This window comes from Cavia porcellus, unplaced genomic scaffold (genome assembly GCF_034190915.1).
Source record: "Cavia porcellus strain 051 isolate PalLab524CR breed Dunkin Hartley unplaced genomic scaffold, mCavPor4.1 scaffold_17, whole genome shotgun sequence".
NCBI classification, from domain to species: Eukaryota; Metazoa; Chordata; class Mammalia; order Rodentia; family Caviidae; genus Cavia; species Cavia porcellus.
The window spans coordinates 64,166,270-64,410,062 of record NW_026947500.1 but is presented as its reverse complement, the minus strand read 5'-3'; the positions used below and the strand labels follow the sequence as shown (position 1 = coordinate 64,410,062).

At 46.6% G+C, this 243,793-nt stretch overlaps 11 protein-coding genes, 2 long non-coding RNA genes and 2 other non-coding genes across 28 annotated transcripts; 9 read left to right on the top strand and 6 right to left on the bottom strand.

Moving 5' to 3' along the window:
* Window positions 1-978: 978 nt before the first annotated feature.
* Window positions 979-7,093, bottom strand: Get3 (guided entry of tail-anchored proteins factor 3, ATPase). The gene is made up of 7 exons (XM_003468362.5): window positions 6,907-7,093; window positions 5,853-6,000; window positions 2,902-3,050; window positions 2,678-2,828; window positions 1,870-1,977; window positions 1,587-1,784; window positions 979-1,317 (listed from the first exon to the last, which is right to left on the bottom strand). The coding sequence occupies exons 1-7, from the start codon at window positions 7,065-7,067 to the stop codon at window positions 1,186-1,188; spliced, it is 1,047 nt and encodes a 348-aa protein (XP_003468410.1). The 5' UTR covers window positions 7,068-7,093; the 3' UTR covers window positions 979-1,185.
* A 1,555-nt stretch (window positions 7,094-8,648) lies between these two features.
* On the top strand, window positions 8,649-12,413 carry Trir (telomerase RNA component interacting RNase). Of its 2 annotated transcripts, XM_003468363.5 has the most exons (3): window positions 8,664-9,075; window positions 11,661-11,738; window positions 11,990-12,413. In XM_003468363.5, the coding sequence occupies exons 1-3, from the start codon at window positions 8,734-8,736 to the stop codon at window positions 12,095-12,097; spliced, it is 528 nt and encodes a 175-aa protein (XP_003468411.1). In that variant the 5' UTR covers window positions 8,664-8,733; the 3' UTR covers window positions 12,098-12,413. The 2 variants fall into 2 exon arrangements, with proteins under 2 accessions (XP_023420224.1, XP_003468411.1); XM_023564456.2 differs by lacking the exon at window positions 11,990-12,413 and having other exon boundaries at window positions 8,649-9,052; window positions 11,661-11,737.
* Window positions 12,414-16,698: 4,285 nt separating this feature from the next.
* Window positions 16,699-34,551, top strand: Tnpo2 (transportin 2). Of its 5 annotated transcripts, none has more exons than XM_063228414.1 (25): window positions 16,699-16,844; window positions 18,185-18,296; window positions 19,521-19,596; window positions 19,671-19,820; window positions 22,383-22,489; window positions 22,574-22,707; window positions 22,787-22,868; window positions 22,943-23,065; window positions 23,169-23,287; window positions 24,338-24,398; window positions 24,474-24,639; window positions 24,730-24,882; window positions 27,992-28,217; window positions 28,422-28,593; window positions 28,844-28,930; window positions 29,004-29,111; window positions 29,200-29,358; window positions 30,698-30,785; window positions 30,939-31,037; window positions 31,497-31,592; window positions 31,897-31,972; window positions 32,083-32,182; window positions 32,260-32,334; window positions 32,448-32,549; window positions 32,653-34,551. In XM_063228414.1, the coding sequence occupies exons 2-25, from the start codon at window positions 18,198-18,200 to the stop codon at window positions 32,731-32,733; spliced, it is 2,739 nt and encodes a 912-aa protein (XP_063084484.1). In that variant the 5' UTR covers window positions 16,699-16,844; window positions 18,185-18,197; the 3' UTR covers window positions 32,734-34,551. The 5 variants fall into 5 exon arrangements, with proteins under 5 accessions (XP_063084484.1, XP_003468413.1, XP_003468412.1 ...); XM_003468365.5 differs by having other exon boundaries at window positions 31,867-31,972; window positions 32,448-32,575; XM_003468364.5 differs by having other exon boundaries at window positions 16,700-16,844; window positions 32,448-32,575.
* On the top strand, window positions 28,270-28,342 carry LOC111756339 (small nucleolar RNA SNORD41). The gene has a single exon (XR_002790827.1). It is a non-coding gene; the product is annotated as a small nucleolar RNA SNORD41 (small nucleolar RNA).
* An 881-nt stretch (window positions 34,552-35,432) lies between the features above and the next one.
* On the top strand, window positions 35,433-41,068 carry Fbxw9 (F-box and WD repeat domain containing 9). 4 transcript variants are annotated; one of them, XM_003468366.5, is made up of 10 exons: window positions 35,434-35,946; window positions 37,082-37,221; window positions 37,296-37,424; window positions 38,729-38,841; window positions 38,923-39,014; window positions 40,079-40,139; window positions 40,223-40,336; window positions 40,437-40,526; window positions 40,621-40,686; window positions 40,786-41,068. In XM_003468366.5, the coding sequence occupies exons 1-9, from the start codon at window positions 35,538-35,540 to the stop codon at window positions 40,679-40,681; spliced, it is 1,209 nt and encodes a 402-aa protein (XP_003468414.2). In that variant the 5' UTR covers window positions 35,434-35,537; the 3' UTR covers window positions 40,682-40,686; window positions 40,786-41,068. The 4 variants fall into 4 exon arrangements, with proteins under 4 accessions (XP_063084487.1, XP_003468414.2, XP_005003120.1 ...); XM_005003062.4 differs by having other exon boundaries at window positions 35,437-35,946; window positions 39,991-40,139; XM_063228417.1 differs by having other exon boundaries at window positions 35,433-35,946; window positions 40,223-40,526.
* Window positions 41,069-41,335: 267 nt separating this feature from the next.
* Window positions 41,336-41,846, bottom strand: Gng14 (G protein subunit gamma 14). The gene is made up of 3 exons (XM_063228424.1): window positions 41,760-41,846; window positions 41,595-41,687; window positions 41,336-41,503 (listed from the first exon to the last, which is right to left on the bottom strand). Exons 2-3 carry the CDS (start codon window positions 41,685-41,687, stop codon window positions 41,378-41,380), a joined length of 219 nt encoding a protein of 72 aa, XP_063084494.1. The 5' UTR covers window positions 41,760-41,846; the 3' UTR covers window positions 41,336-41,377.
* A 1,014-nt stretch (window positions 41,847-42,860) lies between these two features.
* Window positions 42,861-46,857, top strand: Dhps (deoxyhypusine synthase). Its single transcript, XM_063228418.1, has 9 exons — window positions 42,861-43,714; window positions 44,107-44,271; window positions 44,421-44,542; window positions 44,618-44,714; window positions 44,793-44,879; window positions 45,324-45,429; window positions 45,505-45,608; window positions 46,471-46,596; window positions 46,666-46,857. Exons 1-9 carry the CDS (start codon window positions 43,508-43,510, stop codon window positions 46,759-46,761), a joined length of 1,110 nt encoding a protein of 369 aa, XP_063084488.1. The 5' UTR covers window positions 42,861-43,507; the 3' UTR covers window positions 46,762-46,857.
* Wdr83 (WD repeat domain 83) lies at window positions 46,772-50,923 on the bottom strand. Of its 2 annotated transcripts, XM_003468172.4 has the most exons (9): window positions 50,571-50,923; window positions 50,371-50,491; window positions 50,167-50,272; window positions 49,868-49,916; window positions 49,658-49,784; window positions 47,987-48,054; window positions 47,792-47,900; window positions 47,592-47,706; window positions 46,772-47,036 (listed from the first exon to the last, which is right to left on the bottom strand). In XM_003468172.4, exons 1-9 carry the CDS (start codon window positions 50,788-50,790, stop codon window positions 46,887-46,889), a joined length of 1,065 nt encoding a protein of 354 aa, XP_003468220.2. In that variant the 5' UTR covers window positions 50,791-50,923; the 3' UTR covers window positions 46,772-46,886. The 2 variants fall into 2 exon arrangements, with proteins under 2 accessions (XP_003468220.2, XP_005003121.2); XM_005003064.3 differs by having other exon boundaries at window positions 47,592-47,900.
* Window positions 50,924-50,926: 3 nt separating this feature from the next.
* Window positions 50,927-52,282, top strand: Wdr83os (WD repeat domain 83 opposite strand). Its single transcript, XM_003468368.5, has 4 exons — window positions 50,927-51,120; window positions 51,241-51,346; window positions 51,765-51,862; window positions 51,946-52,282. Exons 1-4 carry the CDS (start codon window positions 51,071-51,073, stop codon window positions 52,010-52,012), a joined length of 321 nt encoding a protein of 106 aa, XP_003468416.1. The 5' UTR covers window positions 50,927-51,070; the 3' UTR covers window positions 52,013-52,282.
* Window positions 52,283-53,613: 1,331 nt separating this feature from the next.
* Man2b1 (mannosidase alpha class 2B member 1) lies at window positions 53,614-72,202 on the top strand. The gene is given in 24 exon segments (NM_001257246.1): window positions 53,614-53,807; window positions 54,396-54,498; window positions 54,607-54,780; window positions 55,044-55,237; window positions 56,300-56,432; window positions 56,604-56,749; window positions 57,479-57,595; window positions 61,062-61,144; window positions 61,210-61,330; window positions 61,423-61,501; window positions 61,656-61,765; window positions 62,111-62,218; window positions 62,439-62,555; window positions 63,902-64,075; window positions 67,432-67,529; window positions 67,600-67,717; window positions 69,346-69,464; window positions 69,545-69,646; window positions 69,762-69,849; window positions 69,978-70,058; window positions 70,533-70,769; window positions 71,085-71,240; window positions 71,351-71,453; window positions 72,056-72,202. Coding segments are annotated over 24 exon segments (3,024 nt in total). The 5' UTR covers window positions 53,614-53,654; the 3' UTR covers window positions 72,166-72,202.
* Window positions 64,677-78,273, bottom strand: LOC134471006 (uncharacterized). Its single transcript, XR_010040323.1, has 2 exons — window positions 75,959-78,273; window positions 64,677-75,167 (listed from the first exon to the last, which is right to left on the bottom strand). It is a non-coding gene; the product is annotated as an uncharacterized LOC134471006 (long non-coding RNA).
* A 7,743-nt stretch (window positions 78,274-86,016) lies between these two features.
* Clec17a (C-type lectin domain containing 17A) lies at window positions 86,017-100,047 on the top strand. Of its 4 annotated transcripts, XM_063228419.1 has the most exons (11): window positions 86,017-86,205; window positions 86,322-86,408; window positions 87,706-87,738; window positions 87,819-87,869; window positions 87,954-88,145; window positions 89,401-89,529; window positions 89,605-89,667; window positions 91,481-91,576; window positions 92,575-92,726; window positions 94,861-94,970; window positions 96,016-100,047. In XM_063228419.1, the coding sequence occupies exons 1-11, from the start codon at window positions 86,148-86,150 to the stop codon at window positions 96,146-96,148; spliced, it is 1,104 nt and encodes a 367-aa protein (XP_063084489.1). In that variant the 5' UTR covers window positions 86,017-86,147; the 3' UTR covers window positions 96,149-100,047. The 4 variants fall into 4 exon arrangements, with proteins under 4 accessions (XP_063084489.1, XP_063084490.1, XP_063084492.1 ...); XM_063228420.1 differs by lacking the exon at window positions 89,605-89,667; XM_063228422.1 differs by lacking the exon at window positions 91,481-91,576.
* Window positions 100,048-101,908: 1,861 nt separating this feature from the next.
* Window positions 101,909-102,010, bottom strand: LOC111756341 (small nucleolar RNA U13). Its single transcript, XR_002790829.1, has one exon. It is a non-coding gene; the product is annotated as a small nucleolar RNA U13 (small nucleolar RNA).
* Window positions 102,011-102,271: 261 nt separating this feature from the next.
* LOC134471007 (uncharacterized) lies at window positions 102,272-133,930 on the top strand. 2 transcript variants are annotated; one of them, XR_010040325.1, is made up of 3 exons: window positions 102,272-102,838; window positions 103,204-110,417; window positions 130,015-133,930. It is a non-coding gene; the product is annotated as an uncharacterized LOC134471007 (long non-coding RNA). The 2 variants fall into 2 exon arrangements; XR_010040324.1 differs by having other exon boundaries at window positions 102,272-110,417.
* A 3,705-nt stretch (window positions 133,931-137,635) lies between these two features.
* LOC100732010 (zinc finger protein 709-like) lies at window positions 137,636-146,847 on the bottom strand. The gene is made up of 4 exons (XM_063228415.1): window positions 146,668-146,847; window positions 140,483-140,609; window positions 140,253-140,313; window positions 137,636-139,437 (listed from the first exon to the last, which is right to left on the bottom strand). The coding sequence occupies exons 1-4, from the start codon at window positions 146,668-146,670 to the stop codon at window positions 138,120-138,122; spliced, it is 1,509 nt and encodes a 502-aa protein (XP_063084485.1). The 5' UTR covers window positions 146,671-146,847; the 3' UTR covers window positions 137,636-138,119.
* Window positions 146,848-243,793: the final 96,946 nt, after the last annotated feature.

Genomic DNA, 243,793 nt, shown 5'->3' with positions numbered 1-243,793 from the left:
GCACAGGAAGCCAGGGCACTTCTGTTGCCTCCACTATCCAGGTAGGGAAACTGAGGCTTGAATGATGGGGCATCAGTGGCACAGTGTGATCCCCCTCCCCCCACGTGGGGTGGTCTGGAGCCCACTTTCGACACAGCTGCACCCTTGCCCGCACCAGCTCACACACGCCCCATGTCTCAGAGGGGGACACGTCCAGGCTCGAGGCAGATACGCACATCCTGGGCGTGCACCCCTAAATGCCAAGTGCTGCTGAGTCACGCGTGCGTGCCCCCGCCCCCGCTGTGTGTCCCAGTGCCCCTTCCCCACTCTGGCCTGGAGCTGGCAGCACTCAGAGGTCATGCCCTGTCCCATCTCAGCAGGGACAATGGTGACTGCCAGGCTTTGAAGGGGGTGGGATAGGGGGATGGGTGGGGCCCCCAGGCGGGTTGGGGAGGAGACTGCGGACTGGGTATATCCTTTCACTGGGCATACCCAGGCCCGTTTTCGGGCGAGGGGACCAAGGCTCCAAAGGCAGGTTGCACGCTGACAATGCCAGCCCCAGAGAGAGCCCTCTGCAAGCAGGGTTGGCTTTGGGGTCCCCTGCACCCCATAGCTGAAGCTCTGGGGGTGGGAGTGGGGATCGCTAATCCCCAGCCTGGCTGGCCTGGCCTCTGCCCAGGATGCCTCTAATTCCCAGACCAAACAGCAGGCAGCACTGTGCCTGCTGCCAGCTTAATCTGCTCCCCGCCAGCCTGGGGCTGGCCAAGGGGACTCCTGGTTCCCACAGTCCAAGCCTCTGCAGAATGAAGCAGGGCCACCTCCGCCCGTGCAGAATTAGAGCCACAGTCCCTTACCCAAAAGATTTCCTTCCAAAACTGCCACAGTAAACACACACTTCTGTTACTGAATCAGGTCTAATACTCTTAGGCTTTCATACAGTGCACACTTGGACAGCTGTGCACGAACATGCACACACCCCCTCCTGTGTCAACAAACACAGCAGTTTAAGATGATTTTATTGAGTGAGAGGCAGGGAGAGGAGGGAGGCAACTATAGCCTCCCTCACCCCACCAGGGGGAACAGACCCCCTCCCCGCCGCCCACCCCCCATGGCTCCCCTGTACTATGGAGGACTTGTGCATGGTCCCAGGAACGGGGAGAGTGGAGGGTGGGTGTGAACGGTAGCAGCTGGGGCTGGGCAGAGGTGCTACTGGGCACTGGGGGGCTTGTAGGGCTCCAGGAGGAGGGCGGAGAAGGTGTTGACCTTGTCCGCTCCCCGCACCTCGTGGGGTAGCAGTGGCAGCTTCACGATGTGGAAGTCTTCGTACAGGTCCTCCATCTGCAGCCAGGGCACAGGGCAGAAAGCAGGGGTTAGGAGGGCAAGAATGGACAGGCAGTGGTTTCTGGGAGGTGGAAGGACCCAAGTTCAAGCCCAGCCTGGGCAGCTTAGTGCCTTAAGGAGAGCCTGGCTCCAAAGGAAAGACAAGACGGCTGCGGTTGGTGGGGCTCAGCATGGAGGCCCTGGGTCCGGTCCCCAGCACCGGAAGAAAGTATGAGGAAGGTCCCAAGGCACCTTGGCGTGCACAGGCCCTGCCAGACTGGGCGCACCTGGTCTAGGTACTTGGCCTGGATCTTGTGGCGGGCTTCACACATCTTGCAGGGCCTCTCGGGGTCGGGGAAGACGAGCTGGTTGACGATGATGTTGTGGGTGTCGATCTTGCACTTGGCCAGCTCCTGGATCAGCCGCTCTGTCTCGTACAGGGACAGGAACTCGGCGATGCACACGCAGATGAAGGTCGTCTGCTCCTGCAGCAGAGCCAAGACAGATGGGGCTGGTGGGTCCCCATTCCTGTGCTCCCAGCCTCTCCCCCACTGCGGGGCCCTGACTCACAGGGTCCTTGAACTGCTCGCTGACAGACCGGATGACGGGCAGTGTCTCCTCCAGCTTGGATGCCAGCTGGTCGGCGTTCATGTCACCGAGGCCCAGCATGTTACACATCTGTGGGGAGCATGGGGCAGGTTTACCTTGCACCGGGGCCCCTGCAACCAACGCCTGGACAGCTATGACCCACTCCCCAATCTTCCACTGACTACAGGGGTGGCCCCTGGGCAGATCCCAAGACCTGGCCAGGCCCAGCTTTGCCATTTTGGTGGCTGCTGTGACCACAGGCTTGACCTCCTCGACTTCCCATGTGACCTCCCTGGTGCTCATAAGCTGGCCCCAGTAATGTGCGCAGAGCACTGCCAGGCATGGGGCAGGCACCACCTGCACCCCAGGGTGGAGCGGGGATGTGCCTCAGGTCCCAGCCGTGACAATCCACACGCCCACTCTTGTAGTCTTGTCTGAGGGCAGGCAGGCGCATGGGTGAACCCTGGAGTCCTGCGCTCAGGGGCAGAAGGGTCGCTGTGAGCTCAGCAGCAGCTGCACAGCGAGTCCAAGCCAGCCTAGGCTACACCGCAAAGCCCATCTCCAAAAACCAAAAGCACCTGCACCATAAGAACCAAAGCCCATCTGAGAGATAAGGAAGGTGAGGCCCAGAGAGGTGAGGCAGGCGCCTGCAGCCACACAAGCAGTGGAAATGCCCCCTTCCCACCTGGTGAGGACCCCTCCCACCCTGTCGCACACACAGAGTCCCAGGTGGGTTCTGGTGGGGGTGGGGAGTCTTGAGCCTGGGCGCTGTCCCTTCTGGCCCACGTGCCTGCGAGATGAAGGGGCTGATCTGGTTCTTGATCTGCATGAGGCGGCCCAAGCCCCGCTCCACGATGGTGGGGAAGTTGAGGAGCCTGAGCGTGTGGCCAGTGGGCGCTGTGTCGAACACCACCACCGAGAAGTTCATGCCCTTCACCAGCCTGGGGGAAAGGGGGGTCAGGCCGCGGCCGTCCCTCCACTGTGGCCCCCAGCCCGCCCTGCGCCAGGCCCGACCTCATGACCTCTGCGTAGCTCATGGCCTCGTCGATGCCTGGGAAGGCGCTCATGGCCTCCTGCATCATCTTCTTGCCCATGCTCAGCATGCTGTCCTCCTCGAAGAACTCATCGGGCAGCTCTGCCACACCCAGGCTGGGGTCGATCTCCTGGGGGCCGGGGACAGGAAGAGCCCAGGCCACTGAGCCCCTTGGGTGCCTCTGACCACAGGCCCCTGATGAGGCACTGGCCCTCCCCTGGGGATACACAACCCTTTGTAGACATGGGAAAAGTACAGGCTGGCACTGGGGCCCCTGACCATCTCAAATGGCTACAGCCATTTACATGGCTGCTCACTGTCTGGATCTTATGTAAGACATAGGACCCCTGACTGTTGCCAGATCCTTCCTTTTTTATTTGAGGCAGGGTCTCACTATGTAGTTGCGCTGGCCTTGAATTCACTGTGTGTCTCAGACTGGCCTAGAGCTTAGTGATCCTCCTGCCTCAGCCTCCCAAGTGTTGGGATGACAGGTGTACCGCAATACCTGGCCAGCCTTAGTTACTCTATGGGTCACCATGTCCCTTCCCCTCATCTACTGTCACTGTCCTTCTTGCCGGGTGCTGTTATCAAGCCTGATCTGTAAGTTGCTTCTGCTTTTTTTTTTTTTTTTTTTGGGCCATGTTAAAGACTGAACCCAGGACCTTTGCACTGACCTCTATCCTCAGCTTTTTTCAAATTTTGAGGCAGGGTCTTGTTAAGTCACCAAGCTGCCTAGGTGAATGTGAACTTGTGATCCTGGTACCTCACCCTCCAGAGTCCAAGGGTGATAGGTATGTGGCACTGCCCCTGAGCTCACAGGTTCCTTCTGCAGATGCTCCCTCTTGTCGGCTGGGGCTGCAGGATACCACTCTCTTATTCCCCACTCCCCTGCAGAGCTGCAGTTGGGGCTGGAACACAGCTGACCAGTCACTCCCACCTGCTCTCAGATCTGCAGGCCCTCGGAGCCCCTTCTGACCCCAGAAAGGTTTGTGCAGCAGGCTGTGGTGTAGTTCAGTGGGAGAGCACTTGCTGAGCATTGTGAGGCCTCAGGTTCCACTCCCAGCACCACTCAAAAAAGACAAAGGAACTTTTCACATGGCAGCTGTCATTCCTGAAACTTCTGTCCCAGTCAAGCTAAGGCCCTCACCTTTGCTGGGAAGAGGAACCACTGGCTGTCCCAGCTCTCCTCCTCCCTCTGCTCTCTCTGACCTCTGACGCTGGCTGAGGCTGGGTCCCAAGTCTGTGAGCTGGGTGGAGCCCATCCAGCCTGAGGCTCCCTGCCAGCTGGTACCCCTTGTTGGCCCATGGTGCACTCCCACTGGCAAACTAACAGGCTCTACAGCTGCCTTTCCCAAAATGGCTCTTCTTAGCCGGCACAGTGGTGGTTCCTGGAGCCCAAGCTGCTCTGGATGCTGGAGCAAGACCATATGACGCCACGTGTTCCAGGCCAGCCCAGGCACACAGATACCTTGTCCATCCCCCAGTCACCCTCAAAGCCTGCCTCATTCCCCAGTCCCTTCAGTGGTGACTCCGTTACACAGTTCCCATCATGACAGTCACTGTCCCTACCTCCTCCTCACGCCCACTCCAGGGAGGCTTTGCTCCCATTTCCACAGTGCTCTCCCTCCACAAACCGAGAGCCAATAACGGCTTCCTGCCTGAGACCCTGTGTCTTCCCAGGGCTCGGACCCTACCTTTCCTGGTTTTCCTCCAGCCTCATTGCTAGCTTCTTTTTGGTCCCCTCTCCAGGTTCCTCCTCCTTTGCTGCTGTACCTTAAATGCGAATATAATCCCAGGCTTGTGTCTAGGCCATTCTGATCTCTCACATTCTGTTCCACACACACAGCCCTAAATACTACCTTACTTGAGGCTGGAAGATCAACTGAGCCCAGGACTTTGAAGCCAGTCTGGGCAATGTAGAAAGACCCTGTCTCCAAAAAACAAAGTGAGAAACTACATTTGGGACAATGACTTTGAAATCTTTGCTTAAGAGCCAGGTGACAGCTGGGGTTGATGGGTGCACACTTGTAATCCCAGTATATGGGAAACTGAGGCAGAAGGATGGTCGAAAGTTCAAGGCCTGCCTGGGCTTCTACATAGTGAGCTCAGGACCACTTTAAACTACATAGTCTGGTCTCAAAAACAAATGAAAAATCCAAACCAATCAATGCTAACTTCGAGTTCCAGGCTCATACAGCTAAGATACTGTCATCACATTACCACACAGATGTCCAAGTGGGCCCATCAGAATTACTGAGGACAAAACAGAATTCTTGATTTGTTACTCCTACACCTGCTCCTCTCCTCATCTTCCCCATCCTGGTTGTTCTGGGTAAAAAAAATAGAGAATTTATTTCTTTTTTGTTTGTTTTTGAGAATTTATTTCTTATCCTATTTCAACAAAGCAATTTCATTGTTTTACTTTCAAAATCCAGCCCAAATCTAACAACTTGTCTTCCAACAGTCTGCCTCTAGAAGCCAGGATTCCAGCTCATCTCTCACTTGGTTATACACCCAGCCTCCTTGTTAGTATCTCTGCTGCCTCCCCTGATTTATAATCCAATCTCAATGAGGCAGCCAGTGAGAATTTTTCCAAATATGATGAATTCAGCCATAACAATGCCTGTTTAAAATAAACAGCTTCTTACTGAATTTCAAATGAAAGTCCAACTGCTATTGTGGCTTGTAATGTCCCATACCATGTACCTCTTGTTGGTCTTCCAATTTCCCCTTTCCTTCCCCGTGCTTGCTTAGCTGTGGCCACACTTGCTTCTTTTCTTCCCTTCAAACATTTCTCAACTTGGGGAAGGACAGAAACTGGAGAGATACTGAATACAGAAAGGGCAGGACATGGGGACGACTGGTGGGAACGCTTAAGAGAGGCTAAGCGCAGCCTCTTCCAGAAGTAAGGAGCTAGCTCTGCTTCACTTACCATAGCAAAGAGGTTGTCATAGCCTTTGACCTTGGTCGGCACTTTGGAGAACTTCTGGTCAAAAGCATCTGAGATGTTGTGGGCTGGGTCTGTGGAAATGATCAGAACACTCTCACGCCCCTTGGAGAGCTGGACTGCCAGGCTGCAGCTGCACAAAGGAAAGGTAGAAAGGTGGGGTATGAGGGGCCAGGCTCTTCAAGGGAAAACGTGGGATGTGGGATGCCAGGACTACAGACCCGTTTTTTTTTTTTTTTTTTTTTTTTAAACAGGGTCTTGCTATGTAATGCAGGCTGGCTTTGAACTCACTATATAGCCAGGCTGACCTTGAACTCGCTGAGATTTTTCTGCCTCAGCCTTTCAAATCCTGAGATTACAGGCATGTGCCACCACCCTCAGGCCTGGATCACCAATTTTAAGAGGCCAGTATGGTTCACTGTGGAATTAAGATTAACCCTCTCAGACCTCACTTACTGGCCTAGACTACTAAGTCAGGTTCAGCTGACAGATGCAGCTTGGCCTCGTGCTTGTTTCTTTGTTGCTGGGCGCTGAATGGCACGGTCTAGCTTCCCAGCCTTCACAGTTCTCCTGTGCCCCCCGCCTCAATTCTGAGCCAAGAACTCCCTTGCGCTCCTTGCTAACTGCAGGACGGTTCAGTTCTCCGGTTTAGTATGACAGCTCCAGGGACCCTTCCCAGCTGACTGCGACAGTCAGCTCGTTTCCCACACTTTCCAATCCTAGCCCTTCACCAGACTAGTGCCTTTCTTGCTCCTGCGAGCTCACTTGGCACGGTCCGGCGACTGGGACATCGAAATGCTCCTCCGCCTCCCCACGTGCCAGGTCACTGAGATTTTGCACTGAGCCCCCGCACAGATAGTCCGACTCAGTGAGTGCCAGGCCTGAATCCAGGAGGCATTGTCAGTAAGCTGCAGGTAATTTTCGAGGACTACAACCCAGAAGACCGCGGCTCGGCGTGGGAAAGCCGGTATCTGGTCTTCCCTTCGCTCAGTGGTACATCCTACCGCTTTCTCGCCGCCCTTCAAGGTAGCCTCCTCACCTGCAGGTGGTCTTTCCCACGCCACCCTTGCCCCCGACAAAAATCCACTTGAGACTGCGCTGCTCAATGATGTTGCTAAGCGTGGGCTCCAGTGGTTCCACGTCAGGTGCATCCTCGAACTCATCCGCCTCAACCCCCCACCCGGCCACCCCCGCCGCCATCTTGGAGCCGGCTCACGTGACCAACCGGAGCGCACCATGAAAACGCCTACAGGGGAATTTTGTCTACCGTATCCCCTTCGAGGCTAGAAGCATGAATTATTTCCTCATGGCTTAACTTCTGTGAGAACGCAGAGGCTTTGTATTTGAAGTTTTATGTTTCTAGTGCTTGTACTGTCTACCTTTTGTCTATCATTTTCCAAGTGCTACCCCTATCTAATGAACACATTAGTACGGCCCAGACTACTCCCCTTCACTGATTGGGTCCTAAGTCTAGGAGAGCTCTTTTCATTGGGTGGATCTTTTCTTACATTCACCAGTCACACTTTCGCTCTGCTAGCCAACCTCTCCTTAGCAACCAGCCAAACACTTTGTCTAAGTCCTTTCAGCGAAGTTCCAGCCGACGTCAGTCCTGGATCCATTCTATAGGCTCAATTTTGTGTCTATCATTTCCCCCATTCTCCAAGTGGGATCGCAACATCACCTCAGGTCTGCCCCCTCTTTACTCTGTTAGCGGTGAGTCATCCAGCTCCTGCAGCAAAGCAATCGGGAACGAATTGATAGGTAGCTAGAGGAAGATCCCCAGTGGAAAGTGGAGAGAGGGCGAAGGACTGCAGTCGTGGGCATGGTGGTCAGACCCTTGCCCTTTACGCCCTAAGCACACGTGCTAAGCAGGAACTGTTCATAGAACAGCTCTTGTCGAAGGGGTTCTACCTCCCGAGTATCTTGCACTTAGCTCCATATTCGAGGGGAGACCCCAACTTAAGGTTTTTTTTTTTTTTTTTTTTTTTTTTTTTTTTGGTCGTTTTGAGACAGAGTTTCGCTACGCAGTTCAGGCTGGCCTTGAGCTCACTTTGTAACCCAGATTTGTCTCAAATTTGCAATGATCCTTCTGCCTCAGCCTCCCTAGTGCTGGTATTACAAGCATGCGCCACCACGTCCAGCTTCAATCGAATGCATTTTTCAACCCCTTCTCTGGGGTAGAAATACAAGTTGGGTGTCAGGGCATTGGTGGAGCACCAGTTCAGAATACCTTTTTGCTGGGGACTCTAACCTAGAAACATCCTGGCTTCACTTGAGTACTCCAGTTCATATTTATTTTTAAATAACCTTGTTCTCAAATGTCGATCCCCGCCCTATGGAACCAGCTGTGTTCTATTCCTAGATCTGAGTTTCATTTTAGAGACAGATGCCAAACTGCGAGATAGCCCCTATTCCTAGTCGAGGGTCGCAGGTTAAATACGCCCTCTTGAACTAGTTGGGAACCCAAGTTCCCCATAGGTTAGTTGAGCACACAGCCCCAAAATGGGTCTTTAATTCAGAAAGATTAACCCTGGCGGCAGAAGAGGATTCTAGCCGTGAAAAGCTAATGCACCCCCCAGCTTCTGGGAAGAATCTCGCTTCAGACAGCTGGCTGCAGCCGTCATATAAAGCAGCCAGTTCTCTGCAGCCCGACAGCGGAACGCCAACCCGGGTCTGGGGAGTGGATAATATAATTTCCGCTGGGCGGAGCGACTCCTTAGCCCCGCCCCTTCCCCGCCCCCTGCGCGGTCCCCTCGGCCCTGAAGGCTCTTCCCAGCATGCATTGTTCTAGACCGCGCTAGGCGGGCGCCAAACGCGGGGCTGGAGCGGGCTTCCCGGAGTCCTTTGCGCGGCACCTGGCGACAAAATGGCTGCCCGAGGGAGACGGGCGGAGCCTCCGGGCCGGGAGGCGCCAGGCCCTGCGGGCGGCGGCGGCAGCCGATGGGCTGAGTCGGGGCCTGGGACGTCGCCCGAGAGCGGGGATGAGGATGTGTCGGGCGCAGGTTCGAGCCCGGTGTCGGGCGGCGTGAACTTGTTCGCCAACGACGGCAGCTTCCTGGAGCTGTTCAAGCGGAAGATGGAGGAGGAGCAGCGGCAGCGGCAGGAGGAGCCGCCCCCGGGCTCGCAGCGACCCGACCAGCCGGCCGCCGCCGCCACGGGCCCCGGGGACCCGAAGAGGAAGGGCGGCCCGGGCCCCACACTCAGCTTCGTAAGGAGCCGCGGGGGTGGGGGCGGGCGCCGGGGCCGGGCCGGGCCGGGCCGGGCCCGGCCTGGCGGGGAACCGAGGCCCGGGAAGGGGTCTGGGTCCGGGCTTCCCCCGCTTGGACGAGGGCCGTTCGAATTATACGCGCAGGATGTGGAGTTTGGATACCCTATGAGAAGGGTCATTGGGGCGGGGACTACTCGGATCATGCCAGCGGGAACCGAGAGCTGGGTGATTTACATTGAGCCGCACTCCAGCGCTACAGGAGTCTGGATTCCAGGATTCCCGTAAGAGCGGCACCCGGGCTTTGGATCCCGGGACTACCCCGCTGCTGTGGAGAAGGGGGAAGTTCAACCCCGAATCTGTTATGACCAGACTCAGACCCCTCTTTGGTTGACCTTAGTAAGATCGCTTGACTTATTTGCATCTCGTTTGACCACCTTCCGTTTATTGAGCACCTCACTTTGTGTTAGGTGCAGGGTGTGCGGGGCTGAACTTGACAGCTAAGATCTCTGGAGACTCCGGGAAGGCCTGTGTTCATTTTCTGTAGGTGTGGAAAAGGACAGCATCATATCTGTCTGATGCAGTTAGTGTTCTAGTGTTTAGCACGTAACTGGCTTACAGGAAGGGCTAAACTAGTGGTTCTCCACTTGGGGGACTCCCACCCCCACTCCACCGGTACATTTAGAAATCTTTGGAGACAATTTTGGTTGTTAAAACCGGGGGAGCTGTGCGTGATGGCACACACCTGGAGGCTGAGGCAGAAGGATCACTGCAAATTCGAGGCCAGCCTGAACCACATAGTGAGACCTTGTGTCAACAAAACTAAACGAAACAAAACAGACACACACAAAACCAAATCCCGAGGAAGAAGGTGATAGTAACATCTATGGATAGAGGCCAGTGAAACTCTCAACATCTTAAAATAGGTAGAACAGGGTCGCCCCCCACCCATCCAACTCAAATGTCATTCCTGTCAGGTTGAACAGCTCTGGGGTAAATAAATGGGGCACCAGCTGGGCACAATCTTGCATGCCTATAATCCCAGCACTGGGAGGCTGAGATAGGAGGATCACAAGATTGAGTCCTGCCTGGGCAATTTGATGAACCCTGTGTCAAAATAAAAAATTAAAGAGTGTGGGGATGTAGCTCAGTGTAAAGGCTGTGGGTTTAATCACTACAACATATAGGTGGGATGGGCTGGGGATTTAGCTCAGCGTCATAAGCACCTGCCTAGTAAACTCGAGTTGTGAGTTTGATCCCTGGTATACTCTCCCCGCCCAAGGAAAAAAAAAAAAGGGACATAGATTGTTAGCTGTGAACTTGTTCTGTGTCTGGTGTTGAGATTAAGGCTTTGAAGTTTGGAGGGAAAAGTGTTGATTTGAGAATAATAGACTGGGGATTACCTCTTGGATGCAGCTGCCAGGTTTTGGGCAAATAAGATAACCTTAAATCCTGAGTTTCTTTGCCTAAAGGAGGGTGGAAGGGCCAGGGGTATAACTCAGTGATAGGCTGCCTAGTTAGCAGTTAAGGCCCTGGGGTCCATCACTAGCATCACATTAACAAAGGAAAGAAGGAGACAGGTGTGGTGGCATGTACCTGGAATCCTAGCACTTGGGACGCTGAGGCAGAAGGATGGATTCACATTTAAGGCCAGCTTAGTGTGTTCAAAGGCAGTCTGAACTATATAGCGAGATCCTGTGTGGAAAAAAAAAAAAAAGAGAAGAGTGCGGAGAATAATCCCAACGTACCTGGTCAAGGGGTGTAGACCAGATGATGTCACTGGAGCCTGTCACAGTTCTAGCACACAGGAAGCCCGCATCCCCGAGGTGGTGTTGGGACCCCAGAGTGAAGTCCGGAGCCAGACCTCTCTGAGGAAGAGCAGGACTGTCAGGATGTGAGTTGGTATGATAGCTGAGAGTGGGGACTGAGGACCCTCCCAGATGGGAGCGGTGATGGTAGTCAGTATCTATGAAGGGGGCCACTGCCCATGCCCAGAAAGGTCAGGCTAGGTTTGCTGGAGGGATGTAGGCGTTGCTTGGTGGTTAGCTAATGGCTCAGATGCTCTGGACTCCACGTCCAGCTCTGCTGTTTGCCACCAGCACAGCCTGTCTCAGAGGCTCCTCATCGATGAAGCAGGGATGTTCCTGTGACTTTTGTCTTGTGGAAAGACTTTGTGACTTTGGTGTGGGTGGAAGGTGACAGAGTCTGGGCTTGGCATAAGTGCTCAGAAAAGAGCGGCTGCTATTGCTGCAGCAGCTGCTGCAGCCTCTGCCGCAGCCTCTGCCGAGACCAGGCGAGGCTGTGGCCTGGAGACTTGAAGGACGGATTTGTCCCTGACAAGGCCGGTGCTCCTCTGGCTCCTGGGAGGGTGGCCGGGGCCCAGGGCTGCCCGGGCATGGTGGGCCCAGGGCAGGCGCTGAGTCGCGTGTGCTCCTCTCTGATTGCTGCGCAGGTCCGCTGGCTGGTGGAGCTGGGCGCGGCGTCGGGACAGGCCACCAGGCCAGGCTAGGAAGGTGTGGTGGGCCTCAGCGCCGCCAAGGCCGGGCCCGGCTCCTGTAACCCTTGCAGTCTTCTGTCCCTTCACCCAGGTGGGCAAACGCAGAGGCGGGAACAAACTAGCCCTCAAGACGGGAATAGTAGCCAAGAAGCAGAAGACGGAGGATGAGGTGAGCGGGCGGGCAGGGTCTGCCTGTTGCCGTCCCCTTTCCCTTCCCCTTGCCCCGCCAGTGTCTTTTCTGCTTGGGATGGGTGCACCATGCTGGATGAGTGGACTCTCACAGTGTCCCCGGGGAACTGACTGTGTGCTTCTTTGGGTCTTCAGGGTGACACTGGGGATGGGTCAGCTGGCTCAGGACAGTCCTAACTCAGGTTCATCACCACCTTGGCATCCTCCCCCTCTCCACCCCATCCCCCACAGGTATTAACAAGTAAAGGTGACGCGTGGGCCAAGTACATGGCAGAGGTGAAAAAGTACAAAGCCCACCAGTGTGGTGACGATGATAAAACTCGGCCCCTGGTGAAATGAGCCCCCTCCCCGAGTGCCCAGGGCTGGGACTCTGCGATGTACATAACTATTTAATGCGGTGGTGGCAGCGGCGGCAGCGGCCTTCCCGAGGACTGATACACAGAAGGAAACCGAGGTGCTCCCCGCGGCCGCGGACGATTCTCCAGGACTCTCTTTTGTACCTTGAGCACTTGCCTCCTGAGACTTACTAGAACAGTGGTTTACTGACCCCTTTCTTCCACCTCCTAGCTCTCTCTGGCTCTATCTTCTTTCTCTTGCCTTTCTCTCCCCGCCTTTAGCCATCACTTCTGGGAAGTAAAAAACTTGATTTAGTGTGTGAGTGGTGTGCTTTGTCTGTGCTTTCAAACCCTCGTCCTCCCTCTGCTGGGCGCCACTGCCTGCTTGTAGCCTGGGTTCAGCCCAGCGTGGAGGGGTGTGGGTGGGAGGGGGCCAGGGAGCCTCCACTTGGACTCCCCTCGAGAGCTATCCCTTCCCCTTGCTATACCCAATGTGCAGCACCCTGAGTCCTGTGTCTCTACAGTCCCATGGTGACACACACACACATACCCCTTGCATTTTGGCCAGGCCAAACCTTTTGATTTGCTTGTTCAGCACCTGCTATGTGCTAGGGCTTTTCCAGACCCCAGGGGCCATAGCAGTGAGCACAAAAGTCACTTTCCCTCCTTGAGCATCAAGATAGGAGCACAGAGGGGAAGCCCTTTTGGGCAATGACTGGTAACAAGGGTTGGTTGGGGCAGGTGGGGCGTTAGTCACTTCGAGGGCCCTGGGAGTCCCAGGGGAGCTGAAGGCAGCTGTGGTAGAGGGCTCAGTGTAGAGTCCAAGCGGAGAGTGCCTGGGCCTGTAGGGGTACTGGGGAAGGAGGGGCACTGGGGCTGGGAGAGGCCAGTGTGCTTGGCCTCTCTGGTTCTACAGATGTCTGCAGAAGGCATTCACTCCCCATACATGCACTCAGCACCTGCTTACATGAAGGCCAAACTGCTGCCAAGATGCAGAAATCCCTGGCCTTCTAGTTTGGTGGCAAGAAACACACCCAAGACACCTCCCTGGGCCAGGGAAGGTCCCAAGTGCATGTGGGAGCTGGGGTGAGGTTAGGTTCGCCATGGTGACCTTGCTGTGGAGGTGACCTGGGTCTCAAGTTCAGAAGGAGGTGAGAGGTGGCCAGGATGGTCCCCAAAAATCCTAGGCGGAAGCAGCATAGTGCAGAGAACCTGAATAGTAGCCAGACCTGGCCTGTGGGAGAGACACCAAGCACGCATTGCAACAGGACACCTGTGCCCCGCTTCCTGCTAACAGCACTTCTTAGCTGTGTGTGTACCCTGCAGGCTCCAAGTCTCTCTGGGAACACTGAGCTGGCCTAGGTGTGACTTTGACCTGAAGGATGGCTGGATGGGGGAGGGGAACACTAATAGGCATTCCTGCTTCTTCCTCCCCCAAGCCAGAAGCTGCTGCTGGATCTTTAAAAAGCAAGGAGCAGGAGAAGTAGGTCAGTCCGCGCAGCGTGGCCTGTATTCCAGAGCAGGAGAGGCAGGAGGTGCTGAAAGCCCTGCACCTCCCTCAGGTTCTCCCCTGCTCCGACCTGGGGAGAGTGGAGGGGGAAGGGAGCCGGACGCCCTTGAGTCACAGCCCTAGCTTCCATCTGTTTCAGTGTCTCTGGCTATGTGATCTGGAGTAAATCACTTAGCCTTTCTGTGGTTGGGTCCTTCATCTATTTTTACAGATAGTGGAAGCTTCTCTTAAGTCTCTTAAGTTGCTAAAGTAGGAAGCTGGTTGGGGTATGGCTTGGTGAGGAGCCCTTGCCTAGTGTGCCCCGTCCGGTCTCCAGCACCACAAAAACTAAGTACAAAATGAAGCCAACATCAAGGATGGATTTTAACGACATCATTTGAAACCTCTCTTTGTGCGATTGTTTGGGGGCTGTTTTTTGCTTTTGTTTGGCTGTGGTTTGAGGGTGGGATGAGGAGCCTCATGCTAGGCTGAGGCTGAGCCTGAGCTGTATTTTGGAGGCAGTAATTTTTTTTTTTTTTGAAATAGGGTCTCACTGTGTAGTCCAGGCTGGCCTTGAACTCACAGCAGTGCTCCTGCCTCAGCCTCCCCAGTGTTGCTGGCATCATAGGCGTGTGCCACCACAACCAGTTTATGCTGCTTTTTATTAAACTCAGGTGCAGTGCTATGGTCAGGGAGGGAGGGGAAAGACTGTCTCTGTCTTCTCATTTCACGTATACATCAGAGATCAGCTCCTTAAGTGTCTTTTTGCACTGGGCACTTAAAGTGCATTTTGTCATGCACACGGTTGGCTGTGAGGATTGCAAGAGATGATATTTGGGAAACATTTGATAGGTGATAATAGGCCCTTCAAGGGTGGAGGGGCAGTTGTAAAACCTACTTGCAGTCCAAGCTACCAGGGAAGCTGACTCAGGAGGATCATCAGAGTCCAGTAGTTTGGGGCCAGCATGGACAATATAGTGATAGAATGAGTCAAACTAGAAAGAAAAACCCAGGAGTGGTGGTACATGTCTGTAATTCCAGGCCTGGAGGCTGAGGCAGGAGGATTGGAACAGTTCAAAACTTCCCTGTCCACCACACCAGGGCCTATAAAGGGACTAGATACTAGCAGCAGTTGCTCAAGATTGCTCTGATTCCCCATAATCTGACTCCCCCAAGGCTTAAGCAAGGCCTCTGCAAACTTGTCACATTGAAAGGAGAGCTGAAAATAAACGGTTGCAGCCCAAATTGGCTCCACATCTGACCCCTATTCAGGGCAAACAACCAAGCTTCAACAGAAGCTCCTTGCCTCACACCTGTCCCGGGAACCCCCCGACCCAGTCCTAGCCCCCCAGTCTCACACTCCCTCTTTAACGTCCACTTCAGTGGGTCTCCACACCCCGCCTTGCACCGCCCCCGCCCCTGGCTTTTGAGTCTCCCGCAGAGGCCCAGGCGCAGTGGCTCGGGCGCGCGGCCTCATGGGAGTTGTAGTTCTAGCGCTGGGCAACTTTGCATTTGCGCAGACGGTGGTTTCCGCACGTGTCTCCAGACACTGGCTTCTGTTCCACGGAGCTGGCTGCGGTGGGAATGTCCTGGCCGCCTTTAGAGTTATTCTTGAGCTGAGCGGACTTAGGCACCAGCTGACCCTTCCTTAGCCCGAGAGGCCCTACAGTGTTTGATTTTCATGAACGAACGGAGTCGGGACTGATTTTGCCAATGGAGAAATTGGCTGGGAAACTGGTCCTTCTTCAGGTTGAGAGGAGCATTGCATTGCGCATCTCTCGAGGATCAGAAAGTTTTTTTTCGCAGGGAAGGGCTGGGCTGTCCTTTGGGATTAGAGTTTCTGTTGGTTTAGTAAATATTGATATAGGGTGGGGTCCAACGTAGTGAAAGAGACTTGCAGATAAAACCCACGTTTCCAAGAACAGTTTAAAGGTAGTGGGTGCCTAACTTGGATTGTTTCGAATGGAGCAAACTATCCTTTTATTCTTTGGTACTGGGGATTGAACCCTGTGCCTTCGCAATGAGCTATATGCCTAGTACCCCCTCCCCTATCTTAAATTTTGAGATAGTTCCTTCTGGGCTTGGACTTTCAATCCTGCCTCTTGGTCCCACAGTGCTAGGATTGGAAGCGTGCACTACCTACACAACCTGCACCAAACTACCCTTAAACTTATTTGACAGATCAGGAAGCTGGCACCCTGAGTGGTAGGAGGTCGCCCACCTTATTATCAGGAGGATCAGGAGAGAAAAGTAACCGGGATAGCCCTGGTCTTAAGCTCTCTCCTAGAATGCCTTGCTCTCAGAGAAAAAAAAAAACAAAAACAAAAAAACAAAACTACCTGGGGTGTTCAGATAGTGCAAGAACCATGCAAATTTCTTTCTTCACGGCCTTGGCCTTCTCTGGATTTCTGGACAACAGATTTCACCTCATTCATCTGCAGATAGGGGAAAGGATTAGGCCTACTGCTCTAGTTTCTTAGTTCATTTTTATTTAAAATCTTACATCTTTGCAGCTTTTTTAATCTCATAAAATTGCCAACAGTAGAAAACAGCAAAATAAATAGCAAAATGGGGGTAGTGGCTTCTGTAGAAACTCAAGACTGTCTCGGGCACTCCTGTCCAGTTTTCTCTTTGCCTATGGACAGGCTAGCTCAGTCCGCCTGCCTCTTTTCTTTTCTGTCTTTTTCCTTTTAATAGGTACCGGGGACTGAACTCACGACTGCCTGCTTGCAAGGTAGGCGCTTATGCCGCTGAGCTAAATCCCCATCCCTGACCTCTGCCTCTTTTTTACACGTGTATGTGACTTCCAGTTATCTTCTGGATGGGAGGAGCATGGATTTAGCCCTTGGAGGGAGTGGGGCAATAAAGGTGCATTGGTTCTGATGGGAGTGTGCGGGTCCATGATACACTAAAGGTCCCCCAACTTTATTGGCTTCAGCAAAGAACTGCGGTCAGGCCTGTACCAGATGCTGAGAAAACGATAGGATGGGAGGACCCACTGTCTAGAGAGGCCAAGAGGCCGCAACTTTTTCGTCACGTGACCGGGATATCGCTGGGCCTGAGACTCACTAGTGCCAGGTCACGTGAAGTGGCTGTGCCTTCCGATTGGCTCGACTTGGCCAGTTTAAACGGCCTACGGAAGCCGTAGTGGTCCATATGCAGGCGCTTTTTTTTTTTCACTCCCTCTTTTTGGTTCCCTCCTTCCGCGCGAGTCTCTAGAGAAGCCGGAGCGCTAGGCGCCGCCGCTGCTGCCTAGGGTCCGGTAAGTGGGCCTCACTCAAGAGTCCGACCTGTTCTGCTCCGGCTTGCTTCGACCTTCGCCTGACTCTGGGCCTGCGCCGTGCGCGGCCGCGGTGCGCGGGCCGCTCCCGATCCAGAAAGACCGAGAACCCGGTTGGGCCGGATCCTCGAGGCCGGGAAAACGGGCCGGGCGGGGGAGGGGGCCCGAGCCGAGGGGGTGGGGCCTCGGGGCCAGGCCAGGTCGGGGTGCTGCGAGGAGCGGGCCAGTGGGGCGCCTGGCTTGGGCTGGAGGGGCTCTGATTGGGGGACGCGTCCGGGGACTCCTCAGGGCCTGACTGGGGACGTCGCGAGGATCGGGTGTGTGCGGGCCTCTTTCGGCTGGGCTTGGTTGGGTCTGCCGGGGGAGGCCGTACGGAAAGTTGGAGGGGAGCTGTCGGCCCTGGAGGAGGGAGCGTCCGACCGGCCTGGAGGGGCTTCGCGGCGACCCAGGGATCCGTTGGAAAGGACGGGGGGCGGGCCCGCTCGGCCGGGCCTAGTCGAAGAAGCCACAGGGGCGGGCAAAGCGGGGTCCGGGGGCTTGGCGGAACTTGATTGGGGGAGGCCGTAAAGCCCAGTCTCCTGAAGTTAACTGCTGACGGGGCGCAGGCTGGGAGGAGGAGAGGCTTGGCCCGGCCTGGTTGGGGGGGACCCGTCCGTGGGTTTGGGGCTGGCTTCTCGGGGTTGGCGGGCTTGGCTGGTTCTCGTTGCAAGGACCGAGCGAAACCCGACTGGGGATTACTTTGGGACTGGGTCGGGTTAGGCATAAAAAGAAGGAGGGCGTCTAGTGTTTGCCGAGATTGAAGGGCCAGAGTGGAATAGGTTACAGGGACCCGCACGGGACACTGCACGTAGGGGAGCTCAGGGACGAGAAGAAGGAAGGAGGCCGCTGGGATCTTTCAGGAGCAAGGGGTTCTTCAGGGACTGCGCCTGCACCTAGGAGACCGCGAGGGTCGGGGCGCTGTCTGGGGCGGAGCCTCGCCCGGTTGCTGCGAGGGAGCTGGAAGCTTTGGGACCCGCAGCTGGGGGCTACGACAGCGTGGATCATAGTGGGAAGAGGGTATCGCGTGGGGTCCGATGCGGTATTGCCCAGCCACACATCAGGTCCCCTGCCTGCACTCCGGAGCCTGCCACTGTGTGGCGACGATGGCACAGCGTCGTGGACCCCGTATCTGGGCGGGTGTGAATTAGGGACCACCGAAGCTGGTCCTCCCGAGTGCACTGCCTTCCTCACATAGCTGCCTCTGGCTCTGAGGCTCAACCTGGGTCTCACGTGGAACCCTAGAGCCTTGGCGCTGACTCTGCCCCTACCCCCCCCCCCCCCAGCTTGCCTTGTGCCATGGACTGGCAGCCTGACCAGCAGGGCCTGCAGCAGGTCCTGCAGCTGCTCAAAGACTCGCAGTCTCCCAACACAGCCACGCAGCGCATAGTGCAGGATGTATCCTTCCTTCCTACTGGGGTTGGGGGTAGGGTGAGATGTGGGGAGGATGGACAGTGGAGAGGGCCTTGCTCCCTAATCCCCAGACTGCTTGCTGTAGGGAAGAGAGCATGGCACTGGGAGAGAATAAAGGGTTTACATTTCTGGGCCCCATTTCCAGTGCTGTGGGGTCTGGTAGGAGAAATGATAAAAACAGTTGATATCCATGGAGACTTACTCCTTGGACCACAAGAGTAAATACAGTTACTCTCCCCGTTTTACAGGTGGGGACATCAAGGCTTGGGAAAACGACTTGCCCAGGGTGGTCACAGCTAAGTAGTGGAGCTGTAATGAGAAGTCCAGCAGTCAGGATGAGGGAGGGGCAGTGGCCGGTGAGGAGGGAGATGACTAAAGTTTGGGGTTTGTTTAGGCTTTGTAGTCAAAAGCATGCACAAGGCCCTGGATTTGTTCCGCTGCAAAAAAAATTTTTCCCCCAGTCATCAAAGTATATATGGTGCTGGTTGTGAAGACTAATGCCTATAGTTCCTTCATTTGGGAGGCTGAGGCAGGAGGATTGTTGCAAGTTAGAGATCAACCTGGCAAGATGGTTGAAGGCCAGCCTGAACTAGATAGCAAGAGAGTGAGATTTTTGTCTTAAAAAGCAAAAAAAAAAAAAAAAAGAGGATTGAAAAAATACATTATTTAAACACTAGAAAATTTGGGTGCTTCATCTGGTAAAAGTGGAACTGGAACCTGAGGGCCTGGTGCCTGTTGACCTTGAGCTCCCTTTGTAGCATGGGCTGGTCTCAAACTCGACTCCTGCCTCAGCCTCCGGAGTGATGGGATTACCCCTTGATGCTCTCCTCTCTTTTTTCTTGGTATTTTGAGACCAGGTCTCCTAGTGATACAGTTCAGGCTGTCCTTGAACTCCTAGTGATCCTCTGGGCTCAGCCTCCTGGTGCTGGGATTATAGGCATGTACCATGAAGTCTGGCTTGGGATTAGAGGCAGACGTCAGCTGCTCCCATCAGTGCTAGGGCTTCTCTGGTCCTCGAAGGCACTACAGGGGTGTCAAAAGCTGGCAGCAGCTCAGGGCAGACTTGATGTGTCTGAAGTGCTCTGTGGTGGTCTGGGCAACGGGTTGAGTGGCAGCTGGGTCCTATTGGGCCCAGGTGCCCTCAGCTGCAAAGCTGCTTCCCTGTGTGGGGAAGGCTTTTGTTTCCCAAGCCCCTTAACAGTCTGACAGAAACTCAAGCAACTCAACCAGTTTCCTGACTTCAACAACTACCTGATCTTCGTGCTGACCAGACTCAAAACGGAAGGTATGCCTTTGTGCCCCTCCCTGGTACAGTCCACTACCCTAACTGGCTCCTGAACCTCAGCCCTGTTCCCTCAGATGAGCCCACCCGCTCCCTCAGTGGCCTCATCCTGAAGAACAATGTGAAGGCTCATTACCAGAGCTTCCCGCCTCCCGTGGCTGACTTCATCAAGCAGGAGTGTCTCAACAACCTTGGTGACGCCTCCTCACTCATCCGGGCCACTATAGGTGAGAAAGGGAAGGCGTCCCTGGGCCCAGCCTGGTCTCGGCGGTGGGCCAGGGAGCCCTGCAGCTGTCTCAGGGCGTTGTTCTCTGTGTGCTGTTGTAGCACCCTGTGCGATGGTTCTGTTGCTGTTGCTCTTTGACAGCTCAGGAGACTGAGGCCCTGGCTGCTGTGGGTAACGGAGGTGGGAAACCTGGCAAGAGTGCAGATCTGCATTCCGGAATGCTTTCCCTCTGGAAACAGCCATTCTCACTAGGAGGACAGTGACTGAGTGCCCACAATTTTGTGATAAGCCAGGCGTGGGATCACATGCCTGAAATCCCAGCAGTTGGGAGGCTGAGGCTGAGGAAGGAGGATCTCAGAGTTCAAGGTCAACCTTAAGTACATAGTCAGACCTTGTCTCAAAAAATAAAAACAGGTCCAGGGATATAGTTTAGTGACACAGGCCCCTGCCGGGCAAGTTTGAGGTCTTGAGTTTGATTCCTGACCAGCTGTGGCTCTAGGCTAAGCACTGAGGCTCTTATAGTTAAACAGCAGGGCTTACTGCTTAGCTAACTCACAGTGGTGCCCAGGGCTCCTGTGATGGGACTTTTCCAACTGTTGAAAGGCTGGCTGGGGAAGGTACAGGAGGGTGATTGGGAGTTAACCGGAGGAGTCACCCTGGAAAGTGTTTTACTCCTTAGTAAATGTTACCATCTTACACAGTTCCCATTAAATCTGTGAAGCCAATGTGAAGTGTTGAATTAGGTACCGGGGAGGTTGAGGCAGGAGAATCAAGGTCAAGGCCAGCTTGGGTAACATAGAAAACATAGTCCTGTTTCAGTCCATAGGTCGACAGGCAGACCTCAAAACTTTAATTACTCATTTATTAATTTTTGAGCTAGCTTCCTTCTATGTAGTCCAGGGTGGCCTCAAACTAATTCTCTACCTGAGCCTCCTGAGTAGTAGATTATAGGAATGTGCCTGATTTAGACCTCCACATTAAAAGTTTCTTCTAGGGGCTGGGGATTTAGCTCAGCGGCATAAGCACCTGCCTTGCAAGAAGGCAGTCGTGAGTTCGATCCCTGGTACGGATAAAAACGAAAAAAGACCAAAAAAAAAAAAAAAAAAGTTTCTTCTGAAAAGAAATTCATGGGATTTGGTGACTCATTGCTATAGTCCCAGCACTTGGGGGCTTGAGGTAGGAGATTGCTGTGAGTTTGAGGCTGACCTGGGCCTCATAGTGAGTTCATGCCAGCCTGGATTACATAGTAGGACTCTGTCTCAAACCCCCAAAAAATGAAATAAAAAGGAAAAGAAGACTGTGAGCCAGGGGTGGTGAGACATGCCCATAATCCCAAGATTGGGAGGCTGAAGCAGGAGGATCACACAGAGCTCATCTGGTTGACATAGTGGGACCGGCTTAGATTTTGAAAAACAAAAATGCAAAGACGGTCATGGTCTGCGGGTATTAACTCAGTGTGCAGATCCTGTGTTCAATCCCCAGTGCTATAAAGGAAAAAAAGGTAAATAAAGGCTAGATCTAAGGGCAGGGTCTCATGGTGGACTAGTTTAGTGTCCTCCCTGTCTGCCCACTTGCCCTAGGAGGTACCTTCACAGTGCTGGGTGGGGAGCAGGGCCCCTTGAGACTTGGGAGTAGCATCTTCTACCCCCTGGGAAACACTGCCATCTTGTGGAGTTTGGTGAGAGCGCCTGGCTTCAGCTGGGCTGCCAGGTGGTTCTGCTGCCTTTAGGCCTCCCAAATCTGCTGTATTGCCTGTGGGTGTCCGCACTCAGTGGAGTCCCAGCAGCTGTCCTCTGTGCTCCCCACTTCCCACCTCCCTCCTCCCACGCTCCTGTTCATACATCTCTCTGTGAGCATACTGGGCCTTGCCTCCCCTGGGCCTTTGCCCTGGCCACACTCTCCCCAGATCCCTGGATTTCTCCTTCCTAACTTGCTTTGTCTCTCTCAGGTCTCTGCTCACATGTCAAGGTGTCACCCTGATGACACCTGCTCTGACCCCCAGCTTAAAATTGCTCTCTTCTCTCTCACCCCTTGCCAGCCATCTTTTCTCTTTTATTGCCCCCTTTGGCATGGGGCCTCCTGGTTCTCTCACTTTTTTTCCTTTTCCTCCTCTTTTTTTTTTTAATTTATTGGTTTATATTTTAGTACTAGGAATTGAACTCACGACCTCGTGCTTGCCAGGCATGTACTGTGCCACTGAACTGTATCCCCAGCCCTACTTTTTTATTTTGAGGCGGGGTCTTGCTAAGTCTCTTTCAGTTACTCGGACTGGGCTGAACCTTTCATCCTCCTGTCTCAGCTTACTACAGAGCTGTGGTGACAGCTGTGTGCCCCGTCTTCACGTAGGCTGGGGCTGGCTCACAGAGAGATCAGAGGGTGTTGGCAGAGTCAGCTGATGCTGGGGCTGTGACTTGGCCGAACACTTGCCTGGAATGCACGAAGCCCAAGTTTGATCTGTAGCACCCTCAGCAGAGGGGGCCATGTAGGCTGCAGTGGGGTGATGAGTATGGCGGGCAGGGCACAGGGCCACCCTGAGGCTGCCTCCTCTGCCTAACTGCCCCAGGTATTCTCATCACCACCATCGCCTCCAAGGGGGAGCTGCAGATGTGGCCCGAGCTGCTGCCTCAGCTGTGCAACCTGCTCAACTCAGAGGATTACAATACTTGTGAGGTGGGTGGTGGGCTGCAGCCTCTGTCCAGGTAGGGACCAGGGCCTGGGCTGGGACCAGGCCCACCTCCCCATCTTTCCATGCAGGGGGCCTTTGGAGCGCTGCAGAAGATCTGCGAAGACTCCTCGGAGCTCCTGGATAGTGATGCACTCAACAGGCCCCTCAACATCATGATCCCCAAGTTCTTGCAGTTCTTCAAGCATTGCAGCCCCAAGATCCGGTGGGTGCATGCGCCCTGCAGGGTGGCTAGGCATGAGGGGATGGGGTGGGGCAGGGCTGATGCATCTGCGCCGTACCAGGTCCCACGCCATTGCCTGTGTGAACCAGTTCATCATGGACCGGGCCCAGGCACTGATGGATAACATCGACACTTTCATCGAGGTGGGTGGCTGGCTGGCCTGGGGCGGGCGGGGCTGCCCAGGGCCCTGAGGCGGCTGACCCAGCCTGGCTTGCAGCATTTGTTTGCCCTGGCTGTGGATGATGACCCTGAGGTGCGGAAGAATGTGTGCCGCGCCTTGGTGATGCTTCTGGAAGTGCGGATCGACCGGCTCATCCCCCACATGCACAGCATCATCCAGGTGTGCATGCCCAGGGCCTGCCCAGATGGGTGGCAGGCAGCAGTGGGGTTGGGGAGACACCTGTGGTGGGTGTGACCTCAGCCTCTCTCCTGCCCACCCTCAGTACATGCTGCAGAGGACCCAGGACCACGACGAGAACGTGGCCCTCGAGGCCTGTGAGTTCTGGCTGACGCTGGCTGAGCAGCCCATCTGTAAGGAGGTCCTGGCCTCCCACCTGGTCCAGTGAGTGTCGCTTTGCCCCTTCCTGCCTGTTTCCACCCCTGCTGTGCCTGTGTCTTCCCTCCCGCTTGCCTGATGGGACTGCCTCAGTCCACATCCTCCATGTGTGTTTTGACTTGAAAAAAATGAGGGAATTGATGAGACTCCAGGCAAGGCTGGATCCCGGTGCTCCGACTGTGAAAGGCATCTGTCTAGCCTCAAACCTGTTTCCTGTGCTCTGGGCTTTGTGTTATATCAGGCATCGTTTTCTTGGACAGGACTGTGGTCCTTCTTGTCCTCCTACTTTAGGGAGCTCAGATAAAGAAGTTTCTCTTCCTAAGAGTCTTTAACAAAAGGCCTAGATTCAGCCCTTTGTGACCAATTTGAGCTACTTATCCCTGAATGTTTTTTTTTTTTTCCCCTCCCCAATACTAGGGATGGAACTCAGGGCTTATACCCCCAGTTCTTTTTTTATTTTTTATTAAAAATTTTTTTTTTGGTATCAGGGATTGAACTCATCCCTTCCCTTTTTTATTTTTTATTTTGAGACACAGTTTCACTTAAGTTACCCAGACTGGGCTCAAACTTGTAATCCTCCTGCCTCAGCCTTTCAAATTCTGGCATCACAGTCACAGTCTCATGCCCAGCTTATTAGGATAATGGGTGGGGGGCTGGGGCAAAGGCTGAGACCAGAGTAGACAGTGGGGTTGTTTCATGCAGACAGGGAGTTCTGTCAGGACTCTGCAACTGTGAGGTCCACGGGCTCTGCTGAGGGTCCAGGCGCACACCTGCTTGTGTCCCAGCCTGGCTGGCTCATCCCGTCGCAGCCATGTTGCCTTGTGCTGTGCTGGGGACCAGGTGCTGCTGCAAGGTTTCCAGTGTATTCTGAGCTTTGGGAGGTACTGGGTGGCCAGGTCTGGGTCAGGAGCTCTTTTGTGGTGCCAGGAATGATGTCATCTCATTACGATGGCTAGACGTAGGCTGGTCCACGTGGGAGTGCACAGCCTGAGCCCTGCCAGGGCCGCTGCCCGAGCTCCTCCCCGCCCGATTCCTTGAGCAGCCTCTCTCCTGCAGGTTGATCCCCATCCTCGTGAACGGCATGAAGTACTCCGAGATTGACATCATCCTGCTCAAGGTCAGGCACAGGTGGTGAGGCCGGGGCTGTGCTGGGCTGAGGTCTCCAGTGTGCTGAGCCCTTTGCTTGCCCCAGGGGGATGTGGAGGAGGATGAGGCGGTGCCTGACAGTGAGCAAGACATCAAGCCACGCTTCCATAAATCACGCACGGTGACGCTGCCCCACGAGGCTGAGCGACCCGATGGCTCTGAGGACACAGAGGATGATGATGATGACGACGCACTGTCTGACTGGAACCTGAGTGCGTGGCTCACTCTGGGGACGCAGGGTGGCTTGCCTCCTTGGCAGGGGGGACGTCCTGGCTGAGTCTGCCTGCCTCTGTGCCCTGCAGGGAAATGCTCTGCAGCTGCACTAGATGTCCTCGCCAATGTGTTCCGGGAGGAACTGCTGCCCCACCTCCTGCCCCTCCTCAAGGGCCTTCTGTTCCACCCTGAGTGGGTGGTCAAGGAGTCTGGCATCCTGGTGCTGGGGGCCATCGCCGAGGGTGAGTCCTGCCTGCCTGCCTGCCTGCACCCCGAGCTGCCTGCCGCTGCCCTGCATTTTAATGCGAGTCTTGGAACTGGCCTGGCAGTGCTGGGTGGAGGCCTTATTGTCCCTTTCTGAGAACTCCTGGTTCTTTTTTTGTTTGCTTGTTTTGTTTGTTTGAAACAGAGTCTCACTATGCAGTTCAGGCTGGCCTTGAACTTGTGAGGATCTTCTTGCTTCAGCCTCCTGAGTGCTGGGGTTAAAGGTGTGTGCCACCCTGCCTGGAGAACTCTAGATTCTTGGTCCTCCCCTTGGCCTGTATTCCTGAAAGGAACCCCAAACCCCAGCATGGAGGCCTTTGGCTTGGTTCTCCCAGGCAGGTCCAGCTCGGCAGGCCGGAGGGCTCTGCAGCTGTCATACACCTGGTGCTTGCCACTACCTGCACATTACTCCAGACCCCCAGGGTCTCAGACAGCAGGTCCCAGAGTCAGCGTCTCTTTGCTGCAGTCCCCAGGGCACTGCTGGGCCTCGAGCATTCCTGCTGAAGGAGAAGTGGCCAGCAAAGGCGTTTGCGCAGATTGATGCAGCCCACTGTGTTGCTGGTGGGGTTTTTCAGCTCCTTTTCCCAGGGGCACATAAAGCATGGCTTAGGGCAGGGCTGTGGCCTTTGCTGCACATGCGGTCATGTGTGACTGCGTCAGAACCCAGAACAGCAGCAGAATCCCAGAGCTGGATGGCTTAGTTGTTTTGTTTTTTCAAATCTATTTTAATAACAAAGAGAAAACAAAACAAAATTTCAAAACACATCCATCAGGGTAGCAGTGGCGCATATGTTGCACATTGTCACCCCCAAATCATTTCCCCAGAGTGCAAGACATCTGCATTCAGTTATCTGAACTATACTGGCACAAATCTTTCTCTTTGGTGAACTCCAAGAAATCAGTAATCTTTTTTATATACATGTATGTGTGTGTGTCTGTGTGTGTATACATAGTTCTTTCAGCTTGTCACACTAGTAAGACAACACAGTGTTTGCACGTGTATCTTCACGAATGAGTATGTTCTCAAGTTGCATCTATTCACCTATAAGTCTCTAGCTTATCTATGACTAAGGAGTACTCCATTGTATAAAAATGTCTTTTTTTTTTGTACCAGGGATTGACTCAAGACCTAGCACTTGCCAGGCAGGCACTTATGCCACTGAGACAAATCCCTGGCCCTACCACATCTTTTTTATCCATTCCTTAGATAATGGGCATTTAGGTTGTTTCCAAGTCTAGCTATTACAAATTGTGCTGCTATAAACATGGGTGCACATATATCACTGTGGTATGATGTTTTTCATTCTTTTGGGAAGATATATAGAAGGAATAGCTGGGTCGAATGGGACTCTATCTAGTTGTAGTTTTTGAGGAATCTCCACACTGATTTCCACAGTGGTTGCACCAGTCTGCATTCCCACCAACAATGGAGAAGGGTTCCTGTTTCCCCACAGCCCTTCCAGCATTTATTATTGGTTGATTTCTTGATAATGGCCATTCTTCCTGGGATGAAGTGAAATCTGCGCTTTTTAAATTTGCATCTTGAATGACCTGCAATGTTTAGTATTTTTTTCACTTTATTTGCTGTTTGTATTTCTTCTAGATGGCTTAGTTTTTAGGAGGGCTGGAGATGTGGCTCAGTGGAGTGTTTGCATGGCATATGCAAGTACCTAGGTTCTATTCCCGCACTGCAAAGAAAAAGAAAAAAAAAATGTGTATGCTTCGTGTAATCCCAGCACTCTTGGGAGGCTGTGGCAAGAGAATTGCAAGTTTGAACCCGGTTAACTCGTGACTTAGTGAGACCTGGCGTCAGAGCAAAAAGGACTAGGGATGTAGCTCAGTGCAGAGGCCCTGGATTCAATCCCTAACATGTTAAACAAACAAACAAAAAACCTCAAGGGAAAGGTTTCTGGGTGTAATGTGTGTCCTGTGTGAGGAGCGTGTCTTATCTTGGGCAACATGTGTGCATCTATTAAGGGTAGTCTGTGTGCAGTTTGTAGTGACAGGGAAAGGTCTAGAGAAACTGACTGCAGCCTGGTAGAAGTAGACTACAGTCTGAGTATTGCAGAGATGGGAGCAAGGCTAGCTTGAACACATAGTGCCTGGAACTAGCGCCCTACCTCAGCTGCATCCTGGACACCCTTGTCTTTGCCTTCAGTAGGTACAATACAAAAGCCTGCTCATCCTCTTCCACCTTGTCTTTAAGACAAGTCTCGATATGCAGTTCAGGTGGGCCTTGAGCCCACTTTGTAACCCAGTCTGGTCTCGAACTCGCTGCAATCCTCCTGCCCCAGCCTGCTGAGTGCTGGGATTACAGGTGTGCGCCACCATGCCTGGTTTCCACCTTGTCTTAACAGCCCAACCACCACCACCAAAAAAAGAGAGAGATGCTTGATTCTAACAAAAAGAAACTAGGCTCAGTTACGTATACCTGTAACCCCAGCACTCTGGCAGGAGGTTCACAAGTTGGAGTCCATCCTGGTGAATTTAGAGGAACCCTGTCTAAAAAAGTAACGGAAGGGACTGGCTTGTAGCTCAGTGGCAGTGTATCCCAATGGCTGATCCCAGGACCACATCGGAAGAGTAGGACATGGTGTGAGTTGGTGGTGGGACATTGGCTTAGTGTGCTCAAGATGCTGGGTTGCATCCCCCTGCACTAGAGACAAAAAGCCTCAGCTACTCAGGAGATGGTAGTTCAAGGCCAGCCTGGATAAGTTAGCAAGCACCTGTCTTGAAACTAGAAAAATAAAAAAAGAGGGCTAGAAATGTATGTTAATAGTGGAGTGTTGCCTCTGGGTTCCATCCCAGGACTTCAAAAACAGTTAAAGAAACACGCGTCTAAGGGTGTCAAATGAGAAGTGCTTTGGTGCTTCCAACCCAGCTGGGCTGCTGTGCTACTCCTGCATCTGAGAACCAGTAAGTAGCCAGAAAAGAGCAGCACCAGATGAGATGCAGCTCGTGTTTTCCTCCTGCCTGTCTTTGCCTCTCATCAATTACTCGAAGTGACTGTGCCTGTTTCCCCACACCTTTCTGTGAGGACACCATGCCTTGGTCTTATCCCAGGGCCCTTTTTTCTCTGGTTTTTAGGCTGCATGCAGGGCATGGTGCCCTACCTGCCCGAGCTGATCCCACATCTTATCCAGTGCCTGTCGGACAAGAAGGCTCTGGTCCGCTCTATCGCCTGCTGGACTCTGAGCCGCTATGCCCACTGGGTGGTCAGCCAGCCGCCCGACATGCACCTTAAGCCCCTGATGACGGAGCTGCTCAAGCGCATCCTGGATGGCAACAAGAGGGTGCAGGAAGCAGCCTGCAGGTGACCCTTGACCTCCTGAACCCACACTTACTCTGAATGCCCCACTGGCCCCTGGGAAGTGATGACATACTTATGTGACTGCTGACATGCCCTGATTTCTCTTGTATTCGTACTGGCTGATCCCATGGGCACCTTCCTTCCCACCTGCCTGTGGCTGGTGCTGCTGCTGGGTCCACTGAGCCCTCTGCCTCATCCTCCCCCCAGTGCCTTTGCCACCCTGGAGGAGGAGGCCTGCACGGAGCTGGTGCCCTACCTCAGCTATATCCTGGACACCCTCGTCTTTGCCTTTGGCAAGTACCAGCATAAGAACCTGCTCATCCTCTATGATGCCATTGGCACCCTGGCAGACTCTGTGGGCCACCACCTCAACCAGCCGGTGAGACCTCAGAGTGGTCCCTCTTCCCCAGTGACAGTCCCAAGTCACATATGTGCCTGGCCATCGGTGTGGCTGAGATCTGGACAGATGGCCCCTTTGGACCCGCCCTACCCTGCTCCCAGTCTAGAAGGGAGGTAGTTCTGAGACACTGGGGTATGCCCTGTGCCAAGGAGTTGGGAGGCACCGATGTGGACAGGCAGAGGAGCATTGTCCTCCACCCATGGAGCCCTACTTCCTGCCTCTCTCCCAGGAGTACATCCAGAAGCTGATGCCCCCACTTATCCAGAAGTGGAATGAGCTCAAGGATGAAGATAAGGATCTCTTTCCCCTGCTGGAGGTGAGTACCTTCAGGTCCCTTCCCATCACCCCCAGGCCCTGCCTGGTATCACCTTGGTGCTCCCTCTCCTCAGTGCCTGTCGTCAGTGGCCACCGCCCTGCAGAGTGGCTTCCTGCCCTACTGTGAGCCTGTCTACCAGCGCTGTGTCACCCTGGTGCAGAAGACACTGGCTCAAGCCATGGTGAGCACCTGATAGCACCTACCCACTCTGCTGCTGCTCAGCTCTGGCTTGCGCACTCCTCACTCTGCTCCCGCCCTCCTGTACCCAGATGTACACCCAGCACCCCGAGCAGTATGAGGCCCCCGACAAGGACTTCATGATTGTGGCATTGGACCTGCTCAGTGGCTTGGCTGAGGGCCTGGGTGGCCATGTGGAGCAGCTGGTGGCCCGAAGTAACATCATGACATTGCTTTTCCAGTGCATGCAGGTGGGTAGGTGCCCTGTGCAGATCAGGACCTTCTCTGGCCTTTTCCGAGGACTGGTAGTGAAACGGGCACAGTGACCACACCCAGCAGCTTATGGGAGGTGCTAGGTTTCTGCTTGTGCCTGACAGACATCAGGGGAAAGGAAGCCTGAAAAGAAAAGCTTCTGAGTGTTTAAAAAGTGATTCAGAGCCAGGTGTGGTGGTACACCCCCATCATCCTAGGACTCTGGGAGGCTGAGGCAAGATACTTGAGCCCCGCCTGGGCAACTTAGCAAGAATAAGGAACTCTTTTAAAGGGTCGGGAATGATCTTCAGTGGGAATGAAGGCCCTGAGTTTAATCCCCAGACCCCAGAAATGTGTTTCAAGTAAGGCAAATAAAATCTCATTAACGAAAGCAAACACAACTTGATAAGATGTTCACCTGTAACCTGAGCTCCTTGAGGCTGAGGCAGGATGATCTCAAGTTCATGGGCAGGATAGTAGATGTAGCTCAGTGGTAGTGTCCTTTGGCTGTAGGACCTCAGCCTTGCCCCCAAACGATGAAGACACAACCCTGGGAGGCCCATGACCACATTGGGATAGGCTGCCACATTGTCTGATAGGCTGCCCAGCCCATTCCACAAGTTCATCTACTTTCGAAGAGTAACAAAGCAAACAGGGCTAGCGGTAGAGCTTGACAGTAGTCTTTAGCTTTGCACAAGTGAGGCCATGGATCCCATTCCTGGTTCCAGCATGAACAGCGTGAAGAAAAAGAAGCAAACAATGTTGAAAATCAAAAATAGAAAATGTGAGGCTGATTGTGTTGGTTCTCTCCTGTCATCCTAGCACTGGGAAGGCTGAGGCAGGAGGATTGCTGGTTGAGGCCAGCCTGTACTACACAGTTTAAGGCTAAGCTGAACTGTATAGCAAGACCCTGTTTCAAAAACAAAACAAAAATAGAAATGTGAAGGCATCTGCTGTCCTCCTCGTATAGCTGTCTCTGTCTCGGTGATTCATGGTAATGTAGCTGCTATGTAAATAGTCAGGTATGTGCTACTCTTCAGAGGGTGATGATCAGAGAGAGGCTGCATGTGAGCAGGACAGCCGCAGGGCTTCTTATGCAGTGCTGGACCACACTGCTGCTGGCCAACAGCCCTGGTCCTTTTGGTTTCTTTCTGAGCATTTTCCATCCCTGGTTGGTTGGATGAACCTGCAGACGCACAGGTAGCTGTGGATGCAGTTGGCGGCAGTGATGTGTCTCTGCAGCTGTGTCCCTAGAGCTGGGTCCCAGTAGGGGACAGGTGGCTGGAGCCTCCACCCTCAGGGCCAGGAGGTATACACTGACCCGTCTCCACCCCCTAGGATTCGATGCCTGAGGTCCGGCAGAGCTCTTTCGCCCTCCTGGGGGACCTCACCAAAGCCTGCTTCATCCACGTCAAGCCCTGCATTGGTGAGCCCCTGTCCCATCCCCAGCCTTGTGTGGTAAGATGTGCCCACCCAGAGAGGACCATGACCAACTGGGATGTGTCCGTACTGCCTGCTGGCCAGTTGCAGGAGCTCATCCACGCTGGCCTTCCTGCTTACCCCTCTCCTTCCCCACCAGCTGAGTTCATGCCCATCCTGGGTACCAACCTGAACCCCGAGTTCATCTCTGTCTGCAACAATGCCACATGGGCCATCGGGGAGATCTGCATGCAGATGGGTGAGTCTTGTCCTAGCACGGGTGTGGAGGCCCAGCTCTAACTGACAGACTCACAGTTGACTAAGGCCAAGGGAACGCAGTGGAGGGTTTTCCTGGGGGCAGAGTCAAGGGCTGAGAGACCATCTGTGATTGGTTTTTCCAGAGGTATGACTAGAGGGCAGCTTGGATTGGACAATGGACGATGGTTGGCCAACTTGGGCTACTTTTCCCAAGGGAGGGGACTTCTGGGCAGTGTGGTCTCCTCAGTCTGTCCTGGGACTCTTGAGAAGACTGGTGTTGGGAAGGCCGGGGGTCTGTCTGTCTGGCCCATGGCTTCAGCTGGGAAGCAGCCAGAGGTGCTGCACTCCCTTAGTGGCTGTGGCCTTTGGGTGGCCATGGGTCAGGAAGTGGGTTCGGTACCCTTGCATGCCCACTGTGAGTGCAGCAGGCAATGCAGCAATCTGCTTGGCGGGTTCCCAGGGGCCGAGATGCAGCCCTATGTGCAGATGGTCCTCAACAACCTGGTGGAGATCATTAACCGGCCCAACACACCCAAGACACTGCTGGAAAATACAGGTGGGTGTCAGCTCACCCGCCTCTTGTCAGTGGGGCTCTGGGCTGGCCAGGGAGGGTGTCCTGAAGCCCTTGATGGGGCCTCTGGGTGGAGCTTTGAAGAAAACTGACCTCAGAGAGATGAGGAAGAAAGCCAGGCTGGGGGGCAGGTCCTGGCCCGGCCAGACTTGGCTGGGCTGGTCCCAGAGACTGGTCCCTTGGGGCCCATGGGACGGGGCTCGATGCCTTGTGCCAGAGGCCACGCCACGTACCGTCCCGGGGCCGCTCGGGGTTGCAGGTCGCCTGACGAGTCCCTCTGCCATTCCAGCCATCACCATTGGCCGCCTGGGCTACGTGTGCCCACAGGAGGTGGCACCCATGCTGCAGCAGTTCATCCGACCGTGGTGGGTGCTGGCCTGGGCCTGCTCGGGGTGGGCTAGGGGCCCCTTGCCCCTTTCCCCCACCAGGTGATGCATATCCTTGCCCCCTGACCTGCCACCCACCTCCGCTGTAGGTGCACGTCCCTCAGGAACATCAGGGACAATGAGGAGAAGGACTCGGCCTTCCGGGGCATCTGCATGATGATCGGTGTCAACCCTGGGGGTGTCGTGCAGGTCGGGCAGCTTGGGCTCTGAGGGGAGGGTGGGGACTGGTCCGGGCGGCCCCTCACATGGGATCCGTCACATTTTAGGACTTTATTTTCTTCTGCGATGCTGTAGCCTCCTGGGTGAGCCCGAAGGATGATCTTCGGGACATGTTTTATAAGGTGAGGCTCCTCTGGGCCCTGCTTGGTTCTCCAGAGGGTACAGATCACAGCCGTGGGCAGCATGATCACCTTGTCCATGCTGCCTCAGCTACCCCCTACTGGTCTCCCTGCAGATCCTCCATGGCTTCAAAGACCAAGTGGGGGAAGAGAACTGGCAGCAGTTCTCAGAGCAATTCCCGCCCCTGCTCAAGGAGAGGCTGGCGGCCTTCTATGGGGTCTAGGCGGATGAGGAGACTGCCAGGTGAGTGTGCCATGGCTGCCCGGCCAGTGTGTGGGCTGAGGACCTGGTGCAGGCCCTGACACATCCTCTCCCCGCAGGTTTCTGTCTGCATCGTTGGAGGGATTGCTTGGGAGCGCGCCGCGTCCAGAAGTCGCTGTGCCCTGGTCGAGGGGGGTTAGGGAGGAGTGAGTGGGACCCAAATCCAGACGCCTTCCCTGTCGGTCCGTCCGTCTGTCCGCCTGCCCCGCTGGGCTGGTTCGGTGGATGCTCGGGCAGATGGGCGGGGCCCCCGTGCTCATCCTACACACTGGGAGGGGGTGGGACTTCATGGGGGGCAGGAGCCCTGATGGGCATCTCAGGCGCCCATGTGGCTCAGCCACAAGGGAGGGAGGAATCCACTCGGCCGAGCAAGTCGGCCTCGGGTGAGGCGGGGATGGCAGGCGGGAGGGGGGTCCTTGTAGAGATGCGTACACTCTCACGTTCACACACGTGGCCACACGCATGTGCGGGCACTGCCCCGCCGTTCCCCCGACTGCATGGAGACAGTAGAATTAGTGAGCCCCTGAGTTACGCCATGCGGCCTTCCGTGTAACCTGCATCTAGAGTCTAAGGAGCTTCTGCTGTGTTGCTGGAGTTGGCGATGATGGGAGAGGGCTGGGGGTTGGGGGTCTCCACTGGGACCAGAACCTGGGCGGGGGGTGGGGGGAGGATGGTCACCTTGGGGCGCCTTGTCAGCACATGCACGCTTTGGACCTGCTCTGCAAACTTCTGTCAGCTCCATGGAGGCCCCAGCCAACTGATGTGTCCCTGTTCTTGTCCCATCCCCACCAGCAGAGTGGGGACCACCGGAGCAGCAGGCCTGGCCAGAGGTCACCCTGTCTCTCTCCCCCATGCTCCAGGGTGAGGCCACGAGCTGCTGGTGCCTGCTCCTCCTCTCTGGTAGCAGTGTTGGGTGAACAAGCTCTCCAAGGCCCCAGGGACCTTCCTCAAGGTCGGGGGCATTGAACACGTGGTGATAGAGGACCCAGGCTTACACTTTGCCAGCAGGAAAGTAAGATGAGGGCTTGGAGAAGAGGGCACTGGTGGAGCGACCTCTGTCCCCTTCCGGTTCCTCTGGGACACCCTGCTCATCAGTGCCCAATGGCCTAGAGACCAAGACTGGGCCAGGATTCCAGAGACACTTCTGGGATGCAGTGGGGATGTGGTTCAGGTGTGGGGGACTCCCCTAGAGGAGGGGGCATAGCTTTTTCCAAGGTGGCCAGATGACGTGGCCTGTAGCCCCCTTAACGTTTTTTTTTTTTTTTTTTTTCCTCTCTTTTCCCCTTTCCTACTCTTTATTCTTTGGGGGACCCCTTGTGTTCTGGGGTTGACTGGAGTCTTCTGTCCCTTACCCTGCTCCATTCACCACTCCAAGGACCTGGATATCTCAACCAGGCCAGACCTGCCTCTTGCAAGGGGCACCAGTGCACATTCCACAATCAGCTGTGTCCCTGCTCCCACCCCAAACTTGAGCAGGTCTCTGTAAGCCATTTATTTTTAAAACACTTTTTAAAAATATGATTTAGCTTTCTGGTAATTACAGTTCTCTAAAGCATCTTCCTCTGGGTCTAGGAGTGCATGGATTGGCTATCTGATGGTATTGGTAACCCTCTCCCCAAGTTGAGGGTTCCATCCACCTCTGGGAAGGGGAGTCTGGTTCTTCTAGTTTTCTTTCCTTTTTTTTTTTTAAGAAAGGTATTTAATTTTTTAATTTATTTTTGGTTGGTTTTTGCACAACGAAGTTTTAGCTTCTCAACCTTCTTCCCTGCCCAGGGCTGTGGACCAGCCTGGCCTTGATCTGCAGTCCTCCCCATTTTCCAAGCCCGGCTTACCCTCTTCCCCTGTGGGCTCCCGGCTCTGTCCATTCGTTATCGTGCTGTGCTGGGGATTGGCGCCGAGGTGGCGTGAGATTCCACTTGTGTAGAACTTTGTTGAGTAAAGATCAGTTTCTTGTGAAACTCTTGGTCTCTGGTTTACTGTGTCCTTGATTTGGTTGTGCTTAGGGGGCCAAGTTAGGGACACACCACACCTGGAAACTTCAGAAATGGGATGCACAGAACTCCAGCCAGGAAGTAAGTGAAGGACAGAGGAAATGAGCCTTGAGACCTCGAGTGTTTCCTACCTTGTAAAATGGGGAGGTGAACGTGAGAGGGGACCCTGTACCGCTCAACTGTTCTGGAGGGATAAATCCCAGCAGAGCATTTTTTTTTTTAAGCACAGAAAAGGCAGATGTTTATTACTCTTAATAGTTACTATGACTAGTATAAATCAGATGTATCTAGTTCGTCAGGTTTGAAAATAAAGTGGCCTTTAAAGACAAAGGTTTTGTTCTTTTTTTATGGGACTCAAACTCAGCTCGCACTTGCCCGGCTGGCACTGCACCACTGAGCTGAATTCCCGGCCCAAAAGATCTTGCAGGCCTCGAACTCGGAGATCTGGCTGGAATTACAGGCCTGTGCCACCAGATCCCGGAGGATGTGCGTGTGAAAACGGTCCCGATGCGTTACGTGCACTATGAATCTACCAAAAGTAATTCGCAGATGTGTACAACTAATTTAAAAACGTGGAGCAACCCTGATCCCCTCGGGCGCAGCGGCGCGCGCACGCGGAGGCTGAGCCGGCCCTGGCCACAGAAGGAAGACTACCGGCCAGTGAGAAACGGCCCCAGCTCCTGCAAGCGCACCCTCCCAAGCAAAACACCTGCGTCAGGATCACAGGCGCGCGTGCTGCAAAGCGCAGGAATCAGAAGTTCGCCCTGTCCAGCCCAGGGTCAGCGCGGCCAAACAGCGGGACGCCGTCGAGCCCGGGGCCAGCTTGTGGCCTTGCTTCCGGTGGGCTCCTGACGTCATCAGACCGCGCCGGAAAGGACCCTCGTGCTGCCTAGGAGACGGGACGCGAGCCGGGCAGCTGACCGAGACTGACGGGCCGCGCCCACCCGGTCGCCATGGAGCTTCCACCAGGGCAGTGCGAGGATACCCGCGCCTCGGACGATGACTCGGGCCCAGAGCCGGAGCCTGACCCTGATGCACAGGCCGAATCCTACGTGGCCCGCGTGCTTGGCCCGCCGAAGCCCGGGCTGAGTACCCCACGCGCCTCATTACAGTCCGCGCCTGCAGCGGACCCTGGCTCTCTGGAACCCTGGGCTCCATCCAGGGTCCCGATGGTGGGTGCGCCGGGCCTGCTGAACCTGCCCCCGGAGCTGCTCCTCGAGATTTGCGCCTACCTGGACGCGCGCCTCGTGCTCCATGTCCTTCCGCGCGTGTGCCACGCACTGCGCGACCTTGTGCGCGACCACGCCACCTGGAGGCTCCGCGCGCAGCGCCGCGTTCGCGCGCCCTACCCAGTGGTGGAAGGTGGGGGCCGGTGGGGGCCGGCGGGGGCCCGCCCAGCCCAGGGCAAGCTTGTGGTGGGAAATGGCACCTGGCTGCCACGTGCACAGTCCAGCACAGGCCTCTGGCTGTTCTGGCTCTGGCTGGGGAGGTTGAGATTGTTTCTGGTGGTACCAAAGTCTTTGGCCTTGGACCAGGAGAGGTAGGACAGAGGCTTGGCTCTGGAGTCCGTAACCCCTGCTTAAGTTTTAGGGGCTGAAATTCTTGATACCAGCTATTACAGATCTTCAAGCTCTGGGTCTAAACTGTCATCTTTAGGGGCGCGTACTCATTGCTTCCCGAGTTCACTGGTTCGTTGGGGAGGACAGTTTAGGGGTCTTGCATTGGTATGATGGTGATATTATTGGACCTACAGGCCTTTGAGTCAGTGGGAGGTACAATTTGGATAGTTGATTATCAGTCTGCAGGGGAGTGGGGTTCCTGCATCAGTGATTCACAAGGTGTTGACATCTGCACCCTGCAGATGAACAAAAATTTCCCAGAAGCTAGAAAAATATAGATACGTGTGCTAGGCAAGATGTTGTACGCTTCGTTTACACACTTGGGAGGCTGAGGTAGGAGGATCTCCACAAATTTGAGGCCAGCCTGGACTATGACTTTGTCTCAAAAAAGAAAAATGAGCCTGGCATGGTTACTTATACTTGTGATCCCAGCACTTGGGAGCTGAGGCGGGAGGATCACTGCGAGTTGAGGCCATCCTGGGCTACAAAGTGAGTTCAAGGCCAGTCTGAATTACTTAGATGTGCATCACCATGTCTGGCTAAATTTGTATTTTTATTAATATGAGTTTGGAGTGTGTAATGATTACATTCATCATGTAGAGTTGTTACATGAACATAGCACATCTTAATTTTTTAATTTTTGCTTCCCTCTGGAAGACTGTTGTTGAGGCCCGAAATTTTGGAAATAAGAGGTGTTTTTAACCTGCTGGGAGGTGGTTAGTCAGGTGGCAGTGATCCTCCTGCCTCAGCTGCCTGAGTGCTGGGATTATAGGCATGCGCCACTGTGCCATGCCCAGCTGAGGATCTGCCCATGTTGGGTGTAGCTGTGCTCCCTGGAACCTGGCACTCACTGGGGCCCTGCTTGTGGTACCCCACAGAGGAGGACTTCAACTGGCCAATGGCGTGCATGGAGCTGGAGCAGCACCTGGCATGCTGGGCTGAGGATGGGCGCCGGGCCGAGTACTTCTGCCTGGCTGATGGGCACTTTGCATCCATTGACTCGGTGCTGCTGCTTCAGGTGAGGCAGGCTCAGTGTGGGGTGCTGGGCATAGGAATGAGGGACTCCACTCACATTTCCTGCTGTCCCCACAGGGTGGGACGCTTTGTCTGTCCGGCTCTCGAGATCGCAACATCAACCTGTGGGACCTGCGGCATCTCGGGGCAGAGCCCAGCCAGGTTCTGGTCAAGGCCTTGGGTGCCCAGAAGGGTAGCACCCACAAGGTGAGGGCCATGACAGGAGGAGGCAAGAGGAGTGGGTAGAGTCTGGGATTTTGCTGTTGTTTTGAGACAAGGCTGTGCTTGTAGTCCAGGCAGTGTCCACAGTGGTCCTCCTGCCTCAGCCTTCCCAGTGATGGAATTACAGGTGTGTGCAGTCATTCCTGGCAAGAGCTTGGGTTTTGGTGCCAGACTGTGTAGATTTGAATCTGGCCTTCTACTGTTGTGTGGTTTGGAGTGTGATGTGACTTTCTGTGCCTCAGTTTCCACTTCTGACAAGTGGACAGTGAAGATGAGAATGAGTGAATATGAACTGTATTGGAATGAGGGCTTTGGCACAAGGTAGCTCAGTAGAGGGGCCCAGTAGGGGGCAGTAAGGAGGCTGTCTTTGGGGACCAGCAACCTCAGGTCTTTCATGAGAAGTGGCAGAGAGCCTGGCATGATGGTACACACCTGTAATCCTAGCACTCAGGAGCCTGAGGCAGGAGGATCTACACAAGTTTGAGGCCAGCCTGGGCTCCATAGCAAGACCCTATCTCAAAACAAGCGAGAAAATGGCAGTGGAGGGGCACTTCCACCAGTCTTCAAGGCGGTCCTGGCCCATGGCCAACAGATCAGGTCCTAGGTTCAAATCCCCACTCTGCTGTGTTCTGACTATGTGGCCTTGGTGAGAGACTTCTCTGTGGCTCAGTCTCATAATTTCATATGGATATGTACATTATAGTACCTTGCCCAGAGGGTTTGATGAGGAGTAAGTGAGCTGCCCATACTCTGGGGCATATTATTTTTATTTATTTATTTGTTTTGAGACAGGCTCTCACTAGGCTGGCCTTGAACCTGTGGTGATCCTCCTGCCTCAGCCTCTTGAATGCTGAGATTACAGGTGTGTGCCACCACACCCAGCTGAGGCTGTGCTTTTATCATATTCCCACATAGCCTCAGACTACTGCTGGTGCTGAGTCCCTGCAGAACCCAGGGTTACTGGGGAAGTTTGTGCGTGCACTGGGCTTTGAAGTTAAGACACCTCCCTTTTCACCCAGGTTTGGACTGACTCTGGGTTCTTGCGCCCCTTATCTTCCTCCTTTGGCCCTGTGGGACGGGGATGTGGAGCTAGAGTTGTGTATTGTGTGACAGTTTCACAGTGTTTCACTGTTTCATAGTGGACATTAAGGGAAATCTATGTGGCTTCAGGTGAATCCAGTGACCTCTCTGAGCCTCTAATGCAAAAACAGGAAGACCCAGCCTTGCGCCCAGGGCAGTGGGGGAAGACAGGGCCCTGTATGACTGCTGTATCCCTCTGGTCCCTGCAGGGCTGGGTGTGGTCACTGGCGGCTCAAGACCACCGTGTATGTTCTGGATCCTGGGACAGTACCATCAAGCTGTGGGACATGGCAGCTGATGGACAACAGTTCGGTGAGATAAAGTACGAGGGGCTCTAGCTGGGGTGTGAGGCTGGTTGGGCCCTGCCTGGCCACTGCCCCAACCTTGTGGTCTGTGTCCCCAGGGGCAAGGCAGCGGTGCTGTGCCTCTCCTACCAGCCTGACATCTTGGTAGCTGGCACCTATGACAAGAAGGTGACCATCTACGATCCCAGAGGTGGGCTGCCCCCTGGGGCTCAGGTGGGGAGCACAGGCTGCTTGGGGTTTTGGAGTCAAGTTGAGATGGTGACAAAGTCACCTAGCCAGTGCTCAACCTGAGGGGGTCAGGCCACACATGTGGGTGGGGTAGGGGGGCACAAAGGAGCCCTGGCAGGTCGGAGTCGGGCATAGGATTCTGGCTCCCCATCTCCCAGCTCTGTGACTTTGGCAAGCTGGATCCTGTGGGGAGAATTTGGGAGCCATTTGCAATCCCAAATCCAAGCCCTTGTGATGCACCAGCCCGGGGGTTGATGGCAGGGATGATACTGAACCTGCTGGTGCAGCTGGGTACCCCTTGGTGAGGGAGCTCTGGTCAAGCTCATGGGAGGCCTCAGTTCCATCCCCAGCACCAGGTAAAAGAGATCACACAAGTCATCAGAGCAAGCCCAGTGTGGTGGGCCTTAAACCCTACACTGGGCAAGCTGTGGTGGGAGGGTCGCTGTGAGTTCAATGCCAGCCTGGAGTGCCCTCTCAAAAAAGCAAAAAACAAAACAAAATCAAAAGAAACCCAAGGGGCTGGGGATTTAGCTCAGTGGCATAAGCACCTGCCTTGCAAGCAGGTGGTCATGAGTTCGATCCCTGGTACTGATAAAAATGAAAAAGACAAAAAAAAAAAAAAACCCAAAAGAAACCCAAAATGTCTAGAACAAAGACTGCCTCGCACACGGGTCTTTTCTGTGTTTTATTCATTCATTCTCATGGAACCCGGTCGCTGCAGGCTGTCCATGCAGAGCTATGACTGGGCCTAGGATGCTTGAAGTGGCTCCTTGGCAGAGGGACAGGTTGGAGCCAAGGCCTGGGAGTCCTAGATGCCGCCCTGCAGGAGCCAGGGAGAGTCAGCTGCTGGGAGGGGCTGAGCAGCCCAAGGGGTCTGTAGGGTGTGCAGGAGTCTGTGAGGGCCCTGATTCCCCTTCCCGCCCCCATCTCCTGCCAAGCTGGCCCCACCCTGCTGAAGAGCCATCGGCTGCACTCCAGTGCGGTGCTGGCGCTGCTGGCAGACGATAGGCACATCATCTCCTGCAGCGAGGACCACACCTTGGTGGTATTCGACCGCCGCACCAACAGTGTGCATCAGCGGCTGCAGGTGGGCGCTTCCCCGTCCTCCCCACCTCTGGGCCAGGCCACTGCTCTGGCCCACCTGAGCCACCCTGTCCGCCCCTCCCACAGCTGGACTCCTACCTGCTCTGCATGTCCTACCGGGAGCCCCAGCTATGGGCTGGCGACAACCAGGGCCTGCTGCATGTCTTCGCCCAGGATCACGGCTGCTTCCGGCTTGTCAGGGTCTGCAGGGCCCCTCACCCCACTCCACCCGCTCGGCCTTCTCCCTCCCCCACCCCGCTCCTCCTTCTGCCCTGATGGCCTCCCATGTCCCCTTCCACAGTCCTTTGACGTGGGCCACAAGTCTCAGATCACCGGCATCAAGCACTCGTTGGGGGCCTTGTACACCACATCCATGGACAAGACCATCCGGGTGAGGACGCCACCCCCTGCTCAGCACACACCTCAGGCCCAAGGGTTCTGGGGTCCTGGGCTGGGGCTGCATCCAACACCACACCTTCTTGCAGGTGCACGTGCCCACGGACCCGCCCTGGACTTTGTGCACACGCAGCCATCACAGCGCACTGAATGGGGTGAGGCCCCCAGTCTGCTCTGACCCCTAACCCCAACCCCCAGCCCCTACAGCTGCCCTGAACCCTTTGTCCCTGACTCTGACTCCACCCCCACCACAGATCTGTGCTGAGGGCAATGTGGTGGCCGCGTCCGGGGGCCTGTCACTGGAAGTCTGGAGGCTGCAGGCCTGAGCGCATGGACATGGACACAGTGTTGCTCTATACTGCTGGCTGGAGGCTGAGGCCCTCAGCCTTTGGGGGCCTGGATCCCCACTGGTGCTGCCTCTGACCCTCGGGCCCAGGACCCTGGCCACCCGGTGCCTGGGGAGGTGACTCCTCCCCTGTTCCTGTGGAAAGCAGGAGAATAAACAGGATGCGCTGCGCAGGCGCTTGGCGCTAGAAAGCCTCGCATGGCTGCTGTGGGGCATGTGGCAGGAGCCGAGTGGGCGGTGGTGGCGCTGGGTGGGCAGGTGGTACGACAGCCCCACTGTGGACACAGGCCAGGTGCCTGTATCAGTGTCTGCGCCGCTTTGCATGTGACTGTGCTTGATCTGTGACTGCAAGGGGTGACAGTGGCCCTCTGCCCAGGCCACTGTGAGGGGTGGGGAGGGAGACTGGGCCCCCCAAGCACCCCCAAGCACCCTCATCCCAGCTAGCCAGTCTGTGCCTCTAGGAGCAGTTGCTGTTTATTGAGGCTCGGGGCTGTGGGGTATCACAGGATGGCACAGGGCTTCTTCTCCTTGAAGGGGTTGGTGGCAGCCGGGATGCCCACAAGGAAGGGGTCACTCTTGGCCTGCTCAGTGCAGAACTGCAGCAGGTCGGTGGCTGCCTTGGACACCTGCAGAGCAAGCCCACAGGCTGCAGCCCGGGTCCCTGCCCTTCCCTGGGGTGCTTGCCCCGCGCACTGCTGCCCCTGTATCTGCCCTCACCTTCATGCGCTCGATGCCGGCTTCCATCCGCAGCTGCTCTATGGCCCGGCGGGCGTGGCCGATGTCACTGCCAGTGGCCACCTTGCTGGACATCTGAGGAGGGTAGAATATGAGCAATCCCTGGGGCCCCCAAGGGTCCCTGCGCTCCTCCCTTGTTGCCCGAACCTCAACTCCGGTTCCTCTCTGCAGACTCCTGCAAATGCCAGTGCTGGTCCTCCCGCAGCAGTCAGCCCTCTGGCCCTTGCCCACGGTGCCCAGCCTCTCCGCCCTCTCCTCCCCACCCACAGAGACTTTGAAGCCAGGCCTCAGTGAAATGTCACCAGCAGTAGCAGCTGCTGTGGCAGGGGTGTCCCCCGCTTCAGGAGACCCGGAGGCTGCTCTGCTGTCACATGGGTACCTCCTAGGTCCCCTGCCAGCTGCTGGGTCCCCTGCTGACTGTTCCTGACAGCCACTGCTACTGCTGACAGCATACAGATGGCTCCAGCTCTGGTTCCCTGTGGCCCACTACCTGGTATCCTCCCTGGGGACTTGCTGTACTCTCTGGTGCCTACAGTGCCTTAGTACTACTGCTCCCCTCTGAGCCCCAGAGCTCCTGGGTCCTCAGTGCTCCTCCAGTCATCTCCCCCTCTCCCAGCCAGGTGCCACCCTGACTGTGCCCTGATCCCAGCTGTGCAGGCTTGGCCACGATGCATCCCCTTTTCAGGTGCTTGCATGTCTGATGCTGGCTTACATGCCATCACCACAGCCTGAAAGTCAAGCTCTGTCTGGGCACACTCAGGCCTGTGCCTATCGCCCTCCTCCTTTCCTGTGTCACCTAGCCAGTGCGGCCAGTTCGCTATAGTCATCAGTGCTCACTGTCCTGCACCTTCCCAACATGCTCTTTCAGCAGTCAGGGCACAGGGTAAACGCAGTCAATCCGTCCCACCCCACCTCTTTTCTGTGGTACTGAGGATTGAAGATACCCAATGCTTTTTTTCTTTTTGTTTTTGAACAGGGTCTTGCTTTGTAACTCATTCAGGCTGGCACACAATTACATGTAGCCCAGGCTGGCCTCTGAACTCTCAGTGATCTTCCTGCCTCAGCCTACGGATAACAGGCATGTGCCACCACACCTGGACATGCCTCCAGCCCTTTTCATCTCTTTTTTTTTGGTCAGACAGGGTCTCACTATGTAGTCAGGTTGCCTTTGAAGTCAGTATGTATCCCAGGCTGGCCTAGGAATCCTCTAGCTTCAGCTTCCCAAATGTAGGATTGCAGGTGTGTACCTTTTTTTTTTTTTTTTTTTAATCGGTACCGGGGATCGAATTCACGACCGCATGCTTGCAAGGCAGGTGCTTATGTCGCTGAGCTAAATCCCCAGCCCCTGGTGTGTATCTTTTAATCTTATTTTTGGAGACAGGGTTTTGCTAAATCACTAGGTTGAGTCCAGGCTCAGGGAAGGAATTTGAAATTGTTCAGCTTTTAAAGCAACTGAGATTACAGGCATGCACCATGCTGCTTGGTAAGCCAGGGTTTTTTTTTTTTTTTTTTTTTTTTCTTCTTTCTTTCCTGGCACTGGGTATCGAACTCACAACCTCGTGCTTGCCTGGCAGGCACTGAGTGATTTCCAGCCTAGGGCCTGCAGTTTATCATGGTTGTGAGTCGACTGTTCAGCAGTACAGCAGGCGCATTTTGGAAAACAGAGAGCAGCACCTAAAAAGTACTGGCTCCCAAGGCTTTCCGTAGTACGGAATGCGTGCACAAAGATGGCCACACCCGGGAAAGCAGGCGCTACGGGCAGTCACGTGACGACTTCCGTTTGCGGAGCGCTACTTCCTGTACTCTTGCAGAGAGGCGGTGTTAGGGCTTAGCGCGCTTGGATGCCCAGGTGGCCTCGGTTTAAGGGGCTTTCCTGAGAGGTCACCTGTAAGCCCATGGAGGGCTCTTCAATGGGGGAAGCGCCCGCGGCGGCGCTGTCTGCCGTGCTGAAACACAGCTCGGCTTTGCCGCCCGAGAGCGCGCAGGTCCGGGGCTACGACTTCAGCCGCGGCGTGGACTACCACGCGCTCCTGCAGGCCTTCGGCACTACCGGCTTCCAGGCCACCAACTTCGGGCGCGCAGTGCAGCAAGTCAACGCTATGGTGAGGCGGGGGCGCTTGTGCAGGCGCTGGAGCGAAGAATACCCGTGGGGGCGGGGCGAGGCGGGGCGGGGTTTCTACGGGCGCGGGTCAGTATCCTTGCTTAAGTAGGGGCCAGGTTCCGGGAAATTTAAAGCTTCACCAATGGGCAGATTAGGGCTAAGACCATGTGGTTAGGGGAGGGAATTGGAGGAGAAGCGTAAGTCAGTGGAGGGCTTTAATTTGTTTTTCCCTGTTAGAAACTGAACCCGAAAAGGAGATGCTGTGGGTCGCCGAAGGGACTTGGTCTGCACGGAGACATCCCTGGGTGGAGTCTTGGTTCCGGGACCCATCAGGTACCCTGGGACAGGTACCCTCAAGGCCAGAACCTAATTTGACCTGAATCTTAACTGCAGATCGAGAAGAAACTGGAGCCGCTGGCCCAGGATGAAGACCACCATGCAGACCTGACCCAGAGCCACCGCCCGCTCACTGGCTGCACTATTTTCCTGGGCTACACATCCAACCTCATCAGTTCAGGCATCCGCGAGACCATTCGCTACCTTGTGCAGCACAACATGGTAGGGACCTGGTTGGGCAGGCTGCTGGCCTTCTAGGTCAATGAGCATTGAAGTGCTGAGCACGTAAGTGTAACAGTATGGGTCCGTTTTAAGAGCTCTCCTCTGAGAGAGGAGTGCTAATGTTAGGTGTCCTTGGTTTATTATTGCAGGTGGACGTCTTGGTGACCACAGCTGGAGGCGTAGAGGAGGACCTCATCAAATGCCTGGCGCCCACATACCTGGGCGAGTTCAGCCTCAGGGGGAAGGAGCTGCGGGAGAACGGTATCAACAGGTGGGACCCTGTGTGGGGTGACAGGGGTGTGGTGCCAGGAGCCTGGAGACTGATGATGTGTGCCTCTGTACCAAGGATCGGGAATCTGCTGGTGCCTAATGATAACTACTGCAAATTTGAGGACTGGTTGATGCCCATTCTGGACCAGATGGTGCTGGAACAGAACACAGAGGTTGGGCTAGCACTTGTGGTGTGGTGGTGGTGGGGTCTAGGTAATTGTGGGTTAATGCTGATGTCTCCACCCTCCTAGGGTGTGAAATGGACACCTTCCCGGATGATCGCCCGGCTTGGCAAAGAGATAAACAATCCTGAGTCTGTGTATTACTGGGCCCAGAAGGTAAGGAGCCAACTGTTCTCATCTTTGCAGGCGTTCAGCAACCTGCTTTTAGGTGAGGAGCTCCCAGTGCTAAGCAATCAGACTATTTGTTTGAAGTTACACAGCTATACATGGGGTGGACGTGTCCGGATGTCCTGCCTACCTGGCTAGACTAAGTACATTTGGGGGTACCATTTAGCAGCTCCCGAGCCTGATCCTTGCTCCCCAGAGGCTGTGAAGCCCCCACATTTCAGAAATAAGGAGAGCCGCTACTTTGGGGCTGCCTGGCATCCTCTTGGGATTGTATGTGGGTTTTTTAGGTCCACAGCCCCATCTATGTGAGGGGACTCGTGGTTACAGTATGTTTGAGCAGCATCAGCCGTTGCCAGCTGTGAGGAAGGAATGCAACTGGAGTGGGGCAACGGGTGCTGTGTCACAGCTGCTGGCTGGCCCTGTCCTCCTCAGAACCGCATCCCTGTGCTGAGCCCTGCACTCACGGACGGCTCACTGGGTGACATGATGTTCTTCCACTCCTTCAAGAACCCGGGCCTTGTATTGGACATCGTTGAGGGTGAGGTATGGGAGCCCAGGAGGAGAGGGAAGGAGGCCCCTGAGGCCTGGCACTGACCGCATTCCTCCTCTCCAGACCTGCGACTCATTAACATGCAGGCCATCTATGCCAAGCACTCGGGCATGATCATCCTGGGTGGTGGCGTAGTCAAGCATCACATTGCCAATGCCAACCTCATGGTGAGTGGCACAGCCCGGCGGTTGGTACCAGAAAGGCCAGGAGCCTGGTCCTGTGTGGACTGAGGTTCTCAGGGGGCAACAGCACATAGGTGATCTCACAGGTGTCATTAAATGGTTAAGGAGGAAAGTAAGGTCAGGTGGCACAGTGGTGTGCACCTGTCGCCCCAGCCCTCTGGAGGTGGAGGCAGGTGGTCTTGAGCCCAGGAGTTGGAGGCCAGCCTGGTGAACACAGTAAAACTTCATCTCAAAAGAAAGATGCTGGGACATAAGGAAGAACAGGGATGGTGGCATGTACTGTTTGTTCTTTGAGGCAGGCTGGCCCCTGCCTCCCAAGTGCCGGGGTTACAGGTGTGTGCTGCCACACATCCCTTGGCCCCAAAACAGAGGGGTCAGTGTGGGGTTTCAGGGAAGTGTGACTGCACACTGGGATTCTGGGATGTTACTACTGGGAATTCTTCCTGGTGGAGGGAACAGCCGGTGCGGAGTCCAAGGGCCTCAAGTAGCCCAAGAGCAACCAGGAGGATAGGGGTGGGGAGCAGGTCAGGCTGGGCCTGGAGGTGTGAGTGGGTCCCCAGCTGGGGTGGTGGTTGGGTGTGGAGAGCTATAGCCTAGAGCTGGTGGCATGTCCTTCTCTGGTGCCTTGCCATGGTCTGCCTGGGACCTGTCCCATGAAGTGCAGTGTAGTATGATCTGTCGTAGCCTCCTGAAACCTTTGGGTTTTTTGGTTCAGGGATCTCAGCAGGAGCCCCGCAGCTGTGTGGGACCCCAGGCCCGTGGACCTGGAGTTTCCTTCCTCTGGGACTCATTCCCTTGGGCTGCAATGCCCAACCCACTGAGCAACCTGCCTTTCCCTTCCCCACAGCGCAATGGGGCTGACTATGCCGTCTACATCAACACTGCACAGGAGTTTGATGGCTCTGATTCGGGTGCCCGGCCAGATGAGGCTGTGTCCTGGGGCAAGATCCGGATGGACGCAGAGCCTGTCAAGGTGAGAGGCTGGCTCAAGGTGGTATGGGCTCCTAGCAGTGGCGAGCAGCTCACCCAGATCCCTGCGTAGGTCTATGCGGATGCCTCCCTGGTCTTCCCACTGCTGGTGGCTGAAACCTTCGCCCAGAAAGCTGATGCCTTCACACATGAGAAGAACGAGGACTGAGCAGCCACAGTCCAGAGCCCCCTCTATTTATTAAGGCCCTACCCCATCCCTTCCACTGTCAGTGTCTGGAATAAACGTCCCCTGCAGTTGCTCTTAGTCCTTGGGCCTGGTGGGTACCTGTGGCATCAGCCCGTGGGCCCCTCAGCCTCGTAGGCCTCTTCGCGCCAGCACTGCACGCTGCCCCCCATGGCAGTGAGCAGGCAGGGCTCGTGGGGGTGGAAGGCCAGTGACTGCACCACACCGAGGCCTACAGGCAGGACCAGTGCCAGAGAACCCTGTGGAGCAGACACGGGACAGTGCTCAGTGGCCTGGCCGGCCCGTCCTTGGGACCCAGCCAAGGCCCTGTTGCACCCGTAGCACTGCCCTCAGGCTGGGGCTCCTCTCACCTCCCACCTCCCACCCTGGCCTTCCTCAGCAGAGGCTCTCTCCTTGGGGTCCTGCTGCCTATTCCCTGCCAACCAGCCCTGATGACTGTCCCTCCCCTGTGACCTATCCGGTAGTTCTTTCTTGCATCCTGTCACTGTCCTTCATGTGCCCTTCTCTCATTGGCATCTTCGCTGGGCTCCCAGAATAGAAGCCGATGCTCCCTAGACTCTTCTTTTAGGGGGCTTCATTCCAGGGGCCAAACCCCAGCACTGTGTACAGCTTGACTTCCCTACCGGGCTGGGATGTTACAGACAGGCTCTGGGCTTGAAAGAACGCAGGGATGCACAGAGGAAGCTTGGGCTTCCCAAATGGCCTTAGCCTGGCACTTGAGGGTGTGTGGTGCCCCTATACCTAGATGCATTTCCTGTCGTGTTTCTCCTTTTCTGACCCAAGGTGTGGCTCACCTCCACCAGGTCCCAGAAGAACACCTTCCCGTCCTCCGAGCAGCTGACCACATGTGTGTCCTGTGCACTGAGGCTGCAGTCCAGCTTGTACTGCTGGTTCTTGTGGCCCGTGTACCTGGGTGAAGGAGCTGTATTGGGGCCTGCTCCTGCTCAGGGGTGGCAGGGAAGGGAGGGGACCCGGGCTGACTGTGGAGACGCACTCGCCTAGCAGCTCGCCAGTGTCCTTGTCGAGAAGCCGCAGTGTGGAGTCCAGACTGGATATTAGGGTACACTGGCCATCACGGCTGAAGCAGGTGCAGGTGATGGGGCCTGCGGTGGGAGGGTGGGCCTGTGGTGAGGCCGGGGTGCTTCTGGACACTCCATTCTCAACCTGGCCTGCACCCAGCCACACTCACTGCCCACATAGTCTGAGAAGAGTTGGCCCATCCTTAGATCATAGCGCCTCACACGGCCATCCACCGAGCTGCAAGGAAGGCAGGTCTAGCTCAAGCACCTGTGGCTAGTGTGTCTATGTCCTTACTGGAGGGGCCTTGCTCTTCCTATGCAGGGGTGGCACTGGCAAAGTCAGGAGTGCTGACTTTGAAACAGGCCCAAGGGGCCATCTCATGTCTCTCCATCTGTTTCTAAGGCTCACAGCCCATGTCCCAGACCCTGCTAATAAAATATACTTTTTAAAAGGGCTGGGAATCTGGTGTGATGGCGCATGCCTGTAATCCTAGCATTCAGCTGAGGTGGGAGGACCTCATGGGGCCAACCTGGACCACATAGTTCAAAGCCAGCATGAATTACATAGTGGACCTCTTGTCAACAAGACAAAACAAGACTGGGGATATAGCTCAGTGTCAAGGCCATGGGTTCAGTCTCAGTACTGGGGGGACAAAAAAGGTCTTTAGCTGGGGCTGGGGATTTAGCTCAGCAGCATAAGCACCTGCCTTGCAAACAGGCAGTTGTGAGTTCGATCCCCAGTACCGAGGAAAAGGAAAAAGACCAAAAAAAAAAGGTCCTTAGCTAAGTGACCATGCCAGTAATCCTAGCTATTGGGCATGCTGGGATGGGAGGATCTGAAGTGTGAGTACAGCGTGGGCAATTCAGAACCTGACCCAAAAGGAAAACAGGTGTGGATGTGGCTCAGTGGAGTGTACCCACCCTAGCATGAATGAAACCTTGGGTTCAATCCCCAATATAGTAAAAAAAAAAATTTTTTTAAAAACTAGGGTCTCACTATGTAATTCAAGCTGGCCCTGAACTCATGGTGATACTGCTGCCTCAGTCTCCCCAGCACTGGGATTACAGGTGTGTGCCATCTCACCTGGCCAAATTTTTTTTGAAGTGTATCTGTACACATGCACGTGCATATGTGTGTATGTATGTTCTGAAAGAAGAAACGGCCATGTTGGGCAGTCTAAATTCTTCAAGTAAGACTGGTATCCTCTTGAGCTGAACATGCGGGCTATTCTGAATGTGAACCAGAACAGCCCTATACAGCCAGAGACTTCTGCCTATTCCTTTCATTCTCTGGCATAGGCCCATCATCTAAAAGTTCTTGGTACAATGGGCTCAAAAACACTTTGACAAAGTAGAGAGGCAGTCCTGGCAGAGGAAGATTACAAGCAAAAGACCTGAAGTACATGCATGCTTGGTATATTTAATAGATGTGACATCCAAGAATGAATAATGGCTGCAAGTCAGCAGGCACTAGGCGGCATGGCCTGGTGCATGCTGATAAGAAGCGTAGTTTTTTAGGGTTAGGGGGTTGTAACACAGAGGTGAAACCAGGGCCTTTGCACTGAGCTGTTTCCACCCCTTTGTGACAACATTATGCTGTCCAGGTTGGGCTCAGAGTTGGAGTTCTCCCTCCTCAGCCTCCCAGAGCCCTGGGATTATAGGCACGATCCACTATACCTGGCATTTTTTCAGTAGTGCTGGGGACAGAACACAGGCTGTGTGCATGCCAGGCAAGTGCTGTATCACTGGGCTAGATATGCAGCCTAGAGAGCATATTTTTAACCTAAAGATGGGTAGCTGTGATATACAGTCGCTAGGGACAAGGTCTGGGGTTCACTCACCCAGAAAGCACCTCGTGGTCAGACACCTTCACGCTGGACACACCATCTCTGGCTTCATCCAGTGTCTGCACTGGTTCAGGTCTCCGAGAGCGGCAGTCCCAGCAGCGGATGCTGGAATCAATAGAGCCTGTGTGGCCAGCAGGAAGGTGAAGTCAGGTTTGGAACACTAGGGTAGCACCCTGGGACCTCCTGCCCAGGCCCCAGACTCACCAGACAGGATGACTGTGGCCTCTTCATTAAACTGCACTGTATTCACTTTCTGGGAGACAGGAATTGTTACTCAGAGGCAGCTCGATTTTCAGGGATGGGGATCCATGCAGGATTCTCAGTGCAGATTAAAGCGAGGACAATTGGTTGGGGTAGGGGTGTGCAAAGGTTCTAGGGGGTAACTTCCAGGAAAGGGTTTGGCTGTGCCTGTCCACTGTAGAGGGCAGTGGACGTCTCTGGCGCCATCAGCACCTGTTACAGATCCTGCCACACACATAGTGAGGGCCCCGGGCTAGACTTACCCCAGCGTGGCCTCGGAATTTGCGCACGACCTGCCCGGAAGCCACATCCCATAGTACCACGGCCTTATCCCCACCGCCAGAGCAGAGACTGCTGTTGTCAAAGGATCTGGAGACCGCGGCGGAGACTGAAGGTCAACCTCGGCCTGCGATCCCGGCCTCGACGCCCCCAGCTGCGTCCAGAACTTCGTAGAGCCCCCAGCTCACCCGGCTGCGTCCAGAACTTCGTAGCCGTGGCCGCTGTAAGTGCGAAGCAGCGTCCCCCGCAACGGGTTCCACAGCTTCAGTGTCTTGTCGCTGCCGCATGTCAGGCAGTAGTTGCCGTCCACTGGGGGACACCAGGCAGGGGTTACCGGGAGGCCGGCCTCGGGGCGCGTTGGACCGGGTCGGAAGACGCGGGCACTCACCATTAAACCGCACGGCCCGCACCGCCCCCTGACTGCAGTCCAGCGTCTTCAGCAGTTTCTGTGGCAGCTCGGGCGCCAGCGGCTTTGGCTCGGGGAAAGCCATGGCTCGGGGTCCTACTCCTCGGTTGTTTTCCCCGCCTTTTTCCGTGAGTTCGACTGCGCGGAGGATCCGGAACCTCGCCAAACCACGCTGGGGCGTTACATTATTATTGTCCTCCATGATCTATTTCCGGCTTCTCGTATGGGGCCCAAAATTTCAGCACTTTGATGGCAGCGTAGAGAAATTGAAAAGCCGCTTTCTCTGTCCCCCCCCCCCCACTCATTTCTTATTTTCGAGGGTTTTTTCCCTCTTATTCTCCTCTGGCTGGGGTTAGTTGTGGTCTCTGCCGGGGAAAGAAGCATGAGGACACCCAGTGTTACTCCAAAATCCGCCCCTCACGCCTACACCGGAAGCTGCAGCTCCAGCAGCGGAAGAGGCGCGACCTGGTTTTTGAGTCGCTATGTCCACGAACAACATGTCGGACCCACGCAGGCCCAACAAAGTGCTGAGGTGAGGATCCCAGCGCCAAAGCAACAGGATTCGGGTTGTGGATGTGGGTCAGGGCATGGGAAGCACTTGTCTGTCACGGGAGCAGGACTGGATCGCCCCTGACCCTTGAGCCTGTCACAGGTACAAGCCCCCGCCAAGCGAGTGTAACCCGGCCTTGGACGACCCCACGCCAGACTACATGAACCTGCTGGGGATGATCTTCAGCATGTGCGGGCTCATGCTCAAGGTGGGCGGGGCTGTGTCCTCGGGTGTAGCTCCGCCTGGGAAGGGGCGGGGGGGGGCACTGCCGGGCGGGGTTCGGGATTTGAAGGGGAGCGGGACAGGGCGAAGCGGGCGGAGAAAACTCAGGCTGGGGAAGCCGCGGTCTGGGGCAGTAGTTCCCTAATGGCTTGGCCTGAGCTGGAATCCAGGCTGTGAAGCAGTTTGGAGGGGCCATAATGGGGTCAGAGAGATGGAAGTTAGTTACTAGGCCAAGAAATTGGGTACCAGCAGCAGGTGGGGAGGGGTGGGCCTAAGGGGCACCTTCAGCAGGTCTGAGCTTTGTAAAGATAATTAGCAGGCAGGATTCAGTGCTTGAGGAACGTTGGAGTGCTTGCAGCTTTGTCATGCCTCACTGACCTGATCCGCCCATCCCTTTTCCCCAGCTGAAGTGGTGTGCTTGGGTCGCTGTCTACTGTTCCTTCATCAGCTTTGCCAACTCCCGGAGCTCAGAGGACACCAAGCAGATGATGAGTAGCTTCATGTGAGGCTTGGCCTACAGCCGGGGAGTTGGAGGGGGAGGGAGCCGTACTTTTGTCTGGCACTGACTTGTCTCTTCTGTCTCAGGCTGTCCATCTCCGCAGTGGTGATGTCCTATCTGCAGAATCCCCAGCCCATGACGCCCCCCTGGTGATATCAGCCTGGAGGATTGGCACCCTGGGCCCACCTCCCTGTCCACCTCCTCCTTGGCCTGGCCTTGGGCCACAGCTGCAGGGCCAGACTTGCGTGATGCCAGGAGCATGGCTCTTTCCCTGGGGTCCCACTTCTGTTGGGGTACAGCCTGGAAAACCTTAGGCACCCTGTCCTGCCTGCTGCCGGGGGACCAGCTGGTCGTGGTTCCAGGGATACTCACTTGTTTTCCCGTGGAAACCAATTAGTAATAAATAAAGTTTTTCCCTCTGGGTTTCCTTGTGGACTGCTGTCTTCTGTTCATGGGGTCTGCCCGGTGGGGCAGGGCTTCAGATCATGGGGCACCATCTGAAATGTTCTGTGGATTCACTTCCTTATTTCCCAAGCCTCGTCTCAGTTCAGGTGTCAGAGACAGGACAGTGATTTCTGCTCTCTGGTAAGGTAGCAGGTGACCCTGTGGATCTAGGAAGTCTGGGCTTTGGTTTTCTTTCTTTCTTTTTTTTTTTTTTTTGGTCTGGGCTTTTTTCTTTCTTTTTCGTTTCTTTCTTATGTGTGTACTGGTGATTGAACTCAAGAATCTTTGCACAGAGCTATATTCCCACGCTTTTTTAATATTTCTTATTTTGAGACAGGAACTTGATAACTTGCTAAATTGCCTAGATGAGCTAAAACTTTTGATTCTCCTGGCTCTGGGATTTCAGGTGTGCCACCACACCAGACTTGGGATTGTTTCTTTTCTTTGTCTTTCTGAGCCAAAGTCTCTCTATGCAGTTCAGGCTGGCCCTGAGCTCACTTTGTAGCCCAGGCTGGTCTCGAACTCGAAAGGATCCTCCTGCCTCAGCCTCCTGAGTGCTGGGATTACAGGCATGAGCCACCACGCCCAGCTTTGCTTTTTGTTTTTTGGGTTTTTTTTTTTTTTTTTTTTTTTTTTTACCTATCGAACTCAGGACCTTGTGCTTACCAGGCAGGCACTTAAGCTGCTGAACTAAATCCCTGGCCCTGTTTGTTTTTTGAGGCAGGGTCTCATTAAGAGTTCAAGCTGGCCTTTTTTTTTCAGGCAAGCACTTATGCCACAGAGCTAAATTCCTGGCCCAGACTCGTCCTGAATTTGCTATGTCGCTCAAAGTGGCCTTGATCTTGCTGCAATCTTTCTGCCTTGGCCTTCCAAGTACTGTGATTACAGATGTGCACCACCTCGCCTGGCCCCCAAGCGCAGTTTGTGTAACCAATGTCTTGAGTCCTCACAGGGCAGAATAGGATCCTTGCTTCTCGTCCCAACAGGTGCCTCTGAAGCTCCCTAGTCTTGAAATTCCATGGGACACCGTAGGGCCCCAAGCACAAGGTCCACGTATTACCTCCTAGGAAGATACAGAGTGTATAAAAAAAGTTGGGTCCTTTGTTCCTACTGCCAAATGTACTCCAAAGTCCCACGGCGATAAGCAAAAGATACCTCCCTCCCGCCAGGACGGAACAGCCCTCTGTTCCAAACTCCAGCGGCCAGAGTCTCTGAGATACGGTTCAAACCCGGTCACGTGCCAGGCCCCGCCCCCTGGCGCCGATTGGCCAGGGCAGGTTCCAGGGGCGGGGCGTCTGCTCGCCTTATCCGGGCCCGGGAACACCCTGGAGGCAGCAGCGGCGGCTGGGCTATGGGTGCCAGTGTGCTACCTCTGGGGCTAGGCGCCGGCGACTGCCAGAGCTCCTCGGGGCGCCGGATGAGTGCCTGCCTCCCGCGGACGGCGCTCTCGTTTCTCTTGTCGTTGTTGCTGGCCACACCTGGCGCTCGGGCGGCTGGATACGAGGTGAGCGGGCCCCGCGGCAGGAGCGCGCTGGGGTCAGAGGGGGCCCGAGGCAGGGCAGGGGTGTGGCTGGCGACAGAGTGGCCCAGCGCGCGCTCCGGGGCACCGAGGGGTCTGGTCGCGCCCCTGAGGATGGGGCTGCAGCTGATTCCCCACCCCCGCCGCGTGTCCCCGGGTCGCGAGCTGGGATGCGTTCCTTTGACTGTGGGACGGGGAGCGTGGGGCTCTGCCAGCGGCTCGCCTGAGGCTCAGACTCCTCTAGCTCCTACCGGTCTCCTTGCTCAAGTTACCTCCTTTTCTCGACTTAAGTGCCCTGGGATAACTAGAAATAAAGCACCCGATGGCACCTGCAGACGCTCCCTGGATAGCAGCGTCGAGTCTGTTTTCCCGGGGTGCGGATGAAAGGCGCAGCCAGACCCTGTGCAGTGGGAGCACAGCTCTGCATGTCCCCTGACTGGGAGGCTAAGGCATCTCCCGGTCAAGGGCCTTCTTGTGCTTCTCCCACTTCCTGCCCCCTTCTGGTCCCGTCTGTTAGCCGCTGGGCCCTGGAGTTAGGTCACCAACAGTGTATGTTTTTGGGACCCTGTGCAGACATGTCCCATCGTGCAGCCGGGGATGCTGAATGTGCACTTGGTGGCCCACACACATGACGACGTGGGCTGGCTCAAGACCGTGGACCAGTACTATTGGGGCAGTGAGTACGGCTGGGGACTGACACCCCAGCTCTCCAGTTTCCCTCTGTCCTTCTGGGCCCTGGGTCTTAGGGTGGGGCTCCTGACCATCAGTGTCCTTGTGTCCACAGTCCATAACGACCTCCAGCAGGCAGGAGTGCAGTACATCCTGGACTCCGTCATCTCTGCCCTGTTGGCGGAGCCCACCCGCCGATTCGTCTACGTGGAGATGGCCTTCTTCTCCCGCTGGTGGCATCAGCAGACAAACGAAACACAGGAAGTCGTGAGGAGGCTGGTGCGCCAGGGTGAGCCTGCTCTGAGGAAGTGAGAAGAGGAAGCTGCAGGAGATTTTATCTTGTCATGTGGAGAAGATATGTATGCTTATGGCCCCAGTAGCTTGGGATTTGGAGAATTGTGCACCCCGCCAGACTGCACCACAACAGCTCCTGTGTGTCAGGCCCTGTTTGCCAAACCTGTGTCCCGCTTCTCTTTTCAAGCTTGCATGCCAGGCCTTTCACTGTACCTCGCACCTGGCCCTAATCACCCTGCTTTGCCTGTCCTTGTCCAGGGCGCCTGGAGTTTGCCAACGGTGGCTGGGTGATGAATGATGAGGCAGCTACCCACTATGGTGCCATTGTGGACCAGATGACACTGGGGCTTCGCTTCCTGGAGGACACATTTGGCAGTGACGGGCGCCCACGCGTGGCCTGGCATATTGACCCCTTTGGCCACTCCAGGGAACAGGCCTCGCTGTTTGCTCAGGTGCTGCCCTGCTGTCCTGCAGACCCGCCCTTTCGCTCACACTGACCACACTGACTCCTTCCTTGGTGCTCAAGGCCGGCCCTTTCCTTGCAGCCTTACTTGGGCTGCACCAGAGCCTGCTGGTCCTTGCCTTGGGAGGAAGTTGAATTCTGAGTCCTTCCCTTTGCTCTGGCCTAAGCCTCTTTTTGCTGCCCTAGCCTCCCTATCCTACCCTTTGTCAGAATCCTGGCTCTTCCTCCAGCTGTGCTCCAGGTGGACCCCTACCTTGTTTCCTGTGTTTTTGTTTTGTTTTGAGATAGGGTCTCAGTGTGCAGTTCAGGCTGGCCTTGAACTCACTTTGCTCCTCCTGCCTCAGCCCCCCACGTGGTGGGATTAAAGGTGTCTACCACCATGCCTGGTGTGGCTGGCCCATTCTTCCTCTTTGGTGCTGGGGATGGAACCCAGTCTGTGCATATTAGGAAAGTAGTTTTTCACTCAGCTGCACCCCAGTCCTTTATCTGGGTTTACTTATTTAGCAACAGGGTCCTGCTATCATGCTGGCTTTATTTATTTATTTTTGTTCTTTTGAGACCATGTTCAGTCTGGCCTCAGATTTGGAGCTACCCTCCTGCCTCAGCCTCCTGAGTGCTGGGATTATAGGCGTGTATCATCATGCCTGGCCTTTGCTTTTTTTCTTTTTCCTGATTTTATTTATTTATTTTTCCACTTTTATTAGTGCACATTTATAGTATGTAATGATTACCTTCACTGTAGGGAACTGGTGCATGTACATAACACATTTCAATTCTGTTCCCTCCCCTTTAAAATCAGCTTTATTATCTGTGTTCTAACATAGCCTTGGGTTGCTTCTTTGCCACTTTGACCTAGGTAGGAGGCAAGTACTGAGTGTCCACTTGCCCCTCTCTTGTTGAGTGCCTTCTGAAGTATACTAGAGGGCTCCCTTTGATCAGCACCACTTTCTACCTGTGCTCTGACCACTAATGGTACCGTCGTGTACCATGACACTCAGACTTCTCCAGCTGGGGAGTGTGGTGGTGAGAGGCCCCTTTGCCCCACCTCCAGATGGGCTTTGATGGTGTCTTCTTTGGGCGCATTGATTATCAAGATAAACTGGTGCGGAAGAAGAGACGGGAGATGGAGCTGGTGTGGAGGGCCAGTGCCAGCCTGAAGGCCCCTGCTGCCGACCTCTTCACTGGTGAGGGGTGATTTGATGATCTACTATGGCCTAAACTTCTTAATCACTTGTGAGCAGGACTCTGCATTTGCCTCAAAAATTCTGAAGCCCATTCTGGCAAAGGCAGGGCAGGCTTAGACACCAGCGTGGTGTGGGGCCATGGACCTCCTCTGAGCTTGGTGTGGCCCCCAGGTGTGCTGCCCAACAACTATGGCCCACCAGAAGGGCTGTGCTGGGATGTGCTGTGTGCTGACCCGCCTGTGGTGGATGACCCCCGAAGTCCCGAATACAATGCCAAGAAGCTTGTCAGCTACTTTCTGCAGCTGGCCACTGCCCAGGTAACCTGTGTCCAGAACTTCAGGCCTGCGGGGTTTCTCTGAGGGGTGTGAGAAAGTATGCTTAGTGGTACCGTCCCAGCCCTGCCACAGTGTCCCTTCTCCAGCTCCAGTTCCCTTAGAAATGTGTGTTCCTGGACATGGCGGTGCATCCCTGTTCTAGCACTCTGGGTGGCTGAGGCAGGAGGATTAAAAGTGAGCAAGACCCTATCTCAAAATGAGAAATAAGACATAACTGAGGATGTAGTTCAGTGGAAAGGCCCTGAGTTCAATCCCTAGTACTTCAAAAACTAAACAGAAGAAAAAGCCATGGATTTGACACATGGCATGCTGTCTTGATCTCCTCGTCTTCGTGTGGACCCAAGAAAACTACTGACAATTCTTCTTTGTGTCCCTGTGCTCTGATATGACACACACGATCCCACTTTTTTTTTTTTTTTTTTTTTTTTGTGGTGCTAGGGATTGAATCAAGCCTTAAGCATACAGGGCAACAACTCTACCCCTGAGCCACATACCCAGCCCTTTTTTTTTTTTCTTTTTGAGACAGTCTTTCACTGTATAATTTAGGCTGGCCTTGAACTCAGGGCTATCCTCCTGCCTCAGCCTCCTGATTGCGTGGATTACAGTTATGCACCAAACCTGGCAATGTCCACGTGAATTCTTGACCCCATAGATAGACACAGCTGACTGTGGGTGGCCAGGACATCCTGGTCTGAGAACTCCATCCCACAGGGTCGGTACTACCGCACCAACCACACTGTGATGACCATGGGTTCGGACTTCCAATATGAGAATGCCAACACGTGGTTCAAGAACCTGGACAAGCTCATCCAGCTGGTCAACATGCAGGTCAGAGCGCCCGCCCTGTGGGCCCCGTGGAGTCTGCAGCTCCGCTTTCTGTCACTAGGACAAATGCCTGAGATGTGAGACCTCTGTTGAGGCAGTGTGTGGTGGTGCGAGAAAAGGCGGGTGGGTGGAGGAAAACCGCTGCCTCTGTGGCCCAGGGATGAGGGACCAGAGGAGGAAGGGCCCAGGGCTGCTCTATCCCACGGGCCTCCAACGATAAAGACCTCCCAGTGTGCTCCACTGTGGAAGCTCCCCTGCCCGGCAGCATCAGGTCTGAACATGCGGGCCTTTCAGGGCCTTTCAGACTCAAACTACAGCTGCTTGTGTACTGTGTCCCTGTGGCTTGGGCCACCTGCACGGCGATGAGTGTTGTCTTCGTGTTCTGTTGTTACTCTGTGTGACAAATGACCACCACCTCAACGTTTAAAAAATCAGAACTACTAGGCAGGGTGGGGCATGCCTATAATCCCAGCACTCAGGAGGCTGGAGCAGGAGGATTACAGTGTTCAGGGCAAGCTGGACTACATAACGAGACCCTGTCTCAAAAGTAAAACAAAAAAGGAACAAAAACTTGGTTTCTACCAGGTGACAGATCCTGAAAATGAGATGCAGCAGATGAACAGAAAACAAGACAGAGACAAAGTAAAAGGATGGGGTGGGTGGGGCTACATCTCTAGGACGGAAGCCCAGATTACTGTTTTCTCTGGCTTTTTATTAGTCTTTTCTTTTCTTTTCTTTTCTTTTTTTTTGTCTTTTTCCTTTTTATCGGTACCGGGGACCGAACTCATGACTGCCTGCTTGCAAGGCAGGCGCTTATGCCACTGAGCTAAATCCCCAGCCCCATTATTAATCTTTTCTTTACAAAGAGCAGAAGAGGGACGTGGGAAGAGTAAAGTTGGTAAGCATACCTGAATGAGAACTTCACCCCCCAGGACCCTATCTGGCTGTACTTGGCCTTCATGTTTAACAGTCCCTGGGACATTTCTTAGCAAACCCTCTTGTGTTGTCTCAGCAGCATTTCACTGAGATTAAAGTTCTGCATTTCTTACTTTAAAAACAATGCTTTTTTTTTTTTTTTTTTTTTTGCCTTTTTGAGACAGAGTTGCACTGTGTGGTTTCTTGGCCTTGAATTTACTTTGTAGTCCCAGCTAGCCTCCAGTTCACAGTTGTCCCTCTGCCTCCACCTCGGAGTGCAGGGATTACAGGCGGGCACCACCACGCCCAGTTTAACACTATGTATTTGTAAGACTTCCTCCAGAACAAATAGTCATATAGCCTAATGCAGCACAAAGTCCCTGAGGTGACCAAGGTTAAACTAGATTTACTTAATCGGTGACCCACAGAAAACAAAATAGAAACAACAATAGGAATACAGGGCTTTACAGTTCTGAAGGTCAGAGATCTGGCGTGGGTGTCATTGGGCAAGAACAGACATATTGGCAGGGTTGGGGAGAACGTGTTTCCTTGTTTTTCCAGCTCCTAGAGATGACCACATTCTCTGGCCAGTCTCCAAAGCAAGCCACACAGCATCTCTCTGACTCGGCCTCCATGACATCTCTTTTAGTTTGATCTCTTCTGCTTCCCTCTTTCAGGTTTATCCTCCAGTTCCTTTTTTTTTTTTCCAGTATTGGGGATGGAACCCAGGGCTTCATACATCTGACCACCCCACCTCCTCTTCTGGTTTTAGAGCTACTTGGGATTATGCTTGGCCTCCGGGATTATGCTTGGCCTCTGGGATAATTTAGGATAACCTGTATCTTCAAGTCAGCTGATTAGCAATGTTGATTGCATCTGCAGCCTTAATATCTCTTTGCCATGCTGCCTCTGCTGGTCCCAGGTTCTGGGATCAATTAGGACATCATTGCTCGGGCCATCATTATCCTACCTGCTCCACATGTGCCTGTGTCTCTGCAGGTGGCCTGAGGGGGGGGGCTGTGTGTGTGCGAGCTGTCACTCTTTCCTATCAGCATGGGGACTTGTCTCCCCTCCTCCACCTCAGACACCTTGTCCTGTCTGTCCTGTGCCTCAGTCCCTGTACCAGTCCTTCCCAGCCACTCCCTGGCGCTGTTCCCCAAAAGTGCTCAGGAGGCTTCACCAAGTGCTCCCAGCCTCCAGCACCTTGTCCCCTGCAAATACTAAGTCCTGGGGCTGCTGCTGCGAGGTCCCCATCTGGCTCTTCTGCCACTCCCTGCTGTTCTGATGAGTTTCACAAACGCTGGAAAGCACCCTGGCCCTGTCACTGCTGTGTGATGCTGAGAACTGTCCCTAGGCTCTCAGTGCCTTCCTCTGCTCGCCTGTAAGATGGCACGAATGCTGGTCTTCCCCTCACACAGCCATTCCTGTGAATTTAATGAGTTGTTTGTATGATCAGTGCCTGGCAAGTGGTGCATGTTTGCATTGTTTTGTTTTTGTTTGTGTTGCTGGGAATGGAACCCAGGGCCTTGTGTCTGCTAGGCAAGTGATCTCCCTGAATGGTATCACCGACCCTGTTTGTTTATTATTGTTACTCTTTCTGGCTAAAAACCTTTTATACATCCTTTTTTTTAAAATTTAAAAACAGGTTTTTCAAGATAGTCTTGCTATATAGTTCAGGCTGACCTTGAATTCGCTATATCGCCTAGAACTCATGTGGGTCGTGCTGATTCAGCCTCCCATGTTGGGGTTACAGGTGCATGCCATCATACCTTGGCTGCTTTTCCTTTAAGACACTAGCTATGGACTGAGGATGTAGTTCGGTGGTAGAGCCATTACCTAGAATGCAGAACACCCCCAGAAACTAAAGGCAGAGGCTGGCCTTTGGGGCGAGCTTGTGGTAAGGGAGGAGCTGACTGCCCTAGTGCTGTATGTGTCTGCATGACCGACTGGGTACCTTTTGCTCTCTGAATCCCCACATTTTATGTCCACAGACAACCAACCACTGATTAAAAATATTCAGAGAATAACTGCACCAGTACTAAATGTGTACAGATATTTTTCTTGTCATTTCCCCCTAAATAACACTATTTATTTACATAACATTTACCTATTGCTAACTATTATAGTACTTTATATGGGAGGGTTTAGTTAGGTTTTATGCAAACGTTATGTATATTGTATAAGGGATTTGAGCATTTGAAGATTTGGTGTCTTGGATCTCAGAATCACTCTTCAGGACACAGGGCAGAGTATGTGTGTGTGTGTGTGTGTGTAATCTTAAAGGAGTGTAGTTGTGCTGTGTGTGTTGGTGCATACCTGTAATCCAGCACTTGGGAAGCCGAGACAGGAGGATAATGAGTTGGAGTTCAGCCTGGGTAACTTGGCTACTTAGTGAGACCCTGTCTCAAATTAAAAAATAAAATAGGAAGAGGGATTGTAGCTCACTGCAAAGGCCCTGAATTCTTTCCTCAGTACAAAAACCAAAAAAACGTCTTCAGAGCAGGTGAGCCACTGAGTGGGCACCTGTGGGCTCACACGCCCCTCCTTCCAGCAGCAGGCCAATGGGAGCCGCGTCCACGTGCTGTACTCCACCCCTGCCTGTTACTTGTGGGAACTGAACAAAGCCAACCTCACCTGGTATTTAGGGGTCCTGGGGGGTGGGAAGGGGCAGGCTGGCCCGGTCCTCACCACCTCCCCCGTAGGCCTGTGAAGGAGGATGACTTCTTCCCCTACGCCGACGGCCCCCACATGTTCTGGACCGGCTACTTCTCCAGCAGGCCAGCGCTCAAACGCTATGAACGCCTCAGCTACAACTTCCTGCAGGTGGGTGTGCATGACCAGAGGACAGCCAGGTGCTAGCGCAGGGGACACTTGCAGGTGGCCCAGGCCCAGCGCTTTGACCTCATATCCTCCAGGTGTGCAACCAGCTGGAGGCGCAGGTGGGCCCAGCGGCCAATGTAGGACCCTACGGCCACGGAGATAGCTCGCCCCTCAGTAAGTGTCGGTCTGGGGGACCCAGGTGGGGAAGAAGCCAGAAAGTATCGCTCCTGGGGGGAAACTGGGAGCCTCTGAGACCTGCATGTGTGCACGGGGCCTTTCTGGTCTCCTGCGCAGACCCCACTGACCACACCCTTCCACCTGGTTGCAGACCAGGCGATGGCTGTATTGCAACATCACGATGCAGTCAGCGGTACCTCGAAGCAGCACGTGGCAGACGACTACGCGCGCCAACTAGCTGCAGGCTGGGGGCCCTGCGAGGTGGGCGGGGCTGGAGAAGGGCGTGGTCTAGGGCGCTGGGGCGGAGCCTAGGAAGCCTTGTGGGGCAGGGTTTGCAGGAGGTGGGGCAGAAAGCACGGGAAAGCAAGGGGTGGGGTCTTGGCTGAGGGGCGGAGACTGGGGGGAGCGGGGTCCACACCTGGGGGGAGAAGGGTGGAGACAAGGGCAATGTGGGGTGAGGTCTAGGCATTTGGGCGGAGACTAGGCTGGCTCAGGGTTCCGCGCCAGACGAAGAGGAGAGGGGCGGGGTCGGGGCCGCAGGGTTGAGAGGAGACCCAGGTGTGGACACCGACAGCAGCGGATGTGGTCCCTGGCGCTCCTCCCCAGGTTCTTCTGAGCAACGCGCTCGCCAAGCTCAGCGGATCCAAGGAGACCTTTTTGTTCTGCCGGGACCTCAACATCAGCATCTGCCCCTTCAGCCAGACATCTGAGCGTGTAAGCCTAGGATGGGGAGAGGTGGGGGTGGAGAGCCTGAGGGAAGCCAAGGGCCAGTGGGGTGGTGATCGGATGATCGTTGTCTGGAAGCTGCAGCCGCTGGTTTCCTCATGAGGACCGAGGAGTGCACAGGGCTGGGTGCCGCTTAGGCCAACACCCATGCACCGCGAGAAAGGTGGCCCTGACTGGGAAAGGCCTGTCGTGACCCTTCCCACTCCAGTTCCAGGTCCTCGTTTATAACCCCCTGGGGAGGAAGGTGGATCGGATGGTGCGGCTGCCTGTCAGAAAAGGCCTTTTCCTCATAAAGGATCCGGGAAACAATACAGTGCCGAGCACGGTGAGCCCACTAGATGAGTACCACCTGCCTTAGGCGTGTTCCTCTGTTCTTTGAGCCCAGGGCCTTTGCACTGAGGTACATCTCAGCCCTTTTTACCTTTTTGTTTTTTGAGACAGGGTCTCGCTATGCAGTTCAGGCTGGCCTTGAGATCATTTGAATTGTGATCCTCCTGCCTCATTCTAGGGCCAGGATTAGAGCAGTATATCTCCAGATTTGACTTTTCCCTGTTCTCTTGAACACCCCCCTGAGAAGACTATGTCTTCCTGCTCTGCATAGCTGCTCCCCTTGCGAATATCTGCCTCCCATGATTGGTCTGATTTTTAAATATCCACCCCTGAAATATCTTCCTGTTACGCACAGCCCTTTCATCCCCGAAGCCTTCCTGTGGGCCTTTTTCTCCCCCAAGAATCTTCCCTTCACTCCTGTGCTTAAGGCTGTCTTCCAGGGGGTGGCACCTGTCTGTCATCCCAACACTGAGGGAGGCTGAGGCAGGAAGATCGAAAGCTCAAATCCTGGCTGAACAACTTCGTGAGACATGGTCTCAAAATAAAAATAAATAAGGGATATAGCTCAGTGGCACAAGCACCTGCCTGGCAAGCACAAGGTACTGAGTTTGATTCCTGGTACTGCGCCCCCCCCCCAAAAAAAAAGAAAAAGTACTTGGGATATAGCTCAGTGGTAGACCATCTCTGAGTTTGGTTTCCAGATCTAGAAAGAAAAAAAGAGAAAGCTATTCTATTTTTTCTCTCGTTTTTCCCTGCCTCCCAGGATCTATGTCACCCATAGATTTTTTTCCCCCTATCTTAAGAAACCATCTCTGCAATTATTATTATTAGCTTTTTTGAAGACAAGGTCTTACTGTGTAGCCCAGGTGGCCGCCTGGATACTGGACTTATAGGCGTGTACTGTGATGGCCAGCTTATCATCATTATTGGGGTGCTGGTGTTGGAACCCAGGGCCTAGGATGTGCTAGGCAGGTGCTCACCACTGAGCTGCACCCCAGCTGCCTTCTCTGTAATCTTTCTCGGGATCTCACACCTCCTTCTCAGGACTCTTACCCCTCCCTGAGTTTGATGTGTTCACTCTTTTTTATGCATCTATTTATCCATCCATCCATCTACTCATCTATTTATTTGAGACAAGGTCTTCATATGTAGTCCAGGCTGACCTTGAACTCACTATGCAGTCTAGGCTAATCTCAAACTCATGGTGGTCCTTCTGCCTCAGCCTCCTGCGTGCTGGGGTTTCAGTCATGCACCACCTTACCTGGCTGATGTCTCTGCGTATGAGTGGCATGATATGTCCTGATAGTCTCTTGACTCAGTTTCCCTTCTCCTTGACCCAAGGTGGTGGAACTTACCAGCTCTGGTAACCCAGAACTGCTGTTCCCAGCGTTGGTGCCTGCTCTGGGCTTCAGTGTCTACTCTGTAACCCGCGTGTCTGACCAGAACCCCCAGACCAGATCTCAGCATTCCAGGCCCCAGAAATATTCGTCCCCTGTCTTGTCCATCAAAAATGAGGTAAGGTCCTGACGGATCCCTTCTTTGTCTCTGACACCTTGGAAATGTCATGGTGGGCTCCATGGGCTCCTGGTCTCTGGTTTGCTGTTTCTGCTTCCCTGACTGAGTGAGTGTTGTTAGCTGATGAGTGACTTTCACGTGAGCCTCAGTGTCCTTTCTGGGGCTACTGTGAGGTTGCACTGTGGCTGTGGGTGATATGTGGCATTTATATCAACACTGTTGGTGGGAGGGGGGCTTGCAGTTTCAGAGAAGGAGTTTGCAGGGAGGCCATTACATAAGACAACATTTGTCTTGAGACCTAGGACTCAGTGGTAGCTATGTGGTACAGTGATTGCTTAATACATATGAGGCCCTGGCTTCTGCCCCCAGCATTGCAGTAAATAAATAAGCACCTAACCGAGCGATCCAGACAGGCAGAATACAGCAGACACAGCAACCCTCAGGTTTTTTTTTCCATTTTCCTTTTTATCGGTACCGGGGATCAAACTCATGACTGCCTGCTTGCAAGGCAGGCCCTTATGCCGCTGAGCTAAATCCCCAGCCCCAACTCTCAGGTTTTTAAAGAAGCTTTTTATTAGTACATATTCAGAGTTCATGTAGATGTACCTAACATACCTTAATTCTTTTTTTTTTTTTTTAAGGAGAAAAGAAAAAAAAAACAGTGAAAGGGTACAAGTTATACAGATTTACAGAAGAAAAAAATGAACAGTAGGAAATCATTAGTTAATGGATTACATATTGCCATCTTAGAAATAATTGTTCAAGTCACAAAATTAAAGCTTGTAGAGTGGACATTCCAACAATGATACTGCAAACAGTTCTGTTCAATGATCCAATAAAACTCTGTGATATCATTTTCTATCTTATACACTTAAATATACATGCAGTTATATAGTTTAGAGCACTTTCTTTTCCTCTCTTTTGTACAATGACTATTACACATTTTGGGTTTCATTGCTCCCACGGTTCTTATTGCTTTTTTGGAAGAGAGTAAAACCAAATGAGACATAACAGAACAGAATCGGTCAAGTCAAAAGGGTGGACATAATAGATAATATAAAAACATAATACAAGGTGATCAACAATGGTTACCATAATGCCTCCCGCTATCTCTAATAGAATTGCCTATATCATCAGTTATAATAAAATTGAACAAAACAGTAAAGATCAAAACCGACAAAACCAAAACATTGGAGACATTGTAGGTCTTCAAAAGTAGATAAAAGTCAACGAGAATGGGCGTCATAATGAATCTCATTATCTTCACAGCTGATGCCTAAACTTTCGAACCTGATACTCATACCTTAATTCTTTTCTTCCCCTTCCTCTCCTCTCCCTTTTACAAAAGATCCATGTTACTTTTTTCTGTTAGCTACCTTTTATTTTGCTCTTTATTTATACTTTGGATGTCTCATGTAAGAGAAACCACATGATGTTTAAGTGTATGTGTCTGACTTATTTCACTTAATGTTATGCTTTCAAGGTGCATCCATCTTCTTGAATGACTCACATCTGTCCTTCTTTATGGCAGAGTCGTGCTGTATTGTGTGTAAATGTCACATTTTCTGCATCCTCTCATCTGCTGATGGACATATGAGCTACTTCCAAGATTTAGCTATTTTGAGGTGGCTAGAAATTTTCAGATTGTGAAAGCTTTGAGGACCAAGAAGAAGACTTCACATCTTACTCCGAAGAGCCACAGATGGGACAGGATTGCATTAAAATGTTTACAGAAGCTGGGCATGGTAGCACACACCTGTCGTCCGAGCACTTGGAAGACTTAAGCAAGAGGATCACTGTGAATTTAAGGCCTAGGCTGCATAGTGAGACCCTGCCTCAAACTACCCCCCTAATCTTTTTTTATTGTGGAAGCTGGGTACGGTGGTGCACACAGCTGTAATGCTAGCACCCTGAGAGGCTGAGAAAGGAGGATGGGTGAGTTTGAGCCCAGCGTGGGAAATTTAGCAACACCCTGTCTCAAAACATGGCCTACTAAGCCAGGCGTGGTGGCTCATGCCTATAATCCCAGCACTTGGGAGGCTGAGGTGGGAGGATCATTGTGAGTTCGAGACCAACCTAGCCTGAACTGCATAGCGAGACCCCGTCTCAAAAAAAGACAAAAAAAAAAAAAAAAAACCCCAAAAAATCAAAATATGGCCTAGGGGTACAGCTCAGTGGCACAAAGCTTATCTACCAAGCGTGCCTGAGGTCCTGGGTTTATGGCCCTACACCAAATCCCTGCCCCACCAAAATAAAGGCTGTTGATCACTACTTTTGCGTGGTGGCTCCCCACTATTCCCCTGCGCCTCGCCTTTTTTAGACAAGGGCTTGCTATGTAGTTCAGGTTGGCCCAGAACTCATTATGTGGCCCTAGGCTGATCTTAGTCTCAGCCTCCCTGACTGAAACACTGGGATTACAGGTATGCACCACCGTGCCAGGATGCTTTCTTCCATTAAAAATAAAATGATGTTCATTAGATAGAGTGGTCCATGCCTATAATCCTAGCGTTTGGCAGGCTGTGGCAAGAGGATTGCCATGAGTTTGAGATCAGTTTTGGGTATATAATGAGGTTAAGGTCAACCTGAACCACTTAGGAAGCCCTTGTCTCAAAAAAAAAAGTTGTGATAAATACAATCCAGGCAAATCTTATTTTAATATAGTCATTATTGTTCCGGTCAACTTTTTTTGATGTCGTCTTTTTGAGACAGGTTCTCACCATGCAGTTTAGGCTGGCCTTGAGCTCACTTTGTTATCTTATTTTATTATTTATTTATTTATTGAGCTCACTTTGTAGCCCAGGCTGCTCTTGAATTTGCAACAATCCTCCTGCCTCAGCCTCCCAAGTCCCTGTATCATAGGCATGTACCATCATGCCTGGGTAGTCAGTCAGTTTGTAAAAATATGATTCTAAAAGAAATGAAAACATTTCCTTGGACTCCTAAAAATCTCTTGGATCCTGGCACAGTAGCTTTTGTGTTCAGTGCCCACTTGGCCCTGAGTAGATGGGGCTGTGACACCTTTTTTTGGTTTTTAGAGACAAGGTCTCACTGTGTAGCCTAGGCCTGGAATTCACAAAGACCCTCCTGCCTTGCCTCTCCAAGTGCTGGGATTAGGGGTACACACCTCCACACAGGCTGGTGGAGGCTTTGACCACAGGTGAAGCAGCTGCATTCCGGCTGGGGTGAGGCGAGCAGGTCATAGGAGATGAGCACAGAAGGGAGTGACCGGGTGGCTCTGCAGGGACCACGGGGATGAGAAGCTGCTGCGTCGTCATAGGTTCAGTACAAGGGGACCCAGTGTGAGGTGACTGTTGGCACAGCCCCGGGGAGTGACAGCTGGCTCTCTTCCTGCACAGTACCTGCGGGCTTCCTTCCACCCTGACACGGGCTTGTTGAGCATGATCGAGGTCCTGGACCGGAAGCTCACGCTGCCCGTGAACCAGGCCTTCTTCTGGTAAGCGGAGACTGCCCGGTGGGGTGGGGCCATCGCCAGGCCTCCCCTGACTCATCTGTGTCGGCCACAGGTACAACGCCAGTGTGGGAGACAAGCGGAGCAGTCAGGCCTCCGGTGCCTACATCTTTAGACCCAGCCAACAATGGCCGTTTCCCGTGAGCCACTTGGCCAGGACACGCCTGGTCAAGGTCTGGAGCCACAGAGGGCGGGTGGGCAGCGGGCGCGGGAGGTGGCGGTGGAACCCGAGGGGCTGATTTCCATGCTTGTACCAGGGGTTCTCCTACCCCTTCACATCTGCCTCGTAAGTCAGACTATGCAATGCTTAGCTTCGGAAATTGAGGGAAGTGGCAGAGCCAAGTCTGGCTGCTTCCTCAGGCCACGTGTGGTAGTCATTCCAGCACTCTAGGAGGCTGAGGCAGGAGGATTGCAAGTTTGAGTACCACACACGTAGGGATATGGGCTCACCACATACACACACATAGTTCTCCAAGCTCCGTGGTTCACATTTATATCAGGGGGATACGGAAGAACTGCTTCTTGGAGACTTGGGTGCAGATCTGAGACTGCATCAGACAGGGAATGGTGGTTTCCTAGGGCTTTTATTGACATTTTCCCTGAGCTCAGAATAACTCCCATTTGTGCAGGTTTAAGAGCCTTGTTTTGTTTGATGGGGTCCCTTTGAGATGAACAGCTGCATCCCTGGATCACTGAATTGGGGTTCTTTGGCCTGTTGCAACAGTTACCCAAATTAACTGCCTAACAGAAAGTCTGGTTGGGCCGTCCAGGAAGGACGAGCAGGTCCGCAGGCAGCCAGCTCCCTTTTGTCTTGTTGCTCTAACTTCTTCATTATTTGGCTTTCACCTGATGTTCCAAGAGGCTGCTTGAGCTCCAGCTATCACATCCCCATTTGAACCAGTGGGAGAGGGAAAGGGCCAAGAAGCATCATTTAGACCATCCTGAGTATTTTCTGTCGGGCAGACTGTCACATAGCTACTAAAGAGTGGCAGTGTAGTCTTTGTACCAGGTGGTCATGTACCAAGCTCAGTCTCATTCTAACGCAGGGGTGGGGTGATAGTAGACTACAAGCATGTATTGTCTTTATCAGTACACATTTGTAGTATGTGGTGTACTGTGTCAAGCTGTTATTTGTACTTAACACCTTTATTCTTTTTGCATGCCCTCCGTCTGTCTCTTGGTCCCTTTCCCATTTGCAAAAGATCTGTCTCCCTGGTCATTTTATTTATCTTTAATTTTGTTCTTTCTTTATCTAACTGGTTTTCTCACAGAGAAACCACATTATTTTAAGCTTGTGTATTTATTATTTTTCTTAATAATATTGTTTCAAGGTGCATTCATTTTCCTCCAAATGACTCGAGCTCCTGTTGCTGCTGCTGCTGCTGCTTTTTGACTTTTTGAGACAGGGTCTCTCTGCATTTCAAGCTGGCCTTGAGTTCACTTTCTAGCCGAGGGTGGTTTCGAACTCCCAGTGATCCTCCTGCATCAGCCTCCTGAGTGCTGGCATTACAGGCACATGCCTGCATGGCCAGCCTCAAGCTTATTCTTTATGGCAAATTGGTACTCCATAATAGTAAATGCCACATCTTCTTTGTCCACTCCTCTGTTGGGTTTATAGGCTCCTTCCAATAGGAATCACGCTGCTACAAACATGGCCAGATCTAAGAAAATGTGGGCGGGTTTCCATGTTGTCAGCAGGATTGTCCCTGACTTAGGCCTTCTGGAGCTTCAGGCAGGAGAATGTTTTCAGGGGTGTCCTCTGCCCCCTAGTGGTAACATTCCTCTGGCTGTGTTTCTGCAGACAGCCCTGGTACAGGAGGTCCACCAGAACTTTACAGCCTGGTGCTCCCAGGTGGTTCGCCTGTACTCTGGTCAGCGTCATCTGGAGCTTGAGTGGACAGTGGGGCCAATACCTGTGGGGTAAGTGGCTCAGGCTGAGATGGGGCAGGGGCCAGAGCCATAGGGTTAGGTGAGGCTCACACCTGTCCCTTTGGGCCCAGGGACAAGTGGGGAAAAGAGATCATCAGCCGCTTCGACACACCCCTGGAAACTGGCGGAGTCTTCTTCACTGACAGCAATGGCCGGGAGGTCCTGGAGAGGAGGTGGGGACGCTGAGGCCCTGGGCAGAGGGGCAGGGGCATCTGCTGGTTGGAGGAGCGGGTGCGAGGACTGGGTGGGCACTGGACCCTGACTTGACCCAACCACACCCCACCCCAGGCGGGATTATCGACCTTCCTGGAAGCTGAACCAGACCGAACCGGTGGCCGGAAACTACTACCCAGTCAACAGCCGCATTTATATCACGGTATGGCTCCCCCCATTCCGCGGGGGGGGGGGGGACAGCCTTTATTCCCAGCATCCCAGTGTTTCCCGGACACCTGGGGCAGGGTTAGCAGGGCCCCTTCCCTCATTCCCTGCACCTCTGCCTCCCAGGACGGGAAGATGCAGCTGACAGTGCTGACAGACCGCTCCCAGGGGGGCAGCAGCATGAGCGACGGCTCTCTGGAGCTCATGGTGAGTGGGTCCCAGCCCTGCAAGCCAGTTTCTGCTCTAGCCCCTTGCTGGACACTAATCTGAGAACACTGTGTTTGACCTTTTTTTTGGTGGTTGGATTGAACCCAGCAACTACCTTCCCAGCCCTGTGAATGTATTTACTTAATTTTGAGACAGGACCTTGCTAATTGCCCAGGTGGGACTTGAATTTAGGAGCCTCTTGCTTCAGTCTCCTGAGTGCTGGGATTATAGATGTGGCCCCAATGTCCAGCAGTGGGTCTCCTTTTAACTGATCCCTGAGGCCTTCTCTGGGCCCTGATTCACCCTATCCAGGCCCCTGTTAAGGGCTTGCCTTCCGCTGGCTAGTTCCATCTGTCAGCTGGATCCTACCCTCCCTGAGGTCCACCTACCAGACCCTCAGTTTCCCGCCCTTTGATTTCTCCCGAAATTCTCCCAAGCACTCGCCCTCATCCATTTGGCCCCGCGGCCCCCCAGGTTCACCGACGGCTGCTGAAAGACGATGGCCGCGGAGTGGGGGAGGCGCTGCAAGAGCCTGGGTCCGGTGGGTGGGTGCGTGGGCGTCACCTCTTGCTCCTGGACACGGCCCGCGAGGCGGCTGCAGAACACCGGCTGCTGGCTGAGAAGGAGCTGCTGGCCCCGCAGCTGGTGCTGGCTCCAGGACAGGGCCCCTCCTACCACCATGACCACCATGAGGCAGTGCCGCGCAAACAGGTGAGGGCCAAAGGGGTGGCAGAGGGACGGAGGCCAAGCCCAGTCTCGCATCCTGGACCTGGTAGCATTGGGTCCAGGGACAGCTTTCACTTGCCTGACACCCACGTTCCTAGATAAGTCCAGCCCCTACTACACGGATGGCAGGACCAGAGAGCTGAATCCAGCCCCCACAGCCTAGTTGTCATTACGGGCAGCTGAGCCCCGCCCCTAAAATCTAGTCCCGCCCCTTTGTCCAGGCCCCGCCCTCCCCACATGAGCCCCGCCCCTCACTGCCCAGGTTCCACCCTCCCAGTCTGAGCCCCGCCCCCTCCGCAGTTCTCAGGCCTGCGCAGGCAGCTGCCGCCCTCTGTGCGTCTGCTCACTCTGGCCCGATGGGGCCCGGACACACTGTTGCTGCGTCTGGAGCACCAGTTTGCCCTAGGCGAAGATTCCAGCCGCAACCTGAGTCTCCCTGTAACCTTGGACCTGCAGGTGAGGAGGGCAGAAGGGGGAAGGGAGCAGAGGGAAAGCGCGGAGAGAGAGGGCCAGAGGTGCAGTTCAGCTTTGCCCTGCACTCAGTCGGGCCCACCCGCTCCCTGCAGGACCTGTTCTCCACCTTCACCATCACCCGCCTGCAGGAGACCACTCTGGCGGCCAACCAGCTCCGGGCCAGCGCCTCTAGGCTCAAGTGGACAACAGAGATTGGTGGGGACCTCGTAGGCCTTTGCCTGACTCAGCAGCTGGGGTTCTGTGTGAGGCATGGGAATGCGGGCTGTGAGCTGGTACAGAGCTTGAAGGCCTGGCAGTGTCCTGACCCGTGTTAGGGGATTCGATGAACCATTGCAGTGAACCTGCAATGCACTTCAAGGTTTGGTGACTCCCAGGAACAAGATGGGAGACGGCTAGTTCTGGGATGAGGTTTGTCACACCCGGTATCAGCTTGAGATGAAGGCAGTGCCTTGAAATTGGAGACTCTAGATATGGTGGTGCACAACTGTAATCCCAGCTCTTGGGAGGCTGAGGCAGGAGAATCACTGTGAGTTAGAGGCCAGCCTGGGCTATAAAATGAATTCAAGCCCAATCTGAACTGCATAGTGAAACCCTGTCTCAAGTAAAACAAAAAGAAATCGGAGAGAATTTAGGGCTCTCAGGGTGGTATTCAGATTGGGGAAGTGGTTTAAGGGCTGTGTCTGCTGTACTGGGGACAGATTTGGGCGTGTATGGCTAGGTCTGGACCCAGAGCAGGGACCATAATGGGGTGAGGCTGAGGGAATCCACACCCCTCATTCTCTACCCCTCTCTGCCAGATCCCATCTCCCGCCCTGCTGTGCCCAGGCTGGACCCCTCCTCCATCACACTGCAGCCCATGGAAATCCGCACCTTTGTGGCCTCAGTCCAGTGGGAAGAGAACAGCTAGGCCTACAGGAGGCCCTTTGCTCCAGATGTGGGGCCAGCTCCACATCCCCCTCGCTGCTGTTGCCACCATCCACAAAAGCCATTAAAATTTACTCATGGAAGTAGTGCATGGTTTTTGGTTTTGGGGAGGGGTGTAGAATGAGGGGTTCAGAAAAGTCAGTAGGCCCGAGCTTAGCTCCAACCTGGGTCCTTGCAGGGAAGTTGCTTCCACGGCTAAGTCTCCACACGAAAGGCCACGGTTCTCATCTCGCCTCCCCCTGCCCTCCTCTACTTTGTGCTGGGATCCCTTGTCCTAGCAGGATCTGCACAGCTGTCTTCAGCAGCCAGGGAAGGCGAGCCTGGGCTGGATGTGCGCCTGAGGCCTGAGATATCCTGGGTCCTCCCCAGCCTTATTGGGGTGCTATCTTTAGAGCAAGGAACTTGGGAGGATCCAGGGGCAGGTCCCTCTTTGCAGCTATGGATGCATGACTGGAGCTGTAGGTATCCCAGGAGGTGGAGAACCTGTTGCACCCTGGGCTTTGAGTGGGTTCTGGGGTCTGGTATGCAGGAAGGCTGGGTTAAACTCTATTCATTCATTGGGTCTCTTGAGACAGGGTCTCGATTTATAGTCCATGCAAGCCTTGAACTTAACTGTGTCGAGGCAATCTTCCTGCCTCAGCCTCCTGAGTGCTGGGATGACAGATGTACTCCACCACACTCAAGTTGTATATCTAAATTTAATCGGGGGGAACTGACACGCCCTCCAGCTGCCCCAGCTTTGTGCACATCCCTGAATAGCAAGGGATGACATCCCACGCCTCCCTGTGACCTGCCTGGGACAGATAGGGATGAGGAGGGAGGGCTGTGTTCCTGTGTGGCCCTGTCATTGCTGTGCCTTCAGGAACAGATCCCTAACCTCCCTCCAGAAGGACTGCTGAGCCACCACCCTGCACTGCGGTGCAGACTGTGGATGTCCCTTAGTCACCCCCTGATGACAAGGCCTGGCCCAGGATAGAAGGGACCCTGGGGAGAGGGGACTGTGGTGGCACTTTAATGTGTCTCCAGTAGACCTGTTTGGTGTGGGCTGGCTGGGAATGCCAGAGTGGGGAGATGTCTTGGTCACTCTCCTGTCTCAGGGACACAGTGTCTGCCACCTGCAGTTTCATGGAGGAGAGCTTGGTTTGGGCTTAGGGACTCAGCCTCTGGTCAGTTGTTTCCAGAGCAGAAAGGAGGAGGCAGAAGGCCCTGATGGAGGACAGCAGCCAGGAGCTGAGAGAAGGAGCCGTGGGGGCAAGGGCACAGCCCCTGGCCCCACCCTGGAACCCCTCCCGCTGGGCCCAGCTCCTCATGGAGCCCCAGGTCCTGAGCTCAGCCTCAGACGGGTCCACTGTGAGTGCAGTGCCCTGCGCGCATCCCTGGGAAGGCTCACTTCTGGACACAGGAGGCTTTCAGGGGACACTTTAGACCTCACTGAAACTCAGTGTGAGACCCTGTTTCAAAACAAGTAAAGAGAAGGATGAGGGGGCTGGGATTTAGCTCAGCAGCATAAGCGCCTGCCTTGCAAGCAGGCAGTCGTGAGTTTGATCCCCGGTACCGATAAAAAAGAAAAAGACAGGGGGAAAAAAAAAAAAAAGAAGGATGAGGCCGTGGCTCTGTGCTTACCTGACACATAAGAGGCCTTGGTTTGCCCCACATCATTGAAGAAAACCAAAACCCAGACCAAAAACAAGCACAGCCTGGCATGGTGGCAGTGCTGTCATCCCAGCACTGAGGAGGCTGAGGCAGGTGGATCGCCGTGAGTTCAAAGCCAGCCTGGGCTACATAGTGAGACTTTGTCTCAAAAAAAAAAAAAAAAGGGAAAAATACCAACCCTTTCCCTTCATGGCCCCCTTGGAGGCACTGACCCCCTAATTTACTTTTTTATTTTTACTTTTTATCTTTTTGAGACAGGGTCTCACTATGCATTTCAGTTCACTATTCAGTTTTGTAGTCCAAGCTGGCCTCGAACTTGCAGCAGTCCTCCTGCCTCAGCCTCCCAAATGCTGGGATGCCAGGCATGTACCACCACACCTGGATCAGCGTTCACTTTACTGAACCCCTTTTTTTTCCTTCCTTTTTTTGGGTCCCAGGAGTCACACTCAGGACTTTGTGCTTGCCAGGCAGGTGTTGTGCTGCTGAGCTACATCCCTGGCCCCAACTTTGTTTACTCTCTTACCTTCTTTTAAGGAGTGCCGGTCAGAGCTGGACCCAAGGCCAGGTCCTTCCTCCACCTCAGTCCTCCTGAGGCTCCCTGTGTCGCAAAAGCCGACACAGATCCAGATAACGATGTCTCAGTCGGGACCTCAGGCATGGGCCTCAGACCGCACTTCGGGCAAGTGCTCAGGAGATGGGGATAGTGCTAGCCCAGGGACTGCCCGGGCCACTGCACTTTGTCAAGTGGGAAAAGAATTACATAGAATAGACCTAGCAGAGGGAACTCACTTCCTGGGACTGCCTGTGTGACCCAGGCCACTGAAGATCTGTGACTCCTGCACCCTCTTTGACTATAGACTTCAGGCAGGGGCAGTATCTACATCACAGTGTGAATGACGCTCTTGGGGATGTGCAGTGCAGAACCTGAACAGCTGCGCCCGGCAGCCCTGCCTGGGCTGGGGTTTCCTCCTCCCCTCCCTTTCTCTGTGTACCAGCGGCTCACTGGGGCGAGAGTGGGGTGCAAAGCCACAGAGGCAAACTGAGGTCAGTTCCAGCTCACTGTGCCCATGCCACCTCTAGGAGTGACTTCCCATCTCAGGGGTCCGTGTTAAGTGGTTTATGCCCCGCCCACGATTCCCCTGGCATTTACTTCCTCCTTTGCATGTGGCACCAGGTGGACTGGGGGCCGTTTGTCTTATTTACCTTGATAACTTGTCTGGGTCTCCTCTCACATGTTCTGAGGAGCAGGGAATTTTATCTGTCTTGCTTTTCATACGGAGCCTGCACACAGTGGGTGTGCTGTGGCTCCATTAGGTCCCCAGATTTCATGTGCTGGAATGAAAGCCCCAAAGTCGTGTGCAATAGTGATATTTCAGAGGTGAATCTTTTTTTTTCCTTTTTGAACAATACTGGGGCTTTACACTGAGCTCCATCCTCAACCCCAACCCTTTTTATACTAAGGCAGGGTCTAAACTCTAAATTTCTCAGGCTGGGCTTGAACTTGGGATCCTCCTGCCTCAGCCTCCCAGAGTGCTGGGATGACAGGCATGCACCACCACACCTGCTTGCTGAGAAGTAAGCCTTGAGAGGCGATTGTACCAAGAGAAAGAGCCCTTTTGAGTGGCTCTGTCCCTACATCAGTGGGCAGTCACAGCGGGCATGGCTTTCTAAGAGAAATGAGCTCTGCACTTCCTGGTCTCCAGAGCCATGAGCCTAATCAGCCCCTATTTAGATGTTATCTGGCCTCAGGTGTTTGTCACAGAAACAGAAGATGGACAGAGTCACCAGGTGTGGTGGTGCAGCCTGGAATCGCAGCTCTCTGGTCACTCTGTGTTGCAGTTTCTGCCTGGACATCCTCCCGGGCTTCCTGGCCCAGAGACAGGCACATGGAAGGGTGCCATTGCTGGGGTGGTGTTTGGAGGCAGAGCCTGGCTGGAAGAGTATGGGGGGTTCCCCCTTTCACCACTATCCTTTGTTCCCCACTTCCCGGCCAACTGAGGCGAGCGGCTTTCCTCCGCCCAGGCCCTCCTCCCACACCGCTGACCATACAGGGATGGAAACTTCTAAACTGGGAACCAAAATCAACCTCTCCTTTCACCGTGGGGTTGGGTATTTTGTCTCACCTTGGCGTTCAGCAGAGCTTCCCCTGGCCAGGACTGTCCCTCTAGGTCCAAGCGTTCAAGCCACACCAGGAAACCAGGAGTGAGCTGTGACCTGATAGCTGGCCACCTGAGCGAGTCCTCCCAAGCGGCCTCCTGCGGTTGTGCCTGGACCCGCCTGAACCCCTGGATCAGCAGGTGCGCCCCTGCTTTTCCTGAAGCTTTGTGTTTCAGTTTTAATTCAGTGATCGCTGAAGCAGGGACCTAGGGTGGTCAGTTTCACAGGAGCTGGAAGGAGTCCGGGGCTGGACAACACGAGGCTTAGGGCCCAGGACTGGGATGGTTCGGCCTGGCCGGTCCCGCCTGATGGTTGGGGATTGGGAGGGACGGCGTTTTGGTGAGCATGACACCAGGCAGGAGAGTAGGCTGGGAAGGGGGCTGGGCCTCAGTCACCCGTGATCCCTGCTCTTCCTGTTATTTCTCTGCCAGTCACCCGGAAAGGGGACCTTCCTGGGTCCCGCCCGCCGCCCGCACCTGGGTTTCTGGACCGCATCTCCCTGTTCCTCTTGCTCCTTCTCTTGCTCTCCTGTCCTGCCTGGGCCCACTGGGCAGTACTGTGTGGGCACAGCGGGCCCAGGGGTCCCCTGTGGCACTGGGGCTGGGGTGGAAATTCTGAGCCTTGCCACGCTCTGCTGGACAGGAAGTCAGAGGCTCTGGGTAATTCAGTTCCAGGCCGGGCCCTGGGGAAGAACCTGCTGTGGGTTGGAAACTGATGATGCCTGGGCTGGTGCTGCCTCCTCCAGGGTAGCTTGCCGGTGTTGGGAAGACAAGTGAGCCTGCGGGGCCCTGGCCTTGGGCGTGATCTGTCGAGGCTTGGTGGGCAGAATGGTCCTCGATTCATTCAACAAACATTCACTGAGCAGCACATTAGCATGTGCCAGGCAGTAGGCAGCAGTGACCAAGATAGACACAAATCCCTTCTCTCACGGAGCTAAGCTGCAAATGAGGGAAACAGGCAGTGACGAGACTAAGATGTGGCCTCTCTTGAAAGACAAACTGAGTATAAAGCTTAAAGGAAAAAGGACGCTTGGGGTGTGTGAGGAGGGCCGTCTTAAAGCTAGGTAGGGCTGTTTTAGAAGCTCTCTCTGGGAAGGTGGCCCTGGAACGGACAGGGCTTCCTGTTGTCCTTTGCCTTGGCATGGCCTCCTTTGCCCCTCCTCTGTAGATCCACAAGCTTTCTCTCTCTCTGTCGCCTGCAGTCCATTTTGAATGTCCCTTTCTAGAAGGATTTCTTCTAACTGTTTAAAAAGTGAGCTCTTAGCCAGGTGTGGTAGCACACACCTGTAATCTTAGCACTGAGAGGCTGAGGCAGGAGGACTGCTGTGTGTTCCAGGCCAGCATGGGCTACAAGGTGAGACTCTGTCTCAGAACAAAACAAGAAAATGTATTTAAAGGCTGAAGCAGGAGGATCACTTGAGTCCAGGATTCTTTTGTCTTTCTGAAACAGGGTTTCACTACGTAATTCAGGTTGGCCTGGAATTCACTATGTAGCCCAGGCTAGCCTTGTGCTAACAGTGATCCTCCTGTCTCATCCTCCCAAATACTGGCATCACAGGTGTGCGCCACCATACTGGGCTTTGAGCCTTGGATTTGAGGCTAGTCTGGGCAGCATAGTGAAAGTGCTTCTCAAAAAAAAAAAAAAAAGCAACAATTTAATGGTTGTCTTATTTCATTATTATTAAAGAATGACTACTTTTCATGTAAAACAGTCTAACTGGTTTCTCCAAAGCTTCCTTTTCATTTCTTTTTTTCTCTTTTTCTTTTTTTTTTTGGTACCAGGGATCGAACTCACGACTGCCCCCTTGCAAGGCTGCTGAGCTAAATCCTCAGCCCCTATGTTCATTTCTATTTCAAACGGGTCTTAGTAGCTTTGTAGTATAATTCAAGTCAGGGGTTGTGATGCCCCTGCCTTGTCTCTTATCGCTACTCCATTGCCTTTGCTACTCTAGGTCTCTCTGGTTCCAGAGAATTTTAGGATTGTTCTCTCTAATGCTGTGAGGTATTGCTGTTGGAATTTTGATTGGATTGCACTGAATCCGTATAACTGTTTTGAAGTATGGCCATTTCTACTCCATTGGTTCTTCTCACCCAAGAGCCCGTGATATCTCTCCATTTTCTAGTATCCTTCCAATCTCCTTTTTCAGTGTACTGTAGTTTTCAGTGTAGAGGTTTTTTACATCCATTGTGAGATTGATTCCTAGATATTTCAGGTTTTTTGGATGCTGTTGTAAAAGGTATTATTTCCCTAGTTTCTCTCTCATTGAGGGTTTTTTTTTTTTTTTTTTTTTTTTTGTACTGGGGATCGAACTCATGACTTTGCTTGCCAGCCAGACACTTGTGCCGCTGAGCTAAATCCCCAGCCCAGGCTGTTGATTTTTTTTTTTTTTTTTTTTTTTTTTTTTTTTTTTTTTAATTTTTATTTAAGGAGAAAAGAAAAGAAAAAAAAAACAGTGAAGGGTACAAGTTATACAGATTTACAGAAGAAAAAAATGCGCAGTAGGAAATCACTAGTTAATAGATTACATATTGCCATCTTAGAAATAATTGTTCAAGTCACAGAATTAAAGTTTGTAGAGTGGACATTCCAGCAATGATACTGCAAACAGTTCTGTTCAATGATCCATTAGAACTCTGTGATATCATTTTCTGTCTTATACATTTAAATATACATGCAGTTATATAGTTTAGAGCATTTTCTTTTCCTCTCTTTTGTACAGTGACTATTACACATTTTGGGTTTCATTGCTCCCACTGTTCTTATTGCTTTTTTGGAAGAGAGTAAAACCAAATGTGACATAACAGAACAGAATCGGTCAAGTCAAAAGGGTGGATATAATAGATAATATAAAAACGTAATACAAGGTGATCAACAATGGTTACCCTAATGCCTCCCGCTATTTCTAATAGAATTGCCTATATCATTAGTTGTAATACTATTGAACAAAACCATAAAGGATAAAACCGACAAAACCAAAACATTGGAGATATTGTAGTTCTTCAAAAGTAGATAGAAGTCAACGAGAATGGGCGTTATAATGAATCTCATTATCTTCTCAGCTGATGCCTAAACTTTCGAACCTGATACTATTCAGCAAAACAGAATAGAGGAACCTCAGTCAAAAACAAGATGGTGAGAGTAATACAGGGCTTCAAATCGAGAAAATAGAAAGTCAAAGTGGGTTACTATATTATATCCTGCTATATTTTTCCCTTTAATTAAATGGATAACAATAAAAAAGTATATAATGGAGTGGAGATTGAGAAAAAGAAAAAGAGGGCATAACAGCGAAACAGGGCAGATCAAGACATAACCTTTTAAGCAGAATAGTGTTTCACCACCAGATATTTCCGACTTAAAAATAGTTACCATATTGACTCCCTCCCTGAAGTCCTTGAGTACAACTTCATATACTGTAGCATTAAGTATATCAAAACAATGTAAAACCATTTAAGAGAATGACAGCATTATAGAGTATTTGGAATTGACTAACAGAAAATGAACAATGGTCTCTGTATAATCTCCTTGTCTTTAAAAGGTTTTTGCTTATACTAACATACATAACAAAATCCAATAAGATACAACCTGGTTAGACCATTGGAGACAGAAGAACAAAAGCTAGATGAGACTTCAAAACAAGATGGTACTGAATCAGCATTACCTATTAAGATGTCATTTTCTCAAAAATAGCTGTTCCTATCATCCAATCTTCTCTGTCTCATTTCTGTTGAGCTCTTTTTCTGTCAGTAGCTGTCAGTTTGTCTTCTTCATTTTGTTCTCTGCTCCATTCGTTGTGGCCTCCCTGCCACTATTTCTGGGTTCTTTGTATTTTTCTTTTTTTTAGAATATCCTGCAATACTTTCTGTAGAGTTGAATTGGTGGTTGCAAATTCCCCCAGTTCCTCTTTATCCTGGAAGCACCTCGTTTTTCCATCAATTTCCAGGGACAGTTGTGCAGGATATCTCAATCTTGGCTGGAGATTATTATCTTTCAAAGCTTGAATTATTTCCCCCCATGCTCTTCGTGATTTGATGGTTTGTGAAGAGAAATCTGCTGTAATTCTGATGGGTGTTCCTTTGTAAGTGATCTGTTTCTTGTCTCTTACAGCTTTTAATATTCTGTTCTTGTATTGAATTTCTGGGATTTTTATTATTATATGCCTGGGTGTTTCTCTGTTAGGGTTGTAGGTAGCTGGGGTCCTGTATGCCTCATACAGCTGAGTATCTTTACCTTTTGCTAAATTAGGAAAATTCTCCTGGATTATTTCTGTGAGTAGCTTTTGTAATTCACTTGTTTGTGTCCCTACTTCTTCTTCTATGTTCTTAATCCTTAAGTGGTGGCTCCTCTTATCATCTTCTTGTCTTTGTATTATTGCTGTTTGTTTCTTTGTTATTTTTAAGAAGTTTTTCATTTCATTCTCCCATATTTCAAGTCTGCCCTCCAGTTCAGATAGTCTGTCCTTAGTTTCTTTCAAGCTGTTATGCCAGTCTTGTATAGACTTATTAATTTCTTGATAGTCCCTTTGAACCTGCTTCACATACTCAATGCTTTCTCTGTTTTCTCCATCAAGCAATTCTCCCCTCTTTTTCTGTTCTTCCATTCCACCATCTGTTTTTTCCTGGGTGGTGTTTAGCATTTCTCTAACTATTCTGCATACTTCTAGCTTCAGATCATTGATAACTTCATTCCTGAATTGGTCTATGAGGCTCTCAATATGGTGCTTAATGTATACTGGTGCGGCATCCATTATTGCCTGTTTCTCAGGATTGGGGGCCGAGGAGCTTTTTTTGTTGCTTCCCTTCCCCATATTTTTTGTTCCTTATAAAATGCAATCTTACAAAGGAGGCCCGGCTTCCCTGCCTGTCAGCCACAGCCTGATCAAATTGCGCTGGCTAGTTGTTCCCGCCCACCGCTGCGCACCAGGGAGTCGGAGGAGGCAGCCTACGCGGAAGTCAGTCGCTCCTCCGGGCCATCGTCCGGCTCTGGGATCTGGGTTAGGCTAGTCTAGCCTAGAGAGTCCGCCAGCAGCGTCACTCAGGCCAGGCACTTTTCTCCAATCCCGTCCGAGAGGGGAATGGCGCCCAGAGAGATCTCCGCTAGAGTCAAACTGTGGTGGGGGGTCAGATTCTCACTCACCTCGCCACCAGTCAGTTTTCGTGTACACCTCTGTCCGTCCTTTTTTTTTCGACTCCGTTCTCCCGTTCCCAGAGCTCGGCGCTCCCAGAGCTCGGCGCGTCTCTCCTTGCTGAGCCGCTGTGGAGATAGCCGGCCGCCGCACGGCGGGAAATCCAAACCGGTTTCCGATGGCGCGGAGTCGAGCCTCCACACCGAGATTTTTCTGTTCCTATTTTAGCGCCAGGACTGTATTCCAAGTTGGATTCTCTCAGCCCAGTTCGTTCCTGAGTCAGCAGAGCATATCTCTACTGATTCGTGTCTCCCTAGTCCGCATTATTTCTGGCCTCTGAGCCGAACCTTTCAGAGAGCCTCTGGTAGTTGCTGTTGTCTGTCCGCCATGTTCTCTGGTCCCTCTCCAGGCTGTTGATTTTTGAGTGTCGACTTTCTATACAGCTGCATTACTGGATATGTTTATTAATCTTACTAAATCTTTTGGTGGAGTTTTTGGAGTCTTGTAAGTAGAGTATCTTGCCATCTGCATATAATGATAGTTTGACTTCTTCCTTTCCTATCTTTATTCCTTTTATTTCTTTCTCTTATCTAATAGCTCCAGCTAAAGTGTCCAGAACTATGTTGAATAAGAGTGGAGACAGTGGCCATCCTTGTCTTGTTCCTGATTTTAGAGTGAAGGCTTTCAACTTTTGTCCATGTAGTATGACCGTGGCTGTTGGTTTGTCATGGATGGCTTTTATCAGATTGAGATAAAGACCATCTATTCCAGTTTTTTGTAGGGTTTTTTTTTTTAATATTGTGAATGGGTGCTGGACTTGATTAAAAGCTTTTCCTGCATCTATTGAGATGATCACATGATTTTTGTCCTTGGCTCTTTAATATGGTGGATTACATTTATGGATTTACATATGTTGAACCATCCCTGGGATGAATATACTTGATCATGGTGTACAATCTTTTTGATAATGTGCTGCAGTCTGTTTGCCAGTATCTTATTGAGGGTTTTTGCATTAGTATTCATTAGGGAGATTGGCCTGTAATTCTTTTTTTTTTTGTCTTTTTCGTTTTTATCAGTACCGGGGATCGAACTCACGACTACCTGCTTGTAAGGCAGGCGTTTATGCCACTGAGCTAAATCCCCAGCTGTGGCCTGTAATTCTTGTTCTTAGTTGGATCCTTCTCTGTTCTGGCATCAGAATAATGCTTGCTTCCAGGAATGAACTTGGGAGTATTGCTTCTCTTTCAATTTCATTACAATTTGGGGAGTGGTGGTGTTAAATCTTCTCTAAATTTCTTGTGGAATTCAGCAGTGAATCCATCAATACCTGGGCTTTTCTTTATTGATAGGTTTTTAATTACATCTTTGATTTTATTTATTAATGTTGGGTTATTTAGGATTTTTATATCTTGATTTAGCTTTGGTAATTCACATGTATCTAGGAATCCATTTCTTCTGTATTTTCCATCTTATTAGAATACAAGTTTTCAAGGTAGGTATAGATGATTTCCTGGATTTCTGAAGGGTCTGTTGTGATTTAGCCTTTTGATTCCTAATTGTGTGGATTTGAGTCTTTTCTTTTTTGGATAAGTTTAGCTTGTCAATTTTATTTAATTTTTCAAAAAACAACTCTTTGATGCATTGATTCTTTGTATTTTTTTTTAGTGTGTTAATTTCTGCTCTGATCTTTATAATTTCCTCCATTGTACAAACTTTTGGCTTAGTTTGCTCTTTTTTTTATAGAAATTTGAAGTCCACCATTAAGCTGTTTATATGCACAAGTTCTGTTTTCCTGATGTGCTGTAAAACTCCCTCTTAAGACTGCTTTCATTAAGGGCTGGGGATTTAGCTCAGCGGCATAAGCACCTGCCTTGTGGGTGTGTGGTTATGAGTTCGATCCCCGGTACAACCACAATGGAAAAAAAAACCCCTCAAAAAACAGACTGTTTTCACTGTGTCCCACAGGTTCCGCTATGCTGTACTGTCATTATCACTGAGCTGTACCAACTGCCCACTTTCTTCTTTAATTTCATCTGTGACCCATTGGTTGTTCTGTAGGGTGCCATTTAATTTCCATGTGTTTATGAAGTTCTTGTGGTTCCTGTGGCATGGATTTCCAATTTCATTGCCCTGTGGTCCGAGAATATGCAGGGGGTAATTTCAATTCCCTTTTACTTACTTAAGCATGTGCTATGAACCAGTATGTGGTCTATTTTGGAGAACGTCCCATGTGCAGCCGACAAGAATGTGTGTTCTGATCTTGTGGGGTAGAACAGTCTGCAGACAGCTACTAAGTCCATTTGCTCAAAAGTTAATAGGTTTAGTTCTAAAATGTCATTGTTGATTTTGTTGTCTAGTTTATCTGCCTTTTGGTGACAGTGGGGTGTAGGGATCTCCCAATACAATCGTATCAGGGCTTATTTGATATTTTCATTGTGTCCTTAGGAAACTTAGTACGGAGCTCTGGCCCACACTCACGCCCTTGATAAGTTTTCCCCATCTCATCTCTTAAAACACCTCTCACCTTTATTAACTGATGGCTCAACATTTGTATCTTGTCCCTAACTTTTCGCTCTGACTTGATCAGGGTTGCTCACTGCATAGCAGAGAAAGAGAGACAGAGACAGAGAGAGACAGAGTGGCACTTCCCAGAAGGAAGAGGTGGGCACAAGATTGGTCTTCAAGCCATACCCCCAGGGACCTGCTTCCTGCCGCTAGGCTCCACCTCCTGAGTTTCCATTGTCTCCGGATAATACCATACATTATGACTCCATGGCTGCTTTAATGCACATTACATGAGAGCACTCCTGATGAAATCAGCTTGGAGAGGTCCACGTAGCAAGGAACACATGCTTCCTGTCAACAGCCATTGAGTGCGCCATCTTGGATCCTCGACTGTCAGTCAGGCCTTCAGATGAGTGATGTGTTAGGACTCCCTTCCTTGCTTCCTCTCTTCCTTCCTCCTTTTCTCCCTCTCTTCCTCCTTCCCCCACTCTTTTTCCTTTGGAATTCAAAGTTTCACTTGTTGGGGCTGGGGAAGTAGCTCAGTGGTAGAGAACTTGCCTGGCATGCGTGAGGCTCTGGGTTCAATCCTCAGCATCCCTCCACCTCCCAAATGAAAAGAAATGAAAAGATATTTATTGAATATGGTATTATATGTATTACAGATTCATCTAATATGTATAAGAAAGTGTGACAAATGTTACCTCTTGACTTGGACTTTTGGGCAGGATCCAACTTGGTGTCCTTGTTTTAGGAATTTATTTATTTTTGGGTTAGAATTACAATTGTAGTGAACACACCTTAATTGCATCTGCTTATGTGGCTCGCTGTCTTATTTCCTGCATCTCCCGACTCTCGGGGGCACCTCAGCCAATTTGGCATCTTTGTCACTGTGGATAGAGCCACAGTAAAGGGACAAGTGTATGAGAGCCCCTGAGGCGGAACCCCTGGGAAGCTCTGTCAGCTTCCTGAGCTGCAGCTCTTGTGACATAACAGACTCCTGCTCTGCCTTGCCGTTTGCTACTGGGTATTAACCATGGGTCCTTGCATGTGAGGGCCAAGTGCTGTACCACTGAGCTACCCCACCAGCCCTATTCATATTTCTAAATTACATTAAAAGTTTTTTGGTTTTTTGAGACAAGGTCTTGTTATGTAGTTCAGGCTGATCCTGAACTCACCATGCAGCCAAGGCTGACCTGGAACTCCCAGCAGTCCTCCTGCTGCCTCCTGAGTGTTGTGATTACAGGGGTGTGCCACCACCATGCCTGGCCTCAATTTAATTTTTTTCATTCTTTTTTTTTTTTTTTTTTTTTTTTCTTTTTTCCTTTTTATCGGTACCGGGGATCGAACTCACGACTGCCTGCTTGCAAGGCGGGCTCTTATGCCGCTGAGCTAAACCTCCAGCCCCAATTTTTTTCATTCTTGTTACTGAACCCAGGACCTTTGCATTGAGTTTCATCCCCACTCTTTTCTATGCTTTAAATTTTTTTCCGATGGGTTCTCATTTAGTCTCTAGATTGCTCAGGCTGGGGACTCTGACTTGCAATCTCCTGTCTCAGCCTCTAAACAGCTGAGACTACAGGTGTGTGCGATCATACGTGGGTTACTGTCGCCTTTAAGACACTGAGTTTTGGAGTGTTTTGTCATATGTTCCAAGAACCAGCGTCCTAGTACTGCACTGAGGACAGTAGGAGATCCCAGCATCTGCCCTTTTCCATCTTGTTACAAACATCACCATCTCTAAGAGGTGTTTCCTGCCTGCATCGACCCTGTCCTATCCCACCACCAAAAGGGAACTGTTAGATCCCCCCAGGCTGAGAGACAGCACGATCATCACGGCAAGGGTTCTGAGCTCAGCCCTGATAACGCATACCTCCTTCTTCCCAGAAGCCCCTATGGCTTCTCACTCCCAAAAGTCCGTGCCAAAGCTCAGGCATGTAAAGGTTTACCCAGTCCCCTGCACTCTCAGGAAATAAATCAGCCCACATCAGTCCCCAGAGCCCTACCCCATCAGAGCCTGCATCAGGCAGAACCTGCCCTTTGCCTGCAGGGAGCACCACAGCCTCCTCTGTGGTGAAGCCCTCCGTCCCGCATTAAACTCTTTCCTTACCTGGTTGCCTCCTCTTTAATATTCTGTGCTGTTCTAGATGGAGTTCAAAGTTTCCACTCAATGAGTAATAACACTCAGTCGCTTTGGAAATAAAATGGAACAAAGCAGACGAGAGTGCTTATTTCTGTCCCTCAGGGGTTCACTGTCTCCCTGTCTGGATGGAAAGTCCCAATGAGGGAGGCGTTTGCCCATCTTAGTCACCTGCGCCCCATCTCTGTCAGGGCCAGTGACAGGCTGTGGCCTGCGTCGCCTGGGTGTCGTCTTGGGGGAAAGACTATGTGAGAGATCGGGAGGGTTCCTACTCAAGATGCATTTGCATGTACTTGACTTTTAAAGAAAAAAGGAACTGAGAGAGTCCCTAGACTCGTGAGAAGGGACCACAGTGGGCACTGTGGGTCCTGGCTGTGTCCTACTCCTCATGCCCCCTGCAGCCATGCACGGCCTATACCGCAACACCCAGCGCCCAGGCCTATCAGGTGGGAGCTGGCTCTGGTCAGCGTCCGGGTCCCACCCTGGGCCTCTAGGGTAGAGAGCAGGGCCTGAGTGCTGGGGGAAGGGATGGGCCAGGACCTGACTGGTTTTTCTCTGAAAGGGAGCACCAAGGAGGAAGAGGAAGAGGAAGATGGAGATGACTACGAGAACACAGCGCCACCCTACAAGGACCTTCCTCCCAAGCCAGGTTAGAGGGCTTTCTGGGCGTCACACACGGAGGGAGTAGGAAGGCGAGGGCCCCGGCCAGGACTTGGAGATATACAGTCTCTGGTGTGGCCGGTCCGGCCCAGGCACCCTGGTGTCAGAGCTCTGGAGCTACCATGAGCCTGGGGGGCGAGGCAGACCTGGACCATGTTGATGGAGAGAGGAGGGCTGAAGGCGGGGGACTTGGAGGCCACTGGAGGGTTCTCCCCACGAGGCTGAGGACTGGCAGAGGACACGGGTGGATCTTGCAGGGCCAGCAGGGATTTGTCGGGAAGAAAACCCAGCCAGAGACACGCGTGGGTGAAGTTGCTGAGGCGTGAGAGCTGGTGTCTGAGAAACTGACTGTTGGTCCCTGGCACCCTTTCAAACTCAAGGCTACGTCTTCTTCTTGTTTCTGCAGACAGAGTCTCACTGTCTTGCTCAAATGGGCCTTGAGCTCCTGGTCGCAAGTGATCCTCCTGGCTCAGCTTCCTGAGTAGTAGGGACTGGAGGTGCATCATCCCTGCCTGACTCAAAGCATGGATTTTATTGAGACTTGGGTGCCCCAAGATTGACACAGGTTCCTCGGGTGTGTTGAATGAATATAAAGGATTCCTGAGTAACTGTCATCAGTGGCTGGACCAGGGCCATCTCACTGAGATAGGCTCTCCCTTCCTTCTCCCCTCCCCTCTCCCCTTTTCTCTCTTTTTTCTGTTTTTCCTGGTACTGGGAAGTTGAACCCAGGGCGCTCAGCCTTTTTAGACTTTAAAATTTTGCAGTGAGGTCTTGCTAAGGAGCGAAGTTGCCCAGGTTGGGTGTGAACTTTTGATCTTCCTGCCTCAGCCGGCCAGAGTGCTTGGATGACAGGCGTGTGCCACAACACACAGCTCCCTTTCTTGTCCAGTGACGTGTGGGGCTGCACAGGAGGTGGGGTGAGCTGGACTGTGCAGTCTGCTTCACCTTTGACTCCAAAACTGTCTCAATGTGTTCTTCAAAAAAGATTCCAAGATCAAACTCACCCCCAATTTAGGGCAACCCTTCCCATGCAGTTCTCTCTCTCTCTGTCTCCAAATGCAATCCTCTTCCATCTCCAAGTCCCTTTTCCTTTCCTCTTTTCTGTTTTCTGAGGTAGGATCTCACTGTGTAGCCAGGCAGGCATTGAATATATAGCGATCCTCCTGCCTCAGCCTCCCAAGGGCTGGGATCACAGGCCTGCACCACCTGGCACAGCTGGTCACTGTGCCTCAGCTTGGGCCTCCCTCATCCTGATTCTGTGCTCTGAGTTTCCCTTTCTCTTCCAGGCTCAGTGGCTCCACCAAGGCCCCCTAAGGCAGGTGAGCTGGGGCTGGGTATCCGGAAGACCCGGTGCAGCTCTGCCCTGCTCCGGGTTGGGCTGAGGTTTTTGCTTTGGCAGGGAGGACCGCGGAGCAACCCCCGCTTCCTCGCAAGCCTGAGAAGACCGCAGGTGAGAGTCGGCGCGGGGGGTGGGGGCCGCCCTGCTGGCAGCTGAACCCCGCTCTGGTAACCGCCGTCCTTCTGCCCCTTGCAGCCCTAGGTCTGCCCAGCGTCCCCGCTCCGGCTCGCCCCTTGGGTGAGCGGTGGAAAACCCCGCAACTGCAGGAGCGGGGCGCCAGTCTGGGGAGGCGGGGCCCCTCGGCAGCCCCTGGACGGAGCTCTACCCTCCTCCCACAAGGTGTCGCGCATCCGGAGCCCCCTACGCCCTCCCCGCCAACCCCCGCTGGTAAGTCCTCAGCCTCGCGTCGGCTCCCTGGCGCCTCTGCTGGCGGGTGGGATGTCTGATCTGAAACTAGGCTCTGGGGGGACGGGACAGAGCCATCCTTCAAACATTGCACTGGCCCTTCCTTCCCGGGGCCCAGACCAGGCCCCAGGGAATCCAGGTGCTTCCTGAGGATTTATTTATTTATTTATTTTTGGCTCCGGGGATCAAACTCACGACCTTGTGCTTGCCAATGCTTGCCAAGCAGGCACTTGTGTGGCTGAGCCAAACACCGCCCCCCCCTCCCGCTCCATTTGGGTCTTTTTGAGACAGGGTCTCTCTGTGCAGTTCAGGCTGGCCTTGCACTCACTTTAACCCAGGCTGGTCTCGAGCCTCAGTGATCCTCCTGCCTCAGCCTCCTGAGTGCCAGGAGTGCACCACCAAGCCCGGAGCCTTCCTGAGGACTCTTCAGGCACCTTTCCTGCTTATAGAAGATGTGGGAGCTTAGCTGGTGGTGCAGGCCTGTCATCCTAGCTTTCTGGGAGATGGAGGCTGGAGGATCACAAGTTCAAACCCAAGTTGGGTAAGGTAGCAACTTAGACCCTATCTCATATAAAATCAGAAACCATAAGACAGGGCTGGGGGTGTTGCTCAATGCAAAGGCACTGAATCTACAGCTGATATTGTAAAGAAGAAGAAGGAGAAAGGAGAAGGAGAGCAAACAGGAAATGTTCTGTGCCCTAGAAGTAAGAAGATTCCTTGAGTGGGGTGCTGCATGGGCAGGTGATGTTGGGGGGTAGGAAATAGTGCATCATTGCTAGTAAGAGCAAAAGTGGGTTCAGTCATGTGTGACCTCCCCAAGCCTCGATTTATTTCCTTGCAAAATGGGGTAATACTTAGCTCTACGTTGTGGTAGGGTGAGGCTCCAATAAGGTAGGAGAGACAGAACGCGATGCCTAGCACATAATTAAAGCTCCAAACCAGGTGGGGTGGCTCATGTGTGCCTAGAATCCCAGCACTCAGGAGGCTGAGGAAGGAAGATCTTTAGGAGTTACAGACCAACCTGGGCGACCCAGTGAGCTCAAGGCCAGCCTGAACTGCAGAGCGAGACAACAAAAACTCCTGCTGCATACACGTGCCCCGGCTTCCTCAGGACTGTCTTGCTGTCCCTTGTGGTGACACAGACAAGACTGCAGGCCTCTGTCCCACCTGCTTTTGGAGAAAGGCAGGCTGCCTGTTCGGTTCTGCGAAGCACCACTGAGGGTCTCTCTGTCTCCAGCGCCCTGGACCGGTCGACAGCTGGGGGGCTGCGAGTGTCCCCGGAAGCAGAGGCTGCTGTGCCTGTTGCTGGCGGGGACCGCGCTGCTGCTGTGCTGCGTCAGCCTGAACGTGGTGGCGCTGCTCAAGTGTGAGTAGGGGCGGGCTGGGCGCGGGCGCAGAGGCGCAGGGAGCCGGGGCTCAGCTGACTCTCGCCCGCTCGCAGGCCAGGAGGTGGTGGAGGCCCTGCGGACCACGACGGAGAAGCAGCGGGCGTGGCAGGAGTGGGGTGAGCGCGCGGCCGGTCTGCGGGCGGGGGCGGGACCAGACCTCCTCTCTCCAGTGCGTGGCAGAAGCCACGCACGGCAGTGGAGAGCGTGAAACCCAACCAGCTCGAAATGCGAGGGTGCGCTGTACCGGCAAAGTGCACGCTGATTTCATTTCTTACATCTTTTGTATCTGTAGCATAAGGGGCTTTTTTGTTTGTTTGTTTTTAGTCCTTTTGAGACAGGGTCTCACTATGCAGTTCAGACTGGCTTTGAGCTCACTCTCTAGCCCAGGCTGACTTTGAGCTCACTCTGTGGCCCAGGCTGGCCTCCTCTCTCAGCCTCCCAAGGCTGGGATTACAGGCATGTGCCGCCATGCCTGGCTTCTACCATCTGCCTTTTAACTCGCTCTTTATTTATATTTTTAATTTCTTGTGTTAGAGAAATCATGCAATAGTGCATATTATGTGTTTGATTTGTTTCACTTAGCGTTAGGGGTTTACGGTCCATCCATCTTTCTATAAATGATTCAAATTTACGCTTCTTCTGTGCTACATTTGCTCCGTCCGGTGGGTTGCTGTAAACATGGATTTGCTTGTGTGGCCTTGAGCGATGAATTAACTCTTTTGGAGAGACACCTAGAAGAGAGACTGTTGGGTCCAAGGGACTTCCTATTTTTTAGTGTCCTTGTCGAGTCTCCATCCTGATCTCCACAGTGGCTCTGTTAGGGGCACTGCTAGAGTACACTGGCAAGACCAGCGCAGGGGCTTCTTTCCCTGCACATTCTGACCAGCACTAGCTGGTTCCTGAGTCCTTGCTGAGGCTATTATTGCTAGAGTGAGATGGACAAGAAGAAGAGTAAGATGTTTTGATTTGGCCAAAGATGCTACACTTGCTCCAGAAAGAATGTAACATATCTTACCAATAATTTTAAAATGTGGAGAACATACTGAAAGGATAATAATGAGGATATATAGGCACAAATTAAAATACAGCTCTTAATTAGTTATTTTTGGTGAGGCTGATGATGGAACACAGGGCCTCGTGCATGCTAGGCCAATGCTCTATCACTGAACCACATCCTCAGCCGTCAGTTTAATTTTACTGATTTCTCTTGCCTTGGATAGGGCTATATTCAGGCATGGGAGCCCGTGCCTATTCTCGGGTATTTAGGAGGCCGAGACAGGGAAAATCACAAGATCAAGGCCATACTAGGCAATTCAATGAAACCCTATCTCAAAATAAAAGCAGTGACTAACAAATTTAAAATTGCATATCCAAGGGTGTTAGTGCAAACCTGTAATTCCACTGCTCAGGGGGCTGAGGCAGCAGGGTTGCTGTGAGTTCAAGACCAGCCTGGGTTACATAGAGTTGAAGGCCAGCCTGAAGTGCATAGTAAGACCCTGTCTCAAGAGAAAAACAACACAACAAAAACCAACCAATCCCCCCATAAAATTGCATAATTCATTCACATTGTGTTTCTTTCGCATAGCAGAGGCAGTCATGAGTTGAATTATCACCCACATGTGTATAAAATTCCAAGTTCTGACATATAGTCCCAGGGATGAAGGGTGCCCCTGCCTGGGGGCTGTGACCCCTTAACCATCCTTTCCTTCAAAGCTCACCTTCAGGAAGTCCCCTGTCTCCACTCCTCCCAACCCCAGGCCTGGTTCCCTTTTCTGAGCTGCTCTGGGACCCCTGCCACTGGGGTCTGGATTTTGGCCCCACTACCTAGATCGTGGGTACAGTTTCCTCTGGCTTCTCTCTTGGAATGCAGCAGCGGTGGGGGACAGAGGTGGTTCTGAGTCTCCCACCCTCCGATCCACCCCTTGACAGTGACTGGCATGGAGGGGCTGGCAGGCCTGAAGAAGGAAATTGACCATGTGAGAGCTGACACGAACCAGTCCCTGATGGAGCTTCAGGGCTTATTAGGTGAGCGAGACTTGGGGAGCTGCAGACAGGGGCGACATGGCCAAGCAGGCTCTGCACCATCAGCTAGCCAGAAAAACCATTCTCCATTACCCCTGAATCTGACTGGGTTTTATCCTGAATTGAAAATCTGCAAGCCTCGGTGTCATGTGCCTCTAATACTCTTTCCTTGAAAACATTTATCTGGTTTTAGGTAAATATTGCATGCATGTGCTGAAAGCATTTTCTAACCTTTTTTCATGGATTACATGCGTGTCAGGTCATTCCTGAGTATAATTTTTTTTTGGTTGTTTTGAGACAGAGTCTCACTGTGTAGAGCAGACTAGCCTTGAACTTGCGTATGTAGCCCAGGCTGGCCTTGAATTTGTGGTGATTATCCTGCCTCAGCCGCTGGAGTGCTGGGATTACTGGTGTGTGCCACCATGCCTGGCATACATCAAATTTTTATATTTTTATTAGTGTGTATTTGTAATATATACTTGTGGGAAATCGGCATATATATTTTTATCATGATATCATATCTTGACCAAGATATTAAAAGTTTCAAGAAATCGTTTGTAATCCTAGTGGGAGATGAATTTACAGAGGGAAGTTTTGTTGAGACAGGGTTTTACTATGCAGTTCAGGCTGGCCTCAAACTCACTTTGTGTCCCAGGCCAGCCTCGAATCATAGTGATCCTCCTGCCTCAGCCTTCTAAGTGCTAGGATTACACGTGTTTGCCACCACAACCTGCCAGAGGGAAGTTTTTGATCGATAATTTAGTTACTTGCCAACTTCTTTGAAGAGTACATGCCTGTATTTTTTGTACCACATTTGAGATTTTATATATTTGTAAGAATGTACCAAGCACCTAAAATTTCATAAGTTACAATTTTGTTACACTTTTATGCCTCTTACTGTGTCACTGCTTTGCTGGTCTGTGTGACTTCACAGCCACACACGGCACCCTCAGTATCTCACCATTCCAGAGCCTCCTGACAGCGTCCTCTCTTGTCCCCAGAGTGCTCCAAGGTCACCTGCCCCGATGACTGGCTGCCCTTTGAGGGCAGGTGCTACTACTTCTCCCCGAACACCAGGTCGTGGGATGATGCCCGCCGCTTCTGCCAGGAGAACTACTCACATTTGGTTATCATCGACAGCCCTGCTGAGCACGTGAGTGGTCCCTGCTGAGCCCTGGGCACCGGCAGGGCTCACCCAGGCGGCTTGTGGGAGTTGCACACAGATGGAGAGAAATCAGGGTTACTTCTGAATTACTAAATGAGGGGCACAGGCCTGTGATCCTAGCGGGCTCCAGGCCAGCCTGGACTGCATAGTGAGGCTCTGTCTCAAAAAAAAAGTCACTTTTGTGTCATGAAGCCTCAGTGGCAGAGTCTTGCTGAGGTGGAGCCTGCAGAGGAGACGGGAATGTGCCTTGCGTTCAGGCCCTGCTTATGTTTCTTTAACCACCACAAGTTCATTTTGTCTCTATGGTGGAAATAGTGTGACCCTCACTGCCTGCATCCCAGACGCATTCTGGGCACTGACACCTTTCATGCCAGCACCGTCCTTTTCCCGGCCCCGTGAACAGTGGATCAGCAGGGCGGTCCATGATGCTGCAGGACAGGGAGCCCGTGCCAAGTCGCAGGCTGACTCTCGAAGCTTTCACTTGTGCTTACAAAGCAAAACATGCAAACACTCCTGTCTTTTAAGATAGTGGGAAAGTGAGGTCTGACCTGTGTGATCCCAAAGGAGAGCTGGAATATTTGTGTACGATGTTCTCGACTTAGTGTTACTGCAATTAGGAAATTCTGCATTTTATGCATCCCATGAATCATTTGCACTTCAGAGACGGGGACCCTGTGGTACACTGTGCATAAGCACCTTGCCTGTGGGCGCTCAAAACTAGTATCAGAGCTGAGATGTGGGCTTAGGTAGCTGGTGGCAAAGTCCAGAATGTTCTGGGCATGGTGGTACCTGCCTGGGATTCCAGCACTCTGGGAGGCTGGGGCAGGAGGATCACAGGTTTGAACCCAGCCTCTGCAACTTAATGACTTAGCAAGACCTTGTCTCAAAAAAAAAAAAAAAAAAAAAAAAAAGCTGGGTGTGGAACTCAGTGCAAGGCCCTGGGTTTAATCCCCAGTACCACAAAAACCAAACCCAACCCAACCCAAACTAAAACAGTTCACAATCTTAAATATGAAAACCATAGTCCTCTCCTGTCAGTTAATGTTTCCTTTCTATCCTTTACTTCTTTTACATAGTGCTGGGATTGAGCCCAAGGACTCCCACTCTACCACTGCACCTCACCCCCAGCCTTCTTTATTTTAAGACAAGGTCTTGTTAAGTTGTCCACACTAACCTGGAACTTGTGATCCTCCTGCCTCAGCCTTCTGACTAAGTGTACGCCACCATCCCGGCTGTCCTTTCACTTTAAACTTACTATGCATTATTTTTACTACGGGTTTCTTCTAGACAGTATATGGTTAGGTCTTGGGTTTTAAACATCTCATCTGATAATCTCTGGCTTTTAATTTTTTTTTGAAGATGCACCAGGTGCCAGGGCCACAGCTTCCCAATGGGTTTGTCCCCCCCAGTCTTCTGGGTGGCAGTGATGGCATGGACTGGGTTCATGAGTCCCTCCACCATGCCGAAGCTGTCACAGATGACCTCAGCCTAGGTGTGGGGAGAGTTCTAGGCAGTTGATAGTGCAGGAAGCCTGGCTGGTAACCTTGAAGGCATTGTATTTAATGTGATTCACACCCATTGCAAACATGGGCCACCTGCAGAAGGGGTGGATATGACCCTTTTGGTGCTGCCCTTCAAGTGAGCCCTGACCTTGTCCTCATGGTGGTGAAGATGCCAGTGGACTTCACCACTTACTGGATGCTGGCAGGACCTCGCTCCTGGATGACAGAGGTGGCCTTTGCGTTGGTGATGAGCTTCTGCCCTGGCAGTGCCATGGAAGTTGCCATGGGTGGAAGTGTACCTGACCATGTAGACCATACAAATGAGGTCAGGGAACAATTACATGGCAAGACAGGAAGCCAGAGAGTGGGAAGGGCAGCCAGGTCGCTGCCTAGAGCAGCAGGGGCCCCTGGGGATCTGAGCCCATCCCTCAGGGTCAGGCACCACCTGCCCAGCAGGGAGCTGCAGAATGCTGGGAAAGTCCAGGGACTTGAGCTGGGGGAAGAGATTAAGCCCGACCCAACCCGGGGCAGCATCCTCTAGCCCTGACTGTGGGAGTGTGGGGGGCGTCCATCCTGGGTGCGGTGGCAGAGCTGATAGCCAAAGGGGTTTGAACTTGCAGGATTTCGTGGCCAAGGCTCATGGCTCCCCACGGGTTTACTGGCTGGGGCTGAGTGACAAGGACCGAGAAGGGGACTGGAGGTGGCTGGACGGCTCTCCTGTCACATTAAGGCAAGTGTCCAGGGCTCCTGCGATCTCTGTGCTATGGACTTGGCCATGGTGGGGAAAAAGGCAGTGGGGTGTGTGGTTGGGGGACAGAACAAGTATTCCTCCCTCCTCTCTCCCCTCCTCTCCCCTCCCCTCCCTACTCCCTCCCCTCCCTCCTCCTTCCCCTCCCTTCCCCTCCTCCCTCCCCTCCCCTCCCCTTCCCTCCCCTCCTCGCCTCACTTGTCTTCCACTTCCCTCCTTCCTCCCTTCTTTTCCTTTCCTTTTTTGTGGTACTTGGGATTGAACCCAGAGCCTTCACACTGAGTCAATGCCTTAATTGTTTTTAAATTTTTTGGGACCAGATATTGCAAATCACTAAATGGCTCAGGCTGGTCTTGAGTTTGCAGTTTTCTCGCTTCAGCCTCCCGGAATGCTGGGATTACAGGCAGGTGCCATTGTGCTCGGCTTTTTTTTCCTTTGTGGTGTAGGGGCCTTGTGCGTGGCAGGCAAGTGCTCCACTACTGAGCTGCATTCCCAGCCCTTTTTAATTTTTATGTTGGACAAGGTCTTCCTGAGGAGCTCAGGCTGGGCTCAAACTTGGGACCTTCCTGCTTCAGTCTTTCGCGTAGCTGAAATTACAGGCATGGGCCCTCATGCCTATTCAGGTTTCCATCTTTTTTGTGAATGAATTATTATTAGTATTATTTTAAACAAAAAAGATAAACATAACAATGAAACAGCTTCAAAACAGGTTAGTAAACAGTTATTAGTATTGTTGTCTTTTTGAGGCAGGGTCTCGCTGTGCAGTCCAGGTTGGCCTTGAGCTCACTTTGTAGCCCAGACTCGTCTTGAACTCCCAAGGATCCTCCTGCCTCAGCCTCCCGAGTGCTGGATTGTAGGCATCACCACACTCAGTGTCGGGGCGGTTACTGTTAACTGCAGTCCCCAGTTCGCGCTTGGTGGTAGTGTGTGTATTGATGAATGCATCCTGGCATATATCTGCTGGCCCTGTATTAAATGGAATCCCTCGCACTCCCTTTATCTTTCTTTCCGCTATTCCTTCATCCAGTTTCTGGGACCCACAAGAACCCAACAACCTCCAGGAGGAGGACTGCGGCAGTATGACCAAAGGTGGCACCTGGAACGATCTCTCCTGTGGCAAAACCACATACTGGATCTGTGAGCGGAAATGTTCATGCTGAACCGGTGCTGGGTGAGGCTCCCTCCGAGGTCGGCACTGCCTCTGGGTGAGCTCACATTGCCAGTCCATCTGGCTTGGCCCATGGGGAGCTAGCGGCTATGGGGTCTGGGCACGCACCACATTCCCCAGATTCCTGACCCTGGCTCCCGAGAGGCTGTGGTGATCTGGGATCTGGATCTCTTTGCTGTATCTGGCCGACACATTCAAGCTTCCTTAAACCGTGACAAGATGGAACTGGAACCAGGCTCCTTCGCGGCCTCTTTGGCGAGGAGCAACTTTTGAGCGGTGGCTGGGGTACAGTAACCATGTTCTTCACGTCCTGTGGGACATTTGACAAGTGAGGTGACAGATCGTGCCTCTGCCAAGTTCTTTCCTTTTCTTTTTGAACTCAAGGTCTTTCTGTGTAGTTCAGGCTGGCCCTGAACTCACTGTGTACCTCTGGCTGGCCTTCAACACATGACTGTCCCCCTGCCTCAGCCTCCCAAGTGCCGGGTTTACAGGCATGTGCCACGATGGCGGTGGCTTGACCTGCAGAATTCCGAGAAAGGCAGATCAACTGAAAAGCGGGACTTTCACAGTGGACCGGCCGTGCCATACCTCGGTCAGGCCCGCAGACGAGGGCGGAGGCTCCTGCTGACCTGTGCCCTTGAGCTGTGGGCTGTAAACTGTGGGATGAGGTTGTTGTCGCTTCACACCTGTGTGGACCTTCTCGGCTGTTAGCTCTTGCAGCGTTAGTGCTCCTCAAAGGTCACACTTCCCTATGGGGTGCTGGCCACTGTATTGATATGATAGGGCTGCCACCACTAAGGCCTTTTTCCGTATGTGTGATACTGGGATTGGACCCAGTCCCTTAGCGCTGAATCACACATCCAGCCACACACCTCGATTTTGAAGCAGGGTCTCACTAGGTTTCTAAGTCACCCAGGTTGAGCTTGGATTTGCAGTCCTCCTGCCCCAACCTCCCAGAGTGCCAGGACTATAAATGTGTGTTGCAACACCTGCCCTTAACGATCTATTTAAAGACCCTGTCTCCACATGTACATTCTGAGGTACTGGGGGCCAAGACCCGAATATACTTTGACTCCAGAAAAGCCACTAAGCACCCTTGATCATTATAACAAACAATAATATCCAGAGGCCAGGTGCCATATCCAGCCAAGCACACACAGCCTGGCTTGGCAGTCCCATTGCACAGTGTCTGAATTTTGTCCAACGATGGACAGAATTTCCCCAGTTAGACCAATTTGTTAATCAGGGTGTCCTTACCTAATCGCAGACTCGTTCCTGCCTATGGGAAAGAGGCTCAGTGGTCACAGCGGGGGCTGTAGGGGGTGTTGCAGCTCACACCGCTTCCTGTTCCCTTGGTTTTGTCTCCTTTTGTGCCCACCCCATCACGACCCCAAAGTCCCCATACAGTCCGCAGCCTGTGGAGTGTGTGGTGTCCTGTTCTTGGCCCTTCACCCAGGGGACCGCTGTTCCTAGCAAGCATGTGTCTTGGGTCAGGGCAAGTTCCACATCTCAGAAGAGGAAACATCATTGTCTCAAAAATAAGTGCTGAGCAGGGGCTGGGGATTTGGCTCAGCGGCATAAGCGCCTGTCTGACAGCGCTAGGTCATGAGTTCAAACCCTGAACCAAAACAAGCAAAAAACCTAATGTATAAAAAATGTGCATTTAATAAAAAAGTGCCCGGGGATTTAACTCAGTGGTTCAAGGGCTTGCTTGATAAGCACAAAGTCATGAGTTCGAAAAACAAAACAACAAACAAACCAAGTGCTGAGAGTGTAGATGCAGGGTTGTGGTTGGGCTTCTGAGCCCTGTCTGAGGTCCTAGCAGAGCTGGTGCTGACCTGTCACCTGCTGCGTCTCTGCCCATTGTCTAATTGAAGATGGGGAGATCCGATGGGCATCCCTTTACACTTGGGGTCCAGAGGACTTCTCGGTGGATATGGAGAGTAATACCAATGTGCTAGGTAGATGGCGTGATTCTCATTTAATCTTTGCCACGACTGAGTAATTTTGAAAGAACTTACTAGCCCCATTTTATTACAGTCTTTTATTTATTTATTTTTTTTGCCGGTACCAGGGATCGAACTCATGACCACGTGCTTGCAAGGCAGGCACTTATGCCGCTGAGCTAAGTCTCCAGCCCCACTAGCCTCATTTTATACCTGGGGAAACAGGCCCAGAGGGTCCTTGTGGCCTGTCTGTTGTCATTCTGTGGATAAATGACACATTTAGGATTTGCACTGTCTGTGCCCTGAGTGTTCAGTTTCTTTCTGCAGCATCTGCTGCCCTTCAAGGGATTGGCTGCAAATTTGATTTTCTCTGATTTTTTTTTTTTTGTCTTTTTGACAAAGTGGTCTTGAACTCACTTTGTAGAACAGGCCGGTCCCCACTTCCAGTGATCCTCCTGACTCAGCCTCCTAAGTGCTGGGATTACAGATGTGCACTACCATGGCCAGCATGTTTTCTGATCTTGAAGCTCTGCCCCAACCAGCTATTTTAGAGAAGAAACAGGGTCATGTGTTAGAAACAGGTGTGAATTGAGATCTGGGTCTGTTGCTGAATCTCTTTGTGGCTTTTCTGGGGCACATCTGTAATCCCAGAATGGGGAGGCTGAGGCTGGAGGATCACTGCAAGTTCAAGGCCAATCTGGGTTACATAATGAATTTAAGGCCAGCCTGAACTACATATCGAGAGCCTGACTCAAACAAAAACAATGGCTGAGTTGTACTCCACTATGTATATATGCATTTTCTTTGTCCATTTGTTGGGGGGGTTCTGTAAGCAAAGGGAAAACAAAGGGTCGCACACACTAAAGGTCAGCAAAATGGCTGCCACCTGGCCAGCCTAAGCAAGCAGCTTTTATTGAGATATAGAACAAAGAAACTCAAATTGCGCATGCTCAGATTATATAGCTTGTTTGCTTCTTGACCTTACAGGACCTGTTTTTACCCTGAGGTGGGGGTTCTTGCACTTTTCCCATAACACTGTTGGCTGGATGTGTCCGGGACAAAATGGAGTCACTGTGGTCAATGTACGTCTGTTCATCTGTTGATGGGCATACAGGCCATTCCCAGGATTTAGCTGTTATACATTTTGCCTTCCCAAAATTTTTTAAAAGGAGAATTAAAATTATGTCACTCAAAGTAAAATTTGAACAGAAGGGTTAGATATAAAGTGGTGACAATTTTCAAGAAAGGGGACCCAAAGACAAAGAGCTTGAGGAATTTCAGAAAAAAAGGAGAATAAAGAAACACAGAGAGGGGGCTGGGGATTTAGCTCAACGGCATAAGTGCCTGCCTTGCAAGCAGGCAGTCGTGAGTTTGATCCCCGGTACCAATAAAAAGGAAAAAGACAAAAAAAAAAAAAAAAAGTTAAAAAAAGAAACACAGAGAGAGGGTAATTAACCCCCAAAATACCATAACTTCCTCAAGCTGAAAAACATGAGTTTCCACACCAAATAGAGATGTATTGAGTAGACTATTGTGAAATTTTGGAACCTGTATTAGAGAAGACACTGTCTTCCTGTTTTTCTATAATTCATAGTATTGAATGAGTAATACGGGTGATGTAAATATGACGTGATCAAAAAATGAGAGAAATGTTTAAATAAAAAGTAAAAAATTATTACAGTGAAAGGCATTTTGCCACTAATCCCCTCTCAATTTGAATACATTTATCCCATCATTTTTTGTGTTGGGAATTGAACTCAGGATCTTGCACTTGCCAGGAAGGCGCTGTGCTGCCCAGCTGCACCCCCGGCCTGTTCCTGCCACTTTCTGACACTGTTCTGGAAGTCATCTTTTGTGACATCTTTGCATGGCTGTCTTATGGTCCTGAGTCAATTCAGTGTTTCTATCAATTTCTGTCAAGTAAAAACATTTTAGTGTGTCTTCATCCACCTTACTCACTTACGGGTTTCCCCAAATCAGAATGACCACGAAAGGGAAATGTTTTGAATTTATTCAGGACACTGAGGCAATCACAACAACACAATTAACTAAAGAGACCTGGCTCAATCAACAAACAATGAATAAACATGACAAAACATAAATGTAAAATAAAGTGGCAAAAGTACATCACACATATCAGGCATCACATTAAAAATCAGTCCTTTAAGTTCCCCTCTTAGGAGAAAGCTACTTTCAAGCTTTGCTAAAAACCAAAATCCAGACGTACTGTTTATGAGAGATTATAAATAAGAGCTATATCAATCAAAGAACAAGATGCTGGCATGGCAAGATGTAGAAACATTAAATAAAAGTAAAGGCCGAGGCTGAAGATGTAGCTGGGTGATAAAGCACTTGCCTAGCATGAGGGGTCCTCGGTTTCATCACTGCAAATAAAAACGCTTCAAACCAACCCAATAGCAAGAAACAGAAACCCAAATTTCTTTCTTTTTTTTTTTTGGTCTTTTTTCTCCTTTTTATCAGTACCGGGGATCAAACTCACGACTGCCTGCTTGCAAGGCAGACGCTTATGCAGCTGAGCTAAATCCCCAGCCCCCAGAAACCCAAATTTCAAGACTAGTTTTAACCAGGGAAAAGGGGAATTTTTTTTTTTTAAAACAACTATTGACAAGGTTACTCCCTCAAAAAAATGATGATATTCTATGTTTTAGTAGCACTTACTACCTGTCAGACACAGTGAATGCTTTCAGGCAGGCGCTGTATTACTCAGTCCTTAGTGCAAGACCAGTTCGGTCCCGTTCTCCTGTTATTACTTCACTCAGTCTTCAGCTTAGGAAGCTGGGGCATGGAGAAGCTAGGTCGTTGTTTATTGGCCAGTAAGAACCAAAACTCAGGACTCTTAATCACTGTACTCCTTGGGTCATATCCTTTATTTATGTATTTTTGGTATCGGGGATCAGGCTCATGACCTTGCACCTGCCAGGTGAATGCTTATGCCACTCAGCTAAATCCCCAGCCCCATATCCTGCCTTTAAAATATACGAAACAAAATCTGTTGAAAATATCATTAGAGGGCTGGGGATTAGCTCAGTGACACAAATACTTGCCTGTCAAGCATGAGGTCATAAGTTTGATCCCCAGTACCACCACCACCAATAAATAAAAATATCGTTAGAAATATTTTCTTCTAAATAAAATGGATTTCGCAAAAAATTTTTTTTTTGGTAATCTTCTAAAGCTCTTTGTTAATGTTTGGATTTATAACCTATCAGGGATTGGGTTTTATGAACGATGTGAAGTGGGGGATCTAACAATCTTTCAGTCAATTAATCCAGCAGGTTCCTTGCCCTGCTGCAGTACCCTCTAACACACACTGGATGTCCACTTATGCCTGAGTCTGCTTTTGAGTTTTGTGCTTTCTTTGATTTGTCTATTGCTGGGACAATAACACGATATACCCTTTATCTTTACCTACAGTGTATTCTCAGTGTCCTCCATGTGCTTGACGTATAATGGATTATCAGCGACCTGGGGACAGCGATTATTTATTTCTAGGGGGAAACTTTAGGGATGGAATAAGAATTGCCCATTCCTATGCATTTACGTAACAAACACATTTTGTTACACATACATTTACATAATACACACTTTAAAAAGCGTGAGATCAGGGCCAGGCGTAGTGGTGCAAGCCTGCTATCCCACCATGAGGACGACTGCTGCCAGTTAAGGCCAGCCTGCGAGACTTGGCAGGAGCCTGTCCCAAAAAACAAAACAAAACAAAACAAAACGTGAGACTTCTCCATTATCTTGAATAGATTTGCACCACTTTTTTTTTTCTTTTTTTTTCATGTCAGACGGGTAATGTGCCAAGGTCGTAACAAGGTAGAAAGGAGGCACATGTCATGCATAGAGCATGAACACCCAATCATCACGCTTAAGAACCTGAGGATCATTTGCACCACTTTTTAACAAGAAAAGCTGTAGCATAAAATCTATACTCCTATTTTACTTATTTATTTAAAAAAGAGAAAAGTCAGAAAAGAAAAACAAGCATAAACAATAACAGCAGATTCAAAACAATAACAATACAGGTCTTCTATACTCCTATTTTAAATATAAATTAGAAAGATTAGAAAGCAACGGGCATGGGCATGGGCATGAACAAAGGGTAATTCCCTTTGTAGGGAACTACATTCAGCTAATGGAACAAAACTCAAAGGCAGGGGTCGGGAGAAGTTGAATACCCATCATCCCTCACTCGCCAGCGAGTCCCGCTCCCAGTGTAGCTCGGTCTCCACCCTGCAGGGCACCAACCCCGCCCACCACACCTAAATCCCGCCCCTAGGACGCAGCCCTGCTGCAGTTTCATCCTGCAGGCCGTTATGGGTCTCTCCCTAGTTTTGATCCCTGTAGAGGGAAACCAGGATTTCTTCTCCACAGCTGGATGACAAAGGGTGTCAGTTGTCCCTCGCCTGCAGAATGACCTCTCTAGACCCGCGAGCCCAGTTCCGGCCACTTCCGCTTTCGGCGACACGGAGACAGGAAGCGGAAGTGCGCGGGAGGCCGCGGCCGTGAAGGGCTGCTCCGCGCCGGGCTGTGGGAGTTGTTCTTTTCGAGGAGGCGGGGGAGCGCCTGTCTGAGGACGCCTCATATCTGGCCGGGCGCTGCTTCCTTCCACCGGCCTGGTCCCAGGTGCGGCCCGCGTTTGCTGCTGAGCCGCCGCGGAGCCCGGGTCCCCACCGCGCGCCTCGGGGCCCCGCCTCTGCCCCTCAGGCAAGGTGACTGCGTGCTGGAACGAGCTTTACGTTTCATACTGTGTTTAATAGTGCAGCTTGAGAGTTAGAGTAGGGTTTGCACGTGCAGATTGGTTTGAGTGGTTTTTAAATTTTATTTTAAAAATGGAAAGGACAAATTAGACGATCCGGTATATCTATGCCCATCCAGATAATTTTTTGCGTGTTTGTGACTGTTTGCGATCCTTAAATTTAAGACCTGTTTGCTTTGCTTCACTTTTGTTCGCTTTTCCCTTCCCTTTCTTTGTTTTTATTTAAGCGAACTTTTAAATGTGTAGCCTTTCCTTTGATTATGTGCATCAACTCCTTTGCTTCAGGCTTTTTTTTTTTTTTTTTTTTTTTTTTTACAGTACGAGATTATCAAGAAACCCAGTTGCCAGGTCACAAATGTTATTATCAAGGAAAAATGATACTGCGTAGTTCTACTCAAGGTGGCTCCATACCTTACTCCAGACTTGTGAAGCACAAATCATCAAAACATAAGGAGCTCCAGGAAAAGGGTAACATAGTGCCAGGAGTGGAAACTGAGTGGGTCGTAAATGGGATGACTTTTTTTTTTTTTTCAAATCAGTTTTATTTCAAGGAGAAAAAAAAAAAAAAAAAAAAAAAAAGGAAAAGAACCCTAAAAATTTCAAGATATGTCATCGGGTGGCAACAGTGGTACATATATTGCACATTGTCATCCCCAAATCATACACCCAGAGCACAAAACATTTGCATTCAGTTGTCCAAACAATATCAGCACAAGTCTTTCTCTTTAGTGAACTCAGAGAAATCAGTAGATTAATTAACTAGTTTTTTTTTTTTTTTTTTTTCTCTTTTTCCTTTTTGTGGTACCAGGGATCGAACTCACGACTGCCTACTTGCAAGGCAGGTGCTTATGCCGCTGAGCTAAATCCCCAGCCCCCTTTTTTTTCTTTTTTCTTTTTTTTTGTCTTTTTCCTTTTTATCGACATATTTCTTCATCTGAGAACTGTGTATTCATCTCAGATGCCCACTTTTGGATTGCATCTTTAAATCTGGGAGGACTGATTTTTTTCTGTTCATTCTGTATTCTTTTTAGATTTTTTTTTAATTTTAAAGAACAAAAGAAAACAGAATGAAACAAGGCAAATCAGAACAGGAAAATGCAAACAACACAGCCTTTCACAACAAAAAAACTGGACATCAACAGTAGCTAACAATGTCTCTTTTCTTTGAAATAGTTGAGCATACCTTCACACACAATAATATCAAACATAACAATACAGTAAAAAAAATTCAAAAGAATGAAAGCATTATAGGGCTTCAAAACCAAATAACAGGAAATGAACAATGGCTGCTATAATACTCATGTTCCTCAAAAAATTTGTCTATAACATCACACATAATAAAATCAAAACACAACAGGATAGCACCAGTCAAAACAGAAGAACAAAAGCATGGTAGGACTTCAAAACAAGATGATAGTAAATCAACAATAGCTACCATAATGTCTTGTTTTCTTTAAAACAGCATTCATACCATCTCACAAATAAAATCAAAACAAAATAAAATCAGACCAATGAATGAAACCGTTATAAGAATTCAAAACAATGTAACAGGAAACCATGATTACCTTAATATTTCCCATTATATTCAAAATAGCTGCCCTTACCATCTGAAAGCATAAATCTAACAAAAGACAGAACAATGCCAAACCTAATAAAATTATGTAAAGAATGCAAGAGTTCAAGATAGGACAATAAAAAATTGACAGTAGTTTCCACTTTTCCCTCTCTTTGCTCTTTTTTTTTTTTTTAACATTTTATTTAAAGAAAGACTAAACAAAACAGAAATGGGTAGAAATAATACATACTTTCAAAGAAAGAATAAACAGTAAGAAATCACTAGTTGATGTTTACATATTGTCCTCTTACAAATAGTTATTCAAAAATACAAAAGTGGAGCATATAAAGTGGGGTTTCAAACAGTGAGACTGCAACCAGTTCTGTTCAACAAAAAAATCACACTGAGCAAAGAAAAATAGTATTGCTGGGTTTCACATTATGATACTTCTGGATCAGCACTGGGTACTGTAGTGTCTCTTTTTCTTCAAAGTATTTGTGCATTTCATCATGTGTCATAAGATCAGTTCTCATAAACTGTTTATTGGTTCTACATATGTATGAGTCTTAACATGTATTTTTATCCTTTCTATATTATAGGGAGGAACAAAACAAAGCAAGACAAAATAAATCATTTTCCTATAAACACATGAAATGAAAAAGACATATAAGACCACTGTACAAGGATGAATTCCTAGAAAACCATGAAATGAAAAAGACATATGAGACCACAATATTAGGTGATCTACAGTAGTTACTATGCTTTTTCTTGTTACTTTCAATAGAATTGTCCACATCATCAGACATAATATAGTTGAACATACCATTACATAGCTATTTTAATAAAAACACAACTTTGGAGACATTGTAGGACTTCGAAAGCAGTTAATAATCAAACCAGAATGGGCATCTTATTACATCTTGTCATCTTCAGAGTAGTTGCCCCTACTCTTAGACTTGATACTATCAAGCATATCAAATTCGAATAAAAACAGTCAAGGTAAAACAGCGGTCTAACAAACCAGCTTCAAATAAAATCAGTCATAGTAAGACAATGTGAGTAAAACAGGATTTCAGTTTAATGGGAAATTAAGGATAGTTACTGTGGTATAACCTGCTATTTTTGGGATAGCTGTCTGTGCCCTCAAATCTGAGTGGACAGACTGGATCAAAATATAAGCAAACTAACAAGCGCAATAAGACTATTGTGACTTTTAAGTCCCATTAACAATGTCCTCTGCCTTCCTTCTTTAGGCATTTTCTCACTTTTCCTCTTCTAAGGATGCTTTCTATATTTTGGGTTCCACTAGCTCCTTTAGTTTTTAGATTAGGGAGTCAACCTATTATCTATCTGAGTGTTGCTGAACCTTTTTACCCCTGAGCTTGATCTTGAGCTGTACTCCTGTACTTACTAAAGCCACAAGATTTTCCTTCCTTCCAGCTGTGTAGTTCTACACTGCACAAAAGTGTCATAGCTTTCCAGTCCATCTGTGGCAGCAGGACGAGTTGTCCCTATTTCTCTATGGTTTCCTGTTACATATAGCATTGTTTTCTCATCTTTGACTTTCAGTCTATTAACCCTCTATTCAGAGCATCTTGATGGGTCCTGCCTCCTAGTCTACTCTGCCTGTATTTCTCTTTGTTACTGTATCAAGGCTATCTATATTAAAGGTTATAGCCCACCTTCTCTGCCTCATCTCTGCTATTCTATTTTTCTGCTATTATTTTTTCCACTTTACTCCTTCATTCCACTGTCTGCCCTGTTCATTGAGGCCTCTCTGCCACTGTTGTTTGAATCCTGGTATTTTTTTTTCTCTCTTTCTCTGGAATGTCCTTCAGTATTTTTTGTAGGGTTGAATTGGTGACCACGAACTCCCACAGTTCCTCCTTGTCGTGGAAATATCTTCTTTCTCCATTAATTTTGAGAGCAAATTTTTCTGGTTACATCAGTCTGGGTTGGAGGTTATTTTCTTTCAGGGCTTGGACTATTTCTCCCCAGGCTCTTCTCGATTTGAGAGTTTGTGTTGATAAGTCTGTCCTTATTTTGATGATTTTTACTTTGTAGATGATCTGTTTCTTTTCTCTGGCTGCTTTTAATATTCTGTTCTTGTGATGGATTTCTGGGATCTTGATTATTATATGTCTGGGTGTAGATCTGTTTTGGTTGTAGGTGGCTGGAGTTCTGTGTGCCTCATTTATCTGGATATCATTTCTTTTTCCTATGCTTGGGAAGTTTTCCTTAATTATTTCTGTGAATAGTCTTTGTAATTCATTTGTGGTTACTCCTGCTTCTTTGCTCACATTTTTTATTCTTAAGTTATTGATTCTTTTGTTGTTTTCTAGCCTTTGAATTGTTTCTTCCTGGTTCTTTGTTATTTTTAAGAGATCTTTCCTTTCACGATCACACATTATAAATCTCTCTTCAAATTTCAAAAGGCTAACTTTAGTTTCTGTCAAGGCATTTTGCCAGGTTTCAATGGAATTTTTAGTTTCCTGGTAATCTCTTTGGATCTGTTTCATGTATTCTAGGTTTTGTTTATATTCTTTTTTTTATTTAAAAAAATATATATATATAAAGGGGGGAGATTAAGATGAAAGAGGACAAAACTACAAAGGTAGGAACAGAACAATTTAAGCAACATAGTGTTTCACCACAGGATAACAGTAGTTACCATAGTGTCTGTTTCCTTGAAATATTTGAGTATGCCTTTGTATGCTATCAAACATAACAAGGCAGTGTAAAGCCATTCAAGAGGGTAAAAGTATTACAGGGTATTTAGAACCAACTAACAGAAAATGAACAATGGTTTCTATATTATCTCCTTGACTATAAAAATTTTTGTTTATGCTATCACATATAATAAAATCCAATAAGATACAATATGATAAAACCGATGGAGACAGAAGAACAAAATCTTGATGGGGATTCAAAACAAGCTGATATTAAATCAGCACTGGCTATTATAATGTCTTTTTTTCCAAAATAACTGTTCATATCATCACAGACAATAAAATCAAATAACCCAGAATAAAACCATTCCAATTAATGAATGAAAACATTATAAATCTTTAACACAATATAATGGGGAATCATGATTACCACATACTTTTATGTATTCTTACCATTTCTTACACTAGGGAAACTATTTGGTGTTTATATATGTGAGTTTGATTTATTTCACTTATGAATATGGTCTCAAGCTGTGTCCACTTATCTATAAATATCTCAATGTGATCATTCTTTATATCTGAGTAGTACTCCATTGTATAAAAATACCACAACATTTTTATCCATTCCTCACTTGAAGGACACTTAGGTTGTTTCCAAGGTCTGGCTATTACAAATTGTGCTGCTATAAACATCACTGTGATATGATGTTTTCAGTTCTTCTGGGAATATTCCTAGAAGTGGAATAACTGGAACAAATGGGACCTCCAATCTCAGCTTTCTGAGAAATCTCCAAACTGACTTCCACAATGGTTGCACCAGTCTACATTCCCACCAACAGTGCAGGAGAGTTCTTTTTCCCCACAGAGTCTCCAGCATTTGTCGTTGGTGGTTTTCTTGATCCTGGCCATTCTTTCAGGAGTGAGATGGAATCTCAGTGTGGTTTTAATTTGCATTTCTATAATGATTAATGATAATAAGCATTTTTTCATGCATTTATTTGCCATTTTCTTTCTTCATCTGAGAATTGTGTATTCATCTCAGATGCCCCTTTTTGGATTGGATCTTTGAATTTTGGGGGTGTGACTTTTAAAAAATTCTTTATATGTTTTAGACAGAAGTCCTTTGTCTGAGGGACAGTTCACTAAGATTTTTTCCCAATTTGTGGGTTTTCTTTTCACTATGTTAGAGATTTTTTTTTTGTCTTTTTCTTTTTTATCGGTACCAGGGATCGAACTCACGACCGCCTGCTTGCAAGGCAGGTGCTTATGCCACTGAGCTAAATCCCCAGCCCCCAGAGATTTCTTTTGACGTGCAAAACCTTTTAATAAGAGGTGAACCCAGTTGTTGATTCTGGGAAATATTTCCCATGCCATTTGATTCCTGTTCATGAATTCTCTACCTACCCCTATGTCTTCAAGGTTTTTACCTAACTTGTCTTTTAATAGATTTAGTGTTTCGGTTTTAATATTTAGAGCTTTGATCCATTTAGATTTTACTTTAGTACGTGGTGATAGGCATGAGTCTAATTTTAGTTTTTGGCATATGGAGAGCCAGTTTTTCCAGCACCATTTACAAAAAAGACTGTCCTCCTTCCAGTGAATATGTTTGACCCCTTTATCAAAGATAAAGTGGTTGAGTGTGTTTATAGTTGTGGTTGTATCTTCTAATCTATTCCATTGATCTTCAGCTCTGTTTTGGTTCCAGTACCATGTTGATTTTACCACAATTGCTTTGTAGTATAACTTCAAGTCAGGGATTGTGATGCCTCCTGCCTTGCCTTTGCTGCTCAGAACAGTCTTTGCTATTCTAGGTCTCTTCTGGCTCCAGATGACTTTTAGTAGTGGTTTCTCTAGATCTATGAGGTATGTTGATGGTATTTTTATTGGGATTGCATCAAATCTGTATAACAGTTTTGGGAGAATGGCCATTTTCACAATATTTATTCTTCCTATCCGTGAGCAAGGGATGTCTTTCCATTTTCTGAGATTTTCTTCCATTTCTTTCTTCAGTGTATTATAATATATATTATATATATGTATATTATATATATATACAGTATATAATATGTATATTTTATATATATACAGATCTTTCACTTCTTTTGTGAGAATAATTCCGAAATATTTCATTTTTTTAGTTCCTAGTATGAAAGGTGTGGCTTGTCTTATTTCTGTCCCTGGCTTAGTGTATAGGAATGCTATTGATTTTTGTGTATTGATTTTGTATCCAGCTACATTGCTGAATTTATTTATTATATCTAAGAGTCTTTCAATGGAGTTTTGGGAGTCTTTTATGTAGCGTATCATGTCATCTGCAAATAATGATAATTTAACTTCTTCTTTTCCTATCTTTACCCCTTTTATTTCTCTCTCTTGTCTAATTGCTCTGGCTAGTATTTCCAGTACTATATTAAATAGGAGTGGTGATAAGGGACATCCTTGTCTTGTGCCTGATTTTAAGGTAAAGGCCTTCAGTTTTTTGCCATTTAGTATGTTACTGGCTATTGGTTTGTCATAGATGGCCTTTATTATATTGAGGTAAAGACCATCTATTCCAATTTTCTGTAAGGTTCTTATCATAAATGAATGTTGGAACTTATCAAAAGCCTTTTCTGCATCTATAGAGATGATCATGTGATTCTTACTTTTGACTTTATTCATATGGCAGATTGCATTTATTGATTTATGTATGTTGAACCATCCCTGCATGCCTGGGATGAATCCCACTTGGTCATAGTGTATAATCTTCTTGCTGATTTGCTGTATTCTATTTGCCAATATTTTGTTGAGGATTTTTACATCTGTGTTCATTACAGAGACTGGCCTGTAGTTCTCTTTTTTAGTTGGGTCTTTCTCAGGTTTTGGTAGTAAGAGTAATATTTGCTTCCAGGAATGACTTAGGAAGGATTGCTTCCTTTTCAACTTTATTGAAGAGTTTGAGGAGTGTCGGCATTAAGTCTTCTTTGTACTTCTTGTAGAATTCTGCATTGAATCTATCTGGGCCTGGGCTCTTCTTTGTAGGTAAGAATTTAATTACATTTTCAATTTCATTAATAGAAATTGGGTTATACTCTTTGATTCATTGATTCTTTGGACTGTTTTCTTAGTCTCTATTGCACTAATTTCTGCTCTGATTTGCATAATTTCCTCTTTTCTTTTGGCTTTGGGCTTGACTTTCTCTTCTTTTTCTAGTTGTTTGAGGTGTAACATTATTTATTTATTTGTATTCATTCTGTTTTCCTGATGTGGGAACTCAGTGCAATAAATTTTCCTCTGAGGACAGCTTTCATTGCATCCCACAGATTCTGGTAAGTTGTATTTGTATTTTCATTTGCTTGTAGGTATTGCTTAATTTCTTCTTTAATTTCTCCTGTGACTCACTGATTACTCCAGAGTGTGTTGTTCAGTTTCCATGTGTTTGTGGATTTTTGCAGTATCTTTTATCATTAATTTCTAATTTGATGGTGCTATGATCTGATAACATGCATGGGATAATTTCAACTCTTTTGCACTTATTTAAGTATGTTCTGTGGGCTAGTATGTGGTCTGTTTTAGAGAATGTCCCATGTACTGTGGAGAAGAATGTGTATTCTGATGTTGTTGCATGGAATACTCTGTATATGTCTATCAAGTCCATTTGTTCACAGATGTGGTTCAGTTCTGTTATTTCTTTGCTGATTTTCTATCTGGTTGATCTGTTCCTTGGTGTCAATGGTGTGTTAAGATCTCCTGTTATAATTGTGTTGCTGCTAATTTGGTTTTTCATTTCTGTTAATACTTGCTTTATATAACTGCATACTCTGGGAGCATATATATTTAAGACTGTTATCTCTTCCTCTTGAAGTTTTCCCCTAACCAGTACGTAATGACCTTCTTTATCTCTTCTGATCATTATTGGCTTAAAGTTTACATTGTCTGCAATCAGAATAGCTACCGCTGCCTTTTTTTGGGTTCCTATTGCATGTAGTATTTTTTTCCATCCTTTAACTTTCAGTCTGTGAGTTTCCTTTTGGGTTAGAAGGGTTTCTTGTAGACAACACATGGTTGGATGTTGTTTCTTGATCCATTCTGCCAGTCTGTTTCTTCTAATTGGTGCATTGAGACCATTTACATTAATGGTTATAACTGTTATATGTTGGTTTATTGTTGACATGTTATCTTGCTGCTGTTACATCTTTATCTTTCCATTCTGTTTAATTTTCTGCTTTGCTTGGTAGTTTTTTCCTAAGTGTATCTAAACTGTCTTTTAGTATTCTTTTCAGGGTTGGCTTGGTGATCATGAAATTCTTCAGCTGTTCTTTGTCATGGAATATCTTATTTCTCTATCGATTTTGAAGGACAGATTTTCAGGGCACACCAGTCTAGGTTGGAAATCATTTTCCTTTAAGATCTGAAATACTTCACTCTATTCTCTTCTTAATTTTATTGTTTGTGCTGAGAAGTCTGCTGTGATTCTGATAGTTTTTCCTTTATAGGTGATCTGTCTTTTCTCTCTGACAGCTTTTAATATTCTATTCTTTTTTTTTTTTTTTTGTCTTTTTCGTTTTTTTATCGGTACCGGGGACCGAACTCACGACTGCCTGCTTGCAAGGCAGGTGCTTATGCTGCTGAGCTAAATCCCCAGCCCCTAATATTCTATTCTTATATTCAATTTCTGGGGTGGTGATTATTATATGTTTGGGTGTAGTTTTATTTTGGTTATGGCTATTTGGAGTTCTATATGCTTCACTGAATTGATGTCAGTTTCCATTCTCATGTTTGGGAAACTTTCAGCTATTACTTCTCTAAATATCCTCTTGACATCCTTTATGTTGTTCCCTTCTTTTTCATTTATCCCTATCAATTGTACATTGTTTTTTGTTGCATCATATTGCAGCTGTTGAACTGTTATTTCCTGATTCATTGTTATTTTAAAAAAATCTTTCTTTTCCAGTTCACTAGGTGCAGTTTTGTCTTTGAGGTCTGAAATTCTATCTTCTTTTTCGTTGAGGCGGTTTTTACAACGTTCAATGGAATTTTTGATTTACTCTATGTCTCTTTGATTCTGCTTTATGTATTCTGTTTGTTTCTTACATTGTTCATCTAGGGATTCTACCTTTTTGTTTAGTTCCTCCAATTTTTTAACTGTGTCTTCTTTAGATATGTTCAGCATTTCTTTCACTTTTTTTTTATCATTTATTCTTTTACTTGGGAGATTATTTCTAGTTTGAATTCCTTTAAAGCTTCCTGGAGTTGCTTCTTTATTTCAGTTGCTATTATATCAGGTTTTTCAGGTGTATGGCATACATTTTCTTCTGTGTACATAGCTCCTAGGGTTTCTTGGGATGGGCTGGAGGTTTGAGATTGTGTTTTGGTGTTTCATTTTGGTGTTTCATTTTGACAAAATGAAAGTTTTATAACAAAGCTTCCCCAGGGCCTGTTGGAAATCCTCTTCTATGCCCTCAGCTTCTGGAACTCTGGCCACTCAGTTCTCTGGATTGAGAGAGGGTCACTGGGGTGGGGCAGGCAGGTCCAAGCCCTATGGTGCAGGTTGAGTGTAGCAAGAAGCTGTGAAGTTCCTTGCCTGGTGGGAGCAATGATCCCAAACTCCCTGGTTCGGGGGATGGTGCAGGGACACTCACTGCAGGCTGCTCAGCCTCTGGAACTGAGGGTGCTGGCAGGCCAGGGACCCCAGAGTCCGTCAAGCATGGCAGGGAGCAGGCCAGTTATTGCAGACGGGTTCAACACCTGCTGAGTTGGTCCAGCACAGTAGGAAGCCGCAGTTTCTTGGCCAGGCCCCAGTGAGGATCCCAAACTCCCTTGGTTTGGGGGATGGTGTGGGGGATACTCCCCGCAGGCTGCTCTGCCTCTGGAACTCTTTTGTTTATATTCTTCATTAAAGGTTTCTCTTCCTTTTCTCGGTTCCTCCGTTCTTGCATCTGTGTTTTCATGGGAGGGGTTTAGCATTTCTTTAATTAATCTTTTTATATCTTGCCTCACTTGGATTAGAATTTCAGTTTTAAGTTCATCTATGAGGTCATGAAGGTATTTCTTTATGTCCGCTGATGTTGTGGCTAATATTGCATGATTGCTGCACTGGTTCTCTTCTGTATTTACCTCTCCTGGGCTTATTTTCTCAGGGTCAGCAGATGGTGTTTTTTTTTTTTTTTCTATCTCTTGTCATGTTTCTGGTTTCTTTCTTTCTTTCTTTCTTTCTTTCTTTCTTTCTTTCTTTCCTTTCCTTTTCTTTTCTTTTCTTTCTTTTTGTCTTTTTCCTTTTATCGGTACCGGGGATTGAACTCACAACTGCCTGCTTGCAAGGCAGGCGCTTATGCCGCTGAGCTAAATCCCCAGCCCCCTCTGGTTTCTTTCAGAGAGGTGTGTCATGGAGGTCCCTGGCCCTCTCCATATTGCTTATGGTTTTTCTGAAGTGTGCTGACTGGGGTTTTGCTCCCCTCTCCAATTTGATGTTATCTGAGTTGCACACAGGGATGATGCAGGCTAGCCCCTCACCTCTGAGCCAGTCAACCAGCAAGTGCCTTCAGCAACTTAGCCTGTGCTTTATGGGTGTCACAGGGCCTGGACAGTTTTGTCCTTGGCTGTTGGGTCTCAACCAGGGGCGTGGCTCAGCCCAAGCAGATCCCACCATTCCTCTCTGGGCCAGGGGCAGCTGACTGATGCCACCACCACCCAGGCTCTGCCCCACTCCAAGATGTCCTCCAGCCAGCGCTGCGGGACCCAATCTCCAGCACTCACCGGGAATCAATGTAGTTCTCCACCTTAGCTCCACTCCATGCTGCACCACCTCCTCCTGCCAAGGGCCCAGGACTCACCAATTCCCCTTATTGGCGACTGTGGCTTCAGCACGACCTTGAGTCGCCCGACTCCATGGCACTCCCAGCACAGTGCAGGACTGGTCTCAGTGAGTACGTCAGGCTGCAGCCCTTCTCCATTTTTTCTTCCTCTTCCTATTTTTCTTTTTCCTTCAATTTCCTGCTGGGGTTGTGAGAGTCCCTCTCTGCTCATCCAGTCCTCTCCATGTTGTCATATTCCAGCATCTGAGCTGTTTTTCCAGAGAGGCTCTCCAACCAGTGACCTAGCAAGCTGCCATCTTCTCTAATCTCTCTTTCTGTATTCTTGATAGTAATCCTTTATCTAAGGTACAGTTGGCAAACATTTTCTCCCACATTGTGGGTTGTCTCTTACTCTGTTGGTGGATTTTCTTGCTGTGCAAAAGCTTTTGAGTAGAGTGAGATTCCAGTTGTTGATTCTTTGTGATAATTCCTGTGCAATGGGGTTTTGTTCATAAAGTCTTTGCCTACAGCAGTGTCTTCAAGAGTTTTACCTACTGTATCTTCTAACAGATTTAATGTTTCTATTTTAATATTAATATCATTGATCTATTCCAATTTTAGCTTAATGCATGGTGAAAGATATGGGTATAAGTGGAATCTCTTTTTAGTAATGGGTTGCAGCTCACTTTTGCTGAGGTATGAACCAAAGTTGACTCGAGGAAAATTAAAGGTCAGATTTGAGATCTTAGGATGAGTGTTTTTTAAAGGGAGTTCATTCTTTCCTTGCGTTTTTAGAAAGAAGTAGCAGTATTTCCTGAAGACACATGAAATCTGTTGTGATTTATGCTGTATGATGAGCAGGCATTTTTAAGTCATTTTACAGTTGGCTTTTGTAATTGAATTTGTGTGTTAGTGTGTGTAGATCTGTGCTTTCGTACATTTAGCATACTGAAGTATTCTTGAGGACTGTTGGTTTTTGGGCACAATTTCATTGGGGTGCTGTCAGTGAACTGGGCCCTGAATAGAGGGAAACAGTGTAGCTGAAATACACACAGTGCTTGCCTCTGTGAAGGTTTATTCTGCAGGAAAGAGAGGTTCTAAATTAATAGTGACAAGGGTGATACGAGACTATTGAGCAGGATAACTTGAAGAGGTCAAGGAAAATATCTGAAATGAGACAAAATATTTGACCCTAAAAGATGGATTATAGGTAGCTAGCCAAGGGTTTTGACTGTACAGTAGGGTTTTGGAGGGGACTTGAGAACATTCCACATCAGGGTCCTTTAGGAAGTACAAATCCTGGTGTGTTCCAGCAGCTGAGAAAAGACAGGGAAAGCTAAACTAGAGAACACAAAGCACAGTGGGTGAGCCAGGCTGGGTAGGAGAGCAGGGCACCGCAGGTCACCATAAACTTTGCACTGTATTGTAAGGTCGTTGGGAAGTCCCTGTGTCTGAGTGCTAGGGACAGGGGTGATGTGATTACCTTTGGAATTTAAACAGAACGCTGCTTCTGGTTTGAACAGTGTTTAGGATGGATGGAACGGAATGCAGAGCCCATGTAGCACAGTCAGTAATTTTAGGACTTGCAAAATAGTAGGCAGAGGTTAATTACTGTGAAATCAGAAAAGTTAGAATGTTTGAGATGTGTGTATATGGTGGTAGAGTTGAGAGAATTTGATGACATGCATTTTGTGCAGCCAGTGAGGCAGAGGTCAGTGGCTGATGGCTTAGGAGCCACATTTGTTCCAAGTTTGGCTTACACAGTTTCATTGGAATCCATTGTTGATGTGTAGTTTGTGGCTGTTTCTGCACTACATATAGTTAAGTAGAGGGGGACAGAGATCATACAGCCCATAAACGGTAACCCATTTGCTGTTTGGTCTTTTGGAGAAAAAGTTTGTCAGTCCACAGTGTTTAAAGTACTTGGTATTCATCAGGCACTGTGCTGGTGGCTGGATAGGAAGTTCTGGAAAAAATGGGCACAGATCTGTACTTACCATATTTATATTATACAATTCAGATTTATATAGTAATTGGGAAAATAATTGGCAAAATATTTGGCCAAATATTGGAAAATAATTGGCAAAATAAAGTCACCAAAAAAGAGATCAATCATAACTTTATTAAAAGGGCAGTGGAGGAAAAGTAGAGGTTGTTAAAAGTCACTTGGGGAATACAGAAGGAAGAATGATCTCTACATGAGGTGAGAGGAGCTGATAGCAGTCTTCAAGGTCTGGGTCTGAAAGGCGGAGTAGAGCCCACTGTGCTGCTTATTGAAATACATTTTGTGCAAAAGTTGTTTTCTTGGGCTGGGGATTTAGCTCAGCGGCAGGCCTTGCTAGCAGGCAGTCATGAGTTCGATCCCTGGTACCCATAAAAAAAAACAAAACACACACACACACACACACACACACACACACACACAAAAAAAAAAATGCTGAAAAGTTGTTTTCTTAGTTGTCTTGCTGGAGGTTCACGAAAAAGGAATAGCCTGAGCTGGTGCTGCTTCACCCTCACCCCTTCTTGTACCCCACCCAGTCTCTGGTTTTGCAGGGAGGGCGTCTTCTGAGACCTGAATCCTGGCACTTGTGACGTGGAAGGAGGTGGGGAGGACCTGGATGCTGGGGTCTCAGATGGAAAACTATGCACTTGGGGCGCTGTTTTCTCTCACTTATTCCCCCAACTGAGGAAGAAAGGGGAGAGGAACATGGAGCATCTCATTGCTGCCCCTGGGGGCCTGGGGACGTCTGTCTGTGTGTGACTTCTAGAGGGCACTGTTCTGGAGGAGGGTCCCATTGCAGACCTTGAGACTGTGCCCGTATAGCAGGACTCCTCTGGGGCCATCCCTGCCATCACTGTGAGTCCTACTAAAATACCAGTGGCTGTATAAATTTAAATTAGCTAGGACTCCATAAAATTAAGGACTCAGAGTAAGAATCATCCTAGCCACGTTCCTCAGTCTCAACAGTCTCACCTGCCTGTGGCTCCTGTTTGGGAAAGTGCAGAATGAATGTTCTTGTTGATGGACAGCACAGCTCTAGAGAATCTGGAAAATTTTTTTTTCTTTTTCTTTCTTTCTTTCTTTCTTTTTTTTTTTTTGGTACAGGGGTTGAACTCACAACCTTGAGCTTGCCAGGAAGGTGCTTATGTCGCTGAGCTAAATCCCTGACCCTGGGAATTTGGAAATGGCCATAAAGTTTCTCAGATGCAGTGGGAGTCCTTTATTTTAGTAGGTATAAAAGTTTATTAGATGCTTACAGTGGACACATGGTGTCTGGTTTTTCTTTCTGTGGCTTTAGTCACCCATGGTCAACAGGAAGCAAAGGTGAGGGCGGTATACGAGATGGTCAGAGAGTGCGGCTGGGTACTGGCCATGGTATCAGCATCTACTTGGAGACTTAGAATGCAGATCAGGAGGAAGTAGTATTTTGGGAAGGAGCTTAAGGACTTCAGAAAAGTTGAAAGGTCAAGCCCAGATTGGCGATGCTATAAATAAGGAATTTAGGAAAATTGCCCTAAGCTGCACTATTAGTGGAGTTTCAAAAAAAGCCAAAACTTGTGCTTTAGGATGTGTGCAAATGTGAAAAAATGTATTTCTTGGTAAGCTGTGTGATCATTGTTGTATTCACGATAACACAGAAATAGCCATAGGTGACATGTTAACAAACAGACGTGGCTATGCCAAAAATAACTTCAAATTACTTTTTGGTAGTGAGGGTTAGACCTGAGAGGTTGAAACAAGCACATCACTGAGCTACATCTTCAGCCCTTTTTATTTTTATTTTGAGTCACAGCCTTGCCAAGTTGCCAAGTGGCCTTGTGATCCTCCCGCCTCCTAAGTAGCTGAGATTACAGTTGTGTTCTCCTCGACCTGGTTCAGAAAATAAGTCTTTAAAAAGCAGATAGTAGGCTGGATCTGCTGTCCTCTGGTGTAAAGAGCTCCCTCCCGCCATGGCTTTGCACAGGGTCTTGTGTCCCCAGTGATACCCAACTGTCCTTCACAGTGTTGGAATGGTCTTTGCTGAACTAGAACAGTGCTCCTTTTTTAGGGTTCTGTCACCTTAGAGGATAAGGCTGCAGGGCTCCTCCAGAAGTGGGCATTGCTGGGTGGTGTGCAGGGGAGCCTCTGCGAATCTGTGCTCCTGGACAAACCCAGAGCTGAGCTATGTGGGTAAGGCTGGCATTGCACGTTCCTTGCTGTATGCTTTTGCTAAATACAACTTTACTCGCTTTCTGTGCAGACAAACCATGTGATTTTGGCTGTATCCCCATCCATTGCATTGAGTTGTCTGTCTTTAGTGAGGACCTGTGTAGCCCTGGACCTCAGGGCTTGAAGAGCCTCAACCCCTTTGGCAGAGAGGGGGACATTTTTGTTTTGGGTCAGTGGTAGTTCATTTTCTGCTACTATGACAAAATATCCAATGTTAAGTACATTATAAAAAAGAGAGGTATATTTAACATCCAGTTTAGAGGCCTGAAAATTCAAGACCAGGAAGCCTGATCTGTTCTGCTTCTAGAGTGGGCCTCATAGTGGATGGGATCTCCAAGATGAGATTGTATGCAGATGAGATCATGTTGAGAATAGAAACCAGAACTGTGCGAGGCCCAGGCTTGCTCTCTCAGAACAACCTGCTCTTGTGGGAACTAACCAGAATCTTGTGAGGTCCTCATTAACTCTTTTCTCCATCCTTCCCCTTTTGTCAGGAGTGTTTGGCCTAGAGAAAGGGCACTGTTGACTTTGGGGCGGGCAGGGAAGTGGAGGCTGATGGCCTGGAGCTGAATGAGAGGCCCACCAAGAATGAGGCTGGAGCAGCGGAATCCCTGGCTCCTGCTTGGCTCCAGCAGATGCCAGAGCAGCAGGCCTCCTTTGCCCCTTGTTCCTCCTCCTAAGTTTACCTTCTGATCTTGGTTAGGAGTCTCCTCGAATAGCTGCTGGATTTTTAGGCCTTGAGGCCAGCACTGTTTTATTGACCTGCTGGGCTAAAGGGGCCTCACTTAAAGTGGCTGTGAATGCAGCGAACCCCGCACAGAGTGTGCTGTCATTGCAGAGCCCTCGGTTAGTGCTTGTTGAGCAAGGACCCGAACAGACAGGTGCAGGGCATCTCCTGGATCCATCGCTCCGGTTTATGGTTTGAGTCTGAATGTCCTCCCAAAGCCTCATCTAGTCATGGAGGCAGGCTTCTAGAGTTTGGGAATGGCTCATGGTCCAGTGCTGGGGTTATGGGTGTGAATGCTACACCCAGGTGGGTGTGGCTTACATACAATGTAAGGGACAGGAAGAGTCTTCTCTCTATGCCCCTCTGTTTTTTTTCTCTTGTGTTTTGTTGTTTTCTGCTGCCAGGAACTGTTGCCTTGTGACACGTACCACGCTGCCTTGGAGCCAACTGATTATGGCCCTGAAACCTCTAAAAACTGAGCTAAATAAACTTTCCTTAACTTTGGGTGTTGGGTATTTTGTTTCAGCAATGAAAGAAAAGTAACTAAGACATCCTGTGTCTGTGGATCACTAGATTTATTGTGTGCAGAAAGGAAGGAGGCACAAGAGCCCGGGACCTTTGAGTGGTTTCCTCACAGCATAGGTTCACCCCCGGTCCACAGATCTTCCCGTGCAGCCCAGGGCAGGGTTATGGAGTCTCGTGCACCGATGATGCTGAGGTCCAGGAAAAGCAGGCAGGCACAGGGCATGCTGGGAAGGCAGAGAAGCTGAGCATTGTGACCCTGTAGCCACACTGCCTGTAAATGGAACAGCTAGCTTTGGAGCTGGGAGTAGATCCTCGGTTAATTCCAGGGACCATAACTTTGTCACCAAGTTCTATAGCCTGAGGTTCACACATCTGATATTTGGCTGACCCTCAGTTAAGCCCTTCTGGGCCATGCTGGGTACTGTGGAGCCTCATCTCAGTCATCTGACAGCTCTGAGGCCACCCTGGCTTCTGGGAGAAAGCACCAGAGGCCAAGGCAGAGTGTCCTGGAGGAGCACGAGCACCTGTTACCAGGCTTCCTTGGTTGACTTTTCCTCTTCTCCAGCCATGAGCTTGAGACCTGCAGGAATGTGTGGTCCTCTGAGCTGAGCCTGGGTGGAGATTGTCCAGCTGGTGAGGCAGGGACAGCACAGGGAGGGATACTTTGTCAAGTCCTAAGCTAGGCCCTGGTCAGAAGGGGACCCGCTGCCGAGCCTCTCAGGTTTACTTCCACAGTGTAACCTACCCTGCTGCTCCTCCCGTCTCTAACCCTGCCAGCCTGCCCAGAACCACTGTCTCTTCTCTGCTCAAGGCCGCACCTGACAGCTCCTGGGCCCCACCTTGGACATGGAGGCCAGAGAGACAGTTTTTTTTTGGGTACCGGGAATTGAACTCATGACCTTGTGCTTCCTAGGCAGGCGCTTATGCCACTGAGCTAAATCTCCGGTGAGAGAGATTCTTTTAAGAGACAGCAGGTCAGCCATCTTGCTTCAGGGAGCAATTGTCAGTGAAGGCGGCTTCATTGCTTTCTCCACTGTATTGTCCATGTTCTGCTGTTTTGGCAAAATACCTGTGGGCCGGGTAATTTATAAAGAAAAGAGGTAGCTGGGCATGGAGTGCACACCTGTAATCCCAGCACACTTGGAGGTTAAGGCAAGAGAATTGCAAATTCGAACCCATTCTGGGCAGCTTAGTAGCAGCGAGTCCCTGTCCCAAAATAAAAAACAAAAACAAAAGGGTTGGAGATGTAGCTCAGCATGAAGGCCCTGGGTTTAATTCACAGAAGAAAAGTTTAGTTTTTAGTTCCCAGGAGCTGAATGTCCAAGGTCAGACGGCGCCATCTGTTTGATCTCTGATGAAGGCTTCATGGTAATGGCGCCGTGGTGGAGCTGAGGAGAGGAGAGATTACAGGATGAGACAGGGCCAGAGATGCAGTCAGGTTGCTCCTCTTGTTCTTGTGCAACAACCCACTCGTGTGGGAGTTAACTGGGCACCTATGAGAACCTCACTGATCCCTTCCAAAGACAGCACTGTCAGTGCCCAAACTACCTGGCTCTAAACGCCACCTCCTGAAGGTTCCCTCAGCTTCCACATAAGGTGAAATTCCAGCCCAGGAATCTCCGGGGAAATCACACTCACACCACAGCCCCCACAGAAGTCTTCCTTTGTGAGTAACTTGCTAGTCCCCTCATCCGCTCAGGTCCACCGCTCCTCACTGCTGCTCTACCTGCTGGCCGTTCACTCCCTGCGTTGTTCCATCATTTTCTCCACCATAGGAGTTGAGATTCTGTCACAGTGATTGGCTTAGTATTTAAGGAACGGCTAAATCTCAGAAATGTACATGTGTTCCCCAAAGCAGCACCAGTCAGGTGGGTGTGAATGCACCCCCTGGCAGGGGTATGTGACTGACCTGTGGCCCCTGCCCCTCTGTCCAGGGACGGAATGCGGTTGTGCAGATCCAGAGGGTGGTGACACTGGTGCCCATGCTGGGTGTCACTAACCATGGGTGGTCAGCGCTTCTAGAGAGTGAGTGCTTGTGTGGGACATGTGGTCAGAAGGCCCTGCTGTCTTGAGTTTGTCCCCCACCCCTTATTTCCTCTGACTGCAGGCCCTGTAGTATAGAGCACGTGAAGCTGTCTGTCAGCATCTGTCCCCTCCAGGGGAAAGGTGCTTGCTAAGCTTTGGGGCTGGAATTCCTAGTTGACTTTTGGCCAGTGGTCTTTTGATTAAGAAAGAGCAAGGCCTTCAGTGTGTAAGGTCATGCATATGTCCCTCAGCTCCAGGGAGCCATTCCATAAGGTAAAATACACATAAACAGATTTTGTCAGTTAAAAATAAGAAAGCAAATTAGGAGGAAGCCAAAACAAAAGAGAGAGGCATCCCAGACCTCTCTTGCCAATATTAAATATTTTCTAATATTGAAAAATAATATTTTATTTTTTTGTAAACAATTTATTCAGAAAAATGAAGGAAGGTGAGGTCCATTGTAGAGGTCAGGCTTTAATGAGGTTAAAACCTGAGAGGGGCCATTTGGTGCTAGACTAGAACAAGCTATGTGCTTTGATAGAGGTAGTGGCTGTCTTAAATCAGGGTTGTTTTGTAACCTTTGACCACTGGGCAGACAATCTACGTGTGTTTACCTGCTAAGGCTCAGTGCTTTGATAAGGACCTGTAAATCTTGGTCATCTGGTGGCAGTGGCAGTTCTGATTCTCTCGCTCCCATTTTTTTTTTTCCTTTGGTTCCAGGGATTGAACTCATGGCCTCACGCTGGCCAGGCAGGAGCTTGGCCATTGAGCTTAAGCCCAGTCCCTGGCTCCCAACTCTTGATGAGGGCCCACACATCTTGAGGCTTAAACTAGTCATGACCTGGCTAAGATGACAGTGGTCTAATTCTTTCATTATCAAGAATAGTTTGAACACCATTAAAGTTGATTACACAATTATATTGGTTTTGAAAATTACCGTCAAATTACTAGAAATGGGCTGTATTTTAATGGCCTGAGCCTTTAAAAAGTGACATTAAAATCCATATCTCCTGAGAAATAGGTAAAGAAAATTGATTCCAGCAGACCAATAGTATTTTATGATTAATGGCAAGATATTTTTATTTTAAAGAGGAAAAAAGATAAAAATAACAATGAAACAGTTTCAAACAGGCTAATAGGACAGTTACAATATTTAATACATTACATATTGTTATCTTCACAGTAGCTACTCAGATACAGATACAGGCGTGATATCTTGTCCACACAATATTAGCCCAAATCTTTCTTTTCATTGAAGTAAATAAAACCTAGCTGTATAACTATCTTTGCTATCTTGTGCACACATACATATTTTTCTTTTTCCCTTTCTTCCTTTCTCCATCACAGTTTGTCATTTTTTGAACAGTTTCTTCCCAGTTCACAGTATCATGAAGTCCTGTGTTTAGAAGCCCTGTTATGTTCCTGACAGTGTGTAATTCTTAGATTTAAGGGAGTGTTTATTTTGGTTAGTGGTATTGGTCCACTGCCACTTGGCCTGTTGCTTTGGGTGTGTGGTGAGACAGTGTGTCATGGTGGAAGCGTGTGGCAGAGGCAAGCTGCTCCTTTCATGGTGGCCAAGAAGTAAACAGAGGAAAGGGCCAGGTCCCGAGGTCCCTGTGCCAGGCATGCCCCACTGACCTGACTTTCTCCCCCATCTCTGCAGTTCTAACCACCTCCCATAGCACTACCAGATAGGGACCAAGCCTTCAGCACCTAACTTTTGGGGACATTTAATTTCACACGGGACACCCTTCATCTCTCCAACACCAATTGTGGCAACTTTTGTGCCCAGCTGCAGGCAGGCTCATTAAAGGGACTCAGCACCTGCAATTTCCACTGGGCATGGTCCTGTGCAGCGTGTATGTGATTCCAGACTCACAGAAGCAAAATGGTTAAGCATGTGTCCCCCTGTGGGGATAAGCAGAGTGAGCCCCCCTTAGCAGTGGGGGGTAGAGGTGTGGAGGGCTCTCCAAATTGATATCCCAGACATGAGCCGAGGGCTGACTAGAGTCCAGCCTGCCATGCAAATGTGTTCTTCTCTGTAGGTAAGAGTAGGATGGTTTAAGGCATGGACAGGAGCTCGAGTGGAGATAAATTGGTGGTTCATGTATTCATGCATTTACCGGGTGACACAGAGCATGTACACGCCAAGCACACTAAGGGTGATGGGAAATAACTCATCAAGCCATGTCTGGTTATAGTTGGTAAGAAAAGGGAGAGTCCTAGAAGAGAGAAGGGACAGGCACTTCCTGTTGCGGAGGGACCTCAAGGAGGGGCAGTTAAGTCGATCAAAACAAAAGTGTGTAGGTCTTAGCCACAGTAGGGACAGGCGGGACAGAGGGGACTTGAGCCGGTATTTTATGTGGCGCCGTCATCTGGATTTTGAGATTTTTTGGTAGTATTTGTTGGGGTCTGCTGAGTCCCAGAGGGGTGAAATTTATGATTATACATGGGTGGATGCCACTTCCTGACATGGAGGATGTGGTGGGGACGGAAGGCTTTCTGTTCCTCTTTCTCATCTGTCTGAGAACAAGGCATGGCAGGGTCACACTTCCTCAGGAGTTTGAGGAGGCTCCTTCTTGCCTCTCTCTGACTTCCGGTGCTGGCTGCCAGTGCTTGCTTTGGACAAATCCTTCTCTACCTGCATGGTCACATGGCTGCCTCCCTCGGTGTCTGTCTCTGTGGCTCTTTTCTTTTGCTTAGAGGGCTCCATTCATACTGCATTAAGGGCCCTCCATGACCCATTAGGACTTCATCAGAACTAGTTATATCTGCAGCAACCCTGTTTCAAATCAGATCACATGCTGAAGTACTGAGGATTATGATTTCTTATTCAGGAGGGGGATACAGTTCAATCCACAAAAGTTGGCCCCTCCAAACTTTTATGTCCTTCCAGCATACAAAATAAATCCCCACAGTTTCAATGTGTTTCATTGTGTCCTAAAATCATTTAACTTCAACTCAAAAAGTCACTCATCTTATTATGTGAATCATAAAAATCAGGTTAGGTAGGGGACTCAAAGTATGAGTTGTCATGGTTCCTTATCACATAAGCCCATAAAACTTGAATACAGTTATCTTCTCCCAAAGCACAGTGATAGAGCAGACATAGGATAGTCATTTCCTAGGTCAGATGTAAGCAAATTCAGATGAGGTCACAGGGGTGAGCACTAAAGGACAGACGGTGTATGAGGACACATACGGGAAGGCCAGGTGGTGATGGTGGCAGGTGGAGTGATGCAGGTCAAGCCAAGGAGCCCCACGGGTCTGCAGCCACTGCTAAAAGCTAAGATGCAGCTAGAAAGGGTTCTACCCAGAGTCTCAGTGGGAGTGTGGCTCTGTCAAAACCTTGGTCTTGGACTCCAGCCCTCCAGAAGTATGAGAGAAGTTTCTGCGGTTCTTTGTTACATCACCCGTAGGAAACTCACACATGATATCCTGCACTTGATGTGGCTCAGCCTTACATACCAAGGGGAAAACTTGCCACCAGGAGAGAGAGGCGAGGGTGCAGAGAGATGAAGGATGATCAGGGGTTGCCTGTTTATCCATCTTGGGCCAGAGGAAGGCTGCCTAGTGTGGAAGGATGGCAGGTATTGACTGAAAGTGGAGGGACCATTTCTTCTTGGCAGAGTTTGCCAGGTGGTGATTCATCCATCCCTTTCTTACAGCATGGCCTGGGGCTACATTAGCCCTGCAGATGGTGGTAAAGGCCTGAGGAGTCAAGAGCTGTCCTGCAGCTGAGGTGGGGGGAGGGCGGTTGTTTCTGGGTAAATAAATGATCCTTTTAGCCCCTCAAGAGCATTGCTGTGCAGAGGCTAGACTAATTCATTTACATGACCTGCCTGGACCTTCTTCAACCTACACACAGGGCTGACCTCCAGCCTACCACAAGCTGGACCTCATGCTGCCCAAGTAATGGTCCTATCCTGTCATTCAGGCCCTCTTTAAGCTGCTGAGAGCCAAGAGGGGAGACAAAGCAAGGATGCAAGCTGTCATCGGTTCCGGCTTCATGGTCTCATGAGGCTGAGTTTATTTACCAGATATTTCTCCTCTTCACCTCCATGCTCAGGTCTGCTGGTCCCTACAGTGAGGCAGGATATGTCATTTTGGTTGGGGGTATGGTCACTGGCCAAGCCACGATGGGTGGGTATTTTAGAAACCAGTCACATTTGCAGATGTGGCTGTGGTGTTTAGTCCAGAAAAATGGGTGTTTTTGGATTGTGCTCAGAGAAGTTTATACAGAGACGTGATGCTGGAAAACTCCAGGACCCTGGCCACTATAGGTAAGGCTCACCTCATGGCTTCTTTCATACTCTCAGGAGACCACTGTGGATTCCAGGAATTGTGTAGGGGTGGAAATCAAGAGACAGATGAGTCTGGCCCCATGACATGTTACAGTCCAGTGGCCTCTGTCTACTGCTGTTTCCCAGGATTCACCAGGATTCTGGGCTTCTGGAGAGTGGCTCTGAGCCAGACCCTGGGTTCTGGGGACCAGGTAGCTTGGTATTTTCTGTGTCCCAGTAAAGTTCCTGAGTAAAAGAGCTTTGCTGTGTCCATCAAAATGCAGAAAGATGTTAACCATCTCCAGAGCCCCTGAGGATTTGAGAATATCAGCCCTGGTGTTATGACCAGGCCTTGGCAGCCCACCGTTTGTCTTTCCTGTGAACGGATCCACTGTGCAAAACCAGTCTAGCATTATATTTGGAGCCAAAAGAAGAGCTGTGGAACCTCAAAAGTACTTGCCTTCTCTGTCTTCATGTTAAGTATTTCCATGTGTATGCGTTAGCCGTTCCCACTGTGCATGGTTAGTATTTCCCTTCCACATCAGTTCCAATCAGTACCAATCTTCATGGAACCCTGTCTCAGCAAGTTGTCTCCCCATGACTTCTATCTTTTGAATTTATTATTACATAATTCCTCTCACAATCTATGAAATTTCTTCCTGTTTCTGTGACTAGTACTTCCACAGTGTAGATAAAACCTATGTTGCCACCAGTGTGAACAGTCCTTTTGCTATAGCTCTGACCTGAGACATGAGAGGATGCACATGGCAGAAAAGTTCTTTGAGTGCCAGGAAGGCCAGCAAGCCTTCAAATATTCCTTCAACCTGTGGCAGCACCTGAGCACCCACACTGGAGAGAAGCCCTTTGAATGTGGTCAGTGTAGGAAAACTTGCACCAGAAATTTCAACCTGATTTTGCACCAGAGGAGCCATATGGGAGAGAAGCCCTATGTGTGTAAGGACTGCAGGAAAGCATTCAATCAACCATCGTCTGTCAGTACCACATGCGGACACACATCGGAGAGAAGCCTTTGAATGCAGCCACTGTGGGAAAGCATTCAGGGAGCATTCATTGCTTAACACACACCTGTGTACCCATATGAAGAAGCCCTATGAGTGCAAGCAGTGTGGGAAACCCTTCCACACCAGCACACACCTGAATGTGCACAAGAGAATCCAAACTAGGGAGAAGCCTTGAGTGTGGGACCTGTGGGCAGGTCTTGAGTTGCCTCTCCAACCTGAAGAATCACATGCGAACTCACACTGGAAAGAAGCCATACTCCTGCCAGGAATGTGGGCCTTTAGAGTCTTCATACCTCACGGTGCATGTGAGAACCCTCATGGTGGGGAGGCCTACCCCTGCAGCCAGTGTGAGAGAGCCTTCAGGCACAGCTCATCACTCCCTGTGCACAGGAGGAGCAGCAGTGGGCAGGAGAGCACCCGGCAAGGGGCCTGCCCTTGTCAGTGTCACAGACCTACAGTGGGCTCCTTGGTAGTTAAGGAACAGTTTGGGCTCCACTTGTCTCTTGTGAGGCCAACTTAGCCGTGTCTCTGTTGTCCTGTACAGTCTACCCCGGGATCTGCAGGGTCTGCATCAGTGTTCATCCGATTTCTTACTGAAAATCACAGGACAGAGTCGCATTTCTACTGAATACTGGATACACTTTTCTTCAATACAGTATTTACACAGCATATACACTCTGTTAGTGCCAGTTACCAGAGATGTGAAGGTGTGCATAGATTATACTACACACCAGTGTGTGTGAGGGGCTAGAGCACCTGGATTCTGGTATCTGGAACACATCCCTGTGGGTACTGAGGGATGGCTGTATGTTTCCTTCTGGTTTAATTCTAATACTGTATTTATTTCCATTATTGTTCTCCCGCCTTTGAGTTATTTGGAATTTAATTCTAGTACACAGATATATATATTTTTTTAATTTTTATTTAAGGAGAAAAGAAAAGAAAGAAAAAAAAACAGTGAAGAGGTACAAGTTATACAGATTTACAGAATAAAAAAATGCGCAGTAGGAAATCACTAGTTAATGGATTACATATTGCCATCTTAGAAATAATTGTTCAAGTCACAAAATTAAAGCTTGTAGAGTGGACATTCCAACAATGATACTGCAGACAGTTCTGTTCAATGATCCAATAAAACTCTGTGATATCATTTTCTATCTTATACACTTAAATATACATGCAGTTATATAGTTTAGAGCACTTTCTTTTCCTCTCTTTTGTACAGTGACTATTACACATTTTGGGTTTCATTGCTCCCACGGTTCTTGTTGCTTTTTTGGAAGAGAGTAAAACCAAATGTGACATAACAGAACAGAATCGGTCAAGTCAAAAGGGTGGACATAATAGATAATATAAAAACATAATACAAGGTGATCAACAATGGTTACCATAATGCCTCCCGCTATTTCTAATAGAATTGCCTATATCATTAGTTGTAATACAATTGAACAAAACCGTAAAGAATAAAACCGACAAAACCAAAACATTGGAGACATTGTAGGTCTTCAAAAGTAGATAAAAGTCAACGAGAATGGGCGTTATAATGAATCTCATTATCTTCTCAGCTGATGCCTAAACTTTCGAACCTGATACTATCCAGCAAAACAGAATAGAGGAACCTCAGTCAAAAACAAGATGGTGAGAGTAACACAGGGCTTCAAATCGAGATAATAGAAAGTCAAAGTGGGTTACTATATTATATCCTGCTATATTTTTCCCTTTAATTAAATGGATAAAAATAAAAAAGTAAATAATGGAGTGGAGATTGAGAAAAAAGAGGGCATAACAGCGAAACAGGGCAGATCAAAACATAACCATTTAAGCAGAATAGTGTTTCACCACCAGATAATCCTGACCCAAAAATAGTTACCATATTGACTCCCTCCCTGAAGTCCTTGAGTACAACTTCATATACTGTAGTATTAAGTATATCAAAACAATGTAAATCCATTTAAGAGAATGACAGCATTATAGAGTATTTAGAATCGACTAACAGAAAATGAACAATGGTCTCTGTATAATCTCCTTGTCTTTAAAAGGTTTTTTCTTATACTATCGTACTTAACAAAATCCAATAAGATACAACCTGTTTAGACCATTGGAGACAGAAGAACAAAAGCTAGATGAGACTTCAAAACAAGATGGTACTAAATCAGCATTACCTATTAAGATGTCATTTTCTCCAAAAAAAGCTGTTCCTATCATCCAATCTTCTCTGTCTCATTTCTGTTGAGCTCTTTTTCTGTCAGTAGCTGTCAGTTTGTCTTCTTCATTTTATTCTCTGCTCCATTCGTTGTGGCCTCCCCGCCCCTATTTCTGGGTTCTTTGTATTTTTCTTTTTTTAGAATATCCTGCAATACTTTCTGTAGGGTTGAATTGGTGGTTGCAAATTCCCCCAGTTCCTCTTTATCCTGGAAGCACCTCGTTTTTCCATCAATTTCCAGGGACAGTTGTGCAGGATATCTCAATCTTGGCTGTAGATTATTATCTTTCAAAGCTTGAATTATTTCTCCCCATGCTCTTCGTGATTTGATGGTTTGTGAAGAGAAATCTGCTGTAATTCTGATGGGTCTTCCCTTGTAAGTGATCTGTTTCTTGTCTCTTACAGCTTTTAATATTCTGTTCTTGTATTGAATTTCTGGAATTTTTATTATTATATGCCTGGGTGTTTCTCTGTTAGGGTTGTAGGTAGCTGGGGTCCTGTATGCCTCATACATTTGAGTATCTTTACCTTTTGCTAAATTAGGAAAATTCTCCTGGATTATTTCTGTGAGTAGCTTTTGTAGTTCACTTGTTTGTGTCCCTACTTCTTCTTTTATGTTCTTAATCCTTAAGTTATGGCTCCTCTTATCATCTTCTTGTCTTTGTATTATTGCTGTGTGTTTCTTTGTTATTTTTAAGAAGTTTTTCATTTCATTCTCCCATGTTTCAAGTCTGCCCTCCAATTCAGATAGTCTGTCCTTAGTTTCTTTCAAGCTGTTATGCCAGTCTTGGGTAGACTTCTTAATTTCTTGATAGTCCCTTTGCACCTGCTTCACATACTCAATGCTTTCTCTGTTTTCTCCATCAAGCAATTCTCCCCTCTTTTTCTGTTCTTCCATTCCACCATCTGATTTTTCCTGGGTGGTGCTTAGCATTTCTCTAACTATTCTGCATACTTCTAGCTTCAGGTCATTGATAACTTCATTCCTGAATTGGTCTATGAGGCTCTCTAAATGGCGCTTAATGTATATTGGTGCAGTGTCCACTGCCTGATTCTCAGGATTGGGGGTCGAGGAGCCTTTTTCGTTGCTTCCCTTCCCCATATTTTCTGTTCCTTATAAAATGTAATCTTACACAGGAGGCCCGGCTTCCCTGCCTGTCAGCCACAGCTTGATCAAATTGCGCTGGCTAGTTGTTCCCGCTCACCGCTGCGCCCCAGGGAGTTGCGGAGGAGGCAGCCTACACGGGAGTCGGTCGCTCCTCCGGGCCACTGTCAGGCTCTGGGATCTGGGTTAGGCCAGCCTAGGGAGTCCGCGAGCAGCGTCCCTCCGGCCAGGCACCTTTCACCAATCCCGTCCGAGAGGGAAACTTGCGGCTGCAGTTGCCACCGCGCCCTGCTCTTACAGGACTGCCCGCGCCCAGAAAAACCTCCGCTGGAGTCAAACTGCGGTAGGGAGTCAGTTCCTCGCTCACCTCGCCACCAGTCAGCCTTCCTCCCTGTCCGTCGCGTTTCCGACTCCGTTCGCAGACTCCCGTTCCCAAGCCTCTGCGTGTCTCTCCTTGCCGAGCCACTATGGAGGCAGCCGGCCGCTGGGCAGCGGGAAATCCAAACCGCGGTTTCCAATGGCGCGGAGTCGAGCCTCCACACCGAGATTTTTCTGTTCCTATTTTAGCGCCAGGACTGTATTCCAAGTTGGATTCTCTCAGCCCAGTTCGTTCCTGAGTCAGCAGAGCATATCTCTACTGGTTCGTATCTCCTTAGTCCGCATCATTCCTGGCCTCTGAGCCGAGCCTTTAGAGAGCGTTCAGTAGTTGCTGTTGTCTGTCCGCCATGTTCTCCCCGTGACACAGATATATTTTCATAGAGATATAATTATAGCAAAATGCATAAATCATAACTGCAGTTGGATACATTTAACAGATACATACTTGTATGTAACCAACACCCTCTTCTAGGCTTAGGATGTGAAAGTTCCTGCATGTAACATGGTGATTTCTTAATCATCTTTTTGATGTTTGGTTTCTAACTTGATTACATAGTAAGTAGAGTATATAGTTTTTATGTTACTGAATTTTAAGTATTTGGTGGTAGATCTGCTAGTTGCCAACTAAAATTGCCCTACCTTACAAAAGGACCTATTTTTTGTTGTCGTTGTTCACCTGGATAATGTGCACTATTAAAACCCCTCTGTCTTCTGGCTAGGAGGCCGTGTTGCCCAGTCTTGGATGGTATAAGTGTTAGAAGATACTGGATATGATTCTGGCAAAAGACATTGCACAGGTGTGATTTAATTTGGCCAGGCATCTCCACTTCTATCTTCAAGAAGGTATGAATCCAAAGCTAGATGAGGGTAACCATCAGGGTAAAAGCCACAGGCTAAAGAGAGGGTGGCCGGAAATCTCAACCTTCTTGCTTCCGTAATCTTAAAACAAATTAAAGATATATATAATTAGGATTTTTGTATGAGTTCACCAGCCCTGGGTTCTTTAGTCTGTGTGTCTCATTACATTCAAACAAACACATACAAACACAAAAACTGTGTTTACTGGTTCAAGATTTTAAAGGGTGGGGAGAAAGGGAGTGGGCCTCTTTCAGCTTCCTGCAGTTCCTCACTGGTGCACTAGTATATATCAATTTGTGTAAACATTCAACAGTGGTTGAGTCATTATATTCTGCCTATGCCCATTAGATTGAGCATATAATTTTTGTTGAAAAAACCATTTACAGATTTATAATCTATTGTTTACCATGATTGTGGGTTGTTGAATAGTCCTTGTAATTCTGTTAATTTTTAAATTTATGGACATATTTTGAAGCAATGTAATTAAATGAAAAGCATTTTGACATTTTATACATTTCCAGTAAAAATTGCAATTTTTATCCCTACAAGTTTATCCTTAGTGGGCTGGAGATTTAGCTCAGTGGCATAAGCTCCTGCATGGCAAGTGCAAGGTTGTGAGTTCCATCCCCAATACCAACAATAAAAAAAAATTAGCCTTAGAATGAACATTCAACCATTCCTCATAGTGATAACTAACACTTAACATAACCAGCTACTCCTCAAAGCTTTGCATCTGTCCTCACAGTGACATCCTGAGGTAGGTATTGTCACCCTTATTCTGCATATGAGGAATCTGAGGCCCAAATTAAGGCGAGTTGGTGAAGGTAACCATGTGGGAGATGTTAGTAGCTGAAGTTTGACTCTTTTTGGTTCTATTTTGAATGCTATTTTATGGGGCTCTTTTGTGCTTTAGAATTGTTGTAATTGAGTTATGACACAGAAGTTCATCTTACATTGCAATTTGATTAATTTTATGTCTACAGCATGCATTCACCCTGTCAAAACTAAAACATTTCAGAGTCTGTTGCCCTATCCCCAGGAGTCACCACTGTCCTGACTTTCATCACGATACATTTGTTTTTCTGTTCATGGAATTGGAGCCATACACAGCCCCCTCATTTCTTTTTCCTGTTTAACATAAATTTGGTGAAGTTTGTGTTATCATTACTTTATTGTTTTTAGTTGTTGGGCAATATTGCATGGTCTAAGTATACCATGATTAAAAAATTCCACACCTAACAAGATTCTACGATACACATTCTGGTTTGATAACTGCCTGCTTTTGAAATTTTATACTATATACAAAGTTGTGTTTTTGTTAATACTGTTATGTACTTATATATTCAATTATACTATGTTTGAAGATATAGCCAATTCTATTGAAGATAATAGACAACACAGGAACTATGGTAGAACTCCTTGTATAATGGTCTTTTTCATGTGTTTATAGGAATATGTTTTGTTTTATCTTGCTTTGTTTTGTTTCTCCCTCTAATATAGAAAGAATAAAAATACATGTTAAGACTCATGCATGTGTAGAATCTATAAATAGTTTATGACAACTGATCTTATTTTTTTTTCATATTCTCTTGGTCAAATAGAGAACTGATCTTATGACAAATGATGAAATGAACAGATACTTTGAGGAGAGAGAGACACTAAAGTACCCAGTGCTGATCCTGGAGTGTCATAATGTGAAACCCAGTAGTCATATTATTCTTTGTTCAGAGTGATATTAGCCTGCTTGGGTTTGTTCAATCTCAACATAATTGAAGATATGGATAACTGCATGTATGTTTAAGTGTATAGGCTTGACAACCATATATCTAAGTTTTTGTTGGATAGTTGAACAGAACTGGTTGGTCTCACTGTTTGAATCCCCACTTTATATGTTCCACTTTTGTATCTTGAATAACTATTTGTAAGAGGACAATCTGTAATCATCAACTAGTGATTTTTTACTATTTATTTTTTCTTTGAAACTATGTATTATTTCTACCTGTTTTCTGTTTTGTTTAGTCTTTGTTTAAATAAAATAAAATTAAAAAAGACACTACAGTACCCAGTGCTGATCCTGGAGTGTCATGATGTGAAATCCAGTCATACTATTATTCTTTGTTCAGAATGACTTTAGCCTGCTTTAATTTGCTTAATCTCAATATAAATGAAGATATGGATAACTGCATGTTATGTTTAAGTGTATAGGATTGACAACCATATTACTAAGTTTTTGTTGGAGAGTTGAACAGAACTGTTTGCAGTCTCGCTATTTGAATTCCCACTTTATATGTTCCACTTTTGTATCTTGAACAACTAATTGTAAAAGGACAGTATGTAAACATCAACTAGTGATTTCTGTTTTTCTCTGAACATATGTATTATTTCTACCCATTTTCTGTTTTGTTTAGTCTTTCCTTAAAAAAAATTAAAATTAAAAAAAAATTCCACACCTGGGCCCTGGGACAAATGATCATCTCGTCTCAACTTCCTAAGTGAGTGAGTGGAGTAGAGGCGTATACCACCACATCTAAATGCCTTTTACTACCTTTAATTGTATACATTATGAATTATAGCCCTGACTTCTAACAGTGTAACTGATACCACAACGACAAACACACCCAAAAGAAAACTGTTACAGTGCCATTATTTGTGTCACCTATTGTCCTTTTATCAAAGAAAATAAAAGGAAATGATACTAGGTTAACACTACAAGCAGAACTATGACATCCTCATGAAAATCAGATGATATGAAACATGCCATGGACTTCTCCGAATGGTTGGTAGCAGAAAATGGGACACACACAGTTGTACCAGTTTTTATACAAAAGAGCTGCTTTTGAAAAATTCCATCCAATTTACACAACGTAAATAAGGTAGCAGAGCCCTCACTGAGCGTGTCAGGGTTCCCTGGATGAGACCTCAAGTACGCCAGTTTCTTCTTTATAAAGGGAAAGATGGGGCTGGGGGTTTAGCTCAGTGGCATAAGCACCTAGCTGGCAAGTGTGAGGCTGTTTGATCCCTAGTACCAAAAAAAAAAAAAAAATACATACATAAAATTAAAAAGGAAAAGATGTGCGAGAAGGTGCTCAGAAGAGGTTGTATTCTATTTTCTTCAGGGTACAGTTGTTGACACATAAATTCAGCACTTTATTATTAATCTCTATTTTAAAATTTTAGTTTATTAGTGATTTGTGATTTTGACTATGATGTGTCACAGAAAAGTTCTTTCCCATTATGGCTATTCGGGGCTCACTTATATATCTATATATTTTAAAATTTTTAAAAATTTTATTGGTACCCAGAATCGAACTCACGACTGCCTGCTTGCAAGGCAGGTGCTTATACCGCTGAACTAAATCCCCAGCCCCTACGTGTATATTTTTTACTTGGAAAATTTTTGACCATTATATCAGTAAACAGCTATTTCTACTATCTCCTGATTTTTGATAAATTTCAATTAATTTTAGCCTTCTTTGTATCATGTATCAGCTACTGGATCCATCTTTCATTTTGTCTGGTGTATTTCATTTAACATTGTTTCCAATGTGCATCTGTTGTGCTATTAATAGTTCAGCCCTGATGTTTATTGACTTTTTGCTTAGTTTATCTGTCTCTTTGTAAAAGTGGGATATTGAGGTCATCCACTATGCTTGTGTTAGTGTTTACCGATCTTGCATGGCCAGTAGTGTTTTTTTTTTTTTTTGTCTTTTTCCTTTTTATCGGTACCAGGGATCGAACTCATGACTGCACACTTGCAAGGCAGGCGCTTATGCCGCTGAGCTAAACCCCCAGCCCCGGCCAGTAGTGTTTTAGGAAGTGCCTCGGGCTGGGGATTAAGCTCAGTGGCCTAAGTGCCTTCCTGGCATGCACAAGATTGTAAGTTTGATCCCTGGTACAAAAGTAGAGGGGCCGGGTATTTAATTCATTTAGTTCAGCAGCATAAGTGCCTGCCTTGCAAGCACGCAGTCGTGAGTTCGATCCCTGGTACCAAAAACAAAAACAAAAAAATTACACTATACTGTTCATTCAAAGTTTCCATCATTTTCCTATGCTAAAAAAGTGCATTATTTGGTACATATATATTTACAATTTTTATATTTTCCTGTTGAACTGTTTCCTTAGATAATATTGCATTCTTTGCCTCTTCTTGTCAGTGTTAGGTTGAAGTTTATTTTGAGAATAAAACTGCTACCTCTGCTTGCTTTTGGGGTCCTGGTAGATGAAACATTTTCTCTTCTTTGATTTTTAGTCTATGAATCCCTTTTAAGATTAGGTGAATTTCTTGAATGCAACAGATGGTTGGACTGCTTTTTGACCTAGTGGCAGTTAATTTATACCTCATTCTGTTTTTGGCATCTGGATTCCTGGAATGAATGTGTCTCACACTTCTCTATGCCCCAGAGGGAGGATAGTGGACTGTGAGTTTAGACACTGCCAGGCTGTCACTGCAGAACTGATTGGCCTCTTTTCCTAACAATTTTTCCCCAGATGGCATACATGTGGGTTTACGGTACCATTATCCAGGAGTAGAATGGTTTCTCCTCTCCCCATGCTAAGCATTCAATTTCAGTCTATGTCACTTTATGCTTCCACATCAGACTTTTATCTTTCAACCAACCTCGTGGTAACTTTTTTTCTTTTGCATTGAATTGGACACACTCATTGTAGTCAAATCCAGCTTTCTGTTGGCAACATTTGTCTTCTGCTATCTTATTATTGGGCTTTTCTCCCTTGTCAAAGATGCCCTGGAGGAATATTTGATTTTTAGCCTTTTGCATAGGATTACTTTGTAGGCTTAACCAATATAAGACAGATAAACGCAGTGACAAACAGGTACAGTAGGTGGCAAATAAAATCGTAGATGTGTCAGGTGTGGACTAAAATAAGTGTGGAATTCTGATATAAAGCTTGCTGCCAGATGCAGATTGGCACTTGGCTTTGATACGAGTTAGCAAGCAACTGAGTTACTGTGCAATCCTATGCTAATACTAACCTTTATTTGTAGCCACAAGGGTTATAACTCATATCAGATATTAATTCTCGTAAGCAACAGGAACTTTACATGTACCACATGCTCAGTGCACAAGTTTCACACTCCTAGGAGAAACTGATAATGCTGCTGTTCTGACTGGAAATGGTCAGGTGGTAATGCAAGCAATGGGGAGCAGGTAAGATGCAGACAGATCTTCCCTTCTTCATCTGCTGATGTTCTCCTGGACCCTAAATGGCCAAGAGCAATACTAGTCCATAGCATGGGCCTTGCTGCACTCCATGATCCTCCAGAGCCACTCTTCTTGAACAACAGGACTAAAGCTTTGCTAGTTTGGCTACTGATATTCTTTTGTCAACTCATGCTAAGACCACAGTTCAGTGGTATAAACCTGTGTACCATGATACACTTGAACACAGGTGTCCACTCTAAGCTACATCTGCAGGCCTTCTTAGTTTTGAGACAGGATCTCACTGAGTTGCCTGAGTAGCATTCAGACTTCCATTCCTGTCAGACTCCAACACTGCTGGAATCACCAGCATGTGTCAATGTCCCTATATGTTTAACTACAGAACACATATGGAATCATGCCACACATAAAGATACTATATTTAAAAGCTTTCAAATATTAGTGTATACTTGCAATGTTCTATAGCCTTACAAAGAAAATGCTCTATATTGACTTTCTATAACATAATTAATGCATGTATACCCAGTTGTGGTCTTTACATTCAACATGTGTTTAAAACTGACCACTTTTGGGCAATTTTTCACTTGCTTACAATTTTGTCCGATTTGCAATCCCACAGTGTTCTAAGGAGGTGAGCCAATCAATAGCTTCCTAAGAAATGACTCAGGTGTGGGAGTGCACACCAGTAATAGCAGTGCTGAGGGAGTCTGAGCCCAGTCTGGGTAAACTGGCAACTTGTAAGACTCTTGTCTCAATAAAAAATAAAGGGATGGAAATATAACTCAGTATCAAAGCCCTGGGATAAATCTCCTGTAGAAAAAAAGAAATTCTCTTTGTAAGAGTGGGCTTATGATTTCAAATTAAGCAAAGATGTCTGAAGAAATACCAAAGTTAATTATAAGATTATATAATTATAATTATAGAGTTCCTGTCCAGTATAAAGCCTCATGTGATGGATGTTTTCCCATATAGTTCACAGGGATTCTTATGAGTCCTTTCAAGGAATATAGCATAACAGACATACTTAAATTTACTATATTGTTTACTGTAGAGACTTTCTTCTCCTCAAATGGAACTTCAATAACATGAGGTCTCACCATATTGTTCACAATTACTGGGCTTCTCTCCAATGATCTGGCACAACTCAAACTGAACTGGATGAACTGGTGGCCCTACCATCTTATTTTCACAGGCAAGGCCATTAAAGACCATATGAGTAAATGAAGATTTCATCACATTGTCTATATTTATAAGGTTTTTCTTTAAAATTTTTTATTAGTTCATATTTGCAGTATATAATGATTACATTTATTATGCAGAGTCAGTACATGCATGTAACACATTGAAAATCCTTTATTTTTCATCTATTACTGCTTCTGTCTTGGCCTGTTCAACTCCTGGACCCCTTTCCACTTATAAAAGTTCTATTTTCATAAATTTCCCCCTTCAATTCTTTTCCCCTCATCTCTTTTCCTTCCTCCTCTGTCCCGCCATCTTGTACTGCCATCTAGTTGAAAAGGCCTCCCCACTTATTTTATCTTCTATTCTGCTCCCTATCATAAGATTGCTTTCAGCGTGAGTTCTTTCATGCTTTTGGAGGTCTCTGCAGTAGGCACACAACTTACCACATTGTTTACATTCACCAGGCTTCAGCAGACTGAGTTCTTTCATGTATTTGGAGAGCAATACAAAAAGTAAATGCCATTCCATATTGTTTACATTCATAGGGTTTGTCTAGTGTGAGTTCTTTCATGCACATGGAGGGCATTGCAAAAAGCAAAGGCCTTACCACACTGTTTACATTCATAGGGCTTCTCTCCAGTGTGAATTCTTATATGCATTCGGAGGTAACTGGGAGAGGTGAAGGTCTTACCACATTGTTTACATTCATAGGGTTTCTGCCCAGTGTGATTTCTTTCATGTCTTTGGCAGTTACCAGAAGAAGCAAAAGTCTTACCACAGTGTTTACATTCATAGGGTTTTTCTCCAGTGTGAGTTCTTAAATGCCTACGAAGGGCACTGGAAAAACCGAAGGGCTTATCGCAGTGTTTGCATTTATACAGTTTCTCTCCAGTGTGTGTACTTTGATGCTCTCGACAGTCATGTGAAGTCCTGAAAGCCTTGCCACAGTCCTTGCACTTATAAGGTCGATCTCCAGTGTGCACTCTCATGTGTAACTGAAGCTTCCGAACATAAACAGAGGAGTACCCGCACTCCTGGCATTTGTAAACCTTCTCTCCAGTATGAATTGTCTTATGTAATTGAAAATTACTGAAATGTTTAAAGTCTTTGCCACATACTGTGCACTTGTAAGGCTTTCCCATCTTGTGACTCTTCTCGGTATGTCCCAAATGTGTAGAAGCACTGAAGGACTTACCACACTGATTATATTCATCAGGCTGCTCTCCAGTATGACTCCTTTCATGTTGTTTGAATGCTGAGTAGTACGAAAAAGTTGTTCCACAGTGTTTACACTTGTAGTGTTTCCCTCCACTGTGCGTGTTCATGTGTATTTTAAACGTTAAGAGATAAACAAAGGATTTCTCACATTCTTTACACTGATAAGGTTTCTGTGTAGCATGTACACTCAAGTGTCTCTCAAAGCTTTCAGAAGTAAAGAAGGCTTTGCCACATCCTTTACATTCATAGTGTTTCTCTTTATGACTTCTTTCATGTGTCTGAAAAGAACTGAGAAATCTGAAGGCTTTGCCACACTGTTTACACCCGTAGCGCATTCCTTCAGTATGATGCTGTTCGTGTTTCTGAAGCCACTGGTGATAACCAAATGCTTTACCACACACCTTACATTTATAGGGCTTCTCTCCGTATTTCCTACTCTCATGTGGCTTATGCCGCACAGGAGATCTCGGCTCTCCACTAAGGAACGTTGGATGCACGAGGACTTTTCCACACAAGCTGCCTTTACACGGTGTTACACAGATACAGGTTTCCTTTGTGAGACTGAGATTTGGGATTGGGATGACATTTTCTTCACATTGATGATCTTTACTCTCATAGAGTCTCTCCACCATATGACTTCTGTAAGAATGAAGAGCACATTTTCAATGCTTTCAAACAACAATAATTTCATATTTTCAACATGTACTAGAATTAGTTTTTAAATACTTTAGAGAAAAATATGGATTTTCTTCTTGGTTGGTTGCTCTGAAAGTGAATATATATAATATTCTATAAAAGTACTATTACTAAAGCAGTAACATTAGTAGGCATACTGGCCCATTGCTGTAACCTCAGCTACTCAAGACCCAGAGACAAGAGGGTCTCAATTTCAAAGCCAGTCTGGGAAGCTCGGCAAGGCCAAAACTCTACATTGAAAACAACTTCGACTATCTGGGTGCTGTGTCACACATCTGTAACCCTACCACTTATGACAGAGCACCAGGAGATCAGAGTTTCACAGCAGCTTAATTACACAGCAAGTTCAAGCTCAACCTAGACTGCACAGTGAGACTCTGTCCCAAAAAACAAAAGGTAGACGGGGTGGGAGAAATAGCTCAGTGAAATCCCTGGGCTCAGTCCCCTGTATACGAAATTACATATTTATACATGTGTTTGTATAATAGCATTTGGAACATGAATGATCTTAATATATAATCTTTTCATGAAAATCTTCTGACATGTAAAATAGATCTGGGTTTACTGTTTTCCCTGCTTCCTTTGGAAAAGCAGTCATTATGAACATTTTCTTTTTGTCTTTTTTGTTTTTATGGTACCAGGGATCAAACTCACGACTGCCTGCTTGCAAGGCAGGTGCTTATGCTGCTGAGCTAAATCCCCAGCCCCTATGAAGATTTTCTTGATAGTCATTGTCTACTTTTATGAGTGCACCTCACCTTGGATTTCTCTCTTGCTTTGTTTCCTCATTTTCAGGGCTCTGGTCTTTCAATTTTCCCCCTAAAATTCATATCCACAAAAATCACATGTTAGAAATTACAGAACACTATGATTCTATTCAATAGCTTTGACTCATTGATTTAGTCTCAAAAATTATAGTTTTTCCAGTTTTCATAAAAGAAATGCTTGTTCTCTAATTCACTAAACGACGGGATGTCGTCCTCCTCACCCACGGTGGCCAGGTTCCTGACGGTCTCCTTCATCACATCGTGGTAGAGTCTCTTTTGGGACGGGTCCAGCAGAGCCCATTCTTCAAAGGTGAACCTCACAGCCACATCCTCAAAGTCCACTGAGTGCTAAGACATCCCAGAAATTGACATAAGAAAACGGTTAGACTGACAGCACTGTAGCTGCAACCTTAATACCAAAGGTGTTCCCAACACCACGTCTGAGTACATAAAATGTATCAGGACAGAACATACAGAAATGACTTCTGTGTCTTTACTTCTACATGTCATATTGCTGTCTTATGGTAGACCCCAATTCACCTTGAAATAAAAAATGATACACAAAAAGAGACTAAATCAAACTGGATGTGATGTGCATGCCTGCAATCCCAGCACTCAGGAGGCTGAGGTAGGAGGATAGCTGTTAGACTACACAGTGAGACACTGTCTCAAAAAAATCACCCCCCACCCTCACAAACCAAAACCTGAACTAAAAAACAACAAAAAGCCCTGAAAAAAAACTAAATCAATTCAACCATGTCCGTATGAGACTGTCATTTCAGGCTTTATTATATACTGTATCACTTCATATTTCATGATACACAGACCCAAAGTAGATATGCTTAAAATGAACAAATGGAACCTCAAAAGTATTCTCACCAACAGGGGCTGGACGTGTGGCTCAGTGGTAGAGCTCATGCCTTGCACACACGAGGCCTTGGATTTAATTCCCATAGCACAATAAATAAAACACCTTCTAAGGGACCTTGTGGAAAACCATTCCCACCAACAAACATGAGACTGGGGGGGGGGGATAAAATGTGTAATAAATACTGAGTTTTTTTTTTTTTTGTCTTTTTCATTTTTATCGGTACCGGGGATCGAACTCACGACTGCCTGCTTGCAAGGCAGGTGCTTATGCCGCTGAGCTAAACCCCCAGCCCCAATACTGAGTTTTACAAAGTATTCTGTGACATTAGAAGCATTCAGACTTGGGTGTGACAGGGCATATAAAAATTTCTAGCTGCTGGCATGGACAGGGCAGCAGGACTGAACACTGGGGGCCCACAAGGGCAATACAAGAAAACCCTGCCAAGTGCAGTGGTGCATCCGGTAATTCAGAGGTCGAAGCAGAGAATCACACCAAGTCCAGCCTGTGCTACACGGTGAGTCCAAGACTAGCCTGAACTACTTACTAGTAAGCTCTTGTCTCCAAAACCCAAACCAACCAACCAACCAACCGAACACAAAAACCAAGACAATTCTGAGTATGAATGGGGATGTAATTCAGTGACAGAGTGCTTACCAACTATGTGTGCGGCCCTAGGTTAAATTTCTAGAACCGCAAAGGGAAAAAAACTCTGAAATGAGTCAAGTGATAAAAGTACTCATTTGAGACTTCTGCAGTTCACAGATAGCCTTAAGGATTAAGGCTCAATCTGAGTATGTGTTAATATTTATTTATCTGTGGTACTAAAGAAAGAATCCCCTATGTACTACACAAGGATTCCATTACTGAGCAACACACACCAGTGTTTTAACAAAAGGTTCTTGTGATATTGCACTGTCTGGCCTTGAAGTAGGAACCCTGATCCCTAAACTTTATGAGTACATGGAACTGCAAATTTCCATAAACTATGTCATTAGGATTTCCTCTTAGGAACAGTAAAATACAGTATCAGAATATTATGCTACTTATTTCTAAATGTCTTTATGGGAGCCCATAGAAGTGACAAAAAAAATTAAAGCAATTTCCCTCTGACAACTGTAGGTACAATAAAAATTATTTATACTACACTTAGCAAAATAATCCTAAATCTTAACAAGGAAGATCTAAAAGGCATATTTCAGTTCCTTTTTGAAACTACATCATGTCAATACTCAAGAAAAACTTATGACTTAAGAGTTTGAAGTTGGGTGTGGTAGCACACACCTGTAATTCAGCACTGAGGCAAGTGTTATTGCCGCAAGTTTTGAGAGCAGTCTGGGATACACAGTAAATTCAAGGCCTGCTCACACTGTACAGGAAGACACTGTCTCAACCTTCCTATTCCCTTCTCCAAAACTCCCCAAAAGACCCACCACTGTTTGAAATCAGGTGTAGCAGTACATACGGTAATCTCAGAGTTTAAAAAAGCTGATATAGGAAAGATCACAAATTCAAAATCAGTCTGGGCAACTTACCAAGATCATGTCATAAGATTACAAAAATAAAATAGCTAGGGATGTAGCCCAGTGGGACAGAACCCTAAGAAAGGAAGAGGAAGGCAAATTCTTTTAAATGAGATTTGCCTTTATAATGTAAATTGTGATTATTTTTGTTTTACAGTGGGTTTCTATAGTTTTAATTTTTTCAGCTTTTAAGATACAAATTTTATGTAATTTGGTATAATTTTTAACTATGTTATTTTAAAAGCTCAGGATATCACATTGAAATTACTATAAATACATTTAAAATTATCTATTTTAAATCTAAGGAAATATTACAGAGATATTTTCATGGGTTCAGTAACCTTCCATTTCATAACTGGGCATGGTACAGAGTGGTTGTCACATAAGGTACTTGAAGATTATTTAGTTTAATTCTACCTTTACAGTAACTTTGAATTCTTAAATTCTTCTAAGTTTTGCATGTATTAAATCTGACTAATGCTGAACATGAAGAGTAAAGTATTTAAGAGTTACTGGGGCAAAGGTCATGAATGTATCCATTTATACATGGTTTACATGTTGTGGATGCTTTTGTAAACATTTTCATATATGTTTAAATTGTGTTTCAGTAAGTTGTAGTAGCCTTTGTGTGTAGTTTAATGAGTCATCATTTGGTCCTGTGTGAAATGGAATTCATGGTATTTTCTGTAACATTTTCCTAAAACTGTTTCTGGAGAGCCACACATTTGAATACAGTCAGCTGCCCTGATCACTTGATTTATTGTATATCTGATTTTTTTGGTCTCAAAGGAATTACTGCCATAATATATTTTATTTATTCTTTAGATTTTAGCTTTGTAAGTTAAAATGCTTTACATGATGGTGTTACAAGCTATTTGTCCCCTATGGGGCTTGGGGGGTTGTTAAAAGATAGGGAATGAAGAATGCAAAAATGGTTTATTGTTCCTACTGTCCACTCTGATCCAACCCTGTATTGATAGTATTTTCCAGTATGATATTGTGATGTTTCATATAATGCGGTGAACATAACCAACTGGTTACCTAAATAAAGATTTGATTTAAAAAAAAAAAAAAAAAAGGAAGGAAGAAAGAAAGGACGGACAGTAAGTCCTCTCTGACCATGACAGGCCACTGTCTTTCGTTGCTGAGAACAGTCTAGTATTGCCAGGAATACAACTGACCTGCACAAAGGTACTCAGTGGGATCACAGAAGATACAAACCAACAGATAATGGAAGTAACAACCAAAAAGCTGCAGTAGGTTTCAGAGGACACTCATGAAAACCTAGATGAGCTACAGAAAATGATACAACTGTGAATATAAAACAGTGAGTTGTACAGTCAAATGAGTGAACTGTATGATAGTTGTATATTAATAAAGCTGTTACACTATTAAAAAAATAAAATGATACAAAACCCAAATGACCGATTTTCCAAAGAATTATAGTTCATGAAAATGTTTCAATCAGCAACCTGTGATTATAAATTATACGGAAAGTATGGGCAGCAAAACTGATCAATGTGAGGACAGAATTTCAGAGCTAGAAGAAAATGATGCCTTCAAAAACCAACTATTCAAACACACCCTAAAAACAAGAGAAATGAAAAATGAATCTGGATTTCATACAAGCAGCCAGCATGAGCAGGAAGATGAGACACAGCCAGATCTGCTACCACCATCGGAAGGCTTGCTTCCTGCAGGCAGCCAGCACCCATCGGGAGTATCACACAAACACAGCCCTGCAAGCCTGCTGCTATCAGGGGAGTCCCGGTGTGGACATACAAGATGAGAGAAGGAGCACACCCTCATGCATCCCTGGCCACTGGGGAAGCCTCAGTGTAGCTGTGTGGGTCTGGAGAAGCCCTCCCCACACCCTGCTGCCCCCCTAAGAACCTGGGGTCAGGGGGACTCAGGTGACTGTCCCATTCCCCTGCACCGCGGAGGGGCAGCCAGTGTAGCAAGTGCTTGGGATCCCACAACCAGGGATCTAAGGCAAAACTTGATGAGATATAGCCAAAGGAATAGAACAGATGACTTAAAAAATTTCATGCACCTAAGGGTACCAGACTTTTGGCAAAGAAAGGCCAAGAAAATGGTGACACCTTCCCATAAGTAGGACTTTACCACCTGATGATCAACTCTACTAGAGGAACCATGCTGTAGAACTTCTGTTTCTCCTTCCCAATAATCCCACAGCATTGGTGTTGCTCAGTGCACAATCCAATTTAGAATTACTATGCCTAAAATAAAATCATTGTATGGTGTAAGATCAAGATTTTGTGGATATTCATTGTAACTTCAAATGCCATTTTATTTAACTCTCATTGACATGTCAAGGGATATATAAGTTTCATTTCATTTCAGTGTGAAAATTTTAACACACTGTGCTGGAGGCTGGACAGGAGAAATGGAATGACTCAAGGCCTTTTAAAAAGTTCATGCAACCAGGCGTGGTGGCACACATTTATAATCCCAGCACTTGGAGGCTGAGGCAGGAGGATCACTGTGAGTTCAAGACCGGCCTGGAATACAAAGGGAGCTCAAGGCCAGCTTGAACTGCATCAGGAGACCCTATCTCAAAAAGACAAAAAAAAAAAAAAAAAAGTTTAAAAATTTTATGCAATAATTTTCCAAATGCATGGTACCTGAGATGGGTCTTTGAGGAAGAGTAGAAACCTGTCTGGTGAGGCTTGCACCTATTTATCTAGCAGACTATACTCATTTCCCCACCCTTCCTTGGCCTGCATCTTAGGAACACTGTAAGGATCAGTCAAACAGCCTCCGGCTTTAAGAGAAGGGTCAGGAGGAAATCAGCCAATAGAAAGAAAGCAAAGATAAGGTACTAAATTCTCCTTGCTCCCACCTTGCCATCTTGATTAGCTGGCCATCCTGCTATCTTCTACTATAAGACAGGCCTCATGCTACACTGGCCCCTGCTTGGAGCGTCCGGGTCTTATTTTCACTAACTGATCCAACAACCTTTGTCTCTTTTAGACTTGGTGATGACCTCTGTTCTGACACTGGTGTCTGCATTTTCCTCACAACTCATGGCCTACTGTAACACTACTCACACTTTAATAAAAAATCTTCATCCATCTCTCACCCACTACACTTTTAGGGTACCTCCAATCCCTCACCCCCACCCCAGACTGTCTAAACTGCAATGTCATGTAAACCTGAATCAATTACACACAGGCACAATGAAGTGAGAAAAAAGTAAAACACTTCTGCCAGTTTGCTGGGAAAATCATAACAACTGAACAATATAATTTACAGTTAAAACAAGGAAATGATGTTACAGTGGTATCACAGCACAAACTGCTACAACAAACCACTAAGGGCTAGGGATTTAACACATTTATTTCTAACAATTCTGGAGCCTGGGAGTCTAAAGTCACGGTATATCGTTAATTGTTTTTGCCCATAACTTACAATATTCAAACTATTTTAGGTGTGGCCGAAAGAAAACACACACACACACACACACACACACACACACAACCGAGCTGGGGAAGGGCTGGAGTAAGCTGAAGAGTCAGCAACGTGTGGAAAGGACCTAGGAAAGTTTGTAGAGAGAAACCACAACCCAAGGAATCCCCCAGGAAGCCTGGGTCCACAAAATGCCCCAGGAGGGAAAAGCCCAAGGATGTACGCAAGTAGTTCCATGTGCTTAGTCTGGATCACTGACACGGAAAGTGGCCCTAAACAATTAAAACTAAGTATTTCTTTCCTGCCAATATTAAGAGCTAGGCGGAGAGGATGGAGGTCGAATCTGAAATAAAGTGGGCCTGCGACAGAGAACTCCACCCTAAGTCAGGAGTCCCTGCCGCCGCCGCATCCAGCGTCCGCACCGCTGCAGGTCAGCGCAGTGCAGCTGCAGGGGACCCGCGGCCGCCCCAGCCTCGCTCGGAGCCTGGGGGAAGCGGGAGCACCGTGTGAGCCGCGGCGGAAGCGGGACGGCCGCGGCCGCAGGTGCCAGGTCGTCCCCGGACTCCCGTGGCCGAGTCGTACTTACCATCTTGCCATTCCCGGCTTCACCCGTGTCCCGGAGGCCTGGGCAAGTTCCCCACAGTTGCTATAAGTCACAGATTCCCAGAAAGTACCTCCGGCGCTTCAGGTGAGCCGTATTTACTTTGACCATGTAGCAGGAAGAGCTTCCGCTCGCCCAGGGGCGTGCCCTGACGTCAGTTCCTGGTGGCCTCTGATTGGACGGTGTCTATATCTCCGCCCCTGCTCTGTGAAGCATGGTTCCGGAAGAAGAGCCCAGGTTTGCGAACACCACCAGACTGACCCCTTTTGGAAATTAAGAGGACCTCCCTGGGCAGGTCAGACTGAAACCTGGGAGCCCAGTGATCTCTAGGCTCACTTTGCCTTCGCCTGACTGCCAGATTACTCATGAAATCAGATCCCTGGTTTAGAGACGCTGACACAATGTATACTTTCTGCTCCTTTCATGTGAATCTGACTTTTGCCCGGTGAGGCCTGCACCCTGCAGAGAGCTATTGTCTCCTCAGAAGGTTAATCACCTCCACCCTGGTCTCAGGATTTGTTCAGACCAACTACCATCTATACAATGACTTAAAAAAAAGTTATGTTCTTTTAAAATGTTAATGTATATGTGATCTTTTTTCTGTTTCCATATCCTGCAGTGTTGCTAGAATTGTATGTTAATTTTTTCAGTATTTACAGATTTCTCGATGATATTGTCATCTGCAAAAAGAGCTAAGTGCTCCTCTAAGTGTTACCTATTTCTGATCATTCTGACTTCGTTCTTTTTCTTCAAGTTGTGGAACAAATAACACAGCCAAATAGGCTGTGAAGAAAAATGTATTCTTTGAGAATAAGACAACAAACAAAACTCAACATGTATGACCTTACCATCCAAAAATGTGTGAAGAGTGAAGAAGAGGAGGAAGAGGAAGAAGGGGAAGAACGAGGAGGAAGAAAAAGAAGAATAAGAATTATTATTTAGTTAATGAATAGGAGGATTACTCATGACTTTTTCCTTGGAAGGTTTTGGGTCCATCCTAAACATTAGGGACTGCCTTTTTACAATACTTATGTGGGCAAGATGCAGTCTGGGTCAGAAATGGGAATATTATGGTTGGTCTGTCAGGAATCTCATTAGGGTCTTGAAGTACAATAATGTGGTGACAAGGCTACGTATAATCCTGTCGAACAATGGTGGGACAGAATCCTGGGTGAAAAGTAATTCTCTGGGTACAGAAAAATGTTACTCTTCTATAGAAAGTAATGTTTCAGCAGATCTATCATAAGACCCTAAAAATATGTACATGGAACAAGAATTATTATCAAGAAAAAGACTAAGTCCCCTAGTTTCACTTTCTCTTAGTCAACTTAGAATCTACTAATTTTGGAAGTTATACTGTGGGAAAAATATTATTAGATTTCTTTAGTTTTGCTATAGAAAAAACTTCCAGTGCAGTGTCACACAACTGTGATCCCTTCAAGAGGCTGATGGAGGAGAACGGCAAGTTCAGTTCCCATACGGACAATTTAGTGCCCTTGTCTCAAAAATAAGCAAAAGGAGATGGAGATGTGGCTCAGTAGCAGAATAACCATGGTTTTCATCCACACTACCACCAAGTAATAATAAACAGCTTCTGTTTCATGGGTTACGATAATACCCATATTATTTCTGCAGAAATCTGTTGACTAAAATGTGATAAAAGGTTTGGCTCCTCTGTGTTAATATAATGTCTGCTTCCTTGCTGTCTTCATTCTTGGACCAGATTCTGATGGGTGTTGCCCATATGACATTTGCCAAGGCGTCGTGGCAGTGGTCTAACATGGCTGAGAGACCCCAGGAACAGGAGCACATCAACTTCCTGCTTCTTCCCACAGCCCAAAATAAAAACCACCTCTTACATTTTTGAGCATGCAAATGCTCCTTCAGTCAACTGTTACTATGTCATTTGTCTCCTTCCCAAACACTTCCCCAGCCAGGCTTCACAAAAGCCCAACCATTTCTTTGTTTCTGCTTGGAGGGAATCTTGTGCTCTTCTGCACCCTTCCATGCCCATAATAAAGGCCTCTATCTCTCTCTGTCTCTCAACTGTGCCAAAAAATTCTAACAGATTCTACTTAGCACTGCATATAGATAGACCTATTGATCATTTAAAATGTGATTTGTCTAAGAATGTTACAGGATTAGTTTGGCTTGTTGCCCATTGGAGTTGGTAAGTGCTTCTTGTACCTCACCCTTCTGCTTTTCAGTAGCTCAAACACTAAGCCCTTCATCCTCATCATGAGGCCAGAACATTTGTGCCAGAGTAAGTGAGCATGACTGAGCAAAGCTGATGGCCTGTTAGCCCTCAAACTGTAAGCGTAGGCTGTTTCACACAGAATGATTGTACTTGCTTTAGGGAAACCCAACAGCTTCTGGGACAAATTCATCATGTCCATTTGTTGTCTGACTCTGTCAATAGAAATAAAAACACCTCTTGGTGTCATGCCCTGGCCAATGAAAACTACAGGATTTTAGTTAGGCCCCAGAGAATCAATGAAAACCTCCTTGTCTGTTACGTTTGTCATTTTCTTAACCAATTGCATATGAGATGAAAAGCCCTGCCCCAAACCATAAATCTTTGCCTATGCAGGAGGGCGTGTGCTTACAGTATTTGGCCTAGTATCATTTCTGTAATGTGTGGGTGTAACAAACACATTGGTTTCATATTTTTGTCGATTCCTCAAGAATGATGTGAAAGCATGGGATAAAACCTACTGGAATCAGGATCCCTGGATGCTGATCCAACACGAGGGATTGTTTAGGTACCCAGCACAGTAACTTTGATTTGTCAAACTCTGGTTTCTGCTGCCCTGCTTGAATTTGTTGTCTCACAGAAAATGTTTCCTTTCCCCTCTTACCCCTCTCTATTTTTCCTCTCCTCTTATCTTCTTTTACTTGCCATTATTTTTATTTTTTCTTTTTGGTACTGGCGATCAAACTCACGACCATGTGCTTGCAAGGCAGGCACTTATGCTGCTGAGCTATATCCCCAGCCCATAAGGCCAGAACAAATGGAAGAAATTCTTACTTGCCATTTTCAAGGAATAAAAGATCATGAGCTCAATTTACTTAACATACCTGGACTCCCTATGTAGAATGGTTGGGGCTTCCCTGAGCCATGCAGATCACAGTTTACTTCAACTCTCTCTGGTGGAGTTTTCAGGCCGCAACAATGCAGAATCCTCTGGTTTTTCCTTTATAAGGCATCTACTTCTGTCTGTCCCTCCGTTCCTAGCTCCCTTGCTTCACTCTCAACTCCTCAGATCTCTTTTCATTGTCAAAGACAAAGGGGTATAAACTTGATACACCATGGCTTCCCAATTTAGGGTGACAGGGTAACTGCCTGAGAACTGCAGATTCACTTGGCGCTGGGTGATGTCCAGAGCTGCCTTTGGATCCCGGTAGAATTCTCAGAATCTGGGAAGAAGCCCATTACTCCATTTCTTCTGGAAATGGTTTCTCTTTCCTCCCATCGTGAACAAACCTATTCAAATCGGGGCATCAGATATCTTTGGTAAAAGTTGTCAGCCTGGGTAACTTAGTTATCTTAGCAAATTACTGTCGCAAATTAAAAAAAAAAAATCCAAAGAGTTCTGGGTGGAAGATGTTAGAGCGGAGGGCAGCAGAGAAAGAGTCTTTCCAAGATGTGACCGGACACTGAATGTAGCAGCTTGAAAAGGAGCAGGAGGGAGGGAGGTTCCCAGGATCCAGGAAGGATCTGAAGTGAGAATTGAAGCCCACAGGGAGAACAAAGAGAATGACCTCAGTGAAGGAGGAGGCGGCAGCGGCTGTAGGTGCAGCGGTAGGTGTCCGCAGGGGAAGGATGGGAAGAGGAGGACCAGACGCAGAGAGAGGAAAGGTGTGGTCCTTCCTGCTGTGTGGGCGGGAAGGAACTGCTCAACCACTATGGTACTTTCATTTGTACCCTCCAAAGAAGAAGGTCAATTCCAACCTTGCTGCCTAGCAACTTGTTTACCTGACCTGGGCCCCTTACCTTTTTGGTGCTGGAACAGCCTGCTTAGGGGGCTTCTTTTGGACTCTGTGTGTTTTTAGGGCTGGCCTTGCTTTAGCCCCACGTGTGATCAGTTTCCAGCTTCAATGGCTCCTGCATATCCCTCTTTTTTGTTTTGTTACAGCACAGGATGGGTGGTCAGTTGAAGCTTGAAGAGCTGTGTTGGAGAAATCTGTAGAAGACCTTTTTAAGTGCAGTCCAAGAATTTTAAGTCCCTGCATTGTGCAGTTGAAATCCTGTGCAGTCCATTAATCCACAGCAGTAGTCAGCTCCCAGTGTAGCTGGCAAATGTCAGGAAGTGTTAGTGATTTGCGTTTCTTTTATAACATATTACTTTAGCATTGTTTTACACATTTGTGGTTATTCTTTTTTGTTGGATGTTCAAGAGCAAGTTAAGATGATACCTGCATTAAATACAGTCAGTGTTAGTTATCTATCCAGTCAGTTAGGGCTCCTCAGGAATTACCTTGGAGCCACGTGTAGCAGCTCTCAGCTCTTTGTCAGTGTCAGTCTCTAGATGAGTCACGGCCATTGCGTGACCAAGTTGCTTTCTGTGAGTGCTTGGGAGACCTTTTCTCCTGGTGATCTCCTTAGGGACACCACACACTGATGATCACTTTCCTCTGTGGCCTCACAGTCTTTTTTCTCACAGTCTTCCTTCTCAGAAGATCAAGGATGCACCGAGTATAGGCTGATGCAGCAAAGGATCTCTTAGGTCCTGGCTTCCTAGGGCTAGGAAGCTGACTTTTGAGGGCTAGGGCCAAAATATTGGCTCCTCTTTGCTTATCTATCTTTGTAATTTTTGGTCTCTAAACCTCAGTTTTTGAACACTAAGAAGAAAAGATTGATAACAATATAGTGTAATAGAGGCAGCAAGCTTAACATTATTATTTAAATACCAACCATCTTAGAACATAAAATGAAAGTGTTATTTTCTATGATACATGGTTTGTTGTAACGTGGGCCCCGGTATAAAGTCCAAGGAAACAAGAGTCCAAAACTTAAGTGGCAAAGGCTTTATTGAGCCAGTCCTGGCGGCACAGTCTCTCCTGGATCGACCCAAAGACTGCGCGCCCAAGACTGGGGAAAGGGGTTTTTAAAAGTAAGGGAAAGTGGGGGGAAACCTGTAAGGCCATTAAACCTGTTGACCCGCATCTGGAAACTGTATTGCTGTCCACTTAGCTCTGACAGTCCCGGGAGTTCCTGGTGTTGCTCAAATTACTCCCATCCTGCAGACTGACATTATCTCAGAGTGGCATGTCTGCAGCAATATTTGGAGAAGAAAGTGGAGAGTTAATTATCCCAGGACAGCTTGTCTTCGCCAGCGAGTGCGAAGGGGTCACGAGTTATGAGATGCTGGAACTTAAGTTTTACAAAGATCTGATATCTAACCCATTTGATACATACAGAACAAAAGGAAAGCACTGATCGGGGCTTGGGCCATAGTATTACCCGGTAATTTCTCTTAAGCTAAGCAGTTCTTAAATTGGGGCCGGCTCATTTTATGACAGATCATCACCGGGTCGGGGAGAGGTCACCAGAAACCCAAATTCTTTATGGCCCAGATAGGTGGGTGGGGGGAGGCAATAAGGCGTGCTACAGAACAGGAAAACGGCGAGTATCTATCTTGTGGGAAAAGTAACTAAGGTTAGGTAAAAAGGTTAAACTCATAGGCAAATCTCCCTGCATATAAACAAGCTACTTCAAACAATGTGTAAATTAGTGGGCCTTCTAGTCTTCTTTAGTTCTTTAGCGAAGAATAGAGGCGCCTAACCGTGATTAACAGCCCTTGTTAGCTTGTTTTAGCACCACTCTTCTTGTTTGTAGAGGGCCGCTCTGGTTAACATCTCAATTAAGTGAAATTCTTGCAATTCTTTACAGGGGAGAGTATTGCTCAACATATCAATTGGGTCACTTAACATATCAGTTGGGAAAAAACATTTAGTAAGCCACGGTACAGGTTTGCTATAATACACAAAATGATGAAGCTACTTTCTTAGAGTACAACAGGTTGTTTTAATATTTGAATACCTTCAGAATGTTAATAAACAGTTACATATTTTACACAGAATATTAGAAATCAAACCCATATACAACATTATATCACGGCAATCATGATGCTATTTTGTAACACATTTGAATTTTCATTTTGACATCAAATATCTCCTTTTAGTCAGTCATTCCTATCTAATACATAAGTAGCTTTTACCTAACTTGTTGACTTGTAGTGGGGTAACATCTCATAAGTCTTTATTAAAAGCTGAAGTCTGAATCTGACACAAAATTCTGTCACATAAATAATACCTGTTTTACATTTTTGGGAGACCTGTACATGTGGAATATGAACACCTTAATACACTGTGAGGTTAATAATAATTGTTTGTCATAACCATGTGAAACCTTTGTATCAGAGCATCTTTAATTCAAAACCTTATTGTATTATTTATTTTGACAATGACAATTATGAACATATTACATATATATATATATATATATATATTTTTTTTTTTTTTTTTTTTTGTAATAGGGATCAAACTCATGCTCTTGTGCTTGCCAGGCAGGCACTTGTGCCACTGAACTAAACCCCTGACCCCCACAATAATATATTTTTATAACTTTAGTTGAAATGTCTCCCATAGACTATGGAGATCATTGGGGCCTCCAATCAACGAACAAGAGCTGGTTAAGTGTTACGAGGTGGCCACTTTCTTATTCATTAATTGAAGTCCTGTCCAATAATCTCTCCCACCCTAAGGGATTTTGTTTAACCATCTTAATAATTTTTTAATAACAAGAAAACCCAATCATAACATTTGCCATATTATTTTTGAACAATGAGAGACCCTCAAGTTATGATAAACAATAATGTAGTTTACATGTACATAACCAATTTTCACATCATTTGGACAAACTGGGAACCCAGGTGGAGGCATGTTTGTAAATTTGTTACCCAAATTAAACTTTGATTAAATGATCAAAAATAAAAAACTTTGATTAAATTTCAAAAATAAAAAAAGAAAACATTCTTGAGCTCAAATAAAAAAGGACAACTGTTTACAGAATGGACAAATGGACAAATAGGAACAGACGATCTGTACAGATTTGAACAGACACAGAAACAAGCACATAGCATGCCGGTGTCTGAGAGAATTCTTTTGAGTTCCCAAGGGCTGTTTATCCACTTGTATCATGCCCCTTTGCTGAACTAATTTGCTTCTTAGGCTCCATGTTCTTGGGTGTGGAAAACCTGTTCACCTCCAGCATCCCATGCCCTCAGGGCATTTCGTAGGTACTCCGTGCACACCTGTGTGGGCACTGGTGTTCTCAGTGCTGCACCTGTGAACAGTCACCAGCTCAGCAACTCCCAAAAGCAGCCTAACAGACTGGGCGGACAGACAGATGGATACACAGGAGACTGTCAAACACCTTACAAAATCAGGGTGCACTCAAATATATTTTAGTCAAATTGAATTATATTAACTTTCTTTTTTTTTGTCTTTTTTGAGAGGGGGTCTCGCTATGCAGTTCAGGCTGGCCTTGAGCTCACTTCTTAGCCCAGGCTGGTCTCGAACTTGCAATGATCCTCCCACCTCAACCTCCTGAATGCTGGGATTACAGTATATTAACTTTTTACAATTGTAGAATTTGTAACTGTAAGTAGACTTCGGTCAGATTTGTGGTAGGTCCCTTAGCAGAGATCTCTTTTTAAACAATTTGGAAAGGACAAAATCTCATCTATAGTTAACACATATTTTTGTCATAGGACTTACCATACACTCCTATCATCTATCTAAACTTTGTTTTTATTTTTGGTTGCCATCTCCTGGGCGTCCTGGGTCTGTTAAAATTGGTTCTAGTTTCATCCCTTTCTGTCAGTGGTAGAGCAGTCTGAGGAATCACCGTCACAGGACTGAGCATCAGCTTCTTGAGAGGTGGGATCAACTCCTTCTCTGGGTTTGGTTCCATGGTACATCTGAATAACATGCTCTGGCACCCAGACAGGCCATTCAGCATCTCTGGAAAGAGAAGCACTACCAGATACCAAGACTCACTAAGCAGCCATAGTGAGACAGTGACATGTTGGAGCCAGTTGATCACCATCTCGAGAAAGCCAATTATTGAATTTTTAATATATATTCATAATTGCTATTAGAAATTGTCTTTTGTGACAGTATTTTGTGAAAAGTCAGCAAACCACAGGTCAGGGCTGCATTACCTGCCTAACCTCTCGGAGCCTGCTGTGCCAAGCAGGGCGGTGCCTTCTCAGGGAAGCTGAGCCAGAGCACCTCTGCTCTGTGGCAGCGCTGTTGCAGGCCCTGCTGGGTGTTCTTCTGGAACAGGAAGGCTTTCCACATCAGCTTTGCATTTACATCGAGTGGCCCAACAATACCATCATCTACACTGTGGACAGTTGGTAGAAGGTTGTGTTGAAGGGACAGATGGTGGCTGTGCTGTCCCCACAGGTGCAGCAGCACAACTTTTGGCAAAATGCCTCCTCCCCTTGCAATGAAAACAAGTGGCTTTGCCTTTTCTCTTTCCTTTAGGCTGTGAACTGATGACCTGGGTGATTATAACTTGTCTAGGACTACTGAGGAGTCTAAGTTTAGTAACCAGGTAGGTTTGCCTTTTATTTCATTTGTGTTGACTCCTGCTGCTTTGCTGATACCTCTCACTGGTAAATTATTTTCTTTGCCTTATCTTGCAGTCATTGAATTGTTATTTCCTAGTTCCTTATTAATTTTAAGAGATCTTTCCGTTCATGATTGCTAGCTGTGATCCTGTCTTCAAGGCCTGAAAAATCTATCGATATTTAGTTTCTTTCAAGTGGTTTTTCTAGCTTCCAATTGACCTTTAATTTCTTGGATATCTCTTTGAATCTGTTTCATTCACTGTAATTGCTTTGTATATTGTTCATTCAGGCCAGGGATTTTGCTCAACAGCATAAGTGCCTGCCTTGCAAGCACGTGGTCATGAGTTTGGTCCCCAGTATTCCCCCCCCCCAAATTACACTATATTGTTCATTCAAGGTTTCCATCATTTTCCTATGCTATTTTTTAAAAACCCATGTCATCTGGAGTTTCAAGAATGGCGGCTTGCTAGGGGTTTGGGTGGAGAATCTCCGTGGAGAAATCAGATTAGATGCTAGAATATGACAACATGGAGAGGGCCAGCCAAATGGATAATGATTTTTATTAACCAAGGCAGTAACTGAAGGGAAAAAAAACTAGGAAAAGGAAGGAAAAGCACAGATGGAGAGCTGATGCCCGATGTACTCAGTGAGCCCCATTCCACGCTGTACTAGGCGTGCCCGGGGGATTTAAGGTGGTGCTGAGGCTGCAGCTGCCAATAATGGGAGTCTGCGAATCCCGCACCCTTAACATGGCACACTGAGCAGTGGATCCAAGAGGAAAAGCTGTATTGGCTTTTTGTGACTGCTGGAAATTGAGACCTGGGATCCCATGAAGCAGCCAGAGCCACCTGGCTGCGCCAGAGGAGACTTTGAGAAGCTCTGGAGCTCCGAAGCCAGACACAGTGCAGCTTACTGACTGATCTGTGCTGTGCTGGGAACGCAGTGAAGATAAGTGGTGCAGTGTGCAGTGGACCCAAGAGGAAGCTCTACATTGAGTCCCTGTGAGTACTAGGGACTGGGTCCTGCAGCTGCTGTCACTTGCTGGAGGACATCTTGGAATTGGGCAGACCCAGCACTGCAGTGACATCAGATAGTCGCCCCTGGCACAAAAAGGTCTGTAGAGGACAGCTGTTATTTGGGCAGAGCCCTGTGCCATGGTGACATTAGTCAGCCACTTCTGGCACAGAGAGAACTGGCAGGATCTGCTGGGGCTGAACCATGCCTCTAGTTGGGATCCAATAAACAGATATGAAATAGTCGTGACTCTGTGACATCCACAAGGTATAGCCTAACTTGCAGATTGACTGGCACAGAGGCTGGAGGCTAGCCTGCACTGTCCCTGAATCCCTGCCTACCTCAGATAACATCAAATTGGGGAGGGCAGCAAAAACTCCAGTCAGCATGCTTCAGAAAGGCCCAAAGCAATTTGGAGAGAGCCAGAGACCCCCAGGACACACCAGTCTGAAAGAAACCAGAAACATGACAAGAGATAGAAATAAAAAAAATCTCCAGCTGCTGAACATGAGAAAATAAGCCCAGGAGAAGTAAACACAGAAGAGAACCAGCACAGTAACCATCCAATACTAGCCACAGCATCAGCCAAAATAAAGAAATACCTTCATGACCTCATAGACGAATTTAAAACTGTAATTCTGATCCAAGTGAGGCAAGATATAGAGATTAATTAAAGAAGTGATAAGCCCCGCCCAAGAGAACACAGATGGAAGAATGGAGGAAATCAGAAAAGAAAGAGAAACCTCTGAAGAAGAATTTAAACATAACCTAGAATACATGAAACAGATCCAAAAAGATTACCAGGAAACCAAAAACTCCATTGAACACTGGCAAAATGCCTTGACAAAAACTAACGTTAGCCTTTTGAAACTTGAAGAGAGATTTGTGATATATGATCATGAAAGAAAAGACCTCTTAAAAATAATGAGAAAGAACAATTCAAAGGCTAGAAGTCAACAAAAGGATACATAACTTAAGAATAAAGCATGTGAGCAAGGAAGCAGGAGCGACCAAAAATGAAATACAAAGAATATTCACAGATATATTAAAGGAAAACTTCCCAAGCATAGGAAAAAAATGGTATCCAGATAAATGAGGCATACAGAACTCCAGCTACCTACAACCAAAACAGATCTACACCCAGACATATAATAATCAAGATTCCAGAAATCCACCAAAAGAACAGAATACTAAAAGCAACCAAGGAAAAGAAGCAGGTAACCTACAATGGGAAAATTATCAAAATAACAACAGATTTATCAACACAAACTCTCAAATTGAGAAGGGCCCGGGGGGAAATATTCTAAGCCCTGAAAGAAAATAATTTGCAACCAAGACTGATGTACCCAGAAAAACTCTCTCTCAAAATTAATGGAAAAATAAGATGTTTCCAAGACAAGGAGGAACTGTGGGAGTTCATGGCCACCAACCCAACCCTACAGAGAGTGCTGAAGGACATTACAGAGAGAGAGAGAGGAAGGGATACCAGGATTCCAGCAACAGTGGCAGAGAGGCCTCAATGAAAGGGGCAGACATCTTATTTGAATCTGATTTGTTAGACTGCGGTTTTGCCTTGGCTAATTTTATTTGAATTTGGTATGCTTGATAGTATCAAGTCTTAGAGTAGAGGCAACTACACTGAAGATGACAAGATGTAAAAGATACCCATTCTGGTTTGATTATTAACTGCTTTCGAAGTCCTACAATGTCTCCCAAGTTGTGTTTTTATTAAAATAGCTATGTAATACTATGCTTAACTGTATTAAGCCTGATGATGTGGACAAGTCTGTTGAAAATAACAAGAGACAGCAGAGTAACTACAGTAGTTCATCTAATATTGTGGTCTTATGTGTATTTTTCATGGCATGTTTTTCTAGGAATTTGTTTTGCTGTCTTGTTATGATTTGTTTTTCCCTATAATACAGAGGATAGATATACATGTAGAAATTCACACATGGGAAGATTTTTAAAAACTGTTTATGGAAACAGATTATATAATGCAAGATGTAATGAACAGATATTCTGAGGAAGAAGAGACACTAAGAAACCCAATGCTAATTCTGTAGCATTATGATGTGAAATCTAGCAATGCTATTATTTACTGATCAGAATGATATCAGTCTAGTCTCTTTTCAATTTCAGCATATGTAAATATAAAGACAGCTACCACGAAGAGAATGAGAGACACTATGGTAGTTATTATTGTCTTCCCCAATGTCAGATCTTGAAGACCTAAAAAGCCTTCATCATCCTGTAATGATTTGATTAGTTCTATAATATGCAGTATGACTTAATGTGTGTGAAGATGGGGACAACTATTTGGAAGAAACTAGAGACAATTAGATAAACAGTGAAGATCTCCAGTGGACTTGCTTTGAAATCTGTATTTCTTTTTTTAAAAATTTTTTTGTTTTTCCTTTTTTTATCAGTACCGTGGATTGAACCCATGACTGCCTGCTTGCAAGGCAGGTGCTTATGCTGCTGAGCTAAATCCCCAGCTCTGAAATCTGTATTTCTTTAAATTGTTTCTTTTTGAACTGTTTTGTTCTGTTTTGATATGTTTAATCTTACCCTCTTTAAGATAAAAATCAAGTGTGTAGGACTGATAACCATATTACTAAGTTTTTATTAGATCACTGAGAAGAACTGTTGGCAGTGTTACTATTTGAATGTCACTTTACATACTTTAATTTTGTAACCTGAACAACTATTTCTAAGATGACAATATGTAACTTATTAACTGGTGATTTCTGTTTATTTTTCTTTAATTGTGCATTATTTCTACCCTTTTTTTCCTCCATGTATTTTTTGTTTCTTTTTCTTTAAATAAAAAAATCTATGTCATCTTTAGATATAGTCAGCAATTCTTTCATTATGTTTGTGATTTCTTCTTTTACCTGAGACACCTTTCTGACCTGATTACTTTTACAGTCTCATGAAGTTGTCTCATTCCTTCGGTTGCTATCAGAGATTTCAGGTGTGTGACTTCCATTTTCTTCCATGACTACATCTCCCAGACTTGTTCTTTGTGGGCTGGAGAGCTGAGATTGCCTTTTGCTCCTTTATCTGACATTCTCCTGGGTTCTTCCCAACAAGTCAGTGGTACAGTCTCAGGCACTTCACTTGTTGGCTGCCCCTCCATGGTTTAGGGGAACTGGGCAGGCACCAGGATTTCTCTGAACCCAGGTTCCCAGGGAGATAGCAGGGTGTGGGCAGGGCTTTTCCAAAGCCAAGCAGCTAAACTGGGGCTTCCCCAATGGCCAAGGGTGTCGATGTCGCTCCTGGCCAGCAGGAAGGACACACGACAAAGTCTGGCAGTGGACAACCTTTTCTTTTATTTTCCTTCTCCGTACAGCCTGCCCTGGGATCGCTCCCAGCCGAAGCCTCCTTTGGTCCGCTCCCTGCGGCTCCTTCTGGGCTTCTACTTCCGGGCTTCTTCTTCCCCCCCAGGGGTGGCACCAGTATATATACGGATACAGTGTCCAATCATGTTAAAGTGAGCAAGGCAAGCTGATTGGCTAACATCATCAGTTGCCAGGCAGACTATATTGTTGAGCGGGTTGCTTACGCGGTAAGCAGGAAACTAACGTGCTCGATGGGAGGGGTAATCTAACTCAGGCTTTGCTCTTTCCTACAGGCCTCACGTCCGCCAAGTAAGGCGACCGGGCTCGGGGCTGCGGCTCCCAACATCTCCCCCTTTTTTATTTTTTATGAATGTGCGCATCGTAGCCCTTCCTGGACTGGGTGCAGAGGCTTATGCCCTATGCGTAGGCCCACCGTAGGTCCTTGGCTTAGACCCTGGTCGGCCGTCCCATGGTCTGCCAAGGCCCTGAGGCCCTCGTCCTTTTTCTAGGGCCAGGCACAAACTGGACGGAACCTGGATGCACACAAGCTTGCACTCATTTCCTCTCCGTAAAGAAATCCCCTCGGAGAGAAATTTAGACCTGGGCAGCATCTAACAGTCCAGCGGCTTACGTGCAGGATGGGGTAGGGCCTGGCTTAGGTTGAGTTGCACCGGGGGAGTACGCTCTTACCCGTCATTGACTCATCTACCCTGCTATATCATAATTTTTTAGAGGAGGAGTGTGGGAAGCTCACCACCCCTAGACTCGGTCGTAGGCTAGGCGAGCGAGCCATGCATATGCCTGAGGATCTTCTTGTCCATTTCGGGCTACCGCTATTTCTATTCATCTTGTTGGTTGGTCTGTGATGGATCTCCGGTAGGGCAGGTCTGATCTTCAGTCGAGGGCTTTGTCGCCCGTGTCAGTCTCTCCGGTACCCACAGTGGTTCTCGTCCCGATTCCTGTGGGAAAACACAAACCGCGCCTCGGTTCCAGCTGACCACTGGATCCGGGCCCATCCATTGTCCTGTCAGGACATCTTTCCACTTCACCCACCCTTTATGGTTGGGGGAAGGGTTGCAGTGCTCCACGGCTGGGGAGCAATTATCATTATTTAAATTTAAAAAATTGTGTGTGAATAGTGCCATGGATAATCGTGCCTTTGGGGCCAGGCCTTGGCCTACTCCCCCTTTTTGTTTTTGTAAAATTTCTTTGAGGCTTCTATGAGCCCTCTCAATGATTCCTTGACCTTGGGGATTGTATGGGATACCATGTTTTAATTGAACCTCCATCATTTTGCAGAACTCATTGAAGGCTTTGCCTATATAGGCTGGTCCATTATCAGTTTTTAATATTTTTGGTTTGCCCCATGCGGCCCAAGCCGCCAGGCAATGATTGATCACATTAGACACTTTTTCACCTGTTTCTGCTGTTGCAAATATGACGTGAGAACAGGTGTCTGTGGAAACATGAACATATTTAAGAGTCCCAAACTCCTGTATATGTGTGATGTCCATCTGCCAAACATCACCAGGGATCAAACCTCGAGGGTTTACTCCCATCGGTATGGCAGGTTTGTATGTGGCACAGGAGTCACATAGTCGCACGATATCTCGTGCATCTGCTCTGGAAACATGGAAATGGTTTGCTAGTGTCCTGGCATTGACATGAAACTTATCATGGAAGGCACGGGCTCGCTCGATTGGTGTTAGTAAGGTAAAAATCCATAACGGGCGAGTGGCAGTATCAGCAGCCGCATTCCCCTGTGCCATAGGCCCTGGCAGGGATGTATGTGCTCTTATGTGGGTGGTGAAGACCTTATGGTGTCTGTTCTGAAGCAATGTCTGGATAGACAGGAACAGCCCAGCCACTGTGGAAGTGGATCTAATTAAACCGGCAGTCTCAAGCACTTGCATAGCATTGACCACATACCTAGAATCAGAGACAATATTAATGGCTTCTGAGAACCGTTCAAGAATCATTTTAACGATCTGCAGTTCCACCACCTGAGGCTGATCAGGTTCAAATTGTATGGTAACCGGGGGCTTGCCTAGGATCACATAGGCGCCTATCCCCGTCTTGGAGCCATCTGTATATATTGTAGTTGCTGGGACTAATGGCTCAGAGGCAGTAACCTTTGGAAAAATTATAGGGTGCTGAGTGACAAATGACAAGATAGGGTCTTTAGGGTATTGATTGTTTATATCCCCATGGAAAACACATCTCAAAATGGCCCATGTATCTATGCAGGCAGCCAGGGTCTTGATCTGGCTGGCGGTATAGGGTACTCGGATGGCTTGTGGTCCTGAGCCAAAATGTTGGACAGCTCTATCATGCGCTTCAAGGGCCAATGAAGCGACTGCCTCCGGGTAATGCTCTATGACTTTTGCAGGTGAGACCTTAGGGTGTATCCACAGTAATGGTCCTTTCTGCCAAATCACCGCTGTGGGCTGTAGACTAGTCTGTAGCAAACAGACATCAAAGGGTCGCCCTGGTTCAATTCTGTGTAAGGTAGCCCCACCTAAGGCTTTTTCCACTCTCTGTAAGGCAGCTCTTGCCTCAGGAGTGAGCCTCCTGTGGGAGGCTATATCTGGGTCTCCCTTCAGAAGGTCGAACAGGGGTTTGAGATCTGAATTTGGTATATGTAAATATGGCCTAATCCAATTAATGTCTCCCAATAGTTTTTGCATGTCATTTAGGGTCCTAACGCCATCCGTCCTAATGGTGACCTTCTGTGGAGAGACTAGCATAGGGGAGATTTTTGCGCCTAAGTAGGTCACCATTTCTCCTCCCTGAATCTTGTCGGGGGCAACATGCAGATTAGCTTGTCTCAGGGCCTCGACCAACTGGCCGAGCATATTATTTAGCATGTCTGGGTCCCTGCCGCTGAGCAAAAGGTCGTCCATGTAATGCACACATCTTATCTTGGGAAAGGATTTCCGTAGGGGGGCCAGTAGGGAATCAAGGTAAATCTGACACATAGTGGGACTGTTGGCCATACCTTGGGGCAGCGTTATCCACTCGTATCTGAGATCAGGGCTTTCTTGGTTAATGGTGGGTAAAGTAAAGGCGAACCTATGAGTGTCCTCTGGATGCAGGGGAATTGAGAAGAAACAGTCTCTAAGATCTATAACATAAACTGGCCAGGACTGAGGGATGGCTGAGAGAGCTGGCAGCCCCCTCTGGACCGCCCCCAGGGACTGCATCTGCACGTTGACCGCCCTTAGATCATGGAGCAGCCTCCATTTGCCAGACTTTTTCTTAATTATAAAAATGGGGGTGTTCCATGGGGAGGTTGACGGCTTAATGTGTCCTAATCTAAGTTGTGTACTGACTATTTCTGACAAGGCTAATAGCTTCTCCTTAGGCAGGGGCCACTGAGGTACCCAAACCGGATCATTTGACCTCCAGGTGATTTTGATCGAAGTGGGTAGGAGAGCTTCTTCAGCGGCCCCTAAGAAAAACCCAGCCCTTGCCTACCTTTTTTGTTCTCTACTGGTATTGGGGATGTCCGACCCTGTAGGGCATTGCCCAAGCCTTTGCCGGGGGTATATCCCTGGTTCCTGAGTATATCCTTAGCCTGGGGGGAGCAGTTTGACGTAAGCGTGACATCCATCTGAGTGAGGATGTCCCTTCCCCATAGAGACACTGGCAACTGCAACACAAATGGTTGGAAATGGCCCTGATGACCCTCCTCATCACACCAGAGCAGGGTTGAAGCACTAACCTGAGGAGCTGACACCATCCCCAGGCCCTGCAGCGTGTTATCTGCAGTGTTGGTGGGCCAGTTGGAGGGCCAATCCTTTCTAGAGATAATGGAACGGTCAGCTCCTGTGTCTAGGAGCCCTGTTATACTCTTGCCGTTGACCTTAAGTGAGAGCATGGGCCTTTTATCAAGTATTATATGGAGTCCCTCGAAGACTTCCCCTGAGGAACCGAAACCTTGACTTTCTCTAATTTTCTGCTTTGAGGGGAATCTCTTGTGGAGACTGGGGAGCAGCAAGAGCTGCGCTATCTTGTCTCCTTTATTGATTAGCATAGTACCCACAAGAGATTGAACCATAATTTTAATGTGTCCTGTGTAGTCTGAGTCTATGACCCCCGGGACTACTATGAGACCCCGAAGGGCCGTGGAGGATCTCCCGATCACCAGACCCACGGAATTTTCGGGTAACGGTCCCTTAAAGGTGGTTTCAACCACTTGAACACCCATATCAGGCACTAATATAAGTCTGGAGGCGACACTGAGGTCCACACCTGCTGACCCAGGGGTGGCCCTTGTTGAAGGCTGCCATCCTGAGCTGTCCTGTCTCTGGGGCGGGGGCCCGCCTGTGAAGGGGGCCCCCTCTGGCCATTTTTTGGCCCTCTAACATCTCGTCCACAAATACGGTTGCCCTGAGCATCAAAGACCGACCTACACTCCTCAGCTTTGTGTGATCCCCTCTTGCATCGCCCACAAACATATGGTTCTTCATTCCTAGGGCGAGGCCTAGCATCTGTATTGTTTGGGCAATGACGTTTAATGTGTCCTGGCTCCCCGCAGGCAAAACACCCTTTAGCCTTACATTCCCCTTCTAACCCGCGAGGTCCCCTCTGCTGTACAGCCGCGGCCAGGAGAGCAGCCACTCCCGAGTTGGAGAGCGGCCCCCCTATCTCTCTGCATATCCTAATCCAGGCGTTGAGGTCCTTGTTCTTATGAGGAGCTATCGCTGCCTTGCACTCCTTTGTACATTGCTCGAAAATCAGCTGCCTTACCAGCGGTCGAGCCACTCCCGGATCAGAAAATATCTTATCGGCAGCATCTTGCATTCGGGCCACAAAGTCAACAAATGGCTCTGTGGTACCCTGAATTATTTTTGAAAGACACAAGGAGGCTGTTCCGGCACCACTTACCTGCTTCCAGGCGCGGAGCCCTATGGCATTAATTTGTTCATAGACAGCGCCGGGGAACTGAGTCTGATCATCAGCGTGCCGACCTTCTCCCATAAGCATTTCCTTGTTCCACCCCCGGTTTCCCCGACTGGCGTTTCTCTCAGCCTGCTCTGCAGAGAACTCTGCGTACCAGGCTCGCCAATCCAGGTAACTACCCGAGGGCAGACACGCCTTTGCCAGCTGAATCCAGTCCGCGGGGGTGAGGGGCCCAGAAGACAGGTTCTCCAGCATGGCAATGGTGTAAGGCGCAGTCAGCCCAAAGGTTGTAACTGCATTTTTAAGTTCTCTAATCTGCTTTATCTCAAAAGGCTCCCATGCATTACGTCCCTGGCCCATAGCTACTTGTACAGGAAATATCCCGTAGGGGCCACTATCTATCCCAGGTGGTGGATGTACCTCATGAGACAAACGTCCCCCCTGCCAAAGCCACCTGTAAAAATACCGACCCGCCGGCGGCGGAGCATAAGACGGCGGCCGTGATTGGGCGGAAAATGGGGGCCCGTGCATCACTTCCTGTTCTGGCGAAGGGGAAGGGAGCTCCCGGGCGGCCGCCTCGTGGCGAGGGATCGCTTCCGGGAACAGCCCCCAAGGTGGGGCGGAAGGCTTCGCCTCCCTCTCGCGCCGGGGAGCGCTCAGGAGCTCCCTACTCCTCCGCAGACCAAGTTGAGCGGAGCGCAATTCACGGCGCAACGCTGGGAAAGAACCCTGCGACTCCTTATCGAGCGACTTAGGCTCCTGACAGCTGGTCTCTTTGGCCTCCTTGCCATTCAACTTTCCCTCGTCCTCGGAGTCAGACGACTCCGAGGCTAGAGCCCCGTCCTTCTCCTTAGCATCTTTGTTCCCCTTGACGGGCCCCTCTCGGGAGCTCCCCGACTGGGCCTGCTCAAATACCCTGCGTACTTTTGTAAGCTCTTGAGAGCTTTCTCCACAACCACCCTCGCTCTTAGTGTTGCTACCTAGCATGTTTCCCATCTTTTAATATGTTACTCACCGCGTGAGGCCCAAGGAATCCGCCACTTACGCGTGAGCCTGAGGGGAGTCTAAAAGCCCTGTAGGTGCGCGCCACCCAGAGCCCAGGCTTATCCCCAACTCACCTGTCTCGCAGCTCTGTACTGGAGCGTTGTCCGCTGTCACGTCTCGGGGGTGATCAGTCCCCGTGCGGGCCTCCAAATGTCGATGTCGCTCCTGGCCGGCAGGAAGGACACACGACAAAGTCTGGCAGTGGACAACCTTTTCTTTTTATTTTCCTTCTCCGTACAGCCTGCCCTGGGATCGCTCCCAGCCGAAGCCTCCTTTGGTCCGCTCCCCGCGGCTCCTTCTGGGCTTCTACTTCCGGGCTTCTTCTTCCCCCCCAGGGGTGGCACCAGTATATATACGGATACAGTGTCCAATCATGTTAAAGTGAGCAAGGCAAGCTGATTGGCTAACATCATCAGTTGCCAGGCAGACTATATTGTTGAGCGGGTTGCTTACGCGGTAAGCAGGAAACTAACGTGCTCGATGGGAGGGGTAATCTAACTCAGGCTTTGCTCTTTCCTACAGGCCTCACGTCCGCCAAGTAAGGCGACCGGGCTCGGGGCTGCGGCTCCCAACACAAGGGTATGCAGTGATGGGGCTGATTCTCTCCATCTGTGTGTCTACAATGGGACTCCCCTACAATGGGAGCAGGCATGCAGGGGTGTGTTTGTCTGATTCTCTCAGTGAGTGCTGGCTGCCAAATGAAGCAATGGTGGCCTGTGGGTGCATGGGGCTTATCTGGCTGCATCTCCTTGCTCACTCTGGCTGCCAGCAAGAAGCACGCCTTCCATTGGTGGTTAGCAGAGGCTGATCTGGCTGCGGTTCCCTGCCTGTGCGGGCTGCCCACAGGAAGCAAGCTTCCTGACGGTGGGAGCTGGCGAGCAGAGGTGAATCTGGCTGGGTCTCCTTACCTGTGCTGGCTGTCTGACCCTTTTCCCCTTTTAATATATTCTTTTACTTTCTTCCCCCTTTACTAGGCTTGTGTAAAGATAACATGGCATGGAATTTATTGAGCCTGGGTACAGACAGAAAGTGAGACTTTCTGTAGAGAACAAAGAGAAGTGAGCCCTTTTTATTGGGATGGGAAGAAGGAAAGGGACATTAGGTGGGAAGATTTCAATAAATGCCTGTGATTAAAGTTTTCTAGCTGCCTTTCACCTCAGGGGGCAAAGTCCTTAAGGCATCTGGTGTGCATTTTTGGGTGGGTCCAGACTTTCCTGGGACCTACAAAATCCCTTGTCCTACCTTATCTCTTTTAAGACATCCTGGTGATCCTTGCTGATGACAGCTGGTGCTGAGCTGAGTTCCTTGCTGAGAGTAATGCCTCTGCTGGCCAAGCAGGTAGGGGGCTGGGAGAGCCAGGCCCAACTGGGAACTTACAGTTAACATGTATTTATAACAATAAATTTCAGGGAAACAAACGGTTTATGCGATGATCTAGCATAAAGTCTAATTATTTATTTTTAAAAATTTGGAAAAAGAGTAATCTTAAAATAGTGACATATAGAAAACATGTTCGTGATAGTCTTGGGCCTTGAAGTCCCTCTCACTGATTTGGCATGCAGAGAGAGGAGCTGACAGGAGCCAAGTATCCAGGGCTGGACATCTCTGCCAAAAGCACAATTTCAGGGGAAAGTAAGCAGAGCTCTGTGTCCAAAGAAGGGTGGTGCTGACCTCCCCTTAATAAACACCAGCAGGTTGGGTTTCTTTGGCAGCTTTACTTGGAAGTCAATGTTAGAGTATTCTGGCACAATAGAAAAGCAAAAAGTACAAAATGAACAGGTTTATTGAGTTGAAGACATGGAAATGAGTACACAACCCATGGTGGCTGAGCTGTCTCCTTCAACCAGATACAGAGAGGTAGGGGGTTCTATGACCTCTGATCAGAAATGGCGCCTGGGGCGGATATTGATGATGTGTGAGGAACCAATTGGAATTCTCTGTGTGGGCAAACAGCAAATGGAGTGGCAATTAGGGATGAAGAAGCAGGAAATGGTAAGTGTTCCCGCTTTGGCCTTCCACCATGTTAGACCACCGCCATAACTGTACAGTAAGTTATACTAGGACAGAACCTTTTACTTTCATCTTTGTATTGTCAGGAAAGGATGAAGACTGCCTCTTGCTACTTCCTGCTGGACGGGGGCATCATGTTGGGGTCTCAGTAGTTGATGGGATGACAGTTGATGCCCATGTAGAAGCTGGTACTAGGTATTTTAGCCAGGACAAGGAGTTAATCATTGGTGAACACTCTATCCTAGATTGGAGAAATAAAATCACAAGGTGCTGTCATAGTTACTTTTTACTCATTGCTAAGACAAAATACCTGAAGCCCAAATTGGGAAAGGAAAGGTTTGTTTCTTACAGTTTTTGGAGGTTTCAGTCCACACTCAGTTGGCTCCAAGGCAGGCGGGCATGACTGGGCTGCCTTTCATGGTGGCTGCAAACAGCAAACAGGAACCAGCAAAGAGTAAGACACACCTTCTTCCTGCCATTACATCACATCCTGGCTCCATCCCTAGGTGATGTAGCACTAACACCATCAATCCAGGCAATAGACAATGCAAATGCACAAATGCACAATGCAAACTCATGAGGCCTGGGGGACACAGACATAAACCATGACAGGTACTATGAGGAGGAAGATCACTATCATAATTAAAGGACCCAGGAGAGGTAGAAGGAAAGGTGCACTTGATCTGAATGTGTCATTCCATCAGGTCTATGGTGTGGAAGAATCTGAAAAATAAGCATGGAGCTGGAAGGGGTGGAGTTATGAGAGGTAATGATTCCCTCATCTGAAAGGGTAGAAGTTAAAAGTGTAGGTAGGGCTTGTCTTTGGTCCAGGGGTTGAGCTGGAAAACAATAGGAAGCATGAGAAATATAAGGCCTGAAAGTTGAATGATATTTGGGAAATTATAGAGTAGGGTGGGGAGGGCCGTGGCTGTGTCACTATAAGTGACATGAAGTCTTAGACCTACAGGGGTCTCATGTTTAACTAAACAGCTGAGGGTGGAGAGAACTAAGGTAGTTGTCATGCAGAACAGAGAGCAATTTTACATATAATTTGGGAGTCTTTAGGGAGGATTGCCCAGAATCTTTTTTTTTAATTGGTACCAGGGATCGAGCTCATGACCACATGATTGCAAGGCAGGCACTTATGCCACTGAGCTAAATCCCCAGCCCTGATTGCCCAGAATCTTACAGTGAAAAAATTAACTACTAGAATGTAAGGGATCAGGAACCAAATAGGATAAAGAAACATGACCTAGCCTGGCTAGGGGAGCCTTGGTGAGAAGGAGATGGGAGATAGGAGATGAGATGACCACTCAGAATGTGTAGAGTCGGGGAGTTAGGGTTAGGAGGGCACCACTTGGGTTGAGTGATGTGGAACCAGAGTGGCAGTCCAGTGACCTTGACCACCATTGGAGTTCTGAGGAAGATGAGGCAAGATCACTCCATTTTGGTTGTAGTCCTGTTGAAAGATCTGAGAAATAAAGGCTGGACCATTATCTGACTGGATACTTGAGATAGACCAAATCTTGGAATGATTTCTTGTAAAGGGACGTTAGTAACTAAATCAACAGTCTTCCTGGTTGTGGGAAAGGCTTTTATTCATCTTGAAAATGTACAAACAAAGGTGAGAAGATATTTGAGAGTTTTGTGGCGGGGCATGTGTGTAAAATCTACCTGCTAGTGCTGGCCAGGGGTGTGGCTCACAATGGGTGCCGCTGTCCTGCCCCTCCCACCTGAGGGCATTGTGTGTCAGCCTACATTTCCCATGATCCTCCCCTTACCTACCATGCACATGACACAAGCACCTTCCCCTTCAGCCTACATCTCCCATAATCCCCTCTTGTTGACATCATGTCTGCCTACCTATGTGCTTATGTATGACTTCCTGCTAGTCTAATAGGCCCACGACATATGAGAAGATCCAAGCTGGCCCATCCTGTGAGGTCACATCCTCTTTGACTCTATATAAGCCATGTACACTTCCTGAATAAACAAGACTCGATTGGAATCTCATCCTGTCTCCGTCTCTCTTTTCTCTTGCCCAGCCCTCCATCCCCGTCCCCTCTCCAGGCGAGGCCTATGGACCGATCTGCGGGCCGGATCAAGTGGTGCCCAATGTGGAGGCTCGACCTGGCACGAGGGATATCGACATGGGACTGTTCATGGGAGTAAATCGCCAGCCGGCGTGACTGTTTCGGGGCTTCGTTCCTGTGATCTGTGATGAGGGCCACCTTACGTCTCACCTGAATCACAGTAGGTGAATAGGATTAGCATGGGGCAGGCACTTAGTGAACATGAATTGTTCATGAATGGCCTCAGGGAGGCACTCAAGATTAGAAGGATTAAGGTTAAAACAAAAGACTTGCTTCAGTACTTTCAGTTTATACATTCAGTGTGTCCATGGTTCCCTCTAGAGGGCACCATCTATTTAAATAGGTGGAAAAGAGTAGGAGATGCTCTCAAGGACTATTATGGGGTTTTTGGCCAAAAAAAGATCCCGGTAACCACCTTTTCATATTGGACTTTAATCTCTGAGCTGCTGACACAACGTCACACAGATCCCCAGATCGCAGAGATACCTGCTCAGGGTGAGGCTGCATTATCTGCCTCCCACAATTGTACTCCGCAACCACTGGACTTATCTAAAACACCCAGCCCTCCCTGCTCTGTGGTTCTTGATATCCCGGAGCTTTTTCAAGATGGCGACTTGCTGCCACTTCCTTATTCTGGAGGCCACAAGGGTACTCAAAATGGCATGCACCACCCTGATACTCAAAATGGCGCTGTCATGCTCCCTCCTCCGTACCGCCCTATCAACCCTGGAAATGAGAGCTTAGCTGCTGGAATGACCAAGAGACGGTTTGGACTTGGGTAGGATCAGGAAGTCCATGGTTTGCGCCCACACCCTGTTGGTTCTTTCCGGGGCTCCAATGTCCCAGACAAAGTCAGTTCTACCTTTGTCCCGCAGCAACAGGGGGCAGATCACATTGTAATTCCCCGGGAGAATATTTTTGTGTTCGTTGGGGCTGTGAAACAATTGCAACAGGATGGCAACCTGCCTTCCCCAATAAACACCTTAAAATGACATTGAGGCCGCTGGGGTGCAGCCTAGATGACTACCCACTGGCCAAAGACCCTGTCAGGTTCTAAACGTCACTGTCACCACTCGTGAAGACCCTGGCTGGCTGACAGGACGCACCTGGGGACTTCGAGTTTATGAGTCAGGCAAAGACAGGGAAAATCTTATTCTCATAAAAAAGGTTCCCCTACAGATTTCATCCATGCCCATAGGCCCAAATCCTACTCTAAAGCCAAAATATAATCCAAATCCAAAATACAATCAGTCCAATACAGATCCTGTTACTGCTGTTCAAACAATCACAGTAAGTCACCCAACCATAAGCGTTTCTCAAGCCCCCCCCCACACACCAGGCAGATCATATACCTGCCCCTCAATTATTCACATTCTAACCTATTCAGTTTGATTAAAGGGGCATACATGGCTTTAAATCATACCCAACCTGATCTCACCCAATCCTGTTGGTTATGCTTGGCTGCTCCTCCCCCATATTATGAAGGAAAGACCCTCAATTTAACCTTTAACATTTCTTCTAGCTCATCTGCTTGTGACTGGGGCAATCACCACAAGCTGACTCTCCCTGACATCTCAGGTAGAGGGACTTGTCTTGGGGACTCCAGCCATCCACCAACACTGGCAGCACGACTCTGTGCCCAGCTTCATTCAGAGTTAACTTCATTCAGAGATAACTACCTCATCCTACCCCCAGGCACGTCTTGGGCCTGCAATTTTGGCGTCTCACCCTGTATAGCAACCACTGTTTTTAACAAGTCTACAGATTTTTGTGTTCTTGTACAGGTTCTTCCTCGCATAACCTTCCACCCAGGAGACTACTACCTCCAGGCATCGCAGACCGGCTATACATATAAGAGAGAACCTGCCACACTCACCTTAGCTGTATTACTAGGGTTAGGAGTCGAAACAGGAATAGGAACAGGGACTACAGCTCTAGTGTTGGGAAATCAGCATCTAGCTCAATTACAGGCAGCAGTAGATCAAGATTTAAAAGAAATAGAAACATCTGTGATGGCTCCACAGGTATCCCTGATGTCTCTATCTGAGGTAGTCCTACAGAATAGAAGAGGGCTAGACCTCCTATTTATGAAGGAGGGTGGCTTATGTGCTGCCCTCAAGGAAGAGTGTTGTTTTTATGCCAACCACTCAGGAGTTGTCAAAGAGTCCATGGCTAAGCTAAGGGAACACCTCAAAGAGAGAGAAAAAGAGCACCTGGGACAAACCACCTTCTCCTCCATGTGGGGGGGTCTTTTCCCTTACATTGCCCCCCTCTTGGGACCCCTAGCTGCTTTATTGGTACTCCTTACTGTAGGCCCTTGTATTTTCCAGAGGATCACGACGCTCATTAATAACAAGATTGACACATTTATGGCAAAGCCCATTCAGGTACATTACCATTGGTTGGAGATGGCAGAGCAACAAACTTATCGGGAAAGAACACCCACCGACGGCCCACATGATACTGTGGCCCTACTGCCCTGAGGCACTGGACAGGCAGCCAGAGACGGGGCAACTAGGACACATATGTTACGCCATCGGCCACCTAAGACAGGCCCAGGACCAACGGTTGTCCTGCAGGCCCACAATGGGTAAGGCTCGATTGGGTTCATATGAGGAGTCCTTGACCCAAGACAGGCACTGTCCTCCCAGGGCCTGCCATACTCTTAAAAATATATAATAATAAGGGAGGAGATGTAGGGAGCGGCTAGGAATGGCTGCCACTGTCCTGCCCCTCCCACCTGAGGGCATTTTGTATGTGTCAGCCTACATTTCCCATGATCCTCCCCTTGCCTACAATGCACATGACGTAAGCACCTTCCCGCTTCAGCCTACTACTCCCATAATTCCCTCTTGTTGACATCACGTCCGCTTACCTATGTGCCTACGTATGACTTCCTGCTAGTCTGATAAGCCCACAGCATATGAGAAGATCCAAGCCGGCCCATCCTGTAAGGCCACATCCCCTTTGACTCTATATAAGCCATGTACACTTCCTGAATAAAAGAGACTCGATTGGAATCTCATCCTGTCTCCGTCTCTCTTTTCTCTTGCCCAGCCCTCCATCCCTGTCCCCTCTTCAGGCGAGGCCTATGGACTGATCGGTGGGCCTGATCATGTGTCTGTGAAGTTGATGAGCAGGAAAGGAAGGGGGTGGTATGTGTCCCTGAGGAGAGGTTCTAACACAGGGATGACAGGTGTGATAAGTTGTTGAAACCTGAGGGTGTCTGGGTCAGTCTACAATCAGAGAATAGGGGGAATAGGAAAAAGGCATCTTCAAGGTCTAGGACCAGGAAGTGAGTGGTGGAGGGAGGGATATGAAAGAACATAGTATAAGGGTTTGGCACGATTGGGTGAATTGGGGTAACAGCATCATTGATTGCCCATGGTCTTGGGCCCATTAGGCTTGAGTATTAGGAGACTGGAGTACTGTAGGGTGAATGGGTAGGTATAAGAAAACCATTGTCTAAAAGACACTTGATTATAGGTTTAAGTCCCTTTAATTTTGGGGGAGATATAGGATATTGGGGAATGCAAAAATTGAGTGATCCCTGAGAGGAATTAAAATAGGCATGGCATGGGTAGCGTGGATGGGGTTGAAGGTATCCCAAACTATGGGATCGACCATAGTTTGGGATCGACCAGAGAAGAAGGGAAAGCGTGGGATGGCTTGTGGTGCACTGTGAGGGTGTTTGGAGGATGAGAGCTGTGGGGAAGGAGAAGGTAAAGGAGGAGTTAAGCTTTGGAGAAGATCCCTACCTAAAAGGGGTGTGGGACATGTTGGAATTATCAAAAGTTACAAGTGAAGAAGAGAGTTTGAGCAGTCTTTTTTTTTCATACTGAGGATTGAACTCACAACCTTGCACTTAATGGGAAAGCACTTGAGCCACTGAGCTAAATACCCAGCATGGAGTGGGCCCTGTTTGTAGAGGCTGCACAGGTTGGAATTTTTTTTATTTAAGAGGAAAAAGAGAAAAACACAAAACAAAACAAGGCAGTGTAAGGTTACACATAATACAGAACTACAAAAAAAAAACATAACAGTTAGAAATCACCCGTTAATAGACTACACATTATCATCTTGGAAATAGCTGCTCAAATCACAGTATCAAAGAATACAAAGTAGACATTCAAACAGAGAGACTGCAAACAGCTGTGTTCAATGATCCAAAAACATTAATATAGTCAGCTATTTAACACCCCTAAACACACTTGCTGTTATAACCGTTAGAGCTGTTTTTTTTTCCTCCCTCTCTTTTTTTTTTTTTTTAATTTTATTTAAGGAGAAAAGAAAAAAAAAGCAGGGAAAGGGTACAAGTTATACAGATTTACAGAAAAAAAAATGAACAGTAGGAAATCACTAGTTAATGGATTACATATTGTCATCTTAGAAATAATTGTTCAAGTCACAAAATTAAAGCTTGTAAAGTGGACATTCCATCAATGATACTGCAAACAGTTCTATTCATTGATCCAATAAAACTCTGTGATATCATTTTCTATCTTATACACTTAAATATACATGCAGTTATATAGTTTGGAGCACTTTCTTTTCCTCTCTTTTGTACCATGACTATTACACATTTTGGGTTTCATTGCTCCCACGGTTCTTATTACTTTTTTGGAAGAGAGTAAAACCAAATGTGACATAACAGAACAGAATCGGTCAAGTCAAAAGGGTGGACATAATAGATAATGTAAAAACATAATACAAGGTGATCAACAATGGTTACCATAATGCCTCCCGCTATCTCTAATAGAATTGCCTATATCGTTAGTTATAATACAATTGAACAAAACAATAAAGAATAAAACCGACAAAACCAAAACATTGGAGACATTGTAGGTCTTCAAAAGTAGATAAAAGTCAACAAGAATGGGCGTCATAATGAATCTCATTATCTTCACAGCTGATGCCTAAACTTTCGAACCTGATACTATCCAGTAAAACAGAATAGGGGAACATCAGTTAAAAACTAGATGGTGAGAGTAATACAGGGCTTTAAATCAAGGTGATGAAAAGTCAAAGTGGGTTACTATAATACATCCTGCTATTTTTTTCCTTTAATTAAAAGGATAAAGATAAAAAAGTAAATAATGGAGTGGAGATTGAGATAAAAGAGGGCATAACAACGAAACAGCGCAGATCAAAACATAACCATTTAAGCAGAATAGTGTTTCACCACCAGATAATCCTAACCTAAAAGTAGTTACCATATTGTCTCTTTCTTTGAAATCCTTGAGTACAACTTCATATATTGTAGCATTAAGTATATCAAAACAATGTAAAACCATTCAAGAGAATGACAGCATTACAGAGTATTTAGAATCGACTAACAAAAAATGAACAATGGTTTCTGTATAATCTCCTTGTCTTTAAAAGGTTTTTGCTTATACTATCGTACATAATAAAATCCAATAAGATACAGCCTATTTAGACCATTGGAGACAGAAGGACAAAATCTAGATGAGACTTCAAAACAAGATGATACTAAATCAGTATTACCTATTAAGATGTCATTTTCTCCAAAATAGCTGTTCCTATCATCCAATCTTCTCTGCCTCATTTCTGTTGAGCTCTTTTTCTGTCAGTAGCTGTCAGTTTGTCTTCTTCATTTTGTTCTCTGCTCCATTCGTTGTGGCCTCTCTGCCATTATTTCTGGATTCTTTGTATTTTTCTTTTTTTAGAATATCCTGCAATACTCTCTGTAGAGTTGAATTGGTGGTTGCAAATTCCCCCAGTTCCTCTTTATCCTGGAAGCACCTTGTTTTTCCATCAATTTCCAGGGACAGTTGTGCAGGATATCTCAATCTTGGCTGGAGATTATTATCTTTCAAAGCTTGAATTATTTCCCCCCACGCTCTTCGTGATTTGATGGTTTGTGCAGAGAAATCTGCTGTAATTCTGATGGGTGTTCCCTTGTAAGTGGTCTGTTTCTTGTCTCTGACAGCTTTTAATATTCTGTTCTTGTATTGAATTTCTGGAATTTTTATTATTATATGCCTGGGTGTTGCTCTGTTTGGGTTGTAGGTAGCTGGGGTCCTGTATGCCTCATACATCTGAGTATCTTTACCTTTTGCTAAATTAGGAAAATTCTCCTGGATTATTTCTGTGAGTAGCTTTTGTAGTTCACTTGTTTGTGTCCCTACTTCTTCTTTTATGTTCTTAATCCTTAAGTTATGGATCCTCTTATCATCTTCTTGTCTTTGTATTATTGCTGTTTGTTTCTTTGTTATTTTTAAGAAGTTTTTCATTTCATTCTCCCATATTACAAGTCTGCCCTCCAGTTCAGATAGTCTGTCCTTAGTTTCTTTCAAGCTGTTATGCCAGTCTTCTATAGACTTCTTAGTATCTTGGTAGTCCCTTTGAACCTGCTTCATGTATTCTATACTTTCTCTGTTTTCTCCATCAAACAATTCTCCCCTTTTTTTCTGTTCTTCTATTCCACCACCTGTTTTTTCTTGGGTGGTACTTAGCATTTCTCTAACTATTCTGCAAACTTCTAGCTTCAGGTCGTTGATAACTTCATTCCTGAATTGGTCTATGAGGCTCTCTATATGGTGCCTTATGTGTATTGGTGTGGTGTCTGCTATTGCCTGTTTCTCAGAATTGGGGGCCGAGGAGCCTTTCTTGTTGCTGCCTCTTCCCATGCTGCCTCTTCTTCTCTGTTCCTTATATATGCAAGCTTATATAAGAGGCCCAGCTTCTCTCCCAGTCAGCCACAGCCTGATCAAATTGCGCCAGTTAGGTGTTCCCGCTCACCGCTGCGCACCAGGGAGTTACGGACCAGGCAGCCTACGCGTCTCCCCTCCCGGCCACCGTCAGGCTCTGGGATCTGGGTTGGGACAGCCTACCAGGTCCGCCGGCAGCGTCACGCAGGCCAGGCACTTTTCACCAATCCCGCCCGAGATGGGGATGTGTGGCTGGAGTCGCCACCGCGCCCTGCTCCCGCAGGACTGCTCGGGCCCAGAAAGTCCTCTGCTGGAGTCAAACTGTGGTAGAGTGTCAGTTTCTCTCACTCACCTCACCACAAGTCAGTGCACGCCTCCCTGCAGTTCGCAGATTGCCGTTCTCAGAGCTTCTGCGCGTCTCTCTCCTTGCCGAGCCACTGTAGAGGCAGCCAGCCGCCGCGCGGCGGGAAACCCAAATCGCGGCTTACAATGGTGCGGGGTCCAGCCTCCACACCGAGGCTTTTCTGTTCCTGTTTTAGCACCAGGACTGCATTCCAAGTTGGTTTCTCTCAGCCCAGTTCGTTCCTGAGTCAGCAGAGCATATCTCTACCGGCTTATGTCTCCTTAGTCCGCACCATTCCTGGCTTCTGAGCCGAGTCTTTCAGAGAGCCTCTGGTAGTTGCTGTTATCTGTCCGCCATGTTCTCCCGGAAGTCCCTCCCTCTCTTTTTTACAACAAAATTTACACATTTTGGATTTTATTACTCCTTAGTTCTTATTACTTTTTTGGGGGGGGGAGAAAATAAAGTCAAATATGGCAAAACAAAGCTGTAAGTCAAAACCAAGGATAGACATAGCACATGATGTAGAACAGAGTACAAGGTTATTAACAATGGTTATCAACGTTGTCTCTTGTTTCCTTAAATGGAATTGTCTATCTCATTAGATATTATAAAGTTGGACAAAACAGTAGGGAACAAGACCAATAAAACTTAGGCATTGTGAACATTACAGGACTTCCAAAGGAGACAATAGTCAAACCAGAATGGGCATCTTTGTGAATCTTATTGCCTTCAAATTAGTTGCCTGTACCCTCAGACTTGCTACTATCGCACAGAATGGGACAGAGTCTAATCAGTCAAAACAAGATCGTGGGAGTATTACAGGACTTCAAAACAAGTTAATAGGAGACCGAAAAGAGTTACTATTATATATCCTAATTTTTTAAATTTTTCCCTTAATTAAAATAAACATAAGAAATAGCTAAATAATTTTTTAAAGAATAGTAGTTACCATAGTGTCTGTCTTTTTCCTTAAAATATTTGGATAAAACTTCATATACTATAGCTTCAATATTTCCATATCAAGAAGCCCAGAATAAAGCCTTTCTAATTAATAAGTGAAAATTTTATAAGGCTTCAAGGCCACATAATGGGGAATCATGATTATCACATATTTTTATATATTTGAATCATTACTTACATTAGGGAAACTATTTGGTATTCATACATGCGAGATTGATTTATTTCACTTATGAGTATGGTCTCAAGCTGCGCCCATTTATTGATAAATATCTCAATGTGATCCTTCTTTATAGCTGAATAATACTCCATTGTATAGAAATACCACAACTTTTTTATCCATTCCTCAGTTGATGGACACTTGGGTTGTTTCCAAGATCTGGCGATTACAAATTGTGCTGCTATAAACATAGGTGCACATATATCCCTGTGGTATGATGCTTTCAGTTCTTCTGGGAATATGCCTAGAAGTGGTATAGCTGGAATAAATGGGATTTCCAATCCCAACTTTTTGAGAAACCTCCAGACAGACCTCCACAAAGGCTGTACCAGTCTACACTCCCACCAACAGTGCAGGAGAGTTCCTTTTTCCCCACAGCCTCTCCAGCATTTGTTGTTGTTGGTTTTCTTGATCCTGGCCATTCTTTCAGGAGTGAGATGGTATCTCAGTGTGGTTTTAATTTGCATTTCTCTAATGACCAATGATGATGAGCATTTTTTCATGTATTTATTTGCCATTTGCATTTCTTCATCTGAGAATTGCGTTTTCATCTCAGATGCCCATTTTTGGATTGGATCTTTGAATTTTGGAGGTCTGAGTTTTTTTAATTCTTTATATGTTTTAGACAAGAGTCCCCTGTCTGAGAGAGAGTTCACTAAAATCTTTTCCCAGTTTGTGGGTTTTCTTTTCACTATGCTGGAGATTTCTTTTGACATGCAGAAACTTTTTAATAAGAAGTGGTCCCAGTTATTGATTCTGGGAAGTATTTCCCATGCGGTTTGAGTCCTGTTCATGAATTCTCTACCTACTCCTATGTCTCCAAGGTTTCTACCCAATTTGTCTTTCAATAGATTTAGTGTTTCTGTTTTAATATTCAGATCTTTGACCCATTTAGATTTTAATTTAGTATATGGTGATAGACATGGGTCTAGCTTTAGTTTTCGGCAAATGGAGAGCCAGTTTTTCCAGCACCATTTATTAAAGAGACTGTCGTTCTTCCAGTGAACCTGCTTGGCTCCTTTATCAAAGATAAGGTGGTTGAGTGTGTTTGTAGTTGTGGTTGTATCTTCTAATCTATTCCATTGATCTTCAGCTCTGTTTTGATTCCAATACCATGTTGATTTTACTACTGTTGCTTTGTAGTATAACTTCAAGTCAGGGATTGTGATGCCTCCTGCTTTGTCTTTGCTGCTTAGAATTGCTTTTGCGATTCTAGGTCTCTTCTGGTTCCAGATGAAATTTAGGAGTGATTTCTCTAGATCTATAAGATATGTTGATGGTATTTCTATTGGGATTGCATTGAATCTGTATAAGAGTTTTGGGAGAATGGCCATCTTCACAATGTTTGTTCTTCCTATCCATGAGCAAGGGATGTCTTTCCATTTGTGAGATCATCTTCAATTTCCTTTTTCAGTGTAATATAGTTTTCACTGTATAAGACTTTCACTTCTTTCGTAAGAGTAATTCCTAAATATTTCATTTTTTTGCTTACTAATGTGAATAGTCCAGTTTCCCTTATTTCCCTCTCTGTGATTTTGTTGTTTGTGTATAGGAATGCTATTGATTTCTGAGTATTGATTTTGTATCCAGCCACATTACTGAATTTATTTATTGTATCTAAGAGTCTTTCAATGGAGCTTAAGGGGTCTTCTATGTAGAGTATCATGTCATCTGCAAACAATGACAACTTAACTTCTTCTTTTCCTATCTTTACCCCTTTTATTTCTCTTTCTTGCCTAATTGCTCTGGCTAGTACTTCCAGTACTATATTAAATAGGAGTGGTGATAAAGGACATCCTTGTCTTGTGCCTGATTTTAAAGTAAAGGCTTTCAATTTTTGGCCATTTAGTATGATGCTGGCTGTTGGTTTGTCATAAATGGCCTTTATTATATTGAGGTAAAGACCATCTATTCCAATTTTCTGTAGAGTTTTTATCATCTTATCGAAGGCTTTTTCTGCATCTATAGAAATGATCGAAGGCTTTTTCTGCATCTATAGAAATGATCATGTGATTCTTATTTTTGGCTTTATTGATATGGTGGATTACATTTATTGATTTGCGTATGTTGAACCATCCTTGCATTCCTGGGATGAATCCCACTTGGTCATGGTGTATAATCTTCTTGATGATTTGCTGGATCCTATTTGCCAATATTTTATTGAGGATTTTTGCATCTGTGTTCATTAGGGAGATCGGTCTATAGTTCTCTTTTTTAGTTGGGTCTTTCTCAGGTTTTGGTACTAGAGTAATATTTGCTTCCAGGAATGACTTAGGAAGGATTGCTTCCCTTTCGATTTCATTGAATAGTTTGAGGAGTGTCGGCATTACGTCTTCTTTGTATTTCTTGTAGAATTCTGCAGTGAATCCATCTGGGCCTGGGCTCTTCTTGATGGGTAAGGACTTAATTACATTTTCAATTTCAGTAACCGAGATTGGGTTATTCAACAATTTTACATCCTCTTGATCTAGCTTTGGCACTTCATATGCTTCTAAGAATCTGTCTATTTCTTCTGTGTTATCAAACTTTTGAGAGTAGAGGTTTTCGAAATAGGTGTTGATGATCTTCTGTATTTCTATTGGGTCTGTAGTGACTTCTCCTTTTTCATTTCTTATTGCATGAATTTGAGCTTTTTCTTCCCTTTTTTAAATAAGGTTGGCTAGGGGCTTATCGATTTTATTTATTCTTTCAAAGAACCAACTCTTTGATTCGTTGATTCTTTGGATTGTTTTCTTAGTCTCTATTGCATTGATTTCTGCTCTGATTTTTATAATTTCCTCTCTTCTTTTGGCTTTGGGCTTGACTTGCTCTTCTTTTTCTAGCTGTTTGAGGTGTAGCATCAAGTTATTTATTTGTATTCATTCTGTTTTCCTGATGTGGGAACTCAGTGCAATAAATTTTCCTCTCAGGACAGCTTTCATTGCATCCCATAGATTCCGGTAAGTTGTATCTGCATTTTCATTTTCTTTTAGGTATTATTTGATTTCTTCTTTAATTTCTTCTGTGACCCACTGATTACTCAAGAGTGTGTTATTCAGTTTCCATGTATTTGTGGGATTTTTGCAGTATCTTTTATCATTAATTTCTAATTTCAGAGCGCTGTGATCCGATAACATGCAAGGGATGATTTCAGCTCTTTTGCACTTGTTTAAATATGTTCTGTGAGCTAATATATGGTCTATTTTAGAAAATGATCCATGTACTGCTGAGAAGAATGTGTATTCTGATGTTGTTGGGTGGAACATTCTGTATGTGTCTATCAAACCCATTTGTTCACAGGTATGATTCAGTTCTGTTATTTCTTTACTCATTTTCTGTCTGGTCGATCTGTCCCTTGGTGTCAATGGCGTATTAAGGTCTCCTGTTACAATTGTGTTACTGATAATTTGAGTTTTCATTTCTGTTAATAATTGTTTTATATAACTGGGCGCTCTGGAGTTTGGTGCGTATATATTTAAGATAGTTATGTCTTCCTCTTGGAGTTTTCCCCTTACGAGTATGTAGTGACCTTCTTTATCCTTTATGGTCATTGTTGGTTTAAAGTTCACGTTGTCTGCAAACAGAATGGCTACTCCTGCCTTTTTTTGGATTCCTGCTGCATGAAGAATTGTTTTCCATCCTTTGACTTTCAGTCTGTGAGTATCCTTCTGGGTTAGATGGGTTTCCTGTAAACAGCATATAGTTGGATTTTGTTTCTTGATCCATTCTGCTAGTCTGTTTCTTTTGGTTGGTGCATTGAGACCATTTACATTAATGGTTATTACTGTGAAATGTTGGTTAATTGTAGGAATCTTATCTCTCTGCTGTTGCATCTTTATCTTTCTGTTCTGTTTAATTATTTGCTTTGCTTAGTGGTTTTTTCCTTTGTGTATCTAAACTGTCTTTCAATATTTTTTGCAGGGTTGGTTTGGTGTTCATGAAGTTCTTCAGCTGTTCTTTGTCATGGAAGTATCGTATTTCACCATCTATATCAGTCTAGGTTGGAAATCATTTTGCTTTAGGATCTGGAATACTTCACTCCATGCTCTTCTTGACTTTATTGTTTGTGATGAGAGGTCTGCTGTGATTCTGATAGGTTTTCCTTTATAAGTGATCTGTCTTTTCTCTCTGACAGCTTTTAATAATCTATTCTTGTGTTGGATTTCTGGGATGGTGATTATTATATGTCTGGGTGTAGTTTTATTTTGGTTATGACTATTTGGAGTTCTATATGCTTCACTGATCCTGATGTCAGTTTCTGATCTCATGCTTGGGAAGTTTTCAGCTATTGCTTCTCTAAATATCCTCTTGATATCCTTTATGTTGTCTCCTTCTTTTTCATTAATCCCTATCATTCTTATGTTATTCTTCTTTGCATCATCTTGCAGTTGTTGAATTGTTGTTTCTTGATTCCTTGTTATTTTTTAAAGATCTTTCCTTTCCTGTTCACTAGCTGCAATCCTGTCAAGGTCTGAAATTCTATCTTCACTTTCATTAAGGTGGTTTTTACAACATTCAGTGGAGTTTTTTATTTCCTGTATATCTCTGTGCATCTGCATTATGTATTCTGTTTGTTTCTTATATTGCTCGTCTAGGGATTCTATCTTTTTGTTTAGTTCCTCCAATTTTTTATCTGTGTTTTCTTTAGATATATTTAGAATCTCTTTCATTTCTTTTATCATTTCTTCTTTTATCTGGGATATTATTTCGAGTTTGAATTTCTTTAAAGCTTCCTGGAGTTGCTTGTCAACTTCAGTAGCTATTGTGTCTGATATATGAGGAGGATGGGATATATTTTCTTCTAAATACATTCCTCCTAGGGTTTCCGGAGATGGGCTGGAGGTTTGAGGCTGTAATTTGGTCTTTCGTTTTGTCATTTTCCTATATTTCTGTGTTTCAAGTGTTATTTGAAAGCTTCCTCAAGATCTGTTGAAAATCCCCTTCTATGTTTGGAGCTACTGAGACTCTGGCACCACTCTACCCCAGGCCATTGGGCCTGCAGAACCAATGGCCCTCCTCTGCTTGTTCAGAACTCCGCAGTTCCAGACAAGCTGGGCCTCAGGGACACTGTGCACCCACCTGCCCCTTGGTAGATCCACAGCTCTTGAATCGCAGCCGGGTTAGGGTACTCACCACAGGCCGCAGTGCCTCAGGAGCCTGTGATCCCTCCCTGCTTGCAGAGATATCCACAGTCCTCCAGACAAAGGAAGGGCCTTCTGTGGGCACTCCGGATCCGCCCAGCTCTTCCTCTGCACGCCGATGGCTAGGAGCGGCTGCGCTCAGGGGATAGTGTAGGCCCGCCCACCCGGTGAGCTCCGCAGACCTCCAGGTGTATCTGGGATGGGGAGGCGGCTGTAGTGGCGTCTAACCCACTGCTCCACTTCACTGCACCCAGAAGTCTGGGGGGTCCGGAACAGTCTGAGATTTGGGCAGACTGTGCTGGCCACTCACCACAGGCGGAGGTGCCTCAGGAACCTGGGATCCCTCCCTGCTTGCAGAAATATTCACTCCTCCAGACAAAGGAAGGGGCTTCTGCAGGCACTCCGGATCCGCCCAGCTCCTCCTCTGCACACCGATGACTAGGCGCGGCTGGGCACAGGCCGAGGTGCCTCAGGAACCTGGGATCCCTCCCTGCTTGCAGAAATATTCACTCCTCCAGACAAAGGAAGGGGCTTCTGCAGGCACTCCGGATCTGCCCAGCTCCTCCTCTGCACGCTGATGGCTAGGTGCGGCTGGGCACAGGCCGAGGTGCCTCAGGAACCTGGGATCCCTCCCTGCTTGCAGAAATATTCACTCCTCCAGACAAAGGAAGGGGCTTCTGCAGGCACTCCGGATCCGCCCAGCTCCTCCTCTGCACACCGATGGCTAGGCGCGGCTGGGCACAGGCCGAGGTGCCTCAGGAGCCTGGGATCCCGCCCTGCTTGCAGAAATATTCACTCCTCCAGACCAGGATTTAATATAATGGTCTGAAAACTCAGGAAGAACACTATATATGGCCTCCCTCCGTGTCTACAAGTACAGGGAATGTCTTACCTGGGAGACCTCCAGTGGGACTTGAGGCTCTGAGAAGGATACCTTAATGGGGACTGTGTGCCATGAGCCCCATCAGTCTTCAGAAGCAAGTCTAAGGAGATCAGCCAGTGGTGAATCCAGTGGTGACAGGGTCTTCTGTGAGGGCAAGGACTAGAGGATGGCTTACTTGCTCTCTGGAGACTAAGACAGTGGTTCTTTAATGGCCCTTGAGATTGCAGAGGAGGCATTCTCTTGCCCAGTGTCCTTTTTGTCGCACTTGAAGCATAGTCTGGGAGGGGCTCGGGCAGCTGCACCTTGTCTCAGTTCATCTGTCTTAGAGCTCGAAGTATCACTGCTAAAAGATGTTGTTTTTTTTTTTTACTCTGTTGAAAACATAAAAGCCATATTAAGAAGGTCTCTCTGTGGGGTTTGAGGGCCAAGTTTATCCTTTTGTCTAAACTTGTGGATCTGGCCCACAGTATTTGTCTCCTCCATGGTCATAAGACATCTGGTCCTCTGTGCTGGCTCATTTGAGGTTGTAGCCCTGTCTGACTGTCTATAATATTATTAACTGACTTTGCTGCTTGTACCATTTTTCCTCTGAAGAAGTAACCCAAACTGCCATGAGGGGTAATGGCCGATGGCCGATCTGTCTTCTTTAGGCTGAAGGGGGTTGACATTGTCGAATGGTGGTCAGGGATACTCTGGAGATCTTTTAACTAGTGGCCCTCAGTAGACAGCAGGCATTTTCATCTTGGGTAGGTGTACAGCTTTAAACCTAGAGGAGACAAAGGCAAAAAAAATAAATTAAGTATGCAGGAGTCAAATAATAGAATCAACAGGGTATTTATGAGTATAATTTTAGTAATGGCTTCCCATAAGGAGGCTAAGGATCAAGTCCAGGGAATTTTAGAAACTGATATGTTATTCATTTTTCCTATACACAGTTAGGTTTTACAATTTTATAAGTAGCTCCTTGCTGTTAGAATGTCTGCTGCCATCTGGTTTTGGGGGATGGCCTGTTTTATTTTACCTTTTTTATTTAGGAGAGAGCTCAGCAGCAGTGTCATTTAAGGCCAGTTGAGTGTAGTTAATTATGGCCTCAATATGAGTCATAAAACCTTTTTCTGGAAAAGAGCTAGTGAATCTCTGGAAAAGGAACCTGAAAGGAATTTATCATTATCTCGTGCTTTCAGTTGTTGAACACCCAGAAGATTGGTAACAGTACAGTGCAGTAGAGGCAGTAAGCTTGACACAGCACATTAAATGGAGCTACTACTTTTTATTAACTATGGGTGTTTTAACATTTGAGCACTGAAGAAATTTGTGACATTGTCTGGACTGCTCAATATTTAAGCATCTCTAAGTACAATATATACATTACATAAATTTCTGTTTAAAGATTATCATTTGACTGGTGACCTCATGTTGGTTTGACTTGAATCTCTTGGCTGGAGCACAAGAAAAAGGTAGATGTCTGTGTCTGAAAGAAAACGCTTGTCATCATAATCTCAATTTTATATTTGAAGGTATGAATATACCATTAGCAACAATGAACTGTCTTAGTCATATGAGCTTTAGTTGGGGTGATTCCCATAAGGCTATGGAGATTATTGGGGCCAAGGATTAATGAACAGGAACTGGTTACAGTTACCAGGTGGCCACTTTATTATTCATCAGTTGAAGTCTTCTCCAGTCTTTCTTCACCCCCAAGGGATTTTGTTTAACCAGTTTTAGCATCATTTTGACCAGGTGACAACCTAGGTGGAAGCATGCTTTTTAAATCTATAATCCAAATAAACCTTGTTTAAATGATCTGAAAATGCAAAAGAAAAGGAAAAAAAAAGATTGTTGAGCCCAAATAAAAAAGGAACAGCTGTTTCCCGAGCAGATAAATGGACAAACATGGACAGACACTCTGTACAGTATAACCAGACTGGACAATCAGACAACAGATATACAGACTGACAAACATCTTACAAAATCAGAGTGCAATCAAATGTATTTGGCCAATTTGAACTACAATAAATAGACTAGTATGAACCTTTTTTAGGTTAATTAATAGAGATCTCTTGAAATAAGAGTAGTAGAAAAGGAACCTAATTCATGGTTGCTCTGAGATAGGTCGGCGAGGGGAAAAAAGTCCATGAATGTGACTAGTCCCTGGGACCAGCCTGCTCCTGAGGGGGGTTAGGGACTGAGGCTGCGAGGACCGAGTGGGGTGAGCCGGTGGGGAAAATGGTGACACAGGAATAGGGCACAAACAGGAGCCGTCCGATGGAATAGGCTCAGGTGGAGGGGACTGAGAAATCTGAGAGTGGGGAGAGAGACTAAGGGAAGGATTAGAGGCCACTGGGGGTGAGGAGGGGGAAGAGGACGGCGCAGGGGGCACAGAAACCTCTGGCTGGGAAGGCTGCAGGATTTGGTCTGGGAGATGCAGGGGAGGAGCCGTAAAGACAGGAGACAGCATCATCTGAGGGGTCTGGTGGGGAGGGAGGGAGAGTTCCTGGTGGAGCAGAGCGGGCCAGAAGTATTTGGGCCATCATAGAAGACAGAGTGAGAGAAGGACACGTCGAGATGAAGGGTTTCTGCCAACTTGCCACCACTGTCACAAAAGCGCAAATAAAAGATCAGCGTTTTGGTTTTTATAGCCTTCCTGAGGCTAAGAACCAGGTTATGAACCAGGCACCTGAGAGATGTGTTTTTCAGGGAAAGGAAATAGTCCCCATGACTGAATTATAAGTGACCTGAGACAACAACTTCACCTCGGAACATAAGAGCTTCAGCTCCCCCCTAAGGAACGTGGAAGCTACTGCATGCCACCTATCAAAAGAAGTCCTCACCTGTCAACCCGTTCTCTTTGGCTGTCACCAAGGAGTGCGGGGCAGGGTCCCAGAGAACCGGAGGGTAACAGTTTTGCCTCCGGCTGTCTTGTCCAAGGAATGTGAAAAATGCTATCTCTGTCAAGGGATGGCAGCAGACAGGCTTTCTGACTCAAGCTTGCAAATTTTAGGACGGAAACAGAAAACCCCAGACAGTGATTCTCCTATGATGAGTAAGGAGGGTTGGAAGGTCAGTGTTGTATGCAGATGAGTGGTGGCCAGTAAACAGGTGGAGGACAAAGAGGAGGTTTGTAGGCCGGGAGCTCAAATGGAGGTGACTCCCAGTCAGTACAGCAGCACCGTTCCTAACACCTGCCATTCGAGTCTCAAAGCCCCATAATGTTAGAGTATTCTGGTGCAATCGAGAAGCAAAAAGTACAAAATGAACGGGCTTATTGAGTGGAGGACGTGGAAAGGAGCACACGACCCATGGCGGCTGGGCTGTCTCCAACCAGAAACAGAGGACAGAGGGTTCTATGACCTCTGATTGGAAGTGGTGCATGGGGTGGGCATTGATGACGTGTGGGGAATCGATTGGAATTGTCTGTGCGTGCAAGCAGGAAGGGGAGTTGCAGTTAGGGCTGAAGAAGAAGCAGGAAGTGGTAGGCGTCCCGTTTTGGCCTTCTGCCATGTTAGACCACCGCCATAACTGTACAGTAATTTATACTGTAATACATTTATACTGTAATACATTTATAAATTACATTTATGTAATTTATACTGTAATACTGTATACAGTAATTTATACTGGGGCAAGAATCTTTCACTTGATAGTGAGTAGTGCTCCATCTATCAAATTTCATTTACCCTTCATCTGTCGATGGATGTATAGATCATTTCAAAATTTTAGGGATTATGAACAGTGCTGCTATAAACATAGGAAAATGATGTCTTTATATTTCTAGGAAGATACCCAGATGGGTTATACCTTGAGTCAAATGGAGTTTACGTATATAATTTTTGGAGGAATTTCTAGAGTGGGCAAACTGATTTTCATTCCCATCAACCCTGTAGAAGGGTTCCCTTTTCTCTACAGCCTTGTAAATTTGTTAATTTTTGAGTTCTTGATGATAGCCATGTCTAGAGGAAAGCAATGGAATCTTGTGTTATTTTGATTTGCATTTCTCTAGTGGCAAAGATGTTACTTTCATGTACTCTGCTGGCCATTGTGGTTCTTTTCTGAGAAGTGTGTTTTCATTAAAATTGTTCTCTTTAATTGCATTCTTTCTTTTTGGAGGTTGTTGTTCTTTGTTCTAGATAATAGTTCTCTGTCCAAGAACAAGTTGACAAAAAATTTTCCCACTGTGGAGGTTGTCTGTTCAGTCTGTTGATTTTTTTCTGTGCTTAAACTACTTCATTTGACACAATCCCATTTGTTGATTCTTAAGTATTCCACCTTGTGCAATCGAGGTTGTGTTCAGAAAGTCCTTGCCTATGCCTATGTCTTCACAAGGTTTACACATTTTAACTTCCAGCAGATTCCGGTTTCTGCCCTCATGTCTAGTTCTGACTTGATTGTATTACAAGGGCTGTGAGAAGGGTCTGGGTTTACCCTTCTGCATGGGGATCACCAATTTTCCCAGCATCATTTGCTGAAGAGGCTGTCTTTTCTCTGGTGTATTGCTTTTGCCTCTTTTGCCCAAAATCAAGTGGGTAAAAGGACCTGAGATTGTTTCTTGCTCCTAAATTCTATTGTGTGGATCAACTTGTCTGTTTTTGTTCCTCTACTCTGACGTTTTTATCACTGTACCTTTGTCATATAATTTTAAATCTGGGACTGCAATTCTTCATGCTTTGCTCATGTTGCTCAAGGGTGATTTATGTGTCTCTAGTCTTTGCTGATTTTTTTTTTGTACTGGGAACTGAACTCAACCTAGTGCTTGCCAGAAAGATGCTTATGCTGCTGAGCTAAATCCCTGGCCCTCTGTTGATTTTTTTCAATTAAGAGTGTGCTTTATAATTCTGAGAACACTGCTGCTTAAAATTGCATTAAGCGTGCATATCATTTGTGGAATGTCACCATTCTGACAGTACTATTTCTACCTGTGCAGAAATCGAGGATGTCTTTCCAGTTAATACTTCTTCAGTATCCCTTTTGCTTATAGAGGATTTTTATTTTTTTTTGGCTAATTCCCAGTATGGAGCCAAGTTGTTGAAGCTGGAGATTGATCGCATGTGTGGGGCTAAAGTAAGTCCAGCCCAGAAAAAGCAGGGAAACCAAAACAAACTATGTAAACAAGTTGTTCCAGCACTGAGAAGGCAGGGGGACAGGCCTGCCAGGCAAACAAGTTGCTAGGCAGTGGGTTGGAACTGATAGTCTTCTTTGGAGGGTATAAGTAAAGGTGCTACAGTGGTTGAACACTTCCTTTCCTCCCATTAGGAGGATGAGGGCTCCACCTGACCCCAGCTTTGTCTTTTCTTTATTTTTCTCATCCTCTCATGGTCCTTAACCCCAAGAACCTCAGGAGCCACATTGGGTCGCAGCATATAAACTATCATGAGTGAGATGCTTCTTGATTTCTGTCTAAGTGGGTTCATGATTGCTGTACAAGAACATTGTTTTTTAAAAAAATTTTATTTAATGAAAGACTAAACAAAACAGAAAATAGGTAGAAATAACACATACATTCAGAGAAAAAATAAACAGTAAGAAATCACTGGTTGATGTTTACATATTGTCATTTTACAAATAGTTATTCAAGATACAAAAATGGAACATGTAAAGTGAGAATTCAAACAGCGAGACTGCAAACAGTTCTGTTCAACTGTCCAACAAAAACTTAGAAATATGGTTATCAATCCTATACACTTAAACATATATGCAGTTATCCATATCTTCAATTGTGTTGAGACTGAATAAACCCAAGCATGCTAATATCACTCTGAACAAAGAATAATACTATTGCTGGGTTTCACATTATGACACTCCAGGAACTGTACTGGGTACTTTAGTGTCTCTTTTTCCTCAAAGTATCTGTTCATTTCATCATGTGTCATAAGATCAGTTCTCATAAACTGTTTATAGATTCTACACATGCATGAGTCTTAACATGTATTTCTATTCTTTCTATATTAGAGGTAGAAACAAAACAAAGCAAGACAAAACAAAACATATTCCTATAAACACATGAAACAAAAAAGACATATAAGACCATTGTACAAGGAGTACTACCATAGTTCCTGTGTTGTCTCTTGTTATCTTCAATAGAACTGGCTATATCATCAGACATAGTATAATTGAATATATCAGTATATAACAGTATTAATAAAAACACAACTTTGTATATAGTATAGAACTTCAAAAACTGGCAGTAATCAAACCAGGATGTATATCGTAGGGTCTTGTCTTCTTCAGTGTAGTTGCCTATAATCCCAGACTTGATACTATCAATCATATCAGTTTTGAATAAAATCTTCTCTGCCTCATTTCTGTTATGCTCTTTTTTGCCATCAGCTGTCTGTTTATCTTCTTTATTCTGTTTTCTGCTCCATTCATTGAGGCCTCTCTGCCACTGTTCCTGGAATCCTAGTACTTTTCTCTCTATATATAATGTCCTGCAGTATTCTCTGTAGAGTTGGGTTGGTGGTTGCTAATTTCCCAAGTTCCTCTTTGTCTTGGAAGCATTTTGTTTCTTCATTAATTTCTAGAGACAGTTTAGCAGGGTACATCAATCTGGGATGAGGTTATTTTCTTTCAGGGCTTGGAATATTTCACTCCAGGATCTTCTTGACTTGATGGTTTATGTCGAAAAGTCTGCCATTATTCTGATGGGCCTTCCATTATAGGTGATCTGTTTTTTGTATCTAACAGCTTTTAATATTCTGTTCTTATATTGAATTTCTGGGATCTTGATTATTATATGCCTGGGTGTAGCTCTGTTTTGGTTTTAGGTGGCTGGAGTTCTATATGCCTCATATATCAGAATATCATTTCCTTTTCCTGTGTTTGGGAAGTTTTCCTTAATTATTTCTGTGAATAGCCTTTGTAGTTCCTTTGTTTGTACCCCTGCTTCTTCGTTCACATTCTTTATTCTCAAGTTATAGATCCTCTTGTTGTCTTCTAGCCTTTGTATTGTTGCTGCTTGTTTCCTTGTTATTTTTAAAAAGTTTTCCCTTTCATACTCCCACATTGCAAAATTGTCCTCCACTTTGGATAATCTATCCTTAGTTTCTTTCAAGCTGATTTGCCATCTTCCCATAGAGTTTTAAATTTCCTGAAAATCTCTTTGAATCTGCTTCATTCTATTTTTTTTATATTTTTCATCAAATGGTTCTCTCCTTTGAGTTCCTCCCTTCTTCCGTCTGTGTCTGCTTAAGTGGTGCTTAGTATTTCTTTTATTAATCTCTTTAAATCTTGCTTTACTTGGCTAAATATTTCACTTTTGAACTCATCTATGAGGTCCTGAATATATCTCTTTATGCCCACTGACACTGTGTTTTGATATTGCATGTTTGCTGTTCTCATTCTCTTTTGTATTGACCTGTCCTGGGTCAATGTTCTCAGGGTTGGGAACTGGGGACTTTTGTTGCTGCTTCCTCTTCCCACCTTTTTTGCTTCTTTAGGAGGCCCCAGTTCCTTTCTTTGTTGGTGCTAGTGAGTTGCAGACAGGGACTGTGTTTGCTGGCCCGTCCCCTCCAGATCAGTCAAGCTGCTGTGGCCTGCACTGTATTACTTTGCGCTGCCTCCCCTCCGGGTTAATCAAACTTCTGAGGCTTCACGGGGTTAGTGTGGTTATTGTGCGCCACTGCTGTAGGGACTTGATTTCAGATAACCTATTGGGTCTCAGCCAGGTCAGGTGACCCAGGCCTAGCTCACTCCACCAATCCCGTTCGGGAAGGGAACAACTGACTGAAGTCACTGCTGGCCCTTGTACTTGCCAGTTCTGCCCAGTCTTGGAATGTCGTCTGCCGAAGCCCCCCCTTTCTGTGGAATGGCTCCACTCCCATCACTCACCACAGGTCAGTGCAGACACCCTGCCAACTCAGCTCTCCGTTTGGCTCACTGACCCCCAAATTCAATGTAACTGTGTCTCCAGTTAGTCGAAGCGGCGGGACCTCTGACGGCTTGGCAAGTCACCCACTACTGCGGGAACACTGAACATTTAGCTGTTCCAAAAATAGCACTGAGCGTATATGTTTGGTTGGTTCTTCTCACCTTAATTTCTTCTTGGGATGAGAGAATTCATCTCCCTCTGTTTGGGGCTCCCCACTCTGTATTATGTTGAATTCTAAGTTGACTATCTCAGGGAGCCTCTGTAGCCAGCTGTTATCTATCCGCCATCTTTGCACCTGCAGTCCAAGAACACTGTTAACATCATTATGTTTCCTGTGATCTGGTGGCTGTTTGGATATTTACCCTTTTTGCTTGGGTTCTTAGTTGCTGACATTACAAGTTATTTGTGTATTTTGAATAAAAATTTGTTCTCAGATTTGTGTTTTGTAGAAGCTATCCAGGTTGTGGCTTGTCTTTTTGATGTCTAAAGAGGGTTGTTGGGAGCTGCTGAGCTGGTGATCCTTCACATGTCAAATGCCCGAACAGAAGTGATCCAAGGGCACAGAGTGCCTGAGAAACTCCTGAGGGTAGAGAGTGCTGGAGGGGAATGTGTGTTCCAGCCTGGAGAAGAAGAGGTAGAAGAAGCACTCCGTGCCCTAGGGTACCCCTCAGGTGCTCCATGCCCTGGGGGCGCTCATTGGGCAGTCTGTGCTTTTGGCTCTGAGTGAGTGGATGATCACTAGCCCAACACTCTCAGCAGTAAAGAAGTTCTTTTGTATGCTCCATGTGATAATCTGTGTTCTATTACTGTAACTATGAGCCTCAGACTGGATAATTTGCAGTGAATATAGGTTTATTCAGGCTGCACTTCCAGAAGTCTAAGGTCAAGGGGCCCCATCTGGTGAGCAGACACCATCTGCAGAACCTGATGGCAGAGTTGAGAGGATACAAATACTGGGCCCAAGTGGCTTTTCTAAGAGTTCCACTTGGCAGATAACTCCGTAAACATTAATCTGTGACTGACTTACTCCACTCATGGCTTAGTCACCTCTTAAAGACATTTCCACTACCAAGTGTTTAATACTTGCAAAGAAAATTAAATTTCAATATGAGTCCTTGAAACCATAGCAGATTATATAGAGAAATGAAATAGAAAATGTAGCTAGTAAAACTCTGAAATATAAAATCAGTGGCCCAAAGTATATCATAAACCCTCCATAAGGCAAACATTATGGTGGTGTTGGTGTATCATTAGATAAACTAAAGGTAAAGAGAAATCCTAGATCCAGGCATGGCGGCACATGCCTGTAATCCCAGCACTCAGGAGCTGAGGCAGGAGGATTGCTGTGAGTTGAAGCACATCTTGCACTACATATGAGTCTAAGACCAACCTGAACAGCATATGGAGACCCTTCCTCAAAACAAAAACAGAAACAAAAACTTCTCAAATCGACCTAGCTACAAATATAAATAAATGCATAAATATAAATGGTGTATTATGTACTGTATTGCACTATATTTAAGTCAGTGGTTAAAATCACAAGCCAAAGGGTAAATACTGTGCTTTAAACTTGGAAAATGGATTGAAAGTAGGAAAAAGTTAAAACTGAATTTGTACTGGCATTATATATAACCTAACAAAAATCAAAGCACTGAGAAATATAAATATAAAAAATAAAAGGCTGAGAATCTGCAGAGAAATGCATTGAGAGAAATGTTTTAATAACTATTATTTAAAATACAGAATTACAAAAAATGCATGTAACAATCCTTTGTTAAATGTCTTTAAATTTTAATTTTTAAAAAATTGCTATGTAGATCAGACTGAGCTTGAACTCACCTATGTAGCTCAGGCAGGATTTGAACTCATGGTAAATCTCTTGCCTCAGCCTCCCAAGTGCTGGAATACTGGCACACATCACCATGGGGACTGAAAATTAAGTTATGTACAGCACAAATAGTAAGACAGGTCCAAAAGCACTGGGGAAAAGTTTTACCTGTTGCTTAGAAATGGCAAATGTTCTCAATATATCCAAAATGCTCCTAAAAATGGAAAGACCAGGGCCTAGAAAAGGCCACCCTACTGGACCAAGGGACCTCAGACTTCTTACATTGTCTCATTGAGGACTAGGTGTGTTATAAACAGGAGTGGATGGCCATCCTTAGACCCTGGACAGTGAATCTGCAAGGACTGGCTGAAGATCATGTTTTCTGCAGTCCTGGGCCACATTGAGGATTCTGGGTAATGTAGTCCAGAGAAGGCAGATTACAGAAGTTCTGGGAATTGTAATCCGTTGGGAGCAAGCTGAGGTTTCAGGATATTGCATTCCATTGTCGAGGAGGTGCTAGAAACACTAAGCATTCTGGGTACCATAGTTCTGGGGGGTGTCTCACATAGGAGTTTGGAGGACCCAGGGGACTGTAGAGCCTATAGTTGGTGAGGGGGCTTCTGGGTGCTGCAGTCCTTTGGTTCTGGGAATCTGCTCATCCTGCAAGGGAGCCGTGGATACTTAAGGTTCCTGTAGTACAGGTGTATGCACCCAGAGGACTTTGGGTACCCTGGCGCTTGTGGTGGGGGGGCACAGGTAGCCTTTCTGGTGCCATAATCCTTCAGGAAGCTCCCGGGTTATGCCCCTCTTCTTCCTGGACCCTGCTGTGATCAGGCTGCATCCCTCCTTTGACCCAGCCTTAGGAATCCCACAGGCGAAGTGCCCTGGCCACACCTGTCCTCATTCCATAAGTGAGCTCTGCCCGTGGTGTGCCACCTCCTCTGATGACCCTTCCCTCTCTATCCCTGTGTGTGCTGCAGACAGCTGTCTAGAGGAGTCCACACACAATGCTGGTTTCTTTCTCCTCAGCGGGGGAGAAACCTCCTTCCAGGACCTCTGCCTTCGCAGGACTTAGTCTCTGGGTAAGTTGGGACATGAGTACCACCCACCTGGCCATCCTTTTTAAAAAAATTTTATTTAAAAGGAAAAAGAGAAAAAACAAGACAAAACAAAGCAGCGTAAGGGTACAAGTAATACAGAACTACAAAAAAAAAAAAAAAAAAACCAGCAAGAAATCACCAGTTAATAGATTATACATTATCATCTTAGACATAGTTGCTCAAGTCACAGAATCAAAGCATACAAAGTGGACATTCAAACAGTGAAGCTTCAAACAGTTGTGTTCAATGATCCAACCAAAAACATTAATATGGTCAGCTATTTAACACCCCTAAACACACTTGCAGTTGTATCCTTTAGAGCACTTTTTTCCCCCTCTCTTTTTTTACAACAAAATTTACACATTTTGGATTGTATTACTCCTTAGTTCTTATTACTTTTTTTGGGGGGGAGAGAATAAAGTCAAATATGGCAAAACAAAGCTGTCAGCCAAAAACCAAGGATAGACATAGCACATGATGTAAAAACAGAATACAAGGTTATCAACAATGGTTATCATAATGCCTCTTGCTTCCTTAAAAAGAATTGTCTATCTCATTAGGTATTAAAAAGTTGAACAAAACAGTAGAGAACAAGACCAATAAAGCCTAAACCTTGTAAACATTACAGGACTTCCAAAGAAGATAATAGTCAAACCAGAATGGGCATCATAGTGAATCTTATTTCCTTCAAAGTAGTTGCCTATACCCTCAAACTTGATACTATCATACAGAATGGAACAGAGTCTAATCAGTCAAAACAAGATAGTGGGAGAATTACAGGACTTCAAATCAAGTTAATAGGAAATCAAAAATGTTACTATAATATATCCTTCTAATTTTTTTTTATTTTTCCCCTTAATTAAAAAATCATAAAAAATAACTGATTTTTTTAATGAATAAGGGAGAGATTGAGATAAAAGAGGACATAACAATATAACAATACAGGTCAAAGCATGACTGTTTCAGCAACCTAGTGCTTCACCACCATATAACCCGACTTAATAGTAGTTACCATACTGTCTTTTTCCTTGAAATATTTGAATATACCTTCATATACTATAGCTTCAAATATATCCAGTGTAAAGCCATTCAAGTGGATGAAAGCATTGTAGGGTATTTAGAACCAGCTAACAGAAAACCACCTGGCCATTCTTAAGCCTGCTCTTCCCGCCAAACCTGCCCCAGGCCTCACCCCCCAGGCCTCGCCTTCACCCAAATCCACCCTGGCCCGCCTACCTCAGGCCTCCCTCACCTTTTCACCAGAGGCCCCCTCGCAGCCCTCAGACATCAGCAGCAGGTGTGTGGTGGCAGCAGGCGAGGAGGCATCTGGACGTGTGGAGAGGGCCCAGAGGGCCAGGGAGGCCGGTGGGGAGAGGGCACCCCACGGTGAATGTCCTTAAGGGCAGGTGTTGGGTGTTGGTTGGGTTCAGGCTAGTTTTGCATTAACCTCAGCATTGTACATAATGTTATGTTGGGGTCTGTAGTACTGTTCGCTATATCATTGTTTATTGGTTACAAGTAGGTTAGCCCTGTTGGGAAATCAAGGGTGTGGTTTTTTTGATTTTTTTGGTACCTGCGTCGAACTCAGGACCGGGAGCTTGTGAAACAGGCATTTATACCACTGACCTAACTCCCAACCCTCAGTGGTGTTTTTAATGTGCTTCTTAGGGCCACTGCTTGGGAGAAAAATTCATAAACTGCAGATTCAGGCTACTTCTGTATGTTTTCTCTGTTTTAACAAATAAGTTCAATTGGCTATTTGGAAATTTGTCAACTCATTTGTCTGAGTTTTCAAAAGAGATATTATGTAACATCACTTAGATACAGTTTTTTCCTCTAAAAGTTAACAGTACTTTGAAATGAAATGTAACTCCATACAGTTGCTAATATTTCACAAAATATTGTCTGAAAAATGCAGGTAGTTCATTATCTTGAAAACTGTGTCATGGCATTGATTTAGCATACTCCAGGTCTTTTATCTATAATCTCTCTTTACATAAAATACTTCAGGGGGGCTGGGATTTAGCTCAGCGGCATACGTGCCTGCCTTGCAAGCAGGCAGTCATGGGTTCGATCCCCGGTACTGATAAAAAGGAAAAAGACAAAAAAAAAAAAAACAAAAAACAAAAAACAAAAAACAAACAAACAAAAAAAACCACTTTAGAACCGTATTTCCCTCTGTAAATTGCTGTTGGACAGTTTTGGTTTTTAATGTTATGAGACCTCTTCTGTTAAACTGTTTCTGTTTTCATTCGTTTTTCAAGACAGTGTCAATGTATAGTTCAGGCTGGCCTTGCACTGAGCTGTGTAGCCCAGGCCTTCAACTTGGAGCGATCCTCCTGCCTCAGCCTCCTGAGTGTTGGCATTGTAGGCATGCACCACTGATCTTGGCTTAAACCTCTTGTTTACCAGTGACCCCAGGACTGGTGTGAACCCTTCAGTGCCAGTCAGTGAAGACGGTGTCACTGTGAAGTAAAATGTCCTTGCTGTTCAGCTGTTACGGGCCTAAGATTGTTAGCCCTTTGAATGGCTCATCTTTTTAGGTTGTCAGCAAGTACTGTTTTTCACAAAGATTAGGGGCACTGGAATTACCTGAATTAAGAATGATTTCATCTTTCATTTGTGTTCATACTCACTTAAATTCAAGTATCCCATGTAAAGTGTGCACCTACCCTGTCTGGACCTCCCACACTTCTCAGTGAGGTCAGAGATGAGGGAGACAGGAAACCCATTCAGATGTTGTCGTAGTCAGAGGTTGTGCAGAGAACAATTAGAATCAGGACGTGGAGTTAACACAAAGAAATGCAGGAAATCTGTCCACAACACCAAAGACATAGAATATTTAGTCAAGGGCCTGAATCCCACAGCAATGTCCCACGTGAGTCCAGATGAAGACCCAGAGCTCATGACAAGGCCTCCCACGAGTCCAACTGGAGGGCCAGAGCCCACAAGAAGGACACATGCCAGTCTCCTTTATGGATCCGTGCTGGGAAGACCCAAAGGTCAGGGTGGAAGCCAGAAAGTCCATGCCAGGAGGATGAAGGAGCTGTGCAGGTGGGATGATGTTTCTTCTACACTGGAGCTGAGAAGTCACACATAACAAAGACCAGGGCTGTCCTGAAAGGCACCACAGCCGTCCTCAGTGACACGGAGCCCCGAGTTCCTCCAACGACAAGCACAGTCAGGTACATGCCAGGAAGCCAGCGTGATGAGTTCATCCTGGAGTCCAAGCAGAACGGTCTTCCCCTCCAGAGCCAGGAAGCAATGCTCGATGTGAGGACTAGAGCTTCTCCAGGAGAACCAATGGCTCAAACAGCAACTTGTAGGAGAATCTACAGTGCCTCAGCACCTTAACACGTAGCTTCTCCTTCTCCATGTTTCTATTTATGCTGGTGACTTTCCTCAGGCGGAGCGTCTATGCTCAGCAGCATGGTCATTTAATTCTGCTGGCATTAAGTTGACCACCAGTTTTTAATCCATAACAGATGTGGCGTTATGGATTAACTCCATATGGGAGAGTGAAGAATTTTCAGTGTAGACATCAGCCTTTTGCAGATATTACAACTGGGGAATGCAGAGCGGGGACAGTGTACAGTACTTACAACATTTAGTCTATAAATTGTTGACCTTTAGAGGTGTAATGGCTGCTAAAAATAGAGTCCTTACCCTAGAGAAATATTTATGCCATTTTAAAAGTGAGATTTGGTTTCATGAATGTAGCTGAACTAAATATAAACGTTAGTTCACTGATCAGTGCCGTCAGTGGGGTCAAACAGAAAAACTCACACAGTGACTTTCTGTTACAAATTTTGTAGTGTGTTCAAACATTATCATACAGAATTTCATATTTTTGTTTGTGCAGAGGTCATGTATTACGGTTTTTTAAAAAGAAAACTTTTAAAATCCCCCAAGTCAGCATTTTCTATCAATCATGAATGGGCTAAGATTGTCTCGGTGATGTCTGAAGTTTCTTTTCGTTATGTACTTAGCAGTAGAGAAACTGGGTTGCTTTTATCTAAAAGGCTGCTTCCACCTGAAATGCTGTCACAGTACTTGAGGGGAATTTGCTTGTGCACGACATTTCTAGAGTTAATACTGCGTTAGCTTGTTTTATAAGCCCTGAGGCCTGGTGTTTGCCTGTAAAGTGTACATGTTCATATCAGCCATCTCTTACCCTGTAAACAGTGTTGTATAATTGTCTTTGATTAGAAGCGTTTGTGCTGAGCTCATAGGGGTTTTCTGCCACTTGGGTCAGGAATTTCTTCAGTGCCATTTATTTAGCAAACTGTCTTTCATCTATGCAGCTAGCCAAATTTTGTATAATACAACAGAACACAGTCCTGACACTTAACTTTTACAGGAGGAGTTCTGGACCCAGTCTAGCAAAATCGGAAGGAAAGTTCTAAGAAGATCTAACAGAAAAGGTCAACATTGTCAGGCTAAAAGGATGATTGTTAAAGATAACAAATAATGTCTATGGTCCCAGGGCTCAGTTTGCTGTGTTAAGCTACCCTTCCTGCTCGCTGGGAGCTGCCGAGCTGGTGGCGGCTGACACCTGTGGAGCCCAAAGCACTGAGCACCTGCGGACACCTGAGCCCTGAGGGCGGGGATGGAGTGCTGGGGGGAGCAGGTGTTCCAGCTGAGAACACCGGGCTTCTTAACAAGCGAGCTCCTTAAGCAAAGGGACGTGGTGTGACACGGGGATAAATAAACGCATCGCGGTGGTTGAGCGGTCTCTTCCTCCCCCTGGAGGGAGGGCTCCACCTGATCCCTGCTGTCTGTCTCAATCTTTGTTTTCTTCAACCTCTTGTCCTTCTTCCCCAAGAACTTGGAGAGCTCTCAGGGATGCCACAGAGGCTAAATAAAAGTGGGAAGCTAAATTTCAGTTTCGTGTGCCTTTTGTGTAAATAGAAAATCAGCAGCTAGTGTAAAGCTCCTGGCAAAGTGGGAAATGCCCTGCATGTTAAAGGAAAATGAATTGAAGACTTGTTTTTTAAACACTTCATTTTAATAAGACATTTGAAAATGCTAGAAATTGCTTTGACAAATCTAAAACCCTTAAAAAAGCCTTAAATTTTGTTAAGAACAGATCACTATTTTAAACTTTATTTTTTTCAACAGATTTTGGCATTATTTTTATGTATTAAAAATTTATTTATTTATTAAAAAAATAAAAAAAGGATTGAGATAAAAGAGGACATAACAACACAGGTCAGAAGAAACAATTTAAGCAACATAGTGTTTAACCACAGGATAACTTGACACAGTAGTAGTTACCATAATGTCTCTTTCCTTGAAATACTTGAATATAACTTCATATACTATAGCATCAAACACATCAAGAGAGTATGAAACTATTCAAGAGGATGAAAGTATTACAGGGTATTTAGAAACAACTAACAGAAAATGAAGAATGGTTTCTAATATTATCTCCTTGTCTATAAAAAGTTTGCTTATACTATCACATATGATAAAATCCAATAAGATACAACATGACAAAACCAATGGAGACAGAAGAACAACAGTCTGATGGGACTTCAAAACAATATGATATTAAATCAGCACTAGCTACTATGACGTCTTGTTTTCTTCAAATGGGCTGTTCATACCATCACAGACAATAAAATCAAACAACCCAGAATAAAATCATTCCAATTAATGAATGAAACATTATAAGGCTTCAAAGCAATATAATGGGGAATCATGATTACCACATATTTTTATGTATTCTTACCATTTCTTACACTAGGGAAACTATTCAGTATTTATACATGTGAGTTTGATTTATTTCACTTATGAGTATGGTCTCAAGCTGCGCCCATTTATTCATGTATTAAAATTTAAAAATATTTTTAGAGCAAACTGTCTCTAGAAATTTTTTATTTAAAAATACATTTATTTATTTATTTACTTATTTATACTGGGGATCAAACTCATGACCTTGTGCTTGCCAGGCTGGCACTTATACCAATTGAGCTAAATCCCCAGCCCTATATAATTTTATGATAAGCATAATTATGTTATTGTAAAATTACACCCTCCATGTTAAGTCATCAGGATTTTAAAAGTATGTTATTTATTCATGCTTGTGTCTCAAATTGTTATATATATACCTAAAAAAGAATGTGCACATAACATATTTGAGATTAGAAATGCCTGGAATATTGCTTTTGAACCTTATAAGGAGTTTTAGTGAAATTAAAAATAAAAAATAATTGTAAGCACTTAATTTAAGCAAAGACTAGGAAGACAGTAAAACAATAGTAATTCATTTATTATATAGAAGGAAGCAAGCCTTTAGTGTTGTTACAGGCAGCTGAGCTACTTAGAAATATCATAGGCAGTGAGACAGGGCTGGGGCCTCAAAGGAGTCCGAGCACTTCAGACACCCTGCAGCCTTGGAAGAAAGCCTAAATGACTAATATAAATCAACTGAAAACATTTAAATAAATTTCAAGATAAGCACCTTGCAACCTTAAAAGCTCACCAAATTATAGTAATTAGGAAAAAGACGTCAGTGCGTAGATTTGAAAACAGTTATAAACAGTGTACACTTAAAAAAAAACAAAAAACCACACACACAAAAAAACCAGTGCACACTTGCTTTTAATGTGTAGCTTCTCCTTCCCAACACACCTACAGCCAGGCAGATGAGGACTACCGTAAGTGACTTGTGTTTACTTACCAGGGCTTACAATAAGTATACATTTATTTTATCAGAAATATTAAGAATTTCGTGAATAATTTGTGCAAGTATCATGTGAAAAGTCAACTTAACTTTTGAGACCTGACTTTAAATGTTTTTTGTGACCTTATGTGGGATGTGCCTTTGCTGATATTGTGGAGAAATGGAAGAGTGGTTTTGGATGTGGACTGAGAATCCACTTTTCGGGCCTCTTAGTACTGTATTTTATAGGATTTTGCTGCCGTTTTGTGGCTAAATTGAATACATTTTTATATAAACGCTTTTTTTAACTACTTAATTTTATAGGTCTTTGCTGCCATCTTGTGGCTAAATTCAAGAATGCATTTGCGTATAAACTAGTTATGCTTGTGTCTATTACTATAGTTATGTGCTTTTGCTGCCCTCCAGTGGTTAAATTGAAGAAGGCATCTGGATGTAAACATGCTTTGAAGGTCAGGTCAGGGTCAGCTATTCTGTATATTTTGTTATTTTTTTAGGCTGAGGGGTGTTGGGAGAAGCTGTTTACATCCCAGGACACAGAGCCAATGTCTTAAAAGGGAAACCTTTCCAGTACTCATTTCCTTGATGACAGGGGCTGTACTAGGAGTGTTTGTAGTTTGTATTTCCTTAGGGGCCGAGTTGTTAAGCATCTCATTTTCAGTGTGCGTGAGGGCGGACATGTCTCATTCCAGCATTTTACCTCCGGTGTCGGTTCTCGGTGTCAGCATTTAGTGAGATAGTAACTGACCCTGCAGAGGGAAATTTAAATTATATTCCACCCGCAAAACTTTCTCCCTCCTAGAGCAAAATGCCTTCCATTCATCAGGCCTTCTCAGCCCTGCCAAATGGATGGAACATGCAGATCTTGGCATCCAAAGTCAAGCCCAGCTTTATTCCCCTCGGCAGGGAAGGCAGAAATTAGCTCCTGGGAAGGATTCGAGAAGCCTGGACTTGTCTATTGTTCCGTTGTATTCCAGTCCTATTTCTTGATATTAAAGTGCCCAATTCACCTGCAGGAATGGGAAGAATTTGAGGAAAACGCCCCACCCCATCTCCTTGAAGTTACCTCTGGGTAAATCTTTGTATTTTTACCAAAATAAAGGCCTCTTTTGATTTGCTCACTGGTGAACAAATGAACCTGAGCTTGTGAACCTGAGCGGCCAGTACCAAGAAGACAGCTCACAGGACCGAGTCACTGAGATGAGAGAGGAAATGGCGCACCCAGCCAGCGGGAGCTCTCATTTCTGTCAGTAGCAGCTCTGGGTCTCACGGTTACCTCTGCCATGCAGACATTAATAGTCCCTTGTCCTGAGTGGCTTCTGTGGGTCAACAAAATCTCATTTTTTGGAGCTGTCTGCTCAGAGCTCTGTTATCACAAGTCAGGCTTCAGGATGATCTGCAGCAGAGGGCAGTGCAGGTCCTGGACACCACTGTGAGCTCATCTCCAGCTGCCTCATTCCTTGACCTTGAACATGGAGCCTCGGAGCCAAGGCCACTTAGGCGAGTGTGTGCTGCTTTATGTGGCCCAATGACATGTCTGCCTGTACCCCCATACCCGTGGGATCCGTGGCCCCTGAACAGCTCCCTGTTTGATTTCTGGATTTGTTGAGTCCAGTTAAAATCCTCTGAGGCCTCCCCATCCAGGCCTCTTGCTTCGGGTCTTGCTTGTGAGGCCTTCCTCAGTCCCCCGGCCACGTGGGTTCTCACCCTTCCTCACCCACCGTCTGGCAGTTTTGCTCTCCGGTGTCTTCTCCACTTGCTTGCCTCTTACTGTGCCCACCTTATGGGGCTGCTGAGTTCCCCTGGGAAGTGACCCGACACACGTGTTCACGTGTTCCACATCCCATCTCGCTGTAACTGTTGTCCCTGGTGCTCCTGGGAAGTGAGCACTTCTTGGCGGGGTCCTGTGTACCTGGAGAGAGGGAGAGAGGAAGCGTTCCAGAGGAGAGACCAGGAGAGAAAGCAGGAGAGTGGAGGGGGACAGAGGATTTGTAACTGGGTAGCTCTTGTGACAGTGAAAGCAGAGACCCAGCAGTCAGAGGATGTGCTGCCAGAGGTGGCCTGGGGCATGACTTGGCCTGTACTCTGTCATCTGGCTCATCTACATCCTTGCAAAGAGGGCGAGCGACCACAGAGCGGGGGGATTTAGCTCAGTGGGCTTAGGCCTCGGGAGGTGGAGTGGGATCAGGCCCAACCTCCCCTACATCAGCCGGCTCCTGTGTTACCTCGGATGGAGTAAGTGCCACCGCTCTGGGAGGCGGTTCTGTCTCACTGGGTGGAGACTCAGCGGGCTGGAGGTCACCCCGGTAGATGTGCCACCCAGAGGTGGAACGACACCAGGCTCCACCACTTCTGAATCAGATGGCTCAGGGTGAGCTCAGAAACAGGGTCTGGTCCCACACTGGGAGGCGGCTGTACCTCAGTGGAAGGAAAATCCGTGGCTGGAGATCTGCAGCAGCAGGTCGATGTGATGACAGGATCAGAATGGGATGAGCTTTGGCCTCTTTTGTGTCTAATCTTTGCTAGTTCACCTCAGATGGATCCTTTGCCCTCTTGGGAGGAGGTTGTTCTCTCTCAGCAGATGACAGTCCAGTGACCAGAGCCACCTCCTAGCAGGGTTCAGCCAGGGCCTGTCCACCCCTGCGCTCAGACATGCACCCCAGGCCTCCTCTCTGTCACGCTGATAAGCAACCAGTCCTCCAGCTGGGTCAGGAGTCTGTGCAGTTTGCACAGTGAAGTCTGAGCCCTGCCTGCCGCTCAGGATGTTGGACACAGCTGGGCAGCCGGGCAGGTCTGGGGGTGAGTGAAAGTCTGGGTATTGCCCCGCATGCAGCTGTGCACCACGGGCAGGTGTGTGAGGCCTGTGTGAGCAGTGTGCTCCCCACATCTCTTGTGCAGGCTTCACACCTGATCATACGGACATGTCGGACCAGGATGGAAACCGCTGGGCAAATCTCAAGATCTCTGAGCTTTGTTTTCTTAATCTCTAAAATGAACAATTTAGCTCTTTGATTCCTACAACTGCAATAAGGCTAGAAGCTTGTTCTAGTTAAAAACTAGAAGCTTGTTCTATAGAATTTTATGACAGATTTCATAATAACCTAATTTTCAAACAATACCTAACACCTGTTTTCCGCACTAGGACAAAGCCCCGAAGCCTTTTGAGGGACTGGGAGTTGCCTGTGGCTACAAAGTTTTGCTTACCTCTGCTGTCAGAGGATCCGTCTAAGGTGCACCAGCGAAGGTTGGAGGGGGAACCCCGCCCATACGTGTCTCATCCCGTTTCTCTGTGCCTGTCATTATCAGCCTCAGGGCCTTGGGCACTCTAGTGCACTCTGGGCAGGAATTCTGCCTCCGGGCTACATTCCTAACCCTGGATTAATGGTGTGTGTGTGTGTGTGTGTGTGTGTGTGTGTGTGTGTGTGTGAGATGCTGAACCCGGAGTCTTTGCGCTCACCTACATTCACAGCCCATGTGTTGTCTTTTGTTTTGAGACATGTGGGAAGCCCTGTAATTCACTGCCACCTTATATCTGCAGGCCACTCCACCTTAACTCCTTCTAGGAGTTAAGTTAGGTAGTTAAGCAGCACCTTGCCTACCTAGCTTGTTTGGCCTATTCAGGAATTATGTTAATCAGCCCCCCCTTACAAGCCCTCGCCAGGGAAATTTGAATTGACCTATAACCCTCGGTCCTGCCACTGTTGCTAAGTTACCTGATGACATCTCATAACCCAAATCCCTCCTCCTCAATACCCTATATATTTGTTACTCCTTCCGTGAATAAACGAGACTTGATCGGACTTCATCTTGTCTCCACTCTGTGTGTCTCTTGTCCCCTCTTCACCCCACTCCCCCTCTAGGGTCTCCGTGGACTTACCCACAGGCCGGGACAGAGACACTGCCTTGCCCAGTCCGGGAACTGCCTGGGTTGGGCTCACACCTGCGGTCCTCCTGTGTCAGCCTCCTGAGTGCTGGGATTACAGGCACCCGCCACTGCTGCCATTAACATTCTGCAATCCATCACCTAAGGGGATTTTTGGGCAGGTGCCTGCTTGCCTGTTCCTCTCTGTGAATGAACTGTCCCTTACATCTTCAGAGGAGGAAACTCAGTTCCTGAGCTGAGCAGGGGCTCAAATGCCGCATGGTTCTCCTGTGTCCTGACTCGGCACAGGGTCTCTTCCCCCAGTAAGTTTGCAGCAGGACCTGTGGGTTTGTGGGGGAAATCAAACTCCCCAGACTAGCCTACAGCTCTAGAAATTGCAGGATACTGCAAATGCAGCTAGATGCACACAGGACCTCAGCTAGAACAAATACAGAAGGGCTACATTATCAGGGTGTTTGCTGCCTGATACCTGATCTGTAGATACCAGAGCGTGAATTCACAATTTCTGCTTGGTTGCAGAGATTCATACTGTTTTCAGGAGTGTCTAAAACACCAATTTTCTTTAGCTTCTTTATTATCATTTGGTATCATCCTCTCACATTTGCTTCATTTTCCAGAAATACAAACCACAACTTTATTGCTTTAATCTAAATGGTGAAACTGAACATTATTTTGTATGTTGATCACAACTTGCAAGTTTGTCTTTTGAGATTTATTTCCTTTACCCTCTCTGTTTCATTTAAAGTTATTTTTCATGATTTCTTTGTGTAACATAGACATTAGGCCTTTGTTTCTTCCATAAACAAATCCTATATATTAATGAAATAAAGTCTATCTTTTTTTTTACTTGAATGGTCATCTAAATTCTAGAAATTATTCCATCTCCAGAGATTCAATACATTTTCTATTGTTTTCTTCAACATTTTTGTGTGTTTAAAATTATATGGGGGCTGAGAATATAGCTCAGCAGGACAGTACCTGCCTGTTGGATGTGAGGTTGTGAGTTCAATCCCCGATTGAACCCCACCCAAAATAAATACATAAAAGGTCTGATACTTAGGGCTTCAAGAACTCATTTCAGGGCATGATGTGAGCTGTGAATTCTTCAAAACTCAAAATAAATCCTACAGTTTGAAGGAGGAAGAAATTTTTAAATGCGTATGTACTTCTCTGTTTATTCTGAATTCACTTGAAAGCGTAAACGTTCAATGAATTTATTAAAATTTCATAAACTCAGTGATGAAGTGCAAGGAATTCAAAAGCAGGGACTGAATAACAAATACATTTTAAGTGTGCCTGGCTTTGTGTACTTAGATTTTCTGTTTTAAGGCTTTTCAGTTTGTTGTCTTACAAATGAAAGCTGGGAAAATATATCTTTACAAAACCTAAAAGGGTCCTTATTTTTGGGTTGTCCTGGAAAGGCTTCTTAGAAGGAGAAGTGTCTGAATAAAATGGCTATTAAGAATCAAGATAGGTGACATTAGAAAAATGAATCCAAATTGAGTTATTCAAAATTTTTTTAACCAGGGAATGAAAGACAGTCCAGGATTTAATGAGTGCACGTATCTGCTGATCCTGTGTGTCAGTCATGTTGGAGATGCTCAGCATCCTCAGACGGGTGCACATTCACGAGAACTCTGCAGTCTGGGGTAGGAAATAAAACTACAGAGAGACATGTACCACCCAAGAGCATCGCAGAGGGTCTGGACCTGCAAACTCGAGTACTACTCAGTTATTACTTTAAGAGTCCCCATAAGAGGGCCTTATTGGCATGAAAAATAGCAGTTACCCTTCTGTTCACCTCAAATCTCTTTAGCTCATAATAAGCCTTGGACTATAATTTCTTTCATCTTCCGCCTCTCACAGGCTGCACGAGTGTCTGATGCTCTCCCTCATGACAAAGGTCTGCTGCCTACCTCGAGTTGCCATTGATCACGGCCCTATTCCTCCATCTACGGCCAAGGTCTGGCATTCCCCCATCAGTCCTGAGCCCAGCAGGCCTGGGGCCCTTGCTGATAAAGTTCTCCAGTAATGGAGCTTTCCCAGGCTAGAAGAACTGGACAGAAGGATGCACCCTGGATTTGGAGGAGGAAGAGCTAAGCTCAGGAGAGCCCACTTATCTCTCGGTATTCAGTCTGGCAGAGATCTCTTCGAATAACTTGTAATGTGAGCTCTGCTAAGTCTACTGTTAATGTCCGAAATTTCATCCCCAGCTCCAAACCTATGACTGTCCGCTGTGCCTTCTCATGCTCATCTCGCTGACAGCTCACCTTTACTATATCCACCCTATATTTGCTACAATTGTTCTTTTTGTCCTCTGGTCTTCTTTCAGGTCCTTGATAACCTGTGGTAGCACTGTGCAGTTGATCTGGCCCAAAGCCAGTGTCAGCCATGGTTCCATTCTTTGCCTCACTCCTCAAATCCACTCTCTGAGAAAGTCCTTCAGACACCACCTGCCGTATACACCGCCAGTTTGGACCCTTCTCACGCTTCACACAGCTGTGGCTCTTGAACCTACACTTTATCTCACAAATTTAGTCATCACTGAATACATAACATGATTGCATCGGTCCTTAACACTTTCCGGTGGCCTATTTCAGGGAAGAGAAAATCTCAAATTGGTATCCTAGGGATCCTAGCTTTCTGATGAGCTTGTTGTGATGCAAACACCTCTATTTATCTCGAGGGTAGTCTTTTTCGGGATTGGGGATTGAAGCTGGGGCTGACACACTGACCCACCCTCAAAACCATTTTTGAGGATATTTGAGGAAGGGTCCTGCTAAGTTGCCCAAGGTGGGCTTAAAGGTGTACTCCTGATGCTTCTCCTATCCGCTGCCCACAGAGCGCTGGGCTGTGGACACATGTCACCACACCTGTCTTCTGTAGTAATATTTTGGCCCGCTTCCTGTGATGGGGTGCTGTGATGGCTTGTTATTGGATGTCCTGCTAAAGCAGGAGTCCTGACCTAACTGAAACCATTTTGGACAATTAATCTGCAGTCATCTGTTCTCTGCCTCTGCACTTGGCTAAATCTCTGGAGTCATTACCAAATTAGAACTTCTGTGTATGTGCCCCAAACAGTTTTGCTGCACACAGCTGTGCTGCTACCCATCGTGCTGTCACCTTTGACTATGGCTATATGAGTTGTTTTTAGCTTGCTTCCACCCTGTAAAAAGACACTTTTTATCACCAGTACGTCAGACTTTGGAGACTCCTCCTCTCGAGTCTCCTGGCATTAAGTAAAGTTTCTTTTCTTTTCCTAAGATCCTGGTTGCTTTTGATCAGTTTCCCCACAACACCCCCAAAACCTCACGCACTCATAGGTGGGGCTTTTGAGAGGTGGCTGGATCATAGGTGCAAGTGATGCTGCATTGGGGTGTGTGATATTGGGATTAAGGGTCTGTGACCTGGATTAGTCATTCATTGGTTTGCATAGTTCTGAGGGTGTCTGAATGCATTCATCAATGACAGAACCGCGCCCTCCCTCCACCCACAGTAGCCTTTGGCCCGGATGTAATATGAACGGAAAGATGGAAGGCAGGCTAGCTGCTTCCTGCCTGCCCTGAATTGCTTTTCTCCGCCATGACTCTGTGCCATGCCACCCTGCCTTAGGCATCAGCCTCCTATGGATTGAAACTGCTACAAATTGTGAGTTAAAATTAAACCTTTCCACCTTTTACTTTGGTGTCACGTAGTTTGTCTCAGAAATGAGACCAATAATGAACACAGTTCCTTACTCCTCTCTCTTCCCCTAATCCGCTCTGACTGAAGCTCTTCCAGGCACTTGTTCTGGTCTCTGTACGGTGACATCGTAAGCTACATGGCCAAAGGAGAGAAGGGCTGGTGGGGAACGCATCCTGCTAACCACAGTCTTTCTAGAATCTGTGCCCCACAAGTTAGACTGGAAACCAAACCCAACGTGTCACCTCTTCTTAGAAATACCCCGGGGTAGTTCCTTGGGCAGAGCTTTCTTCTCATCTATTTAGAACACGGTCTCCCAACGTGCCAGCTCTGACAGGGCAAGAAATTCCTCGAGACATGTTGTCTGAGATCTGGTCAGTTGGGATCCATTGGGGATGTATGAGTCCCTAAGATACTTCTAATAATTCTTCTGGAGATACTGTCCTTGTCTGCTGGGCAGTGACATAAGAGTCCTAAGAAGGATCAGTGGAGTGTGAAGAGGGACCACTGGGGAGTGACAGCAAACCCAAACATCAGTCTCAAGTAAAACCACTGTGATATGGGCTGAGCTTCCCTTAGACCACCTGTCCCCGGGGTTTCCCTGATGTACCAGCTTCTGTGACAGACAGGGCATCCCCTCATGCCACAGTATAAGTAGAAACTGAAGAGCAGCAAGCCAAAATCTCCTTCCCAACTTTCTTTGCTGAAAGAATAAAGGCTCATCCACCTAACAGCAGGGGGAAACGGCTCAACAGCAAAGGGGCCGGCATGGAAGCGGAGACCTGCCCACTCTGCCAGCTTTGAAACCCTTTCTGGCTTAGTGATGTCCCTAAATCTCAGTAGCAGGGCCTGATGAGCCCCCACTGCAGCCCCGTGCCCAGCCTTACCAAGGACCAAGCGATCCGTCTTCCTACCATTGCAGAAGAGACACAGCTTGAACGTTTTGGGTAAACTTTCAGTGAGAGGGAAAAGACAAGAACCCTCTTCCTCGCCTAAGCACGTTCACCCTATCCTCCAATTGATTTTGATGAGCAGATTCTAGCTCACTGAAGCATTTTTGGTAGGCAGCTTTTGGCATTTTGGGAAAATTTTGTTGAGACAGGGAAAAGGAGAAACTTCAGAATAATGGGGGAGATGTAGGAATTCAAATTCCTTTCATTTGAGAATTTAAAGGCTGTAAACTGCCCATATGAAATTTTCTAATGTGTTTCACCTGAAGCCTAAGGAGCCAAAGCCCTGTGATGGGAGTTTTGGTTGGATTGTCCCAGCCCCTTCCCGTTTCAGCCGAGCAGCTGTTTTGACAGTTTTGACGGTTAGGGCTTCAGTTGGACAGAACATTCTGTTAGTGTCTAGTGAGTACCGGAAAGTCTCTCTGCCAGAAGCTGTGCTTAAAAGTTGAGTAAACTTTGTCTGGAGTCAGAAACCTTGCCTGAGGTCACAGGGAGCCCTTGGGATCCAACCTCCACGTTTCTCCTCCCCGTGCCGTCCAGAGCCGTTCAGTGGACAGAGGGCAGATCTGGTATAACAGACATGGCTTGTGTCTATGCTGGTGTCCTTAGGGAGAAAGGCAGGCCCACCTGGCTACTTCATCCTATGTCGTGTTCAACCGCTGGACTGCCGAGCTCAGATGTTGCAGGCAGCGAGGATCTCAGGAGCCTTAGGCACTTCTGTCTCTAGAAAGGGAGGAAAAACTTTAGTGCCTGGGGAGGGGGCAGCTTGAGATCAGCGTGTTCCAGCTTAGCTGTCTCAGCTGCCTTTTCCCCTCCTCCATTGAGAGGAGGCTCAGTCAGAGCTGTAGAAGGGACTCACTAGGCCCCAGTGACAGCAATCTCAGCGAGAAAGATTTCAGTTAAACTCAAAGTTAAGAGCTCAGGTCAGACGACCACACCCTCTGCAGCACCTTATAACATGAGTCTAGGTCAGGGTGCCCACAACAGGGAGGGCTGAAGAACTGCACATCTTAGAAAAACCTTTAGTACCAAGTGCTGATTAAGGACGGGGAGATCGTGGCTCTCCAGAGGACACTGCCAGCTCTCTGTGACAGCTTTCCCTGGCCACCTTGATGCAAGTGCTGCACGACCTTGGCACTGTGCAGCCTTCATGCTGGTATCCCCAACACAGGGTGGTCACACAGGTGGTCACACAGGTGGAAAATGTGCAGGTTGCCGGATGCTGTTTCCCCTTTTTTGTCTCTCTTGGTCCAGAAGAAGCCCAGGCGGTCACAGGGCATCGCCTTCTTGAACAGCTCCTGTGGAGGAGGGCGATGTTACATGAGCAGAACCTCCTCCAGCTAGAGTCTTAGTTTTGGCTGGTGACAAGCAGATAGATGGCTGTGGTGTGAGTGGGAAGTCAGGAAGCTATAGATACAGACAGAGGACACTGTCTTTGCAGACAGTTAGTTTTGTGCACTGCCCACTAGTGATGACCAACTCAGGATGACCCAGGACTCAGCACTGATCTGAAAATCAGTGGCATTTTTATCCCTGGTCATCCTTACAAATTAGCAGCAGCAAAGGATTTCTGAGTCTTGGTAAATCTGAGATACTGTTTTATTTCTAATCTCAGGGACTCTGCCCTTTTGTCCACATCAATGGCACACTTTCTGTGACAACTACTACTAGGGGAACAGTTTGGGTGTCTGCTGTAGAATCTCATGTACTTCAAATGCCTACAAAGTGATAAGGCTGGCAGCTCTCCTGGGGTGATGGCTAGGTGAGACACGCACTCGTCTGTGGACACCATCCTCTAGCATTTGGGCCCAGCCCCTGCCTTGGTTTCTATTTGTCCAACCTTAATTGAAATTCTTAGTTGTCTTGTGAAGTTAGTATTGTCAGTGTCTCCATTATCAATATCAACCTGGTTTTCAGATCAGTGCTGGCTTCTGGGTCATCCTGAGTTGTTTGTCACTAGTGGGCGGGGCACAAAATCCAACTGTCTGGGGTAGCTAGGTGGCTACAAAAATATTATGGTAGGCAGGATGGGAAAGGACTCCTGGGTGAGTTATAGCAGGTCAGAGGCCCCTGGGGATGGCAGGCATCCAGGCCACCTCGCCAGCCCACCTGCCATGCCTCTCACCGGGGAGAGCAGACTGGGGCGCAGACGGAGAGGTGGACTTCAGCAGGCTGGCCCGGCACAGCCGAGGGCTCCCCAGACACGCTGGCTCCCACCACTGGCTCTTTCCAATGCTCACCAGCTCAGAGAGGTTTTTTTCCTCATAATGCCATATCTTTTTTAATTTCAAGAGAAAAAAAAAACAATAAAAACAGTGATAGAGAATTGTATAACAAGGTAGTAGAAAATTAAAAAGGGCTAATATTGCGAGATTGTTGCCATCAAAGTAGTTGCTTTGATGACAAGACATATGCATGCAAAATTAACTAGAGAAGAAAAGCAGAAACCAATCATTTCAATGAACAGAAATAAATTAATAATGTCTATCTATCTTTTCTTTTTCTGTCTTTTCTTTTTCACCCATTTCAGGTGTTCTTTTTTTTTGAGTAGTTTCTTTCCTCCTCTTGATATCTGTTGTAGATTATGAATCATATTTACTTTTTTAGTTTCTTATAGTAGGGAGACAATATAATGTTTACATGCCAGCCTGATTTATTTCCCTTATGAGCGTGGTCTCGAGATGCAGCCACTTACCTATAAAAGCCTCGAGTTTAATGGATGCAACTTGGTACCACGCTCATGAGCTACAGAATGTGAACACCATACTGTCCCCCTAGTGTGAGAAGCTGAAAGAGCAAATTAGACCCAAAATCTATAGTGGATATTGTGAGAGGGAAAGAAACTGATCAAAGGAAGAGAAAAGCTGAGATGGGAGAAAGGAGAGAAGGAGGAAAGGAAAAGGAAAAACTTTATAAATCTGTGTGTATACATCCATACAAGAGAGCTACATAATGCTGCTACAAATTCTATTAGTTTAAGGAAAGGAACAGTTCGTGCTCTTATGTCTGATTAATTTTGCATGCCTGTATCTGATAATCTGAGCAACCCTTTGGAAGATAACAGTATGCAATGTAATAAGTGTTGTTAAATTAATATCATTTGGTTTTGAAGTCCAGATTCCCTCAGGGAGCCTAACGTGGGGAGATTTTCTATGAAGTATGCTCTGTGGGGACAGCCAGGAGAGGCGAATGATAACTTGTGGCTCAAATGTCAAGTTCTCGCTTTGCGGAGCTCCGTGCAGGTTATCAGCACACCATGTGACAACTCTGTCTCCTTGCACCCAGAGCAGGAGCATCACAAAACCAACCGTGGCCAGTGCTGCTCTGGGTGCGGGTGAGCACAGGAGGGTCTCTGCAGATAAGAACTCCGGATGACTGGGTTGGGCTCAGGATTAAGATGCAAGATAGTGGGGTCCCCTGGGTGGTGGCTTGAGGCTTGACCATAGAAATCAAATGCAGTCCCACGGCCAAAGGAATTGGCCTTCCTTATACCCCGGGGTAACTTAAATAGCTGTAAAGCTGCATATCATGCATTTGTAGAATCAGAGAGCATGTCCTGAGTCATTTCCCTTTAAACCGAGCTACGGACATCTTGGTTTAGTGCTGCTCTTTTACCTAACTGCCCCAGCTATCCCACATGCAGTAAACACCAGGATCTTTCTGGGCCTTCTGCACTCCCAAACTCTCACCAGGAAGATTCCACAAAAAATAAGAGTCCTGTACACTCACAAAATCAGAACTGCTCAGCTACTCAGCACATTTCTCAGGGGTGTCATCTCAAGAACATGTCACTTCAATTCCCAGTACCAAAAAATACCCCTATAGCCATATCAGGCAGTGCACAGTTTTACACTAAGACAGTGAATTCTGGCTGACGTTCATTTCTCACCAGTCTTGGATGGGATGGCACTCAGTGCCATCCTATCCACAGCCAGGGCAGTGAGCAGGCCGTGAGGCTGTGTCCTAGTAAGTGGTGTCAGGTTTCAGGGCTGTCACAACACAACGACACAAGTGGTGGTTTCAACAGCACAAGTGTACTTGGCCAAAGTACCAGAGTGCGCATGTCAAGGTTTTTCCCAAAAGGGTTTCTTCTGAGGCCAACCCGTCTCCCAATCTCTGTGTCTTTGAGGGAAATGCTGTTGCAGTACTGGGGCTGTAGGGCTCCCCTTAACCTAACCCAGGGGACAACAGCTGTGTGGCTTCAGTCAAGGAGACTTTCCAGCCTTCTGTCCCAGGCACTGTCTTCATCATGTGGAGGAAAGCAGGTTCTCCAGAACCTTCTACTCCGTATCAGTGGCAGCCCACTCTCCACGTACCCCAGGGGGAAGTCTTCACGTTACTTCTATGGATGATTCTCAGTTCTGACTCAAGTGCCACTGAGCAGCCAGCCACCTGTCATACAGAAGCTTGTTCCCTTATCTCTAGAGTGGGGGTGTCTGTGGAGGGCTCAGCGGGATAATGCTTTTCCTGTCGGTTATTAATAAAGGCAGGTGCTGCTGCTCACAGCTCAAAGGCTGCCTTATAAGACGGCCCTACCGCTTGCTTATCATTCTCTGGCCCTAACATTGAACTTTGTGTGAAAATATGTGAATCCTTTTCACCATGGACACACACGCCCTCGGGGTCCCCAAACATAAAGGTTTCAGTCTTTCTTGCCGCACTCTGGGTCCCATTTTTCCAGTGGTTCGTGCCGTTGCTCCTGACTGTGTTTCTCTTTGTTTTCTCCAGCATGACTATGAATCCTCCCCGAAGACACTGGTGACCTGCAGGATGAGGAGTCTCCGGCCAACTGAATGGGAGAAGTTGGTGGGGTTCCTGATACCATCCATCCCAGTTAGACCCATCTTTTACTTCGTCACCTTCCTCTCCTCCTGCTGAGACTCTGACATCGTCCCTTACTCCGTGGACAAGCTCTTTGCGGGTGAGTGTGCCCACCATGGCACAGTACAGACACTATCACACACTGTGTTTTAGCAATGGAATTGCAGCTCTGTGGGATTGCTATGCCCCTCTGGAAAGTGGGCTAGTAACAGACCAAACCTCTCAGGGTGTTGTAGGGTTTGCGGATAAGGTGGACAAGCCAGTACCCATACCGTGGGCTGCAAAAAGGGTGCTGGACAGGCTATCCCCATTCATATTTATTTTTTCTGTCTCCAGTGGGGAGCTTCTCTGCCTCTGTAGCCTCTGTCCATCCAATAAGTGTAAAAACTTGTAAAAGCAAACAGGATTTCCCTGTCTGAAGGATATTTACGACTTCTTCTGGCTGCTTCTTTCCCTGGATACACAATAAACAAGCTTGCTCAGATATCAGGAAAGCTATTTAGAGATTCATTCACTCAGCCCGCATTTATGCAACATTTACTTTGTCCAGTAACTTTTCAGGCTCCATAGCATAATCCTGGGAACAAAGACGAGAACAGTTACTGGTCTCAAGTTCTCTTTCGGAGGTAGATAATCAATGTAGATGTCACGAGACACTGCTCGGGGCTGGGCAGACTTTCAGAACAGAGGAGTGGTGAGAAGTGAGCGATGGATAGGAGGACTTTGGTTAAGGAGACAGTGACAGAATCCTGGGGCTGGTATATTTTTTGATTCTATGGGAGAGACATGGTCTTGGGTTTTTCTGGTCAGACAGTGCTGTGGGTGGAATTTTTAGAGTCCCTGCAAAGGAGAGGGGAGAATGAGCTTCAGAGCCAGCACCTGGAAGGCTCACCTTGAGCACACCAGCTCTCAGTTCTGCTGGCCCCCCACGTCAACCTGCCCATCCCACCTCAGAGCGACTGGGGCCAGGCTGGAGCTGGGATGTGCAGATTGCTCTCAAATCTGCCTGGAGCCCAACCCTGAGAGCTCAGATACTTGGAGTTTGCACCTGCTTTTTTCATAAAGGAACATGAGTATGAAGTGGAGACTCACAGGGTTAGAATGAACCTTTCTAGACAGAGGCAGCCAATGTAAGAACAGTCACAGGGGGCTGGGGCTGGGGTTGGATTGTTCTCGAGGCAGAAAGACAGGAGCAGGCCAAACACAAGGCTGTTTTGGAGAGACAGGGTGGCAGGCAAGGCTGGGCCTGACTGCCCTGCTCATTCATCTCTCCCCAGCACCATTTCTTCCTTTTTGGAAAACTGGCCGGAATGGCACCATCCCCTGTACATTCCCAAATTATCAATCAAAGAGGCTTGCATGCAGGCGAACTCACCTGGAGCACCCCTGGAGCCTGATTTGCGACTTCTCCTTGCTGAAGTGGAACGTCTAGAGACCAACAAATCCCAAACAGATGGTGAGACACAAACACCACAGTCTGGAAGACTTTCATGGGTTTTGACTGGCCATTGGAATTCCCAGAAGAGCAACTATGTCTTTTTGTGCTTGACAGGTCGTTGGAAAGTGACTAACTCGAGTTTCCTCCTTTCTAGCTCCTGCTCCATGTCACCAACAACACGAACCTGCTCTGCAGCCAGAGCCAGCACCAGAAAGAAAGCCTCCTCGGGAGACAGGAGAGCAGCAGAAGCCAGCTGCAGAGCCCCCTTGCCTCTCTTCTGAAACAGAGCAGGCTGGGTCCATGCAGAAGGTGCCCTTAACCTTCTCTCCCAGACTATTAGTGCAACACCTGACCCTGATGGATGCAGTGAGCAGCTGAGCTCTGTGGTCGCAGGGTAGGGACAGGCCCTCCTTTTGCACGTCTCATCTCAGTCCAACCATTCCTTGACCACATTACATGGATCTGTGACAGACCACAGTTCCACACCTACCTACTGCCCCACCTGATCTTACCCCTTAGGACCTAAGCCACCCCTGTCCTCATGTGGATGAAGGCAGTGGAGACAGGGCACTGATGACAGTAGCGTCACAAAATGACTGAGAAGTCCAACTAAGGTTGGACAAATGGAAGCAGGACAGAGATCAGGCTATTCACAGAGATGTAGGCAAGGGTATGCATCACCTAGCCATCTTCCCACACACCTGACTACAGTTACCACTTGGCAGGCATTTGAAGTACACTAGATTCTACGTCAGACACCCAGGCAGATCCCCTAGTCATAGCTGTCACAAGAAACTTGCCATTGAAGTAGACAAAGAAACAGAGGGCAGACGAGGTTGGGAAAAGAAAAAAATAATCTCAGAATTAGTAGGACTGGGGCTGGGGGTTTAGCTCAGTGGCATAAGCGCCTGCCTTGCAAGCAGGCAGTCGTGAGTTCGATCCCTGATACCGATAAAAACGAAAAAGACAAAAAAAAATTAAAAAAAAAAGAATTAGTAGGACTGAGAAGTCTTCTATTGCTGGACATTTGAGGATGGTCAAGCAGGAAATCTTACTGATTTTCACATCAGTGCTGGGCCCTGGGTCATTTAAGTTGGCCACTAGCAGTGGGGAGAGAACAAAAATCTGCCCATATCTACAGCTTTCTTATCTCCAACTCAGACCACAGCCACATGCCTGCCTGTCACAGACTATGGCTGTGGTGGAGTATGCCCATGTGACATTTGTCCACAGGAGCTGTTCAAGAAGGTGGTGCCCTGTGACTGCCTGGCCTCCATCTGGACCCAAAGGAACAAAAAAGGAAAGGAGCACCTGGCACCCACCGTCTGGGCCACCATTGCCCAAGTTTACCACGTGGTCAACTGGGTCATCACCACCTGCCTTGGGAATCCCAGCATGCAGGCCACACACAGGGCCAGAACAGTGGAGCACTGGATCAAGGTGGCCAGGGTAAACTGTGAGAGGGCACTGGCAATTTCCTCTGGAGATCTGGGATCTGCCTGTCCTTCATCAGCTCTTAGATTTGAAAGGTTTTTCTGAGATGTGCAATCCTTCAGCCCTGTCTGTTATAGGCACACTGAGCTAGATCCATAGGGTGCGTGGCGTGGAGGGTGTGGTCATCTCTTCCAAGCTTGTGTTTTTTTTAAACAAAATTCTTCCCCATGCCTGTTCTGTTACTTGGGGGCCTAGTGACTCCCATTCTGGAGCTCAGTTAGCCCCTTCTGTGGCTCCCTGGGCCTCATCTCATCTAGGAGGATTAAGGCAGCTGAGGCAGCTGATACTGCACTGTGCTGATCTCCAGCTACTCCAGGCCTACACAAAATGTTTGCTTTATTTCCCTTCCTGGGAGCAACTGAGGTTCACCACCATCTCTGCCCTGCATCCGCTGAGCAGGATGTGGGGAGAAGTGTCCAGGTGGGCCTGCCTATCTCCATAAGGACACTGGAGTAGACCAGTGACAGATCTACTCTACTGCCCTCTGCCCTCTGCATGGCCCTGGAAAGCCCTGGGGCACTGAGGGTAGGAGTCACCTTGTAGGTGTGATGCCTAAGCCTCTCTGCCCTCTTATGCCAGGGTTTCCTTCTCAGGACTAAGGTTACTTGTGTCACGCACAAAAATAAAAAGTTTTCTTCAAGCGGCCAGTAACATCAATAGAACTCTTTATCCAGTTGAAACCATAACTGTCAAAACAGACAAACTCTATGGCCAGCTGAAACGTGGAGGGACAGGAGGATCAAATGAGAGCTGCCATCCCAGTCTTTTGGGTTTCACAGGTTTTATATGACCTCAGTTAGAAATGCTCACCCAGGCAGTTTGTGTCCTTTGGTTTTTGAATGAAAAGAGTTTGAACTCACAGACTTGCCGTTATCCTGCTGTTCCTTCTACGGTTTCTCTCTCAAACAGGAAAAGCTCAAGCTGTTCAGGAAGTTGTGTGCTAAAGACACTGCAAAGAGCAGGAATCTGCTTATTAAGGTACACAGAGATGGGGATCTGGGGTGAAAGTGTTTCAAAGAGAGACAGGAGCAATTTTGGAAGAAGTTCAGGGCCAGTTGTTTGTCCATTATTTGTCTTTTTCTCATTGATAATTTGAGAAATTCCAGTTGTATCTTTGGGAATCACAGAAAGGTCATTTTGTTTGTTCTTCGTTAGGCTGTAGGCTCAGGACATGAAGCTCTAGTTTTGGGATGCTGCTGGGCTCTGAGGGTTTGGGAAGGGGTCACTGCAGAGGATCCTTTATTCCTAGGTAAGACGGACTTGGTGTCAGCACACAGGGCCAGGTGTGAGGATCTTACAAGTGTCGGTTTGCCAAATGCTGGGACCTAAGGGTTAACACCAGGGACCTTCTGTTCCAAGCCCAAGGATCCTGTTCCCAAACTTGGTGCCCCCAAGGATCACTCACATCCACACAGTCCTTCATCGCATGGTCCTGCATCTCCAGGTCAGTGAGGACTGTGCCAAGGAAGGGGACCATGCCCAGTGCCAGTGGGAGCTAGTGATGAGTCCCCAATCCCGAGGCCCACTCAAGGTCCATCAGTCCCCCTGAAATTTGATGTTCCTGTCTCCTGTTCCTCCCTGGGACACTAAACTACCTTCCTCCAATTCTGTCACTCCTGTCTGTCTTCTTATGACACAAACATCCCTACTCACCTCCATGGCAATTTTTTTTCTTTTTTGGATACTGAAACTAGGACCTTTGCACCAAGCTACATTCTCAACCCTTTTGTATTTTTTAATCTTGGGACAGGGCCTGGCTAAAGCACTGAGTTTCTAAACTGGGCTTGAACATGTGACACATCTCCCTCAGCCTCTGAGAGTGCATGAGTATATAGTCACGTGCCACCATGCCAGGCTTCCATGGTAATAATTAGCATGCATCCCATGGTGGGGTGTCTATCTCCTCCTCTGCCCCATTTCTGCTCTGAGTAAAGCCCTTCTGGGGCCTGGCTCCAGTCTCTCAAATAGAGGCATCTCCAGTGACATGAGGAAGGACAGAAAGGCTGGAGGAGGAATGTGCTCTGTTCTCTTGGTGTGAAATGTTGGGCTGGAGAGTAGAGGGGCCCTCTTTTCCAAACCCTGAAGCTGCCAAGCTGCCTGGATGCAGAGCTGCATATGGTCTTGGCTGAGCTGGACTCAGCCTCTCCCTCATGTGGTGTGCAAGGGAGGGGACAGAAGTTGGGTTCCCAAAGCCAGGAAGTGCCCATGTGGCTAGTAATCCTTTCTTCTCTTCTGTCCTCAGTTTCCCAGTCTGGCATCAACAGGCATTGAGGCTTAGGACCCTCAGCCTCAGCTCCCATGTGCATCTTCTCCAGGGCCCAAACCTGACCTGGGTTCTCATCCATCTCTATGCACTCCTGACCCCCATGGACCCTGCCACAATTCTGTGTGACCACAGATGGTGATGGCCTATTCATAGTTCAGTCTTTCTCATGAACGTTTGCTATCTGTCTTGCAGGAGAATATTGTCAGAACTTGGAGAAAATCAAGAAGGTAAGCCACTGTGTCCTGCAGTTCCTGGAGGACAGGCAGGCAGAATTTGGAAATCCCCTGGACTGAACACTCCTTGGCCCCACCCTCTACATCTTGGCTTTTTAAGGAGGGTTTTGTTCACATGAGAAGCTGAAAACCATCCCAGTGGGTTGTGTACCTAGGACACTGGACATGGGTACATCTAGAGCCATTTCAACCTGACTCTGAGAACAGCTTGGGGCTTGGATGGGACGGAGAAGAGGAGGGGACAACTTAGCAGAAATCCTGTAGACCAGTCCTTAAGTGTTCCTTTTCTGGGCAAGGCCCCCACCTCATTCCAGGTGCCAGTCCTCTCAGCACACTGTCTGTCCCTCTTGCCCCAGGAAACAAGAGTCCTTCAGGAGATACTGCTGTGCCTGGTGGCAGCAAGTAAATATAATTTCCAGCCTGAGGAAAGTTTTGAGGTCTGGTTCCACTAGACAGAGTAGCTGGATGAAGATGAAAGGTGAGGACCGGCCAGGAGCTATGGGAAAGCCCAGGGCTGGGGGGCTCTCTTGGGTTGACAGCTGCACAGAGCTCATGGCTGTAGCCCCACTGCTGTCCACAGACCCTGTTTCATGGTGACTGCTTCCTGTGGCACCAGGACTCGGGCTGCTGGGCAGGCACTGCTGGGCAGACTCGAGAGACTCATAAATACCTCTCTGTCCTGCAGCTACGACCTGCCTTCCGGAGCCCAGACCGAAGCAGGCAGCAACACATCCGGGGCCAAGAACAGGTCTTCATAAATCTCAGTGGCGGTCAACTGCAGGCACAGACAGCCTCAGGGCTCTATGAGGTCTGGGCTATGTGTGTACTGGGCATAGAGGGCTGATGCTGGTTTCCAGCTCCACCCTGGCCGCCTTGGAGCAGAGCGAGTCCTCTGGCTGCTCTGTTCCTCAACGCCTCACTGTGGTAAATCTCATTTGCCTTTCCAATGCCTTTTTCTTTCTTATATACCATCATCCCCTGCCTTGGAACCAGCACCATGCATGGGCCACTGCCAGAGTGGGGACAGCCAGACCCCAGCATCTCTCTGTGAGTCAGTGCCATTTCCAGACTGCAGAGGGACAGAACCAGGCATCACCAGGAAGTGATCCCTGCCTGGGAACCAGCGCCATGGGAGGGCTGCTCCTGCAGTGGGGACAGACAGACCCAAGCCTCTCTCTGTGAGTCGGCGCCATCCACAGACTGCAGAGGGAGACAACCAGGCCTCACCAGGAAGTGATCCCCACCTGGAAACCTTATCAATCTCATTTTTTTGGGGTTCAGTCTTATTCTCTTTGTTTTGTTTGATTACGCTAAATTGGATGGCATGGGCAGCTATGTAAAAGACAACAAGACATATTATGGTAGCCAACTTGGATTTACTCCTGGATTCTTTTGAAGTCTTTTATTGCATTCATTGTTTCATTTTTATTATTTTCATTCTATTCTGTTCTGTTTGATTTTTACTACATATGAAGGTATCTGCAGCTATTTTGAAGGCAACAAAGGGAATTATAGTAACTATTGCTGATTTTGTAGGGTTTTGAGGTCCTGTATCACTTATACCTATTTTTTTGATTGGTTTTAGTCTATATTATTTTCCTTGGTTTTATCCTAAGATAAAAAAACAGGAAAATAGAAAGAACACATATCATTATAACTGATCCGAGATTCTATAATTCCTTAGTGTTTTTATTCAAGTTAATATAGATTGCTACACATTGTGTTTTATTTTTCACTGTAGGTCCTATCAGAAGGTCATTCCCTATGAATGTGTCTCATGTCCTGCTATTAAATTTGAGAGCCTGTCTATCTACGCCACACTCATCAAATATCTTCACAATCTGGGGCCATTTTAAATCCTGCGATGAAGCCCATTGGATGGAGCTTCCTGCTCTGTTGTTCCAGATGTTCTGTGTTGATTTCTCATGAGGGAGGTTGCATGTAGCAAACCCAGTGTCCGCCTGCCTCTCTGTTCTGAGGTGGGTTCATGAACAACAGTGTAGGAATCCAAGCAGCCAAACTGATAAGTTTGAAATTTAATTAACTGAGCTTAGGATCACTAATATACAGAGGTCCCCCCGCTCATTTCAGAGTCCAAACAAGTGGCACCAAACTGGAAAGTTACAGAGCTTTTAAAAGAAAAAAATAACAAAAATACATCCTGTTTGAAACAATTTAGCTAGCATGTCACATTAATTTTTGGTTAACACCTGTATCTTCCTCCTTTTGTTGAGCATCCTAATTTTTTTTCTGTGAGTACAGCTCATTATGCTTTCCTCATGGAACTTGTACCTTGAGTAGTTTTCCATCTTCCTGGGTGAAATACAGGGCACTAGTTAAATTCAGGGCTCAAGATGGCATCAGTTATGTCAAGCTACAACATTCCCCACTGGTTTTAGTGCATGAATCAAATCCTTGATTCCTGGTCAAAAGTCATTACTGGTTAAATGTCATCTTTCTTACCTACATTTTATAGATCCTTGTATTGAGAACATATAACCATAAAACTATTAATTTAATAGATTGGACACATTGAACAGTTTATCATGCAGGGGCCAATATTAATGGCCAGCAAGAGGAAAAGTAGGGGTCCTGCCAGAGTTGAGAGGAGGGTGGTCAGCCATGGGGTGGTGGAGAGCAAATTTTTTTATCAACTCTGTTGATGCCTCTCATTTTTTTATCAGCTAGATGTTTCTTGAGCTGATTAAGACCGTTTTTTAATAACTAAAAACAAGATTTACCAAGGGCTAGGCATAGACCTCCCTGTTTTAAGAATAAGAGGTCTAGCCCTCACCGGTTCTGAAGGACCATCTCAGCCAGGGAAAGTAGAGACTTTCAGGTGATGAACATTTTGTTTAATGTTCTATTTCTTAGTCTATTTCTTTCACAGTACCTGATAATTTTGGTCCCCCACTAGGAGGGCTGTGGTTCCTACTGCTTTGGAACCTGCTACTCCTAATCCCATAAGGGTAGGCATTAGGACTGGGGCCCTCTTTTTCTCAGGAGGTTGGGTAACCCCATAAGTTTTTTCCCTCATTCTCCAGAATACCAGTACACTTGGGGAAGAACATGAGTTAAGATACAGAGTTCAGGATTAAGTCCAGTAAAGACAGCTGAGCACAAGGGGTGAGGCCATTTGTACTGGCAAACCAAGTTCCCGGCAGGGAGACAAAATGTTGGTTGAGGGGGTAAGAGACCTTTTGTACACAGTTGAATTACAATTAATTCAAAATGGGGAGCACCTGAAGGGGAAATTTACAGATTGAAGACAAAAGTTCAGAGCCCTGAATGTTTCCCAAACTGAGGGACTTAGGTCCATGTTCCCAACAGCATGAAGAACTAGAATCAATGTTTGAGGTGTAGTCCACTTAGCTGGAGTCTCTGGTCTTGTGGGCTTGAAGTGGGAGTGATGAATCCAAATGGCTCTTTCTGGAAGACCTCATGGCCATGGGAGGACTCAAGGTGACTGTAGAGGGTCCTTCCCAGAGGGTGCCTAGGGACGTGGGCTCTCTCCTTCTGATGTAAATTTAATCATCAGGTTGAGCTGCCAGGGGGTCATCAGGCCTTTCAGGAGGTCTGGTGGCCCCAGGGCAAGTGGTGGGTTGAGTGTAGGAAGGGCTGAAGAGCCTGTAAAGACTTAACAAGCTCCCTACTAGTGACAGCAGCCAACTTACCATCTTGGACATGGGGAATGAAGGGGAATGGTCACCCATACATGGCCTCAAAAAGGACTAATGCCCTGGAGGTAGAGGGTACATTGCACATGCAGAAGGGTAAAAGGAAGGAGTCTTACCCAGGTTTTGCCAGTCTCAAGAGCCAGTTTTGAGTTTCCTTTATGGCTCTGTTCATTCTCTCTCTCTGCTTGGCCTGAACTTTGAGGCCGGTAGGCACAATGTAATTTCCAATTGATTTCTAAAGCTACAGCTAAATTTTGAGTGATCTGAGCTATGAAAACTGGGAATTCTCAGACCCCAGGGAGGTGGGCAAATAGAATTGAGGCACAGTCTCACAGAGCAGTTTCTTAACGATGATGAGAGCTGATTCAGTCAGAGTGGTGAATCCTTCAGTCCACCTAGTGAATGTGTCTATGAGAATGAAGAGATATGTCTCCCTCTCCCTGGGCCCATGTCAGTAAAGTCTATCTTGTAGTGGTCTCCAGGGGTAAGTCCTTACTGTCTCTTTCAAACATCAGTGGTGGCTGGCTTAGAGTTCACTTGGAGACACTGTGGGCATTTTTGGCTGATCTCTTTAGTCAGGCAAGATAACTTGGCCAATTGGGTTCCCCCAAGTGAGTGACCCAATGGGTCTCCTGGATGATCTGGGGGCCCAACAATCTGTCAGCCTCCCAGAGAGAGTTGGGCCTCTAAGCTCTTGGCTGGTCTCAAGTCTGAATCTGAATAGGATGACTTGAGTAGCACGGGTGGTGGGAGATCTGGGTTTAGTGCCACCTCAGGGAGGGCATTTTAAAAATTTTATTTTAAAGAGGGTAGAATTGAACATAACAAAACATAAGAAAACAATGTAAGACACAGATTTCAAAACAAGACAACCAGAGATCTTCACTATCTATCATATTGTCTCTTGTTTTCTTCCAAATAGTTGTCCATATTTTCACACACAGTGAATTCATACAAAACAACCTAGTATGAAATTGAACCAAACAGGATGATAAAGGAATTTTAGGTTTTTTTTTATTTAAGAGGAAAAAGAGAAAAACACAAAACAAAACAAAGCGGTGTAAGGGTACACGTAATACAGAACTACAGAAAAAAAAAAAAACATAACAGTAAGAAATCACCTGTTAATAGATTACATATTATCATCTTGAAAATAGTTGCTCAAATCACAGTATCAAAGAATACAATGTGGACATTCAAACAGAGAGACTGCAAACAGCTGTGTTCAATGATCCAAAAACATTGATATAATCAGCTATTTAACACCCCTAAACACACTTGCTGTTATATCCGTTAGAGCTCTTTTTTTCCCCCTCTCTTTTTTACAACAAAATTTACACATTTTGGATTTTATTACTCCTTAGTTCTTATTATTTTTTTGGGGGGGAGAGAATACAGTCAAATATGTCAAAACAAAGCTGTCAGTCAAAACCAAGGACAGACATAGCACATGGTGTAGAACAGAGTACAAGGTTATCAACAATGGTTATCAACGTTGTCTCTTGTTTCCTTAAAAAGAATTGTCTATCTCATTAGATGGAATTTTAGGTTTTTAAGACCAGATAATAAGGAAGTCAACAATGGCAGTCATAGTGTCTCTCATTCTCTTCCAAATATCTGCCCATATCTTCACGCATGTTGAAACTAAACAAAACAAAACGGACTAAAATCACTCTGAACAATGAATAATAGTATTGCTGAATTTAACATCATGATGCTATGGAACCAGCACTGGGTACCTTAGTGTCTCTTTTTCTTCAAAGTAGCTACTTATTTCATTGTGTGTTATATAATCAGTCCTCATAAACTGTTTAGAAGTTCTACACATGCATAAGTCTCTACATGTATATCATTTTTTCTGTATTAGAGGGGAAAACAAAACAAAACAAATTATTAGAAAAACATAAAAAGAAAAAGTCATATAAAACTGCAGTACGAAGTGATCTACAATGGTTACTGTGAAGTCTCTTGTTACCTTCAATAGAATTTCAATATCATCAGGCTTAGTATAAGTGAGCATAGCAGTACATAACAATATTAATAAAAGCAAAACATTGGAGACATTATAAGACTTCAAAAGCAGGTAATAGTCAAGCCAGAGTGGGTATCCTAGTGAATCTTATCATCTTCAGAGTAGTTGCCTATACTCTCAGAGTTGATGCTATCAATCATTATAGATTTGAATAAAGTCAGTCAAAACAAGACAGCAATTGAACAAACCAGATTCAAATAAGATCAGTCATAGTAAGACAGTGTAAGTAACACAGGGCTTCAGCTTAAGTTAATAGGAAATTAAGGATGGTTACTGTAGTGTATCCTGCTATTTTTGGAATAGCTGTCTGTGCCCTGAAGTCTAGTAGAAGTAGACAGACTGAAACAGAATATAACCAAACTAATCAGAGCGATAAGAATAAAATGTATTTTAAATCCTGGTACACTGTTAACAATGTCCTCTGTCTTTCTTTTTTAGGCAATTCATCCCCTTTCACTTTCACAGGGTGCATTGTACATTTTGGGTCCCACTAACTCTTTTAGTTTTTAGGTTAGGGGTACAACCCTTTATTTACCTAAGTGGTTTTGAACTTTTTACCCCTGGGATTGATCTAAGGTGCATTCCTGTACCTACAAAAGCCTCAAGGTTTTCCTTCATTACAGCTGAGTAGTTCTCCACTGCACAAAAATGCCATGTTTTTCCAACCTATCTGCAGCTACTGGATGAGCTGTCCCTATTTCTCTCTGGTACTCTGTCACATAGAGCATTGTTTTCTCATAGTTCACTTTTGGTCCCTAAACCCTCTTTCAGATTAATTGTATTTCCTATAAAGAGCATCTTGATGGACCCTACCTCCTGATCTACTCTGCCTGTGTTTCTTTCTGTTAGTGTATCAAGGCCATCTATGTTAGAGATTATAGTCAACCTTCTCTGTGTCATGTCTGCTATGCTATTTTTCTGCCATTGGTTGTCTACTTTTCTCCTTCATTCCACTGTCTGCCCCATTCATTGAGGCCTCTCTGCCACTGTTCCTGAGATCCTGGTGTTTTTTCTCCTTCTTTAGAATGTCCTTCGGTATTTTTTGTAGGGTTGGATTGGTGGGCACGAATTCCCCCAGTTCCTATTTGTCATGGAAGCATCTTGTTTCTCCATTAATTTTGAGAGACAGTTTTTCAGGGTACCTCAATCTGGGTTGGAGGCTATTTTCTTTCAGGGCTTGGAATACTTTGCTCCAAGCTCTTCTTGATTTGATGGTTTGTGTCAAGAAGTCTGTCAATGATTTTGATGGGTTTTCCTTTATAGCTGATCTATTTCTTTCCTCTGACAGCTTTTAATATTCTTTTCTTATGATGAATTTCTGGGATCTTGATTATTATATGTCTGGATATATCTCTGTTTAGATTGTAGGTGGCTGGAGTTCTGTATGCCTCATACATTTGAATATTATTTCCTTTTCCTACTCTTGGGAAGTTTTCCTTAATTATTTCTGTGAATAGTCTTTGTAATTCATTTGTGTTTACCCCTGCTTCTTCACTCACATTTCTTATTCTTAACTTATAGACCCTTTTGTTGTCTTCTAGCCTTAGTATTGTTTCTTCCTGTTTCCTTGTTATTTTAAAGAGATCTTTCCTTTTGGTTTCATACATTGCAAACCTATCTTCAAGCTTTGTTAATCTCTCTAGTTTCTTTCAGGCAATTTTGCTAGCTTGCAATGGAGTTTTTAATTTCCTGGTAATCTTTTTGAATCTGTTTCATGTATTCTAGGTTTTAAAACATATTTATCAAAAGTTTCTCTCCTTTTTTGTGTTTCTCCATTTTTTGTCTGTGTCTTCTTGAGAGGTGCTTAGAATTTCTTTTATTAATCTTCTTATGTCTTGCTTTACTTGAGTTAATATTTCAGTTTTGAGTTTGATTATTTTTTTTCAGTTTTAAAAAATTTTATTTAAAGGAGAAAAAAACAAAACAATATAAGGATACAAGTAATACAGAATTTCAAAAAAACAGTAAGAAATCACTAGTTAATAGAATACATATTTTCATCTTAGAAATAGTTGGTCAAGTTACAGGATTAAAGCATACAAAAAGTGAACATTCAAACAGTGAGATTGCAAACAGTTTTGCTCAATGATCCAACAAAAACTTGGTAATATGGTCATCTATCTTTTTTTTTATTTAAGAGGAAAAAGAGAAAAACACAAAACAAAACAAAGCAGTGAAAGGTTACACATAATACAGAACTACAAAAAAAAAAACCATAACAGTAAGAAATCACCTGTTAATAGATTACACATTATCATCTTGGAAATAGTTGCTGAAATCACAGTATCAAAGAATACAAAGTAGACATTCAAACAGAGAGACTGCAAACAGCTGTGTTCAATGATCCAAAAACATTAATATAGTCAGCTATTTAACACCCCTAAACACACTTGCTGTTATATCTGTTAGAGCTCTTTTTTTTTCCTCCCTCTCTTTTTTACAACAAAATTTACACATTTTGGATTTTATTACTCCTTAGTTCTTATTACTTTTTTTGGGGGGGGAGAGAATAAAGTCAAATATGGCAGAACAAAGCTGTCAGTCAAAACCAAGGATAGACATAGCACATGATGTAGAACAGAGTACAAGGTTATTAACAATGGTTATCAACGTTGTCTCTTGTTTCCTTAAAAAGAATTGTCTATCTCATTAGATATTACAAAGTTGGACAAAACAGTAGAGAACAAGACCAATAAAACTTAGGCATTGTAAACATTACAGGACTTCCAAAGGAGACAATAGTCAAACCAGAATGGGCATCTTTGTGAATCTTATTGCCTTCAAAGTAGTTGCCTATACCCTCAGACTTGATACTATCGCTCAGAATGGAACAGAGTCTAATCAGTCAAAACAAGATCGTGGGAGTATTACAGGACTTCAAAACAAATTAATAGGAAATCAAAAAGAGTTACTATTATATATCCTAATTTTTAAAATTTTTTCCTTAATTAAAATAAACATAAGAAATAACTAAATAATTTTTTAAAAGAATAGTAGTTACCATAGTGTCTGTCTTTTTCCTTGAAATATTTGTATAAAACTTCATATACTATAGCTTCAAATATTTCCATATCAAGAAGCCCAGAATAAAGCCTTTCTAATTAATAAGTGAAAATTTTATAAGGCTTCAAGGCCACATAATGGGGAATCATGATTACCACATATTTTAATATATTTGAATCATTACTTACATTAGGGAGACTATTCGGTATTCATACATGCGAGATTGATTTATTTCACTTATGAGTATGGTCTCAAGCTGCGCCCATTTATTGATAAATATCTCAATGTGATCCTTCTTTATAGCTGAATAATACTCCATTGTATAGAAATACCACAACTTTTTTATCCATTCCTCAGTTGATGGACACTTGGGTTGTTTCCAAGATCTGGCGATTACAAATTGTGCTGCTATAAACATAGGTGCACATATATCACTGTGGTATGATGCTTTCAGTTCTTCTGGGAATATGCCTAGAAGTGGAATAGCTGGAATAAATGGGACTTCCAATCCCAACTTTTTGAGAAATCTCCAGACAGACCTGCACAAAGGCTGTACCAGTCTACACTCCCACCAACAGTGCAGGAGAGTTCCTTTTTCCCCACAGCCTCTCCAGCATTTGTCGTTGTTGGTTTTCTTGATCCTGGCCATTCTTTCAGGAGTGAGATGGTATCTCAGTGTGGTTTTAATTTGCATTTCTCTAATGACCAATGATGATGAGCATTTTTTCATGTATTTATTTGCCATTTGCATTTCTTTATCTGAGAATTGCGTATTCATCTCAGATGCCCATTTTTGGATTGGATCTTTGAAATTTGGAGGTCTGAGTTTTTTTTAATTCTTTATATGTTTTAGACAAGAGTCCCTTTTCTGAGAGAGAGTTCACTAAAATCTTTTCCCAGTTTGTGGGTTTTCTTTTCACTATGCTGGAGATTTCTTTTGATATGCAGAAACTTTTTAATAAGAAGTGGTCCCAGTTATTGATTCTGGGAAGTATTTCCCGTGCAGTTTGAGTCCTGTTCATGAATTCTCTACCTACTCCTATGTCTCCAAGGTTTCTACCCAATTTGTCTTCCAATAGATTTAGTGTTTCTGTTTTAATATTCAGATCTTTGACCCATTTAGATTTTAATTTAGTACATGGTGATAGACATGGGTCTAGCTTTAGTTTTCGGCATATGGAGAGCCAGTTTTTCCAGCACCATTTATTAAAGAGACTGTCGTTCTTCCAGTGAACCTGCTTAGCTCCTTTATCAAAGATAAGGTGGTTGAGTGTGTTCGTAGTTGTGGTTGTATCTTCTAATCTATTCCATTGATCTTCGGTTCTGTTTTGATTCCAATACCATGTTGATTTTACTACTGTTGCTTTGTAGTATAACTTCAAGTCAGGGATTGTGATGCCTCCTGCTTTGTCTTTGCTGCTTAGAATTGCCTTTGCGATTCTAGGTCTCTTCTGGTTCCAGATGAATTTTAGGAGTGATTTCTCTAGATGTATAAGGTATATTGATGGTATTTTTATTGGGACTGCATTGAATCTGTATAACAGTTTTGGGAGAATGGCCATTTTCACAATGTTTGTTCTTCCTATCCATGAGCAAGGGATGTCTTTCCATTTTCTGAGATCATCTTCAATTTCCTTTTTCAGTGTATTATAGTTTTCACTGTATAAGTCTTTCACTTCTTTCGTAAGAGTAATTCCTAAATATTTCATTTTTTTGCTTGCTAATGTGAATAGTCCAGTTTCTCTTATTTCCCTCTCTGTAATTTTGTTGTTCGTGTATAGGAATGCTATTGATTTCTGAGTATTGATTTTGTATCCAGCCACATTACTGAATTTATTTATTGTATCTAAGAGTCTTTCAATGGAGTTTAGGGGGTCTTCTATGTAGAGTATCATGTCATCTGCAAACAATGACAACTTAACTTCTCCTTTTCCTATCTTTACCCCTTTTATTTCTCTTTCTTGCCTATTTGCTCTGGCTAGTACTTCCAGTACTATATTAAATAGGAGTGGTGATAAAGGACATCCTTGCCTTGTGCCTGATTTTAAAGTAAAGGCTTTCAATTTTTGGCCATTTAGTATGATGCTGGCTGTTGGTTTGTCATAAATGGCCTTTATTATATTGAGGTAAAGACCACCTATTCCAATTTTCTGTAGAGTTTTTATCATGAATAAATGTTGGACCTTATCGAAGGCTTTTTCTGCATCTATAGAAATGATCATGTGATTCTTATTTTTGGCTTTATTGATATGGTGGATTACATTTATTGATTTGCATATGTTGAACCATCCTTGCATTCCTGGGATGAATCCCACTTGGTCATGGTGTATAATCTTCTTGATGATTTGCTGGATCCTATTTGCCAATATTTTATTGAGGATTTTTGCATCTGTGTTCATTAGGGAGATCGGTCTATAGTTCTCTTTTTTAGTTGGGTCTTTCTCAGGTTTTGGTACTAGAGTGATATTTGCTTCCAGGAATGACTTAGGAAGGATTGCTTCCCTTTCAATTTCATTGAATAGTTTGAGGAGTGTCGGCATTAGGTCTTCTTTGTATTTCTTGTAGAATTCTGCAGTGAATCCATCTGGGCCTGGGCTCTTCTTGGTGGGTAAGGACTTAATTACATTTTCAATTTCAGTAACAGAGATTGGGTTATTCAACAGTTTTACATCCTCTTGATCTAGCTTTGGCACTTCATATGCTTCTAAGTATCTGTCTATTTCTTCTGTGTTATCAAACTTTTGAGAGTAGAGGTTTTCGAAATAGGTGTTGATGATCCTCTGTATTTCTATTGGGTCTGTAGTGATTTCTCCTTTTTCATTTCTTATTGTATGAATTTGAGCTTTTTCTTCACTTTTTAAAATAAGATTGGCTAGGCGCTTATCAATTTTATTTATTCTTTCAAAGAACCAACTCTTTGATTCATTGATTCTTTGAATTGTTTTCTTACTCTCTATTGCATTGATTTCTGCTCTGATTTTTATAATTTCCTCTCTTCTTTTGGCTTTGGGCTTGACTTGCTCTTCTTTTTCTAGCTGTTTGAGGTGTAGCATCAAGTTATTTATTTGTATTCGTTCTGTTTTCCTTATTTGGGAACTCAGTGCAATAAATTTTCCTCTCAGGACGGCTTTCATTGCATCCCACAGATTCCGGTAAGTTGTATCTGCATTTTCATTTTCTTTTAGGTATTGTTTGATTTCTTCTTTAATTTCTTCTGTGACCCACTGATTACTCAAGAGTGTGTTATTCAGTTTCCATGTGTTTGTGGGATTTTTGCAGTATCTTTTATCATTAATTTCTAATTTCAGAGCCCTATGATCCGATAACATGCAAGGGATGATTTCAGCTCTTTTGCACTTGTTTAAATATGTTCTGTGAGCTAATATATGGTCTATTTTAGAAAATGATCCATGTACTGCTGAGAAGAATGTGTATTCTGATGTTGTTGGGTGGAACATTCTGTATATGTCTATCAAACCCATTTGTTCACAGGTATGATTCAGTTCTGTTATTTCTTTGCTCATTTTCTGTCTGGTTGATCTGTCCCTTGGTGTCAATGGCATATTAAGGTCTCCTGTTACAATTGTGTTACTGATAATTTGAGTTTTCATTTCTGTTAATAATTGCTTTATATAACTGGGTGCTCTGGAGTTTGGTGGGTATATATTTAAGATAGTTATGTCTTCCTCTTGGAGTTTTCCCCTTACGAGTATGTAGTGACCTTCTTTATCCTTTATGGTCATTGTTGGTTTAAAGTTCACGTTGTCTGCAAACAGAATGGCTACTCCTGCCTTTTTTTGGATTCCTGCTGCATGAAGAATTGTTTTCCATCCTTTGACTTTCAGTCTGTGAGTATCCTTCTGGGTTAGATGGGTTTCCTGTAAACAGCATATGGTTGGATTTTGTTTCTTGATCCATTCTGCTAGTCTGTTTCTTTTGATTGGTGCATTGAGACCATTTACATTAATGGTTATTACTGTTAAATGTTGGTTAAGTGTAGGAATCTTATCTCTCTGATGTTGCATCTTTATCTTTCTGTTTTGTTTAATTATTTGTTTTGCTTAGTGGTTTTTTCCTTTGTGTATCTAAACTGTCTTTCAATATTTTTTGCAGGGTTGGTTTGGTGTTCATGAAGTTCTTCAGCTGTTCTTTGTCATGGAAGTATCGTATTTCACCATCTATATCAGTCTAGGTTGGAAATCATTTTGCTTTAGGATCTGGAATACTTCACTCCATGCTCTTCTTGACTTTATTGTTTGTGCTGAGAAGTCCGCTGTGATTCTGATAGGTTTTCCTTTATAAGTGATCTGTCTTTTCTCTCTGACAGCTTTTAATAATCTATTCTTGTGTTGGATTTCTGGGATGGTGATTATTATATGTCTGGGTGTAGTTTTATTTTGGTTATGACTATTTGGAGTTCTGTATGCTTCACTGATCGTGATGTCAGTTTCTGATCTCATGCTTGGGAAATTTTCAGCTATTACTTCTCTAAATATCCTCTTGATATCCTTTATGTTGTCTCCTTCTTTTTCATTAATCCCTATCATTCTTATGTTATTCTTCTTTGCATCGTCTTGCAGTTGTTGAATTGTTGTTTCCTGATTCCTTATTTTTAAAAGATCTTTCCTTTCCTGTTCACTAGCTGTAATCCTGTCTTCAAGGTCTGAAATTCTATCTTCACTTTCATTAAGGCGGTTTTTACAACTTTCAGTGGAGTTTTTTATTTCCTGTATATCTCTGTGCATCTGCATTATGTATTCTGTTTGTTTCTTATATTGCTCGTCTAGGGATTCTATCTTTTTGTTTAGTTCCTCCAATCTTTTATCTGTGTTTTCTTTACATATATTTAGAATTGCTTTCATTTCTTTTATCATTTCTTCTTTTATCTGGGATATTATTTCGAGTTTGAATTTCTTTAAAGCTTCCTGTAGTTGCTTGTCAACTTCAGTAGCTATTGTGTCTGATATATGAGGTGGATGGGATATATTTTCTTCTAAATACATTCCTCCTAGGGTTTCCTGAGATGGGCTGGAGGTTTGAGGTTGTAATTTGGTCTTTCGTTTTGTCATTTTCCTATATTTCTGTGTTTCAAGTGTTATTTGAAAGCTTCCTCAGGATCTGTTGAAAATCCCCTTCTATGTTTGCAGCTACTGAGACTCTGGCACCACGCTACCCCAAGCCATTGGGCCTTCAGAACCAATGGCCCTCCTCTGCTTGTTCAGAACTCTGCAGTTCCAGACAAGCTGGGCCTCAGGGACACTGTGCGCCCACCTGCCCCTTGGAAGCTCAACAGCTCTTCAATCGCAGCCTGGTTAGGGTACTCACCACAGGCCGCAGTGCCTCAGGAGCCTGTGATCCCTCCCTGCTTGCAGAGATATCCACAGTCCTCCAGACAAAGGAAGGGGCTTCTGCAGGCACTCCAAATCCGCCCAGCTCCTCCTCTGCATGCCGATGGCTAGGCGCGGCTGGGCTCGGGGGATAGTGTAGGCCCGCCCACCCGTCGGGAGCTCAGCAGACCTCCAAGTGTAGCCGGGATGGGGAGGTGGCTGTAGTGGCCTCTAACCCACTGCTCCACTGCACTGCACCCAGAAGCCTGGGGTGTCCGGAACAGTCTGAGATTTGGGCAGACTCTGCTGGGCACTCACCACAGGCCTAGGTGCCTCAGGAACCTGCGATCCCTCCCTGCTTGCAGAAATATTCAGTCCTCCAGACAAAGGAAGGGGCTTCTGCAGGCACTCCGGATCTGCCCAGCTCCTCCTCTGCACCTTGAGTTTGATTATAATGTCACCAAGATCTTTCTTTATGTCAGCTGCTGCCATGTCCAATACTGAATGCTTGTTGCCTTGATCTCTTCTGTATTTACCTCTCCTGGACTCCATCTTCCCTGAGTTGGCTGGAGGCTTTTTCTTATTTCTTTTTCTTGTCATGTTTCTTGTTTCTTCCTTACAGGTGTATGGTAGATGTCCCAGCCCCTTTCCATATTGGTCAGGGTTCTTCTGAAGTGTGTGTGCTGGCTGGAGGTTGCTCTTCTCTCCATTTTGCTGTTGGTCACAAGATGCAAACAGGGGTGGTGTAGGCTGGCCCCTTCCCTCCAAGCCAGTCAACCAACAGGAGCCTTCACCACATTAGTGTGTGCCATGCAGATGGAAATGATTGGGAAATGATTGGGAAAATTTCATCCCTGGCTATTTGGTCCTGGCCAGGGGGATGACCCAGCCCAATCAGATCCCAACAATCTTCTCTGGGCAGGGAGCAGCCAACTGAAGTCACTTCCATTCCTTGTTCAGGCCCATCCTGCCCAATACCAATATGTCATCCAGTTGGTCACCCTTCTCCTTCGGGGGGGGGGAGCATATTCTGAGCACTCACCACAGGTTAGTGCAGGTCTCCATGCCAGCTCTATTCTCCACTGGGCTCACTAACCCCTGACTTAAGCACAACTGTGGATCCAGTGAGAGCGCATCTGGCTCCAGTCTTCCATCCATGTTTTTCTTTTCTTTCTCTCTTTCTTTTTCTTTTTCTTTTTCCTTAGTTTCTTCCTGGGTCACGAGAACCCAGTCTGTCCAGTCTTCTCCATGGTGGTAAATTCTAGCGTCTGAGCTGTTTCTCTCAGAGAGGTTCTATACCTTGTTACTTATCAATCTGCCATCTTCCTCTGACTCTCAAGAAGGGCATTTTTATGAGCTATTGGGGTGTCTTCTTATTGGTGCCCCCTTGTACAATGGAAACCTTTTGGGGCAACCAAATGGCTCAGGGGGGCATTCTTGATCTTTATTCCTGCTGAAGCTAATAGTTCTCTTTCCTGATAAATGGCCCCACAAACATGGACAGTAGCATAGGGATATCAACTATCTATGTATATATATTTATAGATTTATTTTGTCCCCATCTTAGGGCTTGAGTAGGGGATATCAGTTCTATCCATTGAGCTGAATTTCCTGACCCTAAAGCTTGGCTCCATATTACCTCAGTTTCAGTGGTCATCACTACTCCTGCCATTCGAGTAACTTGGTGGAGATAACTGCCGCCATCTATCAAAAGGATGACCAGCAGGTTCCTGCTGCACTGCACCAGCTCAGTGGGTCTTGAGCCTGCCTGCACCAACTGCCCTGCTCCCTGCCCTGCTTGGCAGACTCTAGGGTCCCTGGCCTGCTGGTGCCCTCAGTTCTGCAGGCTGGGCGGCCTGCAGCAAGTGTCCTCACACCATCCTCCGAGCCCAGGGAGTCTGGGATGCTTGCTTTGGGCCTGTCCAGGTAACTTTGCGGCTTCCTGCTGCACTGGACCAGCTCAGCAGGTCTTGAGCCAGCCTGCAACAACTGCCCTGCATTTTGCCATGCTTGGCAGACTCTGGGGTTTTGGGACTGCTGGTGCCCTAAATTCTGGAAACTGGACAGCCTGAGGTAAGCGTCTGTGCACCATCCAGAACCAGGGAGTTTGAGATCATTGCTCCCACCAGCCAAGGAACTTCACAGCTTCCTGCCACACTCAACCTGCATGATAGGGCTTGGGCCTGCCTGCCACACCCCAGTGAACCTCTCACAATTCTGGGAACTGGGTGGCCAGAGTCCCAGGAGCTGAGGGCATAGAAAAGGATTTCCAACAGGCCCTGGGGAAACCTTGGAATAACACTTGAAACACAGAAATATAGACAAATGACAAAATGAAAGACTAAAATACAATCCCAAATGTCCAGCCCATCTCAAGAAATGTTGGGAGCTATCTACACAGAAGAAAATATATGTCATACACCTGAAATACCTGAGATAATAGCAACTGAAATAAAGAAGCAACTCCGGGAAGCTTTTTAAAAAAATTTTTATTTAAGGAGAAAAAGAAAAAAAAAAACCAGAAAAAGGGTACAAGTTATACAGAATTTCAGAAAGAACAAACAGTAGGGAATCACTAGTTAACAGATTACATATTGTTATCTTAGAAATAGTTGTTCAAGTTACACAAAGCATATAAAGTGGACTTTCAAACAGTGAGACTACAAACAGTTTTGTTCAATGATCCAACAAAACTCAGTAATAGGGTTATCTATCTTATACACTTAAATATATATACAGTTATATCCTTTAGAGCACTTTCTTTTCCTCCCTTTTGTACAATGACAATTACACATTTTGGGTTTTATTACTCCCACAGTTCTCATTACTTTTTTTGAAGAGAGTAAAGCCAAATGTGACATAACAGAACAGAGTCAGTTAAATCAAAAGGATGGACATAATAATATAAAAATAAAATACCAGGTGATCAACAATGGTTACCATACTGCCTCTTGCTATCTTAAAAATAGTTGCCTATATCATCAGTTATAATAAAATTGAACAAAACAGTAAAGAATAAAACCAAAACATTGGAGATATTACAGGACTTTAAAAGAAGATAATAGTCAACCAGAATGGGCATCATAATGAAACATATTGTCTTCATAGTTGTTGCCTATACTTTCGAACTTGGTACTATTAAGCAAAGCAGAATAGGGGAAAATCAGTCAAAACAAGATGGTGAGAGCAATACAGGATTCCAAATCAAGTTAATAGGAAATCAAAGTAGGTTATTATAATGTATCCTGCTATTTTTATTTTTCCCTTAATTAAAAAGATAAAAATAAAAAAGTAAATAATTAAAAAAGGGGGATTGAGATAAAAGAGGGCATAACAACAGAACAGCGCAGGTCAAAGCATAACCATTTAAGCAAAATAGTGTTTCACCACAAGATATCCTGACATACAAATAGTTACCATAGTGTCTCTTTCCTTGAAATCTTTGAGTATAACTTTGTATATTGTAGCACCAAGCATATCAAGACAATGTGAAACCATTCAAGAGAATGACAGTATTACAGGTTATTTAGAACCAACTATAAGAAAATGAACAATGGTTTTTGTATAATCTCCTTGTCTATAAAAGTTTTTGCTTATATTAACACATATAAGAAAATCCAATAAGATACGACCTGTTAAGACCGATGGAGACAGAAGAATACAAGTTTGATGGGACTTCAGAACAAGATGATACTAAATCAGCACTAGCTATTATGATGCCTTGTTTTCTCCAAAATAGCTGTTCCTACCATCCGATCTTCTCTGCCTCATTTCAGTTGAGATCTTTTTCTGTCATTTGTTGTCAGTTTGTCTTCTTCATTTCACTTTCTGCTCCATTCATTGTGGCCTCTCTGCCACTGTTTCTGGGATCTTGGTATTTTCCTTTTTTAGACTATCCTGCAGTATTCTCTGTAGAGTTGAATTGGTGGTTGCAAATTCCCCTAGTTCCTCTTTATCCTAGAAGCAACTTGTTTTTCCATCAATTTCTAGGGACAGTTGTGCAGGATATATCAGTCTTGGCTGGAGGTTATTATCTTTCAAAGCTTGAATTATTTCTCCCCATGCTCTTCGTGATTTGATGGTTTGTGCCAAGAAGTCTGCTGTAATTCTGATGGGTGTTCCCTTGTAAGTGATCTGTTTCTTGTCTCTGATGGCTTTTAATATTCTGTTCTTGTATTGGATTTCTGGAATTTTGATTATTATATGCCTGAGTGCAGCTCTGTTTGGGTTGTAGGTGGCTGGGGTTCTGTATGCCTCATACATCTGAGTATCTTTACATTTTGCTAAATTAGGGAAATTCTCTTGGATTATTTCTGTGAATGGCTTTTGTAGTCCATTTGTTTGTGTGTCCCTACTTCTTCTTTTATGTTCTTAATTCTTAAGTTATAGATCCTCTTATCATCTTCTAGCCTTTGTATTGTCGCTGTTTGTTTTCTTGTTATTTTTACGAAGTTTTTCATTTCATGCTCCCACATTACAAATCTGCCCTCCAGTTCAGATAATCTACCCTTAGTTTCTTTCAAGCTGTAATGCCAGCTTTTGATAGAGTTTCTAGGTAATCTCTTTGAACCTGCTTCACGTATTCTATGTTTTCTCTATTTTCTCCATCAAACAATTCTCCCCTTTTTTCTGTTCTTCCATTCCACCATCTGTTTTTTCTTGGGTGGTGCTTAGCATTTCTCTAACTATTCTACTTATATTTTGCTTTATTTTGTTAAATACTTCGCTTTTGAACTCATCTATGAGGCTCTAGAGATATCGCTTTATGTCTATTGGTGCCATATCTGATATTGCATGTTTTCTGTCCTCATTCTCCTTTGCATTTACCTTTCCTGGATCAGTGTTCTCAGGATTGGAGACTGAGGACCCTTTCTTGTTGCTTCCTCTTCCCAAAAACTTTTTGTTCCTTCCATACAACGAGTGTAGGAGGCCCAGTTTTTTTCTCTTTGTCTGTTACAGTTTGTTTAAATTGCACTGGCTAGGTGTTCCCGCCCACTGTAGTGTACTAGGGAGACACAGACCTGGGCAGCCTCTGCTGGGCCCGCCTCTCCAGGTCAGACAACCTACTGAAGGCTTCACTGCTAGGGTGCACCTCCAGGTGCTGAGACCTGGTTTGGGCTAGCCTACTGGGTCTTAGTCAGCAGCATCACCCAGGCCAGGCACTCCCCACCAATCCCACTTGAGAGGGGAATATGTGACTAAAGTCACTGCAGCATCCTGTTCTGGCAAGTCTGCTTGGTCCCAGTACATCCTTTGCTGAAGCCTCCTACTCTATGGAAGAGTCCCCATTCTGCTCACTCATCGCAGGTCAATGCAGGGCTCCCTGCCAGTCCCACTCTCAACTACATTCACCAGTTCCCACTCTCAGAGTTTTCACGCATCTCTCTCCCTGCTGTGCCAATTCAGATGCAGCAGTGGCAGCAGGAAATTCAAATCGTGGCTTCCAGCAGTGCAGGCTCCAGCTTCCGTGCTGAGACCTTATCTGTTCCTGTTATAGCATCAGGATTGCATTTCCAGTTGGTTTCTCTTAGCTTAGTTCATTCCTGGGTCAGCAGGGTACATCTCCCCCTGCTTAGGACTCCTTGCATCACACCATTCCTGGACTGTAAGCTGGGTATCTCAGAGAGCCTCCATAGCTGCTGCTATCTATCCTCCATGTTCTCCTGGAAGTCCAACTCCGGGAAGCTTTAAAGGAATTTAAACTAGAAATAATCTCCTACATAAAAGAAGAAATGATAAAAGAAATGAAAACGATGCTGAACATATCTAAAGAAGACACAGTTAAAAATTGGAGGAACTAAACCAAAAGGTAGAACCCCTGGATTAATAATATAAGAAACAAACAGAGTACATAAAGCAGATGCAAAGAGATACACAGGAAATGAAACATTCCATTGAAAGTTGTCAAAACTGCCTCAATGAAAGTGAAGATAGAGACAAGATTGCAGCTAGTGAACAGGAAAGGAAAGATCTTTTAAAAATTAAAAGGTCTTTTAAAAGGAATCAGGAAATAACAATTTAACAGTTGCAAGATGATGCAAAGAAAAACAACATACAATTGATAGGGATAAATGAAAAAGAAGGGTACAGCATAAAGGATGTCAAGAGGATACTTAGAGAAGTAATAGCTGAAAATTTCCCAAACATGAGAATCGAAACTGACATCAGGATCAGTGAAGCATACAGAATTCCAAATAGCCATAACCAAAATAAAAGTACACCCAGACATATAATAATTACCATCCCAGAAATCCAACATAAGAATAGAATATTAAAAGCTGTCAAAGAGAAAAGACAGATCACCTATAAAGGAAAACCTATCAGAATCACAGCAAACTTCTCAGCACAAACAATAAAGTCAAGAAGAGCACAGAGTGAAGTATTTCAGATCCTAAAGGAAAATAATTTCCAACCTAGGCTGATGTACCTGCAAAACTGTCCTTCAAAATTGATGGAGAAATGAGATGCTTCTATGACAAAGAACAGCTGAAGAACTTCATGATCACCAAGCCAACCTTGCAAAGAATACAGAAAGACAGATTAGATACACTTAGGAAAAAACCATCAAGCAAAGCAGACAATTAAATAGAATGGAAAGGCAAAGATGCAGCAGTAGCAAGACAACATGTCAACAATAAACCAACATATAACAGTTATAACCATTAATGTAAATGGCCTTAATGCACCAATTTAAAAAAACAGACTGACAGAATGGATCAAGAAACAACATCCAACTATATGTTGTCTACAAAAAACCCATCTAACCCAAAAGGATACTCATAGACTGAAAGTCAAAGAATGGAAAAAAATACATCATTCAACAGGAATAAAAAAAAAGCGAGGGGTAAATATTCTGTTTGCAGACAATGTGAACTTTAAACCAATAATGATCAGAAGAGATAAAGAAGATCATTACATATTGGTTAGGGGAAAACTTGACAAGGAAGAGATAACTATCTTAAATATATATCCACCAAATTCCAGATCACCCAGCTATATAAAGCAAGTACTAACAGAAATGAAAAACCAAATTAGCAGTAATACAAATGTATCAGGAGACCTTAACACATCATTGACACCAAGGGACAGATCAACCAGACAGAAAATGAGCAAAGAAATAACAGAACTGAATCACATCTGTGAACAAATGGACTTGATAGACATATAGAGTGTTCCATTGAAAAACATCAGAATACACATTCTTCTCAGCAGTACATGGGACATTCTCTAAAACAGAACATACATTAGCCCATAGAACATATTTAAATAAATGCAAAAGAGTTGACATTATCCCTTATCAGATCCCATATCAGATCATAGCACTATGAAATTAGAAATTAATGATGAAAGCTACTGCAAAATTCCCACAAACACATGGAAACTGAATAACATACTCTTGAGTAACCAGTGTGTCACAGGGGAAATTAAAGAAGAAATTAAACAATACCTACAAGCAAATGAAAATACAAATACAACTTATCAGAATCTGTGAGATGCAATGAAAGCTGTCCTCAGAGGAAAATTTATTGCCCTGAGTTCTCACTTCAGGTAAGCAGAATGAATACAAATAAATAACCTGATGCTACATCTCAAACATCTAGAAAAAGAAGAGCAGGTCAAGCCCAAAGCCAAAAGAAGGGAGGAAATTATAAAAATTATAGCAGAAATTAATGCAATAGAGACTAAGAAAACAATCCGAAGAATCAATAAATCAAAGAGTTGTTTCCTTGAAAGAATAAATGAAATTAAGCCTCTAGCCAACCTTATTTAAAAAAGTGAAGAAAAAGCTCAAATTCATGCAATAAGGAATGAAAAACGCGAAAACATTACAGACTCTGTAGAAATACAGATCATCAACCCTACTTCGATAATCTCTCCTCTCATAGGTTTGATAATACAGAAGAGATTGACAGATTCCTAGAAATATATGAAGTACCAAAGCTAAGTCAAGAAGATGTAAAACTGCTGAATAACCCAATTTCTATTAATGAAATTGAAAATGTAATTATGTCCTTGCCTACAAAGAAGAGCCCAGGCCCAGACGGATTCACCGTGGAATTCTGCAAGAAATACAAGTGACTTAATGCTGACATTCCTCAAAATCTTCAATGAATTTGAAAGGGAAGCAATCCTTCCTAAGTCATTCCTGGAAGCAAATATTACTCTAGTACCATAACCTCAGAAAGACTCAAGTAAAAAAGAGAATTACAGGCCAATCTCCCTAATGAACACAGATGCAAAAATCCTCAATAAAATATTGGCAAATAGAATGCAGCAAATCATCAAGAATATTATACACCATGACCAAGTTGGATTCATCCCAGGCATGTAGGGCTGGTTCAATACATGTAAATCAATAAATGTAATTCACCATATCAATAAAGCCAAAAGCAAGAAGCACATGATCATTTCTATAGATGCAGAAAAAGCTTTTGATAAGGTCCCAACATTCATTTATGATAAGAACCTTACAGAAAATTGGAATAAATGGTCTTTACCTCAATATGATAGCGGCCATCTATGACAAACCAACAGCCAGTATCATGTTAAATGACCAAAAATTGAAGGTCTTTACCCTGAAATAAGGCACAAGACAAGGATGTCCCTTATCACTGTCCCTATGCAATGTAGTACTGGAAATACTAGCCACAGCAATCAGGCAAGAGAGAGAAATAAAAGGGGTAAAGATAGGAAAAGAGGAAGTTAAATTATCATTATTTGCAGATGACATGATACTCTGCATAGAAGACCCCCAAAACTCCATTGAAAGAATTTTACATATAATAAATAAATTCAGTAATGTAGCTAGATATAAAATCAATACTCAAAAATCAATAACATTTTTATACACTAACAACAAGATCACAGAAAGAGAAATAAGAGAAGCCACACCCTTCACACTAGCAACCAAAAAAATGAAATATTTAGGAATTATTCTCATGAAAGAAATGAAAGATCTATATAGGAAAAACTGTAATACACTGAAAAAAGAAATTGAAGAGGATCTCAGAAAGTGGAAAGACATCCCTTGCTCATGGATAGGAAGAATAAATATTGTGAAACTGGCTATCTCCCAAAACTCTTATACAGATTTAATGCAATCCCAATGAAAATACCATTAACATACCTCATAGATCCTGAGAAATCACTCCTAAAATTCATCTCGAACCAGAAGAGACCTAGAATACAAAGACAGTTCTAAGCAGCAAAGGCAAGGCAGGAGGCATCACAATCCTTGACTTGAAGTTATACTACAAAGCAACTGGAGTAAAATCAACATGGTACTGGAATCAAAACGGAGCCAAAGACCAATGGAATAGATTAGAAGATACAACCACAACTACAAACACACTCTACTACCTTGTCTTTGATAAAGGGGCCAAACAAGTTCACTGGAAGAATGACAATATGTTTAATAAATGGTGTTGGAAAAACTGGCTCTCCATATGCCGAAAACTAAGACTAGACCCATGCCTATCATCATGTACTAAATGAAAATCTGAATGGCTCAAAGATCTGAATATTAAAGCAGAAACACTAAATTTTGGAAGACCAAGTGGATAAAAGCCTATAAAATATAGCG

What these genes read in the sequence shown, in the direction of transcription:
- Get3 (XM_003468362.5), bottom strand. Translation starts at nt 7,067, where the DNA reads ATGGCGGCGGGGGTGGCCGGGTGGGGGGTTGAGGCGGATGAGTTCGAG. An exon ending in GTGGGAAAGACCACCTGCAG is followed by an intron (nt 6,001 to 6,906) that starts GTGAGGAGGCTA and finishes TCCTTTGTGCAG; the next exon opens with CTGCAGCCTGGCAGTCCAGC. An exon ending in ATGACAACCTCTTTGCTATG is followed by an intron (nt 3,051 to 5,852) that starts GTAAGTGAAGCA and finishes CCCGGCCCCCAG; the next exon opens with GAGATCGACCCCAGCCTGGG.
- Trir (XM_003468363.5), top strand. Translation starts at nt 8,734, where the DNA reads ATGGCTGCCCGAGGGAGACGGGCGGAGCCTCCGGGCCGGGAGGCGCCA. An exon ending in CGGGCCCCACACTCAGCTTC is followed by an intron (nt 9,076 to 11,660) that starts GTAAGGAGCCGC and finishes CCCTTCACCCAG; the next exon opens with GTGGGCAAACGCAGAGGCGG. An exon ending in AGCAGAAGACGGAGGATGAG is followed by an intron (nt 11,739 to 11,989) that starts GTGAGCGGGCGG and finishes CATCCCCCACAG; the next exon opens with GTATTAACAAGTAAAGGTGA.
- Tnpo2 (XM_063228414.1), top strand. Translation starts at nt 18,198, where the DNA reads ATGGACTGGCAGCCTGACCAGCAGGGCCTGCAGCAGGTCCTGCAGCTG. An exon ending in TTCGGGACATGTTTTATAAG is followed by an intron (nt 32,335 to 32,447) that starts GTGAGGCTCCTC and finishes GTCTCCCTGCAG; the next exon opens with ATCCTCCATGGCTTCAAAGA. An exon ending in GGCTGGCGGCCTTCTATGGG is followed by an intron (nt 32,550 to 32,652) that starts GTCTAGGCGGAT and finishes CTCTCCCCGCAG; the next exon opens with GTTTCTGTCTGCATCGTTGG.
- Fbxw9 (XM_063228417.1), top strand. Translation starts at nt 35,538, where the DNA reads ATGGAGCTTCCACCAGGGCAGTGCGAGGATACCCGCGCCTCGGACGAT. An exon ending in GACCATCTACGATCCCAGAG is followed by an intron (nt 39,015 to 40,078) that starts GTGGGCTGCCCC and finishes CATCTCCTGCAG; the next exon opens with CGAGGACCACACCTTGGTGG. An exon ending in CCATGGACAAGACCATCCGG is followed by an intron (nt 40,527 to 40,620) that starts GTGAGGACGCCA and finishes ACCTTCTTGCAG; the next exon opens with GTGCACGTGCCCACGGACCC.
- Gng14 (XM_063228424.1), bottom strand. Translation starts at nt 41,687, where the DNA reads ATGTCCAGCAAGGTGGCCACTGGCAGTGACATCGGCCACGCCCGCCGG. An exon ending in CCGGCATCGAGCGCATGAAG is followed by an intron (nt 41,504 to 41,594) that starts GTGAGGGCAGAT and finishes CTTGCTCTGCAG; the next exon opens with GTGTCCAAGGCAGCCACCGA.
- Dhps (XM_063228418.1), top strand. Translation starts at nt 43,508, where the DNA reads ATGGAGGGCTCTTCAATGGGGGAAGCGCCCGCGGCGGCGCTGTCTGCC. An exon ending in TGCAGCAAGTCAACGCTATG is followed by an intron (nt 43,715 to 44,106) that starts GTGAGGCGGGGG and finishes TCTTAACTGCAG; the next exon opens with ATCGAGAAGAAACTGGAGCC. An exon ending in TGCTGGAACAGAACACAGAG is followed by an intron (nt 44,715 to 44,792) that starts GTTGGGCTAGCA and finishes CCACCCTCCTAG; the next exon opens with GGTGTGAAATGGACACCTTC.
- Wdr83 (XM_005003064.3), bottom strand. Translation starts at nt 50,790, where the DNA reads ATGGAGGACAATAATAATGTAACGCCCCAGCGTGGTTTGGCGAGGTTC. An exon ending in GCGGGCCGTGCGGTTTAATG is followed by an intron (nt 50,492 to 50,570) that starts GTGAGTGCCCGC and finishes GGTGTCCCCCAG; the next exon opens with TGGACGGCAACTACTGCCTG. An exon ending in TCTTCTGGGACCTGGTGGAG is followed by an intron (nt 47,037 to 47,591) that starts GTGAGCCACACC and finishes TCTGCTCCACAG; the next exon opens with GGTTCTCTGGCACTGGTCCT.
- Wdr83os (XM_003468368.5), top strand. Translation starts at nt 51,071, where the DNA reads ATGTCCACGAACAACATGTCGGACCCACGCAGGCCCAACAAAGTGCTG. An exon ending in AGGCCCAACAAAGTGCTGAG is followed by an intron (nt 51,121 to 51,240) that starts GTGAGGATCCCA and finishes AGCCTGTCACAG; the next exon opens with GTACAAGCCCCCGCCAAGCG. An exon ending in CAGATGATGAGTAGCTTCAT is followed by an intron (nt 51,863 to 51,945) that starts GTGAGGCTTGGC and finishes CTTCTGTCTCAG; the next exon opens with GCTGTCCATCTCCGCAGTGG.
- Clec17a (XM_063228419.1), top strand. Translation starts at nt 86,148, where the DNA reads ATGCCCCCTGCAGCCATGCACGGCCTATACCGCAACACCCAGCGCCCA. An exon ending in CAAGCCTGAGAAGACCGCAG is followed by an intron (nt 87,870 to 87,953) that starts GTGAGAGTCGGC and finishes TGCCCCTTGCAG; the next exon opens with CCCTAGGTCTGCCCAGCGTC. An exon ending in GGAGCTTCAGGGCTTATTAG is followed by an intron (nt 91,577 to 92,574) that starts GTGAGCGAGACT and finishes TCTTGTCCCCAG; the next exon opens with AGTGCTCCAAGGTCACCTGC.
- LOC100732010 (XM_063228415.1), bottom strand. An exon ending in CAGGAACCTGGCCACCGTGG is followed by an intron (nt 140,314 to 140,482) that starts GTGAGGAGGACG and finishes TATGAATTTTAG; the next exon opens with GGGGAAAATTGAAAGACCAG. An exon ending in AAGCAAGAGAGAAATCCAAG is followed by an intron (nt 139,438 to 140,252) that starts GTGAGGTGCACT and finishes TCATTCTTACAG; the next exon opens with AAGTCATATGGTGGAGAGAC.